Source organism: Eleutherodactylus coqui, chromosome 9, assembly GCF_035609145.1.
Source record: "Eleutherodactylus coqui strain aEleCoq1 chromosome 9, aEleCoq1.hap1, whole genome shotgun sequence".
NCBI lineage: Eukaryota > Metazoa > Chordata > Amphibia > Anura > Eleutherodactylidae > Eleutherodactylus > Eleutherodactylus coqui.
In genome coordinates, this window is record NC_089845.1 from 63,776,362 (window position 1) to 64,064,719 (window position 288,358).

The window sequence follows — 288,358 nt, forward strand, 5'->3', positions numbered from 1 at the left end:
GGTTGAGGCTCAATTGTTTGGCTCAAGACACTGGATCAGTGGCCCTTGAGGCTGTCATACATGTGTAGCATCAAGACCCAGCGAAACAATGGCCAGGACAGGCTCTGTATATACTGTGGTCAGGGGGTGTTCTATTTTGGAGTCTCATCTGGGGTCTGATATAAATATAGGTCTGTGGATTCTGAATACATTTAGCCAGTCTGTTCAGGGGTGTGATATTAATATAAGGGGTATAATTGTATTTAGCAAATCAAATTACATTAAAGGGTCGTACCAGATCTCCAGAATGGACGTCCCATTGACCCCTGTGCCTGTAACTGCACGGGTCAGAATGAATGAAGTGTCAGGCAAACATGTGTAGTCAGTGCTTCATTTATTTCAAAGGGACTGACAGAAATACCTGGCAGCTAGTAAGTTGGGGTATGCGGAACCTATTCTGTGGGAAGGGGGTAACTTGAAATCTTGGTACCCCTTTAAGAGTAATTGGAATCTATAAGTGTGCTCGGAGACGGAATGTAGGATTTTATTCTGATATCTCACAGATCTCTGTGACATATTACTACACCGCTATTTCACGAGTGTTCAATCTTCATGCTTTTGTTTCGATAGGAGAGTCATAGAGCATGAAGAGTTCCTCAAGGACTTCATCGAAATCTATTGTTCTTTCCCCTGCTTGTGGATAGTAACCAGTCCAGAGTGCAGCAATCAGTTGAAGAGGGCAGAAGCTTATCAGAAGTTGATAGAAGCTGTACAGAAACATTTTCCTGCACGGAAAATCAATGTAAAATCCCGACCCTGCAAAAGAGCTTGGGAAGTTACACAGAGACAAAATGAATTATTGCAAACAGTCAAACAAACAACTTAAAAACATGTCGGATGAGTATGATTACCTCGGACAGAACATTGCTTGCAAAATGAGACGCATGACAGAGCAGCAAAGGATTCATTTCGAGAGGGTTTTGACAGACTTGTCTGCTAAGGGAGTATTCGGCGAACTTGATGAAGACACTATTGTTGCAAGTCGGAGGCAGTTTGCACCGCCTCCACGTCAACTGGTGTATACCATAGACCAAATACCTAGATATGACTTTCAGCCCACTATGACTGCACCTCCTATTCTCCAACCACCTCTTCCACCTCCTTTTACAACCCCGATGCGTACCAAGAGAGAGACTGGATACAGATACCATATGTTCGAGTTAAAATAACATTTTACATTTTTACTGTTCTTTTGCTTAATTTTGGTTTCATTCATTAAAGGGAACCTATCATGACCTTTGAGCCCCATAGACTATGTTATGGGGCTGAAAAGTCAGGGAAGAGAAAGTCCAGGGAGTTGTTTCATACTTACCGGGAAAGTGACTCTCTTCAGCCTGCCCTGTGCACACACTCACCCATTCATCTCTATGGGAGAGCACATGCACAGAGCAGGTTGAAGAGTCACTTTTGTCCGCGTTCCAACTTTGCAGAGACACAGCGAAGGACGTAGTTTATGGGGCTCAAAGGTGATGACAGGTTCCCTTTAAATGAACTGTGCTAACAAAAAATGTTTTATAACATTGTACATTTATTGTGTTGAGTTTTTCTGTGGAGGTTTCTTTTTCTTGGCTATTTTGCCTCTGTCTAGTGAATCTGTATACACATATGCATACACAAAATATCCGCTGCTGTGGCAATATTGCCATATCACTCTCCTCCAGCCCTTAGAAGTGCATGGAGTGGTTGTCATAAATGCACGGCATCACTCCTTCTGCATGGTAGATTGGGGGCTCATGGAATTGGGGATCTGTGGGAGCTCCTGCAAAATCACAGCTTTACCCTTTATTCTGTGGATTTGGAAGGGAACCCCTATTTATTATATTGTCCCCCATGCAGGTGATTGAGGATACATTTAAGTGGGCCAAAAAACTTCATTTTAATTCACTACACATATGTACCTTGAGCTTTTAATACATTCAGCATCCTTTTGCAATGCAAAGCCATGAACAGAGTCTTGAGCTGAAGCCAGATGGCAAGTAGGCAATTTTGTTTGCTTGCGAAGGAATACTTTGCCTGCAGAAGTGAATAGCGTGCAACATGTGATGGAGGGATCGCTGCGCCCCACCATTTTCTGTGCCTATGAAGGGTTATTTTTCTGTAATAGAAGCAAACAACCCTTCGCTGAATTAAAAGTGCGCAACTGGTGTGGGAGGAGTCATGTTCCTAGTGTCTGGCAATGCAAGTCTATGGACACACAGCACACGCATCTCCTCTAGGATGCCAGGAGACAGCATTGCTGGTCCAACTAATAGACCAGCATGATTATGACGAGGCATGGGCACTATCAGCATCCAGGAAGTAACGAATCGTGAGTAAAGTTATCCCCCTTCACAGTGAGGACTGAAGTTAAAATACAAAATTTTATTAAATTAATATTAAAAGCTTAATTTCTAGGGCACATACACTTATCATATATTCCAGTATTGTAAACTGCCAATACCTGGAAAAAGATATGACGGACAGGACAAAACATACATTAGATGGACACTATAAATATGTATGACCAAAAAGTGTCTGAGTGAATTATGAGAATAATCTATTCCTATCTAATCTCTAATATGCAGATACGATGGAACTAGTATCAGACACCTCAAAAATGGTAAACGTTAGCATCTTTAGTGTCCGCTTATCTCTTTCTGTTCAAGCCCAGGTTATATCCACTCATTACTTAAGATATTTGTGTACGGTAATGATAGACTCTATATCCACTTGTATGTCGAGTGGTTTATATTGTACTCGAGGATATTCACTTATTCAGGTATATTTTACTCTTGTTGTGATGTATATTACTCGACGCGTTTCTCCACTAGATTATGCAAATCATCAGGAGTATTGTACACATAGAGTGATTATCATGCTAAAAAATAAATAAAGTGCCGTTGTGCTTAATTGGTAGAAATGGCGCCCGATTGAGGATATCCTACTTATAAAATGTCTATGCAGCAAAGAATGGTGCTTTGATCAAGTTGTCAGACCAATGTCAATTATAATGTCCAGGTCAATACCCCTTGGATATTATTATCCAGCTTGAACGTATTGTAGAGGCTAGCTGTCATCCAGCTGTCATCCAATAGGTCTAGATATGATGCTTAGATTTAGAAACGCATCTAGACCAATTGTGGATTTGGTTGACGGATGTTCAAACTCATTAGAGCATAAGGATTAGCTCGGTAGTGTGGGACAACGTGTATACAGGAGTGCATAGGATGTATATAGCACTCAGGTATCTACATTGAGATATAACACTACCCTGATGATTAGCAAGTCTAATAGATTTGTATGGAGATAGGTTGTATGACTTAAACACACAACAGATTATTCTCCTGATATAGGTATAGTCTGAGCAGTAAGCTTGCCCCTAGGAGTAGTGATAGATAGATGTAGATAAAAAAGGCATAGCCTCCGGCCTTGATGGTAGGTCGGGGCAATATCAAGAAAGAGAAAAGTTAGGTGGCAGATAGAACGTATGTTTGGCACCATCTGTAGCAAAGATCAGCTCCAAAAGAAGTGGAGCGACGCCATGAAATCAGGTGTAAACATGGAGCTACAGAATGGTGGGGTTTGCCAGTGAACTTCCAGAGCTTCTGGGGGGATAGTTTGAATAGGCAGTGATGCCTTATGGTGCAGTGAGATGAGGGGTGCAGTTGCTCTTTTATCAAATTGTTAGGTTCTAGGCCCAGCATTGTGGTGAACAGATTTTTGTTTCCGTGAGCGTACATTTGGCGAATGTTCTTAGTGCATAGTAAGCCTAATGATATTGGAAACTGTATTGAGACATGTATTGAACAGTGGAATTTGTGCACATGTTGCAGAGAAGGGTGGGCAAAAGCAATCTCTGACCAGCTCCACCTTCATGTACTCGACCATTATCGCTCCTGTGTAAGCACAGGAGTGAGTACTGCGGTGCATCTGCCCATGCGAAAATACCTTGAGGCAGTGTTCATACTTTTTTTTCCCCTTGTTTTGGGACCCCAAACATTAGGCTTTGTTATTTTGTAAAAATGTAGACTATGTGCTTGTCTAAGGGCTCTCTCACACAAGTGTATGCTACCGCGTCTTACATGCTCATGACAGTGAAAAGAATCATCACAGGCACGCATAGTTCATTTTCGAAAGTAGCTAAATGAAATATTTTGGAGGCGGCACATGGTCCTCTCCAGGTAATCGTAATAGCGAATGATTCCTCGCAGCTTTTATGAGGTTCCTATGTCGTACGTCATGACATATTTCCGATCATCCATTGGTTTTACCCTTTCCAATGCAATTTTGGATTCAGGGCTTCCTAAAAGGCTTTCTCTTTTTGCTGTTATACAACGGTGCCATCTGCTGGCTAAAGCCAGTGTGTGTGGGCCAGAGAGACTCCGACAGCTGGCAATAGACGGTAAGAATACCCTGTTGGACATCTGCTGACAATGGAGCTGTCCAAGCTTCAATCATAATGGAGGAAGATGTCAGACAGTAGATTCGAAAGGGTTAACAGCCAATAGTGGGCGTATTAAATCTTCTTTTGTTCTTCCAACAGCTAATCGTGTACGTACTTTTGGCTCATTAATGCCTCCATTTGCACATTTCTATGCCCAACTGAGCTATTAATTTTTCAATATAAACACTATTCACGACAGGCCAACGATCGACTAAACGAGCGAAATGATGATAAATTGACATATCTACACGTGTAAACAGCCATCATTTCAAAGCAAGTGAGTTGTTGGCTTGTTCACTCATTTGCTCACTCCACCGAGTTCTCATACAATGTAATAGGACTTTAAGTATGTTAGGAAATTGTTTTACTTGATATTACAATAACATTTTTTAAAACCAGAATACCCCTTTAATCAGAATCAAACAATATGAGGCAATAAAAAAGACCTGCATCTACCTTCTACAGCTGAATGGGTAAAATGGCACAAATGAAATCCAATGCAGCAGTTTCCATAGAGAGGTATAATTAACTTTTTCTCACCATTATAAACTAGATGAAATTTTATGCACTGGAAAATGCATTTTTGTACCTTTTCTTCATATACACAACTTCAGTCTAAAATTATACTATTTGTTGAAGGAAATTGTTTTATTCAATGAATATATAAAATGTTTAACGTTAACCTGATAGTATAAAAGAACATACAAGGAGGTGACCATATGCAGGATGTGTTGAACAAAATATATTCAGCTGACAATTAACCCCTTTGTGACGGCCCAATAGTGTTCTTATTGCAGGACATCTATGGAGGGAGATAGCGCTGTTATCTCCCTCCAAACATCACGGGTGTCAGCTGTTTATTACAGCTGACATCCATAGGCAATAGCTGCCATCGGCCGCTACATTATAACTCTAAATGCTTCCATGTTACAGGTGTAACATGGAAGCATGTAAAGCTAATAATGTAAGCCTAACTGCATAAACCACCCCTCACCCTAACCCTTCAGCACAGGCTACACTCGCTGCAGACGAGGACCTTCACAAGGACCTTTAGCAATCCACCAAACAGGAGCTAGGGGTGTGACAGGGGCGTCCCTGCATTGAAGGGCTGTCACACCTCTAGCTTCTGGTGGCGTCAAGATACAAGAATACCCTATTGCTGATGGGGGGGGGGCTACTACTATTGCTGAGGGGGGGTTAATAGGTTAATATTACTGGGAGTGGTTAATATTGCTGGGGTGGGGGTTAGTAATATTACTGTGGGGGGGTGGATTAATATTATTATGGGGTTAATATTACTGTGGGGGTCGCTATTTCTACTGGTGCCACTGTGGGGGGGGGGGTCACTATTTCTACTGGGGCCACTGTGGGGAAGAGGGGTCGCTATTTCTACTGGGGCCACTGTGGGGATCGCCATTTCAACTGGGGCCACTGTGTCAAGTGATGCAGCAGCCAGCAAGGCTGCAATCACTAGAGGCCTCTGGGTGCCCGGAGGTCAAATGATATGCCATAATAAGCCATGCCCCCAAAGCCACGCCACCTTTTTTACCATGGCCGATATTTTTTCATGACAAAGGTGGCAACCCTACCTTTAAAATGATAAGTTAGGGCCTGGTTAAAGATTTCTCATTGGTGCCGAGAAGGCTTAAGCTATACTTCTGTTAGATGCTTGCATTAACATACATGCACCACTAAGATGAACTAGCATGTTGATTGTATGGATGTAGGGAAAGATGAATGGCTGCTAGATACCTCTGGTGCCACTTATCTTGGGGGGAAGAGCAGAATAAAATTAAATCTAATTGGATGGTTGCACATAGCAAATAAAGATCCACACTTTAATCACCATTAGAGAGATGCTGTAATTCTTTATTATAAATTGGACCTCTTATCAAGGACCAGCCTGCCCTCAGATACAATGTTGGAGTGTCTGGGGGCAAGTTGTACGGTGCTACCTTCGTATTACTATATAAATATGCACATATGTTATAATAGAGCCTCACGTGGCGCAGTTCAATCCCGCATAGTTCAGGTAGCCGGTTCAAGGTTGACTCAGCCTTCCATCCTTCCGAGGTCGGTAACATGAGTACTCAGCTTGCTGGGGGGTAATAAATAAATTACCTGAAAGCGCTGTGGAATAAGTTAGTGCTATACAGATAACAAGATTTATTTATTTAATAGTCATGCTGATTGTAAGCTACATATGACACATACCACTAAGGCTGCCTGTCCACAGCGAGGACGGAATATCACTAGCGATATTCCGCCGCGGGGGAGGAGGGGGAGCACTGACAGGTCTCCATGATGAGCCTATCTAATAGATAGGCTCACCGTGGATAATCGTGGCAAATCGCAGCATGCCACGATTTCAATCCTGCGAGTGGAAAATCACTATGATTCTGCGCTCGTGGAAGTCGGGCTGCGCTTTGTAAGTGCACATTGTAAAGTGCACGTTTTTTTTTGTCCTGGGCTGCGGACCCTCACTGATCTAGTATTCATGGCCTATCCTAATAATAAGACGTCAGTGATTTACAACCGGACAACAACTTTAAGCTTTGACCTTGGCTTAATAGGATGCCTGTAAAAGTGTGATACACTGAAGTGTTACAGTATATTTTACGAGTGATCAGATGATTGTTAGTTCAAACCAGGACTAAAAAAAAGTGAAAGAATAAGGTATATTTAATTTTTTGTAAAAAGAAATATTAAAAGTTTAGAAAAAAACCCTTTACCAAGTCGTTAAAGCAAACAAAAAAATGTTAAAAATTGATACTGCTCTGTCCACAATATTTATTCCACATGTTGAAAGCTATCAGAAAAACAAATATGCTTTTTTTGGTTATTCTATCTCCAAGAAAAAATAAAGAATAACTAGAAAATAAAGTCATATGTACTCTGAAATGACACCAATAAAAGCTACAGGTCGCCCCACAAAAAATTAGCCCCCACATAGCTCTATCGGCAGAAAAGTTAAAAAAGTTACGGTATATGGTTCAAAATATGGCAACAGAAAGCAATTAAAAAAAAACAAAAAACTTTTTTTAAGCTGCAAAATGTTAAAAAAAAAACTATATTCATACTGACCTAAAGAATAAGGATAACATGTCCTTTCTACCGCACCACAAATGCAGCAAAAACACCCCGTGCAAAAAATATTAAAAGATTTCCAATAATTATGTGTTACATTAGATGGTGCATGGGAAAAATACAACTTGTGCTGAAAAAAAGCCGTAATGTGGCTGTCACCAGAAAAATAAAAAACTTATGATTTTTAAAAGTGGAGAAGAAAAAATGAAAAAAACAATCAAACACAAAAAGGCCTGAAGTGGGAAGGAGTTTAATAGCTATGTGAAAAAAGGCACAAAAATTATGATGATAGCTCAACAAATAAAAAATTTAGGGCTGTTAACCCCTTGGTGACATCTGATGTATATGCCTGCCGAATGTGCGTGGGATTTATATAGAGTGGGTTCAAGGGTGTCAGCCATGACAGCTGACACCTGGCTAGAGCAGCTGAAATTGGAGTTATCTCTGATAGTGGCTGTTAACCATATTTAGGTGCCCCTGTCAATTCTGACAGGGGCAATTAATTTTTTTCTTTACTTTGGTGCCCCACAGTTACCCCGGCTGTGTGCAATATTGCTTCTCCATAGCATTACTTTTTTCATTACTCCTGTACTGTGACATCACTGCATCAGGCCTGTACGCTGATATCATTATACAGGGTTACTATAAAAGAAATAGACACTTTCAACATTTTATAGAAACCAAAGTATTAGGGCTTATTTACATGAGCGTATATTGGCCGGCGTTTTCACGGCCGTCCGATATACATTTCCATCTAAGCAGGTACCTCCTTCCCTCCAACTCACTAACTCTGTCTCTCTCCTCCCCTCCGAGCGGTTTGCAATGGGAGGGGGCGGGATGGGGCGGAGCTAAGCTCCGGCCCCTTGTCCATAGCCAGCAATGGGAGAGTGTGGGACAGAGCAAAGCTTAGCCCCACCCCCACTCCCCTCCCATTGCAAACGCCGGACTAGAGGAGAGAGGCAGAGAGCCGATGAAGAGGAGGGAACTGCTTAGATGGAAGCGTATATTGACTAGGCATGTAAACACGACCGATATACGCTCGTGTAAATAAGCCCTTATTGATATAGCCAAAATCCCTACATGATTTTTTAGTGTATGTCTTTAACTCCTTAGTTATGAAGCTTGTATGCGCCTTAATGACCAACTAATTGTTCATTTTTTTGCAGCTTCGCATTCCAAGAGGCATAACTTTTTAATTTTTCTGTCCTGTTTTTTGCAGGACAAGGTGTATTTTTTTTAATTGCATCATTTTGGGGTATAATTAAGGTACTGTATAACTTGTATTACATTTTATAGGGGGATTGGGAAAGAAAATTCTGACATTTGTTTTTGGACTTCATTTCTATGGCATTCAGTGTGCAAAATTAGCATGATTCCTGCAATACCGGGTTTATACAATTTTTTACGTTTTGCTACTTTTGTAAACAAAAACCACTTTTTTAAAGATTTGCTTTTGTATCGCTGCATTCCAAGAGGCATAGCATTTTTATTCTTCCATCGATGCAGCTCTATGAGAACTTGTTTTTTGCAAGATGAACCCTAGTCTTCATTTATCCAATTTTTGGGAACATATACTATTTTGATTTCTTTTTATTCCATTTTTCCTAGATACAAGATTTTAAAAAATCTACAATTCTGGCATTTTCATTTTTAACAGCGTTCACCGCACAGTATAAATAATATGATAAATTAATTCTGAAGGCTGGTACAATTACACCAATACCAAATTTATATAGGATTTTTCTTTTTGTAAGTTTTTTTTTTTTTTTAAATCGCTGGATTCAAAGACCCCTAACATTTTTATTTTTTGGCAATGATGCAAGGCTATTTTTTTGCGGGATGAGTTGTACTTTTTAAATGGTACATTTGCTCAGCCATGCAACGTTTGATCACTTCTATTCAGTTTTTTTTTTAAGGTGAGATAGGCAAAACTAACTATTTTTGCCATGGTTTTTCTATTCCTTTTTCATGACGTGCACTGTGTGGGTTAAATAATGTACTAACTTTTTTCTCTTGGTCATTATGAATGTAGCAATACCATGTGTGATTTTTTTTTTTTTTTTATACATAGTAATGGAGGAAAGGTGGGGTATTTTTGTCCCACTAGGAGGCTTGAATATCACCATATTTTATTATACTACTACTATACATCAGTATAGCAGTGTATTACAAAGCCTATGAAGCTCAGCCAGAGGCAGACCATAGTTGGCGGGCCTAGAGGCTATATTCAAGCCTACGTGTGCCATAGCAACCCATTATCACAAAATGGGGGTCCGATAGGTGCGAGAGGTACTCGATCCTCCCTCTGTCAGCCCTTTACATGCTGCGGTCACACGGACTGTGGCATGTAAAGGGTTAAACAGCGGAGCTCGAAGGGTTCTCTGGTCTCCGCTGTTTGAGTAGGTACCAGGCTGTCATCCCATGCCAGGCTTCTGATGCTGCCACTGTCAAAAGATGGCACATCAAAATAATGCGCCTTAATGGCTGCCATCAAAAGACTTATTAAGGAGTTAAAGATGTTGTTTGAGTTATATTTTAACTGTAAAATTCCTTTCTCAGACACTAAAATAACAAATAGTGATATTCCCAACACTCCTCGCTGCGTCCCGCGTCACTGCTCCGAGTCTCTCCTGTGATGTCACATTTACAGGTGCAGCAGGCAAGGCCGACCTTTAGTGGGGAGCGACGATAGGGGAAGATAGTGGTTATGTCATGGTAGCTCTACCATCAGCTCCCAAGCGACCCAAAGTACAATAAGCCAGCTGCACGCAATATCTGCCTTCGATAGCAACAGTGCTAAATAAAGTTCGTTATCTTAAGTTGTCCCCGTAACGCCAGTAATTCTTTATGAAGTCCAGATTAAATAAATAAACCAGAGGTACACGGTTGTTCTTTACTGTAAGTTTTCAAACAGTTTACAGTCTCAAAACATTACAGTGCAAATTACTCCGAGTTCGGAGGATTCTTCCCTCAACAAGCTTGTATCCACAAGTCACCCTTTTACTTTTGCTTGCATTCTCCGCAGTCCAAGTTATCTGTCGGGACTTTGCAGCAGTGCTTCTGTTACTTGTCAGGTACACTCCACAACCACTCTCACTTTCCTCTATCAAGTCTCTCTCACTCTCTCAGTTGTAGTTGGTCGTGACCACATACTCATGCAGACTCAACAGCGTGGTTGGTAAAGGGTAGTTCCAAACACTCTCCATTTCTTACTCCACGAGTGCAGAATCTGGTCCTCACTCTCGTCCGAAGCGAGGTCTCCCACGCCTGTGGAGCAGGGCCTAAGCTTCAGTGCAGAAGAGCTCCAGACGTTCTTCCTCCTTTACATCCCGACTACCGCTCTCTCGTTCGACTCCACTCTCCCTCTAACTAAACTCCTCCTCCTAGTGTAGTGTACAGTAGTTGATGTGTGGAACTTTTCTGGATGTTTGAGTGATCTATGTTGTCTTGTGCTTATGTGTATTGTCAATGTGTTCCATGTGAGTGAATATGATGTGTATTGCATATCTGCAGCACTGAATGGGTTACTGTCTGGGTTATGTCTGGAAATGTATCTCTTTGTATATCATGTGACCTTGTTTTATATATGTGGTTGCAAGGTGCATGAGTACATTCTTTCCTGCCTGCCTGTCCTGAGACAAGCTGGTCTGCACACAGACACCTAGTCTGTGTGTAGAGAATATGGAAGAGGCTGAAAAGCTAGCGGACAAATGTTCTGGACCCCTTCTTCTGTGCCTGGAAGATTAAGGGAGTAAGAAGCCAAAAAAAAGTGAGAGTTTCCACTGTGCAGCACTGTGTGCATTCCTGTACTCCGTGAGTGTGCTGGTAGAGAGTCGGTCAGTGTTCGTGAGAAGGTGTCTGAGAACAGAGATCTACAGATAACAGCCTGTGCAAGTCACTCTGTCATCCCATGTTTCCTCCCTGTCACACCACATGTTCTTCTGCGCTAAGTGTATTGCCAACGGATGTCAATTGTGCTGGACTGTATTGGATTTGTTCAAGTTGTGTTCAAGTAAACAGCTTTACCATTCTCGATTCTGCCTTCAACCCTCAACTCTGTGCGTGTGAACTCTTTATTCCATCATCGTGAATTCGCCATGGAGGAAGGAACGGTGATGTCACGAGTGACAAACGGACTAAGGTAAACCCCCAGTAGGATAACCTGTTTAATAGCCTACTCTCGGCCCCTTAGACGTGTCCCTGGTTACCCTCCAGGAGGAAGACGGTAGAGCCACCGTGACAAAGCCTACATCTATACCCCACTGTCTCCTAGGCTGGGGCCTGCTCATCGGATCCTGCACTACCACCTGACTCACACCAAATCACGTGCATACAGGTAAAGAAGGGCAATACACATAACAGATCAAAGTTATATTTTCCAGACACTTGCATAACCTGTCTGAGACAACACACACAACAGAACATGACAATACAAAGGAATTAGGCTGCCTGTCCACAGGCAGGTTTTCATTGCATTCCCTGCGGCGATAATCCGGCCGCGGGGAACGCAGTGAGAGCGCTTCCCCCTGTCCACGAGCGGCCGACAAATCACAGCATGCTGCGATTTGCCGCGATTCTCTGCGGGTCAGTCTATCTGTCAGATAGGCTGACCGGCGGAGATCCATCTGCCGGCTCCTGCTTCCAGGCAGCGGCTCCTGTGGCGGGATACCGCAATGCCCATGGACAGGCAGCCTTAGTATTAAAGATAACTGACATAGGCTGATTCAACACACAGCACAGACATGAGCACACATGGAATACATAACTATCATACATCACATAACACTCCATCTCTGGGACACTACACAGGCTACCCCAGCCTGTTTATGGGATGTCACAGGTGCTGCAGCCAATAACAGAGCTGAGTGCTTGATTGCTGAACTCCCTTATTGGCTGTAGCACCTGTGATGTTCTGTAAACTGGGCAGGCCTGTAGCTTGTACACAAAACACAGGCACGAAGGACAGAGCTTTGGCGCAGGACACAGCGGGAGTCGGGGGAGGTGACTATATTGTTTGTTATTTTAGTGCCAGGGAAAGGAGTTTCACTTCATAGTTAAACTAGAACTCGGAACCCCCTTTAGGTTTGTATGACTAAGTAACAAATGGTTTGGGTCAGTCTTTTCATGAACATGATCCACTTAGGCCTCATGTCCACGGGGAAAATCAGGCCCGCTACGGATTCTCCATGGAGAATGCGCCGGGCACATCCGCCGGGCCGAAGAAAGAAGATCCGGCCGCGAAGAAGAGAAGATCTGCACGGTCCGCTGCGGGTAAGTTTATTCTTATTTTAGGTCTCCCGCGGATCCGGACGGTTTCCATAGGCTTCAATAGAAGCCTGCGGGAGCCGTCCCCGCGGGACACCCGCTCCTAAATGGAGCATGTCCATTTTTTTTCATGCTCCATATTTTTTTTAATTCACTTTTATTGACCATCCGCGGGTATTTATCTACCCGCGGGTGGTCAATGCATCCCTATGGGGTGCGGATCCGCGTGCGGGAGCAGAGTTAAAATCCGCTGCAGATTTTAATTCTTCTTTTCCCCCGTGGACATGAGGCCTTATTCTCCTGCTACAGGTGTTTCCCAGAACTTTTCTCTTTGCATAATCAACTAGTGTTCTGAACTTTCTTGCTTCACAGATGATCACGTGATGCAGATATCATGAAAAGCTGCAAAAACTTTCATCCACTTTTCATATATATTTTTAGACTCCATATGATATTTATGAGTTTATTATGTTATAAGAAATCTGCTAAAATTAAATTGGAGACCCTTCAAAGGGATTCATTGTCTAGAGGGCTGGCTATTCCAAATGTTTAGATAGATTTTTTTGGCATTTCAATTAAAACAGTTGAAGGGGTGGGGAGAGAGAAATGGGTTGGGGTTGAATGGTAGATTAGTTTGTAAAATAGCAGATTGTAGACCCCCTATAACAATATGTGGGAGAGAGATGAAAGGAGGAAAAAAAGGGCTTGTATCCGACAATTATTTTAATAATTAAGTTATAGAAGAAATGTAAGCAGATTTTGCAACTACCGTATATTCTGGCGTATAAGATGACCTTTTAACCACGAAAAATCTGCTCTGCAGTCGGGGGTCGTTTTATACGCCGGGTATACAGTGTCAGAAGAAAAAAAAAGTACTCACCTCCCACAGCATTCTGCGGCGCTGCTGCAGGCTGTCACTCCCTCCTCCTCGCCGATAGAGCATTGCTTTCTGGATGCAGGGCTTGAAATCCCCACCTCCAGAAAGCTAATGCTGTGATTGGCTAACTCAGGCGGCGTCAGCCAATCACAGCCATTCAATGACATCATTGAATGGCTGTGATTGGCTAACGCAGCACCAGCTTTCATTGGCTGACGCTGCCTGAGTTAGCCAATCACAGCATTAGCTTTCTGGAGGTGAGGAGGAGGGAGCGACAGCCTGCAGCAGCGCCGCAGAACGCCATGGGAGGGGAGTACTGTTTTTTTTTTTCTACACCGTATTCCCGGCGTATAAGACGACAGTTAGGGGGTCGTCATACACGCCGGAATACACGGTAGATGGATTTACTATACACCCCCCTCCCCCCCCCACCTCACTAAAGGAATCCTAAATTGCCAGAGATTTTTTTTTAGGTTGGAGAGATTTTCACCATGGGAGAAGAGAAGGGTAATCTTTTTAAGACCGGTACATTCTGTGGGTCTTTTTTTTAATAGTTTTAAACAATTTAGAGAGCTTCATGATGTTCCCTAAAGTTATATTTCTACAGTTATGATATGTGTTTGATGCTCAGGCCCGGTCACTATCTGTGCTAATGGTTCATCACCCCATGGTAAATTTTGTTGGGTGTTCTGGAGTTACAAAGGGTATAATATCTTATTTACATAGACAGATGATTTCTTACTTATCACAGCGATTCCCGATAAATGGGAGAAGATTTAGGCCACATTAGTGATGATAAATGGGCCGCAGTGTTGTGTATGATTCCAATGACAGTTCTATCTGGAAGGCAATGTGTATCGCAATTGTTTTTAGTGCATAGAGTTTATCGTCCTCCATTGAAGTTGTTTACCATGGGTATTAGATTAAACTCGGAGTGTCTGAAATGTTATATGGATGGTGCAGATTTAATGCATGTGGTCTGGAATTGTGTACATTTGGAATGGGGTACTAGAGATCATTAAAAATATACATCATGTCGATATTGGTCTTAATGACAGAATTTTTTATATATGTAGAAATATTAAGGGGTAATTGTATTCAGAAATATAACTTCAATATAAATGATCTGATTTAAAAGAAATACTTTCACACCAACGCTACAGAGCATATTGTGTGTCAAGCTTGCCTAACTATTTTACTGTTTTTTTGTTTATATATAACATCGAAAATGTCTATTTCTTTTAGAGTAACCCTGTATTTTTGTTACTATGATGAGAGGTCACAGGTATGTGCTATAAAGTCATGGTGGCATCATTCCCTTTACTGGGATATCACTATGTGCATCATCTCTGTATTGTGACATCAATCTGCATCATCTCTCTACTATGACATCACTCTCTGCATCAATCTCTATACTGTGACATGATTGTGTGCATCATTTCTATACTATGACATCACTTTGTGCACTATCACAGCATTATGATATTACTGTGATTATTGACCTTTTGCATTGGGAAGACCAAAATAAAGCCCCTTTTATATGGGATGGTTGTTTGGCGCACAGCAGCCCAGCCGATGATCACTGATTTCACATAGGAGCGATCATCGCTCAGTGAATGCTGGCCTGAAGATCGTTCCGGCTCCCCGTCCCCATTCAAGGTAAATAGGCAGTTGTTCATAGATGAACGATTGCCTGTTTACACAGGCAGACCAACAATTATTTTATGGTCTGCATGAAAGATCGAATCTGCAATTTATCCCTGATCGATCTTTAACTGCATGCGTTTACATTGCACAATTATCGTGTAAGCTACTCATTCTAATGAGCGGTTCGCACAATAATCGTGTAACGTAACCCTTAAGATTTCATGCTGTGACTTTGCTGATGAAGGTGGTCATAGTGGAAATGGGCCCTATTAGAAAATATGCTATGGGGCCCCTATGGTTACTTATCAGGCCCTTGATATGATCTTTATTTCTATATGTATGGCATGTATCAAGGAAAGAGAGATGAAAATAAATATTCCCTTTAATTTAAAGGACACTGTTGTACTGCGCCTTGTTTACTATAACGTAGTCCTACAAACGTTCCTGCTTGCCTTCAGTCATTACATGCTTTGCTAAACTGTAGAATGAGTACAAGATCCCTTGTAGTGTGTTTAAAGATAATTGCTTGTGAGATTGGCCTTTTTTCAACTGGAGGAAACAGTAATAGCTGTTAAGCCAGTTAAAGAATGTGGCTTTATAAATCAGTGAATGTACATTTATGCTGCTTTTTCCAGTATGAGTATGAAAAACAATCAGCTCTGAGAGATTCTGCATACACTGTATGAAGAAAACTCGCCTTTGGTTTACATTACCATTCCTTTCGCTCTAAATTGGCCTTTTGTTTACTGGCTCTATAGAAATCCCCCCCAAAAGAGGAAGATTAATTGCATGATGGGGCCATAAGGATATCGAAGGATTGTAGTCTTGGTGTTTGAAAACTTTCTTACAATTATTGTTTTATAGCAGGGACAGCATATATCAACTAGTAAAGAATGTAACTGTAATGCGTGGCTCCAAGCGGGAGGCCCACTGTGACGGGAAGACCATGGGCAAACCAAGAGGCTGTCACAGGTGGCTCTGTGATCTCTCACGCCAGCGGCCCCAACTTGGCCTAGCTCAGCCACCCACAGTACATAAACGTGGCAGTGAAGAATGTGAATGTCACGTGACGCCAGCACCATTTCAAGGCCGCTATTCACACTGTGCGAAATAAAGAGTCCACAGTCCAATAGGGAATTTTGCAGAAAAACAACCGGAGGCGCACGGTTGTACTTTTTACTCACAACTTGGCAACTTTGAACCTTCATCAAGTAGTTACTGGTGGGAAAACAATAATTTTCTGTACAGATTCTCTCTTCACAGATATTTGGCCAATCAATTGACTAGCTGGTATAAAAGTATTGAGAATATTCTATATTGCTTATTAGGAACCAATCATGATTATTTTTGTACTCGCAATACTTATATACCAGCTAGTCGATTGATTCTGTATATTATGGAATTATGCATGTATTTATTATCATTTTTTTCCTTCTTTTTCTTTACTATTTTCTTCTTTATACCTGAGTTATGTTCTATCTTCTACTAATTTCGTTTTATATTATTCCCTATTCCATTATGGTTTTATATGCATTTGCGTAGTGTATCCCCAGCGAGTACTAAGGAAGCGGTTCATATACCATGAAATGCATTTACAAGCTGTTTTCTATCAATAAAAAAATATATATTTTTGGCAAATATATTAGTTATTTATGTCTGAAGGTTGTGCCATATTCACCTCTCTGAAAGAAAGTTTTTTTCCCTTCTTTGTCCGCAATTTCATACGTTTACCATGTGGTAATAATGTCTCGTAGGATCGTCTGCACCTTCCAAATAAAAAAGGCTTCTCCATCCTAACCCTGCAACCAAGCCCCAGGTTCTCATTTTTATACCTTTTTACACTAGGGATGCTCTACTTTTTTTTTTCCTATTTCTAAACAGTTTTTTTGTCAGAAAGCTGGGTGATGACCAATATGGTCAACATTACACCTCCATTGGATAATTCAATTTTGTGGTTTTTTTAATTGATGTCATTTTCTACAATAGTTTTATCAGGCATTTTGAAGTTCTGTTCAGAATTCTATAGACAGACGTGCCTAAAAAAAACAAAATCAAATATCTAGATAAAAATGCCACTGACCACTAAAATACCACAAACCAGAACTCTATTAAGATATTTTAAAATTTTATAGCTGACCTTTAGGGCTCCGGTCCATGGACGTCCGTTTATTGCGTTACTCATCGCGATAATCTGCCCGCGAGCAACGCAGTAACGCAGCCCCCATTTCCATGAGCGGAGAATCATAGTGATTCTCCATTCGCGGGAGTCAAATCGCAGTATGCTGCAATTTGCCGTGATTCTGCATGGTGAGCCTATTTGTCAGATAGGCTCACCGTAGAGAACTGTTAGTTCTCTCGCCTGCACCCAGGGGGCGGAATATAGCTAGCGATATTCCGCCTCGCCCGTGGACAGGGGGCCTTAACTAACTTCTGGCCATATCATATCCCCCTCCACCAAATGTTGTGAAAAAGACCACGGAAAACACTAATAAAGGCTGCGTGTAAAACTGCTGGTTTTCTCTGGGTGCTCTTGCTTGCTACCATAACCAAGCTTTACAGAACACACATTACAAATGCTCTCAATGCCTTTTAAGCTGACCACAAACCCTACAACTTCATTTATATATATCTTAAAATTAGGTAAATACAACTTCCGATGAACAATAACACATGACAAATTACATTGTGTCATTATTTATTTAACAAAAGCCATGCCAAAATGCAGAAGCAGTGTGTGAAAAATTAAGTACACCCATTCCGAATCCATAGGAATTAAAAGGGTAAGTAACAGCTAGATGCTGCTAATAAAACGCCCTTGATTAACTGATCATCAACAAGTGTGATCGCCTCTATAAAAGCAGAAGTTTTAGCATCTTGCTGGGTCTGGAGTATTCTGGAGTGTGTTAACTCAATGCTAAGGAGGAAAGACATCAGTAATGATCATTGAGAAGCACTTGTTGCTGCTCATCAATCTGGGAAGGGTTATAAGGCTATTTCCAGACAATTTGGAGTCCATCATTCTGCAGTAAGAAAGATTATTCACAAGTGGAAAACTTTCAAGACAGTTGATAATCTTCCCAGGAGTGGATGCCCAAGGAAATTCACCTCAAGGTCACACTGTGCAATGCTCAGAGAAATTGCAAAAAAACCCCAAGAGATACATCTCCATAACTAAAGACTAGAGATGAGCGAGCATACTCGGTAAGGCGATGCTCTTTTTTGAGTACCTGCTGGCTCATCCCTGAAGATTCGGAGGGGCCACGGGGGTGAGCGGGGAGTTGCGGAGGGGATCGGGAGGGAAAGAGAGGGATCTCGCTCACTTTCCTCCATGCTTCCCCTCGCTGCCCCCGCCCCCCGCCGCCCCCCCGAATCTTGAGGGACGAGCCAGCAGGTACTCGAAAAAGGCGATGCTCTCTCGAGTATATCGCCTTACCGAGTATGCTCGCTCATCTCTACTAAAGACCTCAGTTAGCATGTTAAATGTTCAAGTTCATGACAGTACAACTAGAAAAAGACTGAACTAGTCTGGCTTGTTTGGAAGGCCTACCAGGAGAAAGCCTTTTCTGTCTAATAAGAACATGGCAGCACAACTAAAGTTTGCAAAGTTGCATTTGAACAAACCACAAGACTTCTGAAACAATGTTCTTTGGACAGACGAGACTAAAGTGGAGATGTTTGGCCATAATGACCAGTGCCACATTTGGTGCAAACCAAACACAAACACCTATCAAGCATGGTGGTGGAGGGGTGATGATTTGGGCTTGTTTTGCAGGCACAGGACCTGGGCACCTTGCAGTCATTGAGTAAACTTTGAATTTCTTTGTATACGAAAGTATTCTAGATTCAAACATGAGGCCATTGATCCAAAAGCAAAAACTTGGACAAAACTGGGTCATGCAATAGGACATTGATCCCAAGCACACTAGCAAATCTACATTAGAATAGCTGAAAGTAAAATAATCAAAATGTTGCAATGGCCCTTCAAACTCCAGACCTCAACCCAAATGAAATTCTGTGATGGGACCTTAAGAAAGCTGTGTATAAACGAATGCCCAGTAACCTCTATGAACTGAAGCAACCTTGTAAAGAAGAGTGGAACAAAATTCCTCCAGATCTATGGGAGAGACTGATATACACAGAATGATTACTTTTAAATTCTTACTGATAAAGGTGGTTCAACAAGCTATTTAATGGAGTGCATTTAATTTTTCACACACTGCTTCTGAAGCCTTTTGGCCTAGATCTTATTTAATAAATAATTACATGGTGTAATCCTTCATGTGTTGCTGTTCATCTGAGGTTATATTCACCTAATTTTAAGACCTTCTAAGGGCCATTTTTTTCATTTAGTTCAAATGGGAAGTACTTAGTTTCTCTCTCTTTCTCTCTCTCTATATATGTTACTTTGTAAATACATTCTGTTATTTACACAGGTCCTGTGTTAAGGTGGCCATACACATAAAGGGATGGAAAGAAAGGTCGCCGATTGATATCTTAAATGTATGGCCAGCTTTACAGTCTGTAACGCAGTGCTGTATCCACTATTCTAGTGGTAATGACTATTAGACAACAAGTTTGTTGTGAGGCCCATCCCCAGTGGCTTAGCTGAACATCTATGGAGTGGGACAGTTAATATTTACTGTCCACTGTTCAATGCCTAATGCAAGCACTAACTGAACAGTTCGATTGAAAAGGGGTCCGTTTGGTTTCTGTATTGCTCTCCAGCATTTTCCTGGACTAAATTTTCATCTTGGATTTTAATGGAATTCAGCAATGGAGACTCTGAATGGACAGACCCAACACTGATGTGAACATAGCCCCAACTTGTTATATGGATTATGTATTTATATTGTAAAACGGAGTTTAAATGTGGTCATATGCTTCAAGGGACATAGGTGCAACAAACTCTTGCTGTAATGGGAACCATTGTTGCACAGAAGATCAGTCTGAATTGTGTAAAGTGTTATCTTGCATTGAAAAAAGGTTTGGTACGGTGTTGGCCAGTAGAGCAAAATGTTATTGTTCCCAGCAAGAGAAACCAAGTAATCTCGTAGAAATTTTGTTAGCCATTAAAAGGTATCATATCTACAAGATTACTTGGTTTCTCTTCCTGGGAACAATAACATCTTGCATTAAAACACATTCAAAATTATATAATGATATCATGGAGCAAACAATAGATGTACTAACTGACATAACATAGGTTGCTGGTAGAGCTCCCTAAAGAGGTTCCCCATCAGGACAAACCATGACGACGGAGCGAAGAGTCCCCAACAAGCAGTAGCTCTTACTCTAGAGGGCATGGGATGTCCAGTGAGCATGCCTTCTAGAGTAAGAGCTAATATGTCCTCATGCTACAATTATTATTCATGACTGCTCAGGTATTGCTGTATTTTTTTCATCTGATTGGTAATTAAAATCACAGATGTGAGAGAAAAATAACAAAGACGTTTACTGAAAGAGCCAAAAAAATGCAATACCTGATAGGCACAATCACCGTAAGGCAGGCACAATCGCCATAAAGTAGGCACAATCACCATAGGGCAGGCACCATCGCCATAAACCCTCATAGAATGCAGTCTGCCAAACTATGAAAAGGAGAAGCTACTAGAGATGAGCGAACGTACTCGGTAAGGGCGATTTCGCAATCGAGCACCGTGATTTTCGAGTACTTCACTACTCGGGTGAAAAGTACTCAGGTGCGCTGTGGGGCAGGGGGTTGCAGAGGGGAATGGGGGGTAGCAGCGGGGAACAGGGGGGAGCCCTCTCTCTCTCTCCCCCCCACTCCCCGCTGCAACCCCCCGCTCACCCACAGCGCACCCGAGTACTTTTCACCCGAGTAGTGAAGTACTCGAAAATCGCGGTGCTCGATTGCAAAATCGCCCTTACCGAGTACGTTCGCTCATCTCTAGAAGCTGCCTATCAGGTATTGCATTTTTTGGCTCTTTCAGTGAATGTGGTTGGTAATTAAAGTCAGGGTTCACATTCTGAAATTTCCTGGCAGACACATCAATGTTAATATAGCTTAGATATCCAAAGAACTCAGGGCTCACACCTGAGGATGCCCATTTATGTCATAGATCATTGAAGCGTCAGCTTACCTATTTGATAGTAGTATTTGTCAAAAATGACTTATTTAGGCCTCAGTCAGATGTGCGTTTTTATCTGCGTATGTTTTGTGCGTTTGCGATCTGCATCTATATAGAACCAATGCTTTTCAATGGCAGCGGTCACATGTCCGAATTTTACATGTGCATAAAATTCAAACATACAAAAGATAGAACATATGGGTGGCAATGGACGTGGTCATGCGAATAAACGCCCATCTGACTGAGCACTTATACTTATTCTGATAAACGTGAAAAAAATTCCATTGTTATTGTAACAGAAAAAATTCATTAATTTTGAACAATGGCTATCTTACAGGGAAGGACCTTCGCGACAAATATTTGTCCAACGATCCAATGCATCTAAAATGAAAGGTAAAGCAACTTTGCAAATGGCTTTCATTGTAGTTGTTTAATTATCTTGTGTTCACTGCTGCAATACAGACCAATGTTTCCATGACAACAGACTACAAATAAAAGTTTGTGTAGTCTGATCCCTCCAGTATACTAGCTGGCATCTGTTCCTTAATTCTTAGGGCCTATTACACTGAACACTTATAGTTAAGATTCTCGTTGAATTACGAGAACCTGAATGATAATAATTGTTCAGTGTGAATGCTTGCAGCAGCTGACCGACAAAAAATAATTTGTTTGATCTTTTGTCGTAGGCATAAAAATCAAACGACAATCGGCCTGTGTAAATAGACAGTTGTCCATCTATGAATGACTGCCTGTTTATTGTCAATGGGGGCGGGCGGCTGGAGTGATCTCCCAACAACTCCGCCTCCATTTACTGGGCGAAGATCGCTCCTGTGTAAAAGTACAGGAGAGATTATCGCTGGAATGAGTGTTGGGTTCCACTGTGCCCAACAATCGTCCCGTGTAAAACGGCCCTTAGGGCTCCCCCACACTTGCGTTTTTGTAATGCTGCGTTTTTTGTTAACGCGATTGTCAATGGGACTTTCTAATGTTAAAAATGCAACGCAACTAGCGTTTTTGGTGCATTGCGTTGCTTTGCGTTTTTAACATTAGAAAGTCCTATTGACAATCGCGTCAACAAAAAACACAAGTGTGTGGGAGCCCTTACTAACATACATTTGGTAGGCTAGCAAGACATAGGGGGCCATTGGATCAAAATAGGACTGCGAAACTCGAATACACAAAGTTTATGGAAACAAGTCTGCAAAGGAGCTGCAGACACAAATCAATAGGATTTTTTTTCAGAAGACTATTCTTAGAGTTACTTAGCTTTTTATTTGAGATACACAGCCACTATAAAAATAGTAGTGAAATTGAACCTTCCCTCTAAGCAAATCCTATAACATGTTGCATTAAACTTTATTTCCTGATAGAAGTAGTCTATATAAAGTCCAGAATTTCTCGTTCCGCTTCTTCAAATAAAAGTACAAAAGTACAGACTCCCACTTGTTCTTATTCAAAACACAAAATAAAAAAATATATATCTGCCTTCCCCCTATGCAAAAGAGCTGACAGTAAATGAAAGCCCAAAAATCCTGACTAACTAACTGGTTCCTCATAAAACATGGGAGTAAAGCATTCCCCGGGCATTCACACGGAAATATGAGTTTAGCTGCCATTTCACTCAACTAAGTGACAAGGACTGTGATGACTGAGCACTGAGGCCATATTGTCCTTGTGCTCTATGTGTAACAAGTGTGACATTGCTATATACATATAAGGACAAGTGTGATTTCAGCTGAATATATATATATATATATATACACACATATATATACAGTGTGTGTGTACAGCTGTATACATATAATCCATATAAAGATATACAAGTAAATCTATATATGAAGGGGTTCACATGGAAGTGCAGTCTACCCGTCAGTCATATGTGGGAGTCATTTGATGCCCGCACACTTTCCCCGCGTTGAAGCAGAACTTTGTGCGAGCTGATGAGACAATAGTAGATAGTGTGTGTGCATTTAATTTAGGACATACCACTGTCATGCTTGCGGGGGACACACTAACCTATACACTAAGTAAACGCCCGGCAGATCTCGCCTCCTTTCTCCCATGGCCTTAGTAAATACCATGAAGTGCAGTGTGTAGTATTACGTGTAAGTTTCCGTGCAGAAAGCCGCAGTGAGAAGTGGAATGTGTGCGGCGGAGAGCAGAGGCAGCAGCGGAGTCCCCTGTGAGACAGTGGTGCGGTCTCAGTCAATCATGTGCACTTCTTTCTTTATTGCATTCAGTGCATGGTTTCACCTTCAGATTCCTGTTTGTCTGTGTCCTCAATAAAATATTATATTTGGTGCCCACAGCAGAGGTAAGTGTCCTGGGGAGGGCATGGGCGGTATGTGACAGGCTGCTGACACACACAAGTTCTTATTGTGGCATTAGCAGATGCTTTACTTAGCATTTGCTTGACTTATAATGTAACTTTGCCTTTTTCCTGCCAGTCTTTTTTTTTTTTCTCAAGATCGTTTTACTGCATTGAAGACATGGAGTCCTGAGGCAGTCTAATGACGAGCTGACTCTTCTTTTTCCCCCTTTATGATCACATATAGCTTAGTCATATAGCAGCCTGCTGAGATGGCCACTTATTAAATTATTAAGATGGTATTGATTGAGTGTGTGCACCAAATGCCTGATGATGATGATGCTTTTGTCTGCTGGAGGTTTTTTTTTTTTTTTTTTTTAACATGACTACTATCTGTGTGAGAGAAGTATACACCGTGTATTAGAGGAAGTTGGGGGTGGAGTACACAGCACACAACTATTCTATTCCACATATGAAGGCTCCTCGCACTAAATCATCGAGCTTGGACTTATTACTGACTGATCAGTTGTGGATCCCTACTTTTTTTTAATGCTAATGTACTTTTACTTTTGATCTAAGCCAGACCCACATAAGGATCTAATTGGAATGTATGTGCTTGGACAAGTTTGGGAAAGTTTGCATGGGTAACTTTGTGAAAAGCTAACTGGGTGGGGTATTGAAATGGGCTGAGTATGTATGGAGGTTGGTGTAGAATGACAATCAGCCCTTGTTTGTTCCTAGCCCAGCTAACCTCCAGCAATTAAGTATCTTGAGAAGCTCCTGGATTTTTTTTTTTTTTAGCAAGAAAGTGTTTCTGTATATCGATTATAAACCGATGATGATGATAATGGCAGTGGGGAATGTCATTGCTGTATCTGATTACCTATTGTTTGCTATTGACTTATTTATGTTCTAGTCATTAGTTTTTACATGAAGCTAAAGAAAGCTATGTTATCGTAGAGGCAATGACCTAAATAACTGTGTGTGTGTATATATAATGTTTATATTTAATTAGGGAAAACCTGTAGCATTTTTGTAATGCAAATAAATGCCTGTGGGAGTTGTGCCAGAAGAAATGAAGATGAGTGTAAAGTAGTAGGCTGGTCATTACAAAGAATGAATTCTTCACCCTACCGGAGTGACTTGTCACTTCTCTCTCTATATATAATATGTATATAAATGTCTCAAAAGCGGGTATGTGAAGTGCTTACAGGAAAACCAGATTACAAGATTAACATCTGTTAACATGATCGTTTATCTCCAGCCAAAAATAGGTCAGTCCTTTCTTAAGGAAACACGATTGCTGGCGCATGATTAAATAATGAAATGCCATTATCGTATAGGAGACCTGCCCAATACTTGGAGGGCAATGCAATTTTTTTTTTCTCTTCTTCTTCTAAATTCCGACATCTTTTGTAGATCAATATAAGGTCAAAGTCCCTTTTTGGGCAGAGGCACACAACTCCCTTCCCTGTCCCATCCCCCACTTCTGCAGTTCACTATTTCCTGCTGGCAGTGTAGAAACAAAAGGATATAGAGAAGATGTGATATGTTGTGTAGAGGAGTTAGGTGGCTGTGAGGGGCGGGTATAGACGACTATGGCAGCAGGTTAAATGGATATTTCTCTGGAAGACAGGACTTGGATATGGAGAATTACAAACAGCGTTGATTTGCCTATCCCCTCCCTAAGAGGTAGCACACCAATCCGTGGCCTGTACCCCTCCGGGGGCTTATTGTTACTCCATACAGTGTCTCCCACCCTCCCTGGCAATGGCTCCTCTCTCTATTTACTTGTCCTGTCACCCTCCTTCCATAAACTCCATAGTCCTGGGAGGAGGGGCCACCTGTGTGTGAGTGCTCTACATGTATACTTTGTCATATGGACACGTCAGAGCCATTGTCACACAGGTAGGGGCAGGCACATTGCTGTGACACTGGGATTAAGCTAATTATGGAGAGCTACAGATAAGCTGTGGTGACACAAGTGCCACCCTCTCCTATTTCTGGGTGACTTGTATACTGGGCTAGAAGGATTGGGGAGGCTGTGGGCACATTAACCCCTCCAGTGCAAGAATGTAGCAAATGCTCTTGTCTTCTACATAGTTTCATGTAGGGAGAGCTAAAAAGTGTCATTGGTGGGAAAGGTCAAATCTAAAAAAAATGGTGTTGAGGTATTGGGGGATGGGGCTTATTAATGTGATGGTTGCTGTTTCTGTGCTTAATCTGGTTAAGAAGGTTTTTAGCAGGTTTAAACATAAATTATATTCTTGTTGGTAAAAGTGGGGTAATGGAATTAATCGCAACAAGTGTGACAGATTTATGAAAGTTTGCAGACCATTTTAGAAATGTGCAACATATGATACCCAGGAGAGCCCAAGGCTGCCAGTAACCCCGACCATATTCCCCGACAGGTGTGTGCTGCTTTATTCCTATTGGCATACATTATATGTAGCACATTTAGTAACAGATACGGTGACCTTGTCGGTAGCCCAAAAGCCTTACAGGTGACGATGCAAGGTGCTTTCACACAGGTTTTTGGAAAAAGGAATTTTTTTTGCGTGCCCAAGCCAGAAATGGATTAAAAAAAATAGAAATAATTAAAGCAACCCTCTGGGTTCACGCCAAAATTCTTTCCCAGGAAGGGGTGGGGGGGGGTTATATTACCTGTAGCTGTTCTTCTCTGGCATCGCTCCACCCCGCTAGAACAGTTCTCTAACTACCTGATGCACACACTGCACTGCTCTCTGATTGGCCAATAATGGTCATGTGAGCAGCTCTAACCAATTAGAATGGATGGTGTAATTAGCCTAATGGCTTATTCACACGAGTGATGGTCTTGTGCAAGTTTTGCGTGATGCGATGCACACACAACCTGCATAAATATGAGATCCACTCATTTGAATGGATTTATTTATTTTCTTTTTTACATTTAACCTTTGGGTGTCTCACGCAGTCAGAGGATTACAAGTGTTTCCTATTGCTTTCAATGGAACCATAAAAGGCATCACATGACACTTGCATGTTGTGTGATGTGATTTTTCCCATTTAAATCGATGAGAAACGCTTGCGATCCTTTGACTGCATAAAACTAGCGACTGAGGATTGCAATTTCACAGAAGTGATGCAAGCTGTTTTTGAGTAAACGCATGTAGGCAAGCCCAATTTCTCCGCCCGATATCGCGCTCACCCATGTGAATGTAGTCTAATACATCCCATGCACCTTGGGGATTAGGTTGTCTGAAGATTGCGTCGGCCATTTTGGATAGCAAATAATGGGATGCAGAACTGGTGGATTGAAGAGTCGCAACTGCAGGAAATCTACCTCCTCTACCCCTGGTCCCAAGCAGAGTTTTGTCCCAAAACTGGAGGGTCACTTGAAGGACCTATGCTACCTTCTGCTGGATCCACTTCTGACTGGCTCATAAAAATGACATCAAAACTTCAATTTTAAACAAAGCTAAACATTCTGTGTACGAAACCACCCTTAGGGCGCACACCCACTTGTGTTTTTTTTAACACTGCGATATCGCTGCATTTTTTTAAATGTGATTGTCAATGGGACCTTCTAATGTTAAAAACGCATCGCAGGTTTGTGCTTTGCGATTTTTGTACGATGCGTTTTTAACATTAGAGAGTCCCATTGACCTTCGCATTAAAAAAAAAAAAGCGCACAGCGTTAAAAAAAAACGCTAGTGGGTAGGAGACCTTAGGCTGTGTTCACACGGGCAAGAAAATCTCGCTAGATTTGTGCAAGACACATCACATCTCTTGCACAAATATGAACACATGAGCGATGTTTTCCTGCATGGCACCACAATGCGATGCAGGAAACAAATCGCGGCATGTTCTACCTCCCTGCATGCTCTTGCATCGCAGCGCCCATTGTTGTCAAGGAGACCAGCGGCAGCACCATATCACATGCTAGGTGCACTTGATGCGATGTGAGGTCTCCCATTGAAAATAATGGGAGGAACTCTGTGAATCTCCGCCATGACTGACAGCCGTGGCGGAGGTTCCCTTCATCCCCCAAGTGATGTGATAAAACGCCTCGCATCCTCGGCGAATTCACATGGATAGGGAGCGTGATATGGGATTCACGGGCCCATATCACATTTGCCGGTGTGAAGTCAGCCTTAGGCTAGGTTCACACAGGGCGTATTTGCTGTGGGAGTTCGCTGTGGCAAGTCAGCCTGCAGCCGCTAATCCCGGGGTTGGCCAGCCATGTGGACAAGATTTGTCAAAAACCTTGTCCACGCGGGGCAGACAATCTATCGCGGCAAAGCCAGCATTAGCCAACGCTGCGGCACGGATTCCCAGGACGCAGCATGTCAATTCTTTTTTTTTTCCCGCTGCGGCCTCACTCCTCTCTATGGGAGAGCCAGTCGCAACGAAAAAGCATGTGGCAAAGCCGCTCCAAAACCCGCAGCTAAGGCCCACAGGTTTTGAAGCTGCGCTTACCCTGCGGAAATCTTGCGAGATTTCCGGGGCAATTCCGCCCTGTGTGACCCCAGCCTTGGGGTATGATCACTCGGCGGATTCTGCCACTGAAATTTTCTGTGCAGAATTTACCTGTAAATCCGTGGCTAGTCTGCTGTGGTTTTTGGCTGTAGAATTGCACATGTATTTAACCCTTTAATTGAGCAAAATTTACATTCAGAATTTCTGATGCGTTTCCGCACGGATCTACATGAAGAAGTGACATATCCCTACTTTCCATGGAAATGCGTCTGAAATTCTGCAGACAGATTTTGCCCATTGATGAGGCTAAATCTTCTTGTAGATCTGCCTCATGATTGCCGCAGATTTCTGCTGCAGTCTTTCAGGCGGATTCGGAGTAGAAAATTCTGTGTCAGAATCTGTCTTGTGAACGTACCCGTAGGCCATGTTCACACGTAGCAGAAAATGTTGCTGATTAACCCACGTCAAAACACAGACATTAAAATCTGCGCCATTAGTCCAGATTTTGAAGCAGTTGTTGATGCAGGTCCGCAGCAGATTTCACTCAACTAAAGGGGTGAAATCTGCTGCAAATCTGCAATAGGCTTCCTGCACGCGACAAGGTCGGAACCGGCATGCAGGATCCGACCCTGTGCCCGGCCAGTGACCCCCGTTTACCGATCTCGATTCTTCTTTGTCTGTACTGCGGGAGCCCCAGCTTTTGCGCATGCGCAGTACAGATGATGCGCCTTTGCTAGTAGGCGATGACGCAGATCCCACCACCTTTCTGTAGTGATGACTGCGGAAGGGCCGCGGGACGGACGGCTTCTATTGACTTCAATAGAAGCTGTCTGTGTGGAAACCGCACAAAAATGGAACATGCTGCGATTTTCCTGCCGTGAGCGGAAATCACAGTTGATTTCCACTCGTGTTCAGGAAGGAGCGGTTCTCCATAGCAGGCTATGGGCGGTATTTGCTGCGGAATCCGGGGGCAGCTGCTGGCCCTGGATTCTGCAAATCAAATCCGCCCGTGTGCAGGAGCCCTTAAAAACTGTCAGAATCCGCACCAATGGTGATTATTTTGTCACTTTTTTTTATTGCCATGGTTTTAGTGTGGATTTTCCGCTACATGTGAAGGTACCCTTAAACAAGTTTTCCAGGCATGACCCAAAAAAATACTCCCTAAAATGCTAGATATGTATATATTTTTCTGTAGACGTCTTTACTGCTTCCTCACTGATGTTCGTTCTCCCCAATTCTGTTTACGTGTGTGCAATATGTCATATGTAGGGACTAGAGATGAGCGAGTACACTCGCTAAAGGCAATTGCTTGAGCGAGCATTGCCTTTAGCGAGTACCTGCCCGCTCGAGACTGTAGGTTCGGGTGCCGGCGGCGGGCAGGGAGCTGCGGGGAGGAACGCAGGGGAGATCTCTCTCTCCCTCTCTCCCCCCCCTGCTGACTGCCGCTACTCACCGCTCCCCCGCGCCGGCACCCGAACCTTCTGTCTCGAGTGGGCAGGTACTCGCTAAAGGCAATGCTCGCTCGAGCAATTGCCTTTAGCGAGTATACTCGCTCATCTCTAGTAGGGACCTGGTCACATAAGTGGGTTGGCCAGTCATGGCCAACAGTACCCACGTCGGTACGGTTGACATGTCGCCATGCTGATCCCACTGTGATCACTGTATGTATGCAGGGATGTCAACAGGTAGTTTCTCCTGGAGGGCTCTTTCACACGGCTGCATGTGGTTCTCTTGGGTTTTTCCGGCCACGCTGAAAAAAATTGCATGAACGTCCATTTTTCTGCGCTCACGGCCAGCGTTTTCTTGCTCATTCACACATCCGGGAGCGACGTTTTTAGCAAAGAAAAAAACGTCGCACCCCGGAAAACCCTCGCTCTGCCAAAATCCTTAGGATGCCTCCCAATGCATCAACAGAAGCACCTGTAAGCTTTTTGCAGCGTTGGTCACTGCTAAAATGCCTCTTCCTCCCTTTTCCCCCCAGCTCCCATAGGAGTCTATGGGAGCCGCCGCTGCATATCGGGCAACAGATAGTTCCAGAACTATCTTTTTAGCCACCGTATATACGCCGGCTGTACTTCGGTCGCGTATGTCCATTTTTGACGGCCCGACGTATTTACGCACTTTACATTTGCCTGTGTGAACCAATGCATTAGAATCAGAAACCAATGCCTCAGATGGTCGCGTACATCGGTTGGCTGTAAAAACCGTCGCCCTTTATGCGCTTGTGTGAATGAAGCCGAAAACCCTTTTAATAACTTGAGAAAAAGTTTTGCAGCCATCTGAGTCACTAAAAGGATCGTGAGCAAGGCAAATCCATCTGAGCACTTAGGGACCGCTTAGACGAGACGATTTCTCGTTTGACAAGCGAATGCTGTCTGAGTTCGCTCGTACAGCTTGTATGGGAGATACATTGTCGCTCTTTCAAACGAGAAATCGTTCCCATTTGCTGTAGAAGTGACAGAATGACCTAACAGGCGCTATTTAAAGCGAATGATGCGTTAAAGATGGTATCTATACCTGCATTAAATAAACAACGTATGATCAGCGCTCGCCGTATTTTAGACTGGACGATTATTGTGCACTCTTGCTGGTTGGAAACTTTTTATTTTTAACGCTAATTTTCCCGTTTTTATATGTCCCTCATTTTTACTGCACACTTTTTCAGTTATTGGTACCAAGTCCGGCGGGGACACAGTCTGTATTGGGGGATCGCCCCGATGTTGGGGGATTACCTCTGTCCCGATAGACCCGTGTATAGTTTTGCCGCCTTATGAACTTTATAAGTATATTTTGTGTAGACTTATCTCCTCATGACTGCAAAAAAAGATAATCTTAAGCACACCCGTCATACCGGGGGGGTTAAATAGTGTGTTGTATGGCCGCCGGCCCCCCGCCATATATATTCCAGTGTGCTGCGTCTGCTCCATGCATCCATAACATAATCATAAACAGGGGAGCAGATGTGGAAATTAGTCATAAAACAATTAGGAGTGTTAATAGTGTACAATATAAAAAAAAGTAATGGCGTGCAGTAGGAGAGAATGAGAAGTGCAGCTCGCTGAGCGCAGATCCCTGAATGCCATGAATAATGACCATTTCTGCCAAGTACAAAAGGCACATTGAGTGAAGGAATGTCTGTCAGGAGCCCATAGCACGTTATATGCACGGCTAATCCCCCACCCAACTTTACCCACAAAAATATATATAATCCCTTAGAAATTGTTTGGCTTTCATGAAAAGCAGCTTAAAACCTCCAGGATGTTCCACAAGTGTACGGCGGCGAATGTGGAGACACTCCTGTGCCTATAATGGAAGGTGGAGAAGAAGAGGGGGTGGGGGGCAATAATGGAAGATAGAGAAGGAAGGGGGGGGGGGCAATAATGGAAGGTGGAGGGGCAGGAATACTTCCACTTGTAATACACAGGGTTATTATGAGAAGGTGACTAAAAACTTGTCCTCTTTATTAAATGACCTGGCACAACTACTAGATAATGACCTCCCCCTAATGGCAGGCTTTTATTATTACTGTGAAGGGACCAGCCATATGTAACTACGGCTCCTCCCATCACTGGACTTGTGTGAATAAGCCTGACAGAAAGTAAACGTCCAATCACGTTGCAGCTTTTTTATACTTCCAGCGCCGCGACTGAGCTGTAAGCCGCGTGCTGATTGGCCTCTCCGCTTTCTGAGGTGATTTCCCTGCTTTCTGAGGTAATCTTGCTGTCCAATCACGTGGCAGCTTTTACACTTCCACCGCCGCTGCTAAGAGGTAAACCGCGTACTGATTGGTCGAGGTCATTTACCTCAGAAATGTCACAGGGCGGGAAAGTTTTGGAGGTGACGACGACGACGACCTAACGGCAGGCTGTTCTCCCGGTCTTCTGATATAGATAGTATGGCTCCTGTACCTGGAGCCGCCGCTGCCGTGTAGTGTCCGGAGGAGGAGCTCCGGCATAGCTGGGCGTCGTGTAAATGAAGCGGCTCCCCCTCTGTGTGGTGAGCACGTCACTGTGGACTGGGAGTGAAGCTCATAGCAAACAGGCAAAGCCCAACTTATAACCCCCAACAAAGACGCTGCTTCGGGGTCACCGGACGCTGCCCGCGGGCGCTGGAGACGCCACCTTTTTGTAACCTTAAGAAGTTTTTATTATTTTATTTTTTTGGTATTTTTTCCGTTCCTTTCCCCCCTCGCCCTGGATTAGTGTGACAGATGAGAAGAGTTGTCTTATGCACTCTGCATACAAGGACGCCGGCGGCGGTGGTGGGAGTCACAGTGAAGGTAAATGGAAGGGGAGTAAGTTTGTTGTGGTGCACAGGGTGCAGGGTAAGGCGTGGCAGCCATTGGGCTGTGCTGGAAGGGGGCACTACAATGTATTGTCTTCCCGAGAGGGGAGGGGGGAGGATCGGCCAAGGAGTGCAGGACGCGGACACCATGGAAGTTGGGACAACAAAGAGGAGGGGTGCCTGCACAGCAGCGGCGGCAGAACTTTCCTCACACCCCTCATTGTCCATAGGGCACCTCCAGTGCTGCTACTGCAACTTGATCATTCCTGCCTCCTCCTCCGGCCTCATGAATAATGCATCCCCAGCTCCTACCTTTACATTAAGTGGTGACAGTCAGGAAGTGAGGAGGCTGTCTGTATATCACTCCTCTTGTTGCATCATGGCTCACAAATACTTCTACATGTCACTTGATTGTGTGCGGGGCAAGTGGTCTCAGGGGCATTTGTGGTGGCATTAGTGGTAAGCAGGTCAAGGAGACCTCATGTCACCCCCCAGGGTATATAAGCAGTGGCCATCTGGGGTTAGGAGAACTAATCAGCTCCTTCCTTGTATTTTAAATGGCCATGTTGACTAATCACTTTGCATTTAACTTTTTTCCCCTGTGAGTGACTGTTTTGTCACACTTTTTTGGTGTAAATAAAGTTGCTGAATGTTTCTTTTTTTTTTTTTTTGGAGTGCTCCTGGGTCACCGCGACCTTTTATTGTAACATGTTCTCTTATCAAGGCTGGGGCTGATCATTTTACGTCATGCTCCTTTTGTTGTCAAGCGACCTCTTATTTACCAGGAATGCCAATTATCCGAAGCGATCCGCCCAAAGTATGTATATTCCATCCCTAGATTTGCATCCCTGCAGTAATAAATGGCTCTTTGTTTTTGTTTACTGCATGTAGTGTTGTATGAGCTGTATATTTTTTTTTTTCAGGTGTTTAATACACATTTGATTTGGAAAGTTAGAGGTTAATTTTTTTTTTAAAGCTGCAATGGAGTTCTTGGTAAAGGAGAGGGATTTCTCAGTGTTGTGAAATAGGTTGTTCTCAGCAGAGCTCTTGTGTGTTTGTATGGAGCACAATTGCCATTTTCTGGAATGGAGAAGCAAACAATAGCAGGACATTCACACACTGCCACAGGTGGTGCTTTAGCGAGAAGGCTGTGACTTTTTGGCAGGAAAGTACAAATTGAGTAATCTAGTGAGGGTTTTTTTTTTTTAATTTGAAAGTTTTGGATTCTTTAAAAGTTGGGGACATGGCAGAAAGCTATTAAACCACCAACTACCACCACCCTCGAGTAGCTGCCCAGGGATCTATGCGTGTTTAATACTGTGGGACAGACAAAATACCCTTGGACTTTAGCAGCCAATTAGACCCCTGAAGGACATTCTAGTAGCTCGGTGTAAATCAATTGAGCTCAGATAATTTGTAGCTACTTGTCTCCTGGGATCTGTGCAGTATTGGGATAGGGAGGTCCAGATGGGACGGGTTTGTCCCAGAATTTATGTACCCACCCTTTACATGGAAATTCTGCTGTATTTACAGTAGCAACAAGGATGAGATTTTGAAAACTTCGGCCACAAACTGGGGAAATAAAACACACAAAACCTGCGTGGAAATTGACGTGTGGTGCGGAATTCAGTTCCACAGCATGTCAACTTTATCACAGTTTTTGCTGCAGAATTCAACTTTTCTGAATGAAGGGGTGAATGATGCGTAGGAATATGCAATGAAACCACCTTCAAAATCTGCACGGTTTTGGTGGCCGGCTTTCCACTGCTGATATGTTGCAGAATGCCTGCTGTGGACATTCTGCTGCAAATTAAGCTCCCATGTGGGTCCAGTTTAACACTTTTATTTATTTATTTTTTTAATGTTGATAAACGCTACATTACTTTTATTTAGGCCACATGCAAGTTTTCCCCAAGAAATTAACATAGTACAGCACACGCACCTGACTGGAAGCGGTCCTATATTTGTAGGCCCTGTGCTTTTTGGTCCTGTAAAAAATGTATGTGTGTGTAATAAATATATATATATACACACATTTACACATTCCTGCTTTTATTTTTCTTTCAATTGATTTCAATGGGAAAAAATGGATCCATTTAAAATCAGTTTATAGGGAATTTGTCCCCATGTATTTGCAGCCCTCACTGAGAGCACCATGGGGTAGTGCCTGTAACACTAATTACAGTGACATGTCTGTTGTGTGCATCTGTGCAGTAGTTTTGGAGAAACTTGCATTTTATTAGTACCATAGCAGCCAGACTCAGGACATGAGCTGCAGCCTAGCCACACCCACCCCGCCCTCCAGCCAATGATTGACAGTTATCTCTTTATACACAGTAATTGGTAGACAGCAATGGATCAGTGGTTAGAGGGCGGAATGACTGTAGCCAGTCTGCAGCTTATGAACAGTGAGGACTGCTTTAGGCTCCATTCACACGGGGCAGTTTGGTTGCAGTAAAAACTTCACCAAAAAGTGTATTGTTATTCACCAAAATAGTATGTTTTTACTATGTTTGTACTAAAATGTGGCAAAAAAACGAACGCTGTTTTGCAAATGCTTGTTTTGGTGTGTTTTTTTTTATTGCAAACCGCACTGCCTGGTGTGAATGGAGCCTTAAGTAGTCCTCTGTGCATGTGCTGTTACTAATAAAAGACAAGTTTCTCCTAAATTACTGCACAGATACACACAGCAGTCATATCAGTGTAATCAGTGGACCTGTCACTATGCTATGCTGCCCCTCAGAGAGGTTCAATAGGCTGGTGATGGAGTCTCTATAACTTCAGTTTCTCCGTTACAAAAATGGAACGGAGCCCAAATAGAGATGTGAATGGGGCCTCAGCTGTAGGCGGTATTGGTACCATTAACTTTATTCTATATATTTTTTAAAAGGGTTATCCAAGTTATTTTATGTTTAAAACTTTGTTCTCCATGCAGTAATATGAACTATATACTCTCCTCTCCTCGCTGTAACCTGCTCCACTACTCGGTAATTAGCTTTTTTTGTTTGCTAACAGATTGCAGTCCTGCCTATTTACAGGATGTGACAGGCTGCTGCAGCCAATGACAGAGCTCCGTAATTGACTGCTGAGCTCTGGGTGGCTGCAGCAGCCTGTGACCTCCCGTAAATGGATTGGGGCAGCCTGTAAACATGACGTCTGAGGGGAGACCCAGAGCTGCGGAGTGGGACACAGTGGGGAGAGGTGAGTATATGCCAGTTAATTATGTTACTGTATGGGGAACAGCGTTTTACCATAAAACATAGCTTGGATAACCCGTTTTAAGTAACGAGGTGCAGACTGCAATTCTTTGCCATTACTTGGTCCACTGTTGTTGATTAGTCAGAATGGGAGCACACACCTCTTTCCTACCTTGAGCTGTGCAAGAAGCCATGGAGTCACTTTCCTTCAGGCGAACTGTATGAATACAGTGTACTAGTTATCGTCATGGCTTAAAAATTGAGTAATGTAGTCAGTATATACAGACATGGCACTGTCTTTCAGGATCCGTCTGTTTTGGACTAGTGACATCAGAGTCTGATAAATAGACTCCTAAAATTGTACCTCTGCAGCTGGCGAGTGCTATATCCTGCCTCCGTTCCTAAATAGGATATATTTTTTCCAGCTATTTTTCATTACATTGGATCTGTATGTAGAAAGTGTCAGCTGTTTCTGGCATGTTGACTCTGGGTGACCTAGCAATATTGTTCAGTGTTTTCCCAGTCATGGTTGTGCTACAGGTGTGGATGTCATCTACTGTACGACAAGACGTTTCATATGAGCAGGAATACTCTTCTTGGAAGTGTACCATTTTGCCATTGGGAAACTATGTATTGCAAGTGCCCAGTGAAGGTGTATGTAACACATCTCAGGCTGTGCATTGCAGTCAGTACTGTCCTGCTTAATAAATGGAAGCTGTATGAAAAGCAGAGACTGGACAGATGTGTAATTGGTGTAAATGTTATTATATCCGCATAGTGATAAGTTTTTGTTCATTTTGTTTAACTCTACAGAATATCCTAGCACTATAAGGATGTTGATAACAAACTGATATCCTATCTACTCCATGTGATATATTGTACCCAAATATCATAGTGCCTTTATGCATCGCAAGCTCCTTGTTTTAATAAACCATATTTGATTGTGTAAGTAGAACTTTGGAATAGTTTGCCATTGTAAACCTGGTTAACACTTATTTACATGATGCGTATGTGAACTGGTCACTTGGTTTCCTGGCTGAAATGAGCTCAATTCATAGGTTTGTTTTGCAGTTGAGATTTCATTTTTTTTTATCAGCTGAGCCTTTAAAATAGTTTATTAGGCCATTAGGGTTAGTCTTTTATATCATGACAAAACCGGTGCAGTGGTTGTGCTGTCTAGCTGGTAGTTATGCTTTTCAGATGTCTAAATGGTAACAGCTGCTTCTTAAAAGATGAGATGTTTTTGCTGCACTTAATTTCCAAAGCCATTTTGGCTTGCTAGTGCACTTCATGTGGAAACCACACCACATTATTCAGGAATCTGTGCGTTTTTTTTTTTTTTTTGTTAATTTTTATAACCTTCCTACAAACATTTGGCCTTTTAAGGCCTCATGTCCACGGGGAAAATAAGATCCGCTGCAGATTCTCCATGTAGAATCTGCAGCGGGTCCCTCCTGCCCCGCGGACATGAGCGCCGAAAATAAGAATTTAAAAGCATTTACCTATCCGGCGCGGGCGGGGAAGGTCAGCTGTTCCTCACGGCCGGATCTTCATTTTCGGCCGGCGGATGAATTCCTCACGCCGGCGGCACGTCGCCGGCACGTCGTCGACGTGTCGCGCGCATGCGCCGGGCACATCCACCGAGCCGAAGCAAGGAAGATGCGGCCGTGAGGAAGAGGAGACCTTCCCGGTCCGCTATGGATGGTAAATACTTTAAATTCCTATTTTAGGTCTCCCGCGGATCCGGACGGCTTCCATAGGCTTCAATAGAAGCCCGCAGGAGCCCCGCACGAAAATGGAGCATGGTCCAGATTTTTCCATGCTCCATTTTTTAAAAATCCCTTTTATTGACGATCCGCGGGTATTTATCTACCCGCGGGTGGCCAATGCATCCCTATGGGGTGCGGATCCGCATGCGGGAGATCCGCTGCGGATCTTAAATCATATTTTGCCCGTGGACATGAGCCCTTAGGGCTCATGTCCACGGGGAAAAGAAGAATTAAAATCCGCAGCGGATTTTAACTCTTCTCCCGCGCGCGGATCCGCACCCCATAGGGATGCATTGACCACCCGCGGGGTAGATAAATACCCGCGGATCGTCAATAAAAGTGATTTAAAAAAAAATGGAGCATGAAAAAATCCGGACCATGCTCCATTTTCATGCGGGTCTCCCGCGGGGACGGCTCCCGCGGGCTTCTATTGAAGCCTATGGAAGCCGTCCGGATCCGCGGGACACAAAAATCACATTTTACTTACCCGCTCCGGTTTTTCTCTTCGGCGCCGCGCCATCCTCTCTCAGCCGCGGCCGAATCATTTTGCTTCGGCCCGGCGCATGCGCGGGGCACGTCACCGACGTCATCGTGCACATCCGCCGAGCCGAAGAATGAAGATCCGGCCGCGACGAGAGAAGATGACGCCGCCGCGAAGAGAAGAAACGGAGCGGATCGGAGGTAAGTTTATTCTCATTTATTTGTATTTTCAGCGCTCATGTCCGCGGGGCAAGAGGGACCCGCTGCAGATTCTACATGTAGAATCCGTAGCGGGCCCGATTTTCCCCGTGGACATGAGGCCTTAGTTGTCTGCATTTTGCCTGTGAGTTGCCATGTTGTATTTGGAGCCACGATGACACTGATATTGTCCACAGTTTTCAATGCTCTAACCTGTGCCTAGAGTGCATATGTTATTTAGGAATTGTATTGTTGGGTGTTTTATCGTGTAGACGGTCATTGTTAAAACTTTCTAATGTTTGCTTTAAGTTGCATGTATACATTTGTGGTGCTAACAGTCTTTTCCTAGCAAATGTGTGAGACCTGAATAAGGTTGACATTGGCAAGGCAAGTATTGTTGAACACATTAGCTTTATTTGTTTTTACTGTTGTGCATTCCATTAAAGGACAATGGCACCTAACTTTTGCCCGTCCCAAGCTATTTTGCAGTTCCTTCTACTTGGTATGTGATTGTAGTCCAACCATTTTCTACCAGAATATTGGTAGAAATAATCTATCTGTCAGACTCCTAATTACAGATTTCACACATGATGTTTGGAAAACTGCAGCTTTTTCTTTTCCCCCTTCCTTTCTTTGCATTCTATACCCCCCCCCCACCTCCCACACAAGCACCTGCCATAAAATGCAGCTAAATATTTGTCATAAGTGTAACTGTTGGGCCCATGAGGGGCTACCGTCTGACTACTGATCCTGTGATTTGCACAGGAGTGATAGCCGTTCAGATGAATGGAGGTGGTGGAGGCCGGGATTGTTCCAGCTGCTGCCTCCATTCACAGTAAGGCTGCCTGTCCATGGGCGTTGCGGTATCCCGCGTTGGAGCCACCGCCGGGGAGCAGGAGCCAGCTGGCGGATCTCCGCGGAGATCCTACCTGACAGGCTTACCACGGAGAATCACGGCGATTCGCAGCATGCGGGATTATCGCCGCAGGGAACACAGTGCAAAGATGCATATGGACAGGCAGCCTAAACGAGAGTTGTTCAAACATTGAGTGGTACCTGTTTGTGGCCTGATCACCTGCTAAAAACAGTCACTCTAGCGATTTCTCGCTTGGTTTCCTGTTGACGGCCGCTTGTACATTGGATGATTATTGCCTGAATTCGGGGACTTGTCTAAAGGTACCTTAAGTCTACAGAGAATTTTGAACTGTATTACAAACATTACTTTTTTTTTTTTTATTTAATTCCCTCCCACTGTTCCCAAATGCAACATTGTTTGGTGCAGCTTTTTTTTCTAAAAGCACATGAAATTCATTACCTTTTTTTAAAAATTTTTTTTTGCTTTTGCAAGCACATAAAAAATTAACAAAAAAGGTTTGTATGAGCATGGGAAGCCTTGAGGTGTTGCCATTCATTTATAGCATATGCAAAGGATTATGCCGTAAAAGTCAGACGGGTATGGTTCTGTCCTCTGGACCTGCACCATCTCCTCTTCTGTCCCTTGCTTCTCCCAGCCCGGGTTTTTGGGATTGACCATAGGGTGAGTGAGCTTACGCTATGCTGTCTCTGCAATGCCTATAGAAGTCAGTGGGAGTTACACAAATGGTGTAGCACAGCAAGCTGTTTTGTTTTGTGAATTCTGAGTTATAGAAATTGTATAGCTATGCTATTGACTTTTTTTTTGCTGCTGGAGAAACTGTTTAGCCCAGCAGCACTCAGTTGTTTCTATAAGGCTGCCTGTCCACGGCCGTGACAGAATATCGCTAGCGATATTCCGCCGTAGGGGAGGAGGGGGGAGCACTACAGGGTCTCCGCGATGAACCTATCTAAATGATAGACTCACTGTGGAGAATCGCGGCATGCTGCGATTTGGATCACGCGAGCAGAGAATTGCTATGATTCTCCGCTCGTGGATGTGGGGCTGCACTTTCCATAGTTTGCATGACACCCCTTCCATAGTAGAGCTCCGCATGCGATTTATCACCGCGGATTTCGCAATGACACCTTACCCGGCCAGCTCGTACAGAGTGGTGGTCTCATCTACGCTTTCTTCCAGAAGACACATTACCCCTTACGAAGATTGCAAAAATTTTTTATAAGAGCTATAAAGTTTTTTTTTTTTATGGCCATCTAGAATTTCATAATTTAGTACCTTTTTCAGGTTTCATCGATTTTGGTTTCAAGGGATTTTACTTTAGTATTATGATTATTTGTATTTAACAGCTCCAAGTAACTGGGAGAAGTTACTGATACCGATGAACTGAACCAGTCAGGTGTTCTCTCTCATGCTGGTAGGGGAAGTCCTGTCCCAGTGAGTCAATAGTGATTATACAGTATCTGTACCCAAAGCTATTCTGTGCGGATCATAGTGAAACTGTAAAATCGTTGCTAACTTGCCACAAATGTGACGTGCACTGCTGCTAGTACATGCACACTGAAAGCTTGTCTTAGGCTTTACATGGAGGAGTTGACATTGCATAGGACACCACCAAATGAATTATTTTGAAGCCGGTGTGTGCTATCCAATATATTCTTGTGTACACCTACATCTGATTTATTTATTTTTTCAGGTTACCACTCTTTGTTAGAATTCCATGTAAAACCTAGCCAGGGGTGTATCGTATTTTATCCAAACTGATGAATATCCTGTATGTTTTTGATGTTTTAGGAGTTTGGTGGCAACAAGATCTTTTTCTAGTTGACATAAACTGTTGTATGTTTTAGTTCTTTGGTTTTCAGAACTAGGCCAATTGTTTCTCCTATCTGTAGTGTATTTTTTTTTTTCCTTTTTAGTTTTGGCTTTGAAGTGACATATAACCTTGATGCATAGGAGATGATTTTACCATTTTCCTGCTGCTGTTTTACTTACCCTTTTGTCCTTGGATACAGGCATATGCCTGCAACAATTATTTTGTTTCCTGCTATCAGTTACTTCAGCATTCCTGGAAATAAAGTCACAGCAACAGTTAAGGTGCCCATGATACATTAGACTAAAGTTGATGAAAATGGAGGATTTTAATCAAAACGATTGTTCATCAGAAGAAATTTGACTGCAAATTGTTTCAGGCGACCAATGATAGAGAGTCATCGGCTGGAAAGACGTCAATCACGTTTGACGTTTTCATCCGATGGTCAGACAAAAGAGCTTTTGTTTGAAGAAAATATTCTGTGCTTAAACAATATTTTGTTGAAAGAATGTTCCCACAAAGATATCTCTGTATGCCAATACAGACTAAAGCAGTTCGGTTGCAATAAAATCCCATCAAAAAGTGCATTTGCAAAACTGCGTTCGTTTTCTATAAACATAGTAAAAACGCACATGGTTTCAGCGATGCACTTTTTGGTGCAGTTTTTATTGCAACTGAACTGCCCCGTGTGAATGTTGCCTAAAATGTATATAGCTGTATCTGTGAAATGAATGTTCACTAGACAATTGTTCGTTCAATAGTTGTTCAATTAGCAGCCCACTTCTGTCTAATGTGTATGGACCTCTTCACTGCAGGATTATAGAGGGATTTTTCTTATTACCTGTTTGTTTTGTTTTGGTTATTTCTTAAGGCCCTTTTGGATGGAATGATTATCGTTCAAACGAGCAAAAGTAAATGATCGTTCAGTTCTAACACACAGCAATGACTGAACAACAAATGATAATCGTTAACTTTTTGTTTGTTTATTTTATGGAGCCATAAAAACTATTGTTGGCTCGTTCATTTATCGTATAGTTAAAATAGCGCTTGTTCAGTCGTTGTCAACCACTTAGGCCAGATGTTCATGGGCAAATTTGAATTGCAGAATCCACACATGGCACCCGCATGGACGATCCGTATTTCAAGCCGCTCATAGGGAGACATGGGCGTCCTCAGCTTAAAGTATGGGGATTTGTTTTGCTGCCCTTCTGGTTCGGAAAATCGCAGTATGCTCCATTTAGCTGCGGTTCCCACGGCAAAGCAGGAGATTTGAAAGAAAAACTCTACTGCGCATCGCGGTGGCGCAGAGGACAGTGCTTCCGCACAAATCCACAGTGCAGACCCGAACACGTTAGTACATGCAAAATCCGACCTGCCCGTGGACATGAGGCTTTATACAGTGAATGTGAAAGACGGAATGATTCTGAATAAGCTAATGATGTATTTGCACAAGCGTACTCTGACATTAGCTCGTTGAACGATAATCGTTTGGTGTAAACAGACCCCAAGTTTCAACTTTCTCTTACAAATGTTCATCCCCTTAGTGACCACCCATATATTTTTTTTTTACTCCATTCACTAAGGGACCTTAAACCTGCACAATCACCTTTTTACAGTGGTGTAGATTTAAGCTGGCAAGGGTCTACCCTGCCCTGTAGAGAGCTGGGTTTCCTGCTATAATGGCTGGGAGCAAAGAAACCTCCATTCCTGACTATTTACCTCTTCCATTTTAAAATCAATAGTCATTGCAGCATGTAAGCAAGTGATGGGGAGGAGGCTCCTTCTGTCACCTATTAGCACCTTATGATGCAATTGCAGGATGTGGATGGGTTTCCATGTGAGACAGAAGCCTGACAGGCTTCCTTGTCCGCCATGTCAATCAGACCCTGCCTCCGGTAGAGTCTAATGGGCTGACACTGTGTGCATAGGTCACTGCATTACAGAAGTAATGAAGGTGTAATCCTTTGATCGCTAGCATAGCATACTGCAAATAAAGTTTACAGTTTCAATAAAGATGACAATTGAGGGTAAAATTTAAAAAATCGCAAACCCTTTTAATGACCTGAGCAATAAAATATTTAGTTATTTAATCTCACATGGTTAACAATATAAAAATTCACTAAAAAAGGTCTTAATTGCTATTTTTCATCCATCTGCCTTGCAAAAAATGCAATAAAAAGCGATCAAAAAGTCACCTGCACCCCAAAAATGTATAGATGAAAATTACAATTCTTCTCACAAAAACAAGACCTGACAAAGTCGATGCAAATGCAATTTTTTTTTCTTTTTAAACAATACAATTTTTTTTTCTTAAAGAGGTATTCAGGTTAAGCAAAGTTGCTGTCAGATGAATGATTATCAAATATTAAATTTTGTAATTTTGGTTCTGCTTTGGATTTTGTGTCTGTAGCTCTAAAAACCATTACCTTCACTTCGTACTTCAAAGTGTTTATTCAGACGTGGCTATGGATATGACCTGCAGCTACGGCCCGGGTTTGCTCAGTAGAAACGACCAGGAACATTTTTTGTTTTATTTTCAGCTCTGAGGGTCGGATTGCTGACCAATAGCAGGGCAGCACTTAGCGGGGGCGTGCACAGGAAGGAAGTACAGATCATGGAATTGTGATAAATGTAGTTGCAAGCTGCACAACAGCAGGGATGTGGCGTCTATCTTGGAAAATGGCGATGTGGGGACACATCAGAAATTGAGGATAGGATAAGCAGGTAATCGGTGTGCGTTTTTTTTTTTTAAATTTTTTTATTTTTTTTTTAATGCTCCTAAACAGCTGTATGTAATAAACATGATGCAAACACCTTTCATATCTGGAATGTTTGAAAATTCGCTACAACCGTAATACCCTTTTAAGCTATTAATTTGGTATTGTTGTAATCGTGTTGACCTGCAGAATGAAGGTAAAAGTTCATTTATGCAGTACAGTGAAAGCTAAGAAAAAATATATATTTCAGAATCGCTGTTTAAAATGATAGTATGTAGTGAATGCAGTCTCATGTATTAATGGTCTAGATATTCCTTAGAACACACATTGGGTCAGATGTACTTATCCTGTTGAACAGGCAGATAGTGTAAAACTTAAAACGGTGAGTCTAAAAATGGGCCAAACTTGTCATAGGGGCAAAATGAAAAATCTGGTGCATCTCTTGACCATTTTGTCTAACTTCATACCACTTATTATTTGGCTCAGTTAACGCCAAATTTTTGGTGTAACATGACACATTTAAACGCTATCTTTTCTCCTGAGGGGGAGCAGCTATACTATAAACTGAGGAGACTCAAATGGCCATGCGGAGATTTATTCCATCTCCCTTATTTGCATTACACATTTAAGCCACGCCACCTACACTACCAAGCTATACTCTGTTTCCAGAACACCACCCCTCGTTGTCGAATGCAGCAAAAGGGATTCTCTTTCACAATATTTACTACATAACTGTATCTAAAAGTGGATGTGATTTTATTTATTTTAATTTTTGCTTTTTTTATGAGGAATTAAACAAAACAAAAAAAACCCTAGGTTTTGACACCTTTTTTGACAAAGCTTAGAGGCAAGCAAATTAGTAAATTTGCCCCAATGTTCTTATTTCCTCCCTGCTTCCAGTGCATGCATCTTTATCAGTGGACTATTTAAAGGGGTTGTCCCGCGCCGAAACGGGGGTTTTTTTTTTTCAACCCCCCCCCCCCCCCCCCCCCCCCCCCGTTCGGCGCGACACAACCCCGATGCAGGGGTTAAAAAAGAACACCGGACAGCGCTTACCTGAATCCCCGCGCTCCAGTGACTTCTTACTTACCTGCTGAAGATGGCCGCCGGCATCTTCTCCCTCGGTGGACCGCAGGGCTTCTGTGCGGTCCATTGCCGATTCCAGCCTCCTGATTGGCTGGAATCGGCACGTGACGGGGCGGAGCTACACGGAGCTACACGGAGCCCCATTGAGAAAAGCAGAAGACCCAAACTGCGCAAGCACGTCTAATTTGGCCATTAGACGGCGAAAATTAGACGGCAACCATGGAGACGAGGACACCAGCAACGGAACAGGTAAGTGAATAACTTTTGATAACTTCTGTATGGCTCATAATTAATGCACGATGTACATTACAAAGTGCATTAATATGGCCATACAGAAGTGTATAACCCCACTTGCTGCCGTGGGACAACCCCTTTAAGTATTTATTTCTCTACTCCTCCTGTGGTAGTATTCTTTTAATTGCAAATTAATCACATCCATCTTTGTGCCTTGTCATAAGTATGTGTGTATATAGGTGCATGCCTCTTTGGATCCATTTCATTATGCCTCAGAATCCTGAGAGGTTCGAAAGCTCGCTAGAACATCATGTATTTTTGTTAGCCATTAAAAGGTATCATATCTACAAGATTACTTGGTTTCTCTTGCTGGGAAATAATCACATTTTGCTCTACTAGCTAACACGGTACCAAACTTTTTTCATTATTACTCGTTACCTGCATGGGTAGCGCTTTTATTTTACCACTAGTTGCTTGGCTGCACCTGTACTTGAAACAATTGCAAGTTTAGTTTCAGCATGGCAATTGGCGGAAAGACCTGATTAATACCTGCAGCAGGTCACACATGTAATAACATTTTTATGTGTGTGGGCACCTAGCTTTCCCTCTTTCTGATAGGTTAATCAAATAAGTATTACGTTGTACTGATACATTGACTCTATTCAGTGGGCCTTGCACAATACATACTTTACAAGCTTACAGAGTTTTCTCATTGAAAGAATTCCCTTGTAGCAAGGTTAATAATAAAAGAAAAGGGCTAAAAATTAAGGGCCCCCGCCCACCTCTGTGGTGCCTGTATTTCTGCAGTGCATTATTCTGAAATGTTAATGTTCCCATTAGTTGATTACATTATATGGTATTGCTTATCCTGATGTCCAGCTGGAGCTTTTTAGCCGTGTTTGTATAATGATAATATATGTAGTTCTGCTGCATCACAGAAAAGCCATGTAAGCAAGTGTCAGATCCACTGCTGTAGAGTTACAGGAGTAGACTAAATAAAGTCAGGCCTTGTAACAAAGAGGTGTTTCTCAGTGTCCTAATTTAACAAAAGCATTGCTGATTGACACAAGCTGACAACTCTGCATGAGTTTTGCAATTATCCAGCAGGTAAGAAAAGTGATGTTTTAGTCTTTTTCAGTGTTTCTCTGCAGCAGTGGTTGCATCATTTTTATACTACTGTGTTACTATGTAGGATTGCTTTTATTAAGGTGTGTCTGTGTTTTCCTGCAATCCTGAAGACTATCAGGAGTATGAAAACCTGGGCCTCCTGCACACGAGTGGATTTGCATTACGAAATCTGGGATTCTGCAGCAAATCCAGGCCATAGCCTGCTATGAGAAAATGCAATTTCATCCCCACGAGCTGAAATCGATTGCGATTTTCGGCTTGCGGGGGAGGAAAAGCAGCATGCTGCGATTTTGTGCGGGCTATGCATGGCCGTCTTCCATTGAAGTCAATGGAAGTCGTCTATCCCGCAGCCCTTCTGCAATCATCATTGCAGAATGGCTGCAGGAGCAGTGTAATCGCCCTTAGCGACAGTGCGGCGTGCTCTCAACTGTGCATGTGCCAGCTGGTGCTCCGGCCGACACATTCGCAGCAGAAGAGGCCGCGCCATAGCAGCGACGCGGCGTCCTCTGTACTGTGCATGTGCCGGCTGGGACATTTGCAGCAGAGGAGAAGACACGGGACAGGTAATCTGGGGTCACCGGCTGGGCACTGGGTCGAACTCCACTGCAGGATTCCTGCATGCGGGGGTCCGACCTGCTTGTGTGCAGGCGGCCTTAATTGCATTATAGTTTTTATAAAACCTCCCCGTGTTTTTTTTTTTTTTTTTTTTGAAGATCCCAGTATGTTTGAGTCCTTTGAGTGACGTGGCAAGAATAATCAATAATTTTTAATTCTATTATGGTCTTAAGGCCACACACTAGTGTTTTTGTGTGCTATGTGTTAACCCAGGGATAGCACAAGGCCCCAGCATAGGGCTATGAGGACATGCACATTGACTTTTTTCACGTGGGCTGACTAGTCTGTGTGTTTAAAAAAAACAAAAACCCTCACATGTTCTATTCCTGGCTGTATTGAGGACAAGAAATGGTAACATTCTAAGTTAGGCTAAAAGAGACTTGTGTCCATCTAGTTTAGCCTGTTACCCCCATTGTTGATCCAGAGGAAGGAAAAAAAAAACCCCAAATGTTTCAAAAATAAATAAGTTAATCCTCTTGTATGTTCCTTGATTTTTGCATTGATTACTAATAGAATTAAAATGCCTACTCTGTGTTCTACAAATCTTATTTGCAGGTAATATTTGGAGGTGATTACTAGTAAAGGGGATTTTTTTTGCCAGTGAATGGGTAGGGAATGAAGTAACAAAATTAGCTATTATGACCATCCAGATGGTCTCTCGAGTTCCCTATTGTAGCAGTCACATACTGTTTTATGTTTAATATGTTTTTATTGAAATTTTAACATATTTATATAGACAGACAAAGGAAAAAAAACAACCTACAGCCGATCGCGCAGGACTGCAACATTGGCTCAAAAATTTAGGAAAAGCAAATATCTTAATAAACAGAGCAGCTGGAGCCTCTCCTAAAAAATCTTGCCGCTACATTCTTAACGACTGTATGTATAGAATACTATAACATGACACCAGCGCCTCTGAACTAGCACTTTCTCCTACTTTCGATTGATTCTACAATTACAAATAACTGAGGTCATAAAACATAAACTAAGACTAGAGCCTTCTACGGAATCTAGGAAAGAGACAGAACACAGACACACATAGGATGCAGAGAAAAAGAAAGAAGGGGGACAGGGCTCTCGAGGTCGCACAGGTAGACAGGAACACTCTGTAGAGAGAGAGAACCCTCTGATAGCAGTCACATACTGTTTATTGTACATATGACCACGCAGGCTTCAGTGGTCACGTGCTGCTCATGGCAGTATCACTATTGAAGCATGTGATTGGCTGAGTGGTTGCATGTACAATGAATGGCACATGATTGCAGCCGTTTCTTCTGGGATGTGTGCAGCACGGATCAGGGAGTTTTGGCCCTTTTTAACCTGCTTGCACAACTTTTGTGTTCTCTCCTATTAGAATGAATTAATCCCATATAGCGGCCAAGGCAGTGGCTAATGGTGCTAATGTGCAGTTTTATACCAACTCTGTACATTTTTTCCCAAATTATTGTTAATTCCTTAAAGGTGGTGGGCCTCAAGCAGCATAATTTCCCTAGCTAATAGCGATAAATGCATGGTCACTAGGACTTGAACTGATCATGGCCACAGTGATCCCAAGTTCCCTGTTTGAATGGAGCAGTGGTCACCCATGTACACAGGCACTCCATTCACTATCTATGGGACTGACCGAAAGAGCCAAACACTATAATAGGTGATAATGGTTGTTTATGGGTCATCCCCTGTAAAGACTCAGTGACTGTTTTGTTCTTTTGCCTTTCAAGATGAGCCATAACTTTTTTTTTTTCTCGTTTGTTTGTTGCATGAGGGCTTGTTGAGTTGTGTGTTTTCTTTTTTTTTTTTTTTAATGGAAGGCTTTTCTTGTCTATATAATGTATTGTTTAATTTTTGAGGGTCAGAAAATACCCCCCCCCCCCTTCTTTTAAGTGGTTTTTATAGTGTCCACTGTGCAGTAGGAATGACATGGTAAAGGGTTTTCCCCAATGATTTTCCATACTAAGGCTGCATTCCCACGAACGTATATTGGCTCTGTTTTCACGCCGAGCCGATATACGTCGTCCTCATGTGCAGGGGGAAGAGGATGGAAGAGCCAGGAGCAGGAACTGAGCTCCCGCCCCCTCTCTGCCTCCTCTCCGCCCCTCTGCACTGCTCCTGGCTCTTCCATCCTCCCCCCCCCCCCCCCCATCCTGCACATGAGGACGACGTATATCGGCTCGGTGTGAAAACCGAGCCGATATACGTTTGTGGGAATGCACCCTTAGACAGGAAGCTGATGAATTTAAAAGTCATCTCCACTCCATCCATCTCCAGTTATTTATTTATTTTTTTTGTCCCTGTTGAACCTGATGGACAAGAGAATCTCCAGCCTGAGTAGGGGATGTTCTAGCTGACACCAGGTTTCCCTTTTTAAAATTTTACCTGTCAAACAGCTTGGGTCGAGGCGCACTGCTCTCTTCCCTGATGTGATGATCCCAGTCAACACTGCTTGGTGGATGGGACCTGGCAAGCCTATTGTACATCTGAGGAAGTTGAAGTCAGTCGCTAGTGGGCAGGCTGCAGTTCCCAGTGTTGGACTATGTGATCAGTAGTTGAAATTTTGGGTACTTTGTTAGGTTACTGCAGGAAGTGGCAGAATTTGGCTGCAAAAGTTTTGTTCTGTTGCTAGATCTGGGATGGGGGGGGGGGGGGGTAGAACAATCTCAGAGAATGTTCATTCTGATGTCTACTTAAGGTAGGTTGAAACCTTCTCATATACTGCTGTATCCTGGTAGCTCCCGGCCATGGAGGGTCCGCCAGTTGCATACTGTAATTCTTGGGTATCTAATCTTGGTCCAGTGAGTAGCCCTTACGGATAGTTAGAAAGATAAAGAAAAACTTCAAATCTATCCTTTCCGTCAATCCTTTTTTTTTTGGGTTTGTTTTTTTTTGGCCAGGGTGCTTTCCAAAAATCTAAACTGGGTAAACCACCTAATTAAGCAGTGTGCTATTTGTAGTAAAAAGCTTCTCATGTCATAAAAAATAAATGCCAGATGCGTGTATCTAATATCTTTTAAAGGGGATGTGTCATCAGAAAATAACCTGTTGTGTAAATTAAGTTTGTTAAAACATATTTGAGAATTTTGGTAATTTTTTCTTCTCACCTCACCTTCCTTTAATGGTCGCAATTTTTTTTTATTTTTTTTTTAAACTCCTTGTAAAAACTCCTAAAATTTTGCATTTGTTACTGATCACAGAGCCTAATAATGTTCTCATGCTTCCTGATCTGTAGAGAAAACTTTGAAGCAGTTATTCCATTATTATCACAGGCAGGATAACATTGAACGGTAAATACCTATACATAGAGAGATCACAGGGTCCACCATTCATAATAGCTGAAAAGCTCCTACTATTTCCCACTTTCTGCAAAACGACCTCTGCATACGTCACAGAGCATGACTAAAAAAACTCCCAACAAGTCAGTGGGTCAGCTTCTGTCTGTTGTGTAAATGGCCCATGAAGCTGCTGTAACGCATATCTCTAAATGCTGTTGTGTAGCTCAGGCAAGATGGCAGTCCCCATAGTCATGTACAGAAAAGAGAATAAAAAATAAAAACAGTGTTTCACTTTCTGGTTTTAATTAGTTAAAAATACATACTGTATATACTCTAGTATTAGCCGACCCGAGTATAAGCCACAAAAAATGGGAAAATTAGGTGTCTCGAGTAAAAGCCTAGATTGGGAAATGCATGGTCTGTGTGCACCATAGCTTTTAATGGAGCTATGGCTGCTGCCGACAGCCCTATTGAAAGCAATCGTCTGCTGGCAACCCCTGCAGTGATTTTCAGGGAAGGGCTTTAAATATAAGCCATCCCCTGAAAATTATGCCTAGCATGTGTTTATAAAAAATTTTTTTATTATATATATATATATATTACATACACTTACTCACTGTAATGAAGTTCTTTCAGCAGCCGGGGATTTAAAATCCCCGCCTGCTGAGAGGGCTGTGTCTGATTGGCTGAGCGCTCGGCTATTGAATGACAGCTGAGTGCTGCCTGTTATTGGCTGAGTGCTGTGACCAATCACAGGCAGTGCTCAGCTGCCATTCAATGATTGGCTGAGCGCTCAGCCATTGAAAGCAATGGGAGAAACTTGCGACTTGAGTGTAAACCGAGGGGGGGGGGGGGGGGCGGCGGTGTTCAGCATTAAGAATGTGCTAAAAAAGTCGGCCTATCCCCGAGTATATACGGTAATTAGTTAAAAATCTAGATTATACACTTCCTTTTGAGGAACAATCTTTTTTTCCTATGCATGATATAAGATCAGTGGTTAAGCAGGAGGTCCCAGGATCTCTAGCAAGTCAAGCATCTCCTTCTGTCTTTTTCCCCTACTCTTAATAGGTGCAGATTTCAGAACCTCTCAGACTATGATTCAAGGGAATACTGTAGTGTGACCGCCTTTCAGGATTTTTATTTAGTGGAAGGGAAATCTCCTTCAGTAATAGAGGATAGAAAATTTTTCACTGGATACTGAGTGGCTGTTGAAAACAGTAGGAAACTCTATAGATCTAGAAGTGAAGAAATACAGAGCCATGCAGCAAGGGATGTTTTGCAGGGCTAGGTCTAGTCATTCAAGTTAATAACAGTCTTTAAGAAAAAATAAATAAAAATTATTATATATACACACAGATGGAATAATCGGGCTTGAATTTCCCAAAGATGAATAAGAACTACTTTCTTTTTGAGGTTTAGGCAGTAACAAAGTGCCCAAAATAGATTTTACAGGTGCTGAAGGTTGGTGAAAAGACAGGTCTCCTCCCTTCAAGACCTTATAAATAGGAAGGTGGATTGTCCTCTTAAAAAGACATAAGTGTTTGACAGTTTCACTTGTGACCTGTGGCAAGTTCCATGTGTCTTTTTTTTATTATTCCAACCTGAGTCACCTCAAGAGTCAAACCTCTAGAAAGTATATCCTCTTGTCTAACCCCTTGCCCCGGAAAGCAATGGATTTCATTGCAGATGCTTCTGTGGCTATGATAAAAGCCACAACCACATCAGCTGCTTCATTCAGTACAACTAGAAGGGCCTTATAGTTAAAATTGTGGTCGGCTGATACAATCTCTAAATCGAAACTCTGCTCCATCCCCTTCGAACGTAAATGTAATTTGGCCTGCCCTCGACAAACCCCAGAATCAAAAATTACAACATAAAATTGGGCAGGTGGTCACACCCCAAAGATGGGAAGAGTAGGGGTTCTTATTTTTCCTAGTGCAACAACCAGTCCAATATGCAATAATGTTGTGACGGTAGGGGTCAAACAATGACTTTACAATGCAGTGGGAAGACCTTGTTCAAATCTTTGAATTGTAAATGCTATGAGAGATGGCTAGTGACTAGACTGCAAAAGAGGCTTGTAGTAGCCTCCCAGTCTTAAACTTCAATAACAACTAGAAAAGGGGCGTTGAAGTTGTTGAACATGGGGCAGGTGGTCCCTGTCCTGTCGAAGAATTAATGGGTCATTTAGTCTCATTTATTTCAAGCGAAGAAACCAAATGGAAAGTGCAGGATGGTTTATAAATCTTAGACATTTAAATAAATTTGTCAGGTACTAAAGATTCAAGATGGAATCCATACCCTTGATAAAACAGAATGTAGTGATAGCAACAATAGACCTTCAGTATGCTTATTACCATCTGCCAATCAATCAGCTATACCTTAAATTGCCAAATTTCCCCAGACGTTACATCATATTTAATTTTGTTTGCTGCACCACCATTTGGGATTTCATCAGCTCCCAGGATTTTTTTGACTGTTACATATGACTTCTGAATGTTGGCATTGCCCTTAAATGGATGGCATTCTACTAATAGGCAATTCTATCCTTATCCTTGGGGGACTGATGATGGAAAAGGCTGCTCTCTTTTAAAACACCTGTGATGGGTCCAGAACCATCAGAAATTGGATTTATACCATGAACCCTGGAAGCCCTTTTTAGGTATTGTCCTAGACTCAATAGTCCTAAGATTATTACTGCCTCTCGCCAAATAGTCCATTTTCCAGAGGGTCAAATCTTTTCAAAAAATGCTGCCATGCGCCATAAGCGAAGCCAGGCTTGCACAAGACCCCTTCAGCAGGCAGTGTTACCCCTAGAGAATGGAAGTTCCTTTTCCTTAGACAAAAAGGTGATCTACTCTACCTCAGTGGAAAATATAGTTTAGAATCGGGAGTCTTTTGGGTCTAGTTGCCTGTTAGTACAAGTCACCTTATCGAGATGCCGCATAAAGATTCCTTAAGACAGTATAACTACCGTGGCCTTTGTCATTAGAGGGTAAAATAAAACAGCTGGCCTGAGAAATCTTTTGTTAGGCAGGATTAGATTCCCTGGTTATTCAATCTAGCTTGCACTTTTCCACCTCTGCCACCAATTCCCCAAAGTGCTGGAAAAACTTGGACAGGAGAGAATAAGGCTCATTCTAATCGGTCCAAAATGCCTGAAGAGAAACTGTTTTTTTAATGTTGTCTGATTTGGCAATGAAAGACACCTGGGAGCTTCTGACTAGTGACAGTCTACTACATCAGGGACCAGTCTGGCATCGGTATTCCCAGAAATTCAAAGTGGCTGCCTTGACCATGAGGGGACCTTGTTGTGATTGAGAAGGGCAATTAAACCCCATTATTCTGTTAGGTTACAAAGAAGCTACCTCCAAAATGCACCATTTTTAAAACCTTCTGCTCCTGATATGGGAAGCATCCTAATAAATATTTTACCCCAAATATTAGCAAATTCTTGAACTTTCTGCAAGAAGGCCTAGCACATTAAGTCCAGTTATCTGCCCTAAGTTCAGTCTTTGGTCAGCCAGATCATGATCTAGAAAAGATCAGATGTTGGCAAACTCCACCAATCTCAATTTGGTCCTTGGCAGTTTAACGCTCTTTGCGTCAAGTAAGCAGTAGAAGGGTGGAGATCTAACAATAAAATGCAACTTGTAATTGGTCTACGTTAAAATTAAACATCCATATATAAATATAACCACACACCTGCATCCAAAGATAAATTTGAGCCACCAATGTAAAATGAAAATGGAGCATTCACACCTTGTATATCTCACAGGGAATGCTAGTCTCAGCTGGTCTCCCGACAGCCCGTGTGAGAACAATGTAATCTCCGACTCCCTTGCAAAACACAGGATCTAGTCCGTTATCTTCTCACCAGCTAAACAAGAGATTTTAAGCTCACCTTAAAAACAGCCGAAAAGTGAATGATGGCAGCGATTACACGCAACGATTATCGCTCATATGCCATAGTTTGAACGATAATCGTTGCGTGCAAATGGGTGTCAAACCTCCATTTTTCCAGGAGAATACTGTTGAGGACCTATCTTCAGGATAAGTCATTAATATTATTAGATCAAGTGAATGGAAGACAGATTGCAGTACCATTCCAGTACAGAGCTGTGCTGTTTTTCTTAGTCCCATGACTGATTTCCGCTGATCTGATATACAATGCATTTGGAAAGTCTTCAGACCATTTGATGTTTTTTTTACATTTTATCCTGTGGCCTTGTGCAAATTTTAAAAAAAGTGAATTTTCCCCATCATTCTGCACTCAATACCCCATAATGACACAGTGAAAACAGAAGGTTAGAAATATTTGTCAAATTTTTTTTTTTTTTTTTTTTTTTTTTAAATGGGAGAAAATTCATTTTGCATTGACATAAGTATTGGTATGACACTTGAAATTGAGTTGGCTTCCCACTTCTCTTAATCTTTGAGCTGTTTCTCCACATTGATTGGAGTCCACCTGTTTACCACAGATGATTGGACCTCATTTTAAGACACCCCTAACTATATAAGAAACTTCCAGAAAGTCAACAATCACTGCGCACTCCACCAATCTGAGCTTCATGGCAGAGTGACCAGAACGACGCAGCTCTTCAAAAAAGGACACATGAAATCCCGCCTTGAGTTTGCCAAAATCAGTTTAAGGACTTTGACTGTGAAAAACAAGAAACCAAGATTGAACTTTTTGGCCTGAATTCTAAGGGCAATGTTCGGAGAAAACCAGGCACTGCTCATTACCGGCCTATTCTCATCCCTACAGTGAAGTATGGTGGTCGCAGCATCATGCTGTGGGGGTGTTTTTCACAGCTTAGACAGACTGAACAGGGTTGATGGAAAGCTGAATAGAGCAAAGTACAGAGATCAATAAAAATCTAATTCAGAGCAGACTGGGCAGAAGGTTCACCTTCCAACAAGACAATGACCCTAAACATACAGCCAAGACAACACAGCGGTGGCTAAGGGAGAACTCTGTGAATGTCCTTAAGTGGCCCAGCCAGAGCCCAGCCTTGAACCCAATTGAATGTCTCTGGAGAAAACTGGAAATAGCCATCTACAGACTGCCCCCATTCAACCTGACAGAGCTTGAGAGGATCTGCAGAAAAGACTAGCAGGAAATGCCCAAATAAAGGTGTGTGAACCTTGTGGCATCATACCCAAGAAGACTGGAGGCTGTAATCGCTGCCAAAGATGCTTCGACTAAGTACCGAATGCAGGACCTGAATACTTATGTCAATGCAAAATGTTAGTTTTTATTTTTTTAAAAATTTACAAAGATTTTGCACATTCTGTTTTTCACTTTGAAATTTTGGGGTATTGAGTGCAGAATGATGGTACAAAAACTTACTTGAATAATCTTTTACATACGGTGGCTGATTGCTTGCATGCTACGGTCAGGATTAACAGTGCATGTAAGTTGTCAAACAGCTGCTATTGGAACTGGCACTGATCACAGCCTTTTTGCAGCAGATTGTCAGCAGTTTCAAATAGCTGGCACCTGCCAGGTGTGCAGCGGGCTTTGCTTCCAAGCCTGCTTCATACCTAACCCACACCTTTGTGGTGTACTGTATATGTACAAACAGATTAAGTTTTATAAAACTGATCAAAATGAAGTATCCTTTGAGAAATGGGCAATCTTCTTGTCTATTGTACATTTTCAACCTTTTGACAGAATAATCGTATATACACAAACCTCCACTTTGGTGTGAATCTAGTGTCAAATAACCTCTGTACTAGGAGAAGAATAATTGTGTTCTTGCACAAAAAGTAGCACCGTTTTTATAGAAGATTGCCTGTTCGTTACATTTCATTACCTGCCTAGTTTTAAAATATGGATTTCATTTTGCATGTTTTTTTTTCCTATTAAGTAGTAGATCTCACCAAAAAAACGGAGTATGTGAACTGCTTATGCACTGAAATGGCAAAATCTAAGATATATCGTCCTGGCTGTGTAGCTTTCACCTTAAAGGGGTTGTCCCGCGCCGAAACGGGTTTTTTTTTTTTTCAACCCCCCCCCCGTTCGGCGCGAGACAACCCCGATGCAGGGACGTACAGACAGCTTACCGGAGCGCTTACCTTGATCCCCGCGCTCCGGTGACTTCTATACTTACCTGTGAAGATGGCCGCCGGGAACCTCTTGCTTCGTGGACCGCAGCTCTTCTGTGCGGTCCACTGCCGATTCCAGCCTCCTGATTGGCTGGAATCGGCACGTGACGGGGCGGAGCTACACGGAGCCGCTCTCTGTCACGAGCGGCTCCATAGAAGAACACAGAAGACCCGGACTGCGCAAGCGCGGCTAATTTGGCCATCGGAGGCCAAAAATTAGTCGGCTCCATGGAGACGAGGACGCTAACAACGGAGCAGGTAAGTAAAAAACTTTTTATAACTTCTGTATGGCTCATAATTAATGCACAATGTATATTACAAAGTGCATTATTATGGCCATACAGAAGTGTATAGACCCACTTGCTGCCTCGGGACAACCCCTTTAACAAATTAATATGGGTAGTTGTTGTTGGAAAAAAAAAAAAAGCTACAAGCAGAATAACTTCTTTCCTTGTCCTCAAAACTTTGTTCTAAGTTTGTTTTTCTTATAAAGCAAATACCCTGTAAATCATTTAGGGACTGTTGTAAGCTGGTGTTTCTAATAAAAGCTCCTGTTTTATAAAACTCATTACATCAGTAGTGTGCCACTCCCATGGATTACACCATTGACATCATGGTAAAAGGGAGCTTGAGAACATTCTGTCTTTGTAAATACTCATCCTTACACCTTATGCATGAGGCTAATTCTGATGTAATTTTAATATGTATGTTGCTAAATCAAATTTAGGTTCTGGTTTGGACAAATGAATTGTAGGCTAGAGAATGGCCCCCTCCCAAATCTGCAAATAGACACTGCCTACAGATTTGGCTGAACAATTGGCACAGGTGAATACAAGAAACTTTGTAAGATATCTTTTATTGGGTGAAAAAGAGGCATTTTCTCTATTGGACTCCTTTTCTGTACCCATTTCCTTCACGGTTCACTCCAGAATTCACGAATAAAAATTTGTTTATCTCTTACACACTCAGAAGCAGCATAGATGACACTATACAGCAGTAATAATCTGTGCAGCTGTGAATTCAGCATTGGGGTGAGATTAAACTCTTGCTAGGGCTTTTAGCAGCATAGTTTGTGTGCCCCTCTGCTACTTTCTGTAGCCAAGGGACACTGTGGCCAGTTGTTAGCTGTAGGTCAAGTCAATAAGAAATTATGAAATGTTATGCATGCTGTAGCTTTTTTATTTTTGTGACTCACTAGTAACTTGCTGTATGTTTTTTGGGCCCATGATTTTCCCTGCTATTTTGCTTATGCTTTTCTACAGAATGTGAAACGCCCAATAAAAAAATCATGGTAAAAACTCCAAAAATTGCCTGCCTAAAACAAAGAAGCTAGCTTTTTCAGAGTGCTCCCTCTAGTTACAGTCTTGTGAAAATTGTAAAAGTATTATAAAACACTTTTAAGTTCAGGGATGGACAAAATCTGTAGATCAGCCAGAGACATTTTAAAAAAATTGGACATTTGTCTAGACAAAAATCCCCTACCCCTCATAAAGTACATTGGCTACCTGGTTCATTGGATTTGTTTTGCCTTGTTTCAAAGAGGTTGTCCAGTTTCAGCCTAAAATTGGACTGTGGTGGCCAACTGCATAAAATAAGCAATACTTAGATCCAGCACAGCCACTCAGTTTTTTTTCCCCAAGTAAGGCTCTGTTTTCAGTTTGTTCTTTTAATCATGGGTATCTGTCACAAATGCCAGGAAACAAACAGCGCAGCATGCTGCAATATTTTTAAGATGAGATGTGGATGGAACTCAGTGGGTTCCGTCAGACGCTGCTGGTTTCATTCATTCAATGATTCATTTTATTTATTTTTCCATCCCTCTGTTTCATGATGGAACGGAAGACTGAAACCTCTACTAATGTTTGTAATCTGTCTGAAAGCAATCGGCTTTACCTGAAGCCGTTGCTACTAGAGGTAATTATTTCCCTAGGAATCAATGTAAATCAAATTAATTCGTTCTAGGCATTCGAAAAAACACACTGAAAAATAAACACAACACCAAATACAGGTACGGTACTGTTATCTGTGGTGTTGCATAGGACTGCAGGTGACATCTACTATATCATCTATCCTCAGCGTAATCCCTGTTCTTTCTGGTGTTAGAAGTGCAATAGTACTGGACTAGTGCAAGAGGAGGAAGAGACGCTGAGCCGGAGATCATGTGGGCTGGCACACACCGACGCTATTCGAGGCAGCCAATGCTGCTAGAGGCAAATTCTTTGCTAAAAAAAATCAGTAGAAATCGACACTAGTCGATGGCAATGTTAGAGGTTTTACTGTATAACAAATGTAAATAGATATCAACTATTGCTTATCTTGTGCAATTGGCCACTGGACAACATGTTTAACAATTGAAAAATTTAAATATTAACCAGGAAACATTTTTCATTATGGTATAGGAATCTCTAAGAGTGAAGTCAATTGTAATTAAAGTGTTATCGTGTGTATGGAATGCAAGTGTTGACATTTATAGACATAGGGTCACATTTACTAATCCTGTCCAGTACTTAGACACCATAAACTTGGACAAGACAGTCTAAAAATGCACGAAATTTGGCACAGTATTTAAATCACAATTTGTAAAAATAGGTTATGCAGTCACAAAGAGTATATGGAGCGATCTCTGGAGCTGAGCCTGCTCTATATCGAACTGACAGATATTGGCTGAAAGCTGTTTTCAGCTCTGATTGGGGCCAGAAACTGGATGCCATGGTCAGTGCTGACTATAGAAGAATGGAAGTATATGGGTACAAGCAAATTTAAGTCTCCTATAGGGACTTACAATCTTTTTAAAAGAGGTAATTTTTTTAAATACAATAATATAAAAAGTTCAAACCAACCCCCTTTTTTATGTCCCCCCCCCCCCCCCCCCCAATTTAAAGAATGAAAGCAATTAAAAAAAAAACAAAAAACATACTTGGCATCTTTTTATTGTAAAAGTCCGACTATTCGTAAAATGGCAAACTACTTTGTGCCATGTGTGGTAAGCTGTAAGAGAAAAATACACCATGCCAAAAATATTGTCTGTGTTGCTTTCTTGGCACCCCTTCTCTTGATTGCATAAAAATATCATAAAAGGTGAGCAAAACGTTACATGTACATTGAAAGCTCAATCTACAAAAAACAAGTCCTTTATACAGTTTAATCAACGACCCAACAAAGTTATGGGTGTAAAAATGCGTCTACAAAAAATATATATAATTTTCTGAATTGTACAGCATGCACAATTTTGCCACACAGTGAATGCTGTAAAAGTGACCAGTGTCCAATAAATGGTGCAACTGCATTTTTCATTTTACATGTTTTTAAAGAAAATGTTTAATTACATTATATAGTATATTCAGATGAGTGCCAATGAATCACATCTTGCAAAATACAAGAATTCTTAAAGCTATGTTTACAGGGAAATTCTGAAAATAGTTCTTGGAAGGTAGGGATTAAAAACAAATAAAAAAAACAAAAAATGTCTGGCCTTAAAAAGAACCCCCTGTCCCTTCCACTGGCCAACTCCATAGGGTGTAATGCAATAAACAAAGTAACACTCCTATCTGAGGGCCTGGTCACCCACTACTCTGGTCCCCTCATGCCTTGTTGTCTTCTTGGTAGCAAGGTCACATTCCTGCAAAGCTTAAAACTGCTGAGGCCAGGGCATCAATGCTAGTGGCAGTGACTGGCTGCAGAAGTCAAGTGCTTAGATGGCACATGACCATGCTGCCCAGGATTTAGTAAGGCGAGTTCAGGGTAGTTTGTTTTATTAATGTAGTACACTCCTAGTAGTTTGTTTAAACACTGGCTTTTTGATGTGCATTTTAAATCAAGTCCGCATCTCCTAAATGCCCCATTAGTGTCAATGTGAATCCATGCTGTAGATGCTAGTCCTGTCATTCTGCTCACATGCCTATGTAGTCTGCCATTTGCATGCAGCCACAACTGCATGGACAGCAGGGGTATGCCAAGGAGAGTAAGAGTGGGTTCACACACTGCGGAATTGCTGTGGGACTTTGGCTGCACAATGCTAGAATAAGGCTTCCTGCACATGACCGCATCGGATCAGACAAAGTGCCTGGCCGGTGACCCTGCTTACCTGTTCGGATTCTTCATCTGTAGTGCTGAAGCTCCGACTGTCGCACATGAGCAGTACAGATAATGCCGCATCGTCCCTACGCGATGACGTGGGTCCCACAACCTTTCCACAATGATGATCGCAAACAGACTTCCATTGACTTCCATGGAAGAAGTCCAGGCGGAAACCTCATAGAAATGGAGCATGCTGCGATTTCCCCCCCCCCCCCCCCCGGGCCCCGTGAGCAGAAATCGGTTGATTTGCGCTGATGTGCAAGAAGCAGTGGTTCTCCATTGGTGGCTATGGGTGTTATTCGCTGCGGAATCAGGGGGCAGCTGCCGACCCCAGGTTTCGCAAATCAAAATTGCCAGTGTACAGGAGCCCTAAAGGAAATTCCACAGCAATGTACTATACAATATAAGATGTTTTTTTTTTCCCCCCACAAACCCCATTTGTTTAAAGTCGAAACAATTGGCAGTGAAGGATTCTAAAATCCACACTGTGCTGTAATTGTTGCCAAAATGCAGCAGAATTCATTCATTGCAATATAATGAGCAAACTTCATGGTGAAAATCCACACCCAAATCCCTGTTCCTAAGGCCTCATGTCCACGAGCAAATTAACAATTTAAATCTGCAGCGTTTTTCCTGCACGCGGATCCGCGCCCCATAGGGATGCATTGGACACCCGCAGGTAGTTAAATACCTGCGGATGTCATTTTTCCCTGCAGGCGCGGGTCCCGCGTGCAGGAAAAAATCCGGACATGCTCCATTTAGGGGCGGGTCTCCCGCGGGGTAGGCTCCCACAGGCTTCTATTGAAGCCTATGGAAGCTGTCCGGATCCGCAGGAGATCTGCGCCTAAATTAAACTCACCTGCTCCGGGCGCTGCAGGTCTTCCTTCCTTCGTGGCCGTAAACTTCTTTCTTGGGTCCGACGGATGTGCCCGGCGCATGCGCGCGGCACGCGGCCGACGTGCCGAGTACACCCTCCGGGCCGAAGAGAGAAGATCAGGCCGCGAAGAAGGAAAGATCCGGAGCGTGCTGAGAGGTTAGTAATTCTTACTTTCAGCTCTCATGTCCGCGGGGCTGGAGGGACCTGCTACGGATTCTCAATGGAGAATCCGTAGCGGGCCTGATTTTCCCCGTGGACATGAGGCCTAAAAGTAGTTCACACGGTGGAATCCGGTGCAGAATTTTATTTAGCCAGCCCATTACATTGCGTATGGACTGCGGGTACACGCGTCATCACTAAGCGACAGCATGGGAAATGCAAAACAAAAAACTCACCCGTACTGCGCATGACTGCCTGCATGCGTACGCAGTCATACACGATACAATTATGTGCCTTATGCAGGGTCACCAGCCGGGCTCCCTAACGGAATCAGATCCAAGCATGTGAGCCCAGCCTAGGCCTCATGTCCCTGGGCGGGTTTGATTTGGGGGAGATCCGCAAATCAAGGCACCCATAGGGAAACATAGGCGTCCGCAAATTAATTCAGGCATGCAGATTTGTTTTGCAGACCTTTTCGTCTGGAAAACAGATCGCAGCAGGCTCTATTTTTGTGCGGTTCCTGCACTGACTGCTTGCATTGAAGTCTTCATTGCAAGCCGTCCGATCCGCAGCAGGTCTGCGGGAAAGCAGGAGATTAAAGAAAAGCCACAAATACTGGCATTCGCATGTTTGACTGTGATCCGTGAGGACCATGCGCAGTACAGCGAACCCGGAAGTGGAGAGATCCACGTGGATGTCGCTGCTGGGGAAATACAGGTAAGCATTGGTCACTGGCTGCAGGCAGGGCTGGATTCCATGCGGGTAACCTCTGTGAAGGTGTGTGCGCACGGGAGCCAATTGGGAGCTTTGGGCGTGACCTGGGTGTTGCCTCTAGCTGAGTTCAGCCAACCCATATACTTCCTGCGGAGACATACTGCACGAATACCCAATATGTACACCACAGCATTAGGTTCACTATGTTTAGGTCTATTAGGCCCCCTGTCCACGGGCGCTGCAGTATCCCGCGGTGGAGCTCCACCGCGGGACCCGCCGCCCGGGAGTAAGAGCCGCCGCTGAATCTCCGCCGGTCAGCCCTATCTGATAGGCTGACCACGGAAAATCGGGACAATTCGCAGCATGCTGCGAATTGCGAGCGGAGAATCGCAATGATTCTCCGCTCGTAGACAGTGTGCCGACCCTTTACATAGCAGTGCTATGAAAAGCTTCAGAGGGCGTGATTCGCCGGCTGTTTACAGCCGGTGAAATCACGCCCGTGGACAGGTACCCTTAGTACTGCAGCTTTGTGTTGTCACATGCCTCTTGTATTATCTCTTACACTTTATTGTGCGTTATATCATATATGCGGATTGGTTTGCCTTCCTCTGAATCAACATTAGGGGTAATAGGCTGAACTGGATGGACATATGTTTTATTTCAGCCTTACATATTATGCTACTACGGTATGTAACAAACCTAATGTAATTCTATAATGTAACCTCAGAAATGTTTCTATCTCTCTTAACCGTCTGGTTAAGTTGTTGGTGGTAATGGTGGCGATTGCAATGTGAATGTGTACTTTTTCTATTTAGGTTGTTTTGTTTGCGGGAGTGTAGTTTATTCTTGGTGATGAAATTGCACACTATTCCTTGCATTAAGTACCAGTGTACTTGTGTGGAAGCAGAAGACTGCAAACCTCTTGAAGTCTTACAAAGAACAGTAGCAGTGCATGGATTACATCATGTTAATAACTACTTAGCTCATGGAACGAATGGTGGATTTTCTGACTTTGCTCAAGCGCTTCATTTCACCAACGCTGCAGGCTCCAGTAGCCTAAGTAGGCTCTAATGCCAAAATAAAAGCCAAGCCACAATTAGCTTAAATAAGGAGGAAGATCCTGAGTGCTGCCCTGTACTGAACAATCCAGATTTCCCCTTTTGCTTCTAGGACTATAGCAGATATATGATAAATGTGATAAATGCTAGCAATGTGTCAGAAGATTGGAAGCTCAGAAGAAACTGGAGTGCAGCACTATAATTGTACAAATAAAGCTTTATTGTTCACCAGTGTTCACATTACCATACAAGGCTACAGCTAGCTCTTATAAAATATATACAAATTATAAATATATGTATCATTAGTGTATGTATCATATTCAGTATCTGTGTACTGCGTAGTGTGTGCATCAGACCTAATGGCTATTCTGGTTTTTGACTGCAAATACTCTTGCAATGGTCAGTCTGTACAGTTTGTGTTTTTTCTCTACTTGTATTTCTCTTGTGATGAGTTTTGGGTTGGAGATCCTGCTGGCAGTTCTGTAATCCGTTTCAGTGCGGATTAGTTATAATGTTTTTCTATCCTGTCTTTGTTAATTTGCTAGTCTGTGCTCAATACCATATGGAGGAGCCAGAACAATGACATTATTTTCTCTACTTTCCATGGCACTGAGTGTAGATTGAACATGTATGTGTGTCATATCTAAACTGTGATTATCTTTAGCTGCCTTTCTCTCCACAGCTGCCCTTTCATAGTAACATGATAGAACTCTTCCTATAATCTATCTATCTATTTTCAGTGGTGTTTATTTATTAGTGGTGTGTATTTATCAGTTACACTTGCACAGTTTGTGCTTTGGGCGCACCACCCATAAGACAATATTACAATATTCGCTTTACGTATGGATGCTTTTAGTACTAGTTACAGATGCAATTGTTCCCAGATATTGACACCTCTTCCGTTAACCTCTTGAAGATGCAGGCAACTGGCTTAAATGTTTTTATTCAGCTATTTGTCTCATTTGCATGACTGTTTAAAAAAAAATGGTTTTTGCAGCTTTAAAAAAAATAAATAAAAATATATATTTATTTTTTTTACAAACATTCATATAAGGGTTCTTTAACGCAGGCATGCTGCATGTGTTATTCTTGGGTGCATCACCTATTCTTTCTTTTGGTAGGCCAAAAAAACGCATTGCACTTAAATGTAAGTGCTTTTTTTTGTTTGTTTGTTTTTCCTTCAGTCTTTGCTAATGAAAAAAAAAGCATTTTTTTTTCATGCGCATGAAAAATGCATGTACAGCAATGTGAAGCACTTTTTTTCCCTCACAAAAGGAATTACACTGAAAGGCCAAATCACAGATTTAAGAGTGCGTTACAGCTCCAAGTTTCTCAGACTGATATTTTTTTGGGGCCATTTTTATGTCCTATGGGAGAGTGATCTCCCCTTCCACCACCAAAAGAAAAATATCAAGAGTAAAGGAAAAACGGCACCCAAAAAAAAAGTAGCATTTTTTTATTTCACTATAGAATTTCAGCTAACATCTGGCTATAGCATCATTGGGTGAAAAGAGCATTGTTCCAAAAAACTGACAGCAAAACTGCTCTAATGCTTTGTTTAGATAGAACTATTATCATTCAAATGAGTAAAAGTGAACAGTCTGAACCCAATGACTGAACGAGAGTCATTCGCTTCTTGTTCGTCCTTCAGTTTCTGCAGACAATAAAAATCATGATTGGCTCGTTCGCTAATTGCTCAGTCTCATTCATTTATACAGTGACTGATTTTGAACGATTCTCATTTGAATGAGCCAACGATGCAGTAGCCTTTGTACAGAGTGTAAACGAGTTAGCGGTAACGTCACTCACTTGTTCAAGCAAAATTGGCTGTTCTAAAAGTACCTTGTGGGTGTCCCCCCACAGGACATGGCTTCTGCATGTTTTACATTTGCTGTGCCGTTGAAAATGCAAATTGGTTCATAGCAATAATCACCTGAATGTCTGTGCAAACTCGCTGGACAATAATTACAGCATAGAAAACCAATAAGTTCTGAATCACTTGTTATATCATCGATCTGCACTTGTTGAGGACAATCCTCTAAAAGGATCCTTATGTACCCACTTCAGTAGATTTTGAAGGGGCTATCTGACTTTAAAGAAAAAAAAATTAGAGTTTACTGGAAACTTATTCATTCTTCCTTTGTCCTGTTTGCTACATTTTGTTCAGTGTTCGCATTCCTGTAGTCTTCTGTGGTGCCACTTTTGAAATCTACAGTGTGTAGTAGAAAAACCCCAGACAACAGATGTATCAAGTTGTATTAGTGGTATACCCGCTGGGTGTGTGTCACTAGATGGGCTGTAACCCTAGAATCCCATAGAATTTTACACAATACAATCCCTCTAATAGAAGCTTTTGGCCGAGAAAGCCACATGGACCAACTTTCTGATGCACTGCGACCTCCCTTGCCCCAAGTGCAACTTTGGTTTTCTGTACATGCTCTGCTTCTGAAATCTGGCCAGTCCTGCTCAGCTACGATGGAAGTTGCAGAAACTAGATGGTTGCGAATCATACAGTTCTTGTTCGCTTCCCGACCAGTGTGTTTGTTTTTTTATTTTTTTATTTATTTTTTTTTACATGCCTATGTGAAGCACTAAGCGGGAAACGTTTTAGCGCAATGAGAAGCGAACAAGTCGACGATTATTTTTGTGCTGGCTGAAATCTAACAAAAAGCAAAGTATTCTTGTTCATTCAGTTGCTAGTTTGCGTTTAAACTGAACGATTCCTTCGCTCTCGTTCATTTCAGTGATTTTTTTATTTTTTATTTTTTAATCATAGTTATATCTAAACGCACCTTAACTGTTTAAATTGAATCATTTTGAGAGGTTGATCAGAAATGTGATTCACATCTGCCCAATACAGTTAAGGCCCATTTACACACATCTTTCAAAAGATTGAAAAAGCAGCGATCGTTTTGCATAAAGTACTAATAGTCACTAATTTCTATTAGTACTTTATTAGTTTCATTTGCATGCAAATGAGCTTTTGGAAGCTGTTAGAGAACTGAGCAGAAGGTTTGAGCTTTGTAATTGGCTCCATTGTTCAGCCATGGGCTCCCCGTGAAGAATTCAGCACCATGGACAGCAGACACAGGTGTGGGCCTGCTTATCAGCTGTTTTGCCTGCAGGGCTGAGAACTGAGAACAGCTGTAACAAGGTTATCAACTGTAATTGGCTCTCTGCCGGCAGAACACAGAGTGTGGTCCTGCTTATCAGCTGTTCTGCTGAACCACGGTTTTTAAGCAGAACTGAAAATAGTAATTTGGCTGAACAGTGAAAGATTGGCACATTTAGACATAATGATTATCGCTTAAAAGATAGCTTTTGAGCGAATTTTGTGCGTCTAAATGGGTCTTTAAGGGACCCTTTTGCATGGAACGATTATCTTTCAAAAAAATAGTTGGACCGTGCGAGTTTGAACAATCATTCAGTGTAAACATTGCCAGTGATTGAACGACTTATAAGCCTGGGTTCACACTTGCCGTATTCCCGTCGTAAATCTCGCGGTTTGGCCGCAGCAACAACCGCGAGATCTCCGCTGGGAGAACCGCCGCGGTTTAAGCCGCGGCGGCTTTGAAGCGGCCTGGCCGCTTGCTTTTCCGTTGCGGCCGGCGCTCCCATAGAGGAGAGTGTGGCCGTAACATAAATAAACAAAAATCCGAATGTAAACAGACATGCTGCTTCTTTTGAAACCGCGGCTGCGGCGGCTGCAGCCGCGGTTTCAACCGGATTTACCGCAGCGGATTAGCCGTCCCGTGTGGACGAGGTTTCTGAGAAATCTCGTCCACATGGCTGGCTAATCCCGAGATTAGTGGCCGCGGGCGGTTTTGCTGCGGGCGGATCTGCTGCGGCAAAACCGCGGCAAATCCGCCCTGTGTGAACCTAGCCTAAGAATTTTTGTTTCTCATTTATCATTCATTCTGTGCAAGCATAAATAAAAAAAATCGCTCCTTCTCAGGTCGTGGCATGTGGACAGCAGTCTTTCACATTCACTGGAAGAGTGCATGTGAACAAGCAAATGAAGCAAACACAATTCTGGACTAAATTGCGAACTATTTTATTTGCCTGTATAAACAAGTTTTACGACTGAACGAGCCAACTCTGTCAAAGTTTCTGTGAACAATTTATCGCTCCATGTAAAAGGAGCCTTTGCAGGAGCAGACGACCTCTATCCAGTTTTGAAGCCTTTCAGCCTGGTGCGTGAAAGCTGTAGGTTTTGTTTCACCTTGTATCACCTCTGCTAGACAGGACCAGGATACTGTATTACCCTGTTTCCTCCAAAATAAGACTTACCCTGAAAATTAGCTTGCTTTAAATATACGCCCTGTTCCCAAAATAAGCCCCATCTGCCCTTCATAAAGGAATACATTACCTAGCAGGCTCAGTCCAGGTCCCTCCTGCTGCTTTCCGTAGCTCCGACGTGCTTCTTAAAGTCCTCGGCTGCCAACAGAAGATCACTTCCTAGTTACAGGATTCATAAATCCCACCACCAGAAAGCGATGGCTCTGATTGGCTGAGCAGTGCCCAAGAACCGATTAATGCAGCATTTGATCAACCAATGCGATGGCTGAGCAGCGGTCGAAGAACCAGTCACAGCCATTGTGTTGTGGAGGTAAAAATTATGAATTGGCCTATCAGTGCTGCGGCTTAGCCAATTCATAAATCCCAGTCGAAGAACCAGTCACAGCCATTGCATTGATTGGCTGAGCAGTGCTCAGGAGCCAATCAGAGTTATCGCTTTCTGGAGGCGGGACTTATGAATCCCGTAACCAGGAACTGTGGGTGGCTGAGGACTGCAAAAAGCGTGTTGGAGAGCAGTAGGAGGGATCTGGACCGAGCCTGTTAGGAAAGTAAAATAAAACCTCCCCCAAAAATAAGACCTAGCGCCTCTTTTGGTGCAAAAATTAATATGACAGTCCTATTTTTGGGGAAACACTGTACTTTACAAATTCAGGGTCTAGAACTTCAAAAACCGAAACAAAATTGGAATTGTGGTTGTCTACAAACATTTACTAAATGGAAGCCCTCTCTTCCGCCACTTACCTGGATTAGGCCCAATGCCCACAGATGGAGATGCCGCAGCGGGATTTCAAGCAGAATTTCCACCGTAGCACGCTGTCGTAGGATTGCATTAGTTTATGTAATCCTATGCTGACAGCTGCAATTTGACTGCGTGAAAACTCGCGTGGTATTTAAATCGCGGCATGTCCTATTTCTATGCGAGCTCCGCAGAGCTCAACACAGAATAGTCACCTCTGACAAGCCGGCTGCGCTCTGTGCATGCACGGCTGTGCACCAGCCGGCACATCGCAAAGTGGAGGGAGAAGACGTCGGACAGGTAAGTATGAGGTCAATGCCGGGGCACAGGTCGTATCCCGCTGCTTGAATCTATGCATAAGGCCTTAGGTCTTTTTTTCTGCTTATGTGAAATTCTCCACTCAATGGGACTTTAACCTGGAGGAATGCAAAATAAAGGTTAAAATATGAAACCTCAAAGGACCATTTTACAAGAAGTCCTTGTAGCAATACTTTTACACTTACCAATCTGTTTGCTTTTCACACTTGACAAAATCTTTTATACAAAGAATATACAATGTTGTCAATGGCTTACTAATATATGCTGCATAGAAATACATCACTACTGTACTTGCAGTCCACATAGCTGGGTGTTGGACACTTGTCACAATAATTGGGGTTGATGCAGATGTATGTTGCTCTGTTATATCATGTGCTCTAGCTAGTTAAGCATAGATAAAGAAATAATCTAGAATATCATTATAGTATGTATGTCAACATATCCAAATTGATAATGGCCAAATGCCAAGTCTAATAGAAGAATCCTGTAGTGGTATATTCAGCGCTTTGTTTCTCTACTCTCCACTATTGGCTGGAAAATTTCCATTTGCTTATATGATGGAGTAAATAATTGATTTTGCTTTGTACGCTGGTATTATCTGGTGAAGCTGAACTATGCACGAGCTTTGGTTTGGCAGCTGAATATTTGTATGTATGTTGGGCTACTGTTCTTCATTTGTAACCCAGTTTTGCTCATTAGGTTTTCTCTCCTATTTCTTGGTAGACATGAATGCAGATATTCCCTGTAAGCCTTTTTACTCTATAGCTCTTTAGTGCATCTTGATCTCTGGCAGCTGTATTTTCCCCCTCCAGGGGATTTACTGCTGAAAAGCAATAATTACGTGGAGACCAATCAATTGTAAAACTTATGGATGTCATTTGGTTATTTTTAACTATGCACTAGCAAAATAAGTCTTAAATGAATGGTGGCTACACACATGTAGACAGAAATGTTCTTTCAATCAACCTTCCTGGATTTAATAAAAGAAATGAACAACTGCAGTGTGATACAGATATGCTGAGTATTTTATATCTCTCATGGCATTTAAAACAGACATGTCTCTTTGCTTTAAATATATATGACATGTATAGCCACTACAATGTAGACTCTTCTGGATGGTGGAGGGTAAGATTTGTTTTTTTTTTGTCTGCCATTAAATCAACTACTTATTCTATCTATTAGGGCACTTAGGGAATGTTGCCACTTGGTGTAATACTTGTACATGTGGAAAATCCTCCAACATTTACAATACTACAAGCCATGTCGATGAGTTTTCAACAGATTTCTTCCGTGTAATGTGAAAACTTCTGCACGGATTTCAAATCCATGGCATATCAATTGTTCATTGTGGATTTCTGACTTTTGCTATGCAAAGTGTGAAATCTGCAGCAAGTCCACAGCGTTTCCACAACAAAGGGTAAACCTTCCCTAACACCTATACATCTAAAGGTGCTTTTAGACGGAACGATTATTCAAAAAATTGTGTAAATGATCGAAAGTGATCGATAATCATTCAGCCTGTTCGCTCATACAGGCTGTTCTTGGGTCTGGCACCCGGGAGCTATCAATCTGTTGGGTGGACGATGTCACCCATTGATATTGAGCAGCTGAAGCCTACATGACAGATTCACAACTCTGGGGGCTGGATAGAAGAAGAGCCTGTACAGGCAATGGGGGCAAATATGTAGGTAAGAAAGTCAGCAGATTCAAAACTATGCAGCCAGCCCCGCTGAGTTTTACAATGTGACAGATCCTTGTTATAGGATGCTTCCATATTAATGCATTAGCTGTACAGATAATTTTCATCACCAGAGTGCTGTATACTCTCGAGGGTGGATAAATGTAGTGAGCCATGTAGAGAATAATGTTCATTGAAAGGTGCTTAATAAGCTCCATAATACATTGCAGTGTGAAATACTGTGATGAAATGATTAGTGTTTGTAATTTATAATGTAAATAATGGATTTAAATTTGTATTAAACTGTTTTATTTCAGATTCCAATGAGGATTTCTTGCAGTCCCACTATGACGGCAGCTCCAGTTTCTTAAATAGTGTGGAGATGGACAGAGACAATCAGTACTTCAATCCAAGGTCAGTTTATATAGCATTCAGCATACCAAGGATAACAAATGCTTCCAGTAACTATATATTTGACATATGTGGGAGGTTAAATTTGTAAGTGACACATTCTGTTTAGTTGTGTATATATATAACGGGTGGGCAAATCCCATAAGCCATGTAACTAATGTGGAAATTTGCTACTGGCAACCCCTATTTTGAGTTCATTTTCTATTTTTTAAGAAACTGATAATGGCTGGTTATTAACATATATGCAACATATAGCTTTGAATATTTTTAGTAATGCATGTAATGGTGGGTTCAAGATGCTACTGGAAATGTTTTTTCAATATGGAGCACTTCATCTAGATAATGGCTCCATAAGGCTGGCTATCCACGGGCGAGGTGTCATTGCGAGATCCGCAGCGATAAATCGCACGAGGAGCTTGCACGACATGCTTTCCATAAGTTAACTACGGAAAGCTTAGCCTACTGCACATGAGCGGAAAATCATAGTGATTTTTCTTTTTTTCAGCTTGCATTATTAAAATCGCGGCATGCCGCGATTCTCCATGGTGAGTCTATCATTAGCATAAGCTCATCGCAGAGACCTTTTAGTGCTTCCCCGTCCTCCCCCCGGGGCGGAATATTACTAGCGATATTTCGTCGCAGCCATGGACAGACGACCTAATACAAGTAAGAATCCAACAACAAAAACCCCTCCTCAGTATACTGCTGTATAAAATTGTAGTTTCTGGAGGTAGAGTAGTGTCTACTAGCTGTTGAAGTGCCTTCTAGAGCTCCGTTTTATTGGGCAATAAATACGCTCGTGTGCCTGAGCTCTAAGGCCACTCTCTCTCTCACTGCTTTTTACAGCGTTTACCATGTCTATAACGCCACAATTTTTGAGCGCTGTCTGCCTTATTTTTGTACATTTTTTTTAAAGCGCTTTTAAACACCCCTTCATCCATTGAAGTGAATGGGGTGTGTTTAAAAAACCTTGTCAGACGCTGTAGAATTTATTCAGGAACGCTGTGCAAAATTGCTATAAAATGCAGCGTTTTGCTAACGCATGTGTGAAAGTGGCCTTAGTGTCTATGGTGACTATTTAAACAGAAAATTTTAAAAATACCAAGTCTAAAAGTGCTACAATAAAAGTATATATGTTTCACTTGTATGGATAGAGAACTTCAGTTTTTTTTTAAATTGGACTTGTGAGACTCTGCATTATAATAATGTGTGGAATTAGAAATAGGATTAAAGGAATTGTTTGAGCTTGAAAATCTAGTTCTCCCAGTCTCCCTCTTTCCCCTGTGTCACATTTACAAGGGTCTTGGCAGCTCTGTCCTTTTTGCCTAAATATGAGAGTAGCAGTTTTGCAGAATCTGTTTTTGATTCAGCCAGGGCCCACGAAATTTGAATGCAGTCCTGAAGCCCACATACACATGCAATAATTGTCTGCAGATCTCTCATTTGGCTGGTGGCTATTTCACCCAACTCCGCTGTTAACATGCAAGTATGGATAAGTGTACATTAGGTGAAAAATGCCTGTTCACTGGGTTATCCACTGATCAAGAGAAAAGGGGTCCTGTGTCCCTCTTATCACACCGGGACTAGCAGCTCATTGCTGGCAGAAGGGTTACAGCAAGAGAAGTACAATGACAAAGGGTTTAGCTGCTGAAGCTGCCCTTAAGCTTTGCCCCCTGATTGGACAATGTCAGTGTGGGGGATGTTCTCACCCAGTCAACACTAAGTGGCAAGGACCGCCAAGTTGTCAAATTATTCATTAGCATATTAAGAAGGTAATTTTACATAATTGCATGAATAACCGGTTAACTGAGCCACTTTTGGTATTGGTTATAGAAATGGGAACAAAGAGGACAAAGGTAGTTTAGTATTTTACACTTCTATAGGTCCTCTTTTAGAACCTACATATGGTCGGGTACATTGATTGCTATATATGTGATTGATAACATGCCATTTTGGCCCCCTGTCCACGGGTGATGCGAAGTCCCGTGGCAGATCTCCACCGCCTGGGAGCAGGAGCCGCCACCGATTCTCCGCCGGTCAGCCCTATCTGATAGATAGGCTGGCCGTGGGGAATCAGGGCAATTCGCAGCATGCTGCGAATTGCCCGCCGCGAGCGAGAATCGCAATGATTCTCCGCTCGTGGACAGTTGCCAGCGCTTTCCATAGCAATGCTATGGGAAGCATCGACCGATGTGATTCGCCGAAATGACGCCCGTGGACAGGCACCCTAACCATATACCGTATTTTTCACTTTATAAGACGCACTTTTCCCCCCTCCAAAGTGGGGGGGGGGGGGGGGGGAGTTGCTGCGTCTTATAAAGCGAATGTACCAAAAAATTTGTTCCGATCGCCATTTTTAGCGTGATCGCGATTTAGTTCGCGCGATTGCGTGTTAAACTCGCGATCGCACAAACAAATGTGCGACCAGTCTCCTCCCCACTGCCGCCCATACATACCTGTGATTGGTCGTGAGCGCCGGCGGGTACTACTGCTGCTTCCCGCCTCCACCAAACGGCTTCCTTTCTTCCTCTTGCTGCACAGGCGCACCGCTGTGATATGGAGCGCCGGTTTTTCGGACCTCTGCTGCTCCCTCTGCTCCGTCACTCGGCACTAACCCTGCGCTGTCCCTGGGTGAGTTCAAATTCCCCCCCATTTTCCCGCTCTAAAACAGGGGTGCGTCCTATAGACCAGTGCGTCTTATAAAGCGAAAAATACGGTATTCATTCAACAAAATCTAATTTTAAATTTGTAATTGATAATGGCCACATCATTATTTTCTGCTTCTAGCAGAAGTTTACCTTTTTTATTTTATTGTATGTATTTACATTATGAATGGCATTTCTCTTCTACCTCGGCATGGGGAATATGGCAGTTTGCGTTCCCATTATGAAATGCAAATATGCATTTGAATGTTTCCATTTGCAAAAGCACCTCTGCCCATTAGATTTCTGAACACTGGTTGGAAAACAACCTTGAATAGCATGTCTTTTTATAAAAATACTTCTATAAATAGACATAATTTCCTCAGCGCTCTGTAGGATAGGATTTTCTTGTGCCGTCTTACTTTCTCTTTATTTTTGTTTTTAATGCTGAAAGGTATTTAGAGTTGTTTGAACTTCTCATGCGCCACTTTTCTCTGACTAGAGAATATGCTGCTGCTTTTAAAGTTATGGACATAGCAGAATTTGGTATAGTCATGTCTTGGTGTCTTAGGCCGGGCTCACACTACCGTAGGCTTAAAACGCTGCGTGTATCACGCTGTGGAGACGGTCTCTTGCTATGTATGGCAATGTGCATGACAGTGTGCATGAGATAATCTTCCAGTTTTTTTTTTTTTCAATTTCCAGCCCTGTCGCTTTTGTAACGATTCTTATAAATGCTGCATATACACAATGTAAGTACAGCGTTTATTACGCACCCATGGAGAACAATGGACTTACGACAAAACAGAACATGCTGCATTCTTTACGCAATGAGTATTTGTAAATGTGAATGGATCAATGGAAATCAATGTACTTTCATTGGCTCCATTCACCACATGTTACGCATGCAGTGAAGTTACGCTCGTGTGAACCTGGCCTTATAGTGTTGGGTTTTTTTGGGGGGGGGGGCTGCCATTTTTTTTTTCTTTTTCTTTTAAAATGTGAAAGGCATATGTCCAGCTCAGACGTTTATGAAAGGATAGCTGTGCTATATTGTTTTTGTAACTGCCATTCACATTTATGGCAGTCACATAGATGGCGCAACACAGCTAGCCCTGCTGTTTTGCTGTTTCTGCATTCCTGGTTGCCATATCCAGGGAGACATGCCATTTTAGCATATATATATATTTTACTGTTGAGCTCTTGGTTCTCTTTACTTGAGCCTTTAGGATGAGTTTCCATGCCATGGCCGAGATGCGTAAAACTGTAACCGACCTTTGGTAATGGTAGCATTATTTTGCTGGTAAAACTGTTTATCTGCAAATCTCAGGTCCTTGACAATCTAATTGAAAACCCCATCAATTCGCAGTGGAACTGCACTGCGACATGTTTTTTTGTTTATGCCTTTGGCATTCTGCGGGAACTTACCCTCACAGGTATGGTGTAGATATTCTGATTTTAAATGCGTCCGTTAGCTGTTCAGATGTCAAAACTACGTATATACTTATGAGGCAAGATGTTGTAAACCAATCAAAATTCCCAAAAGTTTAACCCCAACACTAACTTTTTTTACTAATGAGATTTTAGCATTGATATGTTTTGTAATATCTGATAGTGTTTTGAAAAAAGTTTCCTTGTCCCTTGCGTTTGATCACAGGGTCATTCAGTAATCCATGCTTATTCATTGTGTAACAGGATTTACTTGTGTGGTAGAAGCAGTGCCTGCTGAATTAGAGCCTTTGTTAAACCATAAATTAATGGTGTACCTTTCAGATTTCCCTGGCAAAGATGCTTTGTGAAGGTTTAATGATGGCTGAGACTGTTGTTTTAGATGTATAAATATCTAGATTTTGCTAAATTAATGGTCATAACAGTTAAAAATGGCATTTGGTTACATAGTAAACTGTTGCTGTGCGTACCTTTTTAATTTTATTACACAATTCTTAGTTTATATTTGACATAAAGTAAGTTTTAACTTTTTAGCCTCGATTTTTAGTTGCCTGAGTTACAAGTTGCCAGGTTTTTTTTTGGGTGGGGAAGGTGGGGTTGTACTTGTATTGTGTGTTGCTTGTGTGATTTAATAAGTCTGTAGTTCTGCAGCTGAACAACGTATATCAGTTGAAATTCATGGATCAAGAATAATGGGACAGCTAAGCCTCAATAGCTGCTGTTTGCTAAGAAATGCATTTAGCAATGAACTTGTCTTTGTCCCTTGTTCCGGTCCCCCTGAGGCTGGTGAGAGTCCGCCATTATTTTATCTTTTGTAATGCCTGTTTTTTATAGGTAGACCTGAAAGCACTTGTGTATGATTTTAGATTGATGCAAAGCAGAACAATAGTGGTGGTGGACAAACATTTGGGGTAGATATGTGACTTTGTTTGCTACAATATTAAGTGCAGAGATTGCACTACATATTTTCCAGAAGAGCAAAAATACTCCTCCCTGCATTTTTGAGAAGTATTTTTAGCCATAGAGGAGTATTCAATTTGCAGTAATTCAAATTAACAATGCATAGGCATATGTGGTGTTAAAAACTTGCTAATTATACAATAAAACATTCCTGTAACCTCTAAGTAGTCTTCCTTCATAAAATTGAGAATTTGGTACATTCTAACCTATTTTAGAGTATATGCTGAACATAATGCTGCAATATCACACAACTTGGCATAAAGATGGGTGAAGTCACATAGGTGACTGTAGCCTAAAACCAATGCAGACAAAGCACTTGCCACAGTTGGTAACACAGGAGTCAATAACATAACTGCTTTCATTTTGCAACCTGATTTAGAAAAATGCACATTCTAATTCCATCGGTTTTGTCCCCATTCAGTAAAGCAGGCGTGTTTTATGCTGTAGAAAAAAAGACAAGATGCTGTCCTCTCTTGCATGCCACTTGGCTCTGCTCTTTCCTCTTATCCAGGTAGCACATGACTGCTGCAACCAATCCCTGGTCTCAGCAGCCACCTGCCACTTGGCACACAATGATGCTTGGTGGAAAAGAGGAAGGAGTGGACTGGGCAGACATAGGCGTACAGATGTTATTGCAACCTCTGAGTGAGGTCCTGCACTTTTTCCCCCCCTTATATACATGATCTGTAATGATTTGGGGGAGGGGGGGGATATATTTATATATGCTGTAGCTTATATACCTGACGTTGCTTTGGTATCCCTTGATGTCTTGGTTCTTTCTCTCTTTTTGAATTCTGGCCTCATGCTGTTCCAGGGTCTGTGTAGCCTTTGATAAAGTGGCTCTTGCCCGAAATTTTTGAAGTTGGACATCCATGGTTTGACTACCTTGATGCGTTGGGTCTTCCCCCTCTCTTTTTAAATTCACATCTCATGCTGTTCCATGGTATCTGCAGCCCTTAGGCTGGGTTCTCACAGGGCGGATTCCCGGCGGAAATCTCGCGGTTTGGCCGCAGCAAAAAACAACGAGATTTCTGCCGGGAGAACCGCTGCTGCAAAACCCGCGGCAGCTTTGAACCGGCCCGTCTGCTCGCTCTTCCGCTGCGGCTGGCGCTCCCATAGAGGAGAGCGCGGCCGCAGCGGAAAAAAAAATCGACATACTGCGGTCGGCAAATCCGTGCCGCTGTGGCGGCTTCTGCCGGCTTAGCCGCAGCCGTCCCATGTCAACATCCACATGGATGGCTAATCCCGGGATTAGCGGCCGCATGCGAATTGGCCACAGTGAAATTCCGCACGGAATTTCCACGGCAAATCCGCTCTGTGTGAACCCAGCCTTAATGTCCTGGCTCTTTCCCACTCATTCTTATGTTGTTGGTCACATTGTTTGCCTGTCTTACTCGTTCTCAGTAACTTCACCTTCTTTGCTTTTGGCTGGACTTGTTCAATGAATTTCTTTCTTTTTTATTTTTGGAGGCATTCTGGATCCATCACATTTCTAAATTCACCTAGCTGAATCACACAACATCTTATTTTATCATAGATTATACAATAGGCCTCATGTATTGAAACTGGTAAAAAAAAACATAGTAACCATTCACAGCACAGCTTTCATTTTGCCAGAGGAGCTTAAAGAATGATTGGTTGCTATGTGCAACAAACTGTAGTTAAAATATTCGGAGGTTTCAAGTTGGTACACATACTTTCATGATCAACGTACTTTTCTAAGTTTAGTTGAGATCTGCTGCAGTAAATCCTCACTATTTTCACTAGATGTAAACATACCCTTACATATAGATTTGGCTGCAGAAAATACAGTAGGTTTTGACCACAAAACAGTTTTTAGCAAGGAAGAAAAAAAACTTGCCAAAAAGTGTGCGCGCAAAGTCTGAGTCCGTCAGTGCCAGAGTCCCCTGACTGCTTCCTTAAAGGGGTTGTCTCGTGAAAGCAAGTGGGGTTAAGCACTTCTGTATGGCCATATTAATGCACTTTGTAATATACATCGTGCATTAAATATGAGCCATACAGAAGTTATTCACTTACCTTCCCTGCGCTGGCGTCCCCGTCTCCATGGCTCCGTCTAACTTCAGCGTCTAATCGCCCGATTAGACGCGCTTGCGCAGAAGGGTCTTCTGCCTTCGGCTCGGTCTGGCACGAGTGGCGTTCTGGCTCCGCTCCCTTCTACGCGTCATCAGGAGGCTGGAATCGGCACACATGACGGGGCGGAGCTACGCGATGACGCATAGAAGGGGCGGAGCCAGAACGCCGCTGCTGCCGGACAGACCCGAAGGCAGAAGACTAGAGATGAGCGAGTACTCGGAAAAGCACTACTCGCTCGAGTAATTTGCTTTATCCGAGTATCGCTGTGCTCGGGTCTGAATATTCGGGTGCCGACACGTAGCGGGGAGAGCGGGGAGGAACGGAGGTAAGATCTTTCTCTCCCTCTCTCCCGCCCGCTCTCCCCTGCTCCCCGCTGCGACTCACCTGTCAGCCGCAGCGGCACCCGAATCTTCAGGGACGAGCACAGCGATACTCGGATAAAGCACATTACTCGAGCGAGTAGTGCTTTTCCGAGTACGCTCGCTCATCTCTACAGAAGACCCTTCTGCGCAAGCACGTCTAATCGGGCGATTAGACGCTGAAGTTAGACGGTGCCATGGAGACGGGTACGCCAGCGCAGGGAAGGTAAGTGAATAACTTCTGTATGGCTCATATTTAATGCACGATGTATATTACAAAGTGCATTAACATGGCCCTACAGAAGTGCTTAACCCCACTTGCTTTCGCGAGACAACCCCTTTAATGATCAGGAAGAGTACTAATAAAATGCTCTACTAGACCACTGCCGGGACTCCACCGCTGCACTCTTTCCTGCCAACACCGATCAGTATCGGGCAGGAGAAGAAGCATTTCTAAGGGAACCTGCGGGAGAGAAAAAGACTTCTCCTATTCTGCAGCTTCTCCTGACTACTGTATACCAGGGCGCACACAGTAGTGAAGAGCAGAAAGATGCTGATATTAACCCTTTCCAATCCACTGTCTGACGTCTGAAGACATTCTGAGTGAAGGCTGTACAGCTCCAATGTCGGAAGACGTCCAGCAGGGTATTCTTGCTGTATATTGCTGGCCGCTCTGTTTTCGGGGGACTCTCCAGCATGTCCCATACCGCAGTACTGGCTCTAGCCAGCAGATGACGCCATTGTATAAAGGCAGAAAGAGAGAGCCCCCTAGAAAATCCTGAATCCAAAATTGGATTGCAAAGGGTTAAGGGCCTTTCTGATGACTTGGTCATGTGATAGTGCCTGGGAGAGCCAGACCCTGCCTCAGGAGAAAAAAGTTAACAGTGCTACTGCTGTACACAAGTATTTATATTCACCCAAAGGGTAGGCTCACGCGAGTGTAATTTCACCACATACATACTGTATGTGGTGAATGGAGTAAATGAAAGTACATTGATCTTCATCGACCCACTAACATTAGCGGTTTTTATTGTATATAATATGCGTGTAAAAAAAGAACACCGCATGTTCTATCTTACGTGGTGAATGGAGTCAATGAAAGTACGTTTGATTTTCATTGATCCATTCACATTAGCGTGTATACATTGTGTGTGATATGTGCATGAAAAAACACAGCATGTTCTATTTCACTGCGAATTACGCGAGTACAGCCCTGCTGTCTATGGCTGTGGATTCAGTGCTGTACGCAGTACATTACAACACAAGACAGGGCGGGGAATTTAAAAGAAAAAACTAAAGAAAAAACAAACTTGGCACGCTGCGCATGACAGCATGCGTGAGATACCCTGTTATGCACGGTGCAAAATTGCTGCCCAACTTAGCGATGGCCTGCTCACCACCCACTCGCATAGTGGTAAAACAATGCGTTATACACCCAGCGTTTTACGCATATATTGGTGTGAGCCGACTGCATCATCTGTAAAATGTTTGCTTAGAGCTGTGGGATTTATTTGTATAACAGAGCTGTGTATAAGTTTTGTTTGTATAGCAGAGAGTAGTGTGTAGTTGAACTGTATTTATGTGATGTTTGTAGCAGAGCTGTGTACGTATATTGCATATGCAGCAGAGCTCAGAGTGTGTACATGTATAGTGTGTGTATATAGGGGGTAAAAAATATTGTGAAGTAAAAAGGATAGAATAATGTAAGGGGTTTATATGTGCCTTTACAGATTGTTTCAGTGGTTGAAATTTAGAGTACTCTTCCTTCAAAGGAACCTGTCATGAGGTTCTTGCTGCCTAAACCACGTCAGGCGAGTCTAATGTCACTCTCACATACAACACTTTTTACAGCATTTAACACGGCGTTTTAAATGCTGTACAACGCCTCCATTGATTTCAATGGGCCTTCGCAGACTAGCATTCAAATGCAGTGTTTCTTGCGCAATTTTCGAGTTCTGCCTGTTCTATATTTGTGTGTTCAAGGACTTTTTAACACACCTTGTCACCCATCACAGTGATGGGGTGCATTAAAAAACGCTGTCGACCACTGTACAATGCGTTCAAAAAATCTGCTTGAAATCACGGTAAAACGCCGTGTGTAAAGCCATTGGTTTCACTATTAGGCCTCCCTCACACAGGCGTTTACAGAAACGCAGTGTTTTTCAATGCTGTGTTTACCCTAGATTCAGCCTGGCTTCAGCAGCACTGGTATGCGTCAGCCAGCGTTTGGCTGCTGAAATGTATGTGTATGTATGTATATGTATATATGTGTATGTATATATGTGTATATATATATATATATGTGTGTGTGTATATATGTGTGTATATATATATATATATATATATTTTCAATACTCATCTAGCAGGCGCCGCTGTTGGGACCTTGTGAAGCCGGTAGATTGCTCTGATTGGCCGAGTGACAGCCATCTGAGCCAATCGGAACCAGCGCTGGATGCGTTCAATCACAGTCATTCATTTATTATTCGTCGCATCCAGTGCTGGGTCTGATTGGCTGAGTCTGCTGAGTGACAGCTACCTGAGCCAATCAGAACAATCTCTCGCTGGAGGCGGGGATTTTGAATCCCTATCACTACAAAAGTTCCCCTGTCGGCTGACAAGTCCTGAGAGCGCCACCAGGGCCGCTTGTCTTCTGCATCCAGCTGTTCTCTGCTCGGAGTGCCCAGCTGTTATACAACCGAGCGCTCCGTGTGGGGTATGCAGAACACAGCTGGATGGCTGTGTTCTTCATACCCCGGCTGTTCACGGAGCGTTCAGCTGGTATACGGATGTGCGCTCCGTGTGGAGTATGAAGAACACAGCTGGACCGCTGTGTTCTTCATACCCTGCCTGTGTTCAGGGAGCGGGATACAGCTGAAACAATAGTATCAGCTGTAACCCGCTGTGAATCCCTGATATGGCTGATCGTTGTTTTCAGCATGCTGAAAGACAACGATCAGTGACTGCTTAACGAAAACTGCATGATGTCAGTGCAGTTACACACATAATCGTTGTCTAAATGGGCCTTTACTCTTTGGGCTGAAGGGACACACAAGTCTATTTGTGAGATCAGGTGTTGGTCAAACACAGATTACAAACCAGACCACCTCATTCACTTCATCCCAAAGGTGTTTGATCGTGGTAAAATTAGAGCTCTGTGCAGGCCAATCAAGTTTTTCCAACAGACCTGCCAAATAACCCCTTAGTGACCGGGCTTTTTTCCATTTTTGTTTTTTCCTACGCCCTTTTAAAAAATCGTAGCTCCTTTATTTATCCATTGAAGTCACTGTATGAGGGCTTGTTTTTTGCGGGACGAGTTGTATTTTTCAATGGCGCTATTTATTGTACCATATAATGTACTGCAAAACTTTTTAAAAATTCTTAGCGGAGAGAAATGGAAAAAAAAACGACATTCCACCATCTTTCGGTGCGTCCTGTTTCTACGACGCGCAAACTGCAACAAAAATGACGTGATATTTTTATTCTATGGGTCAGTACGATTACTACGATACCAAACTTATATAGTATTGTTTTTGCTGTAGTACTTGTATTTTTTTTTTAAGATATTAAATTTTTTTCAATTATTTTCTGCGGTCATTTTGTGCGCGCGATAACTTTTTTATTTTTCCCTCGACGTAGTTGAGCAAGGGCTCATTTTTTGCGAGATGTCCTGTAGTTTCCGATAGTATCAATTTGGAATACATACGACTTTTTGATCGCTTTTTATTGCGTTTTTTCTGGGAGACAGGGTAACTAAAAAATGCATTTCTGGCGTTCTTTTTTTTTTTTTTCACACGACGTTCACCGTGCAGAAAAAATAATGCACTACTTTGATAGATTGGACTTTTCCGGACCCGGCGATATCAAATACATATTTTTATTTTATGATTTAGATTGTTTAATAATAGAATAGATATGGGGTGATTTAAACTTTTATAACTTTTTTTTTTTTTTTTTTACAATTTAAAAAACTTTATTGATCTTTTTTTTTTTTTTACATTACTTTGAAGTCCCCCTGGGGGACTTTAACATGCGATGCTTTGATAGCTCCTGCAGTATGACGTAATGCTATAGCATTACGTCATACTGCTTTTTTACAGGCAGTCTTTTAAGCCACCCTGTGTGGATGGCTTGATAGGCAGTCTGCTAAGGCAGCCCTGGGGCCATTCATTAGGCCCCCGGCTGCCATGACACCTGCACGGATCCCCCGATCTCACCGCGGGGGGGCCGTGCGGGACCCCCAAACAGCGTTCGGGGGATTTAAATGCCGCTGTCAGAATTGACAGCGGCATTTAAAGGGTTAATAGCCGCGATCAGCCGAACGGCCGAGCGCGGCTATTGCCCGCGGGTGTCAGCTGTAATAAACAGCTGACGCCCGCGCTGTATGGAGGGAGATAGCGGCGCTACCTCCCTCCATACACGTCCTGCAGCTGCAGGACGTAAAAACACTATGGCCCGGTCGTTAAGGGGTTAATATCATTATGGATGTCCTATTGCACACAGTGGCTCAGTTATGCTAGAGCAGGAAAACACCTTTCCCAAAATGTTTCCATTAAAGGGAGTCTGTCGGCAGTTTTGCTGACAGCTCTATATAGGAGCAGGCTATATCATACTTTTGCAAAGCTTGTTAGTAGCAGCATCACTAAAATCAATCAACTTTTTTCCCCCTCTTTACGGTGCTGCAAGTCCTCTGGAGATTTCCTCTTGAAGTCCATCTCTTTCAACAGCAGTATTGGTTTCTTAGTTGGATTCCACAGCTGTCAATCAGAGCTGTGGAGCAGCTTATTGGACGTGAAGTGACAGTACTTCAAGGCGGAGCAAGGAAAGGAATTAAAGTTGGCTTTATCAATGTTGATGCAACTGGCAAGCTGCACAAAGATATAATCTAGTCCTGCTCACCTGCCCCTATATAGCGCTATTAGAAGTTTTTCATCAGCAAAATGCCGGCAAACTCCCTTTGGGTGCACGCGCACATAACTGGTTTGTTGAAGATTTTGCTACAGATTTACAGCAGATTTAGTCCCTTCAACTTAAATTCAGAAACGTGTGAATGCACCCTCCAAGTTGGAAGTATACAATTGTTTGAGACATTAACATTACCCTTCACTAGACATAAGACATTTCCCAAAACATGAAAATTCTCCACAAAATTTTACAGTAGGCCCTGTGCTTTTCTGAAGGTAGTGTTCTCTGGTTGTCAGTCAAAAGGCCCTTTTACATGGACTGATATAACGTTCAGATTCCACTGATTAGTGGCGATCTGAACGATTATTCTTCAGTGTAAATGCGTTTTAAAACTGCTTTTTCACTGTAAATGGAGGCAAGTGGCCAGAACAATCTCTGTGTAAAAGCACAGGAACCATCACCACTGGGACGACCTGTCTGGCATCTGCACCAGACAGGTCGTTGGCTTGTATAAAGCCACCCAAAATGTTCTTCTATCAGATTGCAAGATAGTGAAATGTGCTTCAGAGGGCATGTTTCCACTGCTCCAGTACCTGCTTTATATAATTCAGATGATGGTTGGCATTGACCATTGGGATTTTAGGCTTTTGTGCAGCTGCTAGATCTTAGAAACTCATTTTCATAAAGCCCCTCGTGGATGCTTTTTGTGCAGATACCACTTTCTGCAGTAGTTTGGAACTCTATAATATGGGGTACAGCAGAGGATAGGAAAATGTATTTTTATTGTATTATCACTATTTTTTACTTGCCATTGATTTCAGTGCTTGATTCTGATTTATTTTAATTTTTTTTGTGTCTAACACTTTGTACATGTCTTGTTACTCTTGCCAATAACTTGTTACACTTCACAATAATAGCACTTAGCCTTAGGCTGGGTTCACACAGGGTGGTTTTGCCGCGGATTGCCGTTGCATATCCGCACTGCGGCAAAACCGCTGCGTTTGTAGTGCAATGCAGCACAAATGAGATTTGCCAAAAAGCTGTTCCCACAGGACGGATTTTTTCCGCACAGCCGCAGTGTGGAAATGCAACTGTGGCGCGGTTTTAAAAGATGCAGCATGTTCATTCTTTGGTCTTTTCCGCAGCGCTTTTTTGTCAATAGGCCTCTATGGACGCAGCCAAAACCGCGACAAATACGCGGCAAAAAGTAAAAAGCGCTGCGGAAAAAACCGCTTGCGGATTTTTACGCACGAAAATCCGCAGCAAAATACGCAAGCCAAAATTAACCTTTGAAGCGGTTTTGCCGCAGAAGCAGTTCTTCTGCAGCAAAACCGCAACTGAAAAACCGCGGCAAAACCGCAGCAAATCCGCCCTGTGTGAACCCAGCCTTATAGTCCTTTTATATGGGACAACCTGTCGAGCATAGGTCATTCACTCGCTCTTCATGAATGGAGGCAGGGCGGGCCCGCCTTAATTCACAGTAAACAGGCAGTTCATAAGTGAACGTCTGCCTGTTTACATCAGCCAATCTGTCATTCAGTTTTTATGCATGCAGAAACTGAATGTTGAACAAGAACCGAAATTAATTCTTGTCAGTCTTAACTTGGGGCATGGGTTAACACTGAGCAATAATCATTCAGATTTCCACTGGATGTGGTAATCTGAACGATTTATCGGCCCAGGTAAAAAGGCCCTTATGAAAACATGGCACTAGATACAAGCTCTGCCACAAGTTGGCTTGTGATTTCTAAAGTCACTTCGCTCTTGAGTAGGATCCACACAACTATTGATACTTCTTAATGGAAAGATTGTAGACACATACAGAAAACCCTGCACACGACCATACAATGGACGTAGCTGAAACAGATCAAGGCTCTTATTGGGGGGTGAATTGTAAAGGGAGAGAATTAAGACCAGTGTTTCAAGTGCCAGTCTAAAGGCTCTTTTATAGGAGACGATTATCGTTCTGTTTGGTCAAAACCCTGCATTCCCGCAGGGTTTTGATGGATATTCATACCGAGTAAAAGCATGCAGAAATTGAATGACGGGACTAGAATTGTCCAGTCAGTCAGTTTTAAGCATGCTTTAAAATCCGAATGACCATCATTCTGTGTAAACAGCAGCCGTTCAGTACTGAATGGCCACTGCTTACAGTGAATGGAGAGGGGCATCGGGAGAGAACTCTCCTCCAGCCAATCCGCCTCCCTGCTGGCCGCGCTGTCGGCGATCCAGCGATACTTGCCCTTGTGTAACAGCATGGGAGCCAGTATACACGGGGATCTGATCCCCGCTGGTGTATAATGTGTGAAGAGGCGCACACATCTTCATACATTAGCCCACGTCTTGGCGGCTGCATGTACTTGCATAGAAATCTATGCCAGCTACGAGCTGGGGTAATTTTCTGATGTAATTTACTCCAATTCTGTAAATTACACATAAATTTGTTGGATGGCTGCGACAATTTTTAAAATGCGATATGGAGTGAAGATGTCAAAGTTGCTAAGTTTGTGCACTCTTGCTATTTTTGGTTGCTAAATCTTCCCCTCAGTGCACACTTCTCTGTGTCTCATACTGTTCGATTATAATACACAAATGGAAGAGGATAGCCAGAAGGCCTCAGGGTGAGCACCCGAGGGCTGACATTTGCCCACCACTGATGTAGAACTATACAGTACATGAGAGTCAAAACGCTTTTAAGGGTCACTACAACCAGTCCCATTCAACAAAGTTAAGGGTGCCTTTACACAGGAGCGATCCTTGCTGAGTGAATGGAGGCTGAGTGGGCCAAGGATTGTTCCGGCCTCCATTCACAGTAAACAGGCAGTCGTTCATACATGAATGGCTACCTGTTTACACAGGGCCATCCGTCATTCAGTTTTAATGCATACAGAAATTGAATTATGAACAAATTTATCATTTGTCGTGCATGCATTTAAACTGAAAGATAATTGTTCAGATTTTTGCTGATCGTGGGAATCTGAACTATTTGTAGGCCTGTGTAAAAGGGCCCTTATGCTGTAGTATTTACACAGAGGGGTCGAGCTGCTGTACCTGGCACAGCCACATGTACAGCTGAGCCTCTCTGGGTAAACAATGAAAGCATCAGGATGTTTTCTGTAGCCCCTCCATTCTGTTGGTTGGTGATGGTCTACTCAAAAATTGCTGGTCTAATAACCCATTTTATGTTTTGTATATACCTGTGACAAAGCCCTTGTACGTTGTCATGAGTGTTTGTGATCTGTGTGTGTATATATACTTGTGTGTGTGTGTATATGTATATATTTCCTACTAATGAGGATTGAGTATTTTTATGTAAACCATTTTATTGCTCAAACTTCAGTAACACAAATCTGATTTTTACTTACATATTACAGTATATTCTATTATGTTCTTATTCTCCAAATCTCTCTTAATTAAAATGTGTAGCAAACGTCCCGCTGAATGTAAGCCGTTGTTTATCATTGTTTACAGATGTGTTCACGGTAGTGACTGCACAAGTCTTCTTGAATCCTTATCTGTCTCCTAGCAATGTACTGCAAATCTGCTCACAACATTAATACTTTGCAAATTTACCAGGAGACAAGGGATTCTGTTTGTGATGTAGAGTGCATTAGCAACACACCATGATTAACACTGTATATATGCAACTCTGCAGTGTTCAAATGCTTTCTACTTATGATATTGATTTCTCATGGCTCACTCTAATATACGTGAATGAAAGATATGCAAATATATATTAGTTTTGGTTATTTCTACAGCCTTAATTACAGGTATGTTAGAAAAATAAGGGGGTGTTTTGATTAGTATTAAAGTTGCATTGTTATAGACTTCTCTATTGTATTACTGCACTGATATTTGTCCTCTTTCCTGGGGGGGTGATCCTTTTGCAGTCATTGCAGGTAGACACATAAGTAATATCTAGGTCATGTTAACTGCTGGAATACAGCATATCTGGAGAATGGAAAGCTCTTGCGATCAGGATAGTGTTAAGACACTGCTAAGCTGCATATGCACCATTGCTGTTCTTGGCTGGGTGTGTTTAATGTTGCCTACTACAGTTTTCCTTTACAGTTTAATTGGCATTTACAGCAGAAGTATTATTTATGCTTTCCAAACCACTGCAGCTGCATCATTGGTCTAATCTTGCAATCTTTTTCTTTTGGTTTGGTAATATTTAACAGCATTTTCATGGCTCATTGCTCTGTATTCTGGCTCTAAATATATATTGACATATTGTGTGCTGTTACTTATTTGCATGACTGCTATGGTGGTAATTTTTATTACTGCTATGTGTTAAATATATATTTTTTAATAAGTGTTGCAATATGTAATTGCGTGCATTAACCATGCCTTATACTGTAACTTTCACCTTAAGCCCTTTTTGACGAGTCAATTGTTTGCTTTACGAACCAAGTCATTGTCACATTGCAAGAGCCATAACTTGCTGACATAGCAGTGTGAGGGCATGTGTTTTTTTTTTTTTTTTTTTTTTCCATTGGGCAAGTTGTATTTTTTTTATTGGCACCACTGTGGGGTACATATCATCATGTATTGTATAACTTTTTTTATTACAATTTTTTAGGGGGAGATGGAGAGGGGGGGGGGGGGGGGGAACAACTCAAAATCATTCATTGTTTCCGGGTTTTGTTCTTAGTCTGGGGTCACACGGGTCGTATTCTCGGCGGAAATCTTGCGCTTTTGCAGCAGCAAAAAAACCCACGAGATTTCCGCTGGGTTTTGGAGCGGCTTCGCCACATTCTTTTCTGTTGTGGACGGCTCACCCATAGAGGAGAGCACAGCCGCAGCAGAAAAAAAAGAATGGACATGCTGCGTCTCGGGAATCCGCAACGGATTTGCCGCCCCATGTGGACGAGATTTTTGACAAATCTCGTCCACATGCCTGGCCTACCCTGGAATTAGCGGCCACAAGCGGATTTCCTACAGCGAATTTCTGCATGGAAATTCTGTGGCAAATCCGCCCAGAGTGAACCCAGCGTTACACTGTTCACCATTCAGTAAAAATAACATAACTTTCTTATCTGGATCAGCACGGTTATTGCAATACCAAGTTTATGTAGATTGCTTTAAAAAGAGTTTCTATTGTGCAAAAGTTTTAAAAAAATAAAGAAAAACAATTGAATCTGCATCGGCACATTCTAAGATCGATAGCATTGTTTGTTTTCCAGTAAGAGTTCTATTTTGTATTTGTGCCATTTTAAGGTGCATGTCACTTTTGGATGGCTTTCAATTGTGTTTTTTGAGAGGCGAACAAAGAAAATAGCAGTTCTGTTGCCACTTTTTAAAAATTACCTTTATTGTGTTCACCATGTGCGATAAATAGCAAAATATTTTTGTTGTCTGGATCATCAGGTTTTTTTTTAAAAAGGTTTCTTTTATCTATTCAAAAATGCCTATTTTTATCTTAAGGTCGGGCTCACACGGCCGTAAACGTTAAATGCTGCAGTGTTCCTGTGAACCCATCCGTGACCCTGATATGGCGGCAAAATTGTACTGTACGTGACCGTATACTCACACAGGCAGTCATGCGCAGTACACCTGTTTTTATACTTTATTTCTCTGCGTACCACGCAGTGTGAGCCCTATACTTAAGTTTAGGTAGCGTATGCAACGCTGTCCATATGCAATACATTATGTGTGGGTGGTGTCTTCATACGCAATCCCTCTATGAAACAGGGCAGTGAATTTTAATTAAAAATAAAATTCCTGCGCATGACCACGTGCGTGTGATACGTGGGCAGTCCTATGCGGTCCCTGCCGGAAGACCTGCCGTGTACAAACGCAGGTAAAATGCTTCGGAGAGACATGGAGGCCATTGCCAGGCTTCTAGCTGCCATGGGAACTTATTGTTGCCTTGTAATCACACTGCGGGGTGTGGATGGGTGACAGAAGGAAACCCCTCTCCCTGTTATCTGCTTAAATACTGTAGTTGGTATTGATTATGGCAAGTAAGGGGTTAAACTGCCAGGATCTGAGGTTTCTCCACATCTGGCAGTTAGAGCAGGAGCCTGGCTGTCAGTTTTCAGCTTAGCCACTGCATTAAAGATTTATTTGCACGTTAACCCCTTAGTGACGGCCCCATTGCCTTTTTACGTCCTGCCTAAGAGGGCTTTTAATCATAGAGGACGTAAAAACATGCATCCTCTAAGGATTAAAGCCACGTGGGCTGCGGACGTGACAGCTACATGCTGTCTGCTCCCGGAGGTGACATGGAGCTGTCATGAGGGGTCGCTGTGATAGCTATGGATAGCGCCGATCGCAATTAAGTAAAAAAAAAAAAAAAGTAACAATTCATCTGCCCTGATGGATCAGATTCATCAGGGCAGCTGAGCTTACCCACCTCCGTGATGTCCGGTGGTGATCTGGTTCTCTGGGACTTGATTCCGCTCTTCTGAGCATGTGCGCCAGACTTGTGACGTCACACGCAGAAGGTGGGGAGCTCTGGCAGATTTGAAATCTTCCAGCTCCTGAAGGGAGGCAGGAGATGTCACCGAGGACTCTGGCGAGCAGTCCCCCGGCCCGTGATTGCTGGTATCCAATGGATACTGGCGATCATGGAAAAGTAAAAAAAAAGTTTTAAAAAAGTTAGTTTCAGCTGCCTTCCTGGATCAGATCCATGGGGGCAGCTGAAAATACTCACCCTGGTCCTCCGTGATGCCCCACGACGATCGGGGCCTGTCGTAGGCTTCTGCGCATGCGTCAATGTTGTGCGCATGTGCAGAAGGCCGGAGAGCCTGGCAATTTTAAAATCTGCCTGCATCCAGCTGTCAAAGATAGCCGAGTGCAGGGAGATGTGACCGGGGACATAAAAAGTTTAAAAAGTTAGTTTCATCTCCCCTTACGGATCATATTCGTAAGGAGAGATGAGATTGCATAACTAAGATCCCCGGATTTCTCCCACAATGGGATCTTTATCCGCAGACCTTACCATAGCTTCTGCGCATGCGCCCATCAGCAAAATGACGGACGCATGCACAAATGTAGAGGATTACCCAGGAAATTTAAAATCTCCCGGCTCTTGTCTACCAAAGGTAGCCAAGAGTCTGAAGATGTCACGGGGGGCTGTGGTGAGCAGTTCCTGGTTACGTGATCGCCATTATCCAATTAATAATGGCGATCACATAAAAGAAAAGAAATTTGAATTTTCACCTCTCTTCACCGATGCGGTCGGTGAGAGGAGGTGAAACATGTTATCGGAGGCCTCCGTATTTGAAGCCCAACGTGATCCTCCTCCACGCACCTTACCTGAATTCTGCGCATGCGCCCGTCGGCAAAATGCCGGACACATTTGCAGGAGCTGGGGAAATTTAAAATCTCCTTGCTCCCTGCTACCAACGGTCGCTGAGCGCCTGCAACAGTGACCGGTGGCCTCGTTGAGTGGTCCCCAGTCACATGATAAAAAGGTAGCAATCTACCTAGGCCGGTCTCATACAACCGGATAGGATTTACGGATTCCGCATGCGTCTAATCTACGGTAATACTTAGATCAATCAAATGCATTGGATTACAGAATTCCGCTCACAGGGGGTTGGAATTGCGTAATCCACTTGCAGAAAACAGAATGCTGCAGTTTCTATTTTACCGCTGATATCCGTGACATAGAGCCCATTGTGCTCCATGGTCGCAGATATACCTGCAGCCCATATGCAACTACATTGTGTATGGGCTGCTGGTATCTGCGTCATCGCTAAGCGACAGTGCGGGAAATACAAGTAGGCAGTTATGCGCAGTACATTATTCGGCCGTACGCAGGGCCACGGCCAGGCTCACAGCTGGGACCTGCTGCGGGCCTCCGCAAATGGATTCCCCATACGACCGTGTAAACCCAGCATTATTCAGATCGCTAACTGTAATACGTAATTTACAAAAAGCTTCGGGAATGTTCGCCTTCCTGCAGTTCCAGGAGCAGCTTGTTGAGCGCCTTGTGTGTGAGACCGCCGCACCTCAGCAAGCTTACGAAGCCTCACAGAGCGTCACTTTTTACACCCCATCCCTGCCACGGAGGTCAAGAAATACCACCCAAAAAAGCATGGGAGAAGGAGGGATACCCGGTTTTATTGCCCCATGTGCCCATTCTAACCAGCCCCCGTAATTACGCCTGTCTTCGGACATTCCACACAGTTTACATTATTACTTTTATCTAAGATATGGGGAACGTCAAAAAGGGTGTGGAGGGGGTGGGGATTTTATTTTTAGGAAGTCAATTTTTATTCCGCACAAGTGAGCAACGCGGCCTTAAGTTTATTCATTTGTGTCCAGAAAATCCAACGGGTGTTCCCTTCATTATAGGCCTAGCCATATGTCCTCTAAGTAGATTAGGGCCACAATGGGTAGGTTTCTGAAGACTAAACAAATGGGGGATCCATTTTGGGGTGCAAGTCTTAATTCATATGTGTGCTGTACAAAGAAACCTGTTTTTAAATTGACACAGTTGCCAAAAAAATGAAAATCGTAATTGTTTTCCTTTTTTGCTTAGATTAATTCAAATACCGTGGGGTCAAAATATGCAGTACACCCCTAGATGAATTCGTTGAGGGGTCTAGTTTTCAAAATGGGGTCATTTGTGGGGGTTCTTCATCGTTTTGGCCAATCAATGGCTCTACAAGTTGGCAATGGGGCCTGGAATTTATTCAGTTGTACTCCGAAATCCAGTGGGTGTTCCTTCCACTATAGGCCTAACCATGTGTCCTGTAAGTAGATTAGGGCCACAACGGGTATGTTTCTGAACACGGGACAAACGGGGGGGGGGGGGGGGGGGGGAGGATCCATTTTGGGGTGAAAGCCTTCATTCATTTCTGTGCTGTACAAAGAATCCTGTTTTACATTGACACAATTGCCAAAAAAATGAATATCACATTTTTTTTCCTACTGCTTTACTTGGATTAATTCAAATACTGTGGGGTCAAAATGCGCAGTACACCCCGAGATGAATTCGTAATAGGGTCATTTGTGGGGGTTCTGTATTGTTTTGACCACTCAAGGGCTCTACCAGTGAGCAATGGGGTCTAAATCACCTTCAAGCAAAATTTTGGTTTTGAAAATCACTGGCTGCTCCTTTCGGCTAGGGCCCCGTTGTGCATAGATACATTAATATTAGGGCCACAATTCATATGTTTCTGAACATGGGACATTTTGGGGTGAAAGTCTTCATTAAAGTGTGTGCTGTCCAAAAAAAAAGTTTTAAAATGACACAATTTGCAAAAAAATTAATCTTATTTTTTTCCCTTCTGTTTTGCTTAGATTCATTCAAAAACTGTGGGGTCAAAATACACAGTAGACCCCTAAATGTAGTCGTTAATGGGTCTAGTTTTCAAACTGGGGTCACTTGTCAGTGTATTATTTTGGCTGCTCAAGGGCTCCACAAGTAAAATAGGGGCCTAAAACGCCTTCAAGCAAAATTTCTGTTCTGAAAGCCACTGGCTGCTCCTTTCATTTTGGGCCCCGTTGTGCATATGTACATAGGATTAGGGCCACACTGGGTATGTTTCTGAACACAGGACAAACAGGTATCCATTTTGGGGTGTAAATCCTCATTTTCATGTGCACTATACGAAAAAACTTGCCTTTTAAAATGACGTATTTGCAAAAATATGAAATTTTATTTTTTCTCCTCTAAATTGCATTAACTCCTGAAAAAAAACTGGGGTCAAATTACTCATGACACCCCTCAGTAAATACATTAAGTGGTGTTTTTAAAATTGGGTCATTTATGGGGGTATCTGTCATTCTGACACCTATGAGCCTTTGCAATCTTGGCTTGGTGCAGGAAAACAGCGTTTCTCAAAATGTTGATAATGTTAAATTTGTACATCTCCTAAATAGTTAAATGTGCATCCAGAATAAAGTAAATAGATGGAAGTATATACCTTATCAAAAATGTGTACAGTATTTTTGGCAATTGAAAATGTAAAAAAGGTATAATTTTTTTCAAAATTTTCCCAATTTTGACGCTTTAAATAAATATTAATGAATTCTATCGCTCTATTTTTACCACCTAAATGAAGTACAATATGTGGCGAAAAAACTGTGTTAGAATCACTTGGATATGTAAAAGCTTTACGAAGTTATTCTATGTCAAATTGACACATGTCAGATTTCCAAAATTTGGCTCAGTCACTAAGGCGCAAACAGGCTTCGTCACGAAGGGGTTAGGAACATCTTATATTCCTCCCTACCTCAATATTGGAAATGCTAAATCGTGATTACAGGATCTAGATATCTCTTGTTCACTTACGTGTGTGTGTGTGTGTATTCATTCATTCACAACTCTAAAGGCTCATGCCCATTGCCACTCCGGATCCGCCACTAGTGTCTCGCCCGGCAAGCCATTGCGCATGCGCTGTGCAACGCGTGATGCGCCGGTGGTGAGTGGTGACGTGGATTCTCGTGGGACGTATGACTATCATTGACTGCAATGTAAGCCGTCTGCGTGATTTTCCTCATAGAATAGAACATGCCGTGATTCTCCCCCACAATTGGAAAATCGCAGTTGATTTTTTTTGGGGGGGGGGGGGGGGGGCGGCATTCATTGTGTATGTGACTAATCAGCCAATTGCAGGCTTCAGCAGCGATATTGCCATGGCTGCTGAAAGCTTTGATTAGCCAAGCAGTCGTATACACAATGAACGGCATGTGACTGCAGCAGTTTGGCGACATGGGAAGCCCCTCAAGGAGGTGAATATGTACTTTCTTAGCTTTACAAAAAAAAACAAAACCCTCTCAGGAAACTCCCTGTAATGTTTACGACTGCAGTCAACTTTTCAATTCTGATTGAAAGCGTACTTTTAAAAATTCAATAATGTTATAACTTAAGACAATCTTCAGATTAATAAGGAATTTGCCAAAAAAGCAAAACAAACTGGATTGTTTCATGGGATGCCGGGTTGTGAAGGTGTCCTAAGTTAGATTTGTTCTGTAATACTGAGGTGTATGAAGCTTGTGGCTCCATAAGGATTCTGGCTGCTGTACAGTAGCTCTGCATCACTCAAATATTACTGTGATTGCAAACCATGGTTGCTGTGTATCACTAGCCTAAATATTCATATTGCAGGACTATTATTGGCCATATGACATGGAAATCATATGAAGCCATTGTGAAGCAGTAAGATCCATAATTGGCTCACGGGATCTGCTCGAAACCTTTGTCAGGTGTTTTTTTTTTTTTAATTGGCTATGGTGAATTTATTTGGTCTTTTTTTTAACTACCTAGTTCTAACTAGTCTTCGCAGTAGTGAATATTAGTCATTCAAATGAAACCTTAAGAGAAATAGTGAATTTAGCACTTGTACTCTGATTAATGGTGGTTAATGCAGATGTGTGCATTTATCCCGATGTTGTCATTTTTTTTCTTATTAGAAACTATAGAACAATAAAGAAGCTCAAACTAAACAAATGTGCAGATGCCAACAAGGAGAAAATAAAAAGGCATGCTTTAAAATCTGTGCCAGTTACAGTGATGTCCATGGTTTTGCTTGCAGTGGCGTATATAGAGATTCCTTTTATATGATTCTTGGTATAAAAGTAGAGATGTATTTGGCTCATAATGGATTATTGATTGGCCTGAGAGCAGCAGAGGCCCCGAGGTTGTGTCATCAATGGTACTTACTCTTCCAATAGTGAATGCATCATTTCATACAGCAATTTGGGACCTTGAAAAATAAACTAACAATTGTTTATCTGTTTTGTTTTAGTGGCTGGGGTCTACATGTTATGCAGAGATCTAGAATAGTTTTCTTTTGAAAAATGTAATACACAAATAATCTAAGATTAAAACTGTTAAAATACCACATAAATTTATAGTTGTTGGTTCTGTATAGCTCATATTAATAAGATTAATTTTGTAAAAACATTGAGACTAAAAGTATAATTCACATTTCCATTATTATTTTCAATATTTAAATGATGGTAAGGGAGAAGAAAATGTTTTGTCCTTCCTACGCAATTCGAAGCATGCATTATATTAATACTATTGCTACTACTACCATGTTTTCTACACCTGTTTATCTGTCGCTTTTTGCTATCTTTCAGGGCTCATGCCTACGGACAGAGCAGGATATGCCCGCGGGGATAAACACAAAAGTCCCTGCTGGTGATCGAGGAGAAACTCGCTTTTAATCGCGTTCTTCCACACTCTCCATTACTATATTATTGGAGACCTCCCGCCGTGGAGAAATGCGGTATAATAGAATATGTCGCGATTTCTTTTCCAGCTACGTAAATCCGCGGCAGAATCACGCATTTCAGGACTGAGCTATTAGGTTCAATAGAACCTAATAGCTGCATTATTCCACCTTAGATTTACGCTGCAGGAACCACGGCATAAATCCGTCCATGAGCATTAGCCCTAAAGTTAATTAAGCATTATTGTGAGCCAATATTTAACCCTCAGGGTATTTTCCCACATAGCAGGCAGTTTAAAATCAAACCTACATGCAAGTTTGTGTAGTCTTCAAATTGACCAGTGTCAAAATCTATTGTTAATTGTTAGATAGTGGCCATGCAGTGTTACAGGTGAGCGTATAATAGTGGGGTTCCTCGAAAGTAGCTGGGGTGCATCTGTAATGTGGCCAAGAACCCTGCTGTCTTTGCAAGCAAACTTGAATGTCAAATGTTTTTAGCAGGATAGCCCCCTTTTATGTGTCATAAATGTATGATCGTTGGCATATAACGACTGGGACCTTGAGGAACCACGAGAATGGCACACCTAGAGTCAATAAAGTGGTAGTTAGAAATGAGCAAGCACCAAAATGCTCGGGTGCTCGTTACTCGGGACGAAAATTTCGCGATGCTCGAGGGTTCGTTTCGAATAACGAACCCCATTGAAGTCAATGGGCGACCCGAGCATTTTTGTATATCGCCGATGCTCGCTAAGGTTTCCATTTGTGAAAATCTGGGCAATTCAAGAAAGTGATGGGAACGACACAGCAACGGATAGGGCAGGCGAGGGGCTACATGTTGGGCTGCATCTCAAGTTCCCAGGTCCCACTATTAAGCCACAATAGCGGCAAGAGTGGGCCCCCCCTCCCAACAATTTTTACTTCTGAAAAGCCCTCATTAGCAATGCATACCTTAGCTAAGCACCACACTACCTCCAACAAAGCACAATCACTGCCTGCATGACACTCCGCTGCCACTTCTCCTGGGTTACATGCTGAACAACCCCCCCCCCACGACCCAGTGTCCACAGCACACACCAAAGTGTCCCTGCGCAGCCTTCAGCTGCCCTCATGCCACGCCACACTCATGTCTATTTATAAGTGCGTCTGCCATGAAGAGGAACCGCAGGCACACACTGCAGAGGGTTGGCACGGCTAGGCAGCGACCCTCTTTAAAAGGGGCAGGACGATAGCCCACAATGCTGTACAAAAGCAATGAGAAATAGAATCCTGTGCCACCGCCATCAGGAGCTGCACACGTGGGCATAGCAATGGGGAACCTACGTGCCACACACCATTCTGTCAAGGTGTCTGCATGCCCCAGTCAGACTGCGGTTTTTTATAAATCTTCACAGGCAGGTACAACTCCGCAATGGGAATTCCGTGTGCATCCACAGCATGGGTGGCTCCCTGGAACCCACCCGCTGTACATAAATGTATCCCATTGCAGTGCCCTGGACAGCAGAGCTAACGTCAGATTAAATGCAGGTGGGCTTCGGCCCAAACTGCATGCCCCAGTCAGGCTCGAGTTTTTTTATAAGTATACACAGGCACGTACATCTCCCTAATGGGAAGTCCATGTGGACCGACGGCATGGGTGGGTCCCAGGAAGCCACTGGCGGTACATAAATATATCCCATTGCAGTGCCCAGCACAGCTGATGTAATGTCAGCTTTAATGCAGGTGGGCAAAAAATTAATTGGATTACATTGTAGGCGAGGGCCCCAAAAAATTGGTGTACCAACAGTACTAATGTACCTCAGAAAAATTGCCCATGCCCAACCAAGAGGGCAGGTGAAACCCATTAATCGCTTTGGTTAATGTGGCTTAATTGGTAACTAGGCCTGGAGGCAGCCCAGTTAAAATAAAAATTGGTTCAGGTGCAAGTTTCAACGCTTTAATGAGCATTGAAATGTATAAAAATTGTTTACAAAAATTATATGACTGAGCCTTGTGGGCCTAAGAAAAATTGCCCGTTCGGCGTGATTACGTGAGGTTTCAGGAGGAGGAGCAGGAGGAGGAGGATGCATAGAATACACAGATTGATGAAGCAAAAAGGTCCCCGTTTTTGATGGTGATAGAGAACGATGCTTCCATCCGCGGGTGCAGCCTACGTATTGCTTAGGTATCGCTGCTGTCCGCTGGTGGAGAAGAGAAGTCTGGGGAAATCCAGGCTTTGTTCATCTTGATGTGTAAGCCTGTCGGCACTGTCGGTTGACAGGCGGGTACGCTTATCTGTGATGATTCCCCCAGCCGCACTAAACACCCTCTCTGACAAGACGCTAGCCGCAGGACAAGCAAGCACCTCCAGGGCATACAGCGCGAGTTCAGGCCACGTGTCCAGCTTCGACACCCAGTAGTTGTAGGGGACAGAGGCGTTACCGAGGACGGTCGTGCGATCGACTACGTACTCCCTCACCATCCTTTTACAGTGCTCCCGCCAACTCAGCCTTGACTGGGGAGCGGTGACACAGTCTTGCTGGGGAGCCATAAAGCTGGCAAAGGCCTTGGAGAATGTTCCCCTGCCTGTGCTGTACATGCTGCCTGATCTCTGCGCCTCCCCTGCTACCTGGCCCTCGGAACTGCACCTTCTGCCACTAGCGCTGTCGGATGGGAATGTTACCATCAGTTTGTCCGCCAGGGTCCTGTGGTATTGCATCACTCTCGAACCCTTTTCCTCTTCGGGTATGAGAGTGGAAAGGTTCTCCTTATACCGTGGGTCGAGCAGTGTGTACACCCAGTAATCCGTAGTGGCCAGAATGCGTGTAACGCGAGGGTCACGAGAAAGGCATCCTAACATGAAGTCAGCCATGTGTGCCAGGGTACCTGTACGCAACACATGGCTGGCCTCACTAGGAAGATCACTTTCAGGATCCTCCTCCTTCTCCTCCTCCTCAGGCCATACACGCTGAAAGGATGACAGGCAAGCAGCATGGGTACCCTCAGCAGTGGGCCAAGCTGTCTCTTCCCCCTCTTCCTCATGCTCCTCCCCCTCCTCCTCAACGCGCTGAGATATAGACATGAGGGTGCTCTGACTATCCAGCGACATACTGTCTTCCCCCGCCTCCGTTTCCGAGTGCAAAGCATCTGCCTTTATGCTTTGCAAGGAACTTCTCAAGATGCATAGCAGAGGAATGGTGACGCTAATGATTGCAGCATCCCCGCTCACCATCTGGGTAGACTCCTCAAAGTTTCCAAGGACCTGGCAGATGGCTGCAAACCAGGCCCACTCTTCTGTAAAGAATTGAGGAGGCTGACTCCCACTACGCCGCCCATGTTGGAGTTGGTAATCCACTATAGCTCTATGCTGCTCATAGAGTCTGGCCAACATGTGGAGCGTAGAGTTCCACCGTGTAGGCACGTCGCACAGCAGTCGGTGCACTGGCAGATTAAACCGATGTTGCAGGGTGGCAGCGTCCGTCTTGGACTTGTGGAAATGTGCGCTGACCCGGCGCACCTTTCCGAGCAGGTCTGACAAGCGTGGGTAGCTTTTCAGAAAGCGCTGAACCACCAAATTAAAGACGTGGGCTAGGCATGGCACGTGCGTGAGGCTGCCGAGCTGCAGAGCCGCCACCAGGTTACCGCCGTTGTCACACACGACCATGCCCGGTTGGAGGCTCAGCGGCGAAAGCCAGCGGTCGGTCTGCTCTGTCAGACCCTGCAGCAGTTCGTGGGCCGTGTGCCTCTTCTCTCCTAAGCTGAGTAGTTTCAGCACGGCCTGCTGACGCTTGCCCACCGCTGTGCTGCCATGCCGCGCGACACCGACTTCTGGCGACGTGCTGCTGATGCATCTTGATTGCGAGACAGAGGTTGCGTTGGAGGAAGAGGAGGAGGAGGGTGGTTTAGTGGAGGAAGCATACACCGCCGCAGATACCAGCACCGAGCTGGGGCCCGCAATTCTGGGGGTGGGTAGGACGTGAGCGGTCCCAGGCTCTGACTCTGTCCCAGCCTCCACTAAATTCACCCAATGTGCCGTCAGGGAGATATAGTGGCCCTGCCCGCCTGTGCTTGTCCACGTGTCCGTTGTTAAGTGGACCTTGGCAGTAACCGCGTTGGTGAGGGCGCGTACAATGTTGCGGGAGACGTGGTCGTGCAGGGCTGGGACGGCACATCGGGAAAAGTAGTGGCGACTGGGAACCGAGTAGCGCGGGGCTGCCGCCGCCATCATGCTTTTGAAAGCCTCCGTTTCCACAAGCCTATACGGCAGCATCTCCAGGCTGATCAATTTGGCAATGTGCACGTTTAATGCTTGAGCGTGCGGGTGCGTGGCGGCGTACTCGCGCTTGCGCTCAAAAAGTTGCGCTAGCGACGTCTGGACGCTGCGCTGAGAGACATTTCTGGATGGGGCCGAGGACAGCGGAGGTGAGGGTGTGGGTGCAGGCCGGTAGGCACTCGTGCCTGTGTCCTCAGAGGGGTGTTGGATCTCAGTGGCAGGTTGGGGCACAGGGGGAGAGGCAGTGGTGCAAACCGGAGGCGGTGAACGGCCTTCGTCCCACCTTGTGGGGTGCTTGGCCATCATATGCCTGCGCATGCTGGTGGTGGTGGCTCCAGCTGATCTTGGCGCGACAAAGGTTGCACACCACTGTTCGTCGGTCGTCAGGCGTCTCTGTGAAAAACTGCCACACCTTAGAGCACCTTGGCCTCTGCAGGGTGGCATGGCGTGAGGGGGCGCTTTGGGAAACAGTTGGTGGATTATTAGGTCTGGCCCTGCCTCTACCCCTGGCCACCGCACTGGCTCGGCCTGTGCCCACACCCTGACTTGGGCCTCCACATCCTCGCCTGCGTCCACGTCCTCTAGGCCTACCCCTACCCCTCAGCATGCTGTATTACCAGTAGTGCAGAAACAGAACGCTGTAATTAAATGTGCCGCTTATTGGCCTGTGGTTGGAGGCTGACTTCGCTTATGGAACGCACAGCAGAGCCAGGAAAGAATTTTGCGCAAGCCTGCTGTAACACTTAGCTGGCTGCGTATGAATTAGGACAACTACCCCCAGCAGAGACCCAGTACACTGAGGACGGTCACAGGCAGACCAAATAGATTTTTTTTCCCCAAATGTTTTTGGAAAGGCCCACTGCCTATATACACTAAATATGTCTTCTGTCCCTGCCTCACCACTACTGCCCCTGGACAATGTAAAATTACTGCAGGGCGCAATGCTCTGCACGGCCGATATACAAAAAAAAAAAAAAAAGTGCAACACTGCAAAAAGCAGCCTCCACACTATTGCACACGGTTAGATGCGGCCCTAAGAAGGACCGTTGGGGTTCTTGAAGCCTAAAATAACTCCTAACGCTCTCCCTATAGCAGCTCCGGCACCAGCAGCACTGTCCCTGATCTCTGTCAGAATGCATCTGTGGCGAGCCGCGGGAGGGGCCGATTTATATACTCGGGTGACACCTGATCTCGCCAGCCACTCACTGCAGGGGGGTGGTATAGGGCTTGAACGTCGCAGGGGGAAGTTGTAATGCCTTCCCTGTCTTTCTATTGGCCAGAAAAGCGCGCTAACGTCTCAGAGATGAAAGTGAAAGTAACTCGAACATCGCGTGGTGCTCGTTTCGAATAACGAGCATCTCGAACACGCTAATACTCGAACGAGTATCAAGCTCGGACGAGTACGTTCGCTCATCTCTAGTGGTAGTACACATGCCTGACAACCACTCCATAAGAGCAAATCCTCTAGATGGACATGAAAAAAAAAGTTCACAGAAAAAAATATCAAATCCCTTTTTGCACATGTATCGCCACAAAATTTTGAAGATGTGAATCTATCCTGATGGCCCTTTTGCATAATACAATACTTGATCATTGCTACGGTAAATGAGTGCTGATTGACAGAGCATGTTGAACGTTTTCCCCCGGTCAGAGGATCACCTGTTTCGGGACGAACAAGCATAAATACGATTGTTCGTTTCCATACAGCTGTCAATGGTTAGCTGCACAACTCCCTGTTAACAAAGGAAGATGTCCAGGTGATCAGTGAGCATTTTTATATAGCTGATAATCCGAAGAACGAGTGTTACTCATTCATCACTTAATTGTTGCACTTCTAAATGTCCTGGCAATGGAGGGAATGAAAGTTTGGGCATACTTTCTAAATCTGTACATTTTTGCAATCTTAGATGCAACGATAAGCTTTTAAATAAACACACAGTAACACATCTTACAGACACCTTGGAATACATATACACAAAGGCATGCTTTTACATATAGACATTTGGTCTGCGGCCCCAAGAGGCATAAGTGCTGGAGGTTTTTATCAGATTCGCTGCGGATTTGCCTAATGTGGCTATATCCATTGGCATACTTTTACATTACTGTACCCAGTGGGGGGGGGGGGCGGGGGGCGCGCGCGCGCGCGTGTGTGTGTGTGTGTGTGTGTGTGTGTGTGTGCGTGCGTGCGCGCGCGCGTGCGTGCGTGCGTGCGTGTAATGCTTATTTATAATTTCTCTATCATGCATATACAGGTGTGCTTTTACACATGCATGAACATGCATAGCAATACTGTTACGTTTCACATGAGTACTCAGGCATACTTATTCATGCATACAGAAAATAATTGCTATTCTGCCAATGAAACACCTAGCCCAGAAGAAAAGGTGACGTGCTGCATCTTGGTGGCCCCCGCTGCTGTAGGGAATGCCTGCTTCAGTCTGTAGTGCTAATTTCAAGCAGGATCTGCCAGAGTCCAGGCGGCTCCACTGCTAAGTAAACATACAGCAGTTTGTTTTTTTTTAAAGCTGGTGAGTGGTTTGCATGGCCATAAGCTTCGGACAGCCACCCAAACTGCATATATTGTAATCTGCCATTTTGTGCTGGAGGCGAGAAATGGAAGGGTCGGGCTTATCATTTAGCGGCTCTGAGGATCGGTTCATACTAGAGATGCCAGCCACTGGTTGGCTATGCAGGTGGCTGATTTCTAATGCATGATACGATCAGGCTGTCAGTTTTGTGTATGGTGCCACGCCTTCCTCCTCTGCTCCTGCTGGTGAGTGGATGGAGGCAGGACATAGAACAGCTTGAAGTAGGGCAGCATGTTAGAGGTACTTTATACAGCTGTCAGTAAATTACAGCCATTATAGAGAACAGGATCAGGATTTTGGCAAGAACCTGTACTTTGGTATGTGTGTGGGTGGGGTGGTAGAGAGATCATGTCCTATGCCAGCAAATTTGCCAGGACTTCCTTTTCCACACTTCACATGCTGCTGTGCATGGCTCTATTTCAATCATCTGAGGGTAGCATCTGAATGCCTGCCCCTCTATTTCATGTGGTGGCTAATCGTGTCTCCACGTCTATGTTGACCTCATGTCCACAGGCACACACAGATTTTGCATTGGGTGTATCTTACGAAATCCGCCCATGCATGTGGCTAGCGACCCTGCGTACCTGTCCGTGTCTTGATGGGCCGGGCGGTGTGCCTGCACACATGCGCAGTACAGATTTTTTTTATTTCTCAACTTGCAGCTTTTTCCGTGGAATCCGCGGCCCGTCCACTATGTCAATTGTGGCAGGTTTGGCTTCGGATCAGATGACTTCCATTGACTTAAAGGGGTTGTCCCGCGCCGAATCTGTGTTTTTTTTATTTGTTTTTTTTTGCTGCCGCGGGACAACCCCTTTAAATGGAAGCTGTCTGTGCAGGAACCGCAGTAAAGTGGAGCATGCTGCAAATTTTTTTTTTTTCATCCGCAAGCGGAAACTGCAATTAGTTTCCGCTCATGTGCATGAAAAATCATTTTTTCATAGCATGCTATGGAGGGTTATTGCTGCAAAACCTGGAGCGCAACGCCTGCTCCAGGTTACGCAGCAGAAATCCACCCATGGACATGAGGCCAAAGGCAGCTTGCTGCTCCAGATCGTTATAGCGAGTAATGTCATCCCTTTTGTTACCAAACTCTATACACTCGGTCTTTTCTTAAGTTTACTTTGCTAGCTTCTTATTAAAACTGTTGTCAAGAATGTATTTTGAAATTCTGAAGGCCAGTGAAATAGCATTACAGGTTTCAACAAATATGAAACTATGCATTTGGAATTTAAGTGCTTAGATTATAAAGACACGTAGCATAACTTAGGCTGAGTTCTTCCTTTGTTCTAGTTTTGTTAGGGCTCTCTTTTTGTGGAATGTCCTGTAATTTTCTTTTGGTATCATTTTGAAGTTTGTGTGACTATTTGATAGTTTTTTTTATTTATATTTTCTTGGGAGATTGTGTGACCAAAAATGCGCAATTATGAGTGTTGTGTTTTTCTTCTTTTTTTTCCCTGTCTACATGCAGGCTGCATAATAATGTTACTTTGATAGATCAGACTTTTACGGACGCAGCAATACCAAATATGCCTTTTATTTTTAATATGGAAAAAGTGTGCTTTACCCCCTCCCGTCGCCCAATAATTAAAAAAAAGTTGGTTTTTTAACATTTATTCACTCATATAGTATAATATACCATAGTATTACATTGTACCACATTTTGACGCCGCCCCCCTACACACACCTCATTTATTTTGCTGTTTTTTGTTTCCATTCTGTCCCGTTATGGGAGCGGTAGAATGAAGGACTGTGGTGCTGGATCCCTCATATTATGGACTTCAGCAGTGCCAAACCAATCCCTTTGACTATCATGGGCTCCGTCAGGTTTCTGTCATGGTGTTCGGCATTTTACCAAATGAGCACAGCATGCGGTTTGCGCCTTATTTTGCTTGAAGGCGTTTTAAGACCTATCTCACACTTGTAGAGCCCTTGAGCAGACAAAACAGAGAACCCCTAAAATGACCACATTTTGAAACCTAGACCCCTTAACAAATTCATCAAGGGGTGTACTGCGTATTTTGACCCCACAGTTTTTGAATGAATCTAAGTAAAGCAGAAGAAAAAAATGTATGATTTTTAGTTTTTTGGCAATTATGTCATTTTAAAAAGTTTTTTTTTGTTTTTTTTTGTACAGCACACACATGAATGAAGACTTTCACCCCAAAATAGATCCCCCTGTTTGTCCTGTGTTCCGTGACCTTCCTTCCCACTGGGCCCTAATTTTATGTCCGTATACGCAACAGAACCCAAAGCGAAAGAAGCATTATGCTTTAACTGGTTTTTAACGGCTCACTGCGGCCCGCGGTCACTGCTTCAGGCTCTCTGCTACTTTTGTTAGCCAGGAGCAAGGAGATTATAAATTTTCCGCCCCCCCCCCCCCCCCCAAGCTTCTGCGCTTATGTCCGCCATTTTGTCGACAGTTTGGGAAAAGGTCTGCGGATAAAGATCCCTTCAGGGGACTTTGCCGGAGGCCTTTTCACCTCTCCTCACGGATCGGATCTGTGACGGGAGGTGAAACTTGAACTTTTTTTTTTTTTTTTTTTTTACATTTTTTTGTAATCGCCGTTATCTATTCAATAGCAGTGATTACGTGACAAGGGACCGCGTGAAATCTCCAGGTTCTCGGCTACGTTTGGTACCCGGTAGCAGGGAGATTTTAAACCACCTTGGCAATCTGCAGCTTTTCGCATGCGGTCGCCATTTTGGCGACGTGTCCGTGTGCAGAAGCCGAGCTAAGGTCCACGGGAAAATCCGGGGGGGGGGGGGGCTTGGGTACGTAATTTCATCTTCCCTCACGGATATGATCCGTGAGGGAAGATGAAATTTAAAAACTTTATAACCCCCCTTTTTTTTCTCTTTTTTTTTTTTTAATGATCGCTGTTATGCATTGGATGACAGCAATCACGTGACCGGGAGCCGCATACAATGGTCCCCAGTGATATTTCTCTGCTCCCGGCTAGCATGGGAGCAGAGGGTTTTTAAACTTCCCGGGGCCTGAGCCCTTCTTCGCACTCGTATGACGTCTGGTGCGCATGCGTAGAGGACAAGGTCAGGTCTTGGAAGATCAGAACATCACAGGATATCACAGAGGACAAGGATGCATACTTTCACCTCTCCTCGTGGATTAGATTCATGAGGAGAGCTAAAACTTTAACTTTACTTAACATTTTTGAACTTTATAGTGATCGCCGTTATTCATTGAATAGCGGTGATCACTGGCTTGGGGGCGCAATGATCTGGTCTACTGCGCATACATCGCCATTTTTTCTATAACTTTTTTCACTTTTGTTTACTTCCATGCGATTGGTGCTATGCATTGGATAGCGCCGATCGCAGGACCAGGGACCGGATTTTCCAGCCCCCTATGACGAAGTTCTAGGTTGTCTGCTACCTCTTGTCAGCATGGAGCTATCATGTCCTCAGCCCGCTTTAATCCTCAGAGGAAGCATGCTTTTACGTCTGAGGATTAAAGCCCACTTAGCTAGGATGTAAAAAGGCAATGGGGCTGTCACTAAGGGGTTAAGGGTCATAATGGAGACTGACACAAATATAAATGAAGCCGGTTTCACATCTGCGTCTGAACCTCAGACCAGAGGTCCTGTTGTAGATCCTGTTGCAAATCCCGGAAAAAAAACACTTTTTCTTCTGTCCGGAATTCTGTGATGCTGTATGACGTAATTCAAAGAAGCACCTTTCTTTGAATTTCATCATACGGCATCAAGGAGTGCCGCTGACGGAAGCCTTGTTGTGAGTGCATTTTATTTATATATACATGTCTTGTTTGTATATTGTGTTATATGCTTGAAAAAGGCACATGCATGTGCAGAAACGCGCAGCATTTTTCTTCAGTCAATTATTGCGGTACATTGTGTCAATTCAAATACATTGATTTTCGCTGTTACACTCGCACAAGCGGTTTTTCATTGCATATAATATGCACATAAAGAACGCAGCATGCTCTATTTTACCGCTTTTCACACGTGATAGAGCCCTATTGTTTTCTATAGGTGCATACTAAATGCTGTACATACGCAATTATATTTTCGAATTTTTAAAAAAATGGAACCAGGAAGACTGTGCATGACCACGTGTGTGAGATATGCTGTCATGCGCAGTCAAAATTTGCTGCCATAGTCGGCGATACACCGGCTCACACAGCGTTAAAACACTGTCTTACATACGCAGTGTTTTACCATGTGTTCTTGTGAGCCCGGCCTAAATGGTAACTGGCTTTACTAGCCAGTGTTTTTCAAAATAACATTGGGCAGGGGGTTCGACCAGATGACCCTGGAGTTCCCTTCCAACTGATTCTATCAGTTTACATAGCATTGTGGAAGGGACTGTATAGAAGAGACTGATGTCAAACCAAATGTAAATAAATTTCAATGATAGTAAGGGCATTGTATGATCTTGAACCCTGGAATGTGAATTCTTAACATGTTCTTAGCTAAAACATTTTAAATGTCCCATTAGTGAAGTGCCCTTTGATTTTGTTGCATAAAATGTAAAAACTCATAGAAATTGGATTATTGGTTTATTACTGATGAACTGTTCAACCTGTGTACCCATATTTTCATTTTTTATCAGCCTCTGTTTTAATAGGAAGAGTAACATTTACTTTTTTTCTTTTTATTCAGGGATCCATCTGCGGTACGCATTGGTGCAGATTTGTGAAGCTCAGTGTGGATGTTATGCTCATTAAATAGCATACAACTAAATATAGAAGTCTCCTGCCAGTCACTCCTGGATAGGCTTTGAATTCCCTACCTGATGTTTTGCTGGTAATGGAACGAAGGAAACAATTTGATATGGAACTACGAGAATCTGCTGCTAAGTCAAATAAAAATGATATGGATGATGATAAACCAACGTGTTTTAGTTGTGTTATATGTGGGAAAAGTTTCCCTTTCCAGAGCTCCCTCTCTCAGCACATGCGAAAGCACACAGGGGAAAAGCCATATAAATGTCCTTACTGTGATCATAGGGCTGCACAGAAAGGAAATTTGAAGATTCACCTCCGAACCCACAGAACTGGTACACTTGGCCAGGTTCATGATGTTGAATTGGGTGATTCACATGTTGGAGAGCTAGGTGCCTCTGAAGGTATGGGAGTATGTGCAAGTCCAACAAAAAGTACGTCTGCTTGTAACAAAATTCTTAATGGCTCTCTCCAAATGGAAGATTCAGATGTAGTGGTCGACGACACACCAGGTGACTACAACTGTATGTTTTGCAAAAACAAGTATGATCGAAAGAAGGAGCTTGATCAACATCTTATACAAGTGCACAAGCCATATAAATGCAGGTTTTGCAATTACATGACTTTAAGAGAGGAAACCTTATTAAACCACATTGAGAAAGACCATATCACAACAGCAATTCCATTGAATAGAGATGCATTCTCAGAAAATGGCAAAAGTGAACTTAATTCTGGTGAGTTCCCTTGTGAAATCTGTGGCCAGGCTTTTGGTCAAGCATGGTTTCTTAAAGCTCATATGAAAAAGCATCGGGGATCATTTGACCATGGCTGCCATATATGTGGCCGGAGATTTAAAGAGCCATGGTTTCTGAAGAACCATATGAAATCTCACGGCCCTAAGACTGGGAACAAAAACAAACCCAAATCTGATAGTGAACAAGTAGCCACTATAAATGATGTTGTTCAGGAAGAAGCAATAGTGACAGGCCTATGTTTGTATGAAGTTTGTGTAAAATGTGGAAACTTATTTACAAATCTGGAAAGCCTTAGTGCACACAACTTGGTTCATTGCAGAATGGAAGAACTCGCTGAAAACAAAAATGAGCAAAAAAGTGAAAATCTGCATAATGTGAGTTCAGAGGCACCTACTTCAAAACAGTTTTTCTTAGACTATCTGAACTTAAAACCTTTAGGAGATGCACCTAGAAGTCCAGATGAAGAGCAGGGGAAGAGAGTACCAGAACTTGACCCAGTCAATAGCTATCAAGCTTGGCTGTTGGCTACCAAAGGGAAAGTTGCAGAGCCAACAGAGTTTGTCAAGTACTTGGGATGGGATGAAACATTGGCTGATGCAGATGTCTCATACGATAGAGATAAAGGGGAATATATTCTTGTTAATCAGGAGAAACGTAAACGGGAGCCTGAAAGTAACAATACCAGCAATCCAAAGAGACGCAGCTGTTCAATTGGAGGTCGTACAGAGAAGAAAAGCAGCATACAGCCTGGAGAGTGTGTTCTAGAGACTCCTAATGATTTAGAATTTAGACCCCCTTCACGTCAGAGCCGCAGATCTTCTCAAAACAAATCAACTGAATGTTTTGAGTGTGGAAAGATTTTTAGGACGTACCATCAAATGGTACTTCATTCCAGGGTTCATCGGAAAGAGCGTAGAAGTCTAAGTGAGAGTGGTTCAGTTTCTCAGCATGAGCGATATGGATCGAATAGCGAATGTGACTCAGCAAGTAGACCCAGTAGTCCTGATTCTGCTTCTGCTCCAGAAGACTCTCTGGCTTATGGCATTGGGGATGATGGAGCTGATGATGATAGCTTTGAGGAAGCAACTACATCCTCACCAGGTAATGGAGTTGTTTGTAGTCATAATTTTGTCAAGTCAATTTACTCTGTTAAAATAAAAGTATTGTATTACTTGGCCAAGCTGTATGCACTAAGCTCCACTTGGGAGGTGGCCAATATTTTATAGTAACACTGTGGCTATTTGTATCAGGAAAACTGAGCTCTAAGTACTTTAAAGATACCAATTGTATTGGAACAAAATTGTTGATAAGATATATATATATATATATATATATATATATATCTCTTATCTCTTAATATATATTCATTCATGTCTCAATATGATTTGGTTTATGTGGTGGGTTTTTGATGCATCTCCTGGTTTGGTCAACAAAATAAGAAAAAATTTACACCCAAACTCTCCATGTTCTAGTTGGCCACTAATCCTAAATCCCTTCACGTCTTTGAAATGCTTTATTGAGTAATTTTCTTTAATACAAACTACAATACATTCTAATTCTAACACAACACAATACAAGAATTGAATGTAAAGCTTAGAGGCTGAATTTACACACAGTATACCTATTTTAATGATAATTGTGTATACACCCATTTACTACACCCACCACTATAACTTGATGGGTACCATTACATTCTATTCTCAAAATAATGCCAATACATATACTTTTGTAACTTAAAATAAATAAATAAACTCTTTATGCTGCAGGACGTACAGTTACGTCCTGCAGCGTTGGAGTATGTATGAAAGGAGATAGCGCAGCGATCTCCCTCCATACAACGTGGGCGCCGGCTGTTTTTCTTAAAGCTGACACTTGCCGGCAACAGCTCCGATAAGCCGCGCCACACATTGGAGCTGTTAACCCTTTAAATGCTCCTCTCAATTTACAGCGGCATGTAATTCCCCCGGCCGATTTTTGGGGGTCCCGTACAGCCCCCTACATTGAGATCGCAGGGAGCGCACCGTGCGGGTGTCATGGCAGCCGGGGGGCCTTCCGAAAGGCCCCAGGGCTGTCATGGCAGAAAGGCTATCAAGCCATGCCCGTGGGGTGGCTTGATAGAAAGTGTGCCCGATCGCGGTATGATGTAATACTATGGCATTACATCATACTGCAGGAGTGATCAAAGCATTGCAAGTTTTTGTCCCCTATGGGAACTAAGAAAAAAGGTAAAAATAAGATTAATAAAGTTTTACTGATTTTATTTAGTTAAAAAAAAAGTGATAAAGTTTTCTATATTTATAATAGAATCTAAATAATAAAATAAAAGTACATAATTGGTATCGCTGCGTCTCTAAAAGTGCGATCTATCAAAGTAACGTATAATTTACCCCGCACCATGAACGTTGTCAGAAAAAAATAAAGAACACCAGAATTATGCTTTTTTTTGGTTACCCGGTCTCCAGGAAAACATTTTTTTAATCAAATGCGATTAAAAAGTCGTATCTATTCGTACCGCACAAAATGAGCCCTTGCACAACTATGTCAATGATAAAAACCAAAAAGGTATTACGGTCAGAAGATGGTGACAAAAAATAATTTTAAAAAAATGTAAATATCTTTTGAAATGTAGTACGGCAAAAAAAACAAACTATATACGTTTTTGGTATTGTAATAATCGTACTGACACATAGAATAAAGTTATCACATCATTTTTGTTGCAGTGTGTACGCCGTAGAAATAAGACACTCAAATGTGGTGAAATTTTAACCCCCCCTCCATTTCACCTAGAATTTTTTTTACGTTTTTCAGTACTTTTATATGGCACGTTAAATAGTATCATAAAAAAAAATACAACTTGTCCCGCAAAAAACAAGCCTTTAGACAGTGGCAGCCATCAATAAATAAGAGTTATGATTCTTTTCAAAGGCGGGAGGAAAAAACGAAAATGGGATTTTAATCACGGGATTAGCCAGCAAAATGTACGCGATTTACCAAAATCTTGTCCACACGCTGCGGCCAAGCTGCGCTGAAATTGACATGCCGTGCGGAGTTCAACGAGGCGGCATGTAAATTCTTTCCCCGTTTCCGCAGCAGCCTCTCACGGGTTTTAAAGCTGCATTTCTCCCGCGGAAATCTTGCAGTATTTCTGTGTGGTCATTTCGCAAGGTTTCCGCGGGATTTCAGTCCCGCATGAACCCAGCCTAAGGTTTTCTGGCATCTGAATCATTGAGATTTTAGGTCTCTAGTTTTGGTGAACATGTGAAGATATGTGCGTAAAGAAATAGACAGACTTAACCGACCAGTGTGAACTAAAGCACAAGCTTAACTTTTACATTTTAGGAGGTTTTTTGTGTCTTAAGTGCTGCTTGGGTATAAATATATATATTATATTCATATATATTTTTATATTTATATTTTTACAAAGCTTTGCGCTTTGTTACAAAATTGCATGAAGGCACCATAAGTGTATAATGCTGGGGTGGCATTTTCACAATATGCCAGGTGTCTGCTTTCAGAAAATATATATTTAGGGACGTGGTGTATAGTATGGATTTTTAACATTTTGTCCAGATTTTTTTTGTTATTGTTGTGGCTGCCAGTAGGTTAAACTTGTACATCCTCGGTCATAAAGCAGTTTAGGTAACTGCACTTGAAAATCCCAGTACATTTTATTTATATATATTATACACACACATTATTATATATATATATATATATATATATATATATATATATATATATATATATATATATATATATATATATATATATATTCGAATCGTCTACTCTCTTTAAATGTTGAGAAGTTATTTTCATAGGTTGTAACAAAAGGTTGTGGAAGTAGACAGTGTGTTTTAGATCTACAATATTTTTTCACTAATGCAAAAAGAATAAGTTTTCACTTAGTAAAGGTTTTAAACAAAAGGGTCAAGATTCTAGGTTAAGAGTAATCTAGCTCCACTTACAAATGTTGAACCTTGCCAGATGTTCACTATATGAATGTAAATGTTGTTCCAGCAAAAGCTAGATCTGTGAGCCTGAATTTGGGTACAGCTATTTGACTCTCTTCAGTACATTTACACCCATGAAATGATTGGGTGTATGAGTACAGTATCTAAAGGTCATTAGTTGAAGGGATTGCAAATATACTATATTATATACGTTATTGATTCTCTATTACACAGGTTAACAAAAGTCTTGAGTACTTGTAGAATAAGGTCAAAATTCACACGGACCTCTGCGATATCTGTCCAAGAGAAAGTAGACTGATAATGTGCTTGCGGATTTGTGATGTTTTTCTGCGAGTGCGATGCATTTTGCAAGGAAAATCTCATCTCTGCATCTGTGTGGGAAAATTGCATGTTTCAGTAGTATATCATTAGAAAATTGAACTCTCATATCAAAAGGAGTGACATAATATTGAGTGCTCAGCTGTTTCTATAATCCCGACAACCTCTCACAGCCTGGATGCAATGCGAGGGTGACTCCCGTTATAGACCTGCATAGGAGCTGCATCTTAGGCCTCATGTCCACGGGCAAAAGAAGAATTAAAATCCGCAGCGGATTTTAACTCTTCTCCTGCCCGCGGATCCGCACCCCATAGGGATGCATTGACCACCCGCGGGTAGATAAATACCCGCGGATGGTCAATAAAAGTGATTTTAAAAAAAATGGAGCATGAAAAAATCTGGACCATGCTCCATTTTTGTGCGGGTTTCCCGCGGGCTTCGATTGAAGCCTATGGAAGCTGTCCGGATCCGCGGGAAACAAAAATCGGAATTTACTCACCCGCTCCGGCTCTTCCCTTCGCCGCGGCTCCATCTTCTCTCCGTCGTGGCCGGATCTTTTTTCCTCGGGCCGGCGCATGTGCGGGGCACGTCACCGACGTGCCCTGCGCATCCGCCGGTCCGAAGAAAGAAGATCCGGCCGCGACGCAGAGAAGATGGAGCCGCGGCGAAGGGAAGATCCGGAGAGGGCGAGAGGGGAGTTAATTCTTATTTTTATGCCTCATGTCCGCGGGGCAGGAGGGACCCGCTACGGATTCTACATGGAGAATCCGTAGCGGGCCTGATTTTCCCCGTGGACATGAGGCCTTATGGCGTATGCTTTAAATACTCTTAAAGGGGTTGTCTCGCGCCGAAACGGGTTTTTTTTTTTTTTTTCATAGGCCCCCCCCGTTCGGCGCAGGACAACCCCAATGGATGTGTTAAAAAAAAAAAAAAAAAAAAACATATTACTTACCCGAATCCCCGCTCTGCGACGTCTTCCTTCTTCCTACTTCTTCCTTCACCAAGATGGCCGCCGGGATCTTCACCCACGATGCACCGCAGGTTCTTTCCCATGGTGCACCGTGGGCTCTGTGCGGTCCATTGCCGATTCCAGCCTCCTGATTGGCTGGAATCAGCACACGTGACGGGGCGGAGCTACGATGACCAGCTCTCCGGCATAAGCGGCCCCATTCACTAGGAAGATGACCGCACAGCGCAAGCGCGTCTAAAAACGCCAGAAGAAAGCGGAATTAGACGGATCCATGGCGACGGGGACGCTAGCAACGGAGCAGGTAAGTGAACAAAGTGCATTAATATGGCCATACAGAAGTGTATAACCCCACTTGCTTTCGTGAGACAACCCCTTTAAGGCTAGCCATGCTTCTTAGTGGGAGCCTTGTATCACAAAGTATGAGCACAAAAGCCTCAGAAGACCTCTTTATGGCTTTGTTGACATACACCACATTCACACTTCAGCAGTATTTTGCATGCATTTCCGAAGGGCAGGGGACACCGCAGAACAGTTTGTGCAGCTCTGTGTGAGTTTGTGTGTCTGTGGAGATATTCTCTGTTGCACCTTCTTACATATGGTGTCTGAAAGAAAGGCATGAATGGCATCTCATATGGTATGTAGAGTTGGGCAGAAAAATTGGCTTCCTCAATATGAAATCAGAGGGAACATGGGTCATGCAGTTCCTTAGGAGGATATTGCTTTCTCCTTATGATTTTATATGGACCCATAGATGTAATACAGTAGTTTTCACGAGGGGTGCACTCCAGTTTAAATAAAGGAGCACAATGTTTTTCGACACTTTGTATAAATTGGAATTTGTCTTTATAGTGAATGAGAATTATAGTGAATTACTGTAGAGGCCAGACCGCACAGAACGTCACGTGTGAGCACGCTAAATATCATACAGTTTGGAATTCCAAATCCTATCATAAAAATTCTATGCATTTCGCTTGGCTTACAGGTGCTACTGCTTTTTCTTGTTAGAAAAAAAATTGAGTATGCCTTGGGGTCCTTTTTAGACCTGCTGATTTTGTTGTTTGAATGAGCGAACAATGTCAGTGTCTGTTCGGGCAGCCTGTTTATACCGGCAGATACATTGTTGGCTCGTTCACGGGAAGTCGTTCACATTCACTGTTTAAGTGACTGCGAATCTCTGAACAATTGGTATTTAACCCCTTGAGTGGCACGCCCAGAAATTTTCCGTGACGAGCTCCACTGCCCGTAGTGATATAGCCCGGAAGGTTTCCAGGCTATGTTTCGCTATGAGACCTGCAGAGCACAATGCAATAAGCTGTGGCATTGTGCTCTGCCTGCACAGACCCACACAGAGCAGTGCAGGACTTTGAAAAAAGAAGAAGAAAGATATTACCTATCTGCCGGCAACTTTCCGCTTCTATTTTCAAACTCCTGCACTGCTTTTTTTACAGGTTACCACAGAGACCATTGGGTTGTCAGAAGTCAGTGGATGGTCTCTGTGGCAGGGAGAGCTAGTGCTTGGCTGTCAGAGGATAGCCAGGCACTAGCTCTTACAACAGAGATTAGAGAGAACCTCCGATCTCTGCTGTTAACCCTTTACATGCCACGGTCTATGTGACTGCAGCATGTAAAGGGTTGTCACCATCAAACCCCCGGAATGTGATCAGTGGGTCCTGATGGGTTTCTGTTTGTAAAAAAATTAAACAAAATTACACGTGGTATCCCTGCGTTCGTAATGACCCAGAGAAGGGAGTTAGTACCTTACTTAACCCCTTAATGACGCCCCACCTTTTCCCCCCCATTTTCGTTTTTTCTTCTGCTCGTTAAAAAAATCATAACTCCTTTATTTATTCATCGACGTCGCTGCATAAGGCCTCATGTCCACTAGCTAAATGGGATTGTGGATTCCGCAGTGTATTTTGCCCATAGGGAATCATTGGCCATCCGCGGTCTATTAAATTGATTTTTGCACCCGCGGATGGCATTTTTAAAGAATTGCGTTTTTCACACGCGGGAGAAAAAAGGCGGCATGCTCCATTCTGCCGCGGATCGGCAACATTGCTATCACATTGATAGCAATGTGTGCGGATATCCGCATGCAAAAAAATATCATTTAAAGCAAATCCTTCTGCGCGGATTCCTTTTTTTTCTAGTGGACATGAGGCCTGAGGGCTTGTTTTTTTGCGGAATGAGTTGTATTTTTCAATGGTGCCATTTAATGTACCATGTAATGTACTGAAAAACTTTTACAAAATTCTAAGTGGAGTAAAATGAAAAAAAAAAAATGACATTCCACCATCGTTCACACGGCACACAAACTGCAACAAAAATGAAATTGCTGACTTTATTCTATGGGTTAGTACGATTGCTACGATACCAAACGTGTATGGTTGTTGTGTTTTTGTTTTGTTTTGGGTTTTTTTGCAGTACTACTTGTATGTATTTTTTTAAAAGACATTTAAATTATTTTCTGCTGCATCTTAAATACTTTTATTTTTCCACTGGCATAGTTGAGCAAGGGCCCATTTTTTGCAGCATGTCCTGTAGTTTACGTTAGTACTAATTCGGAATACATGCAACTCTTTGATCGCCTTTTATTGCATTTTTTCTGGGAGACAGGGTGACTAAGTGCATTTCTGGTGTTCTTTATTTTTTTTCAAACTACGTTCACCATGTGGGGTAAATGCACTACTTTGGTAGATCTGACTTTTACGGACGCAGCAATACCAAATATGTATTTTTCTTTTAGGATTTAGATTTTTTTTATTATAGATTTGGCAAAAGGAGGGTGATTTAAACTTTTTATAACTTTTTTTAAACTGTGAAAAAGTCGCGAAAAAGAAAAAAAACTATTGCAATTTGGTGTTGGCATAATCGTACTGGCCTGTAGAATTACTTTAAAATATTTATTTATACTGCTCAGAGAATGCTGTGAAAAATAAAAAACATGCCAGAATCTACAGATAGAAAAAAATGGAATAAAAAGCGATCAAAATTTTACATGTTCCTAAAAATTAGATAAATAAAGACTAGAGTTCATCCCGCAAAAAACAAGGCATTCTAGAGCTCTACCAATGTGAAAAAAATGAATGCAGCTCTTGGAATGTGGCGATACAAAAGCAAACCTTAAAGGAAAAAAAATGTTTTAAATGTACAAAAATAGCAAAACATAAAACTGTATAAACTTGGTATCACCGGAATCGTGTTGACTCAGAAATAATGTTATCACATTTATTCTGCACGCTGTAAAAATGAAATCCAAAAAACAAATGGCAGAATTTCTTTTTTCATTTTTTTTCCCCCAATCCCCCTACAAATTTTATTACGAAAGTTATGCAATACATTATATACACCCAAAAATGACGCCATCAAAAAATACAACTTGTCCTGCAAAAAACAAGCCCTCATATGGCCGTGCAATGGAAAAATGAAAAAGTTATGGCTCTTGGAACGCAACTGGAAAATTAGTTGAAATTAAATGATTGGGCCATTTAAAAACACCTGCCCTGGTGGGTCTGACGGGGGTAAGAAACGCGCCACTCAAGGGGTTAAACCATACAAGCCAGCAATGATTTTTATGGCTGCATAAAATGAACGATAAACTAAGCAAATGATTTATCATTTGTCATTTGATCGCTGCCTGTGTTTACACTTAACGATTATCGTTCATTTTCGTTCTTTTAACAGTCCCCCCCTCCCCCCTACTTTCCTTGAACGGCAATTGTTCCATGTAAAAGAGCTTTTAGTTCACAAGTGAAGATTCAATTGAGCAGCAAACATAGTGGGACATCGAGGATAGGAGTGTGGGTTAAGTTTTATAGAACTCTCTGAAAGAAGAAACAGCTGTGTTTTAGGGCATCTCTTACCTTGAAGTGGTGTCTACCTCCAAATGAAGCTTCAGCCCAGCGCAGTTATTTCAGATTTCTGCTATCCTGCTCAATAAAGGCTAATTCACATGATCATATTATTGGTTTGAGTGCTCAGTCTACGACAGTCTCTTCATAGTACACGGTCCCACAGTGGTTGGTGTAGGGAAAAACGCAACATGCACTCTTCTGATCTGATTTGTGAATGAGACTCGTTCAAGTCCATCGGGGTGGGGGGGAAGGAAAAAAAGCGAACAGCGCAGAGTCTTGAAACAAGAAAGTAATTCCAAGTCAGCATGAGCTTGTTCCAATTTTATTCTTATACCGACAAATATAAACAGCGACATTTTGACTAAAAGTAAGGCGCTTTTCCCCCCCTTTTTTCTTTAAAAGCATCCATTGCTAAGAGATGCTAAACCTGAAATGTACATTGTACTCTTAAAAAAAAAAGTCATGCTTTTTTCTTTTGCAGACAGAACATGAAGGATTTTTATATGCTGAAATGAATTCGGACTAATCTCGATTTGCCCATTCTCAAAAGAACTTTGTGGTTTTGTGATCAGTATGTTTTGTAAAGTGTAGGCCTCCATATAATTCATTAACTTGTTTAAAAGTCTATGCTGTGGGTCATCATGCATGGTCCAGAAAGTCTCCTATCCATAAGACATAACCACAAACTACTGTGGACCCATGCTTTCAATATGAGGGCATCGCTTCCTGACTACACAACATTCATTTAGGGTGAATAAAAAAACGTAAAATGTATTTTGGAGCAGGAAAAATCATTGCAGTGTGCTGGTAAAAATCAGCTTACATATGTGCACAACCCACTCTAACTTTCCCAGCATGCTTTTGGGCAGGAGTGTGTACTTTCTGCTGACAACAGCAGGATTGCCAGAACAGCATCAGTCACTCCCTGAATAAAATGCTGCCCTTCTTGTTTTCACAATCATATATATGTATTTTTTTCTAATACAAATTGCAATTCATAACAGCATTCCCAGTCTGTTCAGCGTGGTTCTCGTCCGGTGAATAACTTGGCTGTGTTTTTAATATTGTAGATATAAGCATTTCTAATGACAAGTGTTTTGCAGACAGCACAAGGGTTGTAGTATTTTTTTTCACATATCTGCACATTGCCATTTAAATAGGTTATGGCTTGAGTGAAAATCATGTCAGAAAAAGCAAACGCTTTTATTTTAGTCAACTTTATTCCAGCCCCATGCATTGTATGTAACCCGTTGACTTCCTAATAAGAAAGCATATTACTTTAGCGATTTTGTGTGTATACTTCAATTTGGGCATCTACTTTTCAGTGTTTCATTATTTTGTATTGATATTTTAAAGAAGGACCACACAGAAGGCTAAAACCTTATTCATAAAATGTGAACAGGCGCCATCTAGTGGTCCAGTTGAGAACATGTTTCTGTATAGAACTAGGATAATGTTTTTCTGTCCTAATGCAACTTGGTTTTAAATCTAGGGCTTTTAAAGTGCTTTCCATTGATTGTCACAGATTGGCATTTGTTCTGATAGTTTTAAAAATTCCTTTTTTTTCACGTTGGTCAAGTAAAACATGTTTCCTAAATGTTACAGCACAGAAACCTAAAAGGAAGAGGCACAATATTAGCTGTCCCCAATTTTCAGGGTGTTTTTGGTCCTAAAGGACCAGACAATTTTGGGGGGTTTAAACCATATGATGGTTTTACTGTTTTTTCTTTTTCTGTGAGACACAAGGCGGTTTTCTAATTTTATTTATTTATTTTTACACTGACTCCCCCCCCCCCCCCCCCCCCCCCTGTTTTTTAGCTTTATTTGGGGGGAAAAGTAAAAAAATATATATTTGTAGGTTCTTTTTTTAATCTGTATATTTACACAAAGTACGGGAATGGGTCATTCATTTTGTTTCAGATGTTTTGGTATGTAAATTATATAGTCTCGGATTACGGCCTAATGCACACGGCCATATTTGCACTGCGGGATCTGGAACTCCGGATACAGCAGCAAATACAGCCCATAGGACAAAAGTTGAAAAATGCATTTCCATGCCCACGAGCGGAAATCAACAGCGATATTCTGCTCGCGGGGTGGAAATCGCTGCATGTCCTATTTCGGTGCGAGCCTCGCCATCGCTTACGCACCAGCTCTGCAATCTGCATGTGTGGCTGTGTGCCAGCTGGCACATCCACAGCGCAGAGTGAAAACACCGGGCAGGTAAGCATGAGGTCACTGCAGGGGCACAGGGTCGCACTCCGCTGTGAGAATCTCGCAGTCAGCATCTGACCCGGCCGTTTGGATTCGACCTAAAGGGTGCATAGAGCAACGTTTTTTTTGTTGACGTTGGCAGAGAGTTTTCATTTTTTTGATATACTTATTTTGGTAACCTTATTTTTTAGCATCTATGTCCACCATGATGATATTCACATATGACCTCTGGGGGTCTGTTCTTTCTTTTTTTTTTTTTAATTTCACACTTTTTCTCTCTAACTAGGGCTCCTATGGATGCCCCAGTTAAAGTGGAAAACACCCCCCTGTAGTGACAATACTCACTACCAGAGCTGATCTGGGTCGGCTAGGACCCTGCAGGTCTGCTGTGTTCACGTGATCACCGGGTCGAATAGCGGATGTAAGTAACACTTCCACTTTCTTTCTGTACTACACGGCACTCATGAGTCTACATGGTCTGTAAAGGAGAAGGCAGAATCTGGTAAATACTTCTGCCCTCTCCTCCAGGTCCATGGGCGTCCGCAGCTGAATTAAAGCATGCAGATTTGTTTTGCAGAACTTTTGGTCCAGAGAACAAATCGCAACATGCTCCATTTGATTTGCAGATCAACAAGACCTGTAACCTTTTCAATACTCCAACCCATGCTAAGATGCTTTACAAAGCGTTAAACATATCTAAGGTAAATCGGAACACTGAGATTTGCCCATACCTACACCAAGCTTCTTGGAGGGAAGAATGACATTAGGGGGTGCCCTGGAGTGAAAACATTTTCATGGGTTCCCCTATGGTAATACAGTTGGAAGAAATCACTGCTGTATATAATGAGTAGTAGGAGAATTAGGAGCAATTGTAATGTTATTTGCCCATTGTGAATGCAGGAAAAGGTCATTGATAATTGATATGTCTATAGTTGGTCTTGATTGATTGTGCTGCTACTTGTATGTTTCATAATCTGCAGAAGTAAATGCTGCTTTTAGAGAGAGCTTGATAACTACACTGTTTCCTGCTAGCTGAAAGTGTCATATTTCTTGGAAATGTTCATCAGATCCGTGGGAAAACTTTTTCAACCAACCAGTTTTATTGCTTGGCCTTTCTCATGTTAAGCATTCTTCAGACTTTTTGAGATTCAACATAAATGATCCAATATAATAAAGTTGAGTGGACAATGAACTTTCAAGATGTGCAGCTCAGCCAACTTTATTTAGGTTCTGCTTTTCCCATCCATAACACAGCAACAAGATGTCCTAGCACGCCAGTTTATGCATTACATGGTAGGCCATTTATTTGAAAGTTGAGCCTACATGAAACGCATGGTTAGACATGACTTTCCACTAGGAAAGCAGGCTTATGTTTAAGAAGTTGTCGTCTTGACTAATCACCTCTTAAGTAAAACTCCACCTTTTGAGTTACCAGTTTATAAATGTTATGGCGCCTTAACACTGGCAATAAAATGGTGCAATTTCTGTGCAATGTGAGAGAGAGTGAGTGAAAACACAGGATTATGACATGAATTATTTTCAATGGTTTTCTTCACATTTGCAATGTGTTCACTGGTGCGATGTTGCGAGAAATAAAAATTGCGGCATGCCCCTATCTTTCAGCGTCTTGCTGGTTTTTTTTGTTTTTTTTCCCTTTTTTTTTAATCGCTTATGTTTCCCAATGGAGCTTCCTTTTTATCACATTGCAAAGCACAAACTTGCAATTTCTGTGTGATGTGTTTTTAACGGTATAAAGTCCCATTGACTTTCGTGCTAAAAAGTTGCGAGTGGCAGCAATGGCTTTTGCGAGGAAAAAGCAGCACTGACGCTCAAATTGTGGGAAAAATGCTGCGATTTTCTTGTGGCGATATCTTGATCGCCAGAGCTCTTCTAGGAATATTTCCCCTATTGGCAGCAAGCAGGGAGCTGTGTACACAAATGGTGTCAATGACCTGCAGATAGACATTTGTAAGAAACTACAAATGGCTGATGGTGGGGTAAACTTCAAGCGGTTCTAAAAGTGAAATTTATACTTTTAAATAAATATTTAAACAGAACATTTAGTGATGCTTTTACTAAAGTTTTGCATCATGTTACTTTCATTTTTTTAAGTTGTTGTTCCCAGAGCTAGCCAGCAAGTGGCAGCAAGTCTCTACAGTTTCCAGGTATTCACATGTGGTATAGATGGCAGCATAAATCTTTTTTCGGTAATTGAAGTGATGATGAAAGAAGGCAATTTTGCATCTCTGCTCTAATTTTCTGCCACATAACACTGGCGTGGCAATTTCTAGCATTTTAGAAAATGGTGTACACAAAATATTTACATATTATGTGCCACAAACCTTTAAATATTGGGTAGAAAAATCCTATATTAAAATGCACTGTGATTGGCGATTATGTTATACCTTTTGTGAGTACTACAGAGGTTTACATAATTCCATTTTTTTTTTATTTTTTGGAGAAACTGGATTCTTTGTGTTTTTTGTATTTGAGTGTTTGTTTCCTTATCATGTTTGCTGTTATCTAAACTATTATTTCTTGGTTTCATATTTATTCAATTACTTTAGATGACAGTTGTATGCAGTTTAAAGACTTTCCCTTTCTTTTTTTCCCTTGCACCTGGTAACTGCTTGCTTTGTTCATAAGCGCTAGTAAGGCAGGACTCGCACGACCATGTTCCCTGCGTGTTGCACGCTAGCACGCAGCAAATACAAAATGACAATGCCTAATTGCTGTGTGTTGCCAATCCCCATACACTATCTTGGCGTGTATAATGCGCGTCCAGATAGAACATGCTGCAATTTTTTTTTTTGCATAGCACAATGTAAGTGTATAGAAGATTGCTAAAGTGAGCGGGTAATGCACAATAAGCATACAGTCGTGTGAGCCTGACCTAACTGATTCATTTGCACCATGCCTGTCTACAGCTTTGTTGCAAGATTTGAGGAGTTTACTCTGCTTTGTGTATTTATTGTAAGTTATGGCTGTTTCTGATTTGTCTGCTGGACTTCAGAATACTTACAAAGTTTCCCCAACTATGTGTATTTCACTGAATTCTAATCAGTGCAGCAGTAAGGCTGACTGTCCACAGGCGATAGTATGTAGCGTGATCCGCGGTGGTAAATCGCACGCGGATCACGCTTGAACCGCTTTCTATAGGATCGCTATGGAAAGCGCCGCCCGATGTACACAAGCGGGAAATCCATTGCGACTTTATGCTTGCGTCTAAAAAATCGTGGCATGCCGCAATTTTCCACAATGAACCTATCATAATAATGAGTTTATCGTGGTGACTTTAACCGCTTCCCACCCCATGACGTAAGTGTACGTTCATGACAGGGTGGTACTTACTGCAAAATCATGTACCGTTACGTCATAGTGATAGCGCGAGATCATAGCAGATCTCGCGCTATCCGGCGGCGGGAGCCGGCTGTCAGTGATAGACGGCCTCCCGCTGCAGCATCGGGGGTGCATCGGATATGTCTCCCCCCCCCCCCCCCCCACTGTTAACCCCTTCCCTGCCGCGATCTAAGTAGATCGCGGCATGGGAAGGGTTCACAGAGGGAGCGCGCTCCCTCTGTAAAGTTGCTGGGCTCTCGCGATATAATCGTAGAGAGCCCGGCCTGTTGCCATGGCAACAGGACGCCAGACGTCCTGTGTTGCCAGAGCCTATGATCGCTGTATAACCGTTAAGGCATGGCAGGGCAGTAGCCCTGCTATGCCTTATCACAGTTATCATAAGTGCTGAGCTGCAAGTCCCTCAGAGGCACTCAAGTACCGTATATACGGGCGTATAAGACGACTTTTGAACCCCGAAAAATCTGCTCTGAAGTCGGGGGTCGTCTTATACGCCGGTAATACAAAAAAAAGTGTAAAAAAAAAAATCATTACTCACCTCCCCCGGCGTTCTGTGGCACTGCTGCAGGCTGTCGCTCCCTCTTGGTCCCTGGCAGAGCATTGCTTTCTGGATGCAGGGCTTGAAATCCCCGCCTCCAGAAAGCTAATACTGTGATTAACTAACACACGCCGTCAGCCAATCACAGCCATTCAATGACATCATTGAATGGCTGTGATTGGCTGAAGGCACGTGTGTTTTCTGGAGGCGGGGATTTCAAGCCCTGCGTCCAGAAAGCAATGCTCTGCCGGGGACCAGGAGGGAGCGACATCCTGCAGCAGCGCCGCAGAACGCCGGGGGAGGTGAGTAATGATTTTTTTTTTTTTTTTGCTCCGCTGTAATCCCAGCGTATAAGGTGAAAGTTGGGGGGTCGTCTTATACGCCCCGTCGCCTTATACGCCGGTATATACGGTAGTGTAAAAAAAAAAAAAAGGAAGAATGTAAAAAAAAACCCTTTTTTGTGCTTTTTCTAATGTTAGCATAAAATAAGGTTGAAAAAAGGCACATATTTGGTATTGGTGCGTCCGTAACGACGTATACAAAAAGTTGAACACGCTTTTTATTTTGTACTGCAAAAAGCGTAAAAATGAACGCTAAAAAAGAGGCAAAATGCTAATTTTTTGCATTTTGCCTCCTAAAAAAATGCAATAAAAGCCGTATATTCCCCAAAATGGTACCAATAAAAACTACAGCTCGTCTCGCAAAAAATAAGCCCTCACAGAGCTCCGTACATAGAAAAATTAAAAAGTTACACGACTTTTGAATGCAGCGATATAGAAAATTTTTTTTCCAAAAAAAGGGTTTTTATTCCAAAAAAGTGGAAAAACCTAAAAATATAGTATCGTTGTAATCGTACCAACCCACAGAAAAAATGTATGGTGTCATTTATGCTGCATGATTATGGCTTTTGAAAAATGGAGATGAAAATCCGCCAAAAATCGTTGCGTCATTAAAGGGGTTGTCCCGCGAAAGCAAGTGGGTTTCAGCACTTCTGTATGGCCATATTAATGCACTTTGTAATGTACATCGTGCATTAATTATGAGCCATACAGAAGTTATTCACTTACCTGTTCCGTTGCTAGCGTCCCCGTCGCCATGGTGCCGTCTAATTTCAGCGTCTAATCGCCCGATTAGACGCGCTTGCGCAGTCCGGTCTTCTCCCTGGTGAATGGGGCCGCTCGTGCCGGAAAGCTGGTCTTCGTAGCTCCGCCCCGTCACGTGTGCCGATTCCAGCCAATCAGGAGGCTGGAATCGGCAATGGACCGCACAGAGCCCACGGTGCACCATGGGAGAAGACCCGCGGTGCATCGTGGGTGAAGATCCCGGCGGCCATCTTAGTAAGGTAAGGAAGAAGTCGCCGCAGCGCGGGGATTCGGGTAAGTAATAAACGTTTGTTTTTTTTTAACATATGCATTGGGTTTTTCTCGAGCCGAACGGGGGGCCTATTGGAAAAAAAAAAAACCCGTTTCGGCGCGGGACAACCCCTTTAAGTCCAAAATGGGCCATGTCATTAAGGGGTTAAATGATCTCCCGAGGCAGAAATCCGCTCGTGAGAATCCACCCCGCCCGTGGACAGGCAGCCTAAGAAAGAGAAATGGGCATACTGTACATCATGACAAACCTAGAGCTACCCTTTCTCTGCCCTCAATTTTACTGCAGTCTGAGACCTACAGGTTGTAAGAGGGATGAGACCTGGTTACTGTCAAACATAGAAAATGCCGTTTTGCAGTGCATTCTTCCCTTTTTTGCAAGCTGTTGTGCCACAATGGATTTTGATCACCTATCCACAGCCAATTTTGCACCTGTTGTCTCGGGTGTCTTTTCAAAATAAACTGCCATGTATGTGTATGAGGAATAAGGCCGGTTTTACATCTGTCGAAAACTCCAGTCAAAGGTTCTGTCGCAGATCCAGCTTAAAATACCAGAAAATAAAGCTCTGCATGCAGCGCTTTTTCTTCTGTTCAAAAGCTGGACGGAAAGCAGGCGAACCCCATTATAGTCAATGGGGTCTGTCCAGCGACTGAAACGTTTAGCTGCGGGCATTCCCCTTTCCTGCTCCCTGAACAGAGCGGGAAAGCTGAATCCCCAATGCAGATGTGAAACCACCCTAACATATTTATTTTTGCCCATTATGGCTTTATGAATCCAGTGCTAGGGTGACATTAATTAGTAGAGCCTTAGAGCAGCATGTGTGTCTCTGGTGTGCCAACTCTACTCACCTGCTCCCTCTTGATGGGCTTCTATGGGCAGCATGTGAAGTGATCCACCTCAAGATGAAAAAAGTGTTTCACAGTGAATGATCAGTGGACGGGCTGGAAGAGAAGTGGCACATAGGTGAAAAAAGTGGCATTTTTCTCTATTGGGATATCTTGCAAGGTTTCTTGTGTTTTGTTGCAATTAAGTAAGAACGGTTTCCATCTTTAGGCCTCGTTCACACGGGTGACACGAGAAAATCGCAGTGATATCTCTCTCACTGGTCCGTACGATATCGCAACTTTGTAGCACCACATGTGAGAATTCCCGGGTGGAGGGTTGCTTGAAATATAAGCCCTACCCCGAAAACCAGCCGTAGCTAAAGGGAAAAAAAAAACATACATCACCTAGACTCGCTGTCCTTGGCTCTGCTACAGCTTGTCCCCGACACTGATCATCATCTTTTCCTCTGGCTGGGGATTGAAAAATCCCCGCCTCCTGGAAGCACTAGCTGTGATTGGCTGACGCTTAGCCAATCAGAGCCAGCACTCGATGAATGGCTGTGATTGGCTGACGCTTAGCCAATCAAAAGCAGCGTTTCTAGGAGGCAGGGATTTTTCAATCCATGGCCAGAAGAGAAGACTACGACAAGTGTCTGGGATCGGGAAGAAGACGTGGCCGGGCTGACATCGCTTCTTAGGTGATATATGTGTATTTTTTTATTTTTTCCTGCTGTTCGGGCTCAGGTTAGGGCTTAACCTCAAAGTTGCATCTCACTGCACGAAAATTGCGTTTTTATGCGATGCAACAGGGAGAAGGCTACATAGGAAAACATGGGCTACAAAACCTCATGAGTCGTGGGCATATCGCTGGACTCGCAAGGTTTTTGTGTCGGGTTGTCGCATGCTACATAACATTGCATGTGTGAAGTAACCCATAGGAAAGCACTGGCTTCACATACATGCGATTTGTAGCAGTGCGACAAAATCAGGTGGCTCTGTCGCCTGTGTGAACTGGGCTTTAAACATACATGTCTTATGCACAAGGTATGCCATAAATGCCTCATACCATAGTTGCGGATCACCTATCGGGTGAAAAGAGTTTTTGTGACTCTCATTCACTGATTCACAGTGGCCACTTGCCCCACAGACGTCAAAGGAGAGGTGGCCATAGTCGTCTGTCATCTTCATAGAACTCTGTAGGTGTTAGAATGGAATGCTATTTGTTAGGCTATCCTTGTAAATAATAGTCCTTTTACGTGGGGAAGAGCTGTCGGGCAAACAATGCCCGACAGCTCTTCCCAGTGATGCTCACCCCTGTGCCGTTATACAAGGCACTGCCAGAATGGAGATGTTGCGTTCAGGCACCTCTCACTCCCCACTGCTGTTTACACTAAACGTCTCGTCATGGCTCAGATTTTGGTGTGGTTCTTGAAGCAGAAATGGTGCAGATTTTCCTCTATGGAAAATCCACACCATTTCTGCTACATGTGAACATAGCATAAAGTAGGAAGGCACATATGTATAGCGTGTCTTTAAAAAAAAATTTTTATGCAGTTGTATAACTGCCATATACACGTATACCTGATATCTTTAGAGCCTTCTAGTAGCCATGTTCTGATAGCAGTTAGTCCTCTTCAGTTCATTACAACTGTCTACTAAAATATATGGAAATAAGGTTTCTTCATGACCCTTTACAGTATAAAGAAGTTATTAGAAGGCAGCACTCAAACTTATGTCAGCTTGAATAGTCATTCTGTGTATAAATAAAAGTCAAATGACTGAGATAAGTAGGTTAGCTCCATATTCCCTCATCACATGGCATATGGGGTCATCTCTATTGCTGTTGTATTGATGCCATCTAGCACATTTCAGGCACGGTGCCTAAGGAAAAGCAATTCTAGCTATAAAATTGATATAGAGAAGCTTGACATCACAGTGTGGTACAGGTCTTGTACAGAGTCATTCTATATAGCTGCCTTTTGCAGATAAAGCTGATCTTGTAAAAAAGGCTGTATCTCCCACAAATAATTTCTTCTCAATTTCCTGAAGGCCTTGAAGTTTTCAGAGATGACTCCTTCAGTGAAGTGTTTGCCTGTTATTGCTGTGACGTTAGGAAGTGAGAAGTTACTGTGACCCTTTAATTGAACCATGTGTGTTTTTGTTTGTTAATCCTTTATGAAAAGTCACATGTACCTTTTTTTTTATAATTTTCTTAAAGCTGAGCAATCTTTCCATTCACAACCTTGTGCCCCTATCTCTTATTTTGTATGACTGATTAGTTTAGGACATAATAAAGTACAAGATGGGAAACCACACTGGTCTATGGGAATTTTCAAGACTCCCTCTAAAAAGGCTTAACTTTTTTGCCCATTCTGCTTTCATATTGTGACTTTCAGCTTGGTTAAAGGCCCATTTACACGGAGCGATGATCGCTCAAATTCTCTAAAAAGCAATTGTTTGAGCGATAATCATGCATCTATACGCGCGGCCATCATGCACTTTTCGTGCACTCCTAGCTGATCGTTAAATTCAGTCCAACCTAAAAATCGTCATTCAGACTTATCAGCAGTTCTCCACGGGGAGTGCTGATAGCATTGTTTCCCGTTGGAGAACTGAAAGCAGATAAGAGCCCTCTGGCTATTAACTGCTTTCAGCTAAAGGCTTCATTTGCACATTAACGAGCTACTTAATAGTTTATGCAAAATGATTGCTCAAAGCTGTCACTCCAACTGTCGTTTTGAGCGATCATCGCTCCATATAAATGTCCCTTAACTCTATTTTGACCCTAGCAGCCCTTGGTTCATGAGAGAATGACACAGGATAAAAGTCCAATGACAGTAGACGGCCTGAAAAGGTTTTAAGGGGGGAGACGTTTTAGCTCTGCTTCAGATCAGTATTTAGAGTAATGCCAAGGATAAAATGTTTGACACTTAAGGTGCCTATATACATTAGACTTTAGATAAAAATGGATGATTTCAACCAAAACAAGTGAATTTTTAGTTGCCAACGAACATTTTACACAAGTTTATTATGTGGAAAGAAGTCAACCACTATTCTAATTTTCATCTGATAGAACTCTTTATATAAAAAGGATCTTTTGTTCGACTAAGTCCAAATTGTGATTTATAAAAAGGTCACTTTTTCTGGAAGCGCTGCAGGAACTAATCAAAGGTGGATAAACTGTTAAATGGATCAAGAAAAAATTGAATTTTGCTGCTCCTTGTATCATTGGCATTTAATTCTAACAAGGATCATAGACCAAGCCATAAACCATAAATATTTGTTAGACACTTATTTTGAAAGAAGATGTTAATCCGTCCTCTTGATGACCTGCAGTAGCCCACTAGGAAAGTTGTGAAAACTTCCAAATAGTTGCGTTTTCTAATGAAAAACCATAAGCCACCAGTTGTGAAATACCGCCGGGATTTAAAATTCCACACAGGTCTTTATTATACTTACAAGAGAGTATTTAAGACATTCAAACAGGCTTAGCGGTTTGACACATGGAAAAGACCCTATGTCTATTGTTTACTGAATACTGAAATACTTTCTCTCTTGTAAGTATATTTGTTCTTCATACTTGCAAAAAATCTTGCATCTACAAATGAAAAAAAGCTAAGTGTTCACGTGGTGGCATTGAACAGGTACTGCCGGTTTTAACTTCTGTAACAGCCAACAAGGACTAAAATGTGACCGGCTGTATCAGCAAAATGAAAGTTCACCAAACAAAAAGGTTCTTTCAACAATTGTTCAGCCGTCAGCCTACTTCTGTCTAATATGTATGGCTACCTTTATTGCACATTGATCTGTAGTCCTTAAGGTGCCATAGAAATTTTGTTGAGCTTTGTATTTAACAGCATCTTTTAGTTTCTTTACAAATAATTTGTTTTCTATTGCAGGGATGAAGCCATACCATTGTGAATCTTCCACGGAGGATATGGACATGGAAATACCAAGTGCAAATCATCAAACCTTCAAGTCTGAAGACACCAGCAAATGTGAAAACATGGAGCTGCAAAATCCTTCTTTTATGTCTGATAAGCATCCGAACCTATCTTTTGTGAAAAATGAATATCCTTCTGATTTAAAAGTTCCAGCATTCAGATACAACAAAGACCCTCACAGATCTAGTCAGAATATTAGTGCATCCCATTCTACTATACAAAATCTGGAAACTGTTAATATGAAAAACCACTTGACTTCTGAAATGACTCTTTCAAATGGAACGGCACTTGACTTACCGAAAGAAAATTCAACATTAGAAAATATTGGTGCAGATAGTCAAGAGCTTATTCCCTTGAATTTAAGTGAAAAATCAAGCAGGAGTGAGGTCTGTAGTAAAGGTGCTACTGATGCATTGCAAGCTGAGCTGGTTGTTCATCAATGTCCCTACTGTAGTCATAAGACTTATTACCCTGAAGTTTTGTGGATGCACAAAAGAATTTGGCATAAAGTCAGTTGTAACTCCATGGCTCCTCAGTGGATTCAACAAAATGGCTTCAAAAATTTGAAAAATAATGTTCTATTTCTGGTTAGAAATGGCCGTACGGGACCTCCTCCATCTCTTGGTGGCAAAGAATGTCAACCATTACCCATAGCTAGGTTCACCCGTACACAGATGCCAAATCAGCCTTCAGCATCCAAAGGCAACTCATCAAATTTAGGAAATACTTCTAAGACATGCACATCTCAGGTGCGTGTTAACTCTCGTGGTGTCAATGGGCCTAAAACATCAAGCTTTGATGCACAGCGACAGCCTAAGGTAGCACCTCCTCAGGAACAATATAGCACAGTGGTCCAGCAACCAAAAGTGAAATATGACTCAAGTCCTAAAGTGGCCCAAACTGGAAGTTACAGCAGAAATCATCCGTCTGTTCAGGCATCGGTATCGAGACAAATTCTGCAGCCTTCTAGTAGTAAACAAGCAGAAAAATACATGATGTCCCAGGGAGTATCCAGTTTTACATCTCCAAATAAACTTTCTGTGTCTGATGCAATAAAAACCAAATTCACACTGTCACAGACACAGTTTCCATTCCAGAAAGTAGAATCGCATGTCAAACAGGAGAGCCCTGCAGTGCCTCAAAGGGAATCTCAGGCCAAGATTATTAATGAACTGGGAACTGTGTCCAGCAGTAGTGCTGGACCCAAGACGAGCCCCGTTTTACAAAATCAACCAAGTGCAACAGGCGCTCAATTGCATTTCCCACCAGTAAAGCAAGAACCTGTGCCTGAGGGCCTTGAAAAGCGAGTAGATATTCTAAATATCTTCAAGACCTACATTCCAAAGGACCTAGCAACGCTGTACCAAAGTTGGGGAGCCAATAGTAGTTTGGATAATGCAGGTAAATATCTGCTGCTTCAGAGAGCAAGGATTTGCATGTCTACTTTTTACATACTGCTTATATTTCATCTTCATAGATTTGTAAGGGCCTTTTCACACTAGTGTGTTCATTTCTGTTTTGCTGTTCTGTCGTGTGTTCAGCAAGACGGAAAGATAATGTTTCCGTTTTCAAGCTCCTAGAAATGGACGGTCTACAGTTTCAATCCTATACTGTATTTTCCGTCTCCACTTTTTTTTTACACTGGATCAAAAGTGCAGACTGCTGCGCTTTTGTTTCCAGTTTTGGACGTAGACTACAGATGCACTTTTTTTTCAATGCAGTGGTACACACTGAGTGGCTCATAGCACTTGAAAAAGGGATTGTTTTAATTTCCGGTGCTGGTGGTGCCTCTTAAATTAATGTAGCTCAGTGATTAGCACTGTTGCCTTGCAATGCTGAGATCCTAGATTCAAATCTCATCAAGAACAACTGCAACTCCGGAAAAACTGCATACAGCCATCACCTTTTTGTCAGATTTGAACCTACATTCCCAGTACTGCAAGATAGGAGTACTAACAACTGAGCCGCCAAACTTGTTCTTTATTTTCAGAGAAATAGAGCAAGAAGATTAAGCACAAAGAGAACATAAAAAGCTAATACAGCAATCAACCTTGGTCAGATTTTAAACCTACAACTCCAGCATTGTAAGACAACAGTACTAGCCGCTGAGCCACCAAGCTTCCTTCTCCTTCTCCTTCCCCTTCACCTACTTCTCATTCTTTCTTTTTCTCTTCCTTCTTCCTCCAGAGTTGTGGGTTCAAAACTGACCAAGGGTGATGTGTGTATTGGTTTTGGGTGCTCTTTGAGTTTATCTTCCTTAGGACTCATTCACACAAATTATATTCTTGTGCGAGTTTTGTGCGCATCAAACAAAATTCGCACAAATATGAAATCCATTCTTTTAACTGGATTCATTCACATTAGCGATTCTTTTTTAGCCATGCAGCGTTGCATTTGATGACATGTCAACATAGGACCCCAGAATTGTAAGGCAACAGTGGTAACAACTAAGCCGCATTCATGGAAGAACCACCAGTACAATGCTGAAAAATGGATGTAAGTGGAAAACTTACAGTTGCTTTCCATTTCACTTCCATTTTCTGATTTCTCTTCTTCATAAAACTGGATCAGTCGAAAAAACACTAATGTGAACGTAACCTTAGTAGTAATCGGGTAAAACTTATTGCAGGGTTAAAAATCTATATTGTGTAAGTAAATATTACTTATTTGGAAGGTGTTGACTTTTCTTTTCTTTTTTTTTAAATGCTCTTGTTGATATGCAATATAGGTAGTTTTAAAGCTTCCCAGGGGGTTGTCATCCACTTTTCAGGGAACTCCTGACTCGCAAATTTGCCTGATTTATACAGAAATACATTCTCATGCAACTGTGTTTGTGTACAACCAGTCAGTTTACTTTGGAGAGGGGGTGGAAGTTCTGTGACAACTCGTGTATCAATGCCGATCAGTAGGGATTATTACCTCTGCGAAAACGGAGCAGTATGACTGAAGCTGCAATCATGCTTCATTTTTGGCTTTTCTTATGAAGCTACATACCAGGAATAGCTCCTGAGGTATAGTATGTGGCAAACAAAGTCTGTGACAGATTCCTGATAACTGATACCAGTATATGTGGGATCTCTTTAACCCCTTAGTGACTGTACGTACAGCTTTTTAAGGTGGTAACTTAAGGGGCCTTATTCTGATGTATACGCCTTTTTATGGTGCTGCATCAAAAGCCTGACACTGGTCTCCCTTCCTAGGAGGATGTAGATTCTGTTGTCTTGACAGCCGGGTTCCAGGTCAAATGACTGGGACCTGAGAAACCACCAAACCCAACCATTTAACCCTACACATACTGCAGCAAGCCAGACGGAGGGGGCTCCCTTTCTCATCTTATGAATCCCCGCCGTGTCATTGCGGGGTCCCAACGGGTTGCTACAGCTCCCAGAGACTAGAAGATGGTCTCTTGGCCTGCCCGCTACAGTAGCCTATGTTTATCTTGTCTCTAGTAAAAATGGAATAATAAGGGATCAAAATGTTAAAAGTTCCCAAAAATAAGATCAATGAAGGCTAGGCCTCATCCCGCATAAAATTAAGCACTTATAGAGCCCTGTTGATGAAAAAATATAAAGGTTATAGCTCTTGTAATATGCTTAAGCAAAATCAACTTTCTTTAAAGAGGTTTTCGGAGTCCCCGTAAATTGGTGGCAATGAGGGAAACACACGAGGGGTACAAAAACAAACTCTGCCATACACCCCTGCTGCCTCTCACCACTGCTCCAGTGTTTTCTTTACATTGACTGCAGTGATGACGATGACGCGGATTGTTTACCCAAGTGACTGCTGCAGCCTATGGTTTATGGGACCCCTCGCCAGACCTGCAAGCCGAGTGACGTCACCTGTCAGATGCCACAGTGCTGGACTGCAAAAACAGTCCGGTGCCATGGTGAGTACATTACTTTTATATGCTTTTGGGCACAGGAGCCCAAAACGATGTGAAAGTAATAACTTTTAATAAAGTGTTTTTAGTATACAAAAATGGCAAACCTAAAAATACTGTATAAACTTGGTAACACTAGAATCATGCTGACCCGGAGAATGTTATCTCATTCTGTATGCTGAACACTGTAAAATGAAATTCCAAAAATATGGTGGAATTTCTTTGTCTTCAATCCTCCCTCCAAAACAATAATAAACTATATAGTACACTATATGTACTCCAAAATAATACCATTAACCCCTTGAGTGGCACGCCCGGAAAATTTCCGGGGACGAGCTCCACTGCTCATAGCAACATAGCCCGGAAGATTTCCGGGCTATGTATCACTATGGGAGCTGCAGAGCACAATGCCACAAGCTGTGACAGTGTGCTCTGCCTGCACAGACCCACACAGAGCAGTGCAAGGGCTTTGAAAAACCAGCAGAAGATATTGCCGACATGTCGGCAATGTCCTGCTTTGTTTACAAGTTGCCGTAGAGACCATCGGCTTGTCAGAAGCAAGCCGATGGTCTCTGTGGCAGGGAGAGCTGGTTGTTAGCTGTCAGAGGACAGCTAGGTACCTGCTCTTACAGCAGAGATCAGAGAAAACCTCCGATCTCTGCTGTGTTAACCCTTTACATGCTGCAGTCTATGTGACTGCAGCATGTAAAGGGTTGTCACTGCAGCATGTAAAGGGCTGTCACCATCGGACCCCCGGAATGTGATCAGGGGTCCTGATGGGTCCCTGTGGAAGTCCCCTAAAAAGACAAAAAAAAAAAAAAAATTAAAAAAAAAAAAAAAAGTAAAAAATTATGAAAAAAATTTAAAAAACACTTGTCTCCCTTTACTTTGTAAAAAAATCAAAAATACAATCACACATGTGGTATCCGTGTGCGTCGTAATGACCCAGAGAAGGAAGTTAATACATTATTTAACCCCTTAATGACATGGCCCCTTTTTTTCTTTTTTCCCCATTTCTTTTTTTCCTCCCCCGTTTAAAAAAATCACAACTTGTCCCGCAAAAAACAAGCCCTTATATGCCCATGTCAATGGAAAAATGAAAAAGTTATGGCTCTTGAGACGCAACTGCAAAATTAGTTGAAATTCAATGATTAGACCATTTTAAAAAACCTGCCCTGGTGGGCACGACAGGGTGGTAGGAAACCTGCCACTCAAGGGGTTAAAGAGTTCCTGCACTCTCACCTTTTGGAGCGCTTCTGCTCTGTTGGACATTTTTCAGCTCCTTCGAGCAGCTGAAAACAGTCTTATATTGGGCCGCCTCAGCTGCCGTTGGAACAGAAACACTCATAAGTTGTAAAAGGACAGTTACTCTTAAAAAATACTTGTTCCACGAAAAAAAGCCCTCCCACGGCTATGGCGACAGAAAAATGTAAAAAAAAATTATGGCTCTAGCAATACAACGAAAAAGGCTGAAAAATTAGTCGATCATTAAAGGGATCTTGTCATTACAACAAAACACTGTCTACCTGCTTGGCCCGGCCTAAAATAAAAAAAAGAGGGCGTACTCGCCTCTCCTGCAGCCCTGGGAAGCAGCCAAGAGCGCTGCCGGTATCTCAGGCGATTTCCGGGTTGACTGCCCAGCGAAGTCAGGTGTTGTCTGCGGCCAGTCAGAGGCCGCAGCCTAACTCTATATCTGTCACCATACATGCTCTGGGTAAAACATGTACGGTGACACTGCAGCCTCTGGTCGCAGATGACACTTGAGTTCCACTGGGCCATCAATCCGGAAGTCACCGCCGATACCGGCGGTGCTCTCCACTGTTTCCTGGGGCTCCAGGACAGGCGAGTATGCCCCAGTTTTCTTCTTTAGGCTGGGCCAAACAGGTGGACAGGGTTTTGTTGTAGAATTCCAAAAAGCAGCACAATGGGGAAAAAAGTTTTCAAGATGTCATAACCAGGCTAAAAAGCTTCATCTTTATTCATAGTATCCACAGTTAAAAAAGGAGAGCGCGACATTTCGGCCGACACGTCGCGTTCTGTTTTTTACCTGTGGATACGATCAGTAAAGATGAAGCTTTTTAGCCTGGATATGACATCTTGAAAACTTTTTTTCCCCACTGTGCTGCCTTTCGGAATTCTATTGCGTGACACAGATGGTCCCATTGAAGTCTGGACCTTCAGTAAAGCGTCCACTTCATTTGAATTCACTACCCCACTAAAGTGGTATTCTACCTGGTTGTGCTGCCAACCGCTACGGTTTGTGGGGTTTTGTTGTAATAACAAAACCTCTTTAAGGCTTAAAGTCCCGTGTGGCACAGAATGCTAAAGCAGCTGAAATGCAGTCCTGAGCTCTCGCTCACAACCTGAAGTTTGCAAGTTCAATTCCCACTTGGTTCAGCCTCAGCCTTCCATCCGTCCGAGGTCCGTAAAATGAGTACCCAGCTTGCTGGAGGGTAAAAAAAACGACTAGGGAAGTCAATGGCAAACCACCCTGAAAAAACTTGTGACAATGTGTAAGATGTGACGTCACCTTAGGAGTCAGTCATGACTCGGTGCTTGCACCAGGTGACTTTACCTACCTTTACTTAAGGCTTAAAATGCACCTGTTATTAAGGGGTTAATGAATGCACTGTTCATTTTTTTATTAAGCGGTTGCTATAATATCCAACAGGTGCCAATATTGGACATCTGCGTAACATATCATTTACCCAAGGGGCCTTTTCTCACTAGCATTTTCTTTTCCATCTTGTTTACTTCTGTTGTGGAAATGGCAAAACTGAAAAACGTAGAAAAGAAACCTTCAGTTTCAATTTGTGTTTGTATTTTCTATCTACATTCCTTTTTTTTTGACTAACAAAAATGCTGACTGCTGTGCTTTTGTTTCCACTAACAAAGAAGGATCTGTTTTTTTGTTTTTTTTAAATGCATTATAGTCAATGGGAGACAGACGAAACTGGAAAGCAATCAGTTTTTTAATTTCCAGTTTTCTTTCCGGAGTATGCACGCCGCATGGTGCAGTGGTGGTTACTACTATTGCCTTGCAGTGCTGGAGGTCTAGGTTCAAATCTCAAGGACAACATCAAATTTGAAAAACTCTATACAGGTGTCACACTTGGTCAGATATGCACCTAGAACTTCAGTAATGCAAGGCAGCAGCGCTAACATCTGAGCAACCACACTTGTTCTTTTGTCTCCAAAGTAGGAGGAGGAAGAGAATAAAAACAAAAAGAACATAAAAACGCCATACAAATGTCATTGGTGAGCTTTGGACTTAAGACTCAGTACTTGGAGGCAACAGTGCTAATAACTTAAAGACACCAAGCTGCTTCTTCCTTAAATACAAATTCATTACAGATATTGTCCATAGTCAGACGTAAATCAAGAGCCCCAGTGCTACAAGTCAACCTCAGTAGCCACTGAGCCACCAAGTGTCGGCCTTCTGCATCCTCCTGCTTCTTGACTCTCCTTTTCCTCCTTCTCTTCTTCTCCTTTCTCCTCCTCCAGAGAAGAAGGCAAAGAGAAATCAAGCATGGTGACTCATCATTAGCACTGTTGCTTTGCAGGTCTGTGGACCTAGGTTTAAATCTGACATGTGCATGGACTTCATATGCCTGTTTTTTTTCTCCTTCTCCACCTTTTCCCTTACTACTATTGCCTTGTAATGCTGGAAATGGAGTAGTACTATGCTATTCGTTTCCCTTTTTTAATACTGATGCATACTGATAGTTACTGGACAGACAGATGCCCAAAGGACACTTTTTGTCTGTAATAATGCACCCCTACATACGTGTTTAGGGTGGATTCAGATGACCGTATATCGGCTCGGTTTTCACGATATACGGTGTCCTTGTCTGCAGGGGGGGGGGGGGGCGGGAATAAAGAGCCAGGAGCAGGAACTGAGCTCCCGCCCCTAGCCACTATTTGCAATGGGAGGGGGCGGGACACGGGCGGAGCTAAGTGCAGGGACTTAGCCCCGCCCCATCCCATTGCAAATAGTGGCATGGGGCGGGGAAGGGACGGGAGCTCAGTTCCTGCTCCTAGCTCTCCCCCCCCGCAGACAAGGACACCGTATATCGGCTCAGCTTGAAAACCGAGCCGATATATGGTCGTCTGAATCCACCCTTTGTGTACATAGGGAGCTTTCTGGACGTACACGCTAACAGCAGGGCAGGAACCCTGTGGATGAAGAAGTCGCTGAACAGAAAATATTTTACAACTTGACAGAAGAGTACTGGTTGGGGAAGTTTATTTTAGAATAATCTTACTGTAATTGACTATCTAGAAGTGCAGCATAAACATTTCCTAGATGACGAGATAAAAGCTAGTGGCCTGCATGTGTTTGATAGTACATAATTATACTTTGATGCTCACTGCAGACAAGAGTAATGTGCATCAAGGACAGGATTGTCTTACACTGAGATCTACCTGCAAAGCCGATCTGGTCCATATCTGTTCATCTCACACCCAATAGCAGCTTGAGTGAGCAGCTCAATAGGCTTGATGTGGTCATCTTTTGACATACTCATTCCATCATGTACAATAGTGGGTTTTTTTAGAATGGTAATGCAGTGATCACAGTAGATATGTTGAGAAGCTACAGGGAGTTGTACATGTTATGATATATTTATCAATGTTTGCCATTTTAAATTAGAGGTTGCAGCTGGTTTGTCACGTTTTTTTGTTTCTTTTAATGGTGCAGCTTTAATGCCACTTGGTGTCAGTGTGAGCACACAATGAGCATGGGTTGTGTTCATTGACCATGAAGACTTATCTGTTCTTCCAAAAAGAGCCTTCAGTGAAGGCCTTATCTGTCCTAAGCCCTTTTATGCTGATGTATGCAGCTGAATGGGGAATCTGCTGCTGCGGTAGTGAGCTCTGACTGACAGCAGATGGTGCTGCAAGCTGACAGATTTACTTAAGCTGTTTCCTTCAAGATATCTGTGTTACATTCACTGTTTGATACTTCTAGAGCTTTTATTTATCTTTAGAATTGCTCACTAATAATTAATCACTCTGATCAAGAGGTGACACTTATTACTCCTCTATCCTTAGGGTCACGCTGTAACTTTGGTTAAATGCTTCTCAAACTTCTGGCAATCTAGATGTGATAAATAATATCTGAAGTCTAACCATTTGAGCCCATGTTACTTCTACATAGTGGAGAAAGAGATTTTGTGAGTTGCATTAAATGCAATGCATCACTTACATTTTTTGCTAATTAAAACCAGACATCAAATATGTTTAGTTTTTTTTGTTTTTTTCTGATTGTAGAGTATTTGTTTTATTGCCTATGCATGGCAGCCCCCATGATCATCTGTTTTTTGCTGTAGAGATCTGCTTTACAGCAGCCTCATGGGCCATTCACACAATGGACAGGAGCTGAAAATTGACTTCTATGGGAGACTGTTTTAGGCAAAGGTCATGTGCAGGGAGGGCAAGTAGATAAAGTGACCATCGATTGTGAATGGTAGATCCTGTGTTAACACTGTGTGTATAGAAATGTTTAATGTAAAAACCTGATGTCCACAATGGGTCTTTTCCTTTATTGAAACACTTGCAGCCTCTGGAATGATGTTTCACAGTAAACCATAAGAATGTTAGTGTCTGTCATGAGACGCCATTTATAATAACTGCACGTTGTCTCTATCATAATCTCATATGCCAATTTTGCTCATTTAATGCCATATTTATATCCCATTTAGCATATACTCCCTTTGGCAAACGTTTTTCTGTTTATGCATTTGTGCCTGTTCTCTTCTGCCATACGGTCCATCAGTATACATCAGTACTCCTTTGGGTGCGTTCACATACCACGGTAATGCAGCAAAACCGTAGGTTAGAATTACAGTATACTTACAGCAAAAAATCTGCAGCGGTTTTTTCCTCCTACATGTGATCAGGATTTACTTTAATTTTTCTGCAGCATGTGAACACAACCTTCTACTTTTTTTTTTTTTAAGTGTAGTAGACTGAATTCCAATAGAACTCTATTCTCCAAAAGAGTATATGAACGATAGAGAGAACGCTATCGCTGAACACTGAGTATGGCAATGTCTGCTCTCTGTACAATGGAGGTTTAATTATAAGCTGCTTTTTCTGATTTTGGTTTATGGATTTAATTTTATATATAGTTTTCAGGTTTGAGATTTGCGGTACTTTCACACGTAGAGGAAAAGGGTGTGGATTTCCCTTAGTGGAAAACCCGCATAATATCTATGTGAAAACTGCGACAAACTTCACACCAGTGTCGTCGACTTTGATATAAATTTTGTTGTGGATACAGCTGATGTCACCCTTTAAATCAGTGTTTCCCAACTCCAGTCCTCAAGGCACCCCAACAGGTCATGTTTTCAGGATATCCTATAGTAAGAACACCTGTGGCAATGTCTGAGGCATTCACAGGAATTACATCACCTGTGCAATACTGAGGAAATCCTGAAAACATGACCTGTTGGGGTGCCTTGAGGAGGACTGGAGTTGGAAACACTGCTTTAAATAGAAAGGCTGAAATCTGCTGTGATTCCACACCAACTGTATGGATTTTAGTGCAGAAAATCCACACCATTTGCTGCTATATGTGATCGTACGGTAAGAGAGTAGTCTTAGGCTGTCATAGTAACATAGTATGTTAGGGTGAACGAAGGCAATGTCCATTTGGGTCTGCCTGTTTTGGCCCACTCCCCCTTCCTCCCCTTGTTGATCCAGAGAAGGCCAAAAAAAAACAATGAGGCAGATTCCAATTTAGCTCATTTGGAGAAAAAAATTCCTCCCCGACTCCATAATGGCAGTCAGAATAATCCCTGGATCAACGTTTGAGTTCCTACCTGACTCCAACACCAAGATCAGCAACCCCCGCTGGTCACCTAATGTCTATATCCTGTAATATCGTAGTGCTCTAAAAAGACATCTAGTCCCCATCTCTATGGATTTTGCCATCACCACGTCCTCAGGCAGAGAGTTCCACAGTCTCACTGCTCTTACAGTAAAGAATCCCCTTCTGTGTTGGTGATGAAACCTGCTTTCTTCCAGACGTTGCGGATGCCCTCCGCTGGGTATAAATAGATCATGGGAGAGATCCTTGTATTGTTCCCTAATGTATTTATACATAGTTATTTGGTCGCCCCTTAACCTTCTTTTTTCCAGGGTGAATAAACCCAATTTTGGGTATTCCAGTCCTCTCATTACGTTTATTAATTTAGTTGCACTTCTTTGGACACCCTCAAGCACTGCAACATCTTTCCTGAGCACCAGTGTCCAGAACTGTACACAGTATTCCATGTGAGGCCTGACAAGTACCTTACATCCCTCGCCCCTATGCTTTTTTTTTTAATGCACCCCAGGACTTTATTTGCTTTTGCAGCGGCTGACTGGCATTAATTGATGTGGTCGAGGGGCCTGGCACTACTGAGTTCCAACTGACTGTGGACTGCCATGTAATTTGTCATGGATTTAGCACTGTCAAAGGGCAAAATCTGCAGGGAATTGCGTTGGAAATTCCGCACACAGTTTTGCTCATTGATTGGGTTAAAATGCATTTGTGAATTCACAGCAAAATATGCGGCCGAAATGGGGCTTAGCTGCAGTTTTAAGGCGCATTTAGACCAAACGATTAGCGTTAAAAAAAGTGTGTGTGTATATAATATAGAGAGAGAATTTGCATGATTTACTATTCGGTGTAAACCCAGCCAAAGATCGATCAATAAAAAAAATAATTGGTTTGCTTATTGTTAATCATTCGTTTAATGAAAGCATGAAAATCAGCATCGGCTAGTTCGCTAATCGTTTGGTTTAAATACCGGTCGTTCTCAGTGACTTATACAGTGAATCACTGAACAATTTTGCTAGCAAATGATTTATCTGCCCGTATAAACTAGCCGCCCGAGCAAACGAGTTAACTCTGACATTGGTTTAAATTGGGCATAAAAGAACCTTAAGGCTACATTCACATGGGCAAGCATGATATTGCGCTTGCCAACGTGCGCTTTTTTTTCTTCATTCAAAAACCCCTCGCATCGCTTCTGTGAAATTGCGATCCTCAGGCGTGTGCTTCATGATTGATTTTCAATGGGAAAGATTAGATCACACTCGTACATCGCACAGCATGCGAGTGCCACGCGATGTCTTTAAAGGTCCCATTGAAAGCCATGGGTGATGTGTTCCGAGGGAACTCCAGAAGATAGAACACAGTGTCAATTTTATCCTCGCTGTATTGCTATGAGGGAAAAAAATCTTTTTTGTGACTACGTCCATTCAAAAGAATGGAATTTATATTTGTGTGTCTCGCAACACACAAAATTCTTGCCTGTGTGAATAAGCCCTTAGAGCTGGAATCTGTGCAGAAAAATTAGTCTCGTTTTCTGCCGTGTGAACACAACTTTATAGTATGAAAAATATGGTATTTATTTTAGTTACATTCAGTGAATATTAACCTGCATCATGTTTTTTTGTTTTTTTTTTTTAAAGCTCTGGTTTTGCTTTTAACTAATGCGCATAGTTTTTGGAAATCTAATTTGTATTTATTACAATGCTTATTATTACAAATTTCCTGGCTTTGAAACCAGCTAGCAGCATACAATGTGCTGTTTCCAGCAGAATATGTTTGGGAGAAGCAAATGATATTCCAAACCAAACATACAAATCTAAAAGTCAGACGTGTCTTTCTTGATCAGCAGCAAAGACAACGGCTAGCCCTTTAAGTCAGATGTTGTAAACTGACCTTTTAAAAAAAGGAAGGTCTGAGTAGTTTTCCACAAATGCTAATGGCCCAGAAAACATGTTTACTAAAGGCAGAAGAGAGGGGCTGTTATGTGCCCACTGCCTCAAAACGTCCAGAAAGACGCGCTCATTCTCCGATGTCTTCAGTGTATGCCTCCTAGGTCTAGGGTCAAAACAGCACCAGCAGGCAGATAGGTGAGGGCTAAAGGTTTGATAAGTCTGTGATGGCTCCACTCACTCTGCATTTGTCTCCAAGGTACATCAGCCCAGGGGGGACAGGCGAGCTCTGGTTCTACTCATTTTCTATTATCCATGTGACTAGTCTCTGGCACGCTGGAGTCACTTTGATTTGCTTGATACACTGCTTGACAAAGCTGGGTGATGGCTGAAAAGTGGATCCAGCTGCTCTGAAAAGCGCACACCTGACATGCCAGTCCTAGTGCGGGCACATCACGGGGAGTGTTTTTTTAATTCAATGTAATTTATGCATTCTCGCAGTCCTGTGTGTGCCTGGCCTGTCATCCCCAGCCCAGATGAAGGCTGACAGTTGTCATCTAGGGCCTGAAGGTAGCCTCACATAATGACACATTAGACATACTAATGATGTTTTCTTCTAGCATAATGTTTTCTTCTTAACTTCTCTCCTTTTTTTTTTCTTTTTCCTCCCTCCCTCCCTCCCTTTCTTCCTATCAACCAAAGGAATGCTTAGGACACAGGCACGACAAGGAGACTATGTTTGCATTGAGTGTGGGAAATGTTTCACCCAGCCAAGTCACTTAAGGACCCATATGAGGTCTCATACAGGTACATCTTACTTGAATTTTGACAATACCTTTTTTTGTTTTATAAAATGTTAATCGCTGTAAAATACTAACCTGTTCCGATGTAATCAGATGTATTGCTTTGGCTCCATGGACTTACTTGCATTGATTGCATCTCTACTTTTGAAATCACCTTTTTACTGGTACAATAACAGAGAGGTCTTCTTGATCTTGGTTTGGAGTGCTTTCTTTTACAGAAGCTATTGAACAGTTAATACTCCGATTTAAGACGTTTCCACTGCAATTTAATGGCTGTTATTTATGCAAACTTTTTTTTTTATGGGAAAGGTTAACTAAAGACCACAATGAGTATGAATAAATATGCAAGTGATTCATTTTGCCACAAGCGCACCGATATCAAGCTATTCGTCTCTGCATATCATTAACCCCTGTTTTACATTATCATCCTCACCACCACTACCGTATGCCATTTTTTTGTTTTATGGCAAAATGCCCTCATTAGGCTGGACAGTGATAAATGAAACCTAATTAATACAGCCATTTAATATCTGGTTGAAGCTACACCAATTTGGTCTTTGCGGCTATTAACATTGCAAGTTAGGTAGAGCTGGAAATGTGCTAGGAGCATTCTGTGACAGCTCCAGACTATTGGGCTTATGTGCAGAAGTGTGAATGATGCATACATAAGCCAGTCTGATGTGAAATGACAGAGGCCAAATGGTAAGTAATGCAAGTAGAGGGTCCCTTTACACACACACTGATAATTAATGTTGTCAGTGATTGCTTTCTTCAGCACTGAAATCTGAATTAAAAAGGGCAGTGGCCTTAGGCTGCCATTAGCACACACTCTCACTGAAAGTGTTACAGTAAATTGGTATGTACTGGCCACAGGCAAGTAACTGGTGTCGGTTTTTTTTTTTTTATTATTATTTATTTATTTTTTTACCCCTTCCCTTTTTAATGTGGTTAAATTGTAATGGTCTCAATGATGTACACACACTAACGAAAGCTTCAATGCTCCTCTGTTTAACAAGACCCCTTGTTCCCACAGTGGTATTTGAGTCTAATGGACTCCGAGGTACTGAAGTTCACACCACCTCCGCAGATGCCCCAAAACAAGTATGTTATCAACTAACTGAGTGTTTGGTTTTTCTTATGATTGCTGGGGAGAGAAGTTGCACAGTAGTACTCCTCAGTAAAGCACTGACCTTTTCATCATCTGTGCCAAGATGACCTATTGCATATTTACCCACTACTCAAACTTTATTCAAATTTATTGATTAGTGGAACAGCAGCTATTTGCATATAGCTTTTTTTTGTATTTTTAGTTTTTTTAATCTAACCAGTAACTTACAAATCCCACATTTTACATAGATTCTGTATCTCATAAATAATAATAAAAAAAACTAGTCTGTGTTTTTCTGAAGAGTATTTATTTTTTCCAGTGTCAACACATGAAGTCTATAGAGTACCTCCTTATCCTGACCTTGCAGTTTCTGTGGACTCTGTGTGGTGGTGTGCCTATCCTGTTTTCTAATGTCCAGTGTCTGCTTTCTAAACGGGCTCCTTTTCCACTTCCTTCTTACTTCTAGTCTAACAGCTTCTGTAGAAAAATGTGAACTCACTTCAATGCTGAATGTACCTGAAGCCATAGAAGAGCACAGAGAATATGGGAATTTAAAATGGTATCTGTGAGATACCTTAGAGCATTAAAAGAAAACCTATTATAGTTAAAGGGGTGTTTGAATTTCATGACAGATTTTTTGTGAGATTTATTGAGTAACTTGTGGCAGTTTTCTGGCGGGGAAAAATTCACATTTCGGTGCATGCCTATTTCGTGTAAGTATTTGCAACTTTTGAAAACCTTTTTACACCACTTTGAGGTTTAGCGACAGGGTGGGTGACCCATGGCCTGATAGATTTACTATAATTTATGGCAGGTGGTGGTATATATTATAGCAATCTACTCCAGCTAATAGCTGGTATAGATTTGTGGTGCACAGATGGTCCAAGATACGCTAAATGTATTAAGAGGCCTGTGCATGTTAATATATGTAGTGCATTCTCCTCCCAGCAAGCTTCAGCTTTTGATTGGCTTATAAAAAAAAAAAATCTTAATACATTTTTTCCCCTTTCTTTCCTAGTAGTTTCCAGGCCCTCGGATGTAGTTATTAAATGCAAGCCTTCATTGTTTAAAAGACTCTGTGACCATCTTTTTGTACCTTTCTCTGAGGGCATCACAAGGTAGTGACAATCGCACTGATTGCAGTGATGGCTGCTGTATGCAGTAGTTTGAGAAACTTGTCTTTTACCAGTAGCAGCACATGCATAGAGGACTACTTAAAGTAGTCCTGGATATTCATAGGCTGCAGGCTAGCTACACCCACCCCGTCCTCCAACCACTGACTGACAACAGTCTGCTTATTACTGTGCATAGAGAGAGAGCTGCCAATCATTGGCTGGAGGACAGGGTGGGTGTGGCCAGCTTGCAGCTCAAAAACAAGGACAAGTTCTGTGTCCAGCTGCTACTAATAAGATGCAAGTTTCTCCAAAACTACTGCATAGATACACACAGCAGACATATCACTGTAAGCAGTGTGACGGGCACTACCTTATTGTGCTCTCAGTGAGGGCTGCAAATAGATGGGGACAGAGTCTCTAACTACCAGAGTATGAGCATGCGGTAATTACACACAGGTAAAGCGCACTACTATAGATCTCTTAGAACCTCATCAGAACCATAAGGTATGTTCACATAGCGGAATCTGATGTGCCTTTTAAATGCAATTCTGCATACATTTCGTTTTCTTGATGGCTAAATCTGTGTGCGAAAAAGTGCCATGTCACTTCACGCAGATCCACACGCAAATGCGTTTGAAATTTTGCATGCAGATTTCGCCCATTGATAGTACTAAATCCTGTGGTGGATTTCTGTTGCCATTTTAGATGCAGAATCCGTACTGAAAATTCTGATTCTGCCGTGTGAACTTACACTTAGTATATGTTTACATCTAACGCAAGTGCTGTGGATTTTCTTCCTTCAAAAATTCCACAGCATTTACAGTACAAGTCATGTGCATAAGATTTTTACAAGTCTCATCCACATGGTGTGGGAATAAAACTCCACATGGAATTGACCTGTGGTTCATGTTTAAAATTTGCAGCTTGTTTATTTCTTGCTGTGGATTTTGACTGCTGAATTCACCCCTTTCAATATTTCCATGCAATATTTTTGGTGCAAATTCATTGCAGAAATTCCACCCCTGTGTGGCCATAACCTAACTGTACCAGCTCTGATCACATGTCCAAAACAGATTCTTATCCTTTTAGAATTAGAGGACCCGTCAGATGTCTCCTGACATCTATTTTAGGTATCTTTATATGGGTAATGGGGGGTATTATCACCGGAATGCCCACTGGAAACCGGGAATTCAGGTGATAATTGTCCTGTGTAATGCGGGCACCGAGCAACCACTAAAAATCAAGCGACTATCAGGCCTTGTAAACAGGAGCTGCTCAATGTTTGAGCGACTCTTGTTTACTGTGAATGGAGACAGGCGCTCCGGAACAATCCCCGGCATGCTCTGCCTCTATTCATTGAATAACTAGCACTCCTGTGGAAAGCACTTATGTGTCCATCCCTTGTGAAGGTACTATTTTAGTAAATAGTTGTATTTCCCATGAATTAATTAATAGTTTTGGAGTCGTTTTACGCATTGTCATTTTTCTGTTATTAATCCTGGAAACATGTGCAAATCGCCACCATACCCCTTGTCTGATTTGTTCTGACAGTTTGTCACAGGTACAGTGGTATTGCCCAGTTACCAGGTTTTTTTTCAAACATTTACTGGAATAATAAAAGGAAGGTACAATGAAGGGTTCTGAGAAAAGGTGCTCCATAGAGATGAGCGAGTATACTCGCTAAAGGCAATTGCTCGAGCGAGCATTGCCTTTAGCGAGTATCTGCGCGCTTGAGACTAAAGGTTCGGGTGCCGATGCGGGGGAGCGGTGAGTAGCGGCAGTCAGCAGGAGGGAGCGGGGGGGGGGGGGGGGGAAGAGGGAGAGAGAGATCTCCCCTCCGTTCCTCCCCGCTCTTCCCAGCAGCTCCCTGCCTGCCGCCGGCACCTGAACCTTTAGTCTCGAGCGGGCAGGTACTCGCTAAAGGCAATGCTCGCTCGAGCAATTGCCTTTAGCGAGTATACTCGCTCATCTCTAGTGCTCCATGATTTAGTAGAACTATAAATGTTTAGTTAGACTTGTCAGGAGAGCCAACAGCTCCTATTCTAAACAATGAAGATTCCTATTCCATGTATACAAGCACAGGTCTTAGAAACTGTAAGATGGCCTAAAAATTGTCCTACGCATATAGTATATAACATTTCTGAAACTGGAACATCCCTTTTAACAGGAAAATGGTGAACCTACCATGAGAGAAAACCTCAAGTATAGCACTTCAAAAATGAAAGGGACTAATGATACATGATGGCTTTACTTAGGTCTTATATAACAGAGAAACAAAATCCTTTCTCCAATCTTCTGGGTCTGATGACTTTATCGTTGATTGATATATCTTGTCTCATTGTAATGATAGAAATTTCTTTCTAAAGTGTGGTCAGAAATAACCATATTCTAACTAGTCCATAATGGCCCCTTCCCATCACATAATATATTGTTCCAACAAATTGTAAACTTATGCCAGTGTCCAAATTATCACAAAGGAGGCAGGAATAACCGTGTCTGTCAGAGCTTTTCATACAGTGTTCTTACTGCTTGTTTTCATTCCTCACTATCCATCTTGGTTTTCGCTACCAGAAATAATAATGTCCACCATGAACCTAATGGTTGTCCGCGTCTAGACTGCTCACATCCCTACTTCTATGCAGGACTTCTACCCAGTCATTTCTTTAGATAAAGTTGCACTCTGACGCTCCAGTTACATTTATAGGACTTGTGTAATTGTGTAAACAGCTACTGTACCTTTGTTTTGTTTGCTATAGCTGATCTTTGAGGTAATAGTTGGATTTATACTATTTGGACACATTTTTGTCAGTCTTTTGAGTTTTTATTGGGTTCCCTTTATAACATCTGGTTTGGCCCATTTGAGACACTGATATACCTTGAACTTTGGGCTATGAGACCACTAATCTAATTGTCGTCATCAACAAAAAAATATTACGTTAAGTGCCAACGAGGTTTAAATGTGAGTCGGGGATAAAGTGCTTTGCTTTAAGGGCCATTTACATATAACGATTGTCACACAAAATTTGTTACATCTAAATGCAAAGCCATCGTGTACTATCCAGGTACTTATCGTTTGTCACTAAGTTTCAACCAGCATAAAAATCCTCGCTGGTTCGCTTACGTCTCGCTCCGGTTAAACGCTTACCACTTAGTGTTTCACACAGAACATGAAGCGCTGGGCGAGACGTGAGCGATTGCCAGCGATCTGCTTGTTTTAATGTTTTGCACGATTGCGAACCACTAGCGGTGACTTCACCTGCCCATGAGCTTATTTAGATGACCGTCGTCCCATGTAAGTATAGCACTAGTTTTTGCCCATTGTTTGGCGCCAAAATGTAGGTTAACTGAAATATATCTGATTATATATCTGATCATCTGTCAGGAAAAAAAGTGCTTTGGCTGATATTTTGCCAACCTTCTCTGAAAACCAGATGAAAGCCTGTCAGGTAAAACTGCGTAACCTTGAAAGTCGCCTTGCATTGAAATATCCCTTTTTGGTAGCTCGCTGCTCAGAAATTGTGACTACCGTATGAAAATTAATACTTGGCAGGTTTTACGAGGATTCCTGCAGCATGCTACTTCTGTTCATTGTGAACATCTGACACAACTAGGCTCAATGAAATCAAATGGTTCCAAAATAAACTGTCACAGAAACATTAAGTTTGGATTGATTTGCTAATGAATATACTGTACTCATAGTCACGTAGTGACTACTCAGTATGTCAGCATACAGTATCCTATTATAAAGAGTGCAATGTTACCAGAACCTTTATTATGGATGCTTACATACAAGGGTTGTCTAGTTTAGAAAACCTTTCATCATGAACCTTATTGAATAGAGGGTCCCCCATTCAGGAACCTCATAAATTAGACAAAGCATGTGATGGCTGTAGTTCTGGATTTATCCGATTTTTTTTATTTTTTTTTTTTTTTTAAGATGTTGGTTGTTTGTGGATTTCTCCATAGTGAAATGTTCTGCTACGTGTGAAAACGCACTTTACAGCGGGGTTCACACCAGTGTTTTGCATTCTGCCTTTCTGCTCTGTCATGGGAGCAGGTACATGAAATGCTGGATCTGTCCAATGACAGAAACAAGCGGATCCTAAGAGACCCCTTTGACCGTAACAGGGCCCCTCAGGCCTCTGTCCAGCTGTCTGGCATTTTTTCCGAATAAAATGGCGCAAGAGTAAAATTGCATAGCGGCATGTTTTGGATTTTTTTTTTACTTTCTTTGTGTCATCAGGAAAACCTCCCCCAAAAAAGGTCAAACACTGACCTAATCAAAAAAGAAAAATTGCCCATGATTTTTGTCCTTTTTTGTGTTGCCCTTTAGGCTTCCTTCACAGCCTTTTCTGCCTTTTTTTGTGTTAGGGCTTTCTTCTTATGGGTCACCTGGCTGTCTTCGTGAAATTGGGGCAAGTTTTTCACTTTTGAATTTAAACAATATTTCCGCTCACTGATAAGCGGTTATATTATCAGAAAACGTTGAGGAATTAAAACACAAAGTATATTTGAAAGTTTTGCAATGCATGAATGAATACATTTACAGAAAACCAGGAAACTGCTTTTAAAGGCCTTTTTTTCTCATCTTTTTATTTTTCCTTTTAATTGAAGTTACAATGTCAAATTTGTATGGGCATAAGATGGATGCTCGCACCTTTCTATCGCCCTGGTAATATAATTTGTTATTGTCACAGAAGCAAATACAATTTTGTGTATAAACTATTTGTTTAATCATTGAGAAGAGGCAGTGCAATTTATAATTCAAATTGTATCAAGAATTGCTACAGTAAAACTGAGCCTTAAAGGGGTATTCCGAGAGCAAAGTCAAATTTCAAAAGGCCATAAATCCTCACACACGAGACTTGAGTCCATTCATTAACTTTCCTCTAGATTTTCGGCTCTACATTATGAGGAATCCACTGAAAACATCCAATTCAGGCTTACTGTCTGCTGCTTCCCCTGCATTTCCTGCAGCCCCCTTGGCTGTATTTCAGACAATTATTATTTTCCCACACCACACTTAGGACCATCTGATTCCACTCTATGAAAAAAAGGGAGACAATAGCTGATGTGTCAATCGGCGGGGGGGGAGGAAAGGGAGATACATTTGGTGATGTGGCTGTTTCGTGGAAGAGAGAGATAGACAGTTGATCGTGTGACAGTTGTTGGCAACAGGTGTTGGAATGAATGCTGACCATGTGGGTAGTGTTCTCAACAGTACACGGATGGCACTATGATAAGCAGCTATGCATTTTCGCTTCTGGACCCAAAAGCTGCTGTTACTTCCAACAACCCGCACTTCAGTGCTCATCAGCGCAACAGACTCCTCCATGGCTAACCAGCACTGTACCCGTTGTGGCAAGCAGTGCCAGTAGCCTCTGCATCGGCACTGATCAGGGCAGCCCATCACTGCGCTGGGTAACACTCAGTACATGTAATGGCTACTTGCACTTCAAGCACAGTGACTGAGCATGCGTATATCCTCCTAATTGAAATGAAACTGCGCATGCCCTGTACCCGTTGATTCTGGCCCTGTCTGCTGACAGATTGCATCAGTAGACAGGTACAGAACCAGGAAGGTACAGTACTGACAAGACTGAAAGGGCACCATGGTCAAGATGTGGTGGAAGCACCCAAAAATTTTCTATTCATGAGAAGTAATGGATCCTGATTCGAATGAAATATGGACACTGCTAATGCAAAGCAAGTAATCCACATATAGAATTACGCTGCCTCTTCCTTTTTCACTTAAAAGAACAAAACAGAATACCTCTTTAAACATAAAATGTTTACCTTGGTTCAGTCAGACCCAGTTATCTTTTTATTTCCCCCAATAACCCGCCTTCTGCTAGTTAATGACTTTGTTTTAGCATGAATTTTCATTGTAGGACACACAAGATCACAACACATTTTTTGCAAAATGTTTTCTGATAATTGTAACCGGTCATCTAAAATTTTCATGCTAGATATTGCAAAATGGTTGATATCTTACACTCTCATTGACAGCAAAATGTTACCACCAGTCTGGTCTTTCACAAGAGCAAGTCAATTATAAGCAGACCATGCTAGTTTTGAAGTTGATCCTGGGACTAACCTGGCAGCATGTTTATGTGCACATAATTCTAAACACAAGTTAAGAATCAGATTTTGCTCATTCCTACATCAGAAATTTAGATTTGGTCCTCATGCCACGCGCACACACTGTTTCCCTGTGCGGATTCCACCTGGCTCGCAGACATGAGGCCAGAAAATACATTATACTCACCTGCCCGGACGCTGCAGAGCTCTCCTCAGTGCAGGCCGGATCTTCTTTCTTCTGCACGGCGGATGTGCTCGGGACGCCGGCGGCGTGCCGGGCGCATGCGCCATGCTGTTTTGTTTTTTTTAAACTCCTGCTTTACTGCAGTCCCGCGGCACGGACGCAGTGACAGCTGCGTCTCTACCGCGGATCCAGACAGTTTGCATTGGCTTCAATGGGAGCTGTCCGTGCAGGAAAACCGCACAAAAATGGAGTATGCTTCAGTTGTATTCCCGCGCATTCCATTTTTGCCGTGGACATGAGGCCAAAGGAGTGCAATTACATGTTTGGGTCAGAGTCACACATTACCGTAAATTTTCATGCTGCACCTGTACTTGAAAGCAGGACAAGTACATGTGCAGCATGACCATTATCGATAATCATTGCATGGTTACCACGGTTCAGCCGCACTTGTAATACAACAATCTTGTGTAAATAAACATTGATCACTTTAACAAAGTGACACACAACCATGTCATATCCCTGCTTTCTGCTTATCCCCTTCTATGGAGAAGGCTGTCCCATGCTCCTCCTACTCTATAGCCATAGAACAACTTCTTTAAGCTTTATCTACAAGGAAAACTGTTTGTAACATGTTAAAACAGAAGCATTCTAACATTCACAGGAAAATAGATTATCTGTACTTGGAGGTTACCAAAAGTTTGCATTTTCAGAGACCGTCTATTACAGGATAAAGGAACATACGTTAGCCCAAATGAGTGGGGATTTCTGTTCCTATTTGATGCAAAATCTGAGTATACGCTACACCCTTCATTACATTTTTTTTTCTAATGTGCATTTTTATATTGTAGTACAGTAATACGTTTCATGGTTTGCACAAAAATACTTCAATTAACATTAAAATAAGGAAAACCCTCCATACGAGTTTATATTGTGGTACATTAGAAATGTCTTTTTTTTACAATTTACTGCATTTTGTTTTCAGGTTTGTAATCATTAATATTTTCTTTTCCCTAATTGCAAATGTTATTTGTTACTGCTGCTGTAGTATTGGTGGTCCCTTATTCAAAGACTATGAACAAATATATGCAAACGTACTGTAATATTTATTCATAGCCAAGAAATTGGGATCAATCAAAAGTTGTGCGTGCAAATGTATTTTACTGTGAACTACAATGTAATGTCATGCATAGACTACACTGATCTGAAAAGGAGGATATCGATGTATCTGTATAGATTGATAAATATAGAGATATATAAAAAACAAACTTCAATATACACACATTAGGCACATATGTTCACACACTTCCAGCAATGGCATATTTAAGTAAGTAGGATGGGAGCCTTTCTCAACCCTAAATATAATTTTGCCTGGCTGGTTTTTCCTTAATTCAAAATGATTTCCACTTTCTAATTAACTCTGTATAAGGTTAATGTATTAATTAAACATTAAGCTTGCCATGTTATGTTAGGAACATGGCATTGTTCTGTGATGTTCAAAATGTCATTGTTGAACAGTTCTATGAAAGCTTCAGGCTCACATTAGTTCACATTTAACTTGCTTTTTCCTGTACTTAGAACCTCCTATTTGTTCATCATTGTGATTCTTTATGGAAATTGCTACAAAGCCTCTGAGGTTTTGACAGATCTGTGTGTGAGAGTAATACTTTATTTCTCCTCTTTGTGTGGACACACACTGAGCCTTTTCTTTCACTATCACTTTTACATCTTCCCCGTGCTTTGTACTTTGTCATCTGTTTTTTTTTCCCCATTCTCCTTTTCTTGTGACCTCAGATTATATACTGTTATTTTCCATTTCTGTTAAGAATGTGATGTGAAGCATGTAAAGGTATATGCTAATTCAATCAGTATTTTTAAAAACTTGGTTGCTTACAAAATTGTTCTCTTGCAGCTAAGTAGTAACCTGTAATGCTGTGAAAAAAAGTGATGTTTCTTGTCTGTTCCTAGGGGAGAGACCATTCCAATGCAGATATTGTCCATACAGTGCCTCTCAAAAAGGGAACCTAAAGACACATGTGCAGTGTGTACATCGGGTACCTTTTGACAACAGCGAGTACCCAGACAAGCAGCTGCTTCGACCCCAAGGTGACAATCCTAACAGTTACATGGAGGAACAGCTGGAAAATTTGCCTTCAAATCATCAAGTCCCTGGGGCTGTCGTATTAAAGTGAAGAAAACTTTTGTGTATTGACCTATCCATAGTGCAGGAGTATATCTCTGCTTCTTAACAATTTATTACTAAATGAAGATGTAGGAGAAAATACATCCATATCATTTTAATTCCTATTTTAGTTTTAACGTTTCAGACTTTGTTTTTAGAAATGGGAGGATGTTGAGATGACCTAAGACACTTACCAATGCAGCAGATTTTTCATCAGACACTGGATGGAAGGAAAGGTACAGCATGACACAATTTTGGACCATATGTAATTGTAAGCACTGATCTGTTACCTACTTCAGAGGACTACTTGTGAGTGCAACAAGGGAGTAACAGACAAGGCGCAAGAAATGCTTTTGAATTCATCTACCACTGATTTGCTAAAAGCCAAGACTGTTCAGTGATGTTGCATAATAATGCAGTTGCCCCCAATCTAAAGACCTTGCTATGATGTTTATGGTCTCGCCTTCAAGGATGTTCCACATGGTGACAGAAATGAACAACAAAACACTTAACATGATGCTCCATGAACACTAATACAGGGGGAAGCGTATTCATTTTACTCTCAGGACCTTTCTATAATAGGGCTACTTTCTTAAACGTGCTCGCAAAAGATTATGCAAGTTTGTTTTTGTTTTTTCCCTTTTTAGTTATTGCCACATGTCAGCTGCAGATTTTAGTACTGTACTAGATAGAAAACTTAATTAAAAACAAAAAATGTGCATGGAATAGCATGTATGAATCTATCTCCCACTGCAAAAACCACCCTTCTCCAAGCCGGTACCTTGAGAGAGGTCTTAAGATATATATATATTTTTTTCCTGTTTATAGCATGTTTAAATATGTTACTTATAAATTTGTTTCTGTTGGTGGCATTCAGGTTGTGGGGGAAAAAAATAACGTATAAAAAGCTTTATATACCTCTTCTGCAGCGACATTTTTATGGTGAGGTGATGGTAAATAAGAGCAAATGAAGCAGTGTACTCCAGTTTAACCCTTCAGTCCAACAGGCTTTAACTCTGTTTGGGACAGACTTGGGATTACATATGTAGTCCATAGATATAAATATTTTCCCCTTACTGCTGTGACACTATGTGCTACAGCAATGCCTCGAAGAGTTTCAATTTTTGCACATATGATTTTATGCATTATCAAGAAAAAGTTACTGCTGCCTTGAAAGAAAATGTTCTGTGAAAAAAAAACTGCAAAAGCTTTACTAGTGTTTTTTTTTTCTATTGTAACCTTTTATAAAGGCAGAAATGGATATAAAATCCTAGCATGCTAAAATATATTTTTCAAAAGAAGCAATAATTTTACATGTACAGATATAAATCTAACCTTTTAATACTGGTGAGAACAACAGTTTACTTTGAACTATAAAGAATAGCTTTTCTTTTGGGGTTTTTTTTTTTTTTTGCTCGTAGTCGCTGGGCTTATGATAAATTTTTTGTTTTAAAATTAAAAAAAAAAAAGCTTTTTCATGTGCGTGTTTTTTCAACAAATATTTTAATCTAGATTTTTTATTTTTTTTTTAAACCTAAATTAGTTGATTTTTTTTTTCTATCCCTAGAATCCCCCCATCAAATATTCAGATTTATGATATCTGGAGTCCTTAGTAGTGCCTGGCTAGGCAATAGATTTGAGATGCTTCAATTCAGAAGTATTTCTTTCAGTTACGGATGCATTCCATGTCTTATACGAAAATCTAACGTATAATCTGGTTCCATTTTAACGATCTACATTTTATTTCCATTAGGGGACTGCTCCTTCCCTTTGTTTAATGTGAATGTTTGGAAAGGCACAGTGATTAAATGGTATAATATATGGTCTATTATTATCAAAACATTGAAAACATGACAACTATGGTATTAAACAGTCTAGCTTTCAGTGATCTTACAATTAAATAAAGGTCCTCCTTTGATTTTGGCACAGTTGTGAAGAACATCTGACAAATGGCAGGAAGCATGACTGTTACTGATGTTATGTTGGTATTAATCAGCAAAGTTTACAACATCAGTGTTTCTTTATGGAAAACAACTGTAGGGGGAAATGATTGTAGGTAATTACATGCTGTGTACAGTTCAAAAATAAAACTCACATAATTGAACAAGCATTAAAAATCTCCACAGATTCTAACCATTTTAATTTTGTTTTTCTGTAATATCACCCTATTTAGTGGTGTAGCTTTATGCTCTTATTTTATCATCAGTATTGTGTTGATTTGTTAATGTAGAAATCTGCTAGGCTATAGTATTTAAATGATTTTTGTTATTTATTTAGTCAACCTGTTTTGATCAGCTTTTAATTTTTTTTTCTTTTGGCCTGACACACTCCTGTTAACCATCTGTGGACTGTTACATACATTTTCCTACTACCTCTACCAATCTACTGTTTCTCACTCTTTTAACAGGTTATTTTTTACAGCGCTCTAATGTAATTTACACAATAAAGGGTTTGATTGTTTACACTGGACTTGTGTAGCCCCTTATTTTGCTACTGTCTAATGCTATTTTTTACATCTCCATATGAAAATGGGATTTTTGAATCCACAGAGAAAAAAAACACATACCATTCGGGTCCTTTTACACTGGATGACTGTCAGGTGCTTAAGCGCCCAACAGCGACCCAATGATTATCGCTCCTGTGCCTTCACACAAGAACGATAGTCATTCAGTAAATGCAGGCGGAGCGTGATGGTGCTTCCAGCTGCCCGCCTTCATTCGGAGTAAATGGGAAGTCATTCATAGATGAATGATTGACTACTTGTTTACACAGGCTGATCATTGTTTGATTTTTGTGCCTACATAAATTGAGCCAATGACCGATAAGCGAACAAGTTACCATTTGTCATTCAGTCGCTGGCAGGGTTTACACTGAACTATTGTCATTCAGTTTTACACGATCCAGCGATACAAACTGAATGATCATTGTTCCATGTAAAAAGGCCCCTATAGTATAGTATTGTCACTGCTTAGATTAAAGGTCTAAAACATTAATTTTTAATTAGTAAAATTTGAGCCAATAATATTTAGAATCCAATACCACCTATGAGCTGCTCACTGTCTATACAATAACACCAGGATGTGGTTATAGGCTGTATACTAAAGGAGATTCATGACAGGTAAGGAATATTACTCCTACCCAACAGCTATAACTAGTCTTTGCCACTGGCCCTTAGCTTTTCCACTCTGTAAAGTATTCTGATATTACAGCATTGCTACTGCTAGACACCTAATTGTCATGCCCTTATCAATTCTGATAATGTCACTTCTTGCGTGTTTCAAGAGCCCAATAAACAGTTGTCTCCTGAGAATTGTTCAACAAATAAAAAAAGCACATAGCGTTTAGCCTTAATGGTAGGCTCTACACTAGACAGACTTGTTTATTTTAAGCCCTAAGTTGGGCTCAATAATTCAGGGCTTTGGTGCATCTGCACCAATCGGAGTGAGACATCAGGTTGCACATGCGGAAGTCACAGCTCTATTTCAATTGGTCGGAATTGCCATGTGACACAGGTAATCCAGATCCTTCAAACATGCTCCTGCATTGCTACAATAGCAGTCGGCACCCTAACCATCAAGGTGAGCATTGATGTTGTCGTAACTGTCTTCGTGAACCTGTATTAACCATTGTATTACATTCACAGTTTTGATAAAAGCTCAGTCCCAGACTCATCTTGGTAATGAACCATCTTGTATATTAGTGTGAAATATTCTAAAGACTAGTTTGTTAGAAATCTGCTCAGCACATTTTAGTTTAGAACTTCACAAATGGTGAGCAATCTAATATAAATAAATATATAAATATATATTCTATACTGTTTTGTATTTTAACCATAAGGAGCATTCATTTACTGAACATATGAGCCACACAAAAATGGGAGTTAGCAGTTAAAAGCAGAAAAGGACATAATTTCATTCAGGTTTTTGGGGACTGACTGTTTCTAATCTAAACATCCAAGAATAAAAAATTACAAAAAAGGGACGCAAAGGATGTTTAGCTTGGAGACTGTCAACCCCAAAAGCTTGAATGAAGTGTTAAAATTCCTCCTTTTCAATGGCAATGCTGCTCTGCATGCAGAATACCATTGAAACCTGGATGCTGTATTTTATCTATTGTATCTTTTTTTTTTTGACCATTCCTGGTGACAGTGCTTTACTGGACTGTTGAAACCCATTTGAAGCACAGCAAGATTATTCCAATAATGCTACAATTAACTATTTCAAAACACTAATGCCCAATAAGTTGTGGGCCTCTTTAATAAACATCAGCTATGCTAAATATTAACCCCTTACCCCTTTTGGGCACCATGAGTTAACTGTATATCATGAGTTAAAGGGGTTTGTCTGGTAGTAAATTATTGATAGCCAACTGTAGGACAGGCCCATACTAGTAAATTGAACTGTTCAGCGGTTTGCTGGGTTATTACATTTGTGCACTGTGCTGATTTCTGCAGGAAGTGGGCAGCTGCAGTGGGAACTTTGTAATACCCAGCTTGGCCACTGCTGTGTGAATGGAGCTGTTTGCATCCTGCAGAAACCGGCTTTTTCAGTCTATTTTTTGCTATAGTGTATGCAAAATACCCCAGTGTGTGTCCTGTCGATCCACACTATATAACAAGACTGTACAGATTTTTCACTGTCTATTTTTGGCTTAAAGAATACGTAAAATACCTCGCAGTTTGCATAGCATTTTGACGCAGTGCATTATACAACATGATCAAGACTAGGGGTAAGAATTGAGGACATAGGCGTCCGAATGAGGGTGTGGGCAGAGGCTGAGGTCCTGGGCAAGGTGAGACAGTGCCTGCTGCTGAGGGAGAAGTAGAACGCTGCGCATCTATTCTCCCTAACTTCATCTCAGTTTGCAGGTCCGCGTGCTACAAAATTATTAAAACCACAACCGTGCGATCAGGTGATGACATAGATAGCGGATAACGCGTCCAGTAGTTTATCCACCACCAAGGCTTCCACGCAGTCCACTCACGCTAGCCAAGGGACTGGACCTGTGAATCCTCACGCTGATCCTCCTTCCTCCCAGCCTGGTCACTCCAGGAAAAGGAGAGATTCAGAACAGGCATACTCACAGGAACTGTTCTCAAGTCCCATCCCTGAGTCGCAAACAACGGTTTATGAGCCACCTGAGGAGTTTGTCGTGACCGATGCCCAAAATTTGGACCTTTCACAGTCTCAGCTGCTCGGCAAGGTGCGTCGTGTGTGCGCACATTTCACAAAGTCCACCACAGATGCTGCCACCCTCAGGACATTGCAACAGCGCTTCCAGTTACCGGTTTACTGACTGTTGTGCAATGTGCCAATGAGCTGGAATTCAACTTTGCACACGTTGGCCAGGGTTTTACGAACAGCGTAGAGCCATTCTTGAATACCAGCTGCAAAATGCCTGTTGGAGTGGAAGTCGGCCTCCGAACTTCTTAACAGAGGAGTGGGCATGAATGTCTGACATCTGTCAGTTGTTCGGAAACTTTGAGGAGTCAACACAAATGGTGAGCAGCGATGCGGCCATTAGCGTAACCATCCTGCTTTGCCTGCTGAGAAGGTCGCTGCTAAGCATTAAGTATGACACTTTGCGGATAGAACAGGAGATAAGGGATGTCAATACGTCACTTGATAGCAAGACCACCCTCAGGTGTGTTTCTCAGCACGTATTGAAGGAGGGGGAAGAGACTGCTGTCCACACTGCAGAGGGTAGACATGCTACTTCCTTCACATCTGTTCAGCGTGTATGGGCTGAAGAGGGGGAGGAGGAGACAGAGTTATCCTTCTAGTGAGGACAGCAATGTGTTGGGCACTAGGACTCTGGCACACATGGCTGACTTCATGTTAAGCTGCCTTTCCCGTGACCCTCGTGTTAGACGCATTCTGTCCAACACGGATTACTACATGTTCACTAGAGATGAGCGCGCATACTCGCTAAGGTAAATTACTCGAGCGAGTATTGCCATTTTCGAGTACATGCCTGCTCGTGCCAAAAGATGCGGTTGTGAGCAATCCCCCCCCCCCCTCCCACGTTCCTCCCCGCTCTCCCCCACCAGCCCCCGAATCTTTTGGCACGAGCGGGCATGTACTCGAAAATGGCAATACTCGCTTGAGTAATTTGCCTTAGTGAATACGCTCGCACATCTCTCATGTTCACCCTTCTCGACCCACGGTATAAGGAGAACCTTTCCACTCTCATTCCCGAAGAGGAAAGGAGTACGAGAGTGATGCAATACCACCAGGCCCTGGTGGAAAAGCGGATACTAAACTTCCCATCTGACAACGCTAGCGGTAGAGGACGTAGTTCAGTGGGCCAAATAGCAGGTGAGACGAGGGGAACAGGCAGCATGTCCAGCGCAGGCAGGGGAACACTCTCCAAGGCCTTTGCCAGTTTTTAGGCACCCCAGCCAGACTGTGTCACCACTCCCCAGTCTAGGCTGAGTAGGAGGGAACACTGTAAAAAGATGGTGAGGGAGTACATAGCCGACCGTACCAATGTCCTCCGTGATCTCTCTGCTCCATACAACTATTAAGTGGCAAAGCTGGACACGTGGCACGAACTTGTGCTGTACGCCTTTTGGAAGTGCTGGCCTGTTCTGCCGCTAGCGTGTTATCAGATAGGGGGTTTAGTGCAGGTGGGGGGATTATCACGGATAAGCATACCCACCTGTCGACTGACAGCGCCAACAGGCTTACACTTATTAAGATGAACAAAGCCTGGATTTCCCTAGACTTCTCTTCTCCATTGGTGGAAAGCAGCTTAACATAAAGTATCTTTAAGCTGGAATTGGAGAACCATGCACCCTCTATCCTCCCAAAAAAGGGTAGAAGTAGCTTGGTCTATCCTTCTCTGATCATCTTTCTCCTCCTCCTTCTAAACCAGCATGTCAGCACGCTGAACCGCCAATTCTTCAGAGGGCCAAAAGCTCTGTCAAAACAATTTTTTTCTGAGGGCTGCATCCTGGTTCTCGCCCCCAATTTTGAAGAGGTTCACCACTAGAGTTCAGCAAACGTGCTGGTTCCAGCTTCATACGCCCACAGAGTCCACAAATGTATCCCAGCGCAGTGTCCAGATATGCCACAGAAACGGAATGAGTTATCCTGGTTTGGACACACTAATTTCTTCATAGTACATGCTGTCTTTCCCTGGGGCACTGGTTAAAAAGCCCCTCGGGGAGAGGCAGGGGCTGGGACAGGCGGTTGCTTGCCTGTCTGTGGACTGCCACCTGGATCCCATTAAGCAAGTACGAGCTCTGTTAAAAAAAAATTTCAGGGGTTCACCTGCACTCTGGGTTAACAAATCTTTCAGGGGTACACCTATACTCTTGGTACACAAATCTTTCAGGGGTTCGCCTATACTCTTGGTACACAAATTTTTCAGGGGTTCGCCAATACTCATGGTAAACAAATCTTTCAGGGGTTCACCTATACTCTTGGTAAACAATTACCCTGCACTCTCGCTCAAAAAATCTTTCAGGTTCTCACCTGCAATCTTGGTAACAAAAAAATTCTTTTTAAAATGGGTTGTTTTCTACATTAAAAATGTAGAAGTACTGGCCTCTGAGTCCCCCCCCCCCAACCCCCTCTGCTGGCGTTTGTGGCTAATGAAATGCTGTGATGGAGGAGGCATGGGATGGCATTTACAGTCATACATTAATTTGTCAGCTATGAAGCACAATTTTAAAAGGGTCACGTGGCATACGGAAACGTATCCCAGCGCGGTGTGCATCTTTGGCCACCAATTTCTTTACAGTTCATGCTGTCTTTCCCTTGGGGCACTGGTTAACAAGCCAGAGGCAGGGGCTGGGACAGAGGCGGTAGCTTGCCTGTCGGTGAACCGCCACCTGAATCCCTTTAAGCAAGTACTAGCTGTTGCTCAAAAAAATCTTTCAGGTTTTTACCTGCACTTTTGGTAAACAAATCTTTCAAGGGTGCACTTATACTCTTGGTAAACAAATCTTTCAGGGGTTCACCTACACTCTGGGTAAAAAAATCTTTTGTGTTAGAATGGGTTGTTGAATTGTGGAGATGTGTAGAAGTACTGGCATCTGAGTCCCCTTTATACCCACGTTCGTGGCTCATGAAATTTTGTGATGGAGGTGGCATGGGATTGGAATTATGCTCATATGTTAATTTATCAGCAATTCTCATCAGCATTGTGGGCTATTGCCCACAATTTCAAAGAGGGTCGCTGCCAGGCCCTGCCAACCCTCTGCAGTGTGTGTCTCCTGTTCCTCCTCATCCAATACGCACTTATAAATAGACATGAGGATGGTGTGGCTATCAAGCGACCGTATGGCATGAGGACAGTTGGACGTTGCGCTGGGAAAAATTTCAGTAGGCTGTGGATGACTGAGTAGGCGAAGGGGTGCGTCTTACCCCGCCTGGGATGGGGACAGCCAGACGCTGCGCTCGGCAAAATTTCAGTACGCTGTGGCCTACTGCGTAGGCGAAGTGGTGCACCTTACCCCCTCTGGGATGGGCACAGCCGGACGCTGCGCTGGGAAAAATTTCAGTAGGCTGTGGACTACTGAGTAGGCGATGGGATGCGCCTTACCCCATCTGGGATGAGGACAGCCGGACTCTGCGCTGAGAAAAACTTTCAGTACGCTGTGGACTGAGTAGGCGAAGGGTTGCACCTTACCCCGTCTGGGATGGGCACAGCCAGACGCTGCGCTGGGAAAAATTTCAGTATCCTGTGGACTATTGAGTAGATGATGGGATGCGCCTTACCCCATCTGGGATGAGGACAGCCGGACTCTGCGCTGAGAAAAAATTTCAGTACGCTGTGGACTGAGTAGGCGAAGGGTTGCACCTTACCTCGTCTGGGATGGGCACAGCCGGACGCTGCACTGGGAAAAATTTCAGTATCCTGTGGACTACTGAGTAGGCAAAGGGATTTGCCTTACCCCATCTGGGATGGGGACAGCCGGACGCTGCGCTGGGAAAAATTTCAGTACGCTGTGGACTACTGAGTAGGCAAAGGGGTGCACCTTACACCCTCTGGGATGGGAACAGACGGACGCTGCGCTGGAAAAAAATTTCAGTGCGCTGTGGACTACTGAGTAGGCGAAGGGGTGCGCCTTACCCCGTCTGGGGTGGGGACAGCTGGACACTGCGCTGGGAAAAATTTTAGTAGGCTGTGGACGCAGGCTCTTACCTTCATCCTGGAGTGAATTGGACAGCAATGCCAGCATGTAACACAGGAGAAGAGGCAGTGGTGTCACCCGCAGGTGGTGATTGCCCTTCGTTGCACCTAGTGTGGTGCTTAGCTAAGATGTGCCAGCACGTGTGCTGATTATGGTCTGGCCCAACTAAATTGTTAGGGGGGTAACCACCAGGCCCTTGCCCACGATTTGGCTTAATAGTGTGACCTGGGAGCCTCAGATGCATCCATGCATGCTGCCCCTGCTGTTGCCTATCCATTTCTGTGGTGTTTCTATCACTTTCTGATGTTTTCAGGTGAATCACACACCCTCGCCTATGCACAGCATGGGTCACCTTGAAAAATGCTCGAGTCTCCCATTGACTTCAGTGGGGTTCGTTACTCAAAACGAGCTCTCGAGCGTTACAAAAAGTTTGACTTGAGTAACGAGCACCCGAGCATTTTGGTGCTCGCTCACCTCTAATCCTAACATAGCATGGTGTTGGTCTGTAATATTCATTTTAAATGAGTTTTTTAAGCAGAATGCTCTTGATGACATATCCTCATTTTAGTCACCAATAGTAAATTGATGGTGGTCCTGAGACACTCCTTAATCATCTGGTTAGAGGGGGCTGCGAATGTTCTCCATAGCACAGTAGCCTGGTTTGGTGGTGGAGCCCTCTTCCATTCCCTCCAATGGTGGAAAGCTGCATTACCAAACCAGACCACTGTGCTACAACTGTGTTTAGGGGGAGCTGTGGATGGACAGAACTATCAAATCAGATGACTGTTTGGGGTCCTGGATGGCAAACCCCTGCTGATCTGCCATTGGTGATCTAACTTGAAGACGGGTTGCCAATAGTTTTCTCCTGGGAACCACTTTTTTAATGTTTAGTTATAATTTCTATGTTTTTGATATTTCCCATTTAAGTGTGCAATGTCACTTGGGATGTCTTTAGTGAGAACACCAGGTAACTGCTGTATCTTCACATAATCAATATCTGTAGAGAACAATTATGGCAATAAATAATCACTGCAGGAAGACATTTAAATAGTGGAACCACCGTTCAACATATATCTATGTACTAAGAGTCTTGCACTATCATTGACACCCGAGTGATGTTGAGCGCTGCCCATACTGACGTGGTATAACTTTCCATTGAAAGTCCTGTATGCTACAAATGTCTGAGTGTATGAAATGATCAAGTATTAGTGACATGCAATGTATTGTAGGATTAAAATTAGATGCTGGCAGTTTAAGCATAATGTTAACTGAAGACGAGCCTTAAAGTGATGGTTTATTCAAGCAAATTATGTATGTGTGGTGGGATTTCTCTTTATGCAAATGCTAGTCTAATCAATAAAGTAATTATGGGAAAAGAAGACAGTGGTCACAAAGATATTTGAGAGCCAACACATGTGACAGAGGATGTTACTAGGTTCAGATATCTGCTTAATTGTTTTCAACTTGGCTTTGTTTTTTTCAGTGCTAGCTAGATCCATATGATCTGTTGTAACTGACAATATTTCTTACACTTGGCAATTTAACTTACAATTCAGCTGCTCAGTTTTGAACATTGCCCTGCCCACACTTTTAGGGTCTGTTTAAACACTGGTCAAATTGCAGTTAAATTGTAGCAAACAATTGTGGATTTTGCTGCAATTTAGTGATCATGGCAATAAATCGCCATTTAACTCCAAGCGACTAGACCCCTATGGTGTATTCACATGTCTTTTTCGTGACTTCTATACAGCTTTTGCAAAACGGTAAAATCACGACAAAAACTGCAACTGAATCACAAAAGAGGACACATAAACACAACTTTGGGCTAGGTGCACACTAGCTGTGCGCTCAAGATGCACCCAAGAGGCTAGGGTGCGAAACTCATCGGACAGTGCACAGACTCAAGTCCATATGCCGTCCAATTTACTCAGCAATAGCACGTTAACATGCCACTTGCATGTCTTATTTCTATTCTTGTCCATTTGGTCAGGATAAAAAAGCATTGATATACATGTCTACCAAGGCATGTAATAGGGCTATATGCTGTTCATGGATTAGCACAGATGGCACACGGACCAAAAAATGCTAGTGTCTGAGGGCCCTAATATACGTTGTAATGAAACTAATGTTTTTATTTATAAGGTGCTTGCTTTACCTTTTAAATGCAGGACCTTTTCTTTTTGAAAAAAAAATATATTGGTGATGGGGCAGAAGTATCTGACCAATGGAAAAGTGTTAAGAATATTATATGGAATTTGCTACTTGATATCTTTTCTTTAAGATTGTACGTGCCGTGTTTGTTTTACACCTTTTTATTTTATTACAAATTTACCTGAAAATTTTATCTACAATTTTGGAGTCAAAATTGAATTTATTTGTATCAGATGCACAACAACATGAGAACGGGACATATGTGAGAATGAGTGTCCAAATTATTAATACAAAACATCCAAAGAAATGGATAAGCACAATCACTGAGCATAGAAGAGGAGTTTAGTATAAAAAATTTGAAGTCTGTTTTTGATCATGTTTTGACCTAAATATTTTTGTATTAGATCTGATAGATTCTACTATAAATATGGTAACCAAAAGATTTGTAACATATGTGCTACATACCCACTACTGCTTTGCCAGTGTGAAAGGTTGTCCTCTCTTCCATTGTACATTCTTCACTCCAACAGTCTGACCCGGCTCTATGAGTCGATGTTCCAATCACTTAATTTGCAGTAGAAACTGTCACAGGATCATCTTGCTCATATAATTCCGCACTTTCTAATGACATGAGAGGGGGCTGTGTTTAGATTGAAATCTGGGTCAAAATCACTATCATCATAGATCAATTCAGCATCTTCAGAATCCTCAAAAACTTCAGACTTCAACATTTGCCTAAGCCTGTTCTCCATTGCAAGTTTTGGTTTTGTACAAATGTATATGAACTGGAGCAAGACAATAAAATATTCATGTAGAATATGATTTGATACATACCTATTTCACCTCATCTCATCCACATAATGGGTCCAATGATAGAAACAATGCACTGCATGCTTTGTTCTACAGACCTTACACAACTTTCTGGTATTTTGGGGGGCCTTCAGAACTTTGTGTTCCAACATCTTTCCTGTTTCATATCTGGAGTACCACAATTACATCTGCCACCATGGTCACCATTACAAGCATCTTTAAATACAGTAACTGCCAAATATTGCCACCTGCTGATAGTACACAAATTATGTTCTAGCTAGGTATGTATCAGATGAGCTACAAACAAAAATGTCAACTATACATGAATTTGTTAAGAAATGGGGAAAAAAACAATTATATATGCTATACAATGCATTTAGAAAGACAAATATACAGACTTTCATATTACTCCAACAACTTTCAAAAATTACCTTGAGCTACAGAAATCTGTGATTGACTTATGACGCAGATTCCAAATATGTAATTTTAGCTTCATACTTGCTTGGATCCCCTGGACTCTTATGCTCATTTAAATGACAGACTCCTTATTAGAATGTAAGACATGGCCTGGATACATGCTTACATATGGAGGGAAAACCTAACAATGACATTCCGAATCTGTGTCTTTTCGGCTATTCACTGATTCTATTTACTCTTTAGTACATAAATCTCATAAAAATAATTTGCACAGTTCAGGACAAAAATGGTCATACAACAACTACAACCCCAATTCCCAAGAAGTTGGGATGTAAAATGTAAAGAAAAGAAAGAATTCAATGATTTGGAAATCTAGTATAACCGCATTTTATTCACAATAGAACATAGACCACATATCAGAAGGTGGAAGGGAGACCTTTTTCCATTTAATTTTTTTTAATGAACTCCTTAGAAATTGATGGCAGCAACACATCTCCTAGAAAAGCAGAAACAAGGATGTGTCTACCATTGTGTAGCATCAACTGTTCCTTTTATAAAAGTCTGGGAAGTGAGGAGACCAATTGATGGAGTTCTTGGGAGGGGAATGTTGTCATTTCTGTCTGATGTAGGATTCTAGCTGCTCTATAGCACTGAGGCTTCTTTATCAGATTTGTTCATTTCATAATGTGCAAAAGTTTTCTATTGGTGAAAGGTCTGGACTGCAGGCGGCTTGTTCAGCACCCAGAATCATCATCTGCGAATCCATGCTGTTGTAATGGATGCAGTATGTGGTTTAGCATGGTCTTGCTGAAACTTACAAGCTCTTCCCTGATACAGACATTGTTCTAAAACCTCTATATGATGCTTAGCATTGATCCCCTATCATACTGCACAAAAGTTTACCCATCAGGTATCTGGCACCTGCAATCATCCACTACCACATGTCCCTTTCCCTTTTGCGTAGTGTCATGCCACACTGGCGAGATCCTCTCCGACACTTAAATGTGAGGTCCTGGTACACTGAATTTTGTCTCTGTGTGCGTGAATTCACAGTTTATTTAGTCATTCTTATGCTCCTGTAAGATGCTCATTAAGAGGCTCCGAGTTTGTTAACATGGATCTACTGAGTTGTTACACTAAAGTACATATAAACAACATACATAGGCAGGCCCGGTGTCCGCATCCGGCAAATCCAGGCTGGGGCTCACTTCAACTGCTGGCCTGAGAGTTGAGTCACATGGGGCCCAGACTGCTTGGGCCCCCTGATTTTAAGTGTTTTTACTTAAAAAAGAGGAAAAAAAATACTTGCCTCCTGTGTCAGTCCCTGTCAGCTGTAATGGGCACCACAGTCCATTTCTGACTTGTGCGATCATGTGGCAAAGACATAATCACTTTAGCCAATTCCAGTTCTCGGCATTAGTTGTATTTGTCACATGGTTATACAATGTGGAAGTTGGTAGTGAACAACGACGCCCATTACCGGGAGCAACACAGGAGGTGTGTATCTACGGGGGGGGGGGGGGGGGGGTACTTTTTATTACTTACATATAAGTGGCATTGAGAGCAGTATTTTTTAAAGAAGGCAAATGTGGGCATTATTTCTAAATGGAGGCAAAAAAAGAAATTATACTCCATAATGCCCCCATTTAGAAATAAAGAAGGTGTTATTGCTAAGTAGGGCACTTTTACTGTGTGAAGGTCACTATAAGCAGCATTTACTGTTGAGAATACTACTACTGGGTGGCATTACTACTATCTTGGGTACTAGAGAAGGGGGGATTGTGTACAGGTATAGAATAACGTAGAGAGGGTGTTTGAAAAGCAAAGAGCCAAAGATGTCTGTGTCAAATTCCGCAGAGACAAGCTTTGGCCAGGAGAAGTTGTCAAGGGGATCTGGGCGAGATATAGAAGAAAAATGGAACTGAACAACTAGTCAGAAAGGATATCACTGGATATAAATGTATTGTAATCACTTATATGGTCTGCAGAGCATCTGTGTAGAACTGGTATGTACCATAATGTGGTCACTGTCTGTGCCAGTGTAGGTTTACTGCACCTTGTAGGCAACAAATGTAGGTCTATATATATATATATATATATATATATATATATCACACATGCACATACATACACACTGGTATATACAGTGCCTTGTGAAAATATTCACCTCCTTGGTATTTTCCCTGCTTTTCTGTATTACAACCTGGAATTAAAATGGATATTAAACTTTAGATTTTATGTAATAAACCTGACAAAAATATTCCAAAATTTACAGTAGAATGAAAAGTAAACTGAAAAGTTGAGTGCACGTGTAGTCATCTCATTTTGCTATGAAACCCTTAAAGGGGTTGTCTCGCGGCAGCAAGTGGGGTTATACACTTCTGTATGGCCATATTAATGCACTTTGTAATATACATCGTGCATTAAATATGAGCCATACAGAAGTTATTCACTTACCTGCTCCGTTGCTAGCGTCCCCGTCGCCATGGTTCCGTCTAATTTCGGTGTCTTCTTGCCTTTTTAGACGCGCTTGCGCAGATCCGTCTTCTCCCTTCTTCTCCGCTCGGCAGCATTGGCATTTTGGCTCCGCCCCCTTGTACGCATCATCGCGTAGCTCCGCCCCTGTCACGTGCCGATTCCAGCCAATCAGGAGGCTGGAATCGGCACGTGACGGGGGCGGAGCTACGCGATGCGTACAAGGGGGCGGAGCCAAAATGACGATGCTGCCGAGCGGAGCCGAAGGGAGAAGAAGGGAGAAGACGGATCTGCGCAAGCGCGTCCAAAAAGGCAAGAAGACACCGAAATTAGATGGAACCATGGCGACGGGGACGCTAGCAACGGAGCAGGTAAGTGAATAACTTCTGTATGGCTCATATTTAATGCACGATGTATATTACAAAGTGCATTAATATGGCCATACAGAAGTGCTTAACCCCACTTGATTTCGCGAGACAACCCCTTTAAGGGATTGTTCGTAACAGGCAGTGGAATACAGAGATGTGTGGAAAAATCTTCACCAAAATATGCAATATGCTGATTTTGGTGCAGATTTGAGAGTGGCTTAATGTTGCCATAAAATTGTGTCAAAATTTACATGTTAGACATATGAGGTTTGGTACAGATTTCCAAGGCGTCATATTCCGCTACATGTTGTAGACAATTCAGGTACAAGGGGCTGCTGATAAGTCTTTGGCTTTACCCAGAAAGAAATGAGATGGGAAGATGAAACTTTACATTTATTCCACATACTCTCCACTGATGTCAACACACTTCTTACATCGGTATTCCAAGTTCTGTAAGCCTTGCAAAAAGAAGAATTTCGGTTTTCCCTCAAACCAGTCATCCGTAGCAGCCATGGCATCAGAAATGATGTGAAATTTGGTACCCTTGAGGTGTGTTTTCAGGTTTGGAAACAGATGATAGTCGGAGGGAGCTAGATCTGGTGAATAAGGTGGGTGATCAACCAGCTGCAAGCCCAGCTCCACGAGTTTTGCTGTGGTCGCTTATGCAATGTGAACGGAGGCATTGTCTTGCAGAAACAAGATTCCTTTGGACAGCTTGCCGCACCTTTTAGCCTTCAGAGCTGCCTTCAAAGGGTCCAAAAGTTCAATGTAATACCTTGCATTGATGGAGAAACCATTTTGAAGGTAGTCCACTAGCAGCACGCCCTCCTTATCCCAGAACAGACGCCATCACCTCAGTGGCTGATTTTTGCACCCTGTAAAGTGAAACATGGTGATGGCAGCATTAGGTTGTGGGGATGCTTTTCATTGTCATGGACTGGAAAACTAGTCAGGATTGAAGGAAAGATGGATGGCATTAAATGCAGACTTGAGACAGGCAAATAGGTTTATCTTCCAGTGGAACAATGACCCTAAATATACAGCTAAGGCTGGCTGCACACGACCGGGTCAGATTCTGAATGCGAGAGCCCGCAGCAGAATTTGACCCAGTGCCCAGTCGGTGACCCCGCGTACCTACCTTCATTTCTTCTTATCTGTGCTGCATATGGTCCTGCCGGTGAGCCGTCGGACGTGCACAGTACAGATATTCCCATGCCGTCGCTAATGTTAATTGCGGATGGGCCGAGAGTTAGAAGGCTTCCATTGACTTCAATGGAAGCAGTCTGCGTGGAAACTGCACTAAAATAGAGCATGCTGCGATTTATTTCCTCCGTAAGCTGAAAATCGCAATTGATTTCCACTCATGTGCAGGAAAAAGCGTCTTTCATTGCACGCTAATGGTGGTATTTGCTGCGGAGTCCGGAGGCGGACGCCTGCCCTGGATTCTGCAATGCAAATATGCCGTGTGCAGCCCGCGTAAAGCTACATTGAAGGAGTTTAAGGGGAATCCTGAAAATGTTTCGGAATAGTCTAGATCTCAATCCGACTGATAAGCTATGGCATGACTTGAAGATGTATCATATGGCTTGAGAAAGGTGTCATTTGGAAACCGAAACGCGTTGCCTGTATAATACGTTATCCACAACCGGTGGATTGATTAATAAAAACCTTGGATTCATCCAGTACACTGGCGTGTACCGTCATCTGTGATTGGAGTCTACACTTCAAGGAGGGGGTTTCTGGTTCCACACCCCCCCCCTCCTCCCCAGTAAGTGTCCTTCCTAAACCACCACTTGCCTTTATGCTCAACGCTAAAGGAAAAGTGTTCTTTATACAATACTAAGTACCCTGCAGCGCGGTGACATACGTTTTTTCTAACAATATTGTATTGTACACCGAAGCAACCCATCTAGCTTCAAGACGTTGGAGCAGTTTTTGCCTGGAAAAATGTGCTACACTCCCAGTGTCTTAATGTGCTAATCTAATAGAGATATACCACAAGAGACCTGCATGGTAAATTACAACAAAACGTGGCTCCACAAGGTATTGACTTTCAGGGGATAAATACTTACATTAAAGTTCTCTATTTTTTGTCACAGTAAAAAATATCTTGAAACATTTCGAAGTGATTGGCATGCTGTGTAGATGAAATAATACAAACAGGAAAAACACCAAGGGAGTGAATACTTTCACAAGGCACTGCACACAACTCCACTGGCTAATCTTGGGTGAAGTTTTTTTTGCTGTCTCTACGCATGTCTTGTCACTGTTTGGGCTGCTGCAGAGGGAAGACAAAAAGTTAGCCATTGTCCATACAATTTGCAAGGCAGCCTGGAGAGAACTGGCATACCAGGGATAACTGGCTGGAAGCCTCTTCATGCTGGGAGATTGTAGTGGTCCATGCAGCTACATGGTTCACACACTCCTTAAGTGGGCCTTGCTTAAAGAGGTATGCCTATCTCAGGAATCCTATTTTGATATGTTCGAAATCGCAGAACATTCTGGGTAAAATGAAAAAAAAACTACTACACGTCACCATCTTTCGGTACGGCTTGTTTCTATGGCGCACAAACTGCTACAAAAATGACATGATAACTTTATTCTATGGATCAGTACAATTACTACGATTCCAAACTTATATGTTTTTTTTTTTTGCTGTTCTACTTTTATTTTTTTCAAAGCCATTTTTTTTATTATTTTCTACCGCCATCTTCTGTGCCCAATAACTTATTTTTTTTTCCGTTGACATAATTATGCAAGGGCTCATTTTGTGTGAGATGTCCTGTAGTTTGCATTAGTACCATTGTGGAATACGTACAACTTTTTGATCTCTTTTTATTGCATCTTTTCTAGTAGGCAGGGTGACCAAAAAAGCGCATTTCTGGCGTTCTTCACTTTTTCTGATCACGTTCATCATGCAGGGTAAATAATGCATTACTTTAGACTTTTACAGACACGGTGATACCAAGTATGTATTTTTGTTTTATTATTTAGATTATTTTATTGTAAATATGGCAAAATATTTTTTTTTCTTTTATTCTTTTTTTTTTTAACAATTAGTAAAACTTTATTCTAATTTTTATTTATTTTTTTAGTTCCCAGAGGGCACAACAACTACCCAGGCTTTGATCGCTCCTGCTATATGATGTAATGCCGTAGCATTACATCATACTGCGATCTGGCAGGCAGTCTATCAAGCCACCTCAAGAGCATGACTTGATAGGCATTCTGCCAAGACAGCCCTGTTCTGGGCATTTAAATGGTTAATACCTCCGATCAGCCACACAGCTGTAATAAACAGCCAGCGCCAAACGCTGTATGAAGGGAGGTCACCCCGTGATCTCCCTTCATACATACCTCGACCCCACAGTACGTAACTGTATGTCCTGTAGCAGGAAGGGGTTAAAGGATTTGTTTACATCAGACAATACCTGGCTGGAAGTTCTTACTTCCTCTGCATTGTTGACACAGGAAGACTTAAGGCCCATTTATGTTACCATGCAGGGCGGCGCTGGGTCCCGCGGCCGATGTCGGCTTCGGCGTCCCGGAGCTCTGCTGTCGGGGCTCTCCCGGCGGCGTGGAGCAGCCAGCGTGCAGCGGTGTGGGCGTGTCTTCTCGTAGGGTGCTGCCTGCTCTCCTCCACCTTCCATATGCAACAGTGGGAGGGTCGGCTCCTCCCACTCTCCGCCCCTGGGCGGAGGCTTTAAGTTGAAAGGCTGGCAGTGACCTGAGCTCACTGCCAGTTATTGGTTCTGTTAGCCTCTAGTCAGGTCTGTCTCAGTCTGCTCTAGTTGCTAGTCAGTGTCCTTCCAGTTTGCCTGTGAGCTCCATCTCCAGCCGTATTCTGCCTTGTAAGTTCTGTTGGTCTGTTCCACCTGCCTCTTCTGTCGGCACTCTGTCCCCCGTTAGTTTAGTTCCATCTAGGTAGTCGCCAGGTCCCTAGCCAGTGCAGGGACCGCCGCCCAGTTGTCCGCCTGGGGTTAGCCAGGGCCGAGGCAAGTAGGCAGGGACAGTGGGGTGCAGGAAGTTCAGGGCACCCCTCCTGGCGCTCGGGGGTCAGAGTGCCGTAACAATTTAGACCCAATGATTCTTGCTCAAAATCGCTCAAAGCCATCTTTTAAGCGAGAATTGTTGGGTCTAACTGCACAAACATCGTGCAGTTTTCATTAACGCGTCATTCAATGTTCTCTTTCAGCAAGCTAAAAGAGAGCAATGAGCCTTATCAGTGCTGCACTGAGTTCTCAGTGGGATACTGCTGATACTATTGTTTCAGCTGGTATCCTGCTCAGAGAACACAGCTGGAGTATGAAGAAGACAGCACTCCAGCTGTGTTCTGTATACTCCACTCGGAGCGCTCAGCTGTATACCAGCTGTGCACTCTGAGAAGACAATAGCTGTATGCAGAAGATAGCTGTCCCGCTTGTCTTCTGCATACAGCATGAGCCTTCATTTACACACTTGGGGTGGACACCCACTTGCTTTTTTCTTGCGCGTTTCTTTCACGCGATATCGCTGCAGTTTTTTTTGCACGATTGTCAATGGGACTTTCTAATGTTAAAAACGCATCGCAAGTTTGTGCTTTGTGATTTTTGTGCGTTGCATTTTTAACATTAGAAAGTCCCATTGACAATCGCATTAAAAAAACGCGCAACAAAAACACAAGTGGCTGTCCACCCATATGCAAAGTGAATGCTCAAAACTGTCACTCAGGCTTCTTTCATATGAGTGCATATCGGCCATTCATTTTCACAGCCGGACGATGTACGCTACGATGTTAGTGAAAAAACGGGTGAACGGGCGCACAAATCAAACATTTGTGCGCCCGTTCATATGGCCTGGTAAAGCTGGTGCAAATGCGCTGACCTCATCTGGCCATCTCCCATTTCCCCTCCCTCCCCATCGCAGGCTCACCTCTCTTCCTCCCCGCTCGTTCTGTGCAATAAGAGGGGGCAGGACGGCGGGGAACTAAGCAACGGTCCACCCTGCCTACTCTCATTGATGGCTATAGACAAGGGGTGGGTGCTTAGCTCTGCCCATGTCCCACCCCTTGTCCATAGCCATCAATGGGAGGAGGCTGGGCAGATCGACGCTTAGCTTCACCCTCTCCCATTGCAAAAAACAAGCAGGGAGAAAGACAGGTGAGCCTGCACGGGGAAGGGGAGGAGAAAAGAGGGAGGGAGTTTAGCAGCCATGCTGCTGTAAGGAGAATTTATGTGTTTATCAAAGAGAAGACGATCCCAGATCCCGTGCAGAAGTCTGAGCCCAGGAGAAATTCAAATCAAACCAGCTTTATGTGGTATCAAATAATTTCTACTTTATTCTGAGGTGGACAAAGTATATATATCCTAAATGACATCACAGTAAAGATTATACCTCCAAAAATGGATAGAATATATGATAGGTTAAGATAAAAAATGATTAACATAAGTTACACCTTCTAGGGTGTATCTATTACATACAATGAGACCACTATGAATTCAGGAGAAAGGAATGCATGTAATACTTTACAGACCTACCCCCTGTAGTGTATAGCTTCCTGTCTATAGATATGCATACATGGGGGGTCTAGTAGACTATCATCTTTCCTGAGAAGACATGGAGGCCTAAAGAAGGGTTATATTTAACCCTTTCACTACTCATACCAGTATCATGCTCTACAATGCAATATAGAATAATTAACTGATACATTGATCTACAATTTTCTTAACATTCCCCACTTTAGATCAATACATCAACACAGTATAATAGTAAATACACATATATAATGACTCTACCACAGACCCCCTGGCTGAGGCCCGAAGCTTTATTACCAGGACGCCTGGGTTCACACTTCAAGACTAAGTATATAATTATTTCATATAAAAGCATTACATTGATATATATATATATATATATAAAGTCATTCCACCAATTGTACCCACAATTAGGCCCGCCTCCAAGAGAAGCTTGGCCTTGATTTATTATGAGATTGATGTTTCTTTCTTCATATATAAATGATTGTCCATCATGATATAAAATCTTATTTATTGAAATGTCACTCATTGATTTAGAGCAATCCTCCGGTACAATCAGAACGCACTGGAATCAAAATGTCACACTTCAAAATCATCAAAGAAAAATGGCACTTTCTTCATAGAACTTTTAACCATCACTTGTCATAAAAGGTGGTCACCTGACCCAGTAAATCATCCTGTTCTTCGTCATCTTGTATATTTTGGAACATAGTTTTGGTGATGGAAGTGTTAATAAGGTTTTGTAATAGTCCTCGAATACATGGAATACAACAACAACCACAGAGTATTAGAATGGAGGCAAATACTGACATAGAGACTAATGTGGAGTATATGACTTGTGACCAGTGTCCGAACAAGTTTTCCAACCAGTCTGTGAATGGATGGTCTATACCAGAGTTCTCAGCTAGTTCATTTGATAATGCATTTAACCCTTCCAGTGCTCAGGTATCATCTGGTGCAGTGTTATTAGGAATGATAGTACAACAATATCCTCCAATCATTTTACAAACTCTGCTAGTAACATAACAAGAGCCATTCTATTTTGCCATGCAATGAGTGTAAGGTGTGTCCTAGTTGTTCCTCCAGGCCCTTGATTGCATCTCTTGTATAATTAACAAATCTCTGTTGGTTATAGTATGTGTAATTAATCCAGTCTACATCTTTATTCACTGTTACCCACCATACGAGACTCAAACCCCCTGCAGCCATCCGATTTCTCGTCCCATACTCGTCCGGTACCCCCCTTGGGACCCCGATGGGTCAGAGGAACCTTTGGGAGAGGTGTTCCTAGTTCTCCAGGCACGGCCCTTGCTGTTGCCCTCGGAGGTCATGAGGTATATAGGCATTATCAGTTGTACCAAGCACAATCCCGTTAGGGGCTGTACCTGGCACCTGTTCTAGGCCCGGTCACCACACAACCATCACACATCTGTGCGTGCTCTCTGTAGCTCAGGCCATATCCCAGAGACAGCGTGCCCTTTACGGTTCTCCTCTCCGCACAGCATCCCTCAGGCAGTCTCCCGTAGTCTGCCTTGGTCCCATTACCAGGTATTAGTTGACATGTTGTACAAGATGTTGAAAGCTAGCAGGCCACTTCACGGCTCCTGGTTATACTGCTAGTCCCTACACTAACCAGGAGTCTAGCAGAACCAGACAGCGTTCACACCGCACGCTGCAACAGGACAGGACACAGATAGCAGGACACACAGCAAGCTAACACAAAACTGACAGAATATAAACGTACAAACGGACATGAACCTGATCACACTGCAAACCTCACCAGACAAGCATTCATGACTGCTCGCCTGAGGGGCCATGCAGTGACTGACCAGGGGATTGGCTAGCAGACAGTACCACACCCAGCCAGCTCAATCATTAACCCTGTGAGTGCTGTACTGCTGGAAACACAATAGAACAACAAATCCCAGCAGCACACGTAACATTGTCATTCCCAAAGAGGACATCATTTGCTCATAGTTTTGGGACCTCCAGAATTGCTTGCCTACCTTCATCTGACAGGTTATACCCCAAATATTTAACCGTTTGCTGACCGTATTGGAGTTTCTACCTGTTTACTTTATGGCCTTGCTCATAAATAAACCTCAAGAGTGCGACTGTGTCCACCACAATTCTCTCCACTGTCTGCTGCTGGCTACCAACATACAGTAGTAGCTGACTACCTCTAAGAGGCTGGAACTGGGCTAAGTGTACTGACATAGCCTGGGAGAAAATTGTTGGAGGTTCACAGCAGCCCTGAGGTACTCTGGTGAAGGTATACCTAATTCTATCATAATATCTCATCACAACACATTTACTGGACATATTCAAGACTATATAATCTGACATTCACAGGCTTATTTGTCTCTAGGTCTGTTATAACTGGTTCAGAGAGGGATTCCCTGTGGGTCCGGCCATTAACCCCTCTTACCAGGATATGACTATTACTACATTTAACATTGGCTACATATTGGGATGTATTAATGTCCTGGTCGCTCCTGAGCCCACCAGGAAAGTAATCATCCGCCCATTCACCTGGAGATCTATCTCAGGCAGTGGAGATTGCCATGAGATCCTCCAAGTGTTGTACATCGACCCCTCCTAGTCATTTATCCCCAAGGTGGCTGAGAACATTGTTTCTCAGGGCACCCTCGGGCAAAATCACTAGACTTCCATTATTCAAACACACATTTAAATCCCCGAGCTGCATCCCACCTCTGCTTCTTCCTCTGTCTCTACTTTCACATCCTCTCGCTGTCCAATGACCTCTCTGACTTTCTTGAACCATCATATCACATTCTTCTCATATAAAAAACCTCACTTTCTCACCCTTTTCTTTGTAACACTTTTCTGCATGTTTTGCATATTGCAAAACATCCTGCAACGATCTTATCCTCAGGGTAACCATGTATCTCACTATATAACCTCCTATTCCCTTCTGATTATACTATGGAAGGGGTCCACCATCTCCTCCCCTCCCATTCTAATTTCCTTCTACAGAACTCCAATCTGGCCATAGAATTCTTCTATCTGCTCTCTCTATTTTTCATTCAATTGGAACTCCTCATTAACCCTTTGAATTGTTCATCAAACTGTCGGGCGTCTATTTTTATACGGGCGTGACAGTTTGGGGCTTCTTTTAACCAGACTTCAGCAGCGGATAATCCGTATTTCTGCTGATCTTTTAGCTGATTTTGTCCGTATTTTATCACATAATTCTTTACAACTAGGACTTTTAATTTATTTATTTATTCCACTCATCTCAATCACTCACACATTCGCTTCATGCAATATAAGACAGCAATACAAATAGTACATTATGTTAGTAGGCGGCCGCCCTCTTCATATTCTTAGTTACTCTATAACACAATATCAAAGAGAAAGTAATAGAAAGATAAGGAGTAAAGTTCCTGGACACCCCTGTGTCCCATGACGTCATCTAACCACTTTTTACGTGTCGCACGGAGTTAATTCTTTCCTGTAGCCTTCTCACAATGGCTATGGTCTCACATAGACTACTGCTATTGCCCCTTTGGCAACCCATTCATCTATACTTCTCATTTACCTTACACATTTCACATAGACTACTGCTATTGTCCCTTCGTCTATGATTGCCTCTCATTTACAATACACATTGTAAATTCTACTAACACTAAAGTATACAGAAGAAGAAGAAGAGAGAAGAGAAGTTTAACCATTGTTATACTTACTACACGTTATCTGGGAGGCTTCTAAATTCTCCGGCTAGTTCGGAAAAACGTCACTGTTTCAGACAGGATGCCCGACTGGCCTCTAATTACGTCTAAGCAAGACGGAGGTCTTTTAATGATCGGAGAGTACTTCAGACCCACCTTTTCACAGCCAGGCTGTCCTCTCCCTCTGCAGTGAGTGATTCCGGCTCGAAGGACCAAAAATGTAAGGAGAATTTATGTGTTTATCAAAGAGAAGACGATCCCAGATCCCGTGCAGAAGTCTGAGCCCAGGAGAAATTCAAATCAAACCAGCTTTATGTGGTATCAAATAATTTCTACTTTATTCTGAGGTGGACAAAGTATATATATCCTAAATGACATCACAGTAAAGATTATACCTCCAAAAATGGATAGAATATATGATAGGTTAAGATAAAAAATGATTAACATAAGTTACACCTTCTAGGGTGTATCTATTACATACAATGAGACCACTATGAATTCAGGAGAAAGGAATGCATGTAATACTTTACAGACCTACCCCCTGTAGTGTATAGCTTCCTGTCTATAGATATGCATACATGGGGGGTCTAGTAGACTATCATCTTTCCTGAGAAAACATGGAGGCCTAAAGAAGGGTTATATTTAACCCTTTCACTGCTCATACCAGTATCATGCTCTACAATGCAATATAGAATAATTAACTGATACATTGATCTACAATTTTCTTAACAGCTGCTAAACTCCCTCACACCTACGGCTGCTGCCATGGGCTCCCATAGGAGCCCATGCAGTGGCTGACGTATTCCAACCCAAAACATTGTTCCAGGACTATGTTTTGGGTCCGACATAAAAACGCCCGGCGCTATATTGGCTGGCCGGGTGTTTTTACGTCTCACAAATACGCCCATGTGATCTGATGCATTGGAATCCAATGCATCAAATCACAGAACATATTGGCCGGCCATGAAAAACGCCGGCCAATATGTGCTCATGTGAAAGAAGCCTCAAACTGCTGTTTGAGCTAATTTTGATCAATCATCTTCCTGTGTAAATGTACGCAACGATTATCGCTCAAAAGATGTCTTTTGAGCGAGAATCGTTGTGTCTAAATTAGGCATTTAGGTCCTTTAGCACGAAAAGATAAACTTTCAAATGGCTTAAAGATTGAAAGATTTATGGTTGTATTTGCATAAAGTGTTAATGGATTTAATGGCTATGAACACTTTAATTATCTTCATTTGTGTGTAAAATTGCCGCGGGCAATTCGCAGCATGCTGCAAATTGCCCCGATTCTCTGCGGCCAGCCTAGGATAGGTCTGACCGGCGGAGAATCAGTGGTGGCTCCTGCTCCTGGGCGGCTGCTTCCGCGGCGGAGATCTGCCGCGGGACTTCGCATCGCCCATGGACAGGGGGCCTAAATCATCTTTTTCCTCCAGGAGTTGTTTGTGGAGCTGGGCGTGTGTTTAGACACATGCCTAGCTGTGTAAACATCTGCTGGCAGATTCTATTGTTATGCTATTCTGCAAAGCAAATCACAAGCAGTACACTGTGCATCATGCAGTCTTTTGAAAGGTGAACGAAATGCATTCAAATGGAATGTATTTGCTCAGCCTTTCAGTGACTGAACAATAGATTTTATGCAGAGCTAAAATCCATCCTTCAAACAAAAAGTGCACGATGCCTGCATTTACACGTAACAATTATTGCTCATTTTTACCCTTTGGATGAATTTTGAGAGATAATCGTTGCATGTAAAAGTTCCTTTAAGCGTTAATTGGTGTCCTTTTAGAACAATGGCTGTCTGAGTAATGCAAGAACAGGCTGGGTATACCTGAAAGAGAGATATTGAATTGAGGGTCTAAGGCCACACTAGAAAACACCTGTATTAGAAATGGTGCGATAGCAAATCGCTGCAATATTCATCATACTTAGATTTTTTTTCACAATGTAGCAGCCTACAAAGCAGCGCTAATGTAATGGAACCCATTGGAACGCATGGACTTCACTTACATTTGTAGCACTGTCGCATTGCAAGAAAATTACACGATTTTGCCGCCCATGTGAAACCGGCCTTAATACTAACGTTTCATATACAGACATGTAGGCATCATCACATGGTGATACAGTCATATCAATACAAAGAAGAGAGAGGCCTTTTCTTCTCCAAAAGGGGGATGTGGCCATTTGGGTCTTAAGTCCTATAAATTGAATGAAATAATGCAAATCTTGTAAATATGAGCATCTTATCTTGCAGGGATACAATATTGCGAACGACCATTCTTACTATATAGGGATTCGCTGACAATTTTTTTCTGAGTTATAGAGTTGTCAAACTACTCCATATGTGATCTAATGCTTGATGAAGCTCATCACTTAAACTTAATAACGATGTGCTTAATTTCCTTTTAAATACATGTTATGTTTTATTTTATTTTATTTTTTTGCAGTGCTCAACAAAATTATCAACTTCAGTGAAGTATGACTAGCAGGCATTTATGTTTTATGATGTAAAGGTTCTATTTTTTTCTATAATGTTAAGATCAGATTAAATATATATATATATATATATATATATATATATGTTAGAATTTGTTATGGTTTTGAAATTGAGCATTAAAAGTTTTATATATAGAATTTTTTTTACTTTACATTATTAAAGGGTAGCCATCTTGCCTAAATTGTGCATTAGAGCAGACACTCCAATATAAGAAAAACAAGACAGAAAACGACTCCTTCACTAAGGGTGTTTTTAAACTAAATGATTATTGTTCAAAAAAGTTGTTCAAACGAACAAAAATGAACAATAATAATCATTCAGTCCAAATGCGATTCAGTGACTGAATGATGAACGATAATCATTCGCTTTTCACTCATCATTTTATTCAGGCATAAAAATCATCATTGGCTTGTTCACTTATTATTCGGCAACGCCTGCAGCAATGATTTCGGGGAAGGGCTTGAAATATAAGCCCTTCCCTAAAAATCATCCCTAGCTGTAAAAAAAAACCAAAAAACGTTAACTCACCTAGAAGTGCTGTCTGTCTCTTCTCCCCGTCCCCAGGAGTCTTCTATATTCTGGTGGCCGGGGATTGAAAAATCCATTCCTTCAGAAAGCAGTGCTTCTGATTGGTCACAGTGCTCAGCCAATCAGAGGCAACACTCAGCAGTCATTCAATGAATAGCTGAGCACTGCCTCTGATTGGTCACAGCGCTCAGCCAGTGGTGAGGGGACCTTCATGGAGCAGCTGCTAGTGACTGGGCAAAGTTTCATGCTCAAACTTTGCCCGTTCACGTTTTTCCGCCCATGCAAGCAGCAGGTTTTTTTCACGCACATAGGCGTGTAAATGAGGTCTAATACAGCAAACTGGAAAGACTGAATGATTCTGAACGAGTCAACGATGTGTCTACCAGTGTAAACAGGCTGCACGAGAGAACAAGCTAGCAGTGACATCGTTCGCTCGTTCGTCCAAATGATAAATTGGCTAATCTAAAAGGGCCGTTATTTGGGACAGGCTGAGGGGTTTCTTTCACCTATTACCGATGCTTATAGGGATTTTCCAGGGAGAACACTACTGATGACCTATCCTTAGGATAGGCCATCAATAGTTGATTGGCTGAGGTCCGTCGCTCAGGACTCCGACCGATGAGCTGAGCAGGTGCATGCTGTCAGGTCCACAAATACAAAGAAGTCGGAGCTGAAGCAGTGAAAGTCTCCACTTGGACCTCTGTGTAGTGGCTGGTGCTTGTAACTGCTGCAGGCACAGTATGCGTTGATTAAAATTTGCATTGCTTCTGTGAAATTGCAATCCTCATGCGTGTTATGGGGTTGCAAGTATTTCTAATTGACTTGGGAAACATCACACTCGCATGCACATCACACAGTATGAGGAAGGAACGCCCAAAAATAGATCATCGGGATATATTTTCTGGGTTCTTTCACGCATAAAGGCCCACCATTTACACCAGCCGATGATCGCTAAAAAATCGCTAATCTTTGATCGTTTTAGCAATAATCGTTGCGTCTAAATGTGTGCCCATCGTGCGCTTTTCGGGCACTGCTAACTGGTTGTTAAATTCAGTCCAACCTAAAAATTGTCATTCAGCCGTATCAACAGTTTTCTACAGGGAATGCTAATAGCATTGTTTCCACTCCCAGAGCTCAGTTCCTGCTCCTGGCTCTTCCATCCTCCCCCCCCCCCCCCGCAGATGAGGACGACGTATATCAGCTCGGCGTGAAAACCGAGCCGATATACGTTCGTGTGAATGCAGCCTAAAGGACTGGTGCATGACTGCCCGCGTTTACATGTAATGATTATTGCTCACTTTCAGACATTTGAACAAATTTTGAGCGATAAATGTTGCGTGTAAATGGGCCTTAAGTTTCTTTCAGTAATGGCATTCCACAAAAAAGGTACTTTAACTTATCAGTTTAGCTGGGGTTTCCCCTTTCCTACTGCCCAAATGGAGCTGGAAAATGAAACCCCCACCGCAGATGTGAAAGCAGCCAACCATAGTTTAAGCATTTGTACATATTTTAGGTCTTTTGCTGATTGAGGTAACTATATTTTATATGGAGCACACCACATTATTTATTATGCTTGCATTTGTCACAGGTAATTGATTGCCCTCACTGTGTTTAACTATTGCACTATTACATGCTGATGAGGATTAGATGAAAGTCTGTAAGCAGTAATTTGTTGTGCCTGTTTGTGCATTTGAAGTTGCCAAAAGAGTTTGTTTGTTTTGACAGCTCTGAATGATACTTCTATATTATGCCACGGAGATGTCATAATACAGCGTAGCCCCTTCAATTAGCTTAGTAGCGCAGTGTGTTGGAAATGGTTGCTTTATAATTGGTGTCACTTTGCTGCACATTTGAATGAAAGCTCTCACATGGAGAACATGTTTTCAAAACTCAGCTGTTCTCCAGCAGATTTTTATGTTGGATAATGGCATGATTAGAACAGCAGTCTCTCAGAAAATAAATCTTGGGAGTAAGGATGAAATAAGTGGCACAGTAAGGTCAGAAATGCTTCAATTCTGCCTGCATGGTGTTTTTGATTGTCCAAAGAAATAAATCCAGAGGGGAATTGACATCTGTACTATAAACCTTCACTGCTCTGGTCAAGACTTGTTTGGTTTATTGAGCTCTTTTGGGAATCTGGATCACAGTCCTCCTGCCATTATATGCAATGATTTCTTCCTGAGAATCCTAATGAAGGTGTTTATGTTCCTGTGGATTGTGTGAGGAGCCTTGCAGATCTGATCTAACACGCTTTTTTAACAGTTTTCTTGAGAACAATATTGCAATATACATCTTGGTTTAGCAGTTACCAATGGGCAAAATGTGAAAATTACTCAAAGACGTTGATTTCAGGGAATGGTTTATTGTGATTGCACTTCATTAGGGAGAGTTGACAGGTATTAAAAATCTCAATTATTTTTTCCATTCATGCATGATAAACATCACAGACATTAAACCAAATGTTTTACCCCTGTATCAAGATAAGTAATTCAAACGGAAAGCTTAAAAAAATGCAAGGTATAAGCTATGTACATAGGTCTTCTGAGAATATGAGGTTGACACATGTCTGTAAGGCCTGTGTCACATGAGTGCATGCATATTTGCATGCACAACAGCATTTTTTACTGGATTTTTTTGTGTGCAATTGCATGCGCAAAAAATCATGCATCCATGTTCTCAGCCACCGAAATGGCCAGTTAGTTTAATGAGTTCAAGATATGTTCTTTTTCTGCAAAAAAAACTGAGAATTCTGCTTATTTTTTTTGCATGACCAAATTATGTACACCAAATATGAACATGTGAATGAACCAATTGAACTTTTAATCGTGCAAATACGCCCGTGTGACACAGGCCATAAGGCTTCACACGAGCACAGGAGTATTTGCACGCATGTGAGTGCTGCGTTTTTGCGGAATGAACGATGCTTTTTTACATGCACATTGGCCTTTTTTTACTGTACTTTTTGCACACGCAATATATGTTCATTTGTGCGCGACAAACCAAGATGCGCCGATTGAAATGGCTAATTAATCTTAATGAGTTCCAGATGTGTTCTTTTTCCAGTGGAATTACTCAATGTTTAACGCATCTCCTTGTGTATTGCTCACGCATTAGTGCACTCCCATTGACTTCTATAAGGGACCTCTGGTGTGTAAATACGCAGAAAAATAGAACATGTTCTATTTTTTTCTATGCAACCAAAATATGTGCGCAAAATACGCCCCTCTGAAGGCGACCTTAGTTTTGTTTTATTTGAAAATCTTTTACGCACTTCCAGGCACTTGAGGTGATGAAGCATACTACTGGGGTCAGGTATTCACATGCACTTACATACAATATACAACATTGTATGATCTCAGATAAACAAGAAGCTGGTATAAGTCATGTACTCATTAACCAAAGGCTGCATGCATCTCATCATAATAATATTTACAAACCATACTTTAAAGAGAACCTGTGATGTCCTCGTGTCAGCGGGCCAGCTACGTAGCCTTATAGTCGCAACCCTATTGCATCCAAGGATGTTCTTTTTTTTTTTTTTTTCTTGCAATAAACGTTTTATTGAGTTTTACCAACAGGAAATCAATGAAAAAGTGGGTTTAAACATTGTAGGGGGAGAAACATCAAACGTCAGGGACCAGCCGTGATATTGGGAATGATACGGTGTACTATTTCCCAAAATAGGAGCAATAGGCGACAGTTCCAGAATATATGGAGTAGTGTACTGTGCTCCAGCAGAGTGGGAAAACCGTGGGAACATTGTGTTCAGAACCATTGGGACTTTATACCAGCCGGATATTAGTTTATAATTAATTCGTTTCCTGATACCTGGAGGAGATGGATGTCCCATTAGCTAGGAGGAAGAGTCTGGACATATCTTCATCTGACCATGTAGCATGCAAATCTCTTTGCAACTTCAACAAGAACAGAGGGCACCAGCCATCAGGGGGAGAAGACAACTAGCTGTACAGTAATGAGAGAGAATGCCTAACAGGTCCCTGAGTCGAGCATAATTATTTGAATGCCGTCAGAGGGCAGGTTGTACAGGTAGATGGGAGGAGGGAGGAAGGAGAAATGGAAATGTGAAAGCTGCAAATGACACCAGGCATCCAGTGGAGGGAGATCTTGTAGGTGTAAGGCAGGGTCTAGTGACCCACAAAGAGCCATCCAGGAAGTGTTTGGAAACTACCTCCCCGAATATAGTCCCAGAAGCAACCTTTCAACATTCCTTGGGGAAAAGCTGGGTTCCTGAGAATCAGGAAAAGAGGGGAATGTGATGGGGAAGATGCTGGTCCAGGTAAAAAATAACTTGTCAGTTGAAGGTTTGGACCAATAGCCATGTGAGAGGTTAAAGCTGGAGCCAGGGCAAGTTAAATATGGGTTGTGTGTTTTTCTACAGATACCTATTGTTTAGACGAAAAGTGTCTGCACAAGTCCACTATTCTTGTGAGGTGTGCGGCTGCATAGTACTTGCATGGGTCAAGGAGGGCTACCTCCCATGGTGTTTGCTGAACAGAAGGATAAATCGAAAAAGACAGAGCCGGCCTGGGTGTCAGAAATAGGCCATAAGCGTTGTAATGAAGAAAAATAGGATTGTGGGATATGGATTGGGAAAACTTGAAAAAGTAGGTGTGGCAAAATAGTAATCTCAATGATGTAACATCTACTGAACCACAAAAATGAGTAAGAGCTCCAGGTGTCCAGATTTAATCTTATTAAGTAGAGGAGGAAATTTTAGACTATATACCTTAAACAGGTCTGCCGGTAGCCAAGTGCCAAGATTTCGAAGGGCAGCAGAGGACCATTTAAAAGGGAAATTCGAGTGAAGACTATGCAGAGTGGAGGGGGATAAATCTATGGAAAGGATACCCGCCTGGTCAGTGTGACAAATATTCTGTATATGTGGGGTCAGCTGAGAGGCCAAAGTTTTGGCAAAAAGTTTTACATCTACATTCAAGAGGTAGATGAGGTGAAAGCTAGCACACTGAGACAAGAGCTTCCCCTCCTTAGGTATAACTGTGATATGAGTGCGGATTGTGCCTCAGGACATGCTCGCTGCATCCATCAAGGTGTTAAATGCTCATAAAAAAGGAGACAAGAGGATTGGGGAGTATTGTTTGTAGTACTTTAAGGTAAAGACATCAGGCCCGAAAGCTTTCCTAGGAGTCTTTTTATGGACTTGTGAGAGATCCAGTTCGGTTAGGAGAGCCTCCAAGGCAAAGACTTCAGAAATAGGAAGGGAGGTCCGATTTGATGATACAATCTTCAACAGCAAAGAGCTGGGAATGATAAAACAGACTAAGATTGTAGAGATTGGCATAGTATTGCTTAAAGGTATTAGCTATTTCCTGGGAGAGATGATATATTATGTCTGCTTTATCAGCTATGCATAGAACATAGTAGCGGACCCATTCAGTCTGAAGGGTGTTGGCCAATAGCCAGCTGCATTTGTTTCCGAACTCATATAAAGTGTGATGATATTTAACAATAGTTGCTTTTGCTCTAGCCATTTCCAAGGAATGTAAACATTCCCTAAGGGAGGTGAGTTCCGATAATCGGTCTGACGTAGGGTGGCGTTTATGTGAAGTTTCAAGATAGCAGATTTGTGCTAATAGACTTTGAGAGCATTGCATATGTCATTTCTTCAAATGGGCACCATGTTTAATGAGGCGTGCTCGGACATAACATTTGTGTGCCTCCCAAATATTAAGGGGGTTGTCAAGTTGTTTCTTGTAGAAAAATGCTCTAATTCTATAGCTATCTCTTTAGAAGTAATGGGGTCTTGCAGTAGGGATTTGTTTAATTTCCAAGTGTCTTTGCGGGATCGAGGGTCGTCGAGGAAAAGTGAGATAGACTCCGGGAATAGTCTGAGATATGTGAGGACTCCATTCGTATGTCTTTAACCAGCTCCAGCTCGTGGTGGCGAACAATTTTTGCACCAGGGTCGGTGAGGTTTTAGCTACACCCCTGGACTTAGAGCCATAGAGCGCCATGATCACAGCCAAGAACTGTGCTGAGATATTGTTTGGCGCCGTTTTGTATATTGTGAAACGGCTGCACAATTTCATAGGTTAACAGCGGCTTTACCTGCAAAACCGCATGGCCAATAACAATCAATTTACAAACTGTGCCAGCAGGCTGTTCAGTGAATTTTCAGTTGCATCTCAGCTGCCCAGAAGCCATACTACGGGCATTACTCATGGATTCCACAATGTAGAAACAAAATGCATTTTAAAAAGTTACATTACGGGGGGCGGAGCCAACTAATGGTGGAGCAAGCCGTGCCTTGAGAGAGCTCCCGCGGCAACGGCCAAAATCACAGCTTACCGGCACTAAAAGCACAGCAGACAGGCTGAATGGGGCGCAGGAGAGCTCAGAGCACCCCGGGGCATCCGTCGGGACGTGATAGAGGCGGCCTGGAACACTTCTTGCGGCCACAAAGAGAGGTGCCTGCCCGCATCGGAGGATCAAAGATGGCGCCGGCGGAGGAGGAGAGCGGGATGAGCGGCGGCACTGCAGGAGCGAGAGGTCCAGAGGGGGCGACCTGGGAAACGAGCCCTGAGGAAAGCGTCGGCCAGGAGACGGAGGGGCCAGACATGGAGAGGCATTCACTGCTTATGAAGTCCCAGAGGGAGCGGAGGAGAGAGAGCAGCGGTGAGCTCCCGAGACAGCCTCATGCAGGTCAGAACATGCACCCTCACACAGCAGCCCCTGACCAGGTCCCCTATACAAACAGCCCAGGCAGCCAGAGGGAAGCTAGGGGAGAGTCAAGCAGCCCTGCAGGCACCCCACTGAGACACTCACACGTCCCAAGGCACAGCTCCATCCCCCAGCGCAGCCCCACTGAATGCAGTGAAACAGGAGAAGAGTGGGACTGGAGAGCCCATCTACGCTCCCTCCCTACTAAAGGAGATCTGGATGGCGCTTTACTCAAGTTAGAAGCGTCCCATAAGAGAGACATTTCAGCTTTACAGAAGGATATAGTCCACGTGGGTCAGCGCCTGACAGAGGTAGAAGATCTCCAAGACAAAATTCTTGATACTGCCAAGTATAGGAAAGCTATTCAAAGCTATTCAAACGCAGGCAGCACAGATTGAAGAGCTATTTGCGCACATGGATGATTTAGAGAACCGGCATAGGAGGAACAATGTGCGCATAAGAGGCCTAAGCGAAAAAGTAGAAAACGCGCAACTACAGGCGTGGGCCCAGAAATTCTTTAATGACATTTTGCAGAGACCGGCGGATAAGTTTATCGAAATAGACAGGATCCACCGCACACTGGGTCCGAGATCCCTGGACCCGGAGAGACCGCGCGATGTCCTGTGTAGGATTCATTTCTACCAGGAAAAGGATCTGATCGTGCGTAAAGCCAGGGAGGCAGGGGAGTTAACCTTCCAAGGATCCCCTATCCTCCTTCTCCAGGACTTGTCACGCAGGACATTGCAACTCAGAAGAGCTCTGAAACCGTTGTTGTCAGCTCTGAGGGAGAAGGAGATTCAGTACCAGTGGGGGTACCCATTCCAATTGCTGGCGCGGAAGGGAAATAAAAGGGCCTCCTTCAGATCCCTGGGGGACTTGCCGGGATTTTTAGGTGCCCTCGGACTCCCAATGATAGCGCTCCCGGACTGGCCCCGCCAGGAGGGGACGCTGGCTCCTGCCTTACGCTCCCCTTGGCAGAAAGTCGGGGCTAAAGAAAAGCGCTGATTAATTTGCTTTATTACAACCTAATGCATCGTTTTCCTGTCTGCTAGGGTTCTTGTTTGCTTTTTGTTACAGGTTCCACCGTGGCAAGAATCCCTCGTCTAAAATTCGTTCTGTTTCATGCCGGTAATGCTTTAATGTTTTCACTATATTCCACATTGTTTCCAGTTGGCCAGGGCCGCTAGAGAGAGCGGCTTCACTGTCGGTTCCTCCGCGCCCTCATAGGGGCAATAGGCTACGCACTCTTCTGCAATGCTTCTTTGCATTCCATACTTGTTAAGTTTGAGAGGTACTAAACCTCACGTTTTGTTGGTCTTCCCCCTCCCTTCCCCCTCCCCCTCCCCCCTTCCCCCCCCCCCTGCGGCTCCCCCTGGGGTGTGGGTCCCGGGATATAATAAGCTCTTGATTGATCCCCCACAGATGGCTAATGTGACCATGTGCATCTATAACGTAAAGGGGTTTAACACCCCAGAAAAGCGTAACCAAATTCTCTATCATTTACACAGGAAGGGGATCATGGTCGCCATGTTGCAGGAAACCCATTTCAAGGTAGATGGCGTTCCGCGTCTCCCCTCTAGATGCTATACCATGTGGTTTCACAGCCCTCACCCCACGAAGAAGGCAGGCGGGGTCTCGATGGCGCTCCATAAGTCTCTCCAGCACATTGTTCTAGACCATAAGATAGATCTGTCGGGTCGTTATGTATTTGTGAAGCTGGAGGTTATGGGGGTAATGCTGACTTTTGCTAATGTCTACTTCCCCAACCAGGGACAAGTTCTGTTTGGGATATCCACTCTGAGAAAATTGGACACCTTCGCTGCCGGATCCAGAGTGATATTGGGAGGTGACCTCAACCTGGCAATGGACCCGGAGGCGGACACGTCGGTGGGTAAGTCCCCCATCTGACACACGGCACGTAGGGCCCTGAGGAGGGAATTGGACAGGATGCACTTACTCGACATGTGGAGGATTCTACATCCGGGTGTCAGGGACTACAGCTTCCACTCGGCGGCCCATAATAGCTATAGTCGCATCGACCGTATCCTAATCTCTCATAGTCTCCTTGACCATAATCCGGCGTGCTCCATGGGACAGATCCTTTGGTCGGATCACGCTCCAATATACGGGGAACTAACAGACATGGGAAGGCGACCGTGCTCGAGTCAGTGGAGACTCAATGAGAATCTCCTCAATGATTCCCTCTGCGTAGACGAAATCAAGAAAACAATAGCGGACTTTGAGGCGGTCCATAGAAATGACACCACAGGTCCCCCGGTTAAATGGGAAGCTCTTAAATGCGTCCTTAGAGGGATATTCATTTCACATGGAGCTCGCCTCAAGAAAGACAGATCGGCCAAGATGCAAAAACGTATTGGAGGGCTGGCCAAAAAGGAAGCCCTTAACAAAGGACACCCCTCGGACGCAACTAAGGCGGAAATTTCCGTGATTCACCACCAAATCTTGCAAATTTTAGATCAGAGATCCATGGGAGCTAGAGAGAGACTGCGCAGAAGTGTCTTTGAGTATGGAGACAAGTGCGGGAGGTGGCTATCTAGAACACTGCACCCGAGGGCTCCCATTAATCACATCCCCAAAATACAGGCACTAGGAAGAGTAGTTCACGCTACCTCTGAGATTCTGGAGGTGTTCCGCACATACTACAATGACTTATACAATCTGAAACACGACACTGAGATAGCCAACGACGCAGGGAAAGAGGACACACGAGACTATCTTAATAGTTTCGCCCCGAGGCTAGCGGACTCGGCTGTGCTTGGGGACTTGGAGGAGGACTTCTCGCTTCCGGAACTTTCCGGCTCAATAAAAGAACTTAAAATGGGCAAGAGCCCGGGCCCCGATGGGTTCACCGCTAAATTTAATAAAATATTTAAAGACGAAATTTCCCCGTTGATGTTGGGGTCTTTTAACTCGGTAAATAGGGGATGCCCCTTCCCATCCCAGGCCCTACAGGCCCATATAGTGGTTATACCCAAACCGGGAAAGGATGCGACAGTTTGCAACAATTACAGGCCCATCTCACTAATAAACATCGACATCAAGTTATACGCCAAACTGATCTCAACCCGTCTACAACCCCTCATCCCAAAGTTAATTCACAGAGATCAGGTGGGGTTCGTCCCGGGGAGGGAGGGCAGGGACAACGTAATTAAATCCACATCCTTAATATCGAGGGCCCGGGGGGCGGGGACCCCGCTCTGTCTCATTGCCGTCGATGCCAAAAAGGCATTCGACAGAGTAAGATGGAGCTTTCTAGAGGCCACACTGCAGAGCGTGGGACTGGGGCCACGAATGAGAGAAAGGATAATGGCCCTATATAAGGACCCTACGGCCAGGGTAAGGGTCAACGGGGTGCTGTCAGCTGCCTTCCCCATTCACAACGAAAACCAGACAGGGGTGCCCACTGTCCCCCTCCCTCTATATCTTAACGATGGAGTCGCTGGCTAACGCCATCAGAGGGAATGATTTCATCAGGGGAGTCAAGGTCGGCCACGCGGAATACAAGCTATCCCTGTTTGCAGATGACCTCCTGATTTATCTCACTTGCCCAAGTGTTGGCATCCGGTCCTCTTACGTGAGTTCAGTGGTTTCAGCAAAGTAAGCAATTTTAAAATCAACCTCCAGAAGACTGAGCTATTGAACGTATCTGTTCCCCAGGCCGAGGAGCTTAGGCTGAAAAGGCAGTTTCCATTTAAATGGCAAAGTAAAGCCATAAAATACCTGGGCATCCAACTCCCAGCCGACTCCTCGCACACATTCAATCTAAACTATAAACCATTTCTCAAAAACGTAGAAAAAGATCTGAATAACTGGAACCCATTGCTCCTGTCCTGGAGCGGCAGAATTAGTACAGTCAAGATGGTGTCGCTCCCAAGGTTCCTCTACCTGTGCCAGGCCCTTCCCATTCGGCTACATAGACAATTTCTAATGCATATACGCTCATTAATTACCAAATTTGTCTGGCGAGGGCGCAGGCCCAGACTTAAGCATAGCACGCTGGTTAGAGCAAAGGATAGGGGAGGCTTAAGCCTTCCGGACTTCACCCTGTACTACAAGGCCAACATAGCTAGATGTGTCCATGACCTCCTCAAGCACAGCGAGTCCAAATTGTGGGTCGTAATGGAATTAGATTCAGAACCAGGCTTGACCCAGGGGATGTTTTGGATCCCGGGGGGCCTGCTCAGAGACTCTCCCAGGGTGTCCCCCCGCTGAGGATTTTGGGGGAGGCATGGTCGAGCTTTGCTAAAAGGGACGGGCTGGTCTCAGTCCCGGGTCCCCTCACTCCAATCTTGGCCAACCCTCAATTCAGGGCCTTCGAGTCATACAGATCCCTGCTGTTAACCCCTGCGATACGGGTACCACGCTTGAGAGATGTGACACGCCAATCGGGGATTAAGCCTCTGGCGGAGTTCTTTGAGGAGACGCGGGCACCGCCGGGAGCGTGGATGGTATACCTCCAACTGAGGGGCTCGCTGGACTCCCTGACACCCGATCTGAACCTGTCTAGGGCTCTCACTCCCTTTGAGGAATTATGCATGTCTTCTGATTCACCTGGGCACCTTATCTCATTATTATACAGGCTAATGCTGGACCGTGAGATGGGGGACGAACCTCCGAGGTTTACGGGAGTATGGGAGGATGAGTTAGGGAAGAGCTTCCCTGTTGCGCATTGGCAGAGGGCCTTCATTTTAACACACAAGGTTACAGTCCATTCCAGGTTGCATGAGTTGAACTATAAGATTCTGTCTCATTGGTATACCACACCTGACAGATTACACAAAATGTTCCCCCAATCCTCTTCTCAGTGCTGGAGGTGCTTGAGCGGAAGGGGAATATGGTACACATCTGGTGGGAATGCCCCCGGTGGCGGCACTGTGGAAGGACGTGGAGGGGCTATACAATGATCTGTCAGGGGCAGGAGTGGTGTTCTCGCCTGAGATGGCCCTACTGTCTATGTTCCAGGGGTCCATAGCCCAGACGGGAAAAGGCCTACTGAGGTTCTTTGTACTGGCAGCTAGGCTGATAATCCCAAGGTTCTGGCGAGCCACCTCAGGCCCCACCAGGGCTCACTGGGTGGAGGCAGTGAACGAGCTGGCCAGATTCGAGGAGATGAGGGCAGAGGACGATGCTACGGTGGGGAAGTTCTTTGCGACCTGGCGGCCATGGTTGGACTTTAGATTGTCCCCACAACTGGGGGAGTGGATCACCCGACAGACAAACGCATCATAGGTACACAACACCCGGACTCTGCCCCGCGAGATGAGAGGAAAGCAGTGCCCCCCTTCTGGCATGGAGGAGGGCGGTTACGCTCAAATCGGAGTCCCACATCCCCGGGGGAATCAAATCAAACCAGGCCACAAAAACCCACGCAAACAGGTGGTCAATGCGATAGCTCAACCTCTATCCCAACCTACCCCCCCCCCCCACCCTTCCCTAACTGCCCGCCGAGCTCTTTGGAGCCCTAACCCTGGTTAATTCTTTTGTCGTTTTTTCCCTTGTTCTTTTCTCTACCGCCTCATGGACCCCTACCCTGAGGTGGGAAAGATTCCAGTTAATAAAAAGAAAAGTGTGGGCTGAGGCAGACCAGTTACAGCCTCCACTGCGCCGAGGTAGTGGAGAGGGAAAGTGGGTGCATCACTAAGTATGTATACATTACAATTGTTTTTTTTTTTTTGTCTGAGATGCACTCCATGTTTATTCTTTCACATGCCTTCCAGCCTCAATAAAAATCTATTGAACTAAAAAGTTACATTACACTAATTCATTAATTGGTCGGGGGTGGGGGAAGGTGCCAAATTGTATCTTTGTCCAGGGTGCACGAAGACTTAGCTACACCTCTGAGACCCAGACCAGACTCCACCTGTATAGAGACCCCAGACCAGTTATTGCCTGTATATAGACTGCAAACCAGTCATCCCTTGCATGCAGACAATACGCCGGAACCCCCTTCTATACAGACCCCAAACCAGACCCGCCTCCTGTATACAGACTCCAGATCAGCCCCTCCCTGTCTCTCTATACAGACCACATATCTAGGCTACAGTACATCCATTGCACATATATAATATATAAATCTAGCTGTATGTGTGTGCTTTACATCATTCTAAATCAATAGCAGATATGTAGATGGAGAGGGGAGCGCTGTCCCCACTGCCTCCTTTACCTCATCAGCATTCTTCAGTGTGTAGAGGGCACAATGCTGCCAATTTAGGACATCATGGCACATCACACTGTGCTGGTTGTAGATGAAGAGTAAGGAGAAAATAAGAAGACATTACCAGCTCCATCTGTGGATGCACAACTTCACACAACTCTAAGTTAGCGCTATACAAATAAAGATTATTATTATATTATTATTCTACAGCTGCAAGGACTGAGAAGGCAACTGTTCCCAGGACAGCAGGTAGAAATAGCAGGGAACCCAGCAAAGCCACCTGCTGGAGAACTGCAGAACTGCAATATTCACTGCCTCACTGTCTACACAGAGCTGTGACATTCAGCTAAAATACTAATGCAAGAATGCAGAGGTGAGTGGGCCTTCCAGTAGACTTATCTTTACTGAGAGTTGGGGTGATCTCCCTTTTTCAGGACGTCTACTGAACATTCTGGGAGAGGTTGCAAGTATGTATTTGGGACGTATAAATATACTGTGTATAATATATGTATTATACTCATGAGTATAAGTGTAGTATGCCTCCACATTCAGAAAAAAATATTTTGCTCTAATGTAGCATGTTTCCACATCCAAAAGTTGGGTCCCTACTATTTTAATATGCTGCTACTTCACAAAACAAATTTACGCTAAAAAGAAGTGATGTAGAATTTCCGTAACAATAATGGTTTCTATTGATGCTGCAATTTGCACCAGTATTCAGCTAAATGTCCTAATAGCAAATTCGCTGAAGTACATTTGCAACTTTTGTTAAATTTCTGTAAATTTGGCATAGAACGTGGAACATTCTCAATTCTTTCATTAATGTCCTGCACTACCTGCTCAACAGGATTTCTTCCTGCCCTGCAGAAATCTCAGGCAGAGAGTAAAAGAACTGTATAGCAGTGGTATGTATCGCTGCACGGTTTTCTCAGTGATCGGGCAAAGCGCTTTATTAGTGTTGCCCGATCAAAGCAAATGATTAGAGTTGTGTCGTGATTAGATGAATGGTCTTGCCACCTGTGGACCTAAAAGTTGGAACCACTTGGAAGACTCTCAGAGGCTACTCAAATATAGAGGACATCCTTTTTTTCCAATACATTTTTTATTGAGATACAGTGTTTAATATCCAACATCATAACATACATACGTTTAATAAACAATTTCTTATTCGTCTTTTAACTTTTGTCTTGTGATTATCTTTGTTTCCCGTTTTCTTCTGGGACATATATTATGGATAGGGATTGGGGGACGGAATGTGGAAAGGATGATATGTGGGGGAAACTAGAAATGCTGTTAGGCAGAGTAAGGCCGGCTGCACACGAGCGTGACGGGCTCCGCCGCGGAATATTCCGCGGCGAAGCCCGTCACGGCACCCCCCAGAGACCCCATACTTACCAGCGTATCCGGCGTCTTCGCTCCCGCATGACGCTTCCCCGCCCACCGCCGCCGTGTCACATGACACGCCCACCGCGTTACATGACGCGCCGGCCGCGTCATATGATGCGGCGGCGGTAGGCGGGAAAGCGTTTTCACGTTATCTTCCGCTGTGTTACAGCGAGAGATAGCGTGAACGGACAGCTTCCATTGACTGCAATGGAAGCCGTCCGCGCGTACACCCGCGGCAAATAGAGCATGCCGCGGGTGAGGACGGGAGATTTCACGGTGCGGAATTCCGCGGTGGAATTCCGCACCGTGTGCCCTGAGCTATTAGGTTTAATGGAACCTAATAGCTGCGGGCAACGCAGCGGATTTTCGCCGCGAATTACGCGGCGGAAATCCATTCGTGGGAAGGAGGCCTAAGGGTGGGGTATGTAGAGGACATCTTTAAGAGGGGGTGCATTATTGGAAAGTCAGAAGCTCAATGGTTGTATCTATGAATTGTCTGCCACGCGGGCCATTCTGACCAGACTGTTAGGTGGTGTTGGGACAAAAGGATGCATGAGGTCATGCACACAAGGTGATCAGGCTCAGGATGCCCTTGACAGACTACCAGTAGAGAGGATCGACTGATCGTCTGACAAGCACAAACAATTCCAACTGTTTTGTTGTCCACCATGCAGAGACAAGTGACACCATCATTACTGGTCCCTGTGTCTGTCATAACCACTTCCAGGTGCTTGGCTGAAGGACATATGGTCTTACAGAACCCATTTTGTGTATTGCCTTTGATACCCAGCCACTGTCGCCTCAGTTTGCAGTGATGCTGTGAACCATAGACTGAACAAAGTGAACTGCTGTGGAGTGGAACTGGGTTGTCTTTAGCGACGAATCCAAGTTTAGTTTGGGCACTGACGATGGCCGTGTTCATGTCTGGAGACATAGGGAGGAGTGTCTTAATCTGTGGAGTGGCACACTGCCCCACTGCTGGTGTAATGGTCTGGGGAGCCATCAAATATGACAGTCAGTCACCTTTAGTAATGGTACGAGGAACAATGACAGCTCAGTGATATGTTCAGGACATCCTGCAGCTACATGTGTTCCTCTCATGGCGGCTTCCAAGAGGCATTTTCAAGCAGGATAATGCTCAGCTGCATGCAACAAGAGTGTCACAGGAATGCCTCCACAACATTGCAACATTCCGTGGCTTGTCCAGTTACCAGGTTTATTAGAACATATATAGGACCATCTGCTATGTCAGCTTCGACCACCTATGAGTTTGCACGATCTAGAGACACTGCTGCAGCAAGTGGTGACTGATGAGGTGTAGGATATGATATAGAACCTGTATGCTTCCATGCCCGCTCGTGTCACATCTTATATCCAAGCTAGAGACAGTACAACAGGGTACTAGAGCCTCCATGCCCTCCCGTATCACATCTTGTATCCAAGCTAGAGGTGGCACGGCAGTGTGCTAGAGCCTCCATGCCCACTCGTAATACATCTTGCATCCAAGCTAGAGGCAGCCCAATAGGGTACTAGAGCCTCCATGCCCACTGGTATTACATCTTGCATCCAAGCTAGAGGCAGCACAACAGGGTACTAGAGCCTCCGTGCTCACCCGTATCACATCTTGTTTCCAAGCTAGAGGTGGCATGACAGTGTACTAGAGCCTCTATGCTCACTTGTATCACATCTTAAATCCAGGCTAGAGGTAGTACTACAGGATACCAGAGCCTCTATGCCTGCCTTATCACATCTTGTAACCAAGCTAGAGGCAGTACGACAGGGTACTAGAGCCATCATGCCCGCCCGTATCACATCTTGTATCGAAGTTAGAGGTGGCCCAACAGGGTACTAGAGCCTCCATGCCTGCCCGTATCACATCTTGTATAAAAGCTAGAGACGGTACTAGAGCCTCCATGCCCACTCGTATTACATCTTGTATCCAAGCTAGAGGTGGCCCAACAGGGTACTAGAGCCTCCATGCCCACCCATATCACACCATGTATCCAAGATAGAGGTGGCACGACAGTGTACTAGAGCCTCCATGCCCACTCGTATAACATCTTGCATCCAAGCTAGAAGTGACCAAACAGGGTACTAGAGCCTCCATGCCCACCTGTATCACATCTTGTATCCAAGCTAGAGGCAATACAACAGGATACTAGAGCCTCCATGCTTGCTCATATCACATTTTGTAACCAAACTAGAGGCAGCACTACAGGGTACTAGAGCCTCCATGTCTTCCCCGTATCACATCTTGTATCTAAGCTAGAGGTGGTACAACAGGGTAATAGAGCCTCATTGCCTGCCCATATCACATGTTGTATCCAAGTTAGAGGTGACCAAATAGGGTACTAGAGCCTCCATGCCCACCTGTATCACATCTTGTATCGAAGTTAGAGGTGGCCCAACAGGGTACTAGAGCCTCCATGCCCCCCTGTATCACATCTTGTATCCAAGCTAGAGGCGTCCCAACAGGGTAGAAGAGCCTCCTTTCAAGGCGTCAGTTTTCTGCAATAAATTATCTGATGTTGCAATCACTTATATCAATGTTACAATCACAGTCAGAAAGTTTCATTTGATTCCGACAACTCCTTTCAGGTGTTTGATTTTTTTGACAATGAGTGTATTTCTAAAGACATTATTACATTATTTCTTCATTTGTCCTGAAATAATGAGTTTTAAGGAATGGGACATATAGCATTTGTAAAAAAAAGGCAGCAATCTTCATATACAGTATTACAACATTTCCTGAAATAAATTGCATGCATTTGATATCCTATTCATGGTGCATTCTTTGGAAGAAATCAAATTGGCCTAAGTCTGCACAGACTCAATGATATGTGAAACTGCTAGAATTCATTTCAGTTGTAAGTAATCACATACTTATTCCTGTAAATAATAATACTGCAAATAATTTAGAGATGCAGTTAAGCCAAATGTCATCTTATTCAAATAAGCACTACTCAAAGAAATAAAAAGTACAGAAGCAAGAAAGTACTTGGCCTTTAGAATATCTTAATCGGCAATACAGACTTCCAGTGTTTCAACCTCATTGATATACATGCACTATAGAAATTGAAGGGTAATGTCTATTTTTAACAAATGTTGAAACGTTCTTGGGTAATTCCTCTAATGGTGTGTACTAACTGGCACAGTCTGTAGGTGGCACCATCACCATAATTTATAACAAGTAAGGTATAGTGTACTTATTGAAGCACGAAGACTGAGCTGCTACTAATGAGCACATTCAGGCCTCTTCACAGTGAGGACAGAACTGCAGCAATGCTGAAGCAACCTTTATTAATGTCTGCAAAATATATATTAATTCCCATTCCTGGATGGGACCATGGTGAATCTTTGTATATACCACATTATATATATATATATATATATATAAATATATATATATATATATACTATATCAAATAAATCTTACTTTTTATTCATAGTATCAAAGTGTTCTCGCTCCCCTACACAGCCCCTTACTTAGTAATATTTGTGCCTCTGGTTACCAGATTACATAGTTGTAAATTACTATGTCCACTTATAACGGACACAAAATATATTATGTCTTTATTGACTTAAAAGGCTCAGTATCAGAAATAAAAAACAGCACCCTAAAATGAGCTGATCATCACTCCTGCTAGTTTTTTTTTTCCAGCGGAGGCAATTGTAAGCATTTTTTGCATTATGTTAAATCAGCCCATTCTGTACATTTCTTGTAGCAAAACCCCTCATATTATGTTGTCCCTATTGCTATACAGCTGAGAAGCATTGCTAAGCAAAATCCATCTCCAGCTAGCTGTATAGCTGAATAGGTATAAGGGTAGCATTTCCGGAGGCTTTTTCTCCTAAAAATGTATAGAAAAGGCTGATTTAGATATATTGAAAAAATGTTTATAATCACCTTAAAAAATGACAGTTACAATTTAATGGAATCTTTTAGCTACTTTGAGCCCTATAAGCTAAGCATATGGACTCACAATAGCTGATACATCAAGTCCAGGGATATAAGTTTTATACTCACCATCCCGGCCGCTCCCTCGATGTCAGCTGTCAAATCTGCCGCTGAATGCTTCTGGTAAACTACTTAGTTGTGCATATAGAATGAGAGGATTACATAGCGCATACCTATGTAGTCTGCAAATTAGAAGATAAAACAATGACTGGGAATTGTAAGTCAAAGCCAGAAAAATGATGCATACACAGTAGTTTTGGGGGATTATGTAGTTGCCCAGAGAGTCAAAGCTAGGGATGAAAGCTGGAAGTGTCATACTGCAATGTGTTGCTACAGCCCCCTGAGGAAGGGTTTCAATGCAATGTCTACTAATGCAGTGCCAAGTCGTCAAATATCTCAAGTCAATGGGATTCAACAGTTACTGCAAGTGAATGTAAATGCAAAGTCAAGTACCCTCTCCCTGCAAATAGAAGGTTGAACTGTTTTCATCAGCTACAGTCTGTTTCCTGAAGTGTCTTCCCTCCATCAATACACTGCACTGAGGTATTACAGTTAACACTCCAGGGACGAGGACTACTACTAGCATTATTGTTGAGTTCTTCACTTTTTATGTTTATTATTTTTGCCTGGAACGGGTCCCTACCTATAGACAGGCTGGCATTATGACAGACTGACCTCTTACTCTACCCGACTCCACGGGTATCAGGTTATTAGAACTGCCTGATTTAACCACTGTGTACAGCCAAGCCAGCCATCTTCTTTTTCTCGCTGTCTCCCACTCTAAGGCCTGCGCTTGGTTGCCACAATTACCTCTCATCAGTGTGTAGTAGGTTTCTGGCTTAACTATTGAGAGACTTATAGATGTGGGTCAGGAAGGGTATCGTTTCTCCTTAAGGAGAGCACCTAGAAGGTGAGTGAGGGGACTTATAAGGCCACCCATGCTCCTCTGGGAAATATGCAAATATGTAGTGCGGGAATGGCAGGGAACATTTTGGACTCAGTGTGTCAGCTACTTTGAGCCCATATGCTTAGCTTATATGATTCATATAGTCACATAAATAACAAAGTCTCTTTAAGGGGCAAGCAAGCCGTTTTTGCTTTTTCCGTTTTTTCCTTTTCGTCCCTGCTTTCAAAAAATCATATTTTTTTTTTTGCTTTGACATAGCTTGTTTTTTGACGGATGAATTGTCTTTTTTAGTAATACCACCTAATGTACCACATAATGTACTGAAAAACTTTTAAAAATGTCTAAGCATGATGAAATATAAAAGGGCGTTTATTGCTGCCCCGGTGCCAGTACAGTCTGACGTGTGGCGACCGTTCTTTATTGAGGTCAATGCGTCTGAGTTGGGGGCGGGGGCTGTTTTGTCTCAGGAAGTCAGCGGGAGATCTGGGTATAGTCCATGTGCGTTCTTCTCGAGGAAGTTCAGTTCGGCGGAACGTAACTATGTCGTGGGTAATCGTGAGTTATTGGCGATTAAGTGGTCTCTAGAAGAGTGGCATCACCATCTTGAGGGGGCAAGGCATCCCATTACCGTGTATACTGATCATAAAAACTTGGTATATCTCGCCAACGCTAAGAGACTTACAGCTCGTCAGGCCAGATGGGCGTTGTTTTTCACCAGGTTTGAGCTCGTCGTTACATATATTCCAGGGGAGAAGAACGTGAAGGCAGACGCCCTCTCACGGAGTTTCAGTTCGCCGGAAAGTGAGACAGTGGCTCCCAAGAATATCTTGGCACTTGGGGTGGTGGTGGCAGCTGTAGAATCTGATCTCATTCCTCATCTACAAAATTGTCAGCAGGACGCTCCCTCAGGGGTTCCGAAGGGCAGATGGTTTGTGCCAGAGACCTTGCGTCTTAGAGTCATTGAAGAGTCTCACTCATCTGTTCTCGCAGGCCATCCGGGGGTTCAGGGGACTCTGGATCTTTGTATTAGACACTACTGGTGGCCAGGCATGTCTCAAGAGATCTGAGACTTTGTTAAGGGATGCTCTGTCTGTGCACGCAGTAAAAGTCGGTGTCGGCGTCTGGAGGTGCCTCTGAGACCGTTACCGTTGCCTTCTCGCCCGTGGTCGCATTTATCTGTAGATTTTATCACCGATCTATCTGAGTCTCAGAAGTTCACCACTATCCTAATTGTTGTAGACCGTTTCTCAAAAATGGCACATTTCTGCGATAGAATTTTCCAAGATTTTTGTAAAAGAAATAATTCGTCTACATGGGGTTCCATCGTATCTGATCGCGGTGTTCAGTTTGTTGCGCAATTTTGACGAGCCTTCTGTAGAAACCTGGGAACGTCACTTTCCTTCTCGTCAGCATTCCACCCGCAAACTAATGGTCAGACTGAGTGCAAGAACCAGGATTTAGTGCAATATTTGCGATTGTTTGCTAGCGAAAAGGCTCATCAGTGGGCAGAATTCCTGCTGTTGGCAGAGTTTGCGCTAAACAACCGTACGTATTCTTCCACTGGGGTATCTCCATTCCTTTGCGTATCTGGTCAGCATCCTCGCTTCCTTCTGCGCCCTCTGCCTGTCCTGCAGCTGATGCCGCCACAGATGGGCTGCAGGGGGTATGGAAAGGAGTACAGAAGAACCTGGAAGCAACAGGGGCTCGTATTCAGTTGTGTAGTGGGAGGAGTCTGTCAGTATCTGAACCTTACAGGATGGGACAGAAGGTATATTTGTCTTTTAGAAATCTCAAATTGAAGGTTCTGTCTTTGAAACTGGCACCACGTTACCTGGGTCCCTTTGTCATCACGCGTGTAGTAAACCTGCTTGCCTATAAACTTGATTTGCCAGCTACATGGAGGGTTCACAAGGTTTTTCATAAGTCATTATTGAAACCTTTTGTCCCTTCAGTGAGGTTACTGGTCCTCCCGGGGTGGCAGTGTGCAGGGTCCCGCGGTCAGGGCGTGTCCCCCCAGCTTGTTGTCCAGCTGCTGGGGGCGCGGGCACCTCGCCAGTGTGGGCGGCGTGGTGCCGGTGGCGTGCGGCGCTGTGCGCGTGCGCACCTGTGAGTGCAGCTGCGGTGCACGAGCTCCCTTTTGTTGCATTCTGTTGGGAGCTGACTGTCTCCCACTCTCCGCCCCTGGGTGGAGGCTTTTGTTTAAAGGTCGGGCAGAGACCTGCAATCACTGCCAGTTATTGGTTTCCCTCAGTGTGCTAGCTAGTCTGCCTCTGTCGGTCTCCTGCTTCTGTCATCTTGTCTGCTATGCTTTGCTATTATCCGCCAGGTTTTTCCATCTGCCTCAGTTCTGCTTAGTATTGTTCATGTTGGTTATTTACATCTGCCTTTTCTGTCAGTATTCTACCCTTTACATCCAGGTACGCCAGCGTCCCTTTTTCTGCCCCCAGTGAGAGTAGGGACCGCCGCCCAGTTGCCCGCCTGGGGTTAGCCAGGAGTGGAGGCAAGTAGGCAGGGACAGGGGTTGTGGGTGAGATCTAGGGCACCCGGGCTGGCGTATCAAGGGTAGTATACCATAACAGAGATGCTGAAAGAGCGGTCAGAGAGGTAGGAGGAGAACCAGGAGAGAGCAGTTTCCTTTAGGCCGAGAGAGCGAAGCACAGTGAGAAGGAGGTCGTAGTCAACCATGTCAAATGCAGCAGAGAGGTCAAGGAGGATTAATAGGGAGCAGTCGCCTCTTAACTTTGCCATCATCAGGTCATTTGATACTTTTGTGAGGGCAGTTTTGGTCAAGTGTATGGGGTGGAAATCAGACTAGAGGGGGTCGAGGAGAGAGTTGTCAGAGAGGAAGCGTGTGAGGCAGGAATAGACCAGTCATTCCAGTAATTTGGAGATAAAGGGGAGGTTTGAGACGGATCGGTAGTTGGCAGCATCTGTTGGGTCAAGGGTTGGTTTCTTTAGGAGAGGGGATGTAATGGAGTTTTTGAATGAGGAGGAGAAAATACCAGAGGTCAGGGAGAGGTTGAAGATGGTGGTGAGGTGGGTAATGACAGCCAGGAAAAGAGACCGGAGGAGGTGAGAGAGGAGGAGGGTCGCTAGCAGGGCGTGTTGGGTAAACAGCGGAAAGCAGTCTGGAGACTTCTTCCTTTGTCGTTGGTACTAATTTAGAAAGTGAGTGGGTGATGGATGCAGTGCTGAAGAGAACCGGGATCGGGGCTAGCCGTGCAGTTTTCAGAGATTTCTTTTCGGATTTTGTAGATTTTTTCTTTGAAATAAGTGGCTAGTTCTTCAGTACTGACATCCCTCATGGGGGTCTGTTCTTTGGGGTTGAGGAGGAAGTGGAAAATGTCAGAGTCGTTTGGGGTTGTGGGATAGGAAGGAGACGAGGGAGGGGAAATAAACTAGTTTGGCATGGAGGAGGGCAAGGTTATTAGTTTTAAGCACAAATTTGAAGTGAAGGAAGTCTGTGGGCTGCTTTGATTTTCTCCACAGTTGTTCAGTGCACCTACAGCACAGCTGAATGAAGCGTGTTTGGGACGTGAGCCAGGGTTGCCATGGTCTGCGGTGGCCTTTCAGGTCATGGGGGGTGCCATTTCATCGAGGGCACGCCTGAGAGTGGTGTGGTAGTGTTCGGTAGCCAGATTGGGCAGGAGAGGAGAGAGATAGAGGACAAGGAGGGCTGGATGGTCTTGGTGTAGTAATGCATACGGACAGTCTGTAGTTTCCTAGAGGTGCGATAGATAGGAAGGTCTGGGGAGGTGCTAGAGTGCCTAATGGAGAAGAGGTTGTGATCTGAGAGTGGAAAGGGAGAGCTAGTAAAGTGGGAGGCAGAGCAGAGGTAGAGGAAAATTAAATCAAGAGTGTTCCCATCTCTGTGAGTGGGGGAATCTGAGAGTTGTGTTAGGCTGAGGGAGGAGGTGAGCGTTAAAAACTGGGAGACAAATGAGGACCTGGGGGTGGAGCCCGAGGGCTAGTGGATGGGCTAGTAGGATGGTTTGGTGTGATTCGGGTGGGATTTTGGTAGAGAACAGCATGGGGTGGGCCAGGGTTAGGGGATATGTCCCCTGAAGCTAGGAGTAGTAGGATAGCAAGGATGAGCAGGTGATTGGGGATATGGTAGGGTGGCCAAGGTGTTTCTTGGTGGTGTGTGTGTGTGTGGGGGGGGGGGGTGGAGGCATCTGAGGAAAGCACATGGGAGTTGTGCATGGGTGAGGAGAGCAGGAAGGGGCTGATGTGGATGGAGTGTATTGGGGCTGGGTAGGAAGACAGCGTTTAGGCTCGCAGTGAAGATAGTGGTGGAGGTTAGTGTGAAGATGAGGATATTAATGTGCAGGGTGTGAGTGGGCATGAAGTTTAACTGTCTCCTGCTCTGTCTCCTGCGCTGTTTAACTGCATCATTCGACTGCATAAGACACTTGATCCCAGACACTTAATGCTGGACACCCATGCGCGCCAAATACATGCGTGGCAATGAGGCTACCACCAAATTTATAGTTCAACCTACAAGACTACTTAGATTACACTATTCAATCAGCTGGCCCCATCCTGCACAGCTAATGAACAGGATTAGTGGTGGTGGGGGATGGAAAGGTTTATTGCTCTTTGGATATAGCAAAGTGCCATCATTATTTTCAGAGGTGTTTAAAAGGAGACTTGATGTCTTTCTAGAGCGGAAGGATATTACAGGATATAAATCTTAGGTCAATTGTTAATCCGGGTATACAGGCAGGTAGGAACTATTAGGGGTTGATTCAGGGATTAGTCTGATTGCCATTAGGGAGTCGGGAAGAAATCTTCCCCCAAAAGGACTAATTGGCTCCTGCTTCTTGGGTTTTTTTTTGCCTTTCTCTAATTCAACAACATAGGGGGATAAACAGGCTGAACTAGATGGACATTGTCTTCATTCAGCCTTACATACTATGATACTATGTTACTATGTTACTTTATTGACCCGTAACATGTACGATATCACACTTTCACATAGGGTGATCTAAAGTTGTTTATTGGTTAACACCTGATGGTGGTCTTGGGTAAAAAAATGGGTTAATGGTTAAATGTGTGAAGGTCTTGTGTGGCTATAAAGGTAAGACTTAATATTCCTGGATATCTTGGGTTGATTTAGGGTGATGAAGGGAATAAACATATTTTCTGCAATGACCTGGCATAGTAAAAGACTTAAGGCCTCCATACACATTAGAAAATAGTTATTCATGCCTGCTAATTTTGGTGAGAATGGCTGACTATCATATGTGTATGGTGGCTTCCAGACTCTCCTATCTCCAGATGTCAAAGAAAGTAGGATTGGACACATTGAATTTCAACATCCAGTCCTTTTGTTTTTTCTAGAGATAAGCTACCACCAGAGGTGTCTGACAGTTTATTCCCCTCTGCCCATTGAAAACACATCAAGGTGTTGCCAATGAAGGGATCGTTCATGACTATGGGGAGTTGGAAAATACGGCTGTCAGCTAATGGAGTATGGGCACCTTAAGGCCCCCTGCACACGGGCAAAAATTTTGCGGCGGGATTTCTGCCCGTGCCCGCCTGCATAGGATTGCATTACAAAACACAATCCTATGCAGACGGCTGCGATTTGTCCACGTGAAAATACAATGGAAAGCAAATTGCAGCTTATTCTATTTCTGTGCGGGTCTCGCAGAGGCCCACACAGAAATGTCACTCCCGGCGCCCCGGCTCCACTCTGCGTATGCGCTGGCTGGGCGGCAGCCGGCACATCACAGAGCCAGAGCTGCAGGAGAAGGTGAGAGCCGCAATGGTCCCTGCAGGGGTGCGGGTCGGGTCCTGCTGCGAGAATTCTTGCAGGGAATCCGACCGGGCCGTCGGCAGGCTCCCTAAGGTGTACATATAATTTCATATTATTAATTCTAAATAGATCTAAATGTCTCGTTATTTTTGTTGTATAATTTTATCGTTAGAGCTTCATTTTCTAATTCTTTTTTCACAGCTATAGAAGTAAATGGAAAACTTATTAGGTTGAAATCACTACAATGAATTTATACAGCTCTAACTGAACTCAGTACCAGGTGCAAAAGTCCGTATATAAGAATCACCCCGACTGCTGGCTGCATGCAGAAAGACCTTTATTTAACTCTATAGTTGTATGACTGCTTCTCCTAAGCAGGGCAAGAGGGGAAGTTCTATTTACTAAAACAACAATCTCCCCCCTTCTCTACCGTGATGCTACATGTAGGAATTGTTCGCTATAAACGGACAATATCGTTTGAACGAGCGAACAATGTCAGAGTCTGCTCAGGCAGCCTGTTCATGCCGACAGATACATTGTTGAGTCGTTCATGAGAAATCGGTCAGTCGTTCTCATTGACTGTATAAGTGACTGAGAACAAATGAACGATCGGTATTGAAACCGAACCTTTAGTGAACGAGCCAACAATGATTTTTAAGCCTGCAGAAAATAAATGATGAGCGAAAAGTTGGCTGCGTTTAGCCTGAATGATTATCTTTCACTTTCACTCGTTTAAATTTTTTTTTTAATGATATATGCGCAAAATAATAAACTCAATGAAACATTGACCTAAATGAGAAGAAAATATTGCTAAAATTCGGCCATTCCTAACCACGAACACTCTAAAGGCACTTGTTGTCCCCCTCATCCACTCCCGACTTGACTACTGCAACTCGCTGTTCATTGGCCTTCCCTGCACCAGACTCTCCCCTCTACAATCCATACTAAATGCAGCAGCTAGGCTTATTTTTCTATCCAGTGATTTCTCAGATGCCTATGCACTATGCCAGTTATTGCCCATCCACTGCAGAACTAAATTTAAACTCCTCACCCACAAAGCTCTCCATGGCGCTGCACCACCATACATTGCTTCCCTACTGTCAGTACACCACCCAGCCCGCTCACTCCGATCTGCTAACACACTCAGACTAAATACCCCTGTAATACGAACCTCCCATGCTCGTATCCAGGACTTTACCAGAGAAACACCAATCCTCTCGAATGCACTACCCCAAGGCATCCGGACAATCCCCAATGCACGGAATTTCAGACGTGCCCTAAAAACGCACCTCTTCAGGGAGGCATACCAAATCTCCTGACCTAGTCCCCCTGCCCCTTCCCACAACTCCCCACACTTTTCACCCTGCCTGTTGCATATGACCTCTACCCCTGCACCTCCTTACCGCCCCACCCCATTTGCTTCCTAATAACTGATTTCCACATGTAATTCCCGTACTGCCTGTGTTCCCCTGTGCCTTATCTCCCACTTCCCCATCGTTACCTTCTGTATCCCCCACCCCTTTGTTTCAAACTGATTCTATGTCACATGTAATTGTTGTATTTGTCTGTCTTCTCCCATGCTTGAAAGCGCTGCGGAATAAGTTGCCGCTATACAAATAAAGATTACTATTTCCAACATGCGCATCAAGAAATTTTTTAATGCTCTATTAAAAAAAAAATTACATTGACCCTTTTGACATGTTCTCATCTGCATCCTTTACAAAGTATACACTTCACAAAACCCACCACTCTTATTCTCATTATTGAGAATTTGAGTGAGAGAAATAGTTTACACATACGACACAGCTGAATCTCAAGACGAGAAGTAAACGCTGTATCTGAAAATATCAGATACTAGTTTAAGATGCAGTTAACGCATATATCATCATTCTATTAGCGCTTCGAGAAGAGCTTGAAGAAACGACATACTTCCAGATTACAAATGTGCTGCCGAAGATAAGCTTCAGCAATTGCACATCATGAAACAAATTTAAATAAAAGTAAAACTTCAAAAATATTTTCCTCCAAGTGATTTAAACAGACTCCTAATGTACTTCCACATCCTCTTGTTTCTTAAAATCACCAAGATATAACAAGCGGAGCTTTTATTCAGCTAATAAACCAGGGAAGCTCTTTCAAGAATTGGTTCAATTGGCAATGAACTAAAGGCTAAGTTAGACAATAATGCAAAAAAAGTTACAGTTGAGTTAACCTGGTTCTCTCTTAGCACATAATGTATGTATCAATTACTTAGTGATGCATTATATAGTGGCATCTAATTCAGCATGTCAAACTTTTCAACCCAATTTATAAATTTAGCTGCCTCAGCAGCTGCATCATTTGCAGAAGTAATTCTTAACATCTCCAGAAATCAGTTGCTCTGAACAACTGGATGTATTTATTAGAAGACACTTAAGGATCTAGTCTGCCCACTGAGCAAAACAAATGCTTAAGCATCCACATTATTAAAATGAGATTTTCTGATTTTCTTGAACCTAATAAGTCACATAATGTGATGTGGGGCCTGCCTGTGTGTATGAGCATTTTGGTCAATGCCAAACAGTTGGGTAATGTGTTCATTTAGTTTTATATCATCAATAATGAAGCTTCTCTGGATTACTATATGTCAAAATATTAAGTACACTTTACCCTCCCTGTGCACTGCAAGATTGCTTATACATTATAAATTATAATGGCGTGACTCTGTAGTATAAACGTAGTTTGTTTGTGTCATAGTAAGTTAAAAAAAAGGTCTACTGAGTCAATCTATTTATCTATAACCGGTCTGGTTTTGGTTAGGAGTCTCAATGTTGTAACCCGACAGAAAGAAATCTTATGTTGCTCTTATGTTTTCCAATTAGATCTGTTTTGAGGATCCATACTGTGGAAGTTAGGCAATGGATGTCGAAATCCTTACAAAGTGAGCTTATAGGGTACAGAATATATAGGTGAGTGTTGCCTTAACCAATTTCTTCCTCCTTTGTCTTCATGCCCTGTGCATTGACCCCCTGCCAATGTAGGTTGAATTCTAGTAATTTGGCATTTATTATATTATAGTGAACAATAGTAAAATAGAACTTTGAACTACAACTGCTCCTTAGTGACATATAAACGACCTGACATGCGCAATGATCCTATTAGGACGCCGGTATACTTACTGGGTGACAGAACAGAACAGGTCCCAATGATGATCGGAGCTCCTTCCTACTACCACCTGGGTAGTGGGAGGTACACCTGATGCTATGTGTTATCATTGGTTAATCACATTTTAATCATGTATGTGGTAATGTATAAATTGTATGTCCTGTGTTAGCAGAGCCAGCTTGACAAAGACTCGTGTGCGAGTTGAAACGTTGCTGCTGCCTGCTGGTGTTTATCTGTGAAGAAAATAAAGGAGTCACACTTGGGATAAAAGTACACAACTTATGCTGTCAGATCCTAATTTTTGGAATATTGCCTGATTCTGGTCCTTGATCGGGTCCTGCTTCTGATGTGCATTTTCTCCACCATTCCGCCACATCTGGTTGCTAAGAGTGCTGTTGACATCATTGTTTTCCACCTTAGTGAGGAGCTGTACTTCATACCTCCAGAAAAAGTATTGTGGGATAGTTATCTCAGGTAGAGCACGAGGTTGCAATGTGAGCGGCAGTCACAGACCACAACAGCATATAAAGTCCATACAGGCTTGGCCTGTGTTTATTAGAAAGCGTAAAAATGAACAAAATACAGCCTTAACTTCAGGCATAAAACAAAATCCTGCTTATCCAGCACTTACTATACAGAGTCCGTCCCTCACTATACAGACGCCTCGCTGCAGCCACACGAAAACCACACACTTGTACAAAAGTCCAGTTTGTCCCTTGGTAAGGGATATGGCGTCTCATGAGACCAGAAGCTTCCAGCATCTAGCTGCACCTGGCCTCTACACCTGGGGAGCTTGCCTCCCCCTAATAAGCCCTGTAGTGGAGGGGGTGGAATGGACAGCCTCACTACCAAGCCTGCCATCCATTCCAAAAAAAACAGGCCCAACACATTTTGTAAAAAGCATCTCCAGCAACTATATGCTGGAGATCACATCACATCCCTGGTTTTCCCCTGTGTCCCACGCAGTGAGACACGGACTCCCTTCATACCCAGTGGGCATAACATCTGAACCCAGGTGAGATATAGCAACCATCCAGAATTAACCTATTCAGTGTCTCACAGTAGCTGTAAAAAAAAGTGCTGGGGTTCATGGGATGCATCTTGGTCTGTATTTACCATTGCCTGATTACTCTCACTCTGTTTGTGTAGTAGGGATTTCTTTTGGTAGCTTTTTACTTCTGCTATAGTGCTATTGTATTTTGCAAAGTGAGATTGTTCTCAGTAAGAGAAACCAAGTAATCTTGTAGATATGATACCTCTTAATGTCTAACAAAATTACATGATGTTATAACGAGGTTTCGAACATAAGCAAGGTTCTTCCTCAGGCATAATGAAACAGATCTAGAGACGCATTTATATAAATACATATACACATGATTACATGGGAGAACACAAACATGATGTGGTTAATTTGCACTTAAAAAAGAATTCCAGAACAGGATAAGAGGGCACAGACATGATGTGATGAATAGCACTTAGATAAATACCAGAAAAAGATGAGCAGAACAGTAAATACTTAATTGGTCCAGTGACAAGGGATGTGAAAGTTTTATGGTCTATAAATTGGTTTTAGGGGGTCACCACCAGGCCAATGTGTTACCTCTGCTCTGGGTTTCTCATGTCTCATTATCTCCACTGATGCAAAAAAACACTTTCAAGATTCATTCCGTTTTTGATAGTATCAAAGGTGGTTATAAACTTGTATTCCCAAATTCTTCTGTGACATTTGGACATGAAATTGCCTTTAAGTATAATAACTTTCATATGTTGTATGTTGTGTTTGTGACTAGAAAAATGCTTCACCACAGGTAATTCTGTCTTTCTCAATTTAATCGTGATAAATTGGGAATGCATCCCTGTGGTCATGGGAAAATGCTCTGCACAGGCTGCTTAACAGTTTGTCCTGCTACTGCTGCATTTTGAGGTCCATTTCCATAGCCAGATGAGATTTGTCATTTTGGCCTTATATGGGGGATCAATATTGATCTGATGTTTTGATGGGGGCTATGCAACTACCCTTCTGCAAGCACTGCAGTATAAAGCACTCATATGCCTCAAAGTGCCTAAGGGTGAAAGAGCACATTCCTCAGGGTCATGCCTAAGAGTATCCTCTGGCTAGTCCCACCATCCACATAGAATAGTTTGGATTAGTGATGGATGGAAAAAAATCAGACATGGCGTTGGTCCCTTTGACTTCTGGGTGTCTAAGTTGGATGAGTGGTCAGAGCTTGCACAACATGCTTTAGAGGTGCTTGCCTGCCCTGCTGTCAGTGTGCTATCAGAAAGGGCATTCAGCACAGCTGGGGGTGTGATAACTGACAGACACATCCGCCTGTCCACAGACAATATGGATTGCCTGACGTTTAAAAAAATGAATGTTGTGTAGCCCCCACCCTTGCCACTGGACCTTCATTATCCTCTTCCTCTTCTTCCTCCTCCTGCTTTTCTTCATCCATACTTCTCCCATGGATGAAGAAATGTGTTGGAGAAGATACCTCTCTTTCTTGCCCAAAGCCACCCTCCATGCGATGCTGAGTAATGGCGGACTGGCCAGACAGTTGGGAGATTGGCATACCTTCCTCCCCCTCCTCTTGTGACAACAGCACATCATTTTCCCTGAGGCCCTGTAGCATCTCTTCCAGCAGGCAGACAATAAGGATAGTCACAATTAATCAGTGCGTCATCATGACTGAACATTTTGGTCACTTCTTCATAGCAAACTAAAATGGCATAAACCTCTTTGATCTGCAGCCACTCCACATGTGTCAAGTGACCAACCTTCATACAGCACCTATTAACAGTACACCATCTGAGATTCTGTGATCGCTCTCTGTTTGCTTTGCCTCTGCAACATATGCAACATGGAATCCCACCATGTGTCACAGATGAGGTTGCTGGGAGGTAGGCAGAACTGTCGATGCACCTCTGCCAGATGAGAGGCAGCTGGGTGTGAATGCCAAAAGTACAAGCACAGTTTCCTGGCCTTTTCTAGCAGTGGATGCAAACCTGGGTAATTGTTTAAGAAGCGCTGAACTACCAGGTTCCTCACATGGGCCAAACAAGGTACGTGTAGAAGAGATTGCCAAGGAGAATGGCTGCCAGCTGGTTGGCCCCATTGTCACGCACAATCTTGCTTGGCTTCAGATTGTGCAGGATCGGCCACATGTCAGCCTGGGTCTGCAGAGCCATCAACAGCTTTCTGGCTCTGTGGAAATGTTCCCCTAAACATTTGATCTTTAGAATAGCACATTGATGTTTACCACGTGCAGCTTCATGTCCCACCTGCAGGACATTGACCCAGTATGCTGTTAAAGATATATAAATCCCATGGCCATGCTTGCTGGACTATGTATCTGTGGTCAGGTGCACCCTGCCGGAAGGACTGTGAGTTAGCATGGAGATCACTTTCTGGTAGGTGTTTGTGTGCGCTTGCCTGAAGGGCAGCATTTCAATTGCAAGCAGCTGTGCAATTCTTGAGCTTAGGCTCTGTGCTCGTGGATGGTTGTGGTCATATTTTTTTTTTAACCTTCCCATAGGTGCGGAATGGACAACTATCTGCTGACCCGGGACATGCTGTATATGTGGTAGATGTCAATGTTGGTAAAGGTGGTGGTGATGGGGCGGCTCAACTTCTGCTTTCCGCTTCTCACTCCTGACTCTGAAGCCTGCAGCCTGATCGTCAATTGCAGAGGAGAGGATATGGAGGAAGAGGCAACTTCAGCAGTGGAAGAGGGAACAGGATGAGGCTGACTCTTTGTTATCTGATCCAGGCAGCGAGTCGTGAGTGTTTATGTGCCTGTTCATAAATGCTGTGTTAAGGATGTTTACATTTTAACTGCATTTTAAATGCTTACTGCAGGTCTTGCAGATGACCGCTCTTCTGTCATCCGCTGTGGTTTAAAAGAATGCCCAGACTGCACAAGTCCTGTGAGCAGACCTAGCTGTGAGTGTTGTTGCAACTAGTAGTAGCCGAGGGTGACGGTACGGCCCCTATGTTTTTCTGAGATATCCTACTTCATGGCTTAGCAGGATGCTATCCCGCAACGTTTACCTCTTCCTCATTTCCCTGACTCTCCCGCAACGTTTACCTCTTCCTCATTTCCCTGACTCTCCATGTTGGTTCATGCACCTCGTCATCTTGCACCTCCTTTTCTTCTTTGTCATCCTTCTCTTGAGTGGACTCTGTTGCAGTGAGCACCAGGAGCTGGCACCTCTATTTTTGCATCCTCCTGAGTACACATTGCCTATTGAGGGCTGACCGAGCACACTGACTCAACCTCATCTTGGTCTTCGGAGGAAAAATATGCTGGGGCATTAGTGCATTCAATATCTGGATTTTCTCCCTCTGATTGTATGGAATGCTATATATGATCTCCCTTACACTTTTTTTTAACTTTTACATGACCGCCGCTATCAATTGTATAACAGCGATCATGTGACCGGGAACCGCATACAACGGCTCCTGGTGACAGCTCTGTGCTCTCAGCTACACACGCTAGCCGGGAGCAGGGAGTTTTTAAATTTCCCAGGCCTCCAGGCCTTCTGCACGTGCGCATGACGTATGACGAGGACAGGGGTGAGTACGCTCAGCTGCCCTCATGAATTCGATCTGTGAGAGAAGTTGAAACTAACGTTTTTTTTGGGTTTTTTTGTATTTACTTTACTGCGATTGCTGTTATCCATTGGATATTGGCAATCACATGACTAGGGATCGGATATTCCAGCCCCCCATGACAGCTCCAGGTTGTCGGCTACCGGATGTAGCCGACAGCATGGCACTCTCACATCCACAGCCAACAGGACTTTAGTCCCCAGAGGAAGCGTGTTTTTATGGTCCTGGGGATTAAAGCCCAGCAAACCAGCAAACCAGGACGTAAAAACAATATAGGGTGGTCACTAAAAGGTTAACTAGAAACTATCCATGACATATAGGGCTATTTTTATATCCATTTTCACAAACTTGTTTTTTAGTTTTATTGTGGGTAAAAAGCTGAACAAATGATTCTTTTTCATTTATAGGTGCATTTTTTAAAATTAGTATATTTACTCTAAAATAATGTATGGGAACGGGTTCCTCATTTTGTTTCAAACGATTTGATATATAATGTATGATTTTGGATTACAGAGCGTGTACGTTGATGGTTTTGGTTGGTGTTCACTTTGGGTCATTTTCTTTTTTACATATATATTTTTACTTTATTCTGTCATTTTTTTTACTTATTCTTGTAACAATTTTTGTACCATCTATGTCCCCCCATGACGTCATATAAGACCTGTAGGGAACATTCACATTGTCTTTTTATTTTTTATTTCACACTTTTCCACTGTAGCTGGGGTGTCCATAGGAATCCCAGTTACAGGGGAAAACATCCTCCTGCAATGACATTAGTCACTATCAGAGCTGATCAGGGTCTTCTAGGACCGTGCAGCTCTGCTGTAACAGGATGCACCTGTCAGTCACGTGACCGCCGGGTCACATAGTGAAAGAAGCACTCCTACTTTTACTTCTTAGTACATTGAGTGCTATGTACCTGAGAAAGGAGAAGGCAGAAGTGGTTAAAAACCACTTCTCCCTTCTCCTCTGGGTCTTCGGTTGTGTCTGACAGCCAAGAACACAACCTACTCCTGCTTGATTGCAGTAGAGGCTTCAATCCTGTGCCGTATTTCTGTTATGGGCTGGTATTGAAGCCCAGGAACAAGTGCCGTATATTTGGTCCTTAGGGGGTAAGTAAAGAACTAAAGCTGGAGATGTATTGATTCTGCAATGGAATGTCACTGATGTGCCACCGGAATTAGATGCTGTTTTGGATTTGTCACTTTTGTACATCAGCATCCAACAGATTATTTTAGTGCACATTCTCATCTGTGATTGTGATGTATCACTGGCAGTCCTATAGACATGAAACAAGTTGAGAACAATGACGCAAATGTGAGAAAATGATTGCGATCATTGCTGGAATAATGTCACTGAAATGATCACCATTAAGTTATCAATGTCAATAGGATTCATTTAGCTTCAACTACTATTGGTATTCATATCCTTTCAGCCTTAGTTGTTACTGGCAGATATTCATTAGCTGATAATTATCATGTAGGAACATATATTTGGGGTTACATATAAATTAATGACATCTGATTTAATTACATGTAATTTAATAGCATATACACGGAATTACATATCCATTATAGCCATTGGTTTAAAGGTAGATGTTCCCAGTAAGACACAGATATGCCTTATTTCACATAGCAGTGGTTAATCAGTCAGCTTTAAATTGAATATCTATGGCTTTTCTTTATTATTTTTGTTAAAAATGTCTACATACTTTTATATTACACATGTAGGCTACATAGACATTATTGTAGGGGCTCTTTCAATGACCGTATGTGTTTTTATGGTCACCCGTACGCGCCGTTAAATTGCATGAGTGAAGAATTGCCAAGTCCCGATCTTTAGCCGCTTATTTTCTGCCGTTCACACAGGCGGCCACTGTGTATCAGCAAAGAAATACACTGCAGCACAGAAATCCCTTGATTGGCAGAAATTCTCAGAATGACTGCTAATGCTTAACTAAAACCAGCGGTCTTCTTTCCCCGGTGATGGACGCAGTTAAATTCCCTCCCTTTTTTTCAGCTTCCATAGGAGTCTATGGGAGCTTCCAATGTATCTCAGCAAAAGATAGGGCGAGACCTATCTTTGGCTGCAGCATAGAAAATCGACAATTGAAAATGGTTGCCAATGTGCTATATTTCCCGGCGCAATTTTTTAATGCTGCCAAAAATCGGGCATCTGAATGAATACATTGGAATCCAATGCTTCAGATGGTTGTGATTTTTGGCTGATGCTGCTAAATGTCGGCGTATATATGGTCGAGTGAATAAGGCCTAATAGTAATATAATTCTAAATAGATATGCAAGAAATACAAATGCAGTGTATGAAAAGTTGCATCCTGTCACTCAACGCAGCTTTTGGCCCACCGATGGCACTTGGGCTGACATGTTGAAGACTATTGTCTCTCACAGGTCCCATCAGGTCTCTCGGGCACCTCATGACTCAAAAAATAGGGCAAGGTAAAGAGGAAAAACAAGGAAAACAAAGGCACTCGTGTTCAATAAAGTTTAGTTTTAGATTTCTATTCATTAATCAAACTAGTAAAAAGAAAAATTCAGTCGAGAAGTTGGGCTATCATGAGTGACACCATCACCATAATATACCATAGTTAGCAAAAGTCCATAAATATATATAAATCTAATTGGATCATAAATACTTGCAGCAGAATGATCATAAATAATTCATAGTAATAAACTAGATCGACCTAAAAAGCATGATAGAATGTATATCTAAACACAGCATACACCACTAAAGAATTCATGTGTTAGCAAGAGCTTCCTAGCTGGAGAACAAGGGCCATAGTCCGTATAATTCATAAACATTCATAATGCAAATGTCCAATCCAACGTACTTCTTTATAGCAGCAATGAGTGGTAATAGCAGCTAGCTTGGAAAGTTCATATGCGTAGAGAAAGTCCTGGGTGTAAACATTCATAATACAAATGTCCAATCCAACATACTTCTTAATAGCAGCAATGAATAGTAATAGCAGTGAGCTTGGAAAGTGCATGCCTATGCAGAAAGTCCTGGGTTGGAAATTAGCTTCTGCGGACAGCAAAGTATCAGCTTTCCTCTTCAGGGTACTGCAGGAGAAATCAACACACATCCCATTTGTGTCTCCAAATATGTCCATGCTGGACTAGTCCCCAATATAAATAATACTTAGCTCAAATGTGCCTTTCTTGGTCATGCCTTTTCAAATAAGTTTGCAATCAAAGATTTATAGTGCAGTGCCAACCCAGCTGAGGAGACTCCCATCATGGCTGCCTATCTAATGTATGGAACAACTGAAGTGGCAGAAATATAAATTACGAAATCCAGCCAGGCACAACGTACAAGCCGATCCTGCTCAGAGGCAACGCATGAGGTCCAAAATGAAGAAAACATGATGACGTTGGTTGCATCACAGACATGTGACTCCCTCGGAGCGCAGTTCATGTGACTCCACTGCATAGTCCCCATCTGGCATCAAGTTGGCAGCCAGGAAAATTACCATCCTGGCTACCCAACTACTCGGCCATTACACCTCGGTACACAAAGTGGTCAAAGTATGTAATAACATTATAGCATATAGATATTTACAGGGCATATATTTATTCTACATTTGGAATAAAATGCATATAAGAAGTTCTTAAAGGGGACATACCATAATTTTTTTATGGAAAGAGAAAAGTAACATTTATCACCATTGCAGGCGAGCCAAATATGTATTTGCCCAGTATACATCTTCTACTGTATCGAAAAAGCATGGTCAACTATGCTTTGTATAACAAGAGGATCCTGCAAACAAAAGGTTTTAACATGAGAGTCAGTGAAGTACATGTGTAGTTTCCCAGAGTTGGGGTCCCTCTAGCACTTAAGAATCTGCATGTTTTATGTGTGTCTCTGTTAGGAGTGATGAATGATACAGTGGCCAGGGCTGAGCCTGGACTAAGCCTCCCCCCATGGGAAGTGCATCCTCTTCGGGACTAGGAATGTCAGTCATGCAGAGAAGGATTTGTTGTGAGAATGTGATACCACCCGCACCCCCGCTGAACTGTAGCATGAAGAGAACAGTAAGGAAACTGTCTAAAGTTGTCATAAGAAAGAATGTGTATGAACGTGTCGTTTTAAGTGAGTCTGCCTCAAGAGGAGCGTCCATCAGATAACTGTGGCTGAGGATGTGTGTGCCTTGAGAGAAGAACTGCAGCTTCATCTGAGCAAGTTAAAGGAATTGTAAATGCTCAAAGGTTTATTCTGAAGCACTGAATGCTGTATTTTGCCAAGTTTGGATGAACCATTTGTATTTGCAAATTTTCACATTAACCGTGAGTAACAGAGAACTGTCTGTCCCTGGTTTCTGAAAAGTCTTTTGTTATGGACTACACTTTATTCTGGGTGAGTGAATTTGTCACTTATTCAAGGGCACTGGCGTCACGATGACAAATAAGGACACTGTTGGGATAATCAGGGAAAATCCCCTTAGTATCTCAGCATGTGTCTGGCTACCCTTCAGCCATCTTGGAAATAGGGAGACAGTAGAGCTACCATGAACTGTCTGCCAAAATATACCCGACCGCCCCTTCAGCTGAAGGCCTGGTCCTCGGTCACTGCACATGTACAACAGCATAGATATACAGTTACATACATTTGGCGCATATGTTTGGCACCACACTTCAAATGCACACATCAGCCATGAGCCATAAATATAATGTGAACAGATCCTTACACATAGATAGGTGACTGCTTGACTGTAGACAGTTAGGGTGCTTTTAGATGGAACAATTATCATTCAAATAATCATTCAAACAGGCAAAAGTGAATGGTAATTGTTCAGTCGAAACGCGAGCCAACGATTGAACTATGAGCAGGAATCATATACTTCTTGCTTGTCTTTCATTTTATGCAGGCATTAAAAATCAGCATTGGCTTGTTCAATTGTCGTTCCGTTTAAACAGCAATCATTCAGCCTTACACATTCATTATGTGAAAGACTTAATGATTTTCGATGAACAAGTCAATGCTGAATCTGCCCCTCTAAACAGGCTACATGAGAGCGAATGAGCTAGCGGTGACATCACCTTCTTGCTCGCTCATGCAAATGAATATCGGCTTGTGTAAAAGGAGCCTTATCTAGATCTTCTAATATGCCTGACTATTGTTACCATTTTGAGTGTCTAATTAAAGTGAAAAGAGCAACTCTAAAGCTAATGGCCCATTTATATGCAACAATTGTTCAAAATTTGTTTAAACGAGCGAAAGTGAGCAATAATTGTTAAGTGTAAACACAAAGCCATTACACACTATTCGTTCACTTGTCATTGGTCGCTGGGTTTCAGTCTGCATAAAAGCAGTCGCTAGTTCGTTCACTTGTCGTTAAATTTAAACACCAGCTGTTCAGTTGTTCAAACAACTCAAGGGGAAGGGTGATTGTTTGCCCAGCTACAAATGATTCATTCAAAAGCCAATCCCCATACTGTCACAGTAGACAATGGCTTTTTGCATTAATTAGAAACCTCCCACCTAGAGATTCTTTCAAAAGCCAATCTACACACTTGCACAATAACAAGGTTTTTTTCTTCGCATATACACATGCCCACCTAAGCAAGAAATCCACTTATCTTTACGTATAAACACTACCAAAGGACCCAAGGAACAAGGGAAATGGCGAGAATTTCAAACAATTATCTTTATGTGCAACACTCATCGTTTTAAAGCAAAAAAGTCGCTGATCCCTTCATTCAAACGACAATCGTTGCGTGTAAATGTGCCTTAAAGGCTCATTCACAGGGGCCTGAAAATCGCAGTTAACTCATGAGAAAACCGTGTTAATAGAGGATTTTCTGCTAAGAAGTCTCAAGCTTAATCAGCGGTCAAATTGCCCATTCACGCGATTGGGAGCTGCATGTTGTTGAAAAAAATTGCTGCTGCTCCAGGAGGACAGAGAGAGATGAAGGAAAGTTTTTCTTCATCACTGAAGATTCCCTTCATCTCAGCGCGGATGGAGGGATTCCACTGCAGGGGAGCTGGAAGGATATCCCTGCACCGGGGAAATCTCTCCATCTACCCTGCAGGGAAATCCCTCTCTCCCCACAGCGGGGATATCCCTCCAGTTTGCCTGCAGGGAAATCCCTCTCTCCCTGCTAAGGGGATATCCCTCCAGCTTCCCTGCAGGGAAATCCCTCTTTCCCTGCAGCAGATGAAGCGATTTCCCACTACCCTCTCTCTCTTCCCACTGCGGTGAGAGAGGTAATCCCCAGCAATGAAGGGGGCTCCCTGGGGACTCCCTTCATCTCGCTCTCTCTCTTCCTACTGCAGGGAAATCCCTCCAGCTCTCTGAAGATGAAGGGAGTTCCCCGGGGATTCCCTTCATCTCGCTTTCTCTCTCCCCCCCCCCCCTTGCAGAGAAATGTCTCCAGCTCCACGGAGATGAATGGAGTCCCCAGCGATTATGGGGATTCCCTGGGGACTTCCTTCATTTCGCTCTCTATCTCCTCACTGCAGGGATATCCCTCCAGCCCCACGGGGACTAACAGTAGCTTACAGCGGGACATTTAAAACGTGCTTCTGGGTGTAGTGGTGTAGCAGCATTCCTTCTCCCTCTCTTTTTGTCCAGCTCCCATATGAGTCTACAGAAACTCCTGCGCATCGCACACCAAAGATAGGATGGGTTCAATTTTTTCACGCAGCAAGGAATTTGAGTTGCATGAATTTCAGTCACTGATGTCCTTTCTTTTGAGGTGCAAGTTTTTTGCGCGGCTAAAATCCCTTTCATCTGAACGTTTCCATAGGAAACCATTGGTTCTAATTTTTTTTGTGCATGTAAGTTACCTGTCCAAATTCCCCCATGTGAAAAGGCCCTAAGACTGACTGAGCACAGGTAGGTTTTACTATATGGGAAGAAGCAAACTTTGCTCCATTTTAAATCCGGTGCAGTTCCCTTTAAATCTATAAGACCAGTTAAAATAAAACACTTTATATACAAAATATACACCGTTAAAATCATTCCAGGAACTTCATTGCTTTTACTGTGATATCAATTTGCGAGATTCAATTGCTTGGCAAATTTGTCTAATGGGTTAACTGGTGTCATGTTTAAGATGGCGCTGAGCGACAAACAAATATATTTTCATGTCTGCTGGTTTTTTAATGCTGCAAAATTTATAATTAAGCATTCCAGACAAAAGGCCAAGCACATTTACAGCACATTATGCATTTCTATAAAGGAACATTTTTTTACTGAAGGATATGTAAATATTACACTAATAAGAGGTTTTGGAATTCAAAATGCCACAAAAGGTTATGACCTGAAGCCCTGTTAATAGATGACTGAGGGCGTACACTAAGTAGCGCTGAATGACAGCTACCACAGGGTATTTTGCATGTAAAATAACCTCCAATGAATGACCTATGTTTTCCCTTTCAAGTATATGACAGTAATGAATGTAAAAAGGGAAGCTTTATCCACAATGAGTGTTATTTACAGCTAAATCTAAACAGGAATTAGTGGAGGATCTTCAATGGCCTCAACAGAAATGTGCAAAAGCGCAGAATGAGAAGTGCAATATATATATATATATATATATATATATATATATATATATATATATAAAACATTTTTTTGCATTCATGTATATTGTAAGCATTATCCGCCTTCTTCCGGATTATTTAATAGGAAACGGCTTCTTTGTTGTGTGTTTTTGTTATGTAAAGATGCAGTCTGCGATGTCTATAACTAATTGTTAACAATCACACGTATGATTTACTAATTATTGGGTATGCGAAGGCTGAGTTTCTAATGTACTTGCTAACATGAATTTTGTAATTCATTAAACAGCTATAATATGGAACTGTCTACCAATGGAGGAGATTTCATGTAATCCAAGTCCACTGTATAAAGATTCTCAAATGACTAAACTTCATACCGACATTGAGCAGGATGACAGAAGAACTTTGGTCTGTGATAAGGACTAGCCAAATGATTATTTGTCATGACATGGCTAGGGCCACACTAGGGGCCTACCTGACCACCTACCTAACAAAACCAATAAAATACAAGATAGCCATTCTTCATTGGAAAAGTGAATGGTCACAGCTGTATTAACAATGTTGTTGTAATATAATCTGAAAAATACAACGATAATTAAAAAAAAAAAAATTAAAAACAATTACAAAATCCAACATATGTATTTCTGAAGCATAGACCGTAACAGTATAATAAATTTTGTGAGTAGTATCGCTATCCAATTATAACAATATCTGCGCCAAAGGATTGAGGTACCCACCACTAGCCGCAAACCTGATAAGCTACAGTGGCACAAACCAAGGGTTATTATAACAAACAGGCTATTAGAACCAACTCCAAAAATGCTTCTCAGGGTCCGTCCCTTAGAGAAGCCCAAACTAGGATTGCAGCACATATCAAGCATCTAACTCGAGTAACAATAACTGATGTAATCAGCTGCTGTCAAGGACATGCCACAGCATGAAGACCTGACCCCTTTAGAGCAATAGTCGAAAACCTGGTTTATATCAGCCTTGGCCATTATTATTGCGCCAACTCCAATCGTCTGAACCAAATGCACCAAAGGACATGTAGGACTTCGCAGTCAATGAGCCATCAAAGTCAACATTCATCTAACTACTCTTTGAGTATGACAAATGATGAATCAGGTGAAATTTGCTTTTATGTTTCTTAGGGACCATCCCCAGCTAGGAAACTTTCAAATGCCTAGAAGAAACAGAGGCAATAGGCCCCAGCAAATGACCTCCTCTTTTTGTAGTTTTTCCCTCGCCACCTCTAGATGATCCTGATCAGGCTGCAGATACTTTCCTATAAAACCCCCACAGCCCTCCTGAAAGGGACTCCTAAAACCCTCCAACAATAACTGCACCAGGGTACCTTTTTAGTCAGGGGATCATTGCGTTTAAGGTCACTGGAGTCACCCCCTTTATCACCACCATCAGTAACAGATGCCCAGTACCCCTGGACCATTTGAAACAGCAAAAGGTGGGGTGATTGGATCCACCGCCACCCACACATTTGTGTTGGTAAATGCAAGAGTTCCCCCATTTAAAGGTACTCTCATTATATAACCAACACACAACTTTTTTGAATGTTCCCAATGAGTTGCCCCCCCCCCCCCCCCACACACACTTATTTGGACCTATTGGGATCGGTCTGAAAAGGATTCGAACCGCCAGTATTGGTATTTGAATTACCATAAAGACTCAACGAAGTAAATAATATATAAAAAAACAATATATTCTGTTAATTTAGAGGGATTAGTTTGTATATATACCCATACATCTTAAACATATAAGAAAAGTTGAGAAAAAGGAGGAGGAACACCAGAGGTTTGAAGAACGCATCAGACAATGGTAGTATTGTAAAGTCCTTTTATTAATTTTTTAGAATTAGCCATAAAATTACATATGGGTCAGGTTGTTTTTTTCTGACTGTATTGTTGTTTTTCTAGTTGATCTTGTAAGTGATAAGAGGGAATTCTGTGAGATCATCATTGTTAAGGCATGATATGCTTTATCTTGTGGAATTTTTCAGAACATTTTCTTTTTTTTTAAATAATTTTTTTTATAAAAGATGATTGTGTTAACCATGTCATATCATTGAGTAATAGTTGGGGGTCTCCTATCCATTAGAGATGAGCGAGCGTACTCGGAAAAGCACTACTCGCTCGAGTAATGTGCTTTATCCGAGTATCGCTGTGCTCGGGTCTGAAGATTCGGGTGCCGCTGCGGCTGACAGGTGAGTCGCAGCGGGGAGCAGGGGAGAGCGGGCGGGAGAGAGGGAGAGAAAGATCTCCCCTCCGTTCCTCCCCGCTCTCCCCTGCAGCTCCCCGCTCCGTGCTGGCACCCGAATCTTCAGGGACGAGCACAGCGATACTCGGATAAAGCAAATTACTCGAGCGAGTAGTGCTTTTCCGAGTACGCTCGCTCATCTCTACTATCCATCCATTTCATTGCAATTGTTTTCCAAGCTATAAAAAGTGTTTTGCATAGTAAGATTCGTATATGATATTGCCATTGTTCATCATCTAATAGATCCAATAAAGAAGCTTCAGGAGTTTTGGGAACTGGGAGTGCAAGTTTTTGACAAAAGGGTATTTTTACACATAGCCGTTCACATAAGCACTGTCACAGCTAGCCTGTTTGTTTAGGCACTCAGTTTAAACACAAAGATACATCATTTAGATTCCTTTTAACAGGATTGTTCATTCATTCAGTTCATTGTACCAGTGAATAAGAGCGGCTGAACGACCGGAGTTTAAGCTGAATGATTAGCGAACGAGCCAAAAATTATTTTCATGTTTGCATGAAATCAACGATAAGTGATCAAATTACCATTCATCGTTCAATCGTTGGCCATGTTTATGCTGAATGATTATCGTTAAATTTTAAATGATCCAGTGATTTTCTTTCTTGAACGATAATCGTTCTGTGTAGAAGCATCTTAAGTAATTCTGTCACTTTAGACCAAAATGTAAGAGGAAATGGATGGACAAGGTCAGAGTTATATTGGATACCTCGTTTCCCTGAAAATAAGGCCTACCCCCTAATAATAAGCCCTACCCTTATTTTCGGGGGCAGAGGGGGTGCTTGAAATATAAGCCCTACCCCAAAAATGAGCCCTAGCTACACAACACGAAAAAAAAATACTCACCTAGCAGTTGCCATTTGGGTCCCTCCCGCTGGGGCTGCAGCCCTCCTACAGGCTTCTCTGCAGTCCTCAATGCCCATGGAGCATCTCTTGTTGGTGACTGGCTTGAATATCCCACCTCCATTAAGCGATGAACCAATCAGAGCCATTCATTGAATGACCTCATTGATTAGCTGAGGCTTCACTGCCATTCTTTGTTGAAACTGTTCATCTGCCATAGACCTCCCAGCTCACAACCAAATCGCACTCGTAAAACAAACTACAGCAACACTCGAAGTTCTTCTGCCCAATGATGTTCCCCAAAATTGCAAAAGGCTGCAGCCAAATACCAAACGTGCGGCGAATCAAATGGAAACGTCTTCTCTCCTCACTCTCCTCTTTCCTATGTTATTTCCCTTTTTCCCAATGTTCAATGCTAAAACACTCCAAAGGCAAAAAGCTAATGAAATGTAATCAATAAGATATATGTACCCCTAGATGATACTACTGAAAATTACAACTCATTCTGCAAAAACAAAAAGCCTTCATACAGCTACGTTGATTGATGTTATGGCTATCTGAATGTGGTGATACACAAATTAAATAACTCTTTTCATCTTTTCAAGGGGTATTTGCATCTTAGTCAATAATGGTTGAGATGGGAAGAATCGTCTATATGCTTTTATGGGTGCTACAGAAATAACATAGAACAACTAGCTCAGCTATTCGATACCCCTGGAACCTCTAGCCATGGCATATAAATGGATGTTTCCATCTCAGTCATGACTGAGATAAGACACCCCTTTAATGCTAAAATAGCCCTGGGCCTTAAGGGGTTTAATAAGTTTCTTCAGTTTTAGATAAATGTCTGAAAAATCTACAATAGTGGTGTCTTTACCAAAATAATATGATTTAATCTATAAAGTGCCCTGGAAAAGTATTTACCTTCCTTGGTGTTTTTCCTTCTCTATTGCATTACAACCTGTACTAAAAATGGAGTTTAATTTAGATTTTGTGTAATGAACCTGCCAACATACTCCAAATTGTTACAGTGGAATGAAAAAACCTTGTTTAAAAAAGTAGATAAAGACTTCCGGTTCCGGCCCCATGGAGTAAGCAGCGGGGAAGCTGAGCTCCGACGTCTCTGCTCCAGAGGCAAAACCTTAACCACAGCCGCTGCCCGCACCCAGCTCCCGACCCCTGCTAGAGCTGACCGGGGCAACGGAGCAGCAAAAGGGTGAGGAGAAACAGCGGCGATCACCTAGGCAACCACAGACACCTGGCAGCTCCGCTGAGCCCGCAGACCGCGACTAACAGGAGGGAGAGAGTGGCGAGAAACCAACCTGCAGAGAGCTTCCAGCAGACACAGCGACCAAAGGAGTAAAGGCAGTGGCAGAGAGCCAGGTACCCGGGGAGCCGAATGGGAGAAGGGGAGAGGCAGAGTGACACGTGGCGCCCCCCCCTCCCAGGGGAGAGCGGCAACAGAGGAGCGGGAATAAAGCCATAAAGGGAACAAAAGTAACACACAGGCAAGGAGGAGGCTATAGTGCTGCCCACACAACCATAATACCAACTGGCTGTGCGTCCCTCACAAAGAGAAAGGGAGTACATATATCGGCAGGCACGGGACCCTGAAGGGAGCCTGACATAAGCTCATAACTGACACTGGGCCAGACATAGCCCAGAGGGGGGACAAAGTTCGCGCCACTGAGGCTCTGGCCAGACGAAGGTCATTGGTAATCAAACGTCGCAGAACATACCCCGCCTTTACCACCTAGCTCCCACACGGTGGGGATGGGCAACTGAAGGTTCAAGCGACACGGTTGAATGCAGTGGGGCCCACATAAAGAGGCACAGCAATCTTGAAGGCCTTTTACAGGCAATAACCAGCCCCCATTAGCCAATCTCAGAGTCAAGTTAAAACCACCCGCTTCTGAGACCACTTATCTCCTGAGACATACACCCCCAAGTCCGCTGGTACCCAACACCACTTGCCATTAGAGCCGCCCATCCCCAGAACTGCCATAACCGCTTATCTCCAGATCCTTAGAACTGCCTGTGTCCGAAACTGCTCATCCCCAGAACCGCTAATCTTCAGAACCGCTAATCTTCAGAACCGCTAATCTTCAGAACCGCTTATCTCCAGAACCGCTTATCCCCAGAACCGCTTATCTCCAGAACCACACATCTACAGAACCGCTTATCTCCAGAACCGCTTATCTCCACAACCGCTTATATCCAAAGCCGCTTTTCTTCAGGCCTATCTCCAGAACCGCCTATCCCCAGAACCACATATAACCGGTTATTTCCAGAACCGTGAATCTCTGAAACCGCGTATCGTCAAAACTACATATCTCCAGAACCGCTTGTCTTCAGAAAAGCCTATCGCTGGAACCACCAACCTCCAGAGCCGCTTACAATGCTATTTGCTTGAGCATTATAACCCAACCTGCAGCTCGGATCCAGCGAACAATAATGTCTTCTGTTATCTATTTAGAAACTAACATGTAAGATAAATCTGTTTCCAAATTCAGATATTTCAGATATCATATGAAATCACTTATTTTGGTCTTTATATGGTAAAATAAGATTAAGTTAGACTAAGTGCTACTGTCTGATAATGACGAAAGTTACTTTTTAGGAAATCTGACAAAGGTAAAGGCTTAAAGGCACAGCATAAAAAGATTAGATGAAACAGAAGATTGTATATTCATTTAATTCAATGTAAAAGAAAACCTTGGGGGAAGTCATCTTTCTAATACTATACTTTATATTTTATGCACATATACTCTTTATATTAATGGATGGAGATGGGTTAAGTCTACTGTAAGAGTACATTGCTCCATTATAGAATTTTTACTGGAATTCTGACATTTAAACTATTAAATATAATCAAATATATCCGATCTGTCAAATAATACTCATGATTGGCATGGTAAAAGCAGTAATGTATGAAAAAATGTGTACATTCATTACTAGCTAAATCTAACATCTCAATGCTAATATCTAATGGCTCATATACATTGCCTTTTTAGAGATTTGTACTTTGTTTCACCTACAGGTCTGTAACATGTTACTTACATATATCTATTGACTCAGAATGGCTTACTGATTCATATAGAGTTAGTTAGGGGAAAACTGTAGCAGATCACATCTCATTACAGGGTTAGTCCATCCTAGAAGTGTTGTTTGTAGGGGAGAATATCATGCCATATGGAGGGAGCATACATGATGTAGGGACTTTGTGTGTTGCAAACAACAAGATGAAGAATTGATGTTACATATGCAAAATGAAGGAAAGTTAGTAGGCAACTGTCTGCATTTGTGTGTTGTCGCAATGTTTAGCATTGACAAATTCTGTAGGCAATGGCATATATAGAAGAGAGGACCAAAGATAAGGATGGGTCACTTATTAAGGTGCTGAAATTTGGCACCAAGAATAGAAGGATCTGGTGTTCGTTTTCCTCTCCTCTCCCTTTCGATAATCCTTAAGACACTTCCCAACCTCCTTGTTTTTGAGCAATTCTCTTCAGATGGAGAGGAGAGTAAAAGTGGTTTAAAAAACAAAAAAAATAGATACTCACCATGCTTCAGCTGCCAGGGCTCAGCCTCGTCTTCTCCTGCTGTCCTCTGCACTGTGGTGCTGATCTATCAGCAGGCGGGGATTTAAAATCCCCACCTGCTGAAAGAGCTGAATGTGATTGGCTGAGGTGCTCAGCCAATCACAGCTCTCCCCGAATGAATCCCAGTGCAGGGGATAGCAGGAGAAGACTCGGCTGAGCCCTGGCAGCTGAAGCAAGGTGAGTATCTATTTTTTTTGTTTTTGTAAACCACTTTTACTTGATTTTCAGGGAAGGGCTTATATTTAAAGCCCTTCCCTGAAACCAATTGCCGGCAGCAGAATCCTCTACCGCAGCTGACATGTGTGACAGCTGCGGTAGAGAATTGAAAAATTCCTCTGCTGCATCTGTCACAGATATGGCAGATGTAGCAGCATGGAATTCTTTTAACTAGCGGGGATGAAGGAAACATCTGTCATATTGGGGGTCACGGCAGCGGCGGACAGGTAAGTAAATTTTATTTTTTTAGACTAAAATGTTTCTTTTTCTTATATGTAAAGCCCTTCCCTGAAAAAGAATGCAAGGGTGCCAGAAGACCATTGTTTTCAATGGAGCCGCCGGCAGCAGCCACTACTTCATTGAAAACAATGCACGGACCTGCATTCACGCGTGTTTTTGAACGCACATGGGTGTGCACCTATGTATGCACAAAAACACGCTCATGTGAAGCTACCCTAGATCAACATGATTTTAATGTTCTATGGTTCTGTGGTTTTGGGTTGTGTTGCTTCGGATTGTTGTCACATCCCATATCTTAGTTTTTTTGTACATACTGAATAGGTTTTATTGACAGTGGACCATGTAAGGAGTTGAGTCTAATATCAGTAGTAGAATAATCGCTGTGCTTGCTTGATCTGGAATAGTCAATTAGCCATGACTTTTACATTCATCGTACTTAAAAGCATTTAGCTGAAGAAGCAAATACAATGTATGTTAGAAATCTTACCTCTAATATCGGAATTTGAAGGTATTTAAATTGAAATGTTATTTTTAAAGACTAATTAATATAAGAAGTACAATGTAATAACTTTATTCTCTGGATGGGTGGTAAAAATTAAAAATATTGCTAGCTTAATTAAATCTGCATGATAAAAAGTATTGAAGCTTTTAATGTGTCTCAGAGGTTCTCTGGCACATGCTAAGGTGTGAGTTCAAAGAGAGAATAATGAAAATCTGGGCATTAAAACCCTTACTGCTTTTAGATAACTTCTTTCCTTCATTCAATCAAAACTGCAATTATATAATAGAATACTGCTAATTTCCAGGAAATAATATCATTCAATCTTAAATGTATTATTTTTATATAAAAATATATTCAGCACAGAGACATTCCCGCGAGCAAGGTTCATGGATTGAGACCATGTTTAATCAGCGTGAAAGTTTTATCGGTAAAAAAGCAACATATGTGCCATCAAACCTTACTGGGCAGAAACAGCCTTGACTTTTGGGTTGAAGGCTATCTCCACCCTAATATGGAGAAAGGTTTTGAGTGTATTTGAGTGCAAGTTTAACCCTTTCCAATCCACTGTCTGATGTCTAAAGACATTCTGATTGAAGGCTGTAGAGCTCCGATGTCAGAAGACGTCCGGAAGGGTATTCTTACTGTAGATTACTGGCCGCTCTGTTGTCGGGGGCCTCTCCAGCATGTCACATACCGCAGTACTGGCTCTAGCCAGCAGATGGCCCCACTGTATAATGGCAAAAAGAGAAAGCCCCCTAGGAAACCCTGAATCCAAAATTGGATTGCAAAGGGTTAATTGAAGGGGGTGTTCAGTAATTTAACGCTTTGGAAAAATGTTGTAATATGTCAAAGTATAACAAGAAAGAAGTAAATGTAAAGTGTGCTTTCTGGGCCTGAAATGTAGAGAAATCAATAGGACTTACCAATACAACTTCAGAAAGAAATATTCCTTGTTTTCATATCCTAAAGCATCTCCAGATTAAATTGGTGGTCTACAATTAAAAGAAAGATCTACAATTTGTTTCTTAGAGAAAGACCACCACTCTTGTCCATGGGCTTTGTCTGATATTGCAACTCTGCCTCGTTCAATTGCCTTTTTTCTATTCTCAGGCAAAAGTAATAGGCAATACAACACATCAACGTGAAATGCCTTACATCAGCATCTGGAACATCAAACCTTAATGATAGATATTATAAGACAAATCCAGTTTTCATAGGAGAAGATGATTACTTGAAGCTATTACTAGGAGAAAGGCAGTCCAGTAGGTACAACATAAGGTGTATCATGTATATACAGTTACGTGAGAGAAACAGCCAATTGATGGAAATCTACTTTGTCCCTATCCCTGTATTATGGATTATAAACATCTTATCAAATTAATGACACAACACTAATGGAAGGGTTTAAAGGTAGTTTATCAAAAACACTTGAAGGCTATGGACACCTTTGTACAATTTTTTTTTCTTGTTCATTTTCGTCCCAAATTGTTCATTTTCGCACAATTCAGGGATCATCTGGACAATAATCGTTCCGTGTAAAAGGGCCTTTAGACTGCAGTGTCTATATGCCGTCATATGTAGAAACTGTAGAAGACAAGCAATGAAACATTTTTAATTAAACCCTATTGCAAAAATCATTGTGAGCCCAAAATACATGCATTTAAGTGGAAAAAATGCCCCCCCCAAAAGGTGTGCATATCCTTTATAGCAGCCCTCAGCAGGAGAAAAACTGCAGATTGAGTCACCCCTAAAGTATGTTTCGGTGCGACAACTTGATTCGGATGTGGTGTTCATTTACACCTCAACTCTATTTAAGCAACTACAGCTGAATGTTTATCCATGTGCAGAATAATGAAGCATAAGTACCGTATATACCGGCGTATAAGACGACTTTTGAACCCCGAAAAATCTGCTCTGAAGTCGGGGGTCGTCTTATGCGCCGGTAATACAAAAAAAAAAGTGTAAAAAAAAAAAATCATTACTCACCTCCCCCGGCGTTCTGTCGCGCTCCGGCAGGATGTCGCTCGCTCCTCGTCCCCGGCGCAGCATTGCTTTCTGAATGCGGGGCTTGAAATCCCCGCTTCCAGAAAGCTAATACACACGCCGTCAGCCAGTCATTGAATGGCTGTGATTGGCTAAAACACACGTGGCTTCAGCCAATCACACTATTCAATGACATCATTGAATGGCTGTGATTGGCTGAAGGCGCACGTGTGTTAGCAATCACACCCATTCAATGATGTCATTGAATAGTGTGATTGGCTGAAGCCACGTGTGTTTTAGCCAATCACAGCCATTCAATGCTGTCATTGAATGGCTGTAACTGGCTGACGGCGTGTGTATTAGCTTTCTGGAGGCGGGGATTTCAAGCCCCGCATTCAGAAAGCAATGCTGCGCCGGGGACGAGGAGCGAGCGACATCCTGCCGGAGCGCGACAGAACGCCGGGGGAGGTGAGTAATGATTTTTTTTTTCTCCACTGTAATACCGGCGTATAAGGTGAAAGTTGGGGGGTCGTCTTATATGCCCCGTCGCCTTATACACCGGTATATACGGTAAGCATTTTGCCTACTTAAGGCATCATGCAGTGCCAATATGCATAAAGAGCAAACCAAAACAAGCACCAGCATGGGATTAGAAGTGATCACATCTAATGATATGCATATGACAACCGCCACCTTCCAAAGATAATGGATTCAGTGATATTATATTGAATTGGTTGCCTAAAAAATTGCGGTTCTTTCCCAAATTTGAGCTAAAGTAATGTTGGACACATCTGTATATGTCTTTTGTCACATTTAATGGAATCCCTCATCATACCTTGTCATCTACAGGGTTTCCCAAAAATAGGACCCTGTATTATATTAATTGTTGCCCCAAAAGAGGTGCTAGGTCTTATTTTTGTGGGATGTCTTATTATACTTATCTAGCAGACTCGGGCCGGGCCCTCCAGCTGCTCTCCAGAGCTCCGACGCGCTTAGCCGTGGCATTGATTGGCCAATTTATAAATTCCTCCACAACACAAGGCTGTGATTGTTTCTTCGACCGCTTCTCAGCCACTCAATACAGCGCTTAATGAACCAATCACAGCCATCGCATTAGTTCATCGAGCACTGCATTGCTTGGCTGAGCAGCGCTCGAGAACCAATCAGAGCCATCGCTTCCTGCAGGTGTGATTTATGAATTTCGTAACCAGGAAGCGATTTTCTTTGGACAGCTGAGGACTGCAAGAAGCTCATCAGAGTTCTGGAGAGCAGTAGGAGGGACCCGGACTGAGCTTGCTAGGTAATGTATTCCTTTTTTTCCTTTTAATGTAATGCAGCTAGGGCTTATTTCCAGGGTAGAGCTTATATTTCAAGCCTCCCTGAAAATCCTAAAAAATGAGAGTAGGGATTATTTTCAGGGTAGGTCTTATTTTCAGTGAAATGGGGTATATGATCAGTGTCCAGTTACTTGTAGAAAGAAATTTAGAGACAGCACTTTTTATTATATAGATTTTTTTGAATTTTCAGATTGTGCCCCTCCCATCAAGTATGCCCTAGGCATCAGCCTACTCTGCCTTCTTTTCATCCCGGTGCTTTATTTTACCTATTCGACTATTTTGCTGCCTTTTGATGTGTCTTCCCTAATTGTCATACTCAATAGTCTTGAATCAGTCAATCAGCCTGGTGTCCACTTTGTCTCCATAATGTAAAAGATCTTGCTTCAGTAAGACATTAGTACAATAATATCTTTGTCTTTTCATGGAGCAATACGTTTCCATCACAAGATATTCACTGTACAAAAAAAATGTGAAAAGGCCATTTTTAAAATGCCCTTTTCATCTTACAATTCCATACTTTCCGATCTGTTTTGTCTTTTTCTAGAAATGTAACAGATTAACCTAAGCTTTTAATGCAGAATGCATAATGTGGTGACAGGAAGATTTAAGTGTGCCATCCAGTAGTGCATTATGAAAGGTTTGATGTGTGGTTCAGATACTAAGTATTATTTTTATCATATCTCTTTGGTGCATTACCAGTTTGATATAGTGTGCGATAACTGTAATCCACGCCGCTTCTCTTTAATTGCTCTTCCAATAATTAAGTTACTTTACCTCTTTTTCTCTGCATTTAAAAATATAATAGTTTGCATCAGAACCTTTTTTTCTAAGGTGGCTTCATTAGATGAATCTTTGAGCTTTTGTGGCCTTTATGGGCCTTTAAAGCTTTTAAGACAAAGGTTTTTTTTCCTTTATCCAGCAGAACTCTTTAATACTGTGTCATTTTCATTGAAACACAGGATATTGCACTTATTTTACATGAAAAAGATATCACTAAAGAAATATCTTGGGACAAGGGTGGCAGAAAGGAGTTGCCCTGAAGAGAAAACTGTCTTTAGTGCTCAGAAGCAATAAGTGATTTTTCACTGACCTGGGTAAAAGAGGCTGACATCTCCAAGAGAACGAAATATATTTCATTGTTTCTGGACTTGTGTGAAGCCTGGATACAGCCAAGATTCACTTTATATGATTTTCATCCAGACTGTAAAATATTTATTTAGTTCATTTATTCAAAGCCAGACAACTTTTGTTGTATTAGCACCGCAGTAATTTATTGTACTTTTGCTGTTCGTCATATGAGATCATATAATATTGCAATATATTAAAGGGGTATTCTGGTCATTTACTGTTTTGGTATATTGCTAGGATAACCTATCACTGAAACAAGCAAACCTACATAAAAATAACTTTTAATAGCCACCACTAAACATGTCAATCAACTAAATGAATATAGGGAGAATTACAAAAACACAGAGGATGCCGACTGTGTTAAACAGTTGACACCCAGCTGCAATGACCAAGATTGGAGCTAGCCCCAAGCCTGGTCGTTAAACTACTTAGATGTCACAGTCAATGCTGACCATGGCATCAAAGCCGTTAGACAGCTGGATGTCCCTCTGTTGCCTCATGAGCTCCCCTGTGGTGCCATTGGGGTACTATGGTAGCATGGGGCATATTGAAGGCTCTCAATCCTGCCATTTATTGAAGTCTACTAAGCCCTGACACTTAGGATAACATTGAAAGATACAATTTCCCTAGTGAGAATGAAAAAAAAAGTAAAAATAAGTTTAATTAAAAAAATTAAATATAAAATAAGAAAAACTATTGAACTTTCAAAACCTTTCCTTTTCCTAATTTTCACATTTAGAACATCTAAAAATAAAGAAATATAATTGCCATTGTCACATCAGTAAAAATCCAATCTATCAAATTATTGCATTATTTATCCCACATGGCAAACAGATGAAGCCCCCCACAATGCTAGAATTGCTTATTTTAGGGTTACTTCACCTTCCATAACAAGTAGAATTTGGTTGAATAGAAAATGATCAAAATATCATATGTAGAGATGAGCAAGCACCCAAATGCTCGGGTCCGCGTTATTCAAGTCGAGTTTTTCTTAAAATTCGAGAGCTCTACTTGAGTAACGAACCCCATTGCCTACAATGGGAGACTCGAGCATTTTTGTATATGGGACGCCGGGTGCCAAGCTTTTTTTTTTCTTGGTTCGCGTCTCTCTCTCTCTATTTCTCTCTCCCCCTTCCTGCCTGCCAGCAAAAAATTTACCATTGACGCACGCTGCGTTACGGCGGGGAGGGGCCAAAACAGGCACGTCACAGCAGGGAGGAGCCAAAAACTGGGGCAGGGTCGAACACGGCTTGATGCTCGGTCGAGTAACAAGCACCATCGAGTATGCTAATACTCGAACAAGCATGAAGCTCAGCAGAATACGTTCACTCAACTCTAATCATATGTTCCCTTGTCGTGGATTTCCTTTTGCGTCCAACGACTTAATCAATTTGGAATGTTTACACCCATCCACATTAATTCTGAATTGATAATGCGCATAAGAAGTTTTCACACTGACACAGGTTCAGCATGTATAAGCTTCCTCAATTCTGTTTTATTGTTGGGCGTGCAGCCTCTTTTAAAAGCGTTTAACATATCCGCCCATCTGGGCAGGTCAAAGATTACATAGATACAACGTATCGTTTAATTATTGGATAAGCATCTTGCAATTCTTCCATCCTCCGGTCATCTGTGATTGGCCATCAGGTGGTGGACGAAATGAGTGGGTTGTCTTGGACCCACGTGTGGTTCCTTCGATATGATTGGATGTTACATCATGAATTAGTAATTGCCTAAATCTCCCATGTTATTTGCATATGTTTCCAGTAAAATTGCTTGGGTTATTATTGCGGTATCTAAAAGCGGTACTTGTCTTAAATGCGGTTATCTGTCTGATTTCTACTTCTCCTAAAATTACAAAACAGATGGAAAATGTAACGTGTTTACACTATATATTATCTTGTCAGCGTTTTGAGAACAGATGTTTCATTAAAGGAAGTATACATATTGCATAAATGTAAGAACATATTTCTATATTTGTTATAACATGTTATACAGAATGTTAATTCACAAATGTCCACTACCAAAGGCCCACAGTCCAAAATATAGAAATATTGGGTTTCCACTACACCCTAAAATTACGATTTAACTAGAGATGAGCGAACGTACTCGTCCGAGCTTGATACTCGTTCGAGTATTAGTGTGTTCGAGATGCTCGTTACTCGTGACGAGCACCACGTGATGTTCGAGTTACTTTCACTTTCATCTCTGAGACGTTAGCGCGCTTTTCTGGCCAATAGAAAGACAGGGAAGGCATTACAACTTCCCCCTGCGATGTTCAAGCCCTATACCACCCCCCTGCAGTGAGTGGCTGGCGAGATCAGGTGTCACCCGAGTATATAAATCGGCCCCTCCCGCGGCTCGCCACAGATGCATTCTGACATAGTTCAGGGACAGTGCTGCTGATGCTGGAGCTGCTATAGGGAGAGCGTTAGGAGTTATTTTAGGCTTTAAGAACCCCAACGGTCCTTCTTAGGGCCACAACTAACCGTGTGCAGTAGTGTGGAGGCTGCTATTTGCAGTGTTGCACATTTTTTTTTTTTTTGTATATCGGCCGTGCAGAGCATTGCGTCCTGCAGTAATTTTACATTGTCCAGGGCCAGTAGTGGTGAGGCAGGGACAGAAGACATATTTAGTGTATATAGGCAGTCAGCTAAGTGTTACAGCAGGCTTGCGCAAAATTCTTTCCTGCCTCTGTGTTGCCTCTTACATCACCGCTGTATTCCTGTCCACAAGTGTACTGGGTCTCTGCTGGGGGTAGTTGTCCTAATTCATACGCAGCCAGCTAAGTGTTACAGCAGGCTTGCGCAAAATTCTTTCCTGCCTCTGTGTTGCCTCTTACATCACCGCTGTATTCCTGTCCACAAGTGTACTGGGTCTCTGCTGGGGGTAGTTGTCCTAATTCATACGCAGCCAGCTAAGTGTTACAGAAGGCTTGCGCAAAATTCTTTCCTGCCTCTGCTGTGCGTTCCGTAAGCGAAGTCAGCCTCCAACCACAGGCCAATAAGCGGCACATTTAATTACAGCGTTCTGTTTCTGCACTACTGGTAATACAGCATGCTGAGGGGTAGGGGTAGGCCTAGAGGACATGGACGCGGGCGAGGACGTGGAGGCCCAAGTCAGGGTGTGGGCACAGGCCGAGCCAGTGCGGTGGCCAGGGGTAGAGGCAGGGCCAGACCGAATAATCCACCAACTGGTTCCCAAAGCGCCCCCTCGCGCCATGCCACCCTGCAGAGGCCAAGGTGCTCTAAGGTGTGGCAGTTTTTCACAGAGACGCCTGACGACCGACGAACAGTGGTGTGCAACCTTTGTCGCGCCAAGATCAGCTGGGGAGCCACCACCACCAGCATGCGCAGGCATATGAAGGCTAAGCACCCCACAAGGTGGGACGAAGGCTGTTCACCGCCTCCGGTTTGCACCACTGACTCTCCCCCTGTGCCCCAACCTGCCACTGAGATCCAACCCCCCTCTGAGGACACAGGCACAAGTGCCTACCGGCCTGCACCCACACCCTCACCTCCGCTGTCCTCGGCCCCATCCAGCAATGTCTCTCAGCGCAGCGTCCAGACGTCGCTAGCGCAACTGTTTGAGCGCAAGCGCAAGTACGCCGCTACGCACCCGCACGTTCAAGCGTTAAACGTGCACATAGCCAAATTGATCAGCCTGGAGATGCTGCCGTATAGGCTTGTGGAAACGGAGGCTTTCAAAAGCATGATGGCGGCGGCGGCCCCGCGCTACTCGGTTCCCAGTCGCCACTACTTTTCCCGATGTGCCGTCCCAGCCCTGCACGACCACATCTCCCGCAACATTGTACGCGCCCTCACCAACGCGGTTACTGCCAAGGTCCACTTAACAACGGACACGTGGACAAGCACAGGCGGGCAGGGCCACTATATCTCCCTGACGGCACATTGGGTGAATTTAGTGGAGGCTGGGACAGAGTCAGAGCCTGGGACCGCTCACGTCCTACCCACCCCCAGAATTGCGGGCCCCAGCTCGGTGCTGGTATCTGCGGCGGTGTATGCTTCCTCCACTAAACCACCCTCCTCCTCCTCCTCCAACGCAACCTCTGTCTCGCAATCAAGATGTGTCAGCAGCAGCAGCACGTCGCCAGCAGTCGGTGTCGTGCGGCGTGGTAGCACAGCAGTGGGCAAGCGTCAGCAGGCCGTGCTGAAACTACTCAGCTTAGGAGAGAAGAGGCACACGGCCCACGAACTGCTGCAGGGTCTGACAGAGCAGACCGACCGCTGGCTTTCGCCGCTGAGCCTCCAACCGGGCATGGTCGTGTGTGACAACAGCCGTAACCTGGTGGCGGCTCTGCAGCTCGGCAGCCTCACGCACGTGCCATGCCTGGCCCATGTCTTTAATTTGGTTAATTTCTGAAAAGCTACCCACACTTGTCATACCTGCTCGGAAAGGTGCGCCGGGTCAGCGCACATTTCCGCAAGTCCAAGACGGACGCTGCCACCCTGCGGACCCTGCAACATCGGTTTAATCTGCCAGTGCACCGAGTGCTGTGCGACGTGCCCACACGGTGGAATTCTATGCTCCACATGTTGGCCAGACTCTATGAGCAGCGTAGAGCTATAGTGGAATACCAACTCCAACATGGGCGGCGTAGTGGGAGTCAGCCTCCTCAATTCTTTACAGAAGAGTGGGCCTGGTTGGCAGCCATCTGCCAGGTCCTTGGAAACTTTGAGGAGTCTACCCAGATGGTGAGCGGGGATGCTGCAATCATTAGCGTCACCATTCCTCTGCTATGCCTCTTGAGAAGTTCCCTGCAAAGCATAAAGGCAGATGCTTTGCGCTTGGAAACGGAGGTGGGGGAAGACAGTATGTCGCTGGATAGTCAGAGCACCCTCATGTCTATATGTCAGCGCGTTGAGGAGGAGGGGGAGGAGCATGAGGAGGAGGGGGAAGAGACAGCTTGGCCCACTGCTGAGGGTACCCATGCTGCTTGCCTGTCATCCTTTCAGCGTGTATGGCCGGAGGAGGAGGAGGAGGATCCTGAAAGTGATCTTCCTAGTGAGGACAGCCATGTGTTGCGTACAGGTACCCTGGCACACATGGCTGACTTCATGTTAGGATGCCTTTCTCGAGACCCTCGCGTTACACGCATTCTGGCCACTACGGATTACTGGGTGTACACACTGCTCGACCCACGGTATAAGGAGAACCTTTCCACTCTCATACCCGAAGAGGAAAGGGGTTCAAGAGTGATGCTATACCACAGGACCCTGGCGGACAAACTGATGGTAACATTCCCATCCGACAGCGCTAGTGGCAGAAGGTGCAGTTCCGAGGGCCAGGTAGCAGGGGAGGCGCAGAGATCAGGCAGCATGTACAGCGCAGGCAGGGGAACATTCTCCAAGGCCTTTGCCAGCTTTATGGCTCCCCAGCAAGACTGTGTCACCGCTCCCCAGTCAAGGCTGAGTTGGCGGGAGCACTGTAAAAGGATGGTGAGGGAGTACGCAGCCGATCGCACGACCGTCCTCGGTGACGCCTCTGCCCCCTACAACTACTGGGTGTCGAAGCTGGACACGTGGCCTGAACTCGCGCTGTATGCCCTGGAGGTGCTTGCTTGTCCTGCGGCTAGCGTCTTGCTAGAGAGGGTGTTTAGTGCGGCTGGGGGAATCATCACGGATAAGCATACCCGCCTGTCAACCGACAGTGCCGACAGGCTTACACTCATCAAGATGAACAAAGCCTGGATTTTCTCAGACTTCTCTTCTCCACCAGCGGATAGCAGCGATACCTAAGCAATACGTAGGCTGCACCCGGGGATGGAAGCATCGTTCTCTATCACCATCAAAAACGGGGACCTTTTTGCTTCATCAATCTGTGTATTCTATTCATCCTCCTCCTCCTGCTCCTCCTCCTGAAACCTCACGTAATCACGCTGAACGGGCAATTTTTCTTAGGCCCACAAGGCTCAGTCATATAATTTTTGTAAACAATTTTTATACGTTTCAGTGCTCATTAAAGCGTTGAAACTTTCACCTGAACCAATTTTTATTTTAACTGGGCTGCCTCCAGGCCTAGTTACCAATTAAGCCACATTAACCAAAGCGATTAATGGGTTTCACCTGCCCTCTTGGTTGGGCATGGGCAATTTTTCTGAGGTACATTAGTACTGTTGGTACACCATTTTTTTGGGGCCCTCGCCTACAGTGTAATCCAATTAATTTTTTGCCCACCTGCATTAAAGCTGACGTTACATCAGCTGTGATGGGCAATGCAATGGGATATATATATGTATCGCCGGTGGCTTCCTGGCACCACCCATGCTGTGGGTCCACAGGGAGTTGTAACTGCATGTGTCCACTTCTAAAGAACCCCAGTCTGACTGGGGCATGCAGTGTGGGCCGAAGCCCACCTGCATTTAATCGGATGTTACCTCAGCTGTGATGGGCACTGCAATGGGATACATTTATGTACAGCGGGTGGGTTCCAGGGAGCCACCCATGCTGTGGGTGCACACGGAATTCCCATTGCGGAGTTGTACCTGCCTGTGACTATTTATAAAAAAACGCGGTCTGACTGGGGCATGCAGACACCTTGACAGAATGAATAGTGTGTGGCACATAGGTTCCCCATTGCTATGCCCACGTGTGCAGCTCCTGATGGCGGTGGCACAGGATTATATTTTTCATTGCTTCTGTACAGCATTGTGGGCTATCGCCCCACCCCTTTTAAAGAGGGTCGCTGCCTAGCCGTGCCAACCCTCTGCAGTGTATGCCTGCGGTTCCTCCTCATGGCAGACGCACTTATAAATAGGCATGAGGGTGCTGTGGCATGAGTGCAGCCGAAGGCTGCGCAGGGACACTTTGGTGTGCGCTGTGGACACTGGGTCGTGCGGGGGGGTTGGGAAGCATGTAACCCAGGAGAAGTGGCAGCGGAGTGTCATGCAGGCAGTGATTGTGCTTTGTTGGAGGTAGTGTGGTGCTTAGCTAAGGTATGCATTGCTAATGAGGGCTTTTCAGAAGTAAAAGTTGTTGGGAGGGGGGGGGCACTCTTGCCGCTATTGTGGCTTAATAGTGGGACCTGGGAACTTGAGATGCAGCCCAACATGTAGCCCCTCGCCTGCCCTATCCGTTGCTGTGTCGTTCCCATCAGTTTCTTGAATTGCCCAGATTTTCACAAATGAAAACCTTAGCGAGCATCGGCGATATATAAAAATGCTCGGGTCGCCCATTGACTTCAATGGGGTTCGTTACTCGAAACGAACCCTCGAGCATCGCGATAATTTCGTCCCGAGTAACGAGCACCCGAGCATTTTGGTGGTCGCTCATCTCTAGATTTAACACTTCAAGCCTCCTAGCAAAAAGCAAGCCCTCACAAAGCCCTATAAACATAAAAATAAAAAGTTAGTGGTCTCAGAAAATTTCGATTTAAAAAAAAAAAAAAGTTTGTCTTATTAAAATAAAATAATATGAATTAGGTTTATGCATAATTGTAAAGACTTGCAGAATAAAATAACAAGTGATGTTTGCCTCCATATCAAAGCCCAAACCGTACTGATAATGCCTTGTCAGATTATAATAATTGTCAGACAAACATAAATTCAATGCAATTACTCAACATACAATATAATGTCCCTGTAGTCACTGGTAGTACATTATAGTCTGATATTACATTAATTGTTAATGTTTCCCTATGGAGCCTTCTTTTTATCTCATCACAACGCACGAACTTGAGTTTTTCGTGTGATGCGTTTTTAACACAAGAAAGTCTATTTTCTTTCTTGCAAGAAAACCACAAGGGCAGCAATATTTTTGCGAGAAAAAGCAGCGCTAATGCTCAGACATCTCATGAGCAAAATTGATTTTCTCGCAGCGATATCATGATTGCCCGTGTGAAACTGGTCTAGGAGAAACATAGTGATCTTGTAGATATGATGCCTTTTAATGGCTAATAAAAGATATGATGTTATAGCAGCTGTGTGATTAATTTGCATTTACATTTGCACTTGCATTTGAACAATAACAGAACAGGATGAGCAGAGAAGTAAATAATTAGTCCACTGAAAAGGATGTGAAAGTTTTATGGTCTGTAAATTGGTGTTAGGGGGGTCACCAGGCCAGCATTTTATAACTGCTATAAATTACTTATATGCTCCCCTCTAGCATGAAGCCTTTCAAAATGTAATATAAACTTATACTCTTAAATTCTTCTATCACATTGAGATTTGAGGTTGCCTTTAAATATAGTCACCTTCATATGTTCTGTGTTGTGTGTGTGGCTGGAAAAATGGTCCGCCACAGGTCATTCTGTCTTTCTTTCTTTAATTGTAAGGCAATGAGACCTCAGCCTTGCTTTAAGTTTTTGTCTTGTCTCTCCAACATCAAGGACCCCCAATAGAACATTTACTTCACAGGACCAGGTACACAACATTGGATGTGGAACATGTGAATGTCTCTGGGATCTTATAGTCCTGCTGTCTTGGGGATTTGTATCTTGTCTATTGTCAGTACATGTGAGCAGGTCTTGCAGCTGCTTGCATTACAGTGATAAGTTCCTTTTTGTGTGTTGGAGGGATATGCACCCCTGATTATAAAGTTCCTCAAATTTAGAGGTTGCCTGTAGCATAGGAGGGCATGGTCTGAGGGTACTAGTGCATCTTGTCTCCACCAGAACTATGGGTGGAGACATGGGTGTGTCCTGGTGGAGTTATGGGGAACGTCCACAGCTGCCAATTGGCTACCTTCAGACCCACCGGAAGAAGACAGTGGTGGGTAGGGGGACTCTACATTGCCGCCACAGCTGAACACAGCGGTTATCATGGCAGCAGCCGGAGACAGCGGCTTAGACCTATCAGGGGGACAGAGCTGTGAGTCGGACATCCATCCATGCATCCAGCCATTGCCAACACAAAGGGGAGGGCGGCAGTAGTGGTGGTGGCAGTAGTGGCAGCATGATGGGGGGGGAACTGTCACAGCAGTGCCAGCAGTGGAATTGGGAGGGCACCTGGGGATGACAGTGACAGTGGAGCTGGGAGGCTGGGGCCAGGAACAGTCACAGCGGGTTTGGGAGCGCCAACACATATTACAGCACTAGCAGGGACTGTGACAGCGGTGTCCCCATGGCACATGCGACATAGACAGCAGGGTTGGAAGGGGAGATGATAGCGGAACACAGCACTGAGAGCAACCGGCCTTACAGAGAGGAGATGAGAGCCCAGTGGGAAAAGTTACAGCAGGGTCGGCAGGGGAGATGGGAGCACAATAGCACACTAACAGCGGCCAGGCTCCAGAGAGGACAGTGGGTACTCAGCCAATCAGCACCTGTGGGTGTTACCTACCCATCCCCTGCATCTCAACCCGGCTACAGCCATGTCTTCACCCTCACTTCTGGTGGAGACAAGATGCACCAGTACAGGGTCCTGCAATATAGTCTTGGACTGTCATCCTAGTGTAGGGTATGATGGAGTTTCTTTTCAGTTCTCCTCTAGCTGCAAATTGCAGATCACTACTAGAGGTATATGATTACTTTCTTCCTTCTCTGTGTATCAGAGTAGTTGACTTTTGGGAATCCTGGTGGGTTTGCTCGCTATAACATCTCTCTTTTTGTTAGCCATTAAAAGTTATCATATCTGCAAGATTACTTGGTTTCTATTACTGAGAACAATCACATTTTGCTCTACTGACACAGTACAAGCTTTTTTCTTTTTACCTAACTGTGGTTTCAAAGTATGCCCAGGCTGCACGAGTCTTGTGGGCAGACCTAACTGTCAGTTTGATGTTGCTTGGACTAGTAGTAGCTGAGGGTGGCAGCACTGCCCTTTTGTTTTTCTGAGACATCCTACTTGCTGTCTTGGTAGGATGCTGCCTTGCAACATCCACCTCTGCCTCTTTCCTCTGCCAGTTGCTATGATGACTCTCCCTGCCTCTCCATATTAGATCAAGTAATAAATCATCTTCCACCTCCTCTTTCTTTTTGTCATCCTTCTCATCCTGAGAGGACTCATGTTACAGTGTGTACTGGGACCTGGCACCTCAATTTCCGCATCCCCCAAATGGTTGGGCATCAGTGCATTCAATGTCTTGGTCTTATCCCTCTGGTTGTTTGGACTGCCCCATTGACATCCATGACACTCATCAAATAGCTTCTCAGACTCATCCATTTGGACTACTTTAGAGGGTGTGAGGGATTTGGGTGAAATAAAGGGGGAATATACATGGGTGAATGGTGCAGACTGACTGCTGCTTAGCCCATCCGCTACCACCTACAACACCACTACTACTGATACGCCCCTTTCCTCTTGATTTCATGTTTCTTTTTTATTTAGGTTCACTTTTTAGTATAGTTTTATGTAACTTATCAGCTAACTTTGTAGTTTGCAGAAAAGCACTGCTAGCTGTGTAAAGCCTGCAAATAATTCCTAGCGGCCAGTCTGATGACTTTGAACAATGCCTAAAGGCTGGTTTATACGGGCCGATGATTGTTCAAAGATCGCTCAAACACCAGTTTGAGTGACAGCTTTGAGCAATCATTTTGCATAAAAATTAATTGGTATTTAAGTAGCTACTCAGCTACTTAAATACCAATTAGGTATGCAAATAAAGCCTTCCCTGAATGCAGCTAATAGCCCAAGGCTATTATCTGTGCTCAGATCCTTTGTTCTCCACAGGGAAACAATGCTATCAGTACTCCCCCTCCCATGGAGAACTACTGATAAAAGTGAGTGACGATTTTTATGTTGGACTGAATTTAACGATCAGCCAGCAGTGCCCGAAAAGCAGACGATGGGGGCACATTTACACACACTAATTATCGCTAAAACTATTGCCGATTAGCGATTTTTTAGCGATCATTGGCTGGTGTTAATGGGCCTTAAAGGGGTTGTCCTGCGAAAGCAAGTGGGGTTATACACTTCCGTATGGCCATATTAATGCACTTTGTAATATACATCGTGCATTAAATATGAGCCAAACAGAAGTTATTCACTTACCTGCTCCGTTGCTAGCGTCCTCGTCTCCATGGTGCCGTCTAATTTCAGCGTCTAATCTCCCGATTAGACGCGCTTGCGCAGTCCGGTCTTCTCCCTTCTGAATGGGGCCGCTCGTGCCGGAGAGCTGCTTCTCGTAGCTCCACCCCGTCATGTGTGCCGATTCCAGCCAATCAGGAGGCTGGAATCGGCAATGGAACGCACATGGGAGAAGACCTGCGGTCCGCCGTGGGTGAAGATCCCGGCGGCCATCTTAGCAAGGTAAGTAAGAAGTCGCCACAGCGCGGGGATTCGGGTAAGTACTATCCGTTTTGTTTTTTTTACCCCTGCATTGGGTTTGTCTCGTGTCGAACGGGGGGGGGGGGCTATTGAAAAAAAAACAAAAAACGTTTCGGCGCGGGCCAACCCCTTTAAGGCTGCTGATATGCACTGTGTGTATCTGCTGTTTCCCTGCTTTTTTTCTCTTATATTAATAAAAAAACACAGCCAACTAAATAAATTGCAGTCCCTGGCCAGCATTATATGTGAGAACAGAAGGCCACAGAGTATAGCTTGTAGTTTTGTGAACTGTCCATGCTTAGTGCAATGTAATTGAATTCTCCAAACCCCACTGCTATTTGCATAGGGCCTGCAAATAATTCCTATTGTCCTAACTCATGACTGAATGATGTCTGAAGCCACTGACATGCACTACGAACTAAATAAACAGCAATTCCTGGCTGGCATTATAAGTGAGAACAGAAGGCCACAAAGTATAGCTTGTATCTTTGGGAACTATCGTGTTTGGCGCAATGTAATTAAATTATTTAACCCCACTGCTATCTGCATAAGCATGCAAATAATTCCTAGTGGTCAGACTCATGACTGAACAACATCTGAGGCTGCTGACATGCACTGTGTGTATTTCCTGTTTCCTTGTTTGGTTTTCTTTTGGTTATTTGAACACAAATCACCACCGCCAACAAAATAAGCCGCAATCCCTGGGCCGGCACGATATGCGAGAACATAAGGCCACAGGGTATAGTTTGTATCTTTGTGCATTGTCCCTATTTGGCACAGTGTTTTTGAATTCCCCAATCCCCACTGCTAGCTGCATACGGTCTGTAAATAATTTGTAGTGGCCAGACTGGCGACTTTGAAGGGTGTCCGAGACCACAAAAGAGAACTGTAATATACGCCACTCCAAAGTGTAGTTTGTCTGCTTTGCTGCTATATATGGTGACAGCAACATAAATATACCCTCTCCCAATGTACAGACCACATTTGGTATAGGCATATAAATGTGATGCAGCTTCTTTCTCTGCTCTCTCCAACAGAAAAGCTTTCATACCAGCAGCAATATATCTTCTATAGAACATCTGTCCCCATTAACAACAGACCACGTGATGCAACTTCTTTCTCTGTTCCCTCTAATATAACCCCGGTTGCAAGTTTACACACCCGCAGCAATATATCCTTTGTAGAATATCTAGCTCTAACAGACCACATGTTATATACGTATATAAATGTGATGCAGCTTCTCTATCCTGTGCTCATGTAAATTGGCCACTGATTACACTGTGCCTATGTTATGTATAGCTAGGTCATGTGATGCAGGTATTCAATAAAACAGCTGTACATATAAAAGATGGAGGACACATTTAAAGACATCAGCAATGTGCCACAGCAGGCATTATGGGAAATTCAATTTTTTTGTTGGTTTTTGCCAAAAATCAATTTGGACTTACTCAATTCAATTTTACAAAAATCAGGACGATTTTATCGCCCGACCGATCAAGATGAACAACACTAGTAGTCAACTTCAACTGCAAGTACTCACAAGTTTACTTAGAAAACAGAGTTGTAGTTATACAATTACTAGTAATTTATTCACAACACTGACAGATGGAACCATTGTTTCTTCAGACAAGATATGAAAGCCTCCATCAGGGAAGGCAGGTGAACAATCTGCCCCAAATCTGCCTCTGTATGTTAATGTGGTGATGTAACGTGTTACTATATTCATAATTACAATCTCTGAAAAGTGTTGAGTGAACTCAGACAGCTGAAGTTTCTTTCAGGTAAGACTTTGGTTCAGTGTGAACTCAAACCTCAGGAGGTTTGCATGATTCGAACCCACTAAAATGGCATTTCTTCTTATTCTGTTACACAGCAGTTTTAGGGATATTGGTGAAGTTTGCATTTAGTTCAAATTAATATGGACCGAACAAACTTTCCCCCCAAATTTGGCAAACCAGCCAAACTGAACTAACAACATAATTTAAAAGTAGAATCATCGTATACATTTGTGTAACCTTTTATGTCAGTTTCTGGAATTAGCCAAAAACAGCAACTATCTGAATATAATGTAATAACTGTCGACTTTTTAAAAGTAATAATTTGATATTTATACATAGAAACACTATTAAAGAAGCTATAGTGGGAAAAAAAATCATTTTTTTAAAACTGCGCCATACATTGGTACCTTTTATGGTGGTTATAAATGCTTGTGCATGAGCGACAGTAACAATGTATACAAAATGTTATTATTTGTGACATAACATACCATAAGGCACTACTTAAAATATTACGAATATCAGGAATCCCAATGAGTTCTGTAACCATACGAAGAGATATATACCGTATTTACACACACCAATCATCCATAACAGAGAAACCACCGTCAGCTGAAGTCTATAACATGGATTATCGCATTACAATGGCACCTGTCAAAGGGTAGGATATATTAGACAGCAAGTGAAACACTTGAGGTTGATGTGTTGGAAGCAGAGAAAATAGCTACGTGTAAGGATCTAAGTGAATCTGACAAAGGCCAAGTTGTGATAACCGTGACTGGGTTAAAGCAGCTCCAAAATGGAAGGTCTAATGGGGAGTTTCTGGTATGCAGTGGCTATTACCTACCAAAATTGCTCCAAGGAAGGACAACCAGCGAAATGACACTGATGCTGCCACTACCTCAATTATTGTTGGACTGCGCTTGGGGATTGGGAGGTCCATAATCCTCTTTTTGTGGCTCTGCATGGTAAGGTACCTCACCCATGTTTGGGATCTACTAAGGAGTGCTGCCGGACACTTGGAATTTTAACCAGTGAAATGACAACAGGGTCATGGACAGCCAAGGTGTTGGTAGGGAGTGAAAAGAGGTCTCATAGCACAAACTCTTGAAGAGTTAATGTTGGCCGTGGTAGAAAGGTGTTAGAACAAACAGTGCATCACAGTTATTGGTTATGGGGTTGCATACCCACCGATCAGTCAGGGTGCCTATACTTACCACTGTCCACTGCCAAAAGTTCTACAGTGGGCATATAAGCATCAAAACTACACCATGAAGCAATTGAAGAACATCTAGAAAGTGTAACTAATATTTCAGAAAACTTTTGACATATTATAGTGACATCAGAAGTTTTGATTGGTGGCAGTTTGAGTGATAAGAAGAAAGATCTATGTGGTTCTTTGGGTATGATCAGCTCTGTTTGGCTTTCCTGTTGTATGGGCTTGTAGAAAGTCTATGAGCCCATATACTGCTAACCCCATGCCTCCAAGTGCTAACCTGAGTACATAAAACTTCTGATCTGTCATTATGACATGTTGAAAACACAGTTATTCTTTGAAGATCACTATCTAGTTTCTGTGTTCATGGTAGTAGAGATAGAAATTGAATCTCATATACTTTTTAGATTGCGTAATATCCCTTATATTGAACTAATACTAAATTGTATTACTGGAGTCATTTCTGAGTACTGATGAAACATTAACTTTGCTTTTATATGGAGCAGTCTATGTATGAGACACTGCATGGAATCTAAGAACCCATTTACTAATCTACCAATGATCTACTAGGAGGGCGCAAAAGAGAATAATAACTGTGGACTAGTTATTCCCATGATACATAAACGTTAGCTACAATTATTCTGCTCCCTCTTCTGAATGAAACTATTAATTACACTTATCATAACACCTAGCAACATTTGTATTTTCAAGATCGATATTGTCTATCAAGGTCCAAACAGAATAGAGACACTGATATAACCAAACCACAATGTCTCCTATTCGGTACACCCTACAGACAATGTGTATATACAGACATAATGAGCAAAATCTGGTATAAATGATGATGTTTTAATTTCTACCACAAGATGTCACTAGCACTGCTCTTCTTCTTCAACCTTTCGACAATTCCAAGTTGCAAATGTTCTTAAATAATAATAGTAATTCTTGCAAATATCTACCAGTAAATGTACAAAAAAGCTTTTCACCAATTGTATTGACTCAAATTGAAATATTAAGTCAATGGTCCGTTATGACAGAGACTTCAGTAAGAAAGGCTGCTCTGAAGCTTTTTGAAATCTTCTTCTGCTTTACATGTATAGAAATACTTGGAATCATTTCTAGTAATTCAGACTTGGAGTTCAATGATATCTTATATTTGCAATATATTGATAGATTGTTTGGATTTTTCTTAGCTTTGTATAAACCCTTTTAAAGTAGAGGATACAAGTAAACTAAGCAGAGGATATTACAGGGTCTACTTAGAAAAGGGTACTTGATCTCGAAGAGACCCAAAAAATCTTTTCAACAAAACAAGAGATCTGTACGTTTGTTACTACAAATGTCTCATCATACAGATTCTGAATTGGGGTCCTGGAGATTCCAGTTATGATAGAATGGAAGTTTCAATATCTTAAAAAATGATATATAATACATTTTTCTACCATAGTAATTAGCTATTTATCCTAGAATGATCTGTTTTAAATCAGAAAGTAGCTGCTTTTTATATATATATATATATATTTATTTATATATATTTTTTTTTTATTTTATTTTTTTAAATTTGTTTTATAGAAATCCTTTGAATCTGGCCTCATTCAGTCAATTCAAATTTTACTTTTGATTTGCTATTACAGTTAAGGATTTATTTATAGAATCTACTAAAAATCCCATTACGTATGACTTACAGAACCGAAACTGTTCCCTATATTGTAAGTGACATTCATTTACACAATTTAAGCACACCATATCATTGATATTCTAATTTCACATAGGTAAATAGACTTAAGATACCTTTCATGTGTTCAAGAAGCATTATGCTTTTTTATTTTTTATCATCAAGATATTGTTGTCAAGACATTTTATGTGATTATACTTCAAAACGAGTGGAGGTGGTATTTCAGAATTGGTGTAAACACGACATGCATGGATGCGCACTCCAAGCGATAAACCGGCGTATGGTTTAGAATCACTTAATTGCATTGTAGGGAAAGTTCAACTGTTCCTTTAAATTCAATTACAGCAAGAAAATATAAATGTAACATCTCTACTGAAAAGTAATACAATTAGAAGTGTAAACTGTTTGTTTGTTTCACTAGGAGAAAATTTGAATGGAGAAGAAGTAGGGATTTCAAATAACAAAACAATACCTCTAAAAGATTTTCTTCCATTCTTACCTCAGTTACATTTTCCATGAGATCATGGTAAAGCCAACCTTATGCTGGTACAGTAACCTTAATCTTGTTCATATCCATTAATAGATGAAATGATTTTATTTTTTGTCCACATAGCTGCATAAGGGCTTGTTTTTTTATGCAGCAAGCTATATTTTTTGGTACATATAATGTTTTGTATAATGAAACACAAAAACAGCAGTTCTGATCATTCTTTACTTGATTTTACTTTTACCGTGTTCCCCATGCAGTATAAATAAAAGGTTAACTTTATTCTGCATGTTAAGTATCTAACGGCAATACCAAACCTTTATATATATATATATACCTTATTTTTTGCTCTATAAGATGCACTCACCCCCCCCCCCCCCAAGTGAGGGAGTCAGTGCGTCTTATAGAGTGAGCGTGCTGAAATTCTGCACGTATGCTCGGGTCCGCACCATAGTAAGGGAGGAGAGCCGTGCTCTTTCTCCTCTGCACTGCTGCCCATACGTCCCACTGATTGGTGGTGAGCGCTGGCGGGAACTGCTGCTGCTTCCCCTTTCTCCCACTGTACCACGAGCGCTGCTGTTTCAGAGCTCCACTGCTCCTGCTGTAGAAGAGAAAGGCAAGGAGTTATAGTGGTCCTCCTTCGCCATGCACTATCCCCTGCACTGTCATCTAAACTCCATGGGTGCGTTCAAAATATTTTTTCCCTATTTCCCTCCTCTAAAACTTGGGTGCATCTTATCATCAGGTGCATCTTATAGAGTGAAAAATATGGTATATATATATATATATATATATATATATATATATATATATATATATATATATATATATATACCATATGTTTGGCACAATTTTTGGTGCACAATGTTGCAATTAGTCTGCAATCCCTTTTCATGAAGCCACACCTCTTTGTCTGAAACTGTCTAAAAACACATGTAGTGCAAACTTAGTAAGACCGTTTTCTTGTGCATCTTTCCTCAGCCAACAACATGGGGGAATGTTGTAGATACTGCTGCAGAGTCCTCCCCTAGTGTTTCCTGCCAGCAGGAGGCAGCACTGTTTAATGCTTTCACCTACTAAACAACATAATTATGGTTTCTCTAAAACAGAGGAGAGATAGTTATTACTGTTGTCTGCTCTCATGGACAGAAAGCAGCAACTAAGAGAGGAGAATCTTGCCTGCTGGTCCTTTTACACTGGCCCAATTCTCAGCCCGATCTAACGATGCATCAGCACTCATTTCCTTTTCTTTAACATGGGCTGAGAATCAGTTTATGGGGATGAATGATCAATACTATGATCATTTGTCCCCATAGGCCAGCTGTATATCTCCATGTTCACATGGTCATATGAACTGCCAATCAGCAAGCATCTTTATGGTCTCTACAAATGAAAAATCAGCCAACAATCATTCACTCATTCGTCGGCTGATCATTGGTCCTTTTTTCTTCATCCTATACACATGTACGGTTTTTGACATACAAGGAAGGTGTATTTAATAGGTTACAAAGTTGTTAAACAGGTTGCCATAGTAACCTTGGCGTCTTCTTTGGCGTCAGTGGTATGGGTTGCGGGAAGCTGAGCACTCGCAGTTATGTAATTACATCCAAAAGAGAGAGGAGATGCATAGTAACGCATGCGTGATCTGATAGATGGGATGCTGCAAGCATGGGCAAGGGAGACTCAAGTTCTTGTTCATACAGTGAGGTCTTTGAGGGACATACATTGATGCCTATATGGAATGTGAGTGATGCATAGAGCGATGTTTCTCTGAATAATATAAAAACCCCTGAATATCTCGCTATACATGGATCCCTCGCATGCGCAATTGCCTACTATGGACTCCGGTTTGGAAAATGACTGGATAGAGAATGCCAGTGCCCCTCACTCTGTTTGACACTGGTGACGATGCTACTACATGAGACACAGGTGTATGTGGGTGTTATCCCTTTTGGGGATTGGTGGTTGGTGTTGTGTGTTTTATATAAATTGTGTGTAGTATGCTGTATGTACTCTTAACTTGATGAAGACCCCAAGCAGGTCGAAATGTTGTTAGGTATTTTTATTGTCGCAGAGGAATAAAAAAAAATCTTCGTTGTCATATTGCACCAAAAGTCTGCTGCCCTGATTTCTCTATTTGGACTTTAAGAAGACAGTTGGTTCACTGTCTTTCGGGCGCTACATCTTTTGTACCTCACTGATTACAGGATGAATGGTTTGTGCTGCTGAACATCTGACTTTGAATATTTTTTTTCATTGATGGTGCTGTGCGTTCTTTTGTGGGCTGACCTGTAGTTTCTATTGCTGCCATTTTGGCATATATACAACTTTTTGTTTATTTTTGTTAAATTTTTTTCTGGCAGATGGGGTGACCAAATAAAGCGCAGATGAAATTCACTGTTCAGGATAAATAATGAATTGTTTTAATAGATTGCCCTTTTATGGGTGCAGCAATAGCAAACATTTTTGTTCTTTGTTTTAACCGTTTCATGTTAAAAATGGAAAAAGGAGAAATTTAAACTTTATTTTTAAAAAAATTTTGTAATACCTTAAAAAAAGTTGTTACTTTTTTTAAAACTTAAACTAGCAATTGTTTGTTTGCTCGCTTTAGTATATTGTATTTCTGCTGGGATTCTACTAAGCCATGCCATAAGCACGGCTTAATTTGCAGGAATACATGGCAGCCCTGGGGGGCTTCAGAAATCCCAAAACTGTCATGACACAGCCTTTCGGAAAAAGAGATCTCCCTACTTTTATCAGGCTATTTAAATGCCACTGTCTAAGTGACTAACAGCCACGATTGGTGTTATCACCAATTGTGTCCACTGCAGCCAGGTGTCCGCTGTCAAAGACTGCCGACACTCACTATGTATGGTGCAGGCTCAGCTCCCGAGCCCGTTCCATACCAATCCTGTGCACATCATACATTTATTTATGTCGGATTGCATTTAAAGATGAACCAAAATGCTATATATATAAAAAAAAATTAGACAAGCTGAACATCACCAGATCCAATTTTTCTAAATACCATAGAGGTGCAGGAAACAACAGATCCAGCAATGAGCAGAGGAAGTCCAAAAATTAAAATCTTCCAGCACTCGAAAATCCATCAAACTTAACTTCCATCTTGATAAAATGCAAAAAGTATAGGAGCAAATGATAAAATAAGAATGGTCTTATGTGTTTCAAACTGGAAAAACCAGATTATTACTCATATTACTCAAAATACATAAGATCGCAACCCTCTTCAAAGGTCTTGCAAGTCTACACTAAGATCAAAAGAAAATAACTGAAAATGGGATCAAATTTACATAATATCATTGAATGAGGCCATATTTACTTGTAGCCATATTATGGGCAACGTATGTAGCCTTATTTGTGTGCAATCAGAATGCGATGATGAATGTTTATTAGTATTTTGCTGTTGACCAACCTTCCTTATATAACATTGTAGCTTGTCTATATACTGATGGGAAGTGAACCAGTTTTATAACATGCCCTTGTATCAGTAAAATGTGTCCTTTTACAGTGATGTGGATTTGGTACCGATATCAGTATGTAGTGTACTGCTCTACCACTTTAGAATCATAGCTTTACAAAGCGCATATCACTGCAAAAGGCCATACTTACTGATGATACAAAGGCAGATTAAAATGCTATAAAAGTTCCCAGTAGAAAAATATACTAATGTTGCCATTTTGTAAATGGAAAGCTATCTGGTGGAATTAAATTTGCTTTCCAGATCTTAAAAATTGTTGACCTATCCATAGGATAGGTCACCAATCGAAGGCTCAGTAGGGGTCAGCCATCCGGGACATTGGTGGACCAGCTGTTTACTAGACCTCTGTAATTCTTTATGGAGCAGGAAGCAGATAAGTGTACTCTTTGCAGTGGCTTGGCATGGTATTGTAGGCACAGCTCACATTGAAGTGAATGGGAATTGTACCTGCAATACCATGCTAAGGTACTGCACAATGTATGGAGTTATCTGCTTCCTTCTCCATACAGGTTGATAGATAATCCGAGCTGATGGTCTGAGTGTCTCGTGGTGGACCCTGGCCAAACTACTATAGATGACCTATCATGGATAGGTCATTCATTTTTACGACCAAGAGAACCCCTTTAAATGGTAACTCCAGAAAAACATTACAGTTCAAGTTTGACCGGTTTTCAATTCAATCTTCCACTCTTCAAAAGCCTTAGTCATAGATGTCTGAGAATCTGTAATCGGATTTCTCGTAGGTGATGTCCTCACATGGAAGGACATCAAAACTGACCTGAAAGAGATAAAGTGACAACTGGTAAATTTCATCACCTGATGCCATGACTAACACAATAATAACTGCCAAGAGATTAGGATAAGCTGATCTCACTACACAAGTGGGAAGTACAACATTTTACAAAGGATTATCTGCAATTTATGACGCATGAGTCAATGGATTCATCTGATAGGAATACGTCATTATTTTACACAACGCTTTTTTCGACATGGAGGTCAATAAAGGTTTTTGGTTCTTTGCACATCTGTAATTTTTTTAACTAAATATGATGGGAACACTGGGATGACAATGGAAGGAGACATGGAAATGTAAACAATATAGAATTGCAGGAGTTTATTTCTTTGCTTGTGAATCATTGTTTCCAGTACATTGTTCGGCTAAAGCGTGCAAATTGTAGGGATTACAAAAAAACACCCTCCTCATTTCTCACCTGGAATCAGCTGTGACAGGCATTGATCATATGAGAGCTCAGGGACCGCTACGCTCCTGTCCCTAGAAAGTTAAACAGCTGCAGCAGCAAAAATTATCTCTTTTCAAAAAATCAGGGGGTGTTCACCAAGGCTATTAATCAAAATCATTTAAGATAAAGTTAATGTATAAATAGATGTCTTTTCAACAATAGATGTTAAGTCCTAACTGATCATTCCGCCTGCCTTCTATTCAGTTCCAGAAGGAGACAAGAAAGGAGAGAGCATTGACTATTAAATGTTGGGAATGTAGCAAGCACATACTATTTTTAAGATTAATGCTGCTATATGGATAATAGGTGAAGTTTAAGTCATTAGAAAATATTAGGCTTCAATTTAACATGTTATTCTTTACATATTGAGTAAGTAAAACAAAACATGTACCGGCATACATGCCTAATCCTACGGAACGGAAAAGTTGTAACATCCCCGGTTGTAAAAAGTAGAGTCTAAGGACTTGTCAAAGTTGTTGATTTATTTTTATAAACATATGTGTAGAATTTCTAATATCCAGTCTCCATTTGCCTCTGATTGTATATAGAGGGACACAAAGGATTTTTTTCTCACTCATTCATACAGAATCCATGAGTAGAGATGAGTGAGCATGCTCGAATACAGCAGTTATTTGAGCGAGCATCGCTTTTCTTGAGTAACTGCTTACTGGTCCGAGCATGCTGGGGGGGGGGGGGGGCGGTGGTAGCGGGGGGGAGAGTGAGAGAGATCTCTCTCTCTCCCTCGCTACACCCCGCCGCCCCCCCAAGCACGCTCGGACCAGTAAGCAGTTACTCGAGAAGAGCGATGCACGCTCGAGCAACTGCTGTATCCGAGAGTGCTCGCTCATCGCTATCCATGAGATAAAAAATATGTTTGCATTACAGGTATGTTCTACGTATGTAGGGGAAAATAAAGTACCTTACAGGCACCATGTGGCAGCATACTAAGTGTCTATGAGTCTTTAAGGGGGTGTTCCCATCTCAGATCTTTATGGCATAGTCACAGGGTATGCTATAAAAGTCAGATAGTTGTCAGTTCCACCTCTGGGACCTACACTTAGCTCTAGTTGTGGCTGCCACTTACAGAAACAGCTTAACTCGCTGTTATGCTGTTTGTGGAGTTATGGAGACAGGGTAAGCCAGGCACGCTCAACTGTTATCATCCACTCGGCCACCCAGCCAAATTGTTCAGAGTGGTGTTCCCATCATGGTCATATTTGATGGGAATACCTTTTGAACTCCTTTGAGGTGTTGTGTCACTATAAAAATATTTTAGCTGTCTTGGCATTAAAAAAAAAAGAGACTATGTTCACCTCTCTTCGACCCCCTGAAACAGAACTGAGCAGCTCCCACGGCCCCAGCACCAGCTCCCAGCATGAAAGTCTGACGGAAGTCAGGTGACCAGTGTGGCTAAACAGAGGCCACAATGTCACTGTCCCGCACTCCTGGCATTGTGACACCCAGGATGTGAGCGTTGATGCTAGGAGTTCAGACGATGATGCTGTGACATTTGATTGGTTGCAGTGGTCACCTGACTTCCACTGGACATAATGTTTGGAGCCTTGCCGGGTCTGCTTGAGCCTCTCAGCTGTGTCCCAGAGAGCTGAACAGAAATGAGTATAGTCTCTTTTTTTATTTTATGCCAGCCCCAGCTGTTGGAGTTTTTTTTTTTATAGTGCCACAACCCCTTTAAAGATGCAGCCTATTTCAGTACTCAAGGAATTAACGATATTTTGGGAATTTCATCTCCATTTTCAAAAGCCATAATTTTTTTATTTTTCAGTCAACATAGCTGTGTGAGGGATGTTCTTTGTCAGGTCAGCTAAAGGATTCTTTGGTAACATTTTGAAGTACATGAACTATCGTGTTTCCCCGAAAATAAGACACTGTCCCTAAAAGAGGCACAGTGTCTTATTTTTGGGGGGTGTCTTAATACTCACCAAGCAGGCAGTGTCCGGGTCCTTCATGCTAGGCTGCGGTGCTCCAGCAGTTTTCCCTGTGGTCCTAAGTGCTGAGAGAGCATTCTCTTGCTGGTAATGGGGCTTAAATATCCTGCCTCCAGCAACAGATTGCTATAATTGGTTAAGGAACACCGCCTCAGCTAATCAGAGCTTGATGAACCAAGCACAGCCATTCAATGATGTCATTCACTGAATGGCTGTGATTGGTTCATCGAGCGCCAACTCTGACTGGCTGAGCCACTGTGCTCGTGATCCAATCACAGCAATTTCTTGCTGGAGGCGGGGTATTCCAGCCCTGTTACCAGGAAGAGAATGCTCTCTCAGCGCTGAGGACTACATGGAAGCCTGCCGGAGCCCAGCGAATCGGGCCCAAAAGGCCAATGCTAGGCGAGTTTTTTTTAATGTAGTGTAGCTAGATATTTAAAGCCCCCCCCCCCCCAAAAAAAAACACCCCATCAAGTTAGGGCTTATTATTGGGTTAGGTCTTATTTTCTGGGAAACCCAATATATTCTAGAATTTAAAAAAAATATTATATGGTCTTCGCTATGCAGTATAAATAACATGATAGCTTTCTTCTGTAGATTGGTATGAATATAATGATACCAAAATAAAATCTTTTTTAAAGGTGATATGATTTTTTTCACAATGAAAAATATTTATTGAAGAATTATTTGTCACTGAATTCAAAGACCCATAGCACCAGAGCTGAGTATGCTTACCTGAGTTTTCAAAAAGATTTCTAAAATATAACGCCCACTCATTTGCTGCTTTTGCACTATTTCATGTCTCTAACTCCTGATTTTTTTGCTGGTATCCCCCATTTTTCTGGTGCCTTGCTGTTTGCAATTCATTTTCAGGAAGAGGGCATGTAGAACGCCTAGTATTCTGCAAGTACTTTGCTGTCTTCCACTTCCTTGTCTAACTTTCCATGCTGTATTTTACAGTCTGTGGTCTAATCAGCATGGAACAGTATCTGAATGCCTGCCTTTGTAGTCTACAAGGATGATTCAGGCATTCTGGCCAAATGGTGAGTAAACGCAAAATAATGTGTGTATATACACAGGATAGGCAGAGACTGGGGAGATCTTATCACAGTGTCTGCAGATCTGTCAGGCTCTGAGTGCATGGTAGCATTACTGTAAAGATAACTTCTTCCCCAAGGAGGAAATGTCACTGTGTTTGTTATCAGAGAAGCTCTGTACCTAACAACTGACAGTGGATTGCAAACATGCTGGAGGGAGACCTCTGTTATGCTAGCTTCCTAACTTGCCCTTCTTTCTGAGGCTGTATTTTTGAGAGGTGCTGTGCTGGCTGCCCTACGGGTCCCTGTGCCTTTAGTTGTGCTGCACCATGTTTCTTGTTGTGGGGAAGCAGAGGAGCAGTGATAGCAGTGACTTATCTGTTGTGAGGCCTGCCTGTTGTTTAACCAAGTTGCGATGACAAGGAGGAAAGAAGCCATCGGCGCATGTGCGCCTCAAGATGGCACTCAGGCACAGGAATTTTCAAACACTTCTGTAAATACTTTGCACGGTGAGGCTGCCCAGGCAACATTGATGGCAATTTTGAATATTGGCTGGGGTGATCATGCTGAATGCATGGAACACTTTGACCATTTTGATCTCTTTACTGAGTAATGCTACAATGCTTTCTCAACCTTGTCTGATACCCCGGTAAGAAATGTGCATGAAACATGTACAGTTGTATTTGCCTCCCTTGATGGGAATTTTTAATACTTTTTTTTGAGAAGGGTAAGCTTGGCCCTACTCTATGTGATGTTTTTTCATTTGTGACTAAATGCAATGCTCTTTTGGCTTCCTTCTCTGCTTACATAGGTAGCCTGAAAGAAGATGTTGGATTTCTAAGACACAACTTACAAAAAATTACTGAGAGATTGTCTAAAGCAGAGACATGTATTAACTGGAAGAAGAAAAATGTCCTATGCAGGATACAATTAAGAAATGTGAGCAGTTTATCCATACTTTTTAATATGAAGCATTTGATCTAGAAAATAGACTAAGGAGAAATAATTTGTAACTGGTGGAGGTTGGTTCCAGAAAAGCTGGAAGGATTGTATCCGAGAGAGTTTTTTGAGGGAAGGCTGAAATCAACTATTGGGGAAGATACTTTGTCAGCTTTCTTTGCTGTGGAAATGACTCATAGAATTTCTACTAAGTCACCTCAAGCCTAGTGTCACACCGACAACTGTTTTGATAAAACTCCTGCATTATAAAGATTGGGACATTATTGTAAAGAAAAAGGGAAATAAAAACGTTAACTATCGATGGTCATCATATTGCTGTCTTTGCAGATTATTCTGTGGACAATGGATGCAGTTCCAAGATGTTAGAAGATTATGGCTGAATGCCCATGGTCGGATCAGATTCTGACTGCAAAATCTCGCAGAGGAACCAGACTCTATGCCCTGGCATTGACCACTGTGTACCTGTCACTCTGCTCTGCGGATGTGCCGCTGGCGTGCCACCGCACATGTGCAGTGCAGAGAGTCGCGCCGGTGATGACACAAATCTGCCCCAACTCGTAGCAGGAAGTACGGCTTCCATTGACTGCAATGGAAGAAGTCCAATGCGAGGCCCAGAATAGGCCATGCTGCGATTTTCCCCGTGAGCAGAAAATTGCAGTTGATCTCCGCTCGTGGGCGGGATAAATCGTTTTACTTGCATGCCCTATGGGCAGTATGTGCTGTGGGATCTGGAGGTGAAGGCTTGCTCCGGATCCTTTACTGCAAATACGTCCGTGGGCATTGGGCCTGTGGGATTTACCGCTGTCTTGTGCTATTTTGTATCCTGCACAGCTGAGAGTTGTGATGCAGGGGAAAACTTTTCTGTTTTATAATTCTAGAGATGCCGCCTCTTGGATTGATAAACATGAACAATATTTATATAACAGTAATAAGTAGTCCTTTTTATTAGTGTATCACAGAAAGGGAAATATAAAAACAAACAAACAAACAATCACTGAAAATTGCCATATACAGTACTTACTGATACAGAAGGGCAGATACCTGTATTCCCTCAACATACAGGCAGACAAACTGCCAAATGAGGGAGCCAAAAAACAATTCCTATCACAGTAAGGTCTCTAATACTAAGGAGCAGTATCCAGGAACCTCTCACCTATCTAACAAATAATCTCATTTCAGACAGTCAAATGCTCTACCAATAATCCACTAATAAAAAGGACGGATAACTGCATCCCCTCAGCATGCAGTTAGCCAAACTGCCAAATGAGGGAGCCAGTTACACCTGTGGAGGACACCGATGAGACAGCCACTTACAAAACCTCCTAATATAGAGGGTATTAGTGTATCTTGACGCCACCGGAAGCTAGGGGTTTGACAGGAGGAATGCCCCTGTCACACCCCTGGCTCCCGATAGGGTCAAGGGACAAAGGTCCTAGCTGCACAGTGGATTTGTGGCAGCGGTGCTGGCTTACGCTGAGGCTTACTATTGTACTTAGACTTACATAAAATGGTTGCATGTTACTGCTGTAACATGTCAGCATTTACATGTGACAATGTAAGGCAAAGAAGAATAATAACCCTCAGCCTAAGGCAGCACAGCTGCCACAAATCAATGAAGACGCTGCATTGTGTCTGCTCCGTCCTGCACGCCAGTAAAGCCATGTCTCCTAGGCAGCCGACGGCTGACCCCTGCGTCCCAGCCACCACTGCACGGATCCGTCCTGGGTGCCAGCTGTCAGCTGTGTTCCGCCGGCGGCAGCAGTGGTCCCTCAGGCCCGCTCGTGGGAAAGCTGAGTTACTTTGCTTTGCTCTCCCTCCTCCCAAAGTACCGCTAAGCTTGTACAGTGCGGGGATGTATATCAGCATATGTAGCTTGTTGCTGTACTGCTGCTGTGGATGGATGTCCTGTCTGACTTTCTGCAAGGCTGTCGCTGTCTCCTCCCTGCAGCCGAGCGGTATGTTCAAGACACCTGGGGGATGAGGGAGCGGCTTCAGCGGCTCCACATGAAAAGCCGCTTCACGGCACTGTTAGCTCCCTCATGGCGACCCCGCTGTGCGCTTCTACACACACCGGGGTCCCGCCTTCTGCCACTCCAGAGGGGAAGGGGCTTTCGGCAGCAGCGCAGGCCCCGGAGGGTACAGAGGTGCAGGCCGGCCTGGATTGCAGCTTAAACAACCTCTTTACTGGCCTGCCAGGACCTGCAGACAACCCTGCTCTTCAACCAATCAGCATCAGGGGGCGTCACCCCCCCTGTCAAACTTGACTCTACCAGGACTTCCTGGTGGCATCAAAATATGCTAATAGCAATATAGAGGTGGGTGGCTGCTTGATGTAAATGTCAGGACAGGGTTTGGGATACTGGAAGTCCCTGAAAAAACCACAACCCCTGTCCCTACCTACTTGCCCCCCTGGGCTAAACCCCAGGGTGACAACTGGGCGACGGTCCCTACACTCAACTAGGGAAATGGGACACGGGAACGACAAACAGACACTGGAGACAAACAAACAGTAGAATGGTCAGACTATCTGGGTTGGCGATAGGAGGGTACGCGGTACAAAGGGGTCAGGCAAAAAATGAAGTCAGGTCCACAAAACAGAAAGTCAGAAAGCCGGGGTCACAACAGGAGTCAAACAATATGCGGGTGCAGCTGGAAGACCAAACTAACACTGGCAATCATTTGCACACACAGACAGGTTTAAGTTCTGTCAGAGCTCCCCCCCCAGCAGCTGATTGGTGCAGGGAGTCTGACAGACACCGGGAACACCCAACCCCACTGGGGACCCCGCCCTGTGGGAGGTGGAGAAGGATATGAGTGCTGGGTTGCCATGGAGCCGAGGACGTGGTGCGAGGTGGCCCCCGCTGCGTCCCTAGCAACCTGAAGGAGCCTGGCAGCCAGGGGAAGTGACAAGGACTGGGGCTCCCCTGCACCACACGGCAGCCATCTGTGTGACCGGAAAGGCAGTGAGGGAATGGACCCACGAGCTGCCGGTCTTGACAGTAAACTCCTACACAGAGTAGATACAAAGTGCCAAACCATTCATAGCAGCGTTAATGAGGTTTTCAGGACATAAATAAAACTTATACAGGGTTAAAATAAATAAAAATTAAATAGAGGATTCACATCTGAAGCTTATGAGTGGCTGAGCGGTTATGTACACAATGCCACTTCTTCCGGGTTCCGAGCAACAGGTACCAGGACTGTGCGCTGGATGGAGAGCAGGCGGGAAAGGTGGATATTCAATTTCTATATTTTTTAATCCTGTAATAAGTTTTCAGTTAATGTTTCGGAAAAGCCCTTTAAGTCATAATGTCCCTCATGGCCTTCATTTAGTAATAATAATGCCTCTCCTGGGCTGCATTCAGTAATAATGCAGTTTAGGGCCCCCATTGAATAATTAATCTCCGTAGTCGCAGTTTAGTAATAATGCCTCTCCTGGCCTCCTTTTCATAATATTGCCCCTTCTGGTCCCCTTCTTCTAACAATGATGCCCCTCATGGCCCCCTTTTAGTAGTAATGCCCCTTCTGCCCCCTGTCTTATAATAGCAATGCCCCTCTGGCCTCACCATGCCCATGATATGCATTAAAATAAAAAAACACATATTCACTTGGCTTCTAGTTATTGCACAAGTGTCATGCTGACTTTTGCATTGCGCAATCACATGATTGCCACATCCTGTGTTCTCAGCGGGTGCCAGGAAATTGCATTGCATTCTGTGGACAGCCCATGTGAGAACAATGTAGCTGTATGCCGAGCCCAGCCCACATGCTGGGCTCTGCAAACAGCTCCTGGAGGCCCTTTTAAATGCAAATGAAGCTGATACAGTGTTAATGGACATTAGTGTCCATTAACACTTTATGCAAAATGATCACTTAAATGTTCAATCTTTCAGTCGTTTGAAAGATTATGTTTGCATGTAAATGAGCCTTAACCCATGTACCACAGCCTGGTTACAAACATGAGACCAGCTTTAAAAATAAAGGCAAAAATGCAAAAACAAATAGACAAAGAAGTGTGCCAAAACCTAGTAAATATATTTAAGGTGACAGAGTATGTACTGGAATGACATGGTTTTACAACACCTCTTAATATTTCTGTTGTACTTGATGCCTTTTTAATGTTTTTAACTTTTTGTGGTTATTTAATAAAGGCTGTTTATGCATATATTTACTAGGGCTTTTTGCACACTTCTTTGTCTTCTGTGTGTTTTTGTAGCTTTTGATTCAGTGTGTTACCTACAAGTGTTATTTGTATAGTGGTACTCAACAATAAAGGCAAACATTTTACTGCTTCATGGGGCGGTTGTCTCTGTAAGGTTTAACTTATATGAAACATTTTAATTTACCTTATCAGATGAAAGTATGATCTTGCTCACCTACCAGCAGCCAGTAGTTCCCCTTTCTACTTATGGTATCTCTACAAATGAAAAAATAATACAATTCCTAAAAACATCTATGTGGTACCAGTCTCTCCCACAGTTTGTGTAAGAGGCTGCATGCTGTGAGAGGGGAGGAGGAGAAGCAGGGGAAATCATTAGAGTGGATCAGAGCACACAGCACAGTTCTACCATGACACTAGAAACAAACTGCTCACTCAGCAAACATAGAAAACGGTTTACATTTACAGAAATCAACAGAGGAGAGGGAAAAGGACCCAAAACATGCCGATAAGACTTATGTCAAGAGAGTGGACCTGCTGTACCACACAACGATTTGGCTAAGGGCTAATCCTGTGGGCAACACCTGGGGTCCTCAGGTGTATTACTTTTAACCCCACCTATTGGGATCCGGTCTTCACTGCAGGAATCCACAGACCGTTACCCCAGAAGTAGTCTTGGTAATTCAGCAGCTGATGCAAACTGGTCAGGGTAGCCTTATCATGGTACTAGAGGAGCAGGTAGAGATGTGTTAGTAGAACAGAGTTTAGGTCAGGGCAGGCAGAAATTTTGTGCAATGATGAATCAAGCCAAGGGTCAATGCAGGCAGCAGACAGAGATAACAAGAGCAATAAACAATCTGAGGTCAGGAGTGGGAAAAACAGTAATGCTGAGTAGTACAGACACAGGTCAAACCAGGAATAAAGTAAGACTGGAGAACACCTTTGCACACCAGATAACTAATTGCTCAGGCACCTTCCAATGAATGAGGGTACCTTAACCCTTTCCAATCCATTGTCTGACGTCTAAAGACATTCTGATTGAAGGCTGTACAGCTTCGATGTTGGAAGACGTCTGGCAGGGTATTCTTACTGTATATTACTGGCCGCTCTGTTATCGGCTGGCCTCTCTAGCATATCCAATACCGCAGTACTGGCTCTAGCCAGCAGATGGCTCCATTGTATAATGGCAGAAAGAGTAAGCCCTCTAGAAAACCTTGAATCCAAAACTGGATTGCAATGGGTTAAATAACTAGAGGCCTATCTAGATTGGCCAAGGGTCAGAGCAACGGCTTCCCCTCCATACTTCTGTGTGTTATGGTGCTGACAGCAGAGATCCCATCAGCTGATCTGCCTTGGTCCTGAGCGGTGAACTCCAGCCAATCATCTATTGATGACCTATCCTGTAGACAAACCCTTTGATTTCACTGGTATATCAATTAGCTGAAGTGCACAGCAACAATAGATCAGTTTGAGTGCATTATAGTGTAAAGGGTGCTAGTCAATACTCTAGTCCAGTGTTTCCCAATTCCAGTCCTCAAGGAGCTCCAATAGGTCATGTCTTCAGGATATCCTATAGTAAGAACACCCGTGGCAATGTCTCAGGCACTGACGATAATTACATCACATGTGCAATACTGAGAAAATCCAGAAGACATGGCCTGTTGGGGGTCCCTGAGGACTGGAGTTGGGAAACACTCCTCTAGTCAGTCAGTTTATGCAGGAACAGACTTTTACAAAACTATATGCACTTTTCACAGTGACACCCCAAAGTGTGCCATTGGAAAATAAGTTCATCTCTATGTAATACCATATTACTCAAATGTAAATTTTTTGGCACAAATGACTTAAGTATAGAATGGCTGCATTGTATATAAAATTGGATTTTTTGTGATGATTTAGTTTGTTAATTCAAGTTTGCCTTATACTTGTACTATTTGTTGCCTTCTGTATCTTTCATTGTTCGGCTTCTGGCCAAAATGAATTCCGAGTGTAAATAACAGACAAGTGCCAGTTTGTAGAAGGACAATACCAGTACAATGACCTTGTGATGTTAATTGGAAAGAAAAGGAAGACCATAAGCATAAACTGTGTTGCACTAAATAACTCTTCATTAATAATCCTTTAAATGCACTTACAGTATATCAAAGCCAGAGGATAGCTAATGAATCAATCTGAGCATGAGGAAAATGTCACTTTGGCTACACATTTACTACTTAACTAATGGATAGCTTAGAAAGCTCTGTAATCTGATAGTGTAGGTGAACCATTATCTTGTTTAAGCCTTTTCATACGGAGATGTAAGTTTCATTACTAGTTCCTCTTTAGTCCTATAGCCTAGTCCTAAAGATAGAATAGCATAGGACAATTACATGCTCCTGGTTCCAAAGTATGGTTTCTTCTATTTAGTTATCATGTAAATGTTAAAGAACTACAAAGTATCAGCCTTTATAAGTACTGATTTAACAAAAAACTGAACTTCAATTTTTACAGGTTTATAAATGAAAACTATTACCTGATAGAAACAATCACAGAAAATGGCTTACTAAGTAAGGAGTGCATATAAATGCATCCTCTCACCATGCAGCTAGCTGACTACCAAATGAGGGAGCTAATTACACCTGTGCCGGACACCGATGAGACAGCCACTCACACTTTGTATGGGAGTATACGACAAGCATCCACCCCCTTCTTTATCAAGAGGCAGTGTGAGTGGCTTTCTCATCGGTGTCCCACACAGGTGTAATTTGCTCCCTCATTTGATGGTCTGCTACCTGCATGGTGAGAGTATGCATCTATACGCACTCCTTACTTAGTAAGTAATGGCCGTTTTATGGGATTGTTTTTAATTTTCTATATTTCCCCTTCTGTGATGCATTTATATTAGTGTAGGGACCCACTACAATGCAAGAAACCATGAAGTGGCTAGAAGACTTATGAATTTTGGCCAAAATCCATCTAATGCCTTGCATTTATTATCTATCATTCACATGCATCGTGGCTTTAAGACTCCAGGGGGAGCCCAGGGTGGCAGTACCAATGTGGTTCACTGATGGAAGTGCAGGGCAACCCGCCGAATTATCATGGCGTCATTAATAGGTTGCTGGTCTGCATGGTGAACTACATGTATCAGAATGGTCTGGCACTTTGTATCTACTCTGTGTGGGAGTATACGCCAAGCAGCCACCCCCCTCTATATCAAGAGGCAGTGTGAGTGGCTGTCTCATCGGTGTCCTGCACGGGTGTAATTAGCTCCCTCATCTGGTAGTCAGCTACCTGCATGGTGAGAGGATGCATCTATATACACTCCTCAGTCAGTAAGTAATGTCCGTTTTCTGTGATTGTTTATAGTTTTCTATATTTCCCCTTCTGTGATGCTATTACCTGATAGGTTTCAATATACAGTAGTAATAGTATAGATGTTATGCATGAGATCCAGTCTTAGTGAAAATATGGTCGTGAACATTATCTATGGGCTCCCTCACATGGGCGTATTTGCGCACGTTTTTGCGTCCTCATCATCTTTTGCACATGAACTTTGTGTGCATGAAAAAATGCAGCTTGCCCTACTTTTGTGAGCGCCAAAGGTCCCCATAGAAGTCTATGGGGGAGGGGGTTGGGGGGGGAAATTCCGCAATGCGTAAGAAGATGCACAATACACCGTGCAATTTCATAAGAAAAAGAACACATCTGGAATTCCTTGGGTTGAAATTGAACTAAGATTGTGAGTCAAACCAAGTCCAACATCAGTGCCTTGCCTCACAGATACTCTTTTGCGGAATTGTAGACACGAAAGAGTAGAAGTGATTAGAGTGGATCTGATTTTATCAGCTGTGTTGTATGTCATATTTGGACTGCACCTCTAAATATATTCTCTAATTCAATAGGCAGTATTCTGGGTACATTTCCTTAAGAAAATATTTTAAATAAACTGATTGGCCTATAAGCAAAATTCTTAAATGAGAGATTATTTAAAAAAAAAATATATATATATAAATATATATCTAGAAGTGTGCGTGACCAAGAGTTTAAGAGATGTTTGTGCTCACCAGAATATTTTATTCTTCTGTCTATTAATAAAAACTGAAGACCAAAGTGGGAAAATACAGTAAAGATGCTCGCAGGAAATTACTACCTTCTCTAAAGTAAACTGTCATTTCTGGTTCAGGTAAATTAATGCTTGAAATCATTTCTATTTACATCTGTTGTCACTGGATATGTCTAAAAAATAATCAAGTATGGCAAAGAGACTAATGTGGGAACTTGTCCAACATACCAAGGATAGCCAAAAGCTTGAGGCATGTTATCAAGAATAGAATATTTGAATGCAATTCCTTCCTCTGGAAATATGCCTAGCCTTTACTGGGAAACATTTATTTCAAGGAAATGAGGACATTTAGAAAACACTTTTTTTCCCTCCTATAACCTGATAGTCGCCATGTAAAGTTTCTTTAAATGACTTCCTTGGTTAAGTATTTGTAGAAATAGTAGAAAATTGTTTCCATTATGTTATACTATTTTTGTATGAGGGCTAGTACTGTCTTGGGGTATTAAAATTATAAAGTGGCAGCTAACATCACTGACTTCTGGCATTAAACCACTACAGGAAGAGTCTGCAGAAGGAATAATGGAGAAAAGGTAAATCCGTAAAAATACTCTAAAGTATAATATTTCTGACCAGCATGATGGCTGCTGTATAAGTGGGGAATTACATTTTTTCTTAACCTAAGTCCATTAGTAATCAAAGGAGAGAAAGTTATGGAAAGCTGGTGAACGGACATAAGGGGAAGTAGTATGATGGTACTTGTAGGGTAATGGTGCAGTGATGTGGGGAATGCGCTCACTGATCAATAAGTCCAGATTCACATGAGCAGATGTGTATTTTTGCATGCATTTGCACTGCGTTCTTGCACATCGGGCATTGCGTATTTTCATGTGCAACTGTATTTTTTACTGTACTTTTGCACTCGCAGATTGTGCGGATTTGTGCACGCAAAACAAGCCGCAGCCAAGGTCCCATTGAACATTAAAATGGCTAATTAGTTTTAGATGTTGTACTTCCCTGTGCAAATGTGCAGGAAAATAGAACAGACAGTGTATTATTTTGCGCAATGGAATAGTGCATGCAAAATTCACGCTTGTGAATGAATCCATTGAAATCAATGAGTTCTGTTCACTGCTTATTGCGAGCGCAAATATGGTTGTGTGAATCTGGCCTAAGTGGCGTAGTGAGTGAGGTAAAGCATACCACTGTAAAGGTGATCCAGCAGTGGTCATAGAGCATGCCTCACAGAACCCGTGGAAACAAAAAGCAATGGTTATGTTGTACAGTAGTTTTAAAGAGGGAAGTTGACAGACAAGGGGGGTACTTTGAGAGTTGAGTAATATGGTGGGGCCAAAAAGTATGCTAAGCTAGGAGAGTAAGACTTTGTACAACATTTACTGAAAAGGGAATCAAGAAACATGGAGGAGGTTTACCAGTGACAAGAAAAACGAAATAAAAAGTAACATTAATGTAACAGTGTAGGTAAACTTTAAGATAAAGCTATCCATTCTATATGGTAATTTTAGCTAGTATCGCAAAGAAAAGAGAATATGTAACATTTGGGAAAAAATCTGAAATCAGCACACTTGGAGGTTGTTTGTCAAGTTTTTTTTACTTCTTAGCAAATAAACTAATCATATATATGACACAAAACCATATTTGCTTAATAGGTGAACATTTTGGCTTTGTGGAACAATGTGCAGGTGTACCTAAAAATGTGGGTTCTTTTTCTCATTCCATTGATAGAAAAAAGGTGAATGGGAAGTATGAGACATCTATAACACAGATAACACTGCTGACCTAATGGTCTCCTAACACTAATTCAGGGACCATAAAGCCTTCACATCTATGTTTGTATTTCTGTTGCAGTATTCTTTTAAGTGCAAATTAATCCCACCATGTCTGTGCCTTGTCATAAGTATGTGTGTGTATGCATGCCCCTTCTGATCCATTTCATTATGCCTTGATGAAGGACCCCGTGAGGTCCGAAAGCTTGCTGTAACATCATGTATTTTTGTTAGCCATTAAAAGGTATCATATCTACAAGAATATTTGGTTTCTCTTACTGAGAACAGTCACACTTTCCTCTACTGGCAAACACCGTACCAAACCCTTTTTTTCATTTTAAAAAAGGTTTAGTGATGATGGAATCATTTTTAAGAATGATAATACATCTTGCCAAAGAGCAAAGAGTGTTTAAACTTTTCTTTTTGAAATACATATTAACTCAATGACATGGCCAAAAACAATCAAGAACTCTATCTAATTGAACAGTTATGGTAGAAATTAAAATAAATTACCCATGACAAGACTCTATCTTGCTGAGCTGATCTGTCAACTCCTCTTTGAGAAAGTTGTAACAGCCTGATTAGATTGTTTATTATTGGTGAAGTCCATGTCAAAGAATTCAGACCTTCATAAAAGCCCAAGGATGAGCAACAAAGAACTGATTGGGAATTTTTTTCGTTGATGATTCCATAATTTGCTTCTCAACATTGCGTAGTTCCAAAATTTTTCCCTCTACTTGATCTGGAAAAATATATACTATTTAGTGATGGTCAAACTTTTGAAAAGTTTGTTCGGCCAATTCCCAGAACTTTTGCAAAAAGATCAGTTCAAACTGAACCAGAACTTCACCAAACCTCTAAAACTGGTGTATAACAATGTCTTAGAGCCATAAAAGCCCTGTGTAACACTCTGGCTTTTATGGTTTTAATGACTCTGAAAGTGTTATACAGGGCTTTTATGACTTTTAGACATTGTTACACCGGTGTTCAGGACTATTGCTGTGTAAAACAAACCAAGTAGAATCCTTTCTTGGGTAGAACTCTACTAAAAGCTTGGTTTGTGTTTATGCGGAACCAAGTAGGCTTCCACTGATTTGGTTCCCTCAACACTAATGGCACTAATTAAAATTATTTACTTTAATCCCTTTGAGCTAAGTCAAATTGTTCAGCTATTAACCTCTTAAAGACCAGAGTGTTTTGGTCCTAAAATACCAGACATGTTTTAGTAAATTTACGCATGTGGTGGTTTTTATGGCTCTATTTTTTCCATCCTGGCCTGTCAAAGGTATTTTGCTGCTTTGTTATGGCAGTCTTGGATGGAGTTGATCCTGGGTTGTTTTTTTATTATAAATATTTTTTAATTTATGTATTTTATTCTGTAATTTTTTTTGTTTTTGTAACTTTCTTTTAACTTTTACTTCCCCGATAAAAAACCACTGGGGGACATTTACACTGCATTTATTTTCTTTTAATTTTATGTTTCTAAGGTATTAATAAAAACTTTTGGGCAAAAACTATGGCAACAGTCTGCTATGGAGACCTTATGTTAGGCGATAAAAAAAATAATTAAAAGAATACGGAGTTTTAACCAGTAAATCAGAAACATTGGAAAAAAACAACAACAACAAAGGATCTCGTTATATGATGTAATAGTTAGAACAACACCAGAACTTCTTAGATACTACTACTCAGAGGGGAGTAGCAATAATAGTACCCAAACGGCAAAAAAAAAAAAAATGACAGGTAGACTTAGTTACCTCGACTGAGCACTTCATGATAGATATAGTAATTCAAGTTTGGCACTTTAATGAAAAAAAATTAGCTAGTTTTTTTTTTTTATTTCACCCTTTTCCACTTTAACTGGGGCATCCATAGGAGCACGATCAACAAGAGCCCCAGCTACAGGGTAAAGGCCCTTTTACATGTAACGAGCGTTGGGCAAATGATGCCTGACACTCGTCCCCTTATATACTCACTCCTATGCTGTTCAACAGGAAAGAGTATCGATGGATTGCTCACAGTGCGGCCAGCAGAGAAGCGGGATGGCTGGAGGAAAGTTCTCTCCCCGCTCTCCCCCGCCCCTCTCCATTCACTGCAAGCCTTGCCCGTTCATTACTAAATGGCTGCTGTTTACACTGAACGGCGTGTCGTTCGGATTTTAAGCATGCTTAAAACTGAATGACTGCATGATTCTCATCCAGTTATTCAGTTTCTGCCTGCTTTTACACAGAACGACTATTGTTCAAAACCCTGCAGGAGCCTGAACAACCAGAACAATAATCATCTCATGTAAAAGGGCCTTTAAACATCCTCCTAGTGTAACAATAGTCACTGTCAGAGCCACACTGAAGTCTGCTAAATGATCTCTGGATCCCATACAGGAAACTGCACTACCACTTCCTGTATTCCCTACATAGCGCTCATTGAACGCCATGTAGCCTATAAAAGAGAAGACGGAAGCAGTTAAAAGCCACTTCTGTATTCTCCTTTGGTTCCTTGGCTGTCATCGACAGCCGCGAACCCTACCTTCTCTTGCCACATTGCAAGGGCAGGAGCTTTAATCCTGTGCTATATTTTTACTATGTTGTGGGGTTAAAGCCGAGGGCGAAGACCGTATATTTATGGTGTTCGGGCCGTAAATATTCATTGTTTTGCATCATATACATAATTTGTGTTTTTTCTTCAGAGCAAAAAATTGGGTGGGGGATCCTGTAAGTGTGATGAGTCCATAACTTTTTGCCACAGGTTATAAAGTAAATGTTGTAAATCTCTTAATAATATAATGACTTTTTGTTAATCTGAAACATATCTCTGCCTACAAATGATAGCATAATTACTGAAGTAAAACGAAGACCCTGACACCATGGTCTAATCATGTTCTCTACTGTAATGTTATCTCTGGTCTGCAGCACTGGTCTCAAGTATATAAAATTGCTTAGCAATATGATCTTACCTGATAAAACAATATGTAAATGAGTGGGGAGACGTTGTGCACACTTTAGTCCCAGTCCTTTTCTTTCTACTGTGCACATTTTCCTGTAACTTCTTTTAACATATTCACTCCATAGAGATTTTGTTAATGATATCTTAGAGATTTGCGACGTAACTGAAGTAAATTTAGACACGAGGTTCTTTATTTCAACAAAGTCCTCCCTGATATACAAGTCAAATCTGCCTTTTTTCATTGGGCAATGATTTATTTCCCTTTTAAATTGGCTGGAGCGGTTAGTTTTTTATTTTTATTAAGTCACACCATTCTTAAATGAAACTATTGATTTAAAGTCAGCTTAGTGAGGATTTAATTTGTTTTCAGGGGATTAAAGCAGGTAACATGGGATAATTTTACAATAAAGTGGAATAGAAACATTCCTTCAAATTACCCTCAACTTTTTTTCTGCCAAGTTGCACAGACATTACACATTTCCAAGTAAATTGTGGAAATACATTCATAAATCAGCCCCAACTCTTGTACGTGTTTTAAGGATTGAGAAAGAAATAGTTTTCTTTTGACCTTGTGCTGTACTTTCAGATATACCACAACTGGATATCAGTGCTATACATTTTACCTACATAGTTTTGTCTAATTTACTTGCATATGCTCTAAATATTGTACAGGAAAACCATTTTTCATTCATTTTATGTAAGAAATGAAGTAATTGGACACCCATTTAGCTGAAATGTGTCTCAGAATATTAAGGAAAAGGATTTTGTGGCACTAGTTAAATTGTTCACTCTCTTTGCTGACTTGTAGGGGGATTCACAAAGTATTTATTAAAGGGGTTGTCCCACGAAATTAAGTTGTACCCTATCCATATTTATCCTCCTATAACTGTTTGATTGGTTGGTTTGACAACTGGAATCTGCACTGATCATAAATACAGGGTTCCCAAAGGTGCCTAAATGGATAAAGTAGTAGTCATGCATGCGCACTACTGCTGCATTCATTTTAATGCAATTGCCGGAAATAGCAAAGTTCAAGATCTTGGCTTTCTTCAGCAGCCCCAGTGAAATTAATGGAGCAGCAGTGTGCATGTGTGGCCGTAGTTCCTTTCATTCTTGGACCTTCAGAACCCCCGTTATCATGATTGTGTGGGTCCAAGTGGTTGGATTGGACCTCCACAATAAGATGTTGTTGTTAGTTGTTTAGTCATTCACGACCCTCGTTGACCCTAAAGGCAAGCTCCTTCTATATATTTTCACAATAAGATAGTTTGCCCCAATTCTGTGGATACAGGATAACTTTAATTTCATGGGACCACTCTTTTAAATAAGATCTCTTATAAAGACAATCTTATTGTTAGATGGAAGCCTGCATAATGATCAGATATGCAGGTCTAGGTCCTCTAACCCTCGATGATCAGCTGTTATTGCCAGAGGAAGCAGTGCTGATATTTTCACAGCAGCGGCTGAAAGAGTGCGGAACCTAACTTGGTCCAGATACTCTAATAGTGTATGTGCACAGAGGCTTTCTCATAAAGACAGATACCATGCAAGTTTCATTTTTTCCTTAGACATAATCTAGCTTGAGGGATAAATTTATTTTTGATTACACAGGAAAGAAAACCTGGCACAAAATAATTTGTTTAGCTCTAATTTTCTAACTTACAATAAAATTTATAGCATTTTCTGCATAAAAGTTGCTATTAGAATAGTTTCTGACTCGAATATTGGTGTCGTGTAAATATCTATTGTTTTTCTACTATATGTGCTTCATATGGAAGTTATAGAAATGTAAAAGTGTATTCAATATAAAAACTTCATGTTTGTTCTTTGGGAGTTTCTCCAAGTGGTCCTGAATCTACAATATGTCAAGTTAGAGGCGTACATGATCATATTCTTTCAGTTTACCAGAATTCTCTGCAGTTATTCCATAATTCCAATTCTTTAGTTTTCTAAGTTACTCCAAATACTAAAATATGAATCATAAAAGGTTACTCAGAATGCCACTAGCTACAGGAAAAATGAAAGAAAAATAAATAGCCTCAAGAAAATCTCAGCAAAATAACATTTGGAGGCCCCATCTAAAAACTCTAAGTTAAGTGAAAGACACATCTGACACCAGTACTTCTCAAAACCATGAGGTAAGCCTAACATGTTGGGTGTCCCCTAATTTTTGATGAAGAGCAACATGCCTTCCAGGCTTTCCATCGCGACAGAACCACTGTAACAGACCATAATCATTTTTTCCTGGCAGAAGTGGAATGAAACAAATTACTTCATCCAGGAAAGTGTTCTATGAAGATTAGGACAAGTGGAGGAAGTTTCAAGCTAACATCCTTCTAGTGACAGAGAGTTGGGTGTTGGGACAAAAGTGCCAAGTGGGGGTGCAGTATCTTTTGACTGGAGATTGGTGTCTGGGGAACTCTCAGGCTGGTACTGGAGACTGGAGCAGATACTGGGGACACCAAAGCTGATACGGATACTAGACCAACTTCGCCAACACTGTCAGCACTCTACATATTCACCATTTGGCACACATATCAGCTGTTAGTGATCTCAGACATCACCGTAGTTTGATTGGTGACATCCTAAATTAAAAACTTTGTGAAACCTTGACATGTAGTATTCTAATTCCGTTCTAGTACATTATTATGCCAGTCAGTTTCAATAAGTATATTAAACATCTTATTTCAGTAGTAGTGTCAAGTGATATTCCACATTTAAATATATTGGAGGTACACTTGAAATATATTTTTCTTCTTTGAGTAAGTGTGAAAACTTTACTTCAAGATACGTTTTATTATCACGTATGACTAAAGCTATATTCACACCTGCATTTAGAGCCACTGTTCAGAGGCTGCAGGTTCTGCATGAAGGACTTTTTCATCTGGTGGAATGCCAGATGGCTGAATGTAAACCGAATGGATGCCATTATAGTCAATGGAGTACATTTGGTGCCGTTCATTTCTGTGAAAAAAGTGATCTGCTCAGCCAAGGGTTTCCCCCTCCTGCTCCCATAATGATGCAGCAAAATGGAATCACCAATTGTAGATTTGAAATCTACTGTTTCATAATTTGTATGAGGTTATGTTCACAAGATGGACACAAATGGATAGTAGCAATAAATATCTGTGAAGGCAACTTAAATATCAATTGTATTTCACTATATTTTTAGATGTTTTTGTTAAAATTTTGCTAAAATACTGGCAGTTTTTGTCATCACATTTTAGTAACATAGTGTTTTATTTCTTAACTGGTCTTCACTGAAAACATATCTCTAATTTGCTTCTCATTCAGTGAATTCGACTTTACTAGCAGAAAAAGGAAAAATAGAAAAATATAATCAATCTATCTAATTGTTTACTGTATGTACAAATCAAGAAATGACTTATTTGGATAGATTTAATATCTTAAAGGGGTGTTCCCATCTCAGCCAAAGATGGCAAGATGGGACTACCTTACATTACAAGGTGGCCAAGTGGCTGGAAATGGAAATGACGAGCTATGCACAATGTTTCTGCAAGCTATGCACAACTCCCAAGTTACAGAAACAGTGTAACTTGCTGTGCTATCATTTTTGCCTAATTCCCATTGACATCAATGAATTCAATGAATGGCCGAGCGCTGCCTGTGATTGGCTGAGTGCTGTAACCAATTACAGGCAGCGCTCAGCTGTCATTCAATGAATGGCTGAGCGCTGCGTGTGATTAGCTGAGCGCTCAGCCAATCAAACACAGCCCATTCAGCAGGCGGGGATTTTAAATCCCCGCCTGCTGAAAGAACTTCATTACAATAACGGGACCCAAGCAGCTAGACGTGCCTGAACCCTGGCAGCGGCGGAGAGGTGAGTATATATATTTTTTTAGTTTTTACACCAGATAGGAATGATTTTTAGGGAAGGGCTTATATTTAAAGTCCTTCCCTGAAAATCACTGCAGGGGTTGCCGTCAGACTATTGCTTTCAATGGGGCCGCCAGCAGTAGCCGTGGCCCCATTGAAAGCAATGCTGCACGGACCTGCATTCACACGTGTTTGTGCACGTTTGTGGGTGCACCGTTTTTGTGTGCGCCTGTGTACGCACCAGCACATGCTTGTGTGAATGCACCCTTAGGCCTCGGTCAGACGACTGTTTTTTGCCGCGATTTGCGGATCGCATGTCGGATGCGCATCCGCAAATCGCGTGACCGGGGCCGATGATTCGCCGAAAAATCTGCAGCTAGCAGTGTTTTCAGTGAAATGGGCCCAATCAAAGGAGCGCTGTCCAACCCATTGAAATTCAATGGAGCCAGCAATACAGCCGGCTCCATTGAAAGCAATGGGCTGCTGGTGAGCGCGGGATGAATTTTCGGGAAGGGCTTAAAAATATAAGCCCTTCCCTGAAAATCATCCTAAAATATGTAAAAATAAAAAAAAAAATATATATACTCACCTTGTCCCTGCAGCCGGAGTTCAGCCGCGGCCGGACGGCAGTTCTCCTGAACTGCTCTGTGTAGTATTCAGCAGGCGGGGATTTAAAATCTTTGCCTGCTGAATGGGCTGCCTCTGATTGGTCACAGCCCTCACCAATCAGAGGCAGCTCTCACTCACCCATTCATGAATTCATGAATGGGTGAGGGAGTGCTGCCTCTGATTGGCTGAGCGCAGGGACCAATCAGGAGCAGCTCTCAGCTGTCATTCAATAGCTGAGAGCTGCCCCTGATTGGTCCTTGCGCTGAGCCAATCAGAGGCAGCACTCACCCCCAATCAGGAGGCTGGAATCGGCGATGGAACGCACAGAGCCCATGGTGCACTATGGGAGAAGACCCGTGGTGCACCATGGGAGAAAACCGCAGTGCATCCCTGGGAAAGGATCGGCGGCCGTCTTGGGAGAAGATTTTTTAAAGTCCTTATTTCGTCGGATCGGTAAGTAGCAAGCGGCTTAAAAACCGCTTTACTTTGCTATTTTATGTCAGGGGGGAGACAGGGGGAATGGGGTAAGGTAAAATTTAAAGTCTTGAGTGTGCGTCCACACAAGGCCCAACAAATGTCCCCCGAAATCTATGGCTATTATAAGATAGGGATTTGCACTGCTTGCTGTACCATTTTTTAGCTTGGAAAAAAAAAATCAAATTTTCAGACTGTAGTTGGTCACACTAAGTCCGGTCAAGTGCAAGTGCAGAGAAAAGTAGCAAAGTGCAGCACAAATATGGCATGTGCCAAAATTTGTCACCTTTTTAATGCCATAAACGGATGCAAATTATATAATAAATTCCCCTGTATGCATTTAGGTCAACAGAGATAAGGTAAGATGTATGTTGCCGGTAGCTTAACTAATATAGATACACTGGTGAAGTTTCTATGCCCGGGACTCCTGCTGCTTTTGGTTTAAACCATGTTTTAGTGGATGTGAAGTCAATAACTAGAGATGAGCGAACCTACTCATTTCAAGTAATTACTCGATCGAGCACCACGATTTTCGAGTACTTCCGTACTCGGGTGAAAAGATTCGGGGGGCGGGGGGAGGCGTGGCGTAGTGGGGGGAAGCCCTCTCCCTCTCCCCCCCACTCCCTGCTGCAACCCCCCACTCACCCACGGCGCCCCCCCCGAATCTTTTCGCCCGAGTACGGAAGTATTCGAAAATCGCGGCGCTCGGGTGAAAAAGGGGCGTGGCCGAATACACTCGCTCATCTCTATCAATAACATATCGACTTTTAAACATATGAACTGCTATCTGCCTGTCTTTAGTGTAAGTAATAGTGTAGGAAGACTATAGGCCAGTGATGGCGAATCTTTTACAGACCAAGTGCCCAAGCTGCAACCCAAAACCCAACCCAACCATTTACACGGGACGATTATCTCTTAGCAGTGACATCAGCACTCATATAGTCGTTTACTCGACTGTTGTCTGTGCTGTCGCGATGGCACGTGTGGCCACAGAGAGGGCTCGGTGTACCTCGTCTGGCACGCGTTCGATAGGTTCGCCACCATGGATAGAGGCAGTGATGTAAATTGCTCACTACTCTACTTCCAGTACACTGAAGCAAATTATACTTTCAGACTGAAAGACGTAAGATACAACTGTATGTTTTAAGACTTATAGTCCCAAACTATGGGTACCTTAAAAATGGGTTATGTCAAAATCTATAATTTTTCTGAAAATCTAAGAAATCACACAAAAATTGGAAATAAGCTGCCTGACATCTGAAGCAATTTATTTACTTGCCCCTTCCATGATTTTGTGACCCAGTTCCCTATTCTGTGCTTCCTCCTTTACAATGCAGTCTGTGTGGTCCTTCTTCTTGTATTAACCATGTGACCACTGGCGAACTACATTTCCTACAACAGATCATGTCTCCTCTCTGTTGCAGGAAGCTTCCTGTCCTCTCTTGTGTACAGCCGAAGTTGTCATGTCCCCAAAAACCTGTGGGCTATATTGTCATAACAGGAGCAGCGTACAGGAGAGGACATGGTAAAAACAACCAGATTGTTTTCTATTAGTTTTTGCATTTCTCGATGTCTAGGTAAATTGTGAGATTTAAATATCTAATTAGTTGCATACATGTATATGGCTCCATTCAAAAGAATGGGGTTCATATTTGTGCAAGATTTGTGCATCTTTGGCAGATTTTTCAGCTATGTGAAAGCGGCCTTATGCAGATACTGTGTGTTTTGTTTTGGTTTTGGTAGTTGTGCCCGCTCTTTGAACCTCTCTGACGCTCTCCTTTTTTAATCAAGCCTCCTTACTGACTGCAGCATAACAGATGCAAGCAATGCAGAGAAGCCCCTGTGACTTTGCTGCACATGTTCACCCTGGAGAGAATAGGGGGAAGCCATGCATAGACGGTTCACCCAAACAGCGAGAGCAAGTCTCAGAACAGCAGCAAAAGCAGTAACTAAGTACTTAGACTCAACTGCCAAGCAGGGAGCTACTAAAGGAGGTCTTCAGTTGCGATGAAGGGTAAGTAGAGAGTTCTGCTGGGGTTTCAACATAGTGAGTAGTGCTTTTTTGAATATTGCATGTATTGACTAATATTATTTATTTCCCAAATGGAAAGCACCATTACAATCTTAGGAATACTGTAAAGAAATACTGTATATACTCAAGCATAAGCCGAGTTTTTCAGCTCATTTTTTGCGCTGAAAAAGCCCCCTTGCCTCATACTCGAGTCAGGGAAGGGTTAAAAAAAAAAGAACTCCATACTCACCTCCCAGCCAGCGTCTGTGTCCCTGGCGGCGGTGCGGCAAGATGCTAGAATTCTCCCCGCTGTCCTCTTTGCTCAGCTCTATTAATTCACCGCCGTCAACGCTGTGATTGGCTGTGAATGTTCGAGTGCCGCTTGTGATTGGCCGGCACTCAATCCAATCACAGCGCTTCCTACCACAGAGCTGATGGCGGAGGATTTGAAAGCCGAGCAGGGAGATGAGAACGGGGAGAATTCTAAAGCAGCTTGCCGCACCGCCACCGGGGGCACACATGGCAGCTGGGAGGTGAGTATGGAGGTTTTTTTTTTACCCAGCATATACTCGAGTATAGCTAGGCTTATACTTGAGTCAATAAGTTTTACCAGTTTTTTGTGGTAAAACTTATTGACTCAGCTTATACTTGGGTCGGCTAATGATCGAGTATATACGGTATATATACATTGTTTAAATAAACTGCTGTCCTCTGTTAATCCACATTAAGATTGCTTAAGATTAGAGATGAGCGAGTATATTGGCTAAAGGCAATTGCTCGAGTGAGCATTGCCTTTAGCGAGTATCTCCCCGCTCGAGACAGACGGTTCGGGAGCCGGCAGCGGACAGGAAGCTGCGGGGGAGAGCGGGGCGGAACGGAGGGCAGATATCTCTCTCTCCCCCCCGCTCCCTCCTGCTGACTGCCGCTACTCACCGCTCCCCCGCGCCGACACCCGAACCTTCTGTCTCGAGCGGGGAGATACTCGCTAAAGGCAATGCTTGCTCGAGCAATTGCCTTTAGCGAGTATAATCGCTTATCTCTATTTAAGATATTGAAAGGGTACTATGTTCTCCCAATGCATTTAAAATTAACAATAACGCTAATTTTCAATAGGTTTTTATTTTCCGTGTCTACAGCTCCTATGCAGATCTATGCATCCCCATTGTATCAGACAACAAGATCTGTGTAGTCTGATTCTGAAGTGATTCTCCCTTCCATTTGTTCCCCAGAACAACAAATTTGGGAGGTAACTAAATCAAGGTCTATTGCCATATTGCTTTAATTTTAGCTGCACAGGTACATTAAAAATCTGATTACAAAGGTCAGCATGGTCTTTGACTCACAAAGGCAGCTTGAAGTGACAAAAGCAAACTTGATGGAAAAAAGAGCTGGCCTCTTCTAGTTGGTATGGTGATGTGGTGTAGTGCAAGGCCCTCTGTGAAAAGAGGAGTCCTAAGAATCAGGATGAGGATAGCAGCACAACTCACTTTTACTGAATCCAGAAACATAAGGGTTTAACATTAGAGATGAGCGAGTATGCCGGGTTAAGGCAGTTACTCGAGTTAGTATCGCTCTTCTCGAGTAGCTGCATACTGGTCCGAGCAGATTTGGGGGGCGGTGGGGGGGACCAGGTGGAAGCGTAAGAGAGATCTCCCCCCCCCACTTCCCCCCACCGCTCCCCCACGAATCTGCTTGAACCAGTATACGGTTACTCGAGAAGAGCAATGCTCGCTCGAGTAACTGCCTTAACTGAGCGTGCTCGCTCATCTCTATTTAACATCCAATTGATGATGACACAAAACATTGAAAATCCAATTTCGGAATCCAGTCCTGAGGATGGTGGCTTATGGTGCTACTCTTTTTGCAACACAGCCATGAAGTGCTTAGCAAGGCTGTAGCTCCATTATATCATGCAGGTTTTTCTCACCATGACCCTGGAGTTTGCAGTGCAGTTTTCCCAATACACCACTTCTCCTGCAGGGACTCGATCTAAGAATGGCTAAGAGTTGTGAAGCATGGTCCTTTCAGAATGAGCACAACCCATTGACACAACATCGTAATATCTTCTGAATTTTCTAGAAAGTTCCAAGCACTTTTATAACCTCTGCTCCACCCACCAGCTAATTGGTTGCTCTGTAAGGAGCTGCGTCACTGGGCTGTTCTATCCCTCTCTATACTACTTCTCCTCAAATCACTACCTTCAAGACATGAATACAAATATGTAACACATTTAAGGGTTCATATACAAACAGTCCCAGAAATGTAACTATTATTATGTAGTGACAGTTCTAGGTCACTACAGATCGATACCCTACCTTGGCCTAAACAGACATACAATGCCATTTATTGGTGAGACGAATACAATCAATAAGAAAAACTTCAAACCAGCACTTCCTGTAGAAAATTATTGCAGTGATTAAAGACCAGTATTGTTCAAAATGCGTAAGCACTTGCACTACTTTTACTGTAGGTTGTGATGCTGCTGTTCAATGGATCTTTGACAAAAAAAATAGTATATGTCATACTGGAAGTGCATATATACTCCCCTCTTGCATCCTCCACCTGCTCTGGTCCATGCCACTTCTCTTCTCATAGTTTCTGCTCTCCTCGGGGCACAGTCGATCATGTGTTGTCTAAGCACATGATTGCTGTGTCCCATCACTGATCTCAGTGGCTCCAACATTGGCCATATCAGTTACACATTTAGATGGCACATAACCATGCTACCTGGAAGCAGACGGAGGCTAGAGAAAACAGGAGTGGTGGTGGAGACAACAGGTGTGTATAGGCTCATTTATTATTTACTCAGCAGTCACTCCAAACAAGATAATGTGACACCCAAAGAAAGCCTAGAGCTTTTTCTGAATCTGTGATATTCCATTGGATGCCACATTATACAACTATTTTTCCCTACAAGTATTCCTTCCAGGGAAGAACACTTTGAAATATGGTGCCATACAGAGGCACCATGCTTATGAGTCACATGGACTGTCTATGGCTCCAAACAGGAAAAGGTATGGTAAATGGGAATGGTTAAAACCCTCTCTAAACAAATATACAATTTCCTACAAGAGTTTCTTAAAAACAACCGAATATGACATTAAAATGGTAGGAGACGTACTTTGCTTGAATACTGTCCATAGAATAAATGGTTGTATTACACATACTCTAGCCCTCGGTAGAGTATTCTTTTAGTTCAGTGGTTAATTTATTATAGCTCTATGCATAAACCTTATATTTAGCTCCATGGCTAGTATTGGATTCCATTCTGGAACTGGGATAAGTTTTGGATCTGTCCTAAATTCTAAATATTTGGCTCGTATACGGGTTGATGCAACGAGCGTGTGCATGGACTGTAAGACTCATTTTTAGCTAAAATGCAAAAAAAAACAAAAAAACAACAGCAGTCAAACGTTCTATGCAATTAAAAAACGAAATTGGAATATTCCCCTTTTATAATTAACTGCTGGTTGTAAAAATATTTTTTGGGCAGAACTTTCCTCTCAGTGGCTGCTAATCATATGGAAAGAGCTATAAGACTAGATAATACCTTTTTGTTTTGTGTGCAGTTTTAAACATTGGAAGATGTTTCAGTAGTAAATCACAGTTCTGGCTCACGTAATATTATGAAAGTGCAGGCATTGAACTGACTTACATTAATCAATCTAGCATGAGAGACAAAAACCCCACAACAACATTTTTTTTTTCAACTGCGAATCAATGCATAATATCAGGGGATTTTAGTTTATTGTCCCGCTGAGCCTCTCCCTAAAAGGATTTAGATAGCAAAAGAATGTAAGAAAAATCAGCTTCATGTTTTCTGCATGCAGAGAAAGAAAACATAATAAATTAGTTGGGGGGAAGGAGTGAAATAAAGGCCAGGGGTAAACGGAGTTTAATTGTGTGAGCTGTACTTCCCCTTATGGTTCCTGCCAGCTGCTGCTGTTATTGCTACCTTCTTGTTTTAAGCTGAAAGCAGTGATGGATAGACATATGCAGACACACAAAAGAACCTATTTGGACTGGCATGTCAGCTCATCTTTATCAAATGTTGCACAGGTATATTTTGCTGCCATGGTCCATTACCCCAGAATGGCGTGCCTGAAATGTTTGTCTGCAGTGTTGTCTCTGCTCCCTCTTTTGTTATATCCTATGAGTTCTACCAGGGCAACCTAAACATTGTCAACTATTATGAATCTGAAGAAAGCAAGAATGGAGTGCACCAGAAACGGAAGGCTGAAGACGCGAGGAGTAAAAAGGAGTCAGAAGAGAAAACACAAGCTTCTCTATTGCATCTTGTAGCAGAAGAGAAGTAACACCTTGGAATGTGACTGATTGGTATTATTATAAGACAGTTGTAGCTTAGGGCAGGTGAGTGGTGTGTTAATGAGACGCCACCTCCTGTTTTCTGACAGATGACTGTCATTGTTCGACTGCTGCCATCATACTGATTGATCGCCAGGTTATTCTGCCCTGCAGTTGGAGCACGCTGTCTTCTTTCTTGTGCTGATGTGTCTAATCTGTTGACCTGAAGATGACCTAGCAGAGGTGGAGCTGGAAATTAGAATGCAATTTTGCCAAGTTAAATTAAATACCCGAGATCGCAATGAGTTGCACTTGACTTTAATAAATAAATATAAGCTCTCCGAGCTGCAACAAAGTGACAAGTGAAATTTAACTGTTACCATTCCTGTTGTAGTGTCTGTTATGTAGGGATGAGAAGGAAACAAAAATATTTATTGTTTCAATGTTTAGTTGTTTTGTGTCAAAAAGAACTATTAATGCAACAATTATAAAACAGTTGCAAGTTGGGGTAAATATGTGACCGGCTGTAAAGGTGTCCACATTTACATATGGATTATATTGAGTTAGACGACCGCTTTGTGACAATGTTAGTATTGACTATTTTGCTGTTCTGTTTTGGGGTTTTTTATTAGAAGCATTACTGGAAATCTTAAGGTTGTTAGTCTTTGGAAACAAAATAAAAAATGCCTTTGAATTAGCAGAGACATAGAAGGCTAAAGGATCATTTGTATGGACTGGTTTTTCAAGTTTAGAGCCTCATGAGGCGCAGAGTGTTAAAGCAGCTGAAATGTAGTCCTAAGGTCTCGCTCATGACCTGAAGGTTGCGGGTTAAATCTCTGCTTGGTTCAGGTAGCTGGCTCAAGGTTGACTCAGCCTTTCTTCTGAGGTCCGTAAAATGAGTACCCAGCTTGCTGGGGGGGGGGGGGGGGGGTAAAAGATGACGGGGAAGGCAATGGCAAGCCACCCTGCAAAAACAGTCTGCTAAGAAAATGTCACGATATGACGTCACCCTAGGAGGCGGTCATGATTTGGTTCTTGCACCAGGGGACTTTACCTTACCTTTTCAAGCTTGTGTAGAATGATTGGAGGTTTAATAAAGCATGTGAATTATCTAATGATCACGTCTAGAGATGAGCGAGCATACTCGGTAAGGCAATATACTCGAGAGAGCATCGCCTTTTTCGAGTACCTGCTGGCTCATCCCTGAAGATTCGGGGCGGCCGCGGGGGTGAGCAGGGGGTTGCAGAGGGGATCGGGAGGGAGAGAGAGAGAGGGATCTCTCTCACTCTCCTCCCTGCTCCCCCTCGCCAGCCACAACTGATAGGTCAGACCCGGTGTTCCAGGGCATTTAAAGAATATCAAAACCGAGAAGGGGTGGGAACTTCAAGCATATACATTTGAGCCGAGAGGCCAAATGGATCTTTTTGTTAAAAGTCATGTCCATATGGTCCTAAGTATATGGTAGGACATGTCTTTGCATTCTGAATGAGTCTAACGGTGCACAGTGCATGATTATAATAGTGAGTTATTTGCTTATATAAATATTTCAATGCATTCCTGCCCATTTTCTGTGATTCTGTAAAGTTTTAATATATGACTAGTTCAAGTGTATTTTAATGAGCATGTGTGCTTATGCGTATCGTGCTATGAAGAGGGATTTGTGCCAAAGCGCGTAGCTCTGTTTGTCTTCCTATCTATGATATTAGCTGTGTGGTTTTATTAATTTCCAATAAACCAAAAGCTTTTATATGTTTAGTGCTGGATGTGGGATCCACTATATACAGTACATAATTAGTCTTGTGGTCCCTGACATCCTCCCTTTATGTCTATACTTCCTTGTTTTTCTGAGGTATCTTTGTTGGCCATGATTTGTGCCTCTTTTAAAGGGAATGTGTTATCATACAATGACCCATTGTTTAAATCAAGTTTTGATGTTAAACATATATGTTTTAAAATTATTAGTGCTTTTTTTATTTTCCATGCCAGTATGTATTAAAAAATCCTAATATCTTACAATTTTCACTCTAGTCACTATGCTTAATAATAGTCTGATACTTCCTGTTCTATACGGCAGCCTCATAGACCATGGAAACAATGGACAGGATGGGATTCATTGACTTTTATGGGAGAGTGTTCTAAGCATGATCTGTGACCTTTCCAAAGGTCATTGTACAGGGGAGGAGAAGAGGTGAGCTGTGATCATGATCTATTGTGAATGACGGATCTTGTGTTATCTGTTTATAGATATCATCTTTCATTGTAATCCTGCCCGTGAAGATAATAAGATGACTACTGACAAGTTTTCTTTACAGAATAGGAGTTGTCAGTTTATAAGTAGGCTTGATGGCCAGAGTAAAATCTGCAGAATTTTAAGATGTTTTTTTAAATATACATAGTGACATAGAACATAAGAAATCACCAAATATTAAAGGGGTTGTCTCGCAAAATCAAGTGGGGTTAAGCACTTCTGTATGGCCATATTAATGCACTTTGTAATATACATCGTGCATTAAATATGAGCCATACAGAAGTTATTCACTTACCCACTCCGTTGCTGGCGTCCCCGTCACCATGGCTCCGTCTAATTTCAGCGTCTAATCGCCCGATTAGACGCGCTTGCGCAGAAGGGTCTTCTCCCTTCTGGTCGGTCCGGGCACAAGCGGCGTTCTGGCTCCGCCCCCTTCTACGCGTCATCGCGTGGTTCCGCCCCATCACGTGTGCCGATTCCAGCCTCCTGATTGGCTGGAATCGGCACACGTGATGGGGCGGAGCTACGCGATGACGCGTAGAAGGGGGCAGAGCCAGAACGCCGCTTGTGCCCGGACCGACCAGAAGGGAGAAGACCCTTCTGCGCAAGCGCGTCTAATCGGGCGATTAGACGCTGAAATTAGACGGAGCCATGGTGATGGGGACGCCAGCAACGGAGTGGGTAAGTGAATAACTTCTGTATGGCTCATATTTAATGCACGATGTATATTACAAAGTGCATTAATATGGCCATACAGAAGTGCTTAACCCCACTTGATTTTGCGAGACAACCCCTTTAATACAAAAATGTGTCATACAAAAACTTCATTATATCAATAGGTTTTCCGATGACACATTCCCTTTAACACTAAAACCACTGATTTTTTTACTGTAATGGCTTTGAACTGCTGGGAGAGAATGACTCCCATGGTGGTCCTAGTGTTAAGTGTGGTTACATAGTTTTTGTAAGTGGGTCTTAGGGCTACAGTGGAGGCAGCAGGAAGGAGTTCTGTCTCAGCTCAGTTCCATATACCGGTCACGTGACACATTCTATACTCGAGAGGGATTCTCCCTCCCCTACCAATTACGTCACGATGCTCCAGCAAGTTACACGTGACGGACGCCAATTTATGAGTATTGCTCCAATGTATGTCTATATATGTTATATGTTTTATAGATCATTTAATGCTTGAAAAAGGCACAAACTGGGGTGCCGATATGCATGGCAGATCTACAAATAATGGCTGTGAACCTGTCTATGAGTTTAATCCTTACGTATAACTGAAAAGGCTGTTCAGTCCCCAAAGAGCGTGGAGTAAATTTTTTCCTAACTATCTGGTGGATACATACTATACTAAAGATTGATAAACTTAGTGAATGAAACAATACTAGGCATATTTTATACATCCAATAGCAGCAAAGGTATCCGGCATGCAAGTAGTAGATAAAAATGCAGTCTCTGTTCAAGCCATTAAAAGCAATACCACCATGTCCCAACCAATGATTGCTGATACATTTTCGAAAAACGTCCTTAGCCTTAGCTATTAGGATTAATGACAGCTACGACTAAGGACTTTCATTCCAAAATGCATCACTAGCCACTAGTTTTGCATATGTCGGTACTGTTTTTAAAGGCTTGAAAAAAAGTTTGAGTTTTTATCTTCTACTTGTATGCCAGATACCTTTGCTATTACTTGACATTTACTCTGTTGTTGGAATGGGATACTTGCGGGTTTATTCAGAAGATATTTCCATCCTTGGCCCTGGCTTTCATTTTATACATACATTCTTGTAACGATCGTTCACTGCTATCCCAGACTCGTCTACAGGTACAAGAAATAATACAATAGGTCAGCCATGGGGATTTGAATTCCCTGCAACTTTCTGGTCAGCTGATCAGCAGACTACAGCTTACCTTATGGAAAAGTCTGTGGTCTGCTGACTGACTCACACAACATTTGTAGGAACATTTGAACTACCTGCAACACGCCATCCGTATTGTCCCACTTCAAAAGGGACTGACTAGTATAAAGACACCTAATAAGAGAAACACAATTTATGGATGTTCTGAATCTGGTTGTACAGTATTAGTGCAAATTCACCAATCATAAATGGGAGTGCAATAAATGGTGCTTAATTACATTAACAATCTTAGTAGGATTACATCTAAATCAACTGTCCATTTAAAAATAATTATTAATGAAATTTAAAATTGCCTTTAATTAGGTTATTTCTATTTGGCAGTGTGATATTCTTTTCTTTCACTGGCTCACAGTGAATTTTTAAATTGATTTATTACTATAGCACAGAAATCAGTCCTAGCCCTGATAAGGATACATCAGACATAGTTTATGGCTTAACTTTATCAAAATGTATTAAATAGTTTACAACCTGGACCTCCTTCTGGAGCCTACTGGTGCATTACAATCGTTTAACATGCACTACATCCAATATAATTTTGTGTGCTGTTTATTACATCGGATTTTACTACCTAGTCTATATGGATATATGATCAAACATTTTACTCCATGGACAGCTAACCAGGAATTAAAATTTATCAGCATATGGACATCATTTTGCACTCATGGAATTCTCTAGTCATCCAGATAGATAGACATATCAATAGGTAGGCATGTTCATCAACGGGCAATGACAAAGAGTTTGGTAGGCAGTTTGGGATGAGGATATGCAGTTGGTAACAGCGAGTGAGGCACAAACTTGTCACACAAATGGCTAGAACAATATAGACAGATGGTTAGTAACTAGAGATGAGTGAGCATACTCGATAAGGCAGACTACTCGAGCGAGTAGTGCCTTATTCGAGTACCTGCCCGCTCGTCTCTAAAGATTCGGCTGCCGGCAGGGGTGACAGGTGTGTTGCGGCTGTGAGCAGGGGGAGCGGGGGGAGAGAGGGATCTCCCCTCCGTTCCTCCCTGCTCTCCCCCGCCGCTCCCCGCCCCCTACCGGCACCCGAATCTTTAGAGACGAGCGGGCAGGTACTCGAATAAGGCACTACTCGCTCGAGTAGTCTGCCTTATCGAGTACGCTCGCTCATCTCTATTAGTAACTAATGGTAATAATTAGACACAAAGTTCAAAAATACACCAGTACCAGTAGGGTTCTGATATATTAGAGTGTAAATACAAAGTGTCTGCAATCTACAAATGGGCTAGTCACATATAATTGTCCATGAAAATGTGCCAGTACTAAATGTGCCAGCTATACTATGATAGTTTTAGAGAAGTACTATAAGATCATATAAATGTGTCAGCCCGCTCTGTACCTATACATTTGTAAGATGTATTACGGACAGCAAAGAAATGCAGACATCATTTCTGCCATTAGTAGTGGAATAACAGGTAAATATAGAAACATTTTGTATTCAGCTATTCTTTGACTCATACACCCATTGTAAAAAAAATAAGAATAATTTATTGTGGAAACTGACCCCTTGAAGGGAGGCTCTAGTCCCCTGTTGTACCGCCTCTAGCTTGGATACAAGATGTGATACAGGCAGACATGGAGACATACAGGTTCCATATGGTATCCTGCAGCATATCGGTCCACATTTGCTGTAACTCAGCATCTAGATTGTGCAAACTTGTAGTCTGTTGAAGTTGGTGTCCAAGATGGTCCCATACATGTTCTATTGGTGATAATTCTGGCGACCGGGCAGCCATGGAAGTGTGGTAATGTTGTGGAGGCATTCCTGTGACATCGTTGTGTGCACAAGATAAATGTGGGACAAAAATGTTGTTATAGGCACAATCCCATTTAACTCAAAGTGGCACGGGACGTGTTTTTGAGCTCGATTTCTCTGTTTTTATTAAAAATGAATCCAGCATATAATAATAGACACTTGACCTGCTCCATAACAGCCTCTGAAAGCACAGTGTATTATCATCGAAGTACAGATATTTAATATCGATGGATAGCTCCAAATATAGTGATAAGATAATGCTATGCAATATCTAAATATTGACTTGATAAATAGTGGGAGAAATTGAAAGGAGACTGCTTTCAAACCCCAGCTATATGGTGGGTACAGTAACCAGATGATCTATATCGCACTCTAGCTTAATAGAGTATATAGCATTCAACTGTATAATTTCATACTGCTACAGGATAGTGCACCTATATTATTCAGTTAAAATGTGCACATACATATAACCGGTATTATACAGAGGTCAGGTCAATAGTATATCCTGAAAAACATCAAGACAAATAATGTACAAAATGAAAGTATAAATAGTGTCATAAAGTGGTCAGCTATAGTGCCCACAATAACCGCATATAGCTAATAATATACACAGAGCCGAGATAAATAACGTCAGGAAGTACCCAGATAAGTATTATGCAAATTTCTCCATTAAATTGTAAACAGAGTGGCTGAATCAATAGCTTATACAATGTCCAAATGTGCTACAGTGTGCACAT

At 42.6% G+C, this 288,358-nt stretch overlaps 1 protein-coding gene across 4 annotated transcripts; it reads left to right on the forward strand.

The window, feature by feature from the left end:
• Positions 1–23,648: 23,648 nt before the first annotated feature.
• Positions 23,649–155,015, forward strand: ZNF516 (zinc finger protein 516). 4 transcript variants are annotated; one of them, XM_066579482.1, is made up of 7 exons: positions 32,084–32,472; positions 70,196–70,292; positions 106,307–108,224; positions 128,440–129,885; positions 141,779–141,883; positions 142,913–142,980; positions 152,333–152,541. In XM_066579482.1, exons 3-7 carry the CDS (start codon positions 106,454–106,456, stop codon positions 152,390–152,392), a joined length of 3,450 nt encoding a protein of 1,149 aa, XP_066435579.1. In that variant the 5' UTR covers positions 32,084–32,472; positions 70,196–70,292; positions 106,307–106,453; the 3' UTR covers positions 152,393–152,541. The 4 variants fall into 4 exon arrangements, with proteins under 4 accessions (XP_066435578.1, XP_066435580.1, XP_066435577.1 ...); XM_066579481.1 differs by lacking the exons at positions 32,084–32,472; positions 142,913–142,980 and adding an exon at positions 23,649–23,741 and having other exon boundaries at positions 152,333–155,015; XM_066579480.1 differs by lacking the exon at positions 142,913–142,980 and having other exon boundaries at positions 32,083–32,472; positions 152,333–155,015.
• The last annotated feature ends 133,343 nt before the right edge of the window (positions 155,016–288,358 follow it).

What these genes read in the sequence shown, in the direction of transcription:
- ZNF516 (XM_066579481.1), top strand. Translation starts at nt 106,454, where the DNA reads ATGGAACGAAGGAAACAATTTGATATGGAACTACGAGAATCTGCTGCT. An exon ending in TAGTAGTTTGGATAATGCAG is followed by an intron (nt 129,886 to 141,778) that starts GTAAATATCTGC and finishes TATCAACCAAAG; the next exon opens with GAATGCTTAGGACACAGGCA. An exon ending in CCATATGAGGTCTCATACAG is followed by an intron (nt 141,884 to 152,332) that starts GTACATCTTACT and finishes GTCTGTTCCTAG; the next exon opens with GGGAGAGACCATTCCAATGC.